The following is a 288,358-nucleotide window of genomic DNA, read 5'->3' as shown; positions in this document are numbered from 1 at the left end:
ATCTGCCAGTAGCAACCATGCAGTAATGATGGACAAGGAGTTACAACATTATCGAAGGGGAAAGTAATGGAGTGTCCCACCAGGATAATACAAACCAGCCAGAGCACATGTGCAGTGCAACTGTTCTTAGCCACCCCTTAAATTAACCTTCCCAAATCCAACCTTAACCATGCCAACCCTGCGAAACTGCGGGACAAAGGTGCAAGCAATAGAGTAGAAGTCAGAGCCACACTGCTAGAAGCAAAGAAAGTATCTGTTAACCTGCCTCAGGCAGACATCAAATAGGTTGTTTTTTTACAAGTTGTACCTTTGTTATGTTTTTTGACTGCTTCACTGTCTGCAGTTCTTGCAAGCCTAATGTTGAGTGCAAGTATTCCCATCTCCCCTCTGTTTCTTCCAATGTTCTCGCTTTAGCAATACTGTGTTTGTAGTCTTCTCAATTTTTCTGGCTTCAGCTGTCTAAATTCTAACAGTATTTGTTTAGAGCAAACACTGATTCCTGATATTTCAGCTACATGTTGTTTATTACTTGTGTTGTTTACCTAGTGTTTGTAATTACATGATCTATCTATGTTTGTAAGATCTGACATCATCTTGTTGGGCTTTATACACCTAACTTGAACCAGTCCACTTACAATTGAAATGTGGTGCCTTTACATTTTACACTATAGTCAGACTTGACTATAGTCTAGACTATATATAGACAACTTGACTAGAAGAAGGGATCAGCTGGTAGGACACGTTCTGAGGCATCAAAGGATCACCAATTTAGTATTGGAGGGCAGCGTGGAGGGTAAAAATCGTAGAGGGAGACCAAGAGATGAATACACCAAGCAGATTCAGAAGGATGTAGGTTGCAGTAGGTACTGGGAGATGAAGAAGCTTGCGCAGGATAGAGTAGCATGGAGAGCTGCATCAAACCAGCCTCAGGACTGAAGACCACAACAACAACAACAGTCAGAGCAATTAGTACACCCATAAATGATGTTAGCTGGGATTTTTGATTTTTGATCAAAACGTTTCCATGACACTCAGTATCAGAGCACCAGAAGCTTTTGGGCAACTAACATGGTAGATATCAGCTCCATGTGGGGAGACATGTTAATGACACATTTTGAGTATGCTGAACATAACACTGACACTAGGTTCTCTTGTGTGTGAGTGGACCCTCATTTCACTCACAACATTTTAAGCTGTTCTCTTAGGTTGTTGTATAATCACACCCTTGGAAACTGTGCTGTATTCAGAAATAAACAGCAAAATATTTTTTTATTTTGAAACATATATGATACAAAGCTCGTAGCCACTCATCCTCCAAACGGCACTTCTTAACAGAACTTCTGTATAAAAGAGAGTGAGAAACAAAACCATGTATAAAGAAAAAGAATTATGATTTTTCTTTTTTTTTCATTTATCCGTGCCTTACTGCGCATTCTTACTTAATGTCTTTGCCAACGCTTATGGTCGATCGGTGTTTCATTTTTTGTTTTTAATAAATTTTAACTTTACGATATCCTGGGGGTCTTTCATCATGTACCTACACAATGGCCCCCACACTGCACATTGACATGGTATGAAGACATAAAGTGTTTTTTTGCTTGTACATGTTTACTTTTGCCGATAGGGGTCGATGCCCCTTATTCGTCTGCTTCTCTTTTATTTAATGGAATGGATGAGTCAGCTTATCCTATGTATGTTAGAGTTCTATAGGAAATTAAAGATTATACACATAATATGATAGTCCATTACATATTTGAATTTAGTGCCCTGACAATATTGTTCAGTTTGCTTCAGTCTCACTGCCAGGTTTCGCGCTTGCGCACTGGCATATTTGGTGGCAAAAGAGATAGATGCTAATGGCCAACATGTTAGATACTACCATCGCATGTGCATACATTCGTTTTCTTAGTTTTGATTTCACATTGAGTGTCACACTTTCACCTGAGCGTCACATATTGAAGAATTGCTGTGGTATTTGTCTTCATTCTGGGTGCAGTGGATGTGTGCTTATTATTCAAAATCCGATGCTGTGGCAGAATATCTCCATTTTTACAGCCTGGGTATCATTATTACCCATCATACTCGCATTTTCAGTGGAGAGAACCCTGATCAACAGCATATGTCAAAGAAGTAAATAGTGGCTTGAACAAATATAGTTCACTTGTTTATGTGTCAAGCATTGTGAGTCATGATACTCAGAAATTATTTTGTTGCACATGCATGTTCATGTCACCCCAATTGACCATCCACTATTTGAAAGACACATATGAGGTGGAATCCAAAATTTTTGAGACTCGTGCTACCATCTGGAAAGTAGGAGTAGTAGATCTTTGCACTGCTAGATGGTGAGAGCTGCAGATCTGATAAGTCAGTGTGTGGAGTGGCATTCAGCTGGGAGGACATGTTGCGTGTCCACAGTGATTTCCATAATACTCTGTGTTTGGTGTGCGGTGGTTTTACGATGGATTCGCGAACAGAACAGTGCGTGTATATCAAATTCTGTGCGAATCTCGGGAAAAATGCTACAGAGACCTTTGCAATGATTCAACAAGTGTTTGGGGGACAGAGCATGAGCCATACAATCATCCCAGTGGAAGAGCCCAGGCTCTCCAAGACCCAAAAAAGCAAAGTGAAGAGCATGATCATTGTTTTCTTTGATGCCAAGGGAATTGTGCACAAAGAATTCATCCCACCCAGCCAAACAGTGAATTCCACATACTAATGTAACGTTTTGCGTCGGCTTTGTGAAAACATGCAGCGTCGATGGCCCGAACTTTGGCATCAAGGAAAGTGGCTGCTGCATCATGTCAATGCTCCCTGTCATACGCCCTTGCTCACCAGGACCTTTTTGGAAAAAACAACATGGTGGTTGTACCCCACCCACCGTACTCACCAGATTTGGCACCTTGTGACTTTGTGCTATTCCCGAAACTGAAACTCAAGTTGAAAGGCCTTCAGTTCGACACTCTAGAGAGGATTCAAGAAGCATTGCTGGCGGTGATAAACACCCTCAAAGAACACGTCTTCCAGAAAATGTTTGACCAGTGGCAGAAGCACTGGGACCGGTGTGTACCTGTGGATGGGAACTACTTCGAGGGTGATGGTGCCCATTAGTCCACAGGCAAGGTTTTTAACAGGTGGCAGCACCAGCCCCAAAAATTTTGGATAGCACCTCATATAGTTGTCCAAAGCACAATATAAATTGCTTGTATTTAAAGTTCATTTCTTCATATGGAGTTTGGTTTCCAATGAAAATTCATACTAGTATTGAGTTACAACAATATACACAACATGATAGCTTATACCTATGGCTGACATTCCATTCATTGCTTGTACTATGAACATAAATTTCTTAAGTTTTAAAATGTCATAAAATTTTCATTAACTGGGTTCTGTTACTACAGTTTGTTTGTTAGCTTCAACTTCTCCTCGTTCACATCACATACACAAATTAATTACATACACATTATCATGATACAATACAAGTGTATGATATATTTATGCTTCATTTTGTAGATAGTTTTTTTATCACTTATGGGAGCTCATTTCTTCCTTAGGTAGGGGAGGGAGAAAAACATGGGAAATAAGACCAAAACATTGCGCATTTCTGGCCTAACTATGCTTGGTGCCACCTCCTTTGTTTGGGAGGGAAAAAAAGGAAATAATCATTTACTGGTTCAAGGATTTATGAGGAAATGTTACTTGTGCAGTCATGGACTAGTTGACAGGGTACTTTTATTTCAAGGAAATAATGTGTTCTGACTAATCATTCATGTAGTATCGTGTTGTTTTTTCATGTGTTAGTGCTGTTTACTTCAGTTCACATGCAGCTTAGTGTGAAAAATGAAGTTTTTACCATCATAGACTTATCTTTATCGAATACCTGGAAATGTCATTATTCAAGCTTTCATGTGATATGATAAAAATTAATTGGTTTTTGTAAAATCACATGCTTAAATGTTCATGTGTACTCTGCAGCAAATAGCTACTGCTAAATCCCATGGAGATATACTGTGATGTTACATATTTTTATTTTTCATTGCCTTATGACCTTTGTGTAAATATCCTTATAACTAAATAGCTTACTTGAGGTGCAATCCATTTCTTCATTTGGTACCTGCAACTCTCAACATAATTCTCTTCTTCTGCACCATGATGATGCACTGGTCACTGAAAGAAAAAAACTTAAAACTAATTTCATTACGTAGCTCAGTGCCACTGATACATTTGGTCATTACATCCATCTGCAGATATTTCCATACTTTGTTTAAATTAATAGACATTCAACTATTCTGTTTCCCTTTATGATCATTTGCTCTGCAACGAAAATTATTTGACATTTCTAATGGTACTTTGTCGTCTCTCCTTACCTTACACGTCTCATATAATTTTTCATAATGTTTCCTTTTGCTTGTAAATATGTTGTATATAGCTTAGTATTTAATTAAATCTCTGTGTACACATATCAATCGGTTCCTTAGTTCTTAGGCAATAGATGTAATTGCTTAGTATTTCCGTTTACTTTGTATTTAAGTTAGGTACTTGTACATATTGCTTTCCTATTTGGCTGTGCCTTCTGCCAGTCTGTTGCACTTGAACACGGGTCAATACCTCCTCTCCTACGACTGACGTCAGTGCATATTGTAGATCATGGACAGCTGAGACATAAGCTAATTTTGTATATCCTTTTGCTTCCCATGAAGTGGTGTATTACTTCTCATTGCTTTTAATTTTATGCCTACGTATACAAATCAAAAGAATTACTTATGCCTATACACATTATTTTATCTTAAAATACACCCCAGAAGAAAAATTACGTTTAAGAGTTATCTACACTATGTACAAGTATCTTGTGATAGAAAGAAAAAATGCTACCTAGTTTCATCATTCTATAATAGCTTTTATATCTTTGTGAGGGTGGAGACCCTTGTCTCCCCCTATTTTCTCATAGACTAATCTGTAAATCCCAGGGTATGGTATTTTCTAAATTACATATGGTCCTGGATAGAGTAATTGCCACTTCTTATTCAGTTTGCCAAATTTTGTCAATTTAGGGTGCGTCCGTGAGAGGACTCGTTGCCCTTCAAAAAATTATGTAACACGTTTCAGTGCCTTATTATAAATTTTCTTTCTCTACTCGGCCCTGTTTTCTAGTGTAACCATGGCTTGTTTGATTTTGTCTTGTTGTGTCATTTCTGTAGAGGGTACCTTTCGTATGGGCAACTCCCACTCATTTGTTTGTTTTGTCCAGAACATAAATTTGTTAGGTGTGAAACCTGTTGAAGAATGTGGAAGGTTATTGACAACTTGCATGAAAGGAATTATGTATTCTATCCATTGGGTGTGTTTGTGAGGGGTGTATGTCCTAATAAACCAGTTGAATTCTTTAAAGACTTGTTCTACTGGGCTTGCTACTGGATGAAAAAAGCTTAGTAATATGTGCTTTATGCCCTGTGAGGTCATAAATTGTTTGCACTTTTGCCCAACGAAATATGAAGCATTATCAGTTAGTAGTACCTTTGGTTTACCTACTCTTCTCAAATAGTCTCCCTCAATTATTTTTCTGATATTTGTGGCTGTTCCATTTTTAATGGCAAACATTATGTTTCGAGGAAATATTGTATGGTGCTACTATGTATCTTACTCCACCTTTTCTTCTTGGATATGGACCAGCTTTGTCCAGGGATACTATATCTAGAGGGTATTTTGTGAGTATTGGGTGTAATTCAGTATATTTTGACAAAGCAGACTGTTTTGATTTTTGAAATATTGCACATTTTTTTAATACCTGTAGGACTCGCTCTCTCAAATTTGGAAAATAACATAGTGTTGCAATTTTTTCAGTACATTTGCCTACATAATGTCCCCATACTTCATGTGTGTGTCTTATAAATTTGTCGATATAATCTTCAGGACTACACACACACCACTGATCAGGTTTTTCATGTTTCCTCTGAAACAAAACTCCCTTGTATTCCTGATACCATTTACTTATCTCTCTACCTTCATCCTGCTTAAGGTTTTGCATGACTTTACTCCATCTGCGATCTTGTGGTTGTATAATTTTCATTTGCTTACAAAACTTATGGTAATCAGACTGTCATGTTGTACCTTGCATTAATAATGTTCTGAGTTCTGCGTCTTGCTCTGTTAATTCACTAAATTCCTCTAAACCTTGTGGTAACCTAGACAAGGCATCTGCAATAACATTCTGACTTCCTTTCATATAAATGACCTTGAAATTGAATTCTTGTAATATAGACACAACCTAGCTAATCTACAGTGTAATAGTTTACATGGTAAAAGAAATTACAATGACTGATGGTCACAGTAAACTTTGGTATTCTCGCCCCACAAAAAAATTCCAACTTTTTAAATTCCCATCTTACAGCTAAACTTTCAAATTTTGACTCAGAGTAAGATCTTTCTGCTTTTGACTAGCAAAACTGATGACCTTGGGTACTTCTTTACGTTCTTCTTCTCGCATCTGGAACAAGTATGCCCCCAGCCCCTGAGATGAGGCATTTGTGCATAGACAAAAATCCTTGGACATATCAAGATGGCTAAGAATGTTTCCATTGACTAATACCTGCTTAATGTCATTAAAGTCCTCTTGACACTTATCGTCCCAAAACCAAGACCTATTTTTTCATAACAAGTTGAGCAATGCATCACTGTTCATCAGTTGCTGCAGTACAAATTTACAAAAAAAAGATGCTAGTCCTAAAAAAGGCTTTTAGTTGTTTTTTATTCCTTGGAGCTGGGTAATTGTGTATGGCATCAAATGTTTTTCGGATTAGGTGATATACCTTGTTCTGACACAACATGTCCTAAAAATTTGACTTGCTCCCTACCAAAACAAAACTTTTTTAAATTGGCTGTTACACCGTAATCTGCATATCTTTGAAACACCTGTTCAATGAGCCTGATATGTTCTAAGTGGGTGTGGCTCTTAGTAGGTCATCTACATAAACAGTGACTTTGCTAAACAATTCTGGTCCTAAAACCTTGTCCAATGCAGACATAAACAAACCTGCGCTAATGTTCAGTCCAAAAGGTAGAACACGGAGTTTGTAACTTCTGCCAGCACAAAAAATTGCTGTATATTTTTGACTTTCTTCATGAAGCTTTATTTGCCAGTAGGACATCTTGAGATTGAGTATACTGAAATATTTTGTATTGTAAAAGTTTAAAAGCTGTTCGTCCAAGTTGTCTGGTCTTAGGCATACTGGTACTATAATCTTATTGATACCTCTAGCATCGAGAACTAATCTTACAGAACCATCCAGTTTACTTACTGGTAATATAGGACTACAATAGGGTGAAAATGAAGGTTGTATAATTCCCTGTTTAATCATATGATTGATCTCTTTCCTTACTGCCTCTCGTTTTTCCCATGGAAGAGGATAAGACATAACACAAAATGTTTCATGTGGATGGACTTCAAATTTATATTCATAGTCCTTGATTACTCCTGGCTCATTAGTGAAAAAATTGCATACTTAAATAACAAGTTAGAAAGTTCTTGTCATTGCATATCATTTAATATCTGTGATTCACTTAGTTTCCATTCTATCATTTCGTAACTAACCTCAGTGTTTGCTTCTGTTCAGTATCACATTTGTTTGTGAGACATACAGATGGAAAGGAATATTGTACTATTACGTTTGATTCTGGTTTGTTTTCATTTCTTTCATCAGGTGTTTTGACTAAATCAATTTAAAAAATCTGATCCTCTACATAAAAGTGTCATTTACCATTACCTATGTCAGTCTGTGTTTTGTATGTTCTCAACATGTCCATGCCAATAAGACAATTAACTATAAGTTTGTCAATAAAAGAAACTGCACTTCACTGTAAAATGTTCAATTTGTAATGGAATAAGTGCCTGATGTTTAACCAATTTAGTCGTACTGCCTGTAGCAGTTTGCACCTTGAAATTTTGGACAGGATATGTTGGGAATTTGACTCTCTTCATTTCAAAGAAAAATGCATTTGACATTAGGCTGTTGGTTCAACCTGTATCTAAAATTAACTGTATGTGAATATTCAATATTTTCACCTTAATGATTGCTTGTACTTGTTCTTCTTGGATATTATTTGTTGCATCTAACTCATGCTGATACAGATCATCCTCGATGTCACCTTGTTTGTTATACCTATGAATGCTTGTAGTTCTGCTTTGCTCCCACACCCAGAGAGGTCAATAGCCTGGGGCTTAACTAAGATCAGTTGGTGTTTTCTGGAGGTGTAGTGTGACTTAATTCATTACCTGGAGTAATTTCAGTCAGTTGCACTGTGTGGGTACTTCACCAATTTGTGTCGTTAGCTGATGTGCCATTATTTAGCTGCCCAAAGATCGGCTGCGGTGCAGCGTAAGGAATGGCATTGTTGACACGCGTCGGCCACTGCTGCGGCTGACTGTTTCTGTTCGTGTTTGGCACAGGGCCTTTTGCTGGAGGATTGAAATTTGCTCGTGCACTGAAATTACTTCTGTTGTTTTGAAAATTTCCTTTAGTCCTAAATCATTTGTTTTTTCTATTCCCATTACCATACTCATTACCTCTGGGTATGTAATTTTGTTGTTGTTTGTACCACCCTTGCTGTATGTTTAGATCACGTTTTACTGACTGATCTACATAACTATGTTGTTGTTGCGCTGATTTTCTGTTGCTTTATTGGATACAGGTCTTTCCTCATAGATTAAGTTGATAGAATCAAGCACTGACAGAAAATATTCAGCATTGTGCTCTGGCGTTGTGACTAATTTTCCTCTAATGTGCGATGGTAAATGACTTTTCAAAATTTTTTGACATGTCTACCTGTGATATTGGGTTCATCCAGTAGCGTGTCTTGTTCAGGTATTTTTCAGAGTATCCCTATAGACTACCGTATTTGCCACTGAATGGTGCGGATTGAAAACCTTGCGTCTGAGTCTTTCTTGCACTGCCTCAGACCAGTATTTGTCGAGGAAAGCTCGTTCAAATTCAATATAAGTGCTGAAACATTCAGCCACTTCAGCTGCCCATAAAAAAATGTAACCTTGCATATATCCCATGACAAATCTGATTTTCTGTCCTTCCATCCAGTTGCGTGGAAATACATGACGAAAAGCTCTGATAAATACTACTGGATTCATTCTTTTACCTACAGTAGTGAATGTTGGAAACTGCTGATGTCTCAGCAAACCTTCATCTGCAAAAATTGTTGATAGACACATGGCATTTTTGGTCGTATGTATGTTGTTATTGTAGTTACCTGAAATTCCGATTGGTAATTGCTCAGGTATTGGAGTTGTGGGTATGTTTACATTTTGCACTCTACAACTGGCACTGGTACCTGCTGTAGGACTCGTGACAATTTGTGGATAAATACTGACAGGCTGTGGTTTGTTCACTGTGGCCTGTGTATTATTTATGTGCATATTTTGAGATACGGTAATATTTTCTTCTAAAAGATTGTGTATCTTGTCCTCCACTGCTTGTAGGTTAATGTTTAATTTTTTCACTTTCTACTACATCTGTGTATAACTTACAATAATACAGTTATGGGATACTTAGTAAATCACAGTTTAGATTTCAAAAATGCTGTTCCACTGAGACAGCAATATACAATTTCACTGTCCACATAACAGAGTCTTTAAATAGTAAAATGTCACCAATAGGAATTTTCTGTGACTTGTCCAAAGCATTTGATTGTGTGAACCATGACATTATGTTACAGAAATTACAGTTCTATGGTATAAATGGAATAGCATATGAGTGGTTTAAGTTGTACCTACAGAACAGGAGGCAAAAAGTTTCCTTATATGGGTCAAGTGATTTAAATAAGTTTGACACTTTATCTAACCAGGGTGGAATTACATTAGGTGTTCCACAGGGTTCAATCATGGATCCCCTTCTGTTCTTGATGTATGTGAACGACCTCCCTTCCTATCTGAAACAGGAAGCTGAACTGACACCGTTTGCCGATGATACAAGCATCATTATTAATCCGGTAAAATTAACTACAATTGAAAATGATACAAATAATGTCTTTGGAAAAGTCATTAATTGGTTTTCTGCAAATGGGCTTGCTCTAAACTTTGGAAAAACACAGTACATCCACTTTTCTGTTGCAAAAAGTACAGTTCCTTCAATAAACATCAACAGAAGTCAGTAGACAGGGTAGAGCACACTAAGTTTTTGGGTGTATACATAGATGAGAATCTTAATTGGAAAATTCATATTTTGGATCTTCTAAAGAGACTAGGTTCAGCAACTTTTGCAATCAGAATAATTGCCAATTTTGAGGATATAGAAATCAGTAAGCTAACATACTTTGCATACTTTCACTCTCTGATGTCATACGGAATAATATTAAGGGGTAACTCAACATTTAGACAAAAAGTATTCACTGCTCAAAAGAAAGTGGTTAGAATAATGTGTGGGATTCATAGTCGCACATCTTGTAGGCATCTTTTTAAAAAATTGGGAATTCTTACAGCTGCACAGTACATTTACTTACTAATGAAATTTGTTCTCAACAATATGGACCAGTTTAAAAACAACAGTGACATTCATGATTATAATAACAGAAAAAAGAAAGACTTACACTAGACTTTACTCAACCTATCTTTGGCACAGAAAGGGGTAAAATAGGCTGCTATAAAAATTTTTGACAAATTACTAAATGAAATAAAATGTCTGACAGACAGCAGTGATAGCTTCAAAAATAAATTGAAATCGTATCTCCTTGACAACTCCTTCAATACCGTAAACGAATTCTTGAATAGGAATAAATAAATCTATAAATATAGTATATGCATTTTGTGCCATTTAAAGGAATGGGGTGAACAATAGAATATATATATATATATATATATATATATATATATATATATATATATATATATATATATATATATATATATATATATATATATATAGAGTAACATTATGAGTCAAGATAGCTGTAACGGAAATTGAATAGCGTAAAGTTATCATTAAAAACGCACGCCGCGCGATTTGTGACGATTTGGTTGGTCATAATAGTAGTAACATGCTTTTGAATACAATTAAAATATAACGGCGATACCTGTTTAGTGTTATTGGAAATAATATGTAGTAAATTAATGAGTAAGGTAGCCGATCCTATAAGAAGAGGTGAAATTGGGCACATTAAGGTGTTTTGCTTTTATGTCGACTAAGCTGATGATACGGCGTCTTTTTTTCCGTTTACTCTTAGAAAAAAAACAAACAAGTAACGAAGTGCTAATTGTGCGTTGTGAAAAATATAGGGGCGAATTTTAAATAGCTACAGTGTATAATCAGACTAACAAATGGACATTCAGTTACGCGAAATAGCGGACAGCGAAGTGTGGTCATTAAATTGAGTACACCTACAGGGCGGTCAATTCCGGGATAAGTCTATTCGCATCTCACGAGGGACGCGGTATTGAGACCCGTTTTTTTTTTTTAATTATATCACGGAGAGCGGGCTTCAATTTATAAAAAGGAGAAAAGCTGTTTCATTATCATTGACTGTTGGTGTTAAGCAACCAAAACTGTTCATCAAAGGGTTTTGGTGAATGAGTGGTGAATGCGAAATGAAACTGTGAACGAAGTTATGTTAAATAAAGCAGAAGAGACAAGACAGTTTGGTTGTATCTGTTATTATTCCATAAACCGTAACATTTCTTCTCGTTGTACGAAGCCTTTATAGACGATCGTTATGACAATTTGCTTTGAAGGGATCTCGTTACGAGTTAAGTTTTGGGGACCTGGCATGCGGGATATTTCGGGGGCGGGTATTCGCTGCGATGGAGCACTTCCTTTCACGCCAATCACCTGCCACCCTACCTAAAACCTCTTTCCTCATTACCTTAGCCAGCTTCATCCTGACCCACAACTTCTTCGCTTTTGAAGGCCAGACATACCAACAATTAAAGGGAACAGCCATGGGTACCAGGATGGCCCCCTCGTACGCCAACCTATTCATGGGTTGCTTAGAGGAAGCCTTCTTGGTTACCCAAGCCTGCCAACCCAAAGTTTGGTACAGATTTATTGATGACATCTTCATGATCTGGACTCACAGTGAAGAAGAACTCCAGAATTTCCTCTCCAACCTCAACTCCTTTGGTTCCATCAGATTCACCTGGTCCTACTCCAAATCCCATGCCACTTTCCTTGATGTTGACCTCCGCCTTTCCAATGGCCAGCTTCACACGTCCGTCCACATCAAACCCACCAACAAGCAACAGTACCTCCATTATGACAGCTGCCACCCATTCCACATCAAACGGTCGCTTCCCTACAGCCTAGGTCTTCGTGGCAAACGAATCTGCTCCAGTCCGGAATCCCTGAACCATTACACCAACAACCTGACAACAGCTTTCGCATCCCGCAACTACCCTCCCGATCTGGTACAGAAGCAAATAACCAAAGCCACTTCCTCATCCTCTCAAACCCAGAACCTCCCACAGAAGAAACACAAAAGTGCCCCACTTGTGACAGGATACTTTCCGGGACTGGATCAGACTCTGAATGTGGCCCTCCAGCAGGGATACGACTTCCTCAAATCCTGCCCTGAAATGAGATCCATCCTTCATGAAATCCTCCCCACTCCACCAAGAGTGTCTTTCCGCCATCCACCTAACCTTCGTAACCTGTTAGTTCATCCCTATGAAATCCCCAAACCACCTTCCCTACCCTCTGGCTCCTACCCTTGTAACCGCCCCCAGTGTAAAACCTGTCCCATACACCCTCCCACCACCACCTACCCCAGTCCTGTAACCCGGAAGGTATACACGATCAAAGGCAGAGCCATGTGTGAAAGCACCCACGTGATTTACCAACTGACCTGCCTACACTGTGACGCATTCTATGTGGGAATGACCAGCAACAAACTGTCCATTCGCATGAATGGACACAGGCAGACAGTGTTTGTTGGTAATGAGAATCACCCTGTGGCTAAACATGCCTTGCTGCACTAACTAACTTCTCTGCAGTGGTACTACCCTTATCTAATGTACTTGCTTCAGCTCGACTAATGATATCACTCAGATTTTCATTGAACTTCTCTCTTTCCTTCTTAGCACATGCCGAGTCAACCTCTAATGTTGCTACTCTTAAAGTAAGCTCTTCTATAGCTAGAAGTGCACCTTCATAGTCTTTATTTAGTTTTTTAATGACAGTGATTACCTTTTTTACTATCGAACACAACTGGTTTTGTGTGGCTTCAATATATATGTTTGCACCTGTGATTTTCCTTATCTGTTGTTCTACTCAATTATGATGGTCATTAAAAGAATCTACCTTGTGTTTTAACTCCATAATGTTACTGTTAACTTCAGAAAGTACTTCTGCTTAACTTGTTTTTTCATATCATTCAATTTTGTGTCAATTTCAGTGTGAAAATTTTTGGCTAAGTCATTGAATTTCTGTGAGAACGTGTCTTGCAAATCCTTGAATACTTGCTTTTGTTCTTGTTTCATTATATTTAGATCTTGTGTGAAATTGTTCAGAATGTGAGTCAAATCATCAATTTTGGTATTCATATCTTGTTTTATATCACTGAAATTGGTGTTCATATTGTGTTTCACATCACTGAGTTTGGTGTTCATATGATCAAATTTCATGTTTATGTTACATAGTAACTGCCAAAGCAGTGCTTCAGTTGTACTACTGTGGTTGCTGTCAGCCATACTATCCAAATTAATGTTTCTGTTGTGAACAAGTGGTGTTTGTAATGTGTTGTCAAGCTTGATATTTGTATCCCTCTCTGACATTTCATTCATGAGTGGTACAACACTCTGGGAGATGCGTGACATTGTCTCATCAGTTGTAAACATTGTGTTGTCAAGGTTATTCTGCTGTGGAGCATCGCTAACATTTGTCACAGCTGCAACACTCTTCTCTGACGTATTTAAACCTTCTGCAATAGGCATGCATGGTGCCTGAACTTCAATTGTTCAGTTCCACACCATCTTGGCTGATTGCATTTTTGCTAATGCTATCAACTATGGACATATATTTTTCTGCCATATTGTATGAATATGCAAAAACAAAAATTTCACAGAAAATATTAAAATTTCATATGCTAATTTACGTGATGTCAAAGCCTACTTTACGTTTATTATGATACACAAACTATTGCGTCACAATTCTTTGTTTTACTGACAATGTGTATTGCCCTGAAAAATTCCTGTAAATTTTCCACCATAAAATTCAAGGAAGGGAATAATGTGGAAAAGGTTTCTCTCTACACCAAAGAGGCACTACCAAGCATAACCATGTAAGCAACTTGTGAAGCAGCCCTACCTTTGCCGTGCTGAACAAAACAGCTTACTATGCAAAATTTTATGTAATCTGTGTCCAGTTCTTTTTCCTTTCCAAAAATTCCTCCTCAGTAACAATGGCACAGAAATTTCTTACTGTAACAATAGTTAACAAACCCCACTCACAACTGGTGCCCTGAAGTCCTAGCACACAGGTCGACAGTTGTAAATAAAAATAAAAAAAAAGTAATTAAATAAATATGCATATGAAAATCATTTAAAAGGGGTAATACAATTATGTTATTAGTAATGTTCTGTGCTAGTATGAATTTTAGGCTATTGGACAACTTCTCTTACATTTCAATTGTAGTTGCAGGCAACAGACTTCAAGTACATCAGTGTGTGTCATAAATAAGAAAATCCTCCTAACATGGTTTCACTTCACTCGAATAAAAAATACTTTATACTGGTATCAAATTTTTTTCTCTTTTGAAACATGTATGATACAAAACACTCATAGCCCATCATCCTCTGAACAGCAGTTCTAACAGAAGTTCTTCATACAAGAGAGTGAGAAACAAAACCATGTATAAAGAAAAATGGATGATGATTTTTTTTTTTTTTTTCAGTTGTCTGCGCCTTACTGTGCACTGATAATTAACGTCTTTGCCAAAGCTTTTGGTTGATCAGTGTTTCAGTTTTTGTTTTTAATAAATTTTAACTTTACAATATCTTGGGGTTTTTCATCATGTACTTACACAACTGCTATTGAGTTTTGTGGTTACATCATGCTGCACTCATCTTGACATAAGTTCTGAGCAAGCCAGGAGTGACACAAATGCATGATACACCACATCAATGGCCGGCTGGGTGCTGAATCCTGCTGGGTTGGCTGCCTGCCTGGGTGCAGCCTCTGCAGAGTTCACAGCATCCCCAAAGTGTGGCTGCAAAGTGTAAACAGTTTCTCCATTGCCAGTAAAGACATTCACTCATTGTTGCATCTTGGTGATGACCCCCAATTCACCCTTCATATCTGCACATAAACCCAAAAAAGCCATGCACAGTGTGTCATTCTTCCCACACTACTAATTAAAATTGGTTTTCCACAAACATCTTTCGTAGTTACAGTTGAGAGTAGTGAGACATGTTGCTATATTTGATAATGATATGTACCAGAATGAGATTTTCACTCTGCAGAGGAGTGTGCACTGTTATGAAACTTTCCTGGCAGATTAAAACTGTGTGCCAGACTGAGACTCGAATTCGGGAACTTTACCTTTTGTGGCTAAGTGCTCTACCATCTGAGCTATGCAAGCACAACTCATGGCCTGTCCTCACAGCTTTACTTCCACCAGTATCTCATCTCCTATTTTCCAAACTTCACAGAAGATCTTCTGACAGCAACCACGAAAGGCAAAGGTCCCGAGTTCAAGTCTCGGTCCGGCATCCAGTTTTAATCTGCCAGGAAAGTTTCATAATGACATGTACCAATTCAATGTGCAACAGGGACATAATACCTGCGAGATTCAGTTTAGACATTAACCATTCTCCAAACTACCAATTTTCCGAACCAATCCTAAGGCCACATGGTTTCCCAACATCAAATGATCCTACAGAGACACAGCATTACAGATGACACATCAAGCTTTGCAGAATTACTGAGCAACATGTCCAAGCACATGTATTTGAACAGTGATGTCATAAGTGCACTGCAAATTACCAGCAGATACGAGGCAGCTAAAGCTGCACCCTCTTACAGTGTTTCATTAAAACACCATAACAACTTCTATGTGAAATTTTGTATGAAAAGAAGATTGGTCCATAACACCTTTGCAATTTTGGAGACATCTGCAACCAACAAGGGCCCTCATAGCACATCAGATGTTACACTGTGGTCCATTTGGATGCTACGTTTAACTCCCTTACTTCAGTCCTTTTGAAGGAACAAGACATGATTGATATTAAGCTAAATTTGGCAGACAGACATTAGACAGTCAAACTGAGACAACTAGAAGCAATTGCAAGACACCACAATGCCCACACTTTGAATTTCAAATGAGCTGCAGAGATGCATCACCCTGCTCTTCCACTGTAATCAGTAACAGCATGATAGCTGACATGGGTGCAGCCTTATCTTTGCTGGTTTCACATATAGTTCAGCAGCAGAGAACACAATTGTTAAACTCCTTGTAGGTTCCAAAACTCCAACGGTGGACCACAATAGGCGCACTGGGCCGCGAAATGAAATCAAGGTGCCTACACAATGAGAAAAAAATGCCAAACCAGTTTGGCTATTCCTACACAAAATACCCAAGTCCTTGTCTTGATCGAATGTCAAAGAAGCAGTTCTTGGCAGATACAGGACAGGCAGTCAGTATGATCCTGGGGAGAGCACCATCAGCAACAGCAGGATCTTCACACACACACACACACACACACACACACACACACACACACACACACACACACACAAATGACAGCAGCTAATGACATGTCAGTGCAACAATTCAGAACTGTCAAATTAACAGCAGATCTCAGACTGCCAACAAAGTGCACATAGTAGTTCATAATGGCAGACAAGTGTGAACTGATATTAGGAGCAAATTTCCTTCAGCATTTCCACCTTGTGCCAGACCTAGTGACAAAAGTTCTTAGGCAAACCAATTCAGGTGAAATTGTACTTAGGTATGTCAATTTGAAGGAAGAACTTCACACATGAATCTCCAAACTTCTCCTACAGCAGGCAAGCGAGCCACCTACTATCAGATATGAGCATGAGATACAAAGGAGTCAAGTGTGAAAGAATTCAGCTGTCTGAGTAGAATGCAGCACTTAAAACTTCAATACGGACAGCAGAAGAAGAACTATGCAAGGCGCAAGCAGACCTCATGAAACTAAAATGTGAACAGCAATGGCACCACGTACTTCAGCACCAAACAAAATCAAGATGCCTACACAATGAGAAAAAATGCCAAACCAGCCCCCATTGTGTGATGCTCATATCAAACAGTCAGTGCAGCATTCAAAGTGTGCAAGGGCTCCCACTGTGTGATGCTCATATTAAACAAATGTTACATGGACAGGATCTACAGCAGGCAGTCAAACACAATACTGTGCATTATATACACACTTCATCTGGAGTGCCGGAGCATTTTAAAATATGGTGCCTAGCACCAGATAGACTGTGTGCATCTAAAACTGGACAATGAGCTACTGCATGTGGAAATAGTGCAGCCACTGGACAGTTCATGGGTCTCACTCATATTTTAGTAACGAAAAAGGATGGTTCATACAGACTTTATAGGGCCTATTGGGCTCTAAATGCATGGACAATAAGTGGTAGATATCCAATCACGAATATTCAAGACTTTTCCCATGTGTTGGCAGGTGCCACCTTTTTGAGTGTAATAGACTGCAAGAAAGCATATTTGTAAGTTCTTATGGTAAGTATAAATGTGCAAAAATGACTCCCATCACCTCTTTGAACTCTTAAGAGTTTTTGTTTATGCCGTACAGTTTAAAAAATGGAGCACAAACTTGGCAGTATTTCATTGACAAGTTATTACTCCAATTTACATTTTTATTTTCTTATCTAGATGACATTCTAGTTTTGTCAGCTTCCCCAGATGAATATGAGGAACATCTCTGCAAGGTTTTTAATGTGCTAGAACAGTGCAACATTATAATAAATGAAGACAATTGTCAGCTACGAAAGCGTGAAGTCATTTTGCTAGCCCATCTAGTAAATCAGGCATGTGTGCCTCTCCAAGAATGTACAAAACTTTTGCAAGCCCCACCTAGTTACCAGGAACTGAGGAAATTACTAAGGGCAGCGATCTTCCACGGGCATTATTTACCTCAGGTAGCAGCACTACTAGTACTGCTCACTGATGCTCTCACAGGAGAAAACAAACTGGGGAAACTACTGCTCAAGTGAACTCAAGCAATGCAAAGCATGTTTAATGACATTAAGCTATGTTTAAATAGGCTGTTACATTAGAACATACCTTACCTGATGCTCATCTCTCATCAAAACTGATTTGAGTGATACAGCTACCATGCAGTACTGCAGCAATGCAGAGACAGCAAGCAACAACCACTAATTTTTTTCCCCACAGAATTCATTCACTTTCTGACTGTCCTCATCCTCTTGTTCCCAAGGTTAGTTTATCAATGTTTGGAGTAAGTTAGTAACTTGGGTGGCTGATCACTTTTTCACAGTACTTGCCATGCTGAGATAGTGACACACTGCAACAAGTGACAGGGACAGTCAAATTTAAATAACCAGTTCTGTTAATAACAAAAATGCTCATCTTTTTTATCGCTCTTCTTAGTTGTACATTGATGGCTCATTGTGCATTTCCTTTCTGTGGTTTATCTTTCTATAATCATCTAGGGGATTATTGGGTTGATGTTTCAATAATAATATGAATTCTGGTGGACTTCTTTAGAATTACACATATATTTTCAGTCATTTCCCTTCACAATACAAATAAATAAAATACATATAACTCATTCTCCATCCTCGCACTTCAAACTCATACAACCAACTGCACAAAAGAACAACAAATACACCTCTAACAATATGCAGCAAATATACCGCTATCATATATCAATCTATTTAAGCAAAGCAATCTTTGGAACATTCATTTCATAAATAAAATACAATTAATTGTCTATCTTATTTTAGAAGACCATGATCATCATTGTAATAACATTAAATATTTATAAATGTTGACATTTAAACATTTTTGCAAAGTATGTAGTAGTGGATTTTTTATTTCTATTTTCTTCAATGCGGTACCATTCACTTCATATGGTAGCCCTCCAAAAATTTAGAAAGCATAAAATGCAAGAAAAATTTTGATACAACATAATAAAATAAAACTGGTTATGCCAACAAGTTCTGGACTATAACAAATCAATATTCAACAGTTATTCATTACATGATATACAGTATTTTGACTCCCTTAGCATCACCACTTCATTCAAATGAGATCAAGAACAAAATTTAGCTTTACTGAGCTCTTTCCTCACAAATTTTCAAAACTAGTTTTAAAGTCTGACCTTTTACCTATCCTGTAGCTCTCAAATTATTACCAAATATCATACATATTAATATCCATATGTTGTTGTTGTAGTCTTCAGTCCTGAGACTGGTTTGATGCAGCTCTCTATGCTACTCTATCCTGTGCAAGCTTCTTCATCTCCCAGTACTTAATGCAACCTACATCCTGAATCTGCTTAGTGTATTCATCTCTTGGTCTCCCTCTACGATTTTTACCCGCCACTCTGCCCTCCAAATCTAAATTTGTGATACATTGATGCCTCAGAACATGTCCTACAAACCGGTCCCTTCTTCTTGTCAAGGTGTGCCACAAACTCCTCTTCTCCCCAATTCTATTCAATACCTCCTCATTAGTTATGTGATCTACCTATCTAATCTTTAGCATTCTTCTGTAGCACCACATTTCAAAAGCTTCTGTTCTCTTCTTGTCCAAACTATTTATCGTCCATGTTTCACTTCCATACATGGCTACACTCCATACAAATACTTTCAGAAACGACTTCCTGACACTTAAATCTATACTCGATGTTAACAAATTTCTCTTCTTCAGAAACGCTTTCCTTGCCATTGCAAGTCTACATTTTATATCCTCTCTACTTCGACCATCATCAATTATTTTGCACCCCCAAATAGCAAAACTCCTTTACTACTTTAAGTGTCTCATTTCCTAATCTAATTCCCTCAGAATCACCTGACTTAATTAGACTACATTCCATTATCCTTGTTTTGCTTTTGTTGATGTTCATCTTATACCTTCCTTTCAAGACACTGTCCATTCTGTTCAACTGCTCTTCCAAGTCCTTTGCTGTCTCTGATAGAATAACAATGTCGTCGGCGAACCTCAAGGTTTTTATTTCTTCTCCATGGGTTTTAATACCTACTCCAAACTTTTCTTTCGTTTCCTTTACTGCTTGCTCAATATACAGATTGAATAGCATCGGGGAGAGGCTACAACCCTATCTGACTCCCTTCCCAACCACTGCTTCCCCTTCATGTCTCTTGACTCTTATAACTGCCATCTGGTTCCTGTACAAATTGTAAATAGCCTCTCGCTCCCTGTATTTTACCCCTGCCACCTTCAGAATTTGAAAGAGAGTATTACAGTCAACATTGTCAAATGCTTTCTCTAATTCTACAAATGCTAGAAATGTAGGTTTGCCTCTCCTTAATCTTTCTTCTAATATAAGACATAAGGTCAGTATTGCCTCACGTGTTCTAATATTTCTACGGAATCCAAACTGATCTTCCCCGAGGTCGGCTTCTACCAGTTTTTCCATTCATCTGTAAAGAATTTGCATTAGTATTTTGCAGCTGTGACTCATTAAACTGATAGTTCGGTAATTTTCACATCTGTCAACACCTGCTTTCTTTGGGATTGGAATTATTATATTCTTCTTGAAGTCTGAGGGTATTTCTCCTGTCTCATACATCTTGCTCACCAGATGGAAGAGTTTTGTCATTGCTGGCTCTCTCAAGGCCATCAGTAGTTCTAATGGATTGTTGTCTACTCCCGGGGCCTTGTTTCAACTCAGGTCTTTCAGTGCTCTGTCAAACTCTTAACGCAGTATCATATCTCCCATTTCATCCTCATCTACATCCTCTTCCATTTCCAAAATACTGTCCTCAAGTACATCGCCCTTGTATAGACCCTCTATATACTTCTTCCACCTTTCTGCTTTCTCTTCTGTGCTTAGAACTGGGTTTCCATCTGAGCTCTTGATATTCATACAAGTGGTTCTCTTTTCTCCAAAGGTCTCTTTGATTTTCCTGTAGGAGAATCTATCTTACCCCTAGTGAGATAAGCCTCTACATCCTTACATTTGTCCTCTAGCCATCCCTGCTTAGCCATTTTGCACTTCCTATTGATCTCATTTTTGAGACATTTGTGTTCCTTTTTGCCTGCTTCATTTACTGCATTTTTATGTTTTCTCCTTTCATCAATTAAATCAATATTTCTTCTGTTACCCAAGGATTTCTACTAGCCCTTGTCTTTTTACCTACTTGATCCTCTGCTGCCTTCACTACTTCATCCCTCAGAGCTACCGATTCTTCTTCTAATGTATTTCTTTCCCCCATTCCTGTCAATTGTTCCCTTATGCTCTCTCTGAAACTCTGTACAACCTCTGGTTTAGTCAGTTTATCCAGGTTCCATCTCCTACAATTCTCACCTTTTTGCAGTTTCTTCAGTTTTAATCTACAGTTCATAACCAATAGTTTGTGGTCAGAGTCGACATCTGCCCCTGGAAATGTCTTACAATTTAAAACCTGGTTCCTAAATCTCTGTCTTACCATTATATAATTTATCTGATACCTTCTAGTATCTCCAGGATTTTGAACCAAGTATTAACTATGATTAAGTTTATGCTCTGTGCAAAATTCTACCAGGCGGCTTCCTTTTGCATTTCTTCCCCCCAATCCATATTCACCTACCATGTTTCCTTCTCTCCCTTTTCCTTCTCTCGAATTCCAGTCACCCATGACTATTAAATTTTCTTTTCCCTTCACTATCTGAACAATTTCTTTTATCTCGTCATACATTTCATCAATTTCTTCATCATCTGCAGAGCTAGTTGGCATATAAACTTGTACTACTGTAGTAGGTGTGGGCTTCATGTCTATCTTGGCCACAATAATGCATTCACTATGCTGTTTGTAGTAGCTTACCCACACTCCTATTTTTTATTCATTATTAAACTTACTCCTGTATTACCCCTATTTGATTTTGTATTTATAACTCTGTATTCACCTGACCAAAAGTCTTGTACCTCCTGCCACTGAACTTCACTAATTCCCACTATATCTAACTTTAACCTATCCATTTCTCTTTTTAAATTTTCTAACCCTCCTGCCCGATTAAGGGATCTGACATTCCCCGCTCCGATCCGTAGAACACCAGTTTTCTTTCTCCTGATAACAGCGTCCTCTTGAGTAGTCCCCACCTGGAGATCTGATTGGTGGACTATTTTACCTCCAGAATACTTTACCCAAGAGGACGGCATCATCATTTAACCATACAGTAAAGCTGCATGCCCTTCGCAGTACCAGCACAGCAAGGCCGTTTTGGTTATTGTTACAAGGCCAGATCAGTCAATCATCCAGACTGTTGCCCCTGTATATATCCCTATACAATATCATAAATATATGGGATAAGCAAAGGGATGGTACACATAATAGTGATTTTATTGTATTAACATGACAGTAGAACTTGAATTTAATGAGAATGTCTGTATAGTAATATTTATAAATCCTTCTTTAATAGGTGAAATATCATTGATTGATAATGCCCTATGATAAAAAGAATAACATCTTAGTTCATATAGAGTTATTTGAAGTGTTTTTTTAAAGGAAATATAGCAAAATGCTTTAGATTACAGGACAAAATTAATGTAGCCAGTTAGCAACTTAATCCTTTTTCTCATAACACCAATGGAATGGCTTTGTAAAAACGTTTTGCAACGTCTTGCTTCTAAATTTACCTTTTGTTCAAAATGTTTAACCCACAGCATATAAAAATATGCTATAAGAAAAATTATTTCTTGTTGTATTTTTTAAGAAGTTTTTTTTCCACAACAGCGCAGATGCTACAACGGTAGTACTGACGGATAGTATCATTCACAGAAGTTGTGGTGACATTTATTAGACTACAGATAGAAAAGAGTAAAAAAAAAAATGAAAAGCACAGTGGGTACAGAACACAGATAGGAAAGAGTTAGAATAGAGTGCACCAGAAATTAAGAATGGCTACATCCAGCTAGGGAAGGCACCACTCGCCATGTGGTGTGCCTATCAAAGTCAGCAGACACCCTACCTATTCCATGGCAAAATTATCAATTTTTATCACTCATGAGGAGGATTACGGGGTTGGTTGCACCAATAATCACACCCATTTAGCAATAGATCATTTATTAACCTTAACACATACAAGGATCACAAAGAATTGAACTAAACATGGTGAAACAGCCAAAGATAATGCTTAGAGTCCAAAGATGAATGCATATCATTGTTGGTGTCGATTTTCCTCGGTGCCCCACATAGCCCACATAGCCCCCCCCCCCCCTCCCTCTAGAGAGGACGGGAGGGGGGGGGGGGGGAGGTTTACTATGGCATCGGCAGCAGGTCAGCCCGACTGCATCGTCGGGGAGCTGTGTGGGTAGATGTCGTGAAGTAAGGTTCGGCCATTGAACCTGGAAGTCATTGAAGCGCGCCGGGTGTCATGCTGGGCGTGCTGGTCGTGCGGGGACAGGTAGGCTGGTGGTTTGCGAGTGGAATGGAGCGACGATGACAATGTCTCTGGTGGGTGTGGCAAACACACGAAGCATGTCCAGCTCGATGTTGGGCGGGAGGGGAACACATTTCATCAGGTGGCAGGGAATGGCGAAGGTTGTGTCATGAGCACTGGATGAAGAGAAACACACGATGAACAGTGTATAATCGTGCAGTATTATTGAGATGTTGTGGATATTGTCTGGGGGGACAGGCACAAACACCTCCAGCAAGGGCACATTCAAGACGGGGGGGAGGGGGGCAATGTACATTTTCTCTATGTTACACATCTTGTACGTTCTTCTTCGTAAAGATTAAGACATTGTATATATAGAGGTTTATTACTGTCATAATTTTTTGTTTAGTAAATAAGGGTTTGCAGTGAGCCTTATGTGAAGAATTTGTAATTATCCTAATGGCTTTCTTCTGCAACAATAGGATGTCATGTATATGGCTACAGTTACCCCGCAAGATAATGCCATAGGATATTATACTTTGGAAAAATGCAAAATAAGATGAACTGATGTATGTTTCAGGTACACAATTTCTGAGTTGTCTTAATAAATAAATTTCTCTAGATAGCTTACTACTAATATAGTCTACATGTCGGCCCCAGGATAACTTTTCGTCTAAATAAACTCCCAGGAATTTAACAGAACTAGGGTCATCAGATAGTGGCTTGTCTCTTAGAGTGAAGATTATCTGCTGAGTTTTATTTTCATTTAGCAGGAAACCATTTGCTGTGAACCAATATGCTACGTGGGTGAGTGTATTTTCAGCACAGGTTTTAAGATCACTAAGACCGTTACTGCTATGAAGAAAAGTCGTATCATCTGCATACAATACAGTGGTGGATGTAATAACAGCTTTACTGAATGATTAAATGATGATGGCATCCTCCTGGGTAAAATATTCCGGAGGTAAAATAGTCCCCCATTCCGATCTCCGGGCGGGGACTACTCAAGAGGATGTCGTTATCAGGAGAAAGAAAACTGGCGTTCTATGGATCGGAGCGTGGAATGTCAGATCCCTTAATCGGGCAGGTAGGTTAGAAAATTTAAAAAGGGAAATGGATAGGTTGAAGTTAGATGTAGTGGGAATTAGTGAAGTTCAGTGGTAGGAGGTACAAGACTTTTGGTCAGGTGAATACAGGGTTATAAACACAAAATCAAATAGGGGTAATACAGGAGTAGGTTTAATAATGAATAGGAAAATAGGAATGCGGGTAAGCTACTACAAACAGCATAGTGAACGCATTATTGTGGCCAAGATAGATATGAAGCCCACACCTACTACAGTAGTACAAGTTTATATGCCAACTAGCTCTGCAGATGACGAAGAAATTGAAGAAATGTATGATGAAATAAAAGAAATTATTCAGATTGTGAAGGGAGACGAAAATTTAATAGTGATGGGTGACTGGAATTCGAGTGTAGGAAAAGGGAGAGAAGGAAACATAGTAGGTGAATATGGATTGGGGCTAAGAAATGAAAGAGGAAGCCGCCTGGTAGAATTTTGCACAGAGCACAACATAATCATAGCTAATACTTGGTTTAAGAATCGTGAAAGAAGGTTGTATACATGGAAGAACCCTGGAGATACTAAAAGGTATCAGATAGATTATATAATGGTAAGACAGAGATTTAGGAACCAGGTTTTAAATTGTAAGACATTTCCAGGGGCAGATGTCGAATCTGCCCACAATCTATTGGTTATGACCTGTAGATTAAAACTGAAGAAACTGCAAAAAGGTGGGAATTTAAGGAGATGGGACCTGGATAAACTGAAAGAACCAGAGGTTGTACAGAGTTTGAGGGAGAGCACAAGGGAACAATTGACAGGAATGGGGGAAAGAAATACAGTAGAAGAAGAATGGGTAGCTTTGAGGGATGAAGTAGCGAAGGCAGCAGAGGATCAAGTAGGTAAAAAGACGAAGGCTAGTAGAAGTCCTTCGGTAACAGAAGAAATATTGAATTTAATTGATGAAAGGAGAAAATATAAAAATGCAATAAATGAAGCAGGCAAAAAGGAATACAAACGTCTCAAAAATGAGATCGACAGGAAGTGTAAAATGGCTAAGCAGGGATGGCTAGAGGACAAATGTAAGGATGTAGAGGCCTATCTCACTAGGGGTAAGATAGATACTGCCTACAGGAAAATTAAAGAGACCTTTGGAGATAAGAGAACCACTTGTATGAATATCAAGAGCTCAGATGGAAACCCAGTTCTAAGCAAAGAAGGGAAAGCAGAAAGGTGGAAGGAGTATATAGAGGGTCTATACAAGGGCGATGTACTTGAGGACAATATTATGGAAATGGAAGAGGATGTAGATGAAGATGAAATGGGAGATATGATACTGCGTGAAGAGTTTGACAGAGCACTGAAAGACCTGAGTCGAACAAGGCCCCCGGAGTAGACAACATTCCATTGGAACTACTGATGGCCTTGGGAGAGCCAGTCCTGACAAAACTCTACCATCTGGTGAGCAAGATGTATGAGACAGGTGAAGTACCTTCAGACTTCAAGAAGAATATAATAATTCCAATCCCAAAGAAAGCAGGTTTTGACAGATGTGAAAATTACCGAACTATCAGTTAATAAGTCACAGCTGCAAAATACTAACACGAATTCTTTACAGACGAATGGAAAAACTAGTAGAAGCCAACCTCGGGGAAGATCAGTTTGGATTCCGTAGAAACACTGGAACACGTGAGGCAATACTGACCTTACGACTTATCTTATAAGAAAGATTAAGGAAAGGCAAACCTACGTTTCTAGCATTTGTAGACTTAGAGAAAGCTTTTGACAATGTTGACTGGAATACTCTCTTTCAAATTCTAAAGGTGGCAGGGGTAAAATACAGGGAGCGTAAGGCTATTTACAATTTGTACAGAAACCAGATGGCAGTTATAAGAGTCGAGGGACATGAAAGGGAAGCAGTGGTTGGGAAGGGAGTAAGACAGGGTTGTAGCCTCTCCCCGATGTTGTTCAATCTGTATATTGAGCAAGCAGTAAAGGAAATAAAAGAAAAATTCGGAGTAGGTATTAAAATTCATGGAGAAGAAATAAAAACCTTGAGGTTCGCCGATAACATTGTAATTCTGTCAGAGACAGCAAAGGACTTGGAAGAGCAGTTGAATGGAATGGACAGTGTCTTGAAAGGAGGATATAAGATGAACATCAACAAAAGCAAAATAAGGATAATGGAATGTAGTCTAATTAAGTCGGGTGATGCTGAGGGAATTAGATTAGGAAATGAGACACCTAAAGTAGTAAAGGAGTTTTGCTATTTGGGGAGCAAAATAACTGATGATGGTCGAAGTAGAGAGGATATAAAATGTAGACTGGCAATGGCAAGGAAAGCGTTTCTGAAGAAGAGAAATTTGTTAACATCGAGTATAGATTTAAGTGTCAGGAAGTCGTTTCTGAAAGTATTTTTGTGTGGAGTGTAGCCATGTATGGAAGTGAATCATGGTCGATAAATAGTTTGGACAAGAAGAGAATAGAAGCTTTCGAAATGTGGTGCTACAGAAGAATGCTGAAGATTAGATGGGTAGATCACATAACTAATGATGAAGTATTGAATAGGATTGAGGAGAAGAGAAGTTTGTGGCACAACTTGACCAGAAGAAGGGATCGGTTGGTAGAACATGTTCCGAGGCATCAAGGGATCACCAATTTAGTATTGGAGGGCAGCATGGAGGGTAAAAATCGTAGAGGGAGACCAAGAGATGAATACACTAAGCAGATTCAGAAGGATGTAGGTTGCAGTAGGTACTGGGAGATGAAAAAGCTTGCACAGGATAGAGTAGCATGGAGAGCTGCATCAAACCAGTCTCAGGACTGAAGACCACAACAACAACATGTAATAAACGAGGGGAGGTCATTGATCATTATCAGAAACAGGAAGGGCCCCAATACTGATCCCTGAGGCACACCTACCTTAACATTTTCTATGTTTGACATTTCCTTACCAACACAAACTACCTGTTTACGGTTGTTGAGATAAGCTTTTAATAGTCCGAGACTGTTTCCTTTGATGCCGTAGAATTCTAGTTTCTCTAGTAGTGGCGTGCTCAACACAGTCGAAGGCCTTGCTTAGGTCACAGAACAAGACCTGAGCAAAGCCTTTGATCTCAAAAACTTTGAGGATGTAACTGACTAAAGTGTTGACTGCATCAATGGTCAGCAGATTCTTCCTAAACCTGTATTGTGTAGCATTAGTTATTCCTAGATTCTCAAAGTGAGATGATAATTGTTGGTATATGATGCATTCTATCACCTTGGAGAATGCGGGTACTATTGAAATAGGCCTGTAACTAGATGGAGAGTCTTTATCTCCCTGTTTGTATACTGGGATGATCCTAGACAGTTTTAACTCATCAGGAAAATATCCCTCAAGTAAGCACTTGTTTATGCAATGGGTTAAAGGGTACAGAATGCAATCACATGCTTTTTTTTAGCAGGTTGCACAATATGCCATATATATCTAAGCTACCAGATGATTTCAGTTGTTTTATGACCCCTTGTACAAATCTAGGCGATACTTCGGAGAAGGTTAGCATGCTTATATTCAGTGACTGTCTACCACAATTTTGGGAGAGTAACTCTGATGGACTAATGTCTGGTTTGATAATTGCATCTCCTATTTCTTTCACTGAATTAATAAAAAACCCATTGAGTGTTTGAGGTGGGATATTAATTTTGTCTTTTTTAGTATCTGTGGCAGCACTGTTAATTACTTTCCAAGCGGTTTTGCATTTATTGGTGGAATTATGTATGCTGTTGGCGTTGTAGGTTTTTTTGGCTTGCAGGATGGCTTTTTTGAATTCATTCCTGCATTCCACATAGGCTGATTTGGCATAGTCAGACTTCATACTATTGTATATGTTGTACAGTAACAAAACTTGTTTCTTTAGATCTGTCAGCTGTTTAGTGTACCATATATTTTGTCTGTTTTGAGATCTGGATTTGTGGCTGCTGTCCATTATTTTGATTTTCTTTATGGGAATACTATGGTTAAATAGGGTCCAGAATGCATTAAAAAATCTATCAAATATTATTTTGGCTGGCAGGTCATTACTTGATGTGTAATGTCCATCAACACTACAATGGCCAAACCAGTCTCCGTTAGCAAGGGAATTACAAAATGTGTTAATTTTATCCTCAGTTACGGGTCTGGTAATCACAACTGTTGGGACAGGTCTGTTTGCATTGCTCCTATTGACGGGAATTTTACTTGCATAATTTAGAGATACAGAGTCTTGGTCAGAGAATGGGAACACTACAACTTCACGTGTGTTTTCAGTGGTCTTGAAGTTTACAAAGATGTTATCTAAACATGCTTTGTTTCTTGTGGGCCTGTTATTGACATGATGTAAATTGTATTGTCTTAGTAAGTTTTCCAGATCTGCAACACTACCCTTACATTTAGTAACATCCAAATCAGCATTCAAATCACCTCCTATTGCAATATTATAGTGTAGCCATTTAATATTACTTAATTCACTCAATAGCATGTCCATTTTTTCTAAAAATATGTTAATGCTTCCCTTTGGTGATCTGTACATGGATACTACTATTAGCTTATGACTATTAATGATTATACCCGGAACTTCAAAGTGCTGTTCATCACACAAGGAATTTAGGTCTAGTTTGGTTATTGTACAATTGAGTGACTGGTTGGAATAAATTGCCACACCACCTCTAATGTGCTCTTTCCTACAGTAGCTATTTACTATACTAAAATTGTCAAATTTGGTAACTGCAAGTTCATTCTCATTAGCCCAGTGTTCACTCAGACAAAAAATATCAAACTGGTTATCAAGACCAAACTCATTTCTTTATCTTTCAGTCCTTGAATGTTAAGGTAACATATTTTAAGATCCATGCTCTTATTGCTTAAACACTGAACACTATGGTGATTGGTTTTCAAACCTTTTACAAGGCTTATCTTTTGGATTTCTGCCTCTTGTTGCCTTTTACTAAAAATTGTTCACTTGGAGTGGTAGCACATCTACTGTTGTATGCCTACTCTTCCCTCCTTGTGATGATATTGTAGATGAGGCTGCTACTACAGGAATTGATTGAACTGCTGTTATGGTGTGTGGAGGCACTGTTGTGGCATCTGGTGACTGAGGAGATAAGGTTGTTGCTTCTTCTTCTGCTGCTGTTGAATCTTGCTGATGGAGTGTGATAGGTACTGCTGCTGCTGCTGCTGCTGCTGTAGGCATTGTTGTGGCAACTGGTGACAGTGGATATTTGGATGGTGCTTCTTCTTCTGCTGCTGTTGAATCCTGTGGATGAAGTGTGGTAGGTACTGCTGCTGCAGTATTTGTTACGTGTGTAGGTACAATTGCTGCTTTCACCTCTACTGCTGCAATAGAAGTAACAATTTCTTCAGGCTCTGCTTGCGTCAAGCAAGAAACTGGAAGAGCAGTAATTACTTCTTGGCTGTCAGATGCTGTCAGTATCATGCTGATGTTTTGGCACAGAATCTTCTTGCCTCTGTTATGAAGGTGCATGCCATGTCTCGTGTTACAGTCTCTTTGCAAGGAGTCCATACTGATAAAATATGCATTTTGGTAAGCACTGCAAATCTTTGAGTATTGCCTGTTTGCTTTTATGATTTTCACGTTCACACATGACCATTCCAAAAGGTCATGCCTATGTGGAATTCAGACTACAATAACTGGTTTCTCTTCTGTTGAATTTAGTATTGCCTTAAGGTTTCGTGTTGCACTGTGGAGATCATTTTTATATACATTATTGGCTCCAACTATGACGACAATATGATGATCATTTTCAGTTTCTATGTTTCGTAGAGGGCGAGGTTGGAGGAGAGCTCAACAATTGGAGCCTGAACTCACTTGATCGAGTGTGTAAGTCTGACGTGGAGGGAGTGGTCGGAGCATCGTGAGCCATGACAGTGAGTGCCGTGGTCGTGGACTGAAGGGGGGGCTAGAAGAAGGCTGAACATGAGCAAGCTTAAGTCTGTTGAGAGAGACTGTAAGAGCTGAATCTTTCATCTGGATGTCATAGGTGTTGGCTGAGCACCGGAGAACTCGGTACGGGCTGGTATATGGAGGTTGGAGGGGAGCACAGACAGTGTCATCTCAGAGCATGATGTACTTGCAATTGTCCAGAGATTTTGGGACATGAACTTTAGGGCGGGAATGGCTGGCAGGCGGAGGGATATGGAGGTTGATGAAGTGGCGTCTGACGCGGTCCACGAAGGAAGGTAAGTCAGACTGAGGAAGAGAAGCTGAAGGGCTCACAAGTTTGCCAGTGAGAACAATGTTCTGGCCATATATGAACTCAGCTATTGTGCCTTTGAGGTCTTCCTTATAGATCACATGAATTCCGAGCAGCACAAGGGGCAGGGCCTCCATCCATAGAGAGTCATGGCATCGAAGAGCTGCCTTGAACATGCAGTGCCAGCCCTTGACTAGCCCGTTACTGAGCGGGTGATATGCTGTGGTATGGATGCACCGGATGCCGCAAATGTTACAAATCCCATTGAACAGGGCTGACTCAAATTGTCTGCCCTGGTCAGTCGTGATGATAGCTGGATATCCGAAACGCGATACCCCTGACTTGATGAAGGTCAAGCAACAGTTTCTGCCGTAATATTGGGGAGAGGGACAGCCTCGACCCAGCGAGTTGTTCGGTCGATAGACGAGAGAACATAATGAAAGCTGTTAGAGGGGGGGGGGGGGAGGGGGAGGGTGCCGACAATGTCAATATGAATATGCTGGAAACACCCTGGAGGGATCAAAAAGGCACTGAGGGGGGTAAAGTGTGCTTGTGTACTTTGCATCATTGGCACGCGATGCAGGAGTGTGCCCATTGCTGGCAGTTCTTGTTCACATTTCTCCACACAAAGCGCTACGCTGTGAGGTGGGGGTACGCACGAACACCGGGGTGGGCTAAATTATGCAATGCGTTGAAGACAGCTTGACAGAGCGTGGTTGGGATGAGGGGGCGTAATATGCCTGTACTGTCGTCGCATCAGATCTCACCAGAAATGCCAGGGAAAGTGGTGTGGACGAAGTGTAGTGAAGAAATAGAGTCTGAAATCAGGTTTTGTGTTTCCTCGTCGGCAGGTTGGAGGTTAGGCAGTTCAGAGAGATCTAACAGTGAATGGACGGCGTCGACTCGTGAAAGGAAATCAGCAACTATATTGTCAGCACCCTTTATGTGTCTGACATCGGTGGTGAACTGAGATATGAAGTCCATGTATCTGAAGCGGCGAGGAGGCAAGTCAGCTGGCGGGTTTTTAATGGCTGCAGCCAGGGGTTTGTGGTCCATTAAAATATACAAAGGGTGTCCCTCAATGTAAGTCTTAAATGCTTAATCACTTCATAGACCACGAGCAACTCCCTGTCAAACGCGGAATATTTCCATTGTGCATTGGTGAGCTTGAGCGAGAAGAACTGCAGAGGCGAAGTTTGGCCGCCAATTGTCTAGCTAATGACAGCGCCAATGGCAGTATCACTCACGTCTGTGGTGATGAAAAGTTGCGCAATGGGATGAGGATGTGCGATGGTGCAGGCCTCAGCAAGAAGATTTTTGAGGGCAGTGAAAGAGTCAGTCATAGCAGGGGTCAATGGAACGAGCCGAGATCCAGAACTGTTGGTGCCAGCCAAGGCATCCGTCAGTGGAGCCTGAATCTCCACAGCCCATGGTAAATGTCGGCGATAATAATTAACTGTCCCCAGAAAGTGCTGGAGCACTTTGAATGACGAAGATCTGGGTAGGTTTAGTATTGTTTGTACTTTCTAAGGGGGTGGTGAAATACCGTCGGCAGAGACCCAAAAACGAAGAAAAGTTACAGTGGGTTGATGTAGCTGCAATTTTTCCTGGTTGGTCTTGATGCCTGCTACCGCGAGAGTGTTCATAACAGTTTGCACATGTCAAATGTTGTCCTCGACGGAGGAGCTGAACACAAGAGTGTCATCAAGATATGCAAAGCAGAATTTTAGGTCGAATAGCATTTCATTGATGAAGTGTTGCCAGGTCTGGGTTGCGTTTTTCAAACCGAAGGGCATGAATCGAAACTGAAATAACCTGATTGAGGTGGTGATTGTTGTCTTCTCGATGTCTTCAGGTGCCATGGGGATCTGGTGGTAGGCCCGTTTGCAATAAATGACAGAGAATGTGGTCACACCTGCGAGGGAACTGGTAAAGTCGGCAATGTTGGGTATGGGGTAGGTGTCCATAATTGTTCATGCGTTTAGTCGATGGTAGTCTCTGGACATGCACCAGGACCCGTCTTTCTTGGGTGTCATATGTATGGACGTAGACCAACTACTGGCAGAGGGTGCAATGACGCCGGAGCTTAGAAGTTCAGAAATCTGATTTTTAAGGTCAGAGAGGTGCTCGGGACAAAGTCGACATGGTTTACTGGAGATCAGGGGACGTGGCAAGAGGCGAAGCTTGTGAATCGTGCCATTGGTGACGATGGAAATGTTGCCGGCAGCACGGGAGGCAGCTTTTTACAATGTGTGGTGGGCAGGGCAGGCGAGGTGTGGTCGTGGTGTTTGGAGCCACTCGGTGGATCCGACAGGAGCCAAGGCGGCAAAGTGTCCCAGGAGTCAACGCGACAAGATGGCCACCAGCCCGAAGCAGTGGCACCGTGGTCAAGTGAGCTTGGTAGAGCCATTGTCCAAGGGCGCGGTGTGGCAGCACGGTCGCTGGCGAAACGCATGGTGCGAGTGCACTGTTTGTGTTGTCAGTGGTGGTCACACGGTGGCACGCAGGAGCCAAAGTTGCATAGTTTGAGGTGCTGTCTGCGAGTGGCGAGGTAGGAGCCATCAGTTTGGGAACACATGACGCTCGTCACGCATGAGCCCTTGTGTCTGGCCGAGTGTCAAATGCTGCCGTGTTAGGAGGGTATGGCCCTGCGGAACTGTCAGTACATGTTATGGCAGTCTTGATAGCATAGTTGCGAGGGGTAGCGGGAGGTAAACACACTGAGGTTCGATTGCTGGGATTGCAAGCAGATTCAGCTCACTTACTGACCTTGCTTTGTCCTTGGTGTAGTGTCTGTAATTCCTTTGCCGCATTGGATAGCTGGAGCTGTGTTTCGTGGAGCTGGAGGGAGAGCTTGAAGTTTTCCTTGTGTAGGCGAGCGACGTTTTCAAGCTCGACAAGGCACTTGTGCGTGGTTTCTTGTAACGTCGTCGACAGAGACGAGCATGTACGGATGAGATGAGCCCGGACCGATGTGTCACGGGCAAGGGGAAAGGGGGAATTGCTCGACGGAGCTCAGGGGAAGTGAGTCTTGGATGGATGATGAAACACGGTGTTTCGCACTATCTCCGGTCAAAGTTTGTGGTGTTGCAAGAAGTCAATGCCTAGTATAGGTTTGTCAGGGTGATCCCTGATGTCGCAGAATGTGTCCTACCAACCAATCCCTTCTTCTAGTCAGGTTGTACTACAAATTTGTCTTCTCCCCAGTTCTATTCACTTCCTCCTCATTGTGTTAATTAAAATGCAGAAGTCATAAGTTTTCATTCCCCTGCCAAGTTACTGCCTGATCTCCACATCCCAATGTGATGAGAACTTGTATTTTTAAATGGATCCTTTTGAAAAACAAGTCAACATGAAGAGAGAATAGCTGAAGCAGCTACACCATCGTTGTTGTACATTGTTGGGGAGACAAGGTAAATATCAAGCCGTACACCAAAATTCAAAGGAATTAATCTTCAATCAGTGTTTCAGAACTGCTATGTTTCTTAACCAACATGCATTCATAGATGCATGCATTTCTGTACTTACCATTTCTGATGCAGCTAGACATGCATTACCATAACTACGTCAACTCTGAACAATTCATGTTGTCTGTCTCCATAACCACTACATCTGGCAATCTGTACTAGGATATCACCATTGGCAGAGAGTCAGTACATTTGTAATAATATGAAATAATTATATAATTTTGTAAATTTTCTATTATACTAATTGTCATCTTTCTCTGTTTCATGAATGGGACAGCATATCGTCACAACGAGGATGGAAATCACATGATATGCAAAAGATTAAACATAATCAATTGGAGAATTAATTGCAGGAAGAGCAAAAAAGCCAATGAAAAGGTAGGAAAATTTGTGATCGTTGGGTGCATGATTGTGCTCAGCAGTGGCTCTGCTAGTAGTAACTGTGGTACCTTTCCTAACCCAATTCTCAGATTGAAGCATTCTCATAAAATACATGGAGATTTGGAGAGAAAATTAATTTTAGAGACAGAAATGTGTGCATAAAAATGAGTTACGCTGACAATGTATTTTGATGCATGTTAGCGAGGCACCATAGGTTTTGTAGTGATATGTTCGCGATTACAAACAGAATATTTGACTTTTAAAACTATTCATTTATTTTGTCATTTTGCAAAATTATCAAAAACTGAGTACACAAGATAGTTAGATTGTTGTCAATCCATTGCTGGATAGCCAGGTATGAGATGTTGTTGACATGGATGTGGCAACAAATGAAATTTAAACTGAAAACATCAGCTGCAGTGATGGTTACCAGTTACATTTTTCAATTAATAGGTTCACAGAAGATGGTAATAGTACCATTTGAAATGATATGATGACGATAATAGATGAGACAGGGTCACAGTTTTCTCCAGTGAGTATTTTCTCCCCTGGTGAAAATGTAACACACGACAGTGCGGATTTGTTAAATCATTCTTTGTCTGCTGTACTTATGCCTCTTGAAAATGTGATTGGACAGGGTACATTGCACACACTGGGAAGCCCAATCATGATGCAAATGTTACAACAGGAATGGGGGGAGACACAAACAACATATTGATGAAAAATTTAATTATTTTTCAAAACAACAAAACAAAATATTTAAAAATCTTAATGAGTAAAATCAATGAAAAAAATTAATGATTTTACAAAACAACAGACAGACACACAAAATGATTTACTTGAACAGGAAAAGCAAATTCTTGATGCTTTCAGAACAGACACAACACCACAGTTCAATGGCTTGGAAAAGATTTGCATGCTGACCTTTCAAATCAATCATCGGATAAATTTCTAAGTATGGAAAAAGACTTAAAAACACCATTGTTCACTGATTTGTTACAAGATATAAATAATGTAAACCAAAAAGTGTCATCAGGAGGTGAGACACAAAAACAGTTTGTGGAAAAGGTGAAGGAAGTATCTAAGACTCATACAAAAATACAGCAGGAGCAGTCACAATTATGCCACAATATAAATACACTCGAAGGTGCCGTTGACAGGTTGCAAAAAGCATACAAAGGTCTACCTGAACAGATGCGAGACCTGTCATTGCAACAAGGCACCATAAGTTTAAATACTCAGTTTATGACAAAGGAGCAAGAAAGGATACATAAAGACATTAAGGAAATAAAGGATAGAGCTGAGGCTCATATACTAGACCAATTCAGTACCCAGTGCAGAAGGCAGTCCAGGAACATACAGGCTATGCAGATGTGAACGAAGAAGCGATGAAGGTACAGAAGGCAGAACTAAGAGCTGAAATAGATCATTGGTTGAAAGGAGTGGAGGAAAAATCATGGACTAGCACTGTCAGTAACACTGGAAAGGAAAGGGAACATTCAACCCCAAGCTATCAGATGTCAACAGGCAGGACAGGTAATCCAAACATCTATCTGTACTTGAACCCTAACCTGTCAGGTGAAAGGGATCACAATTATAACACACAGTAGGTGCTGCCGACTTCCGCCCCCGTCATGCAGAGGTATTTAGAATACGATGCAATACATCAAAACAATGTCACACTGGCCTTTCTACTGTGCTTGCAGATGAAGGCTTATTACAACACATGCAGTTTCCAATATTTCTTCCAAAGGTGATCGAACAAACCCAGTCATGTTCAAAAGAGCTTTCTGGAACATTTTGCCAAGGAACTGGACCGAAACATAAAGGGTACATTTTGTGGTAGGTTATACACAGGGTGATGTCTCACTGTGGGCCACAGACATGGTGGAAAAGTTTCACAACTATGAACAGTCTGAAAGGGCATTCCTAGACAAGTTCTGGGCCATTGCAGTTAAAGAGAGATTGAGGCACGAAGTGTTGAAGCTGGCACCATTCAGCAGTAAACACAGACGACTCAGAAGATACTTTAGGAAGTATCTAAATAAAACCCGTTACTTGACAAACTCAATATCACATGTAGATGTGATAAGAATTTTGAAAGGCCAACTACCAGGTAACATACGTGAGAGATTAATCATACTCCTGAGCATGATACTTCCTCTCAGTTCTCAATTCCATTGATCTTATCTATGTAGAGAGACCTGCGCAACCACAAAGTGACAGCATGCAGGCAGACGCCACATGAACTAATGAACAACACAGTAGGAATGGCAATAACAACATACATGGTTGGCAGCCTTATCCTCCTCAGAGCAATACCAATAGGAACCAATTTGGTAATGGCAAGGGACAAGAACTAAAGTGAGGATATAGAAATAATCAAGCACAGAATTTCAGCTGGTCAGGATTTAATGCTCAGTGAGGCTATTGTCAAAAGCGTACAATGCATCACCGACCAGGGGTAATGACCTGAACAGCAACTGGCATGGGTAAAACACAATCAGGTGACAAAATAATCTGACACCGCCTGACTATAATCAGTACATTCAAAATTACGTTTCGAATAGTGGCCAGGGAAATGAAATTTCAAATCCAGAGCTGCTCAAGTACAATAAAAATTACGTTTTGAGCAGCGACCAGGGACAGTGAAATTTCGAATTGATAGCCATGCAAGATACTAACTGGTGAAATGAGATGCATAATATCACATAGTGGACATTACCCCTAACGAGGTGGTCAATGCTCAGAGTAATTCAGAAAACTCCTGATGGGCCCTCGTTCTATGACACAGTAATAGGAGTGGGGTGCATGGAACTTGTTAAAGGCTGTATTCTTAGATATGACAACTGTGATGATATCAAGGATGACCTGTGTCACAAAGATATTACTAGCTGTGTAGGTGAAAATGAAGACACAATAAAGGCAGTAATCAGTGCACAAATATTTGGTTTAAGAGTACCCATAGTACTGGATACTGGAGTTACCACAAATGTAATTTCACTGGATCTGTTTGATCAATTAGAAAAATGAGGACACATATCGATGCTTCCAGTCCAAAATTATAAAATCCAAACTGTTGTAGGAGGCAAGTCTAAAAGCATAAAACTGCAGGTATGGATTTGTATTCAAGTTGACAGCTTCTCTTTACAGTGCATTCTTCGTGTAGTTAAAAGGCTAATAGTAAACTGCCTTATTGATATGGACACCTTTAGGAAGTACCAAGCACAAATTGATGTTGGTAAGGGAAGTGTCATTTTGCTGTGAGTGACCAACAATATTCAGTAAATCTAGTAAAGTCAAACACCAGAGAAAGCAAACCAAAACACCCTGCCGATGTTTGAATACAATTCTTCTATCCTACCATCATGTTTGTAAATACATACGGAACTGAGCAGTCACAGGAAGAGGAAACAGGACCTGAGATCGTGCACGCCAAGGTGAGTCAGCATGTATTATGGAAGAACAAAAGGAAGAACTGCAGGAGCTTTTAATACGTTATGCTCATGTTTTTGAATGAGGCGGCCCTGGCATAATCAAAGAATACAAATACAAAATGGAAGTGTGGACAAAACCTTTTGCTTTTCATCTTACCCCATTCCATGGGCCAAGGAGGACGCTGTGAGGAGAGAGATAAATAGAATGCTACACTGGGAAATTATACAACCATCCTTATCTCCATATTGGAGCTCCATTTTGGCCATTAGCAAATCAGACGGTAGTGCCCACTTCATGTGCTTGGCACACGAGGAATAAATAAAATTATTGTGCCTGTCAGGATGTGGCCTGACAACCTGGAACAACATCATCTAAAATTCTGTAACGTTAAGTTCCTCACCACAATAGATCTCTGAGCCTCGTAGTGAAAAAAAAGCACTACATGAAGATAAGCCATAAATACAGTGCCTTTGTATGTGGGGACAGAAGCTACATTCTTCCTTTTGGCTTAAACGTCAGTGCAGGCAGACTTATTTCTGCTCAGATCGAGTCTTAGGACCTGAACTGTTAAATAGAGTCATTGTGTGTGCTGACGATTTACTGATTGCTACCCCCATGTGGTCAGAACACTTTTGGCTCTTGGCTCAAGCCCTGTATAGGTTTTCAGAATATGGAGTCACAGCCAAACTAATGAAGTCACATTATGGCAAGGAAAGGGTTTAATTAATTAATTAATTAATTCCTTACTTACTCCTCAGTTCTGCAGCCCTTGGCCTACATCAGAATATCCTGCCATTCTCGCCAGCCCACGGCTTTCCATCTCCATCCTCTGACACCGGCTTTTTCATGTCTTCTTCAGTTCCATCCACCCATCTCGCCCCTTCCATTGTTTGCCTCCGGCCTCCCCATCAAAAAACTTCTTACATGTTCTGTCTTCTCCATTATGACCATGTATCCTACCCACCGCAGTTTTCTTATTTTAGTGATAGTGACAATATCAGATTCTTCAAAAAGTTGTTATAATTCTGCATTTGTATGTATGCGCCAACCTTCTTGATCTTATATTGGGCCATATATTATATGTAGAACCTTTCTCCCCCAAATGCTAATGATCCTTTCCCCATTTGCAATCATGGTCCACATCTTGGCACCATACATAACAACTGGTCTTATAATTGTTTTGTAGATGAAGATTTTAGATTTTTGTGACAGAAGCAAGCTTCGAAGTATGGGTAGTGCGGCAAAGTAGTGTCTGTTTCCTGTGGCTATTCTAGCTTTCACCTCACTGCGATGTCATTTGTCTCTGTGATAGTCGATCCTAGGTACTTCTAGTCCCTCACCCTTTCAAACTCCTTGTTGGCTATCCTGAGATTTGGTAGGTTTCGGTGGTTGGTCATTGTCATATATTTGGTCTTTTCAACATTGACTGCCAGGCCAAGTTCCCTTGGAGCTCTCTCCAGTTGTTGATAGGTATCGGTCAGCACAGCAGTGTTTTGTGCGAGTAATACCACATTGTCTGTATAGGATAGGTGCTGCAGTGAAGGATTAAAAATGGTTCTTCCTCTATTTAACCCTATCTAACTTATGATTCTTTCTAGGAAGAGATTTAATAGCAGTGAGGAGATACTGTTACCCTGTCTCAGTCGCTTCTTCAGTTCCACTTCTCTGGAGATTTCACCATGTATTTTTACTTTACAGTTGGTTTGACTGAGGTTCATCATAGTAAGTTTAATGAGCTTCTCAGGTACTCCTGTGTCTCCCATTACAGTCCACAATGCCACTCTTGAGATGCTATCATAGGGTTGTTTAAAATCGATATAAAGCTGGTGTATGTTTATTTGAATTTCATAACATTTTTCAAGTAGTATGTGTAATATGAATATTTGGTCAGCTGATGTTTCCTTAGACACATAATACCACCTCAAGCCTACTTCCAGACCCTAAGAAGCTCGATGCTGTCACACACAATCCTGTAACTAAAAATAAGAAACAGTTGAAAGTGTGGTGTCACCGCCAGACACCACACTTGCTAGATGGTAGCCTTTAAATCGGCTGCGGTCCGTTAGTATACGTCGGACCCGCGTGTCGCCACTATCAGTGATTGCAGACCGAGCACCTCCACACGGTAGGTCTAGAGAGACTTCCTAGCACTCGCCCCAGTTGTACAACCGACTTTGCTAGCGATGGTTCACTGACAAAATATGCTCTCATTTGCTAAGACGATAGTTAGCATAGCCTTCAGCTACGTCATTTGCTACGACCTAGCAAGGCGCCAGTACCAGTTACTATTGATACTGTAATCATGTACCGTCAAGAGCGATGTTCACCATTTATAGATTAAAGTTAAGTATTCCACCAGCTACGTCCGTTTTTTCTAAAGTCTAATTTCCTTGTCCTGTTCCAGACCTCACGCCAGCCTGCGTGAGCTAAAACGCGTGCCTTTCGGCTTCCTCTAATAACACGGGGTTGGCTCTCCTGCCAACTCACAACATTAAATGTTGCTCTTGACGGTACATGATTACTGTATCAATAGTAACTGGTATTTGCGCCTTGCTAGGTCATAGCAAATGACGTAGCTGAAGGCTATGCTAACTATCGTCTCGGCAAATGAGAGCGTATTTTGTCAGTGAACCATCACTAGCAAAGTTGGTTGTACAACTGGGGCGAGTGCTAGGAAGTCTCTCTAGACCTGCCGTGTGGATGCGCTCGGTCTGCAATCACTGATAGTGGCGACACGCGGGTCCGATGTATACTAACGGACCGCGGCCGATTTAAAGGCTACCACCTAGCAAGTGTGGTGTCTGGCGGTGACACCACAGAAAGGATATCTTGAATTAGTATCTTTCTTCAGGAAATTTATACCACAGAAGCTTTTAAATAGTGATGCTCTATTGAATCTTCTAAGGAAAACCCAGCCATGCAGGATAGCCGCGGAGTTTGAGGCACCTTGCCGCTGTCCGTGCAGCTCCCACCGCTCCGTCGGAGGTTTGAGTCCTCCCTCGGGCATCGGGCATGGGTGTGGATGTGTGTGTTTTACTTAGTGTAAGTTAGTTTAAGGTGGATTAAGTAGTGTGTAAGCTTAGGGACCGATGACCTCAGCAGTCTGGTCCCATAGGATCTAACCACAAATTTCCTAATTTTTATGGAAAACCCACCACTGGTTATGGAACAAGAAATGCCAAATTGATTTTGACAACATTAAAGAAGCTCTTTTGACTGCCAACATGTTGCATCATCCTGACGTGACTCATGATTTTTGACTGTGTACAGATGCATCCTACCAAAGGCTGGGTGCTTGTTTATTCCAGGCCACTGACATGAATTGGGGAGCCAACCCCCCAAGGTAATTAGTTTTGCCAGTGAGGTCATATCTGAAGCTCAACGAGCACATTCTGTGAACAAATTGCAAACTCGGGCATTCAAAAAGTTCAAATATTACCAGTGGGGAAAGCATACTGAGGTGTATTGTGACCATCAGTCTTTGTTCTTTCTTCTCACTTGTAAACTCTTACACAGGAGGATCACTAGGTGGTGTTTGTATTTACAGAAATTTGTTTTTGAAATTGTGTACATCAAAGATAATCAAAATGTGACTGCTGATGCCTTATCGAGGCTTCCACAGGGTGTAGACGAATTCTTGGAATTTGAGGACAACAATTCAGAAATCAGAGTTTTGTTGTTGAAAGATAAAATAGAATAGCCATAATACGTTAGGATGTGTCATGGAGCAACTACAGCAGAAAGATCCCAGATGGCGAAAGGTAAGGCTAAAACTGCTATTAGTTAGTTAGTTAACTAAAATATTCTTTATTTATTATCAATAAATATCCTTTATGTATACTTTTATTTTAATTATTGGTTTAGTTGGTTTAGCTTAATTCCTTATTTCCTTTTATCTTTACTCTCCTGAAAACCTGGAAAATATAAATATTTCCCTTTAAATACGGCAGGAGAGGTATTCCACAGCAGCGATCTTGTGGAAATTCCTCGTCGTTATCTGCTCCACCTGAAATCTCTAAAACCTTTACTTGCTACGCAGGTACTTCGACACAACTTTGTGCTATGTCCAAACCTCACCTCCAAGCGATCTGCGTCTCGTAATATCTGTAGCTTCATAATTAACTAATTTCGGCACGGAGATATACACACCTTGAATATTTAATGTTAGTTATTGGATTTTATTTTGTGCAATAAAAACTATTTGAACATTTACTTTATACCATAATGGTGTCTCACAACAATACAATCTCTCTCCTCCTCTCACAAGTCTGATCGCTCCTTTTCCTTCACAAAGAGCCCTTAAAATAAAATCTTTGGTTCGGTAAGACACAGAGATGCGTTTGTAGCATGGAACATCCTATTCTCGCAGTCAGTATGTGCCTTTCGCCACAATATCAATTCGTCGCACCCAAATTAGAGTTTTGCATCCAATGTCATATGATAATAAGTTGAAATTTTTTTATGTTTACCAAGGTGTACTGTTTCACCAACACTAACCAGACTAGAGCCAGCGGTGCACTTGTTTACAAGAGGATCATGTTAACTACGTTATATAACACATTCACAGTATTTGGGAACACTACCGTGTCTCCAAATGCCTTAGTACGAAAAGCACTTACTCTTACTATCCAAATTTAAGATGAAAATTTCTGCGGGTAATATGGCATATAAATAAGCCAAAACTCCCAATACTGCCTAAAAGACCCTTGGAAATAGTTTTGCCGCGTTCCCACTGTGCATTAGGTTTGCAACTAACTACTGCGTTCTTATTGTGGAAGAAGTACATCTTCTATGTTTTTATTGAAGATCACTCAGGAAAGAACACATAACATAGGCAGTGATTACACAATAACAACCAATGGAACGTTACAGAAAATTTGGGTAGAAATCCCCAGAAACATTCTGTGATATCAACAACAGAAGTAATGGAAAAGTCATGGAACACTCGCGCACCGCAGCAAGGAGTAAGTACATATTGGCGCTCCACGCGACCGGTATGTGAACCTCGTTGACACTCGCATTCTGTCAGTGGATCGTGCTGTCAGCTGTGCGACCACCTTAGTCGCCACACAGCCCCACACAGGAGAGTGGAACGCCATTGTTGTTGGTAACTGCCTCAGTCGCTGTTCTTGAATCTGGCCAGAAAGTGCACACAATGTCCGCACGACATTGTGCGTTGTGTCTGCATCAAAGGAGCTGTGTGAGGTGCTGGATTACCTGCTTGCGAAAATGCCAGATGGTGGAGGGAACTGTACGCATCTAAAGTTTATTCCAAGACAAAAGCAGATTTAACTTGGTCGATCAACAATGTGTTCCTTTTTCCATTCACCATTATGTCCATCATTTTGTCCCATCTTGTTATTATGCGGTGTGGTCCAGTGTAAGGTGGCATGAGCGCTGGTTTAATGCCGGCTTTGTGTAGCATGACATGGGTGCAATGTTTTAACTCTTTATGTAAAAACGTATGTGGTGTCCCATGTTGTGATGCCGGATGCAGTTGAATGCGTGAAATCCGATCCCACAATTGGATTATAAACTGGGACGACTGTGATAACTCCCCCTAATGAGGCACCTGGATTAATAAACTCGCCTGGTAGCCGCAGGGATTCCCCATAGACCAACTCAGCAGGCGATGCATCAAGGTCCAGCTTAGTGATGCTGCAGATGCCGAGTAGCACTAAAGGAAGAGCCGTGGTCCACTTCGATTCGTCACACATTAGGGCAGCTTTGAGGGACCTGTGCCACCGTTCAACCATGCCATTGGCTGGATGCTAACTCGTTGTTATGTTACGTGATGTGATGCGCCGCGAAACTTGCTAAGCTGAGTAAACAATTCAGACTCGAACTGGCATCCTCTATCAGTTGTTATATGTAATGGACAGCCAAAATGAGCGACCCAGTTGGACATAAATTCAGCAGCCAGTGTTTCAGCAGAAATGTTATCAATCAGAATAGCTTCTGTCCAGCAAGTGAATCTGTCAATGATGGTTAGCAAGTAGCGTTGGCCCTCTGAGGGTGGGAAAGGTCCCATGACGTCCAAGTGGACCTGGGTGAACTTCTTGGTCATGTCTGGGAATTTGCCTACTGGCGCGTGAACATGAAGTGAAATTTTGCTGCGTTGACAATTGATGCACGTGCAAGGCTACTGACGGCAATCTTTTTGTATCCATGGCCACATGTAATGACCAAATACGAGCTTTGTCATCGCCTTTACCCTTGGATGATATACATTGTGGAGGTTATTAAATAATTGCTTATGCAGGTCTGCCGGGATGAATGGGTGTACTTTGTTATTGGGGGTGTGTCATCCTTCAGGCAATTTTCAAGTTCTTGATCTGATTGTTGTGCTTGGACCAGGCGTACGAGGTAGATAGTCTCCGTGATTGCATTGACGCGCGAAAAACAGTCTGCCACTACATAGTTCAACCCAGAGATGTGTTTAATGTCAATGGAAAATTGAGCAATAAATTCCAACTGATTAAACTGCCTTGGCGAGAGAGCATTTGTTGTTATTCAGTTGGAAGGCGAATGTCAGAGGTTTATCGTCCATATAAATTGTAAATATTCTCACCTCCAGCTGTGTTTGGAAATATTTCATGGAAGCCTAGATGGTCAACAATTCCCAGTCGTAAGCACTCCATTGTTGCTGGGCAGGCGATAATTTCCGAGAGGAAAAAAGTGAGGGACTGCCAGGCTTTGTCCACATATTGCTGCAATGCTGTGCAGATGGCCACCTGGCTAGCATCAACCACAAGCGCAAGAGGCACGTCTAAAGCAGGGTGAGCAAGAAGCATTGCCTGAGCTATGCTTTTTTTGGCGGTTCTGAAAGCGTCTATCATTGTCTATGACCGCTGCACAGTTGCTTTGTCTTTTGTTTTCGGACCGGCCAGCACTTCTTTAAGTGGTTCCTGAAGTTCTGCCACATGTGGCAGATGGCAGCAATAGAAATTGAGGATTCCAAGGAATCTATGTAATTATTTGCCTGTCTCTTGGTGAGGAATATTTACAAAATGGCTTTAACTTTCTCTGGCAAAGGGCATGATCCCGCAGAAGAAATTAGGTGACCAAAGAACATTATCTCAGGTTGTCCAAACACACACTTAGTGACGTTCAAAACAATGCCATACTTGTCAAAGCGCTCAAAAACTTCAATGAGATGCTGTTCATGTTCCTCTGACGTCACTGAGAAGACGAGTACGTCGTCTCGGTAGGCAAAACAACATGGTAACCCTCGTAATACAGAAGCAATGAATCGTTGCCATGTTTGTGCAGCGTTTCTCAGGCCAAACGTCATAAATAAGCTTTCAAACAAGCCAAAAGGCTCTGTAATGACTGTCTTCAGGTTATCTTTCTCAGCAACTGGAATTTGTGTGTATGCTTTGGCACAATCCAACACACTAAACACCTGTTTGCCACAGAATGCGTGATTGTAGTCTTTTAGGAGAGGCATTGGACAGCGGGCTGGAATTGTTCTCATGTTTAACGCTCGGTAGTTGCTGCACGGCCACCACATGCCTTTCTTTTTAGGCACCAAATGCGAGGGTGGCGACCATGCCCCACTAGATGGGCAGATAATGCCCTCAGCCAGCATAGCATCAAACTCTGCCTTAGCGATCACGTGCCAGTCGGGAGCTAATCGTCTGGGTCTGCATGAAATCGGGGGCCAGCTGTCATATTAATGTACTGTACTGTATCATGACGTACCTTTTATGAGGCCCCTGGAGGCCTCGTGAGAGCAGGGAACTGCGCTAGCAGCTTAGAGTACTGTCATCCACAGCCTGGATCACCTTGGCGTCATAAGTTGCAGCGTGGTGTCGGAATCCAGCGGTGGACAGCCCTGTGACTGTGTCCAGCAGCCGAGTGTTGGTGACGTCAGGCATCAGGTGGTAATGGGCCAAGAGGTCTGGGCCAATGATAGGCTCCATCACATCTGTGGCTATGAAGTTCTACAAAAAGAACATCTCAGTCTGAGGTCTAGTTCCAAACGCTGTACTCCATAAGTCGTGACAGCAGAATTATTAGTGGCAGACAGTTGAAATTCGGTGGCCGGACAGTATTTATCACATGGTAGAATGCTGAAGTCAGATCCGTTGTCGATCAAAAACTTTTGGCCTGTCTTGCGGTCCGTTGCGAGGAATTCATTCATTTGTCTACTGATGGTATTGACCATGCTTAATAAGTTCTCATTTAGCTGTTTGTCATGAGACTATTGTAGTTGGGCTTAGTTCCCATCAAAGCACTGGAACACACCGTCGATGGATCAGAATTGGAAGTGGGCACAATTGCGTCTTGAATAAGTTTGGTGAGATCGGCTATGGCATCAAGTGGCATATCAGTTTGCGATGCAACGATGACTTTCACTTGGGCTGGAAATCTACTGTTCCATAATGCACGAAGTAGCATATCCGAGACTGTGCCTGCATCGACTTTGTTCCTCAGGTGATGGAGGTATTGGGGCAGTTTTTTGTCTCCAATGTCGTCCTGTGTTATAACCTGCCATACCCTTTCCTCTTGCGTGGCAGATACTCTTCGAATTAACTTGATCTTGAGTTATGCGTAGGCCTCTGTGTTGGGCGGCGAAGTTATAACATCCTATACTTTGGCAGCATATCAATGGTCTAATTGGCTCACTACCAGTGCAAACTTGGTGGAATTCGACGTCACACCTCACCTCAACTTGTGCGAACGATAATGCGGGGCTGTGAGGCCAGAATGGTGGTAGTTGTACTGCCAGTCTTGAAATCGAGGGAGGTTCCGGTGTAACTGTCATGTTTCCGTTAACAAATGTTGGTCCTGATGAATCGTCTTCTTAGCCACAACTACGTCAGGGTCACCAGATGTCATGTTCCCACTGTGAATAACTATCGCGTTCTTATTGTGGAAGAAGTATGTCTTCTATGTTTATCGTGTTTTTATTGGAAATCACTAAGGAAAGAAAACATGACATTGGCAGTGATTACACAATAATAACCAATGGAACATAACAGAAAACTTGGGTAGAACTCCCCAGAAACGTTCTGTGAAATCAACAACGGAACAATTACTACATAGCTTATCACTTAAGTGTCATGGAACACTCGCAGTCTGTGGCAAGGAGTAAGTACAGGTTTGCACTCCTCGCGACCAGCACGCGAACCTCGTTGACACTCGTGTTCCATCAGTTGATCGTGGCTGCCAGCCACGCGACCGCCTTAATTGCCACAGTCCCATTGGACAATAGGGAAAAACCTCTACCCAAGGTCCCTAGAAAGCAAATTCACATGAGGAGAAAATATGTCGGACACTATTTAGCTTTCAAGAAAACACAGGACACAGAAAACAAGTGTACGATACAAAATTAGTACACACTGTAGAGTACCATGTAGGACAAGTAATCCTCACGACTCCCACAAAATCGACAAAGTATGGTAAATTGAATCGTATGTGGCAGCTGCTGTACACAGAGCCATTCATAATATTAAAAATCCTTCACCCAGCAGGTTCCTGTAAGTCAGTATACGTAAACAGAGGTAAGGAGAAATAGCTCTACCCACACAAAGATTTATGTGAATTTATGCACTAAACAGAATTTGATGCTGATCAAGCATGGCTTGGAGCAATGTATGCGAGTGTATATAAGAGATGACATACGGTCTATTTGAATATACTTATTACAACTGATGTTTAGTATTAAGGAAACCTTTCATTTTTCCCATTTTGTATGTGTTGCCTTATTAGGACGTAAGTTTTTGTTGTATTAGATTTTCATTGTATGTTAACAAGCCAGAACATCGCACAAAACATTACCCTAACCAAGTGTGAGAAATTATTCAGTTTGACACAGTACTGTTTAAACACACAGTAGGCGTGCAATTGAGATGCAGCGCATGGAAGTGTCAAAGCGGAGTGAGGACAGTAGCTAGCTTTAAGATTGACAACCTCTGTGCATTTGCACAGCACAGTGTAATGAATCACCACCAGACAATGATCGTAGCTTAGCAAAGAAATGCCAAGCAATCAACTTTACAAGTTGACTACTAAGGAAATAAAATGTCTACACTACAGAACTAAACTAAGAACTTAGGAAGAACTAAGCTAAGGAATAGATATATACAGAGGATGGAGTAATTGTTATCTACAGAATATGATACTATGTACAAGCTATTTACATTGATACAAGTGGCTATTTACACACTACACAAAAGGGGATATCTACATGAGGAACGAAGGAGTATAAAATAGTTTTGAATATACTACGAGGGATAGGATAGTGCTCCACCTACAACACACTTTTCTTTCCATATGCAAAAAGGTAAGTCAAAACGACAGCCGCAGTACAAACACGTGTGCTCTTACAACTCATAAAAAATGGATAAAGAATGAACAGCATACTGATAGAAAATAAAATATACCGAATATATGAATACTGAAAGTGTGAAACATTAGCAGCCAGTAAACAACCACGCACTTAGTTTTAAGTTAGATCATTAGGTACTGTCATGTTTCAGGGACGATTTTGCACGATAAATCATCATGATGTGGAACGAGTCATTTTACATTAATATTGCAAATTAATTTATACTCTAAATGTCACCATATAATTACCCCCCTCCCGAAATGAAAACAAGATATACAGATTGAGTCACCAATTCCTACCCACCACCTTTTACACATTACAAACACAGCAATTCTTCAATGGAATAGAAGGAGAAACTTTTTCAATTTATTCTCAAATTTTACCTCGCTGTTTGTTAGACATGTTATACCACTAGGTAAGTGGTCAAAAATTTTTGATGCACCATTATGCACCCCTTTCTGTGCTAAAAGCAACCTTAATGTTGAGTAATGTGTGTCATATTTTCTTCTAGGTTTGTAATTATATACTTCATTGTTCCTTTTGAACTGTAGAGGGTTATTTATAACAAACTTCATGATGGAATAAATATACTGTGAAGCAGTAGGCTGAATGTCCAACTCCGTAAACAGATGTCTACAAGATGATTGCGAGTGAGCACCAAATATTATTCTTACAGCACGTTTTGTGGCAATGAAGACCACTTTTCTTAAAAATGAGTTACCCCAGAACATTACTCCATATGACATTACTGAATGAAGATAAGAAAAATGTCAACTTACTAATTTCTCTCTCCCGAAAATTTGCTATGATTCTAAGTGCAAATGTGGCTGAACTAAGTTGTTTTAGGAGTTGGACACCTACGAATAGCCCTAGAGGAGCAGAACTGAATACGACGTGTCTTTGTGAAATTCGGGGAAGGGGGGACTATTCGCAGAAATCCCGTCAATGATACTTTTTAGAACATTGTTCACCATTTCTTCCTTTTCTCTATGTGTAAGAGGGAGTGATTAGAATACTGGTGTCATCTGCAACAAGAATTAATTCTGCTTGCTGTACATTAGTTGGTATATCATTTACATATATGAGAAACAGTAGTGAACCTAAAATTAAGTCTCAGGGAACCCCATACGTGATTTCTCCCCAGTCAGAATTATGTCCCTGGATTCTGTTCGGTGAATTTCTACTAAGTACAACTTTCTGCATCCTTCTGGTTAGATACGACATGATCATTAATCGCTATACCATAAATCCCATAAAATTTCAATTTATCTAGGAGTATACTATGGTTCACACAATCAAATGCCTTGAATAGGTCACAGAAAATACCTACCAGTGCTATTTTGTTATTTAATGCTTGTAATATCTGGTGTGTGAACATGTAAATGGTATTCCCAGTAGAGAAACCCTTCTGAAATCTGTGATTTGCTGAGGATGTTATTGTTGTCAAGGTAAATGAGGTCAGCAGTGAAAAAAAGGTCTGTAGTTACTGACGTCTCTCTTATCCCCTTTCTTAACACTTTCGCTGTGGCATCAGTGCAAGCGAGCCACTTGCAAGTGCCCTAGATCCCTCTTTTGTATTTTCGCTCAGCAAATCTGTGTTATTGTTTGTTTCGTCTACTACAAGTTGCAACAATTCGTCTGATACCAATAAACTGAAGGCATCCATGGGAGAATTGCCAGCAGGATGAATTTGCAAAACTACAGACTGAGTAACCCCACAGTCAGCCGCACTGGCTCGTGGCTTGTTGTGACGCTTATAAGTGTCAGCCGCAGCGAAAGTGTTAAGGATGGGTTTAACAATGGCATATTTTAGTCTCTCTGGAAAAATACCTTGAGTTATTGATGCATTACATATTTTGGACAATACCAGACTTATTATATGGGAAGAAATCTTTAGTACTCTATTGGAAACACCATCAAAACTAGAAGAGCATTTAATCTTGGGAGATGATATGATCCCACTTAATTTCAGAAGTAGAAGTTGGTGGTACATTCATATGACGCAATTTTATGAGAGTTACTTCAACATATTTCTGTGATCTTTCTCTGTAACTGTTGGTCCCTATGCTTTCCACTATGTTTAAGAAATGATTATTAAATATGTTTGGTACCTGCGACATCATTTATAACCCTTCCATTCAATTCAATAGTAATGTTATCCTCTTCTGTGGTTGGTTGTCCTGTCTCATGCTTCACTCTATTCCACATTGCCTAACTCTGTTGTCAAACTTACTGATTTCTGATATAATGTGGATGTTTCTTGATTTTTTTTTTAAATAACATTTCTTAGTAATTTTGAGTAGTTTTTGTAGAGCGCAACTACTACAGGGTCTCTACTTGTTCTTGCCAAAAGATACAATTCCCTTTTCCTTTCACAAAATACTTTAATTCCCTTGGTGATCCATGGTTTTTTACATAGCTGTTTAATGTCCCGTCTGATTAGCTTATGTGGAAAGCTATTTTCAAGTTAGTATGTAAGTGTCCTTCCAGCAAACGATGCGGAATCATGTCCTGTGTAAACTAGGGAACACAATAGTCAGGTATTTGGTATAGAAGCATAAAGGACGTACCAAAAATAAAGTATATGTATAAAAATATGTGTGAGTGGGAATGTGTGTATGAAAAAAGCTACATTACGCAATATGTATATAAAGGTTGAACTTAGGTTTTGTGCTACCAAATGATAAGGGGTCAGACCAAGCATTACAAGTCCGTGTGACTGAGGAGGGCGCCAAGCAAGTTATTTGTAAATCATCACAAGTTGTCTCTACATTGTTTAACACTTTTTCATTGACACAATTCTCATAAAGCTATAGCCATGCACAACAGAATGCACAAGAGTGATATCATGTAGCAAAAGGAACCGTGTGTCACCGAAACTGAAGAACACTGTTTACAGTCTATGACGACACTTGCATAACACAATATTGTCCTGTCAGAATGTATCAGTAGACAGTAAATGCAAAATAAGGGATTAACGCCAGTAGAATGTCATGAAATGATGCGCTCAGTTGTTCTTTTGTGATGACTGAAGGATTGCAGTAACAGAATAAAAATGAATGCTTCTTCCTTTTTGTAACATTTCCTGTATACCAGTAGACACATCCTAGTAGGCTTGTCACAGGCTTAGCTAAGCATAGTTACGTAGGCTTATTGCAATTTACTGTTGTGAATCTTTCTTTCCTCAGCATCTGTAACCAAGGATACTTGTGTCGGGTGCAGTGTAAGAGCACAAAACTCATGCACATAACTTGATACTGCTTTATGGAAATATTTTGTCACTGCTGTAAAATGAGATTGAAAAAAATGGCAACATGTGTAACGTTAAAGTAAGATGAGACTATGAATACAGATTGTTCACAAACGAACGTTAAAAATGTAATGCCCAAGAGCAAAATGTGATAAAAATGATAACATAAAAACTGAAAAGTGTTACGCTACAAAATCACAAGAAATATATGTAATATTAACTGTTTTGTATGTATTATTCCTGTATAGTGTTCATGTAAACTTTTGTACAATATCCTGTAAGGAAACATAAATGCCACATGTAAATGTATATGTATGGAGTAAGAAATACACAAAACCGGTGTGTCAATGTATTTTAAAACATAAACACTTAAGTTATCGTAACAATGATGAAATGTAAAAAAAAATTATGTATATCACACAGTGTAAAGCTGAATATATTTTCCAGGACTGCATATGCAAGCTAATAACCGCAAATGTGCTACGACATTTTGTGAAGGTCTGAAACCCGTAATTCCGTGTGTTCCCATTAAAATGTGTGGCAGTGCTGGGCAGTAACATCTACATAGATACTCCACAAGTCACTGTATGGTGCGTGGCAGAGGGTACCGTACGGTGCATGGCGGAGGGTACCCTGTACCACTACTAGTCATTTCCTGTTCCACTCACAAATACAGCGAGGGAAAAACAGCTCTCTATATGCCTCTGTATGAGCCCCAATTTCTCATAGCTTATCTTCATGGTGTTTACGTGCAATGTATGTTGGTGGCAGTAGAACTGTTCAGCAGTCAGCTTCAAATGCCAGTTCTCTAAATTTTCTCAACAGTGTTTCTTGAAAAGAACATCGCCTTCCCTCCAGGGATTCCCATTTTGATTTCCCAAAGCATCTCCATAACATTTACGTGTTGTTCAAACCTACCGGCAACAAATCTAACAGCCCACCTCTCTAACTGCTTCGATGTCTTTATTCTATCTGATCTGGTGTGGACCCCAAACACTCGAGCAGTACTTAAGAATAGGTTGCACTAGCATCCTATATGCGGTCTCCTTTAAAGGTGAACCACACTTTCCTAAAAATTCTCCATATAAATCGAAGTCGACAGTTCACCTTCCCTACCACAGTTCTCACATGCTTGTTCCATCTCTTATCGCTTTGTAATGTTATGCCCAGATATTTAAGTGACTTGACTGGGTCAAGCAGGACACTAGTAATGTTTTTTCAAAGATTACAGGTTTGTTCTTCCCACTCACCCACATTAACTTACATGTTTTCACAATTTAGGGCTTGCTGCCATTCATCACACCAGTTAGTAATTTTGACTAAGTCATTTTGTATCCTCCTACAGTAACTCAACTTCAATTCCTTATTGTACACCACGGCGTCACCAGCAAACAACTGCAGATTGCTGCCAATCCTGTCAGCCAAATAATTTATGAATATAGAGAACAGTCCAGACAAAACCTCTGACTACAATAAGCACTCTCCATTGAGGACAACATACCGAGTTCTATTACTTAAGATGTCTTTGAGCCGCTGTGAACTTATTCCATATGCTCGTCCCTCCTTTAACAGTGTGCAGTGGGGCAGCTAACAGGAAAGGAAATTCCATATATTTTCAGATAAAATACTGAAATACAGCAAACTTATTCGAAACATCTTAAATCTAAAGCTTTATATTACTTCAATAAATAATTGACATTTTCTGGCAGTATATTTGGGTGTGCATATCATTTTATTTTATTCTCTTGTTTTTTGGGTTTAATGATCATCATTAGAGGGTCAACCACGTTGTTGATTCCACAGGGGGCTACCCTAGAAGCAACATTCAAATTTTTTCAGTTGAGTTGCAGTAGCTAAGTTACAGGCAAGAAATGCAAAATTACAGGCTAGCAATTTGAGTCTATTTAAACAAGTATGGGATGTAGAAGCAGCCTAAACCAGCTTTATACGAGAAGAAAAGTATCAAAAAGGAGAGGAAACCAGACGACATTTTGCTACTCCAAAGCTAAGGGAGAAGAAAGAGAAGGAAAGGGATGGTTCGTATGAGAAAAATGTCTATTACATGGGGTGCGGAACGGGAGCTTTCTTATTTTTAAAAAAATTTTGAAGATACCAATTAAGTTTACATGTAGGTACATTTGAAATTTCAATTTGTTATTTTTTGAAAATGATGCCTTGACAACTCTGTCTATTCAATACATTTGGAGAGCTGAAATCCAAAGTTTCAGTCCACTTTGTCGAGCACGTCTCTCTCTCTCTATATATGCTGGCAATAGCAGCACAAATATTGTTTCGCAGCTCACCCAGAGTCCGTGGATGATAATATACATGAAGGATTTAAGTTAGTCCAACAAGGAAAAACTGCAGGGAGCTAAATTTGACAACTGAAGATCACCTTTCAATGAGATGAGACGGTCGGCAAGTATTCACACAAAAGTGTCATTGACTTTCACGCCGTGTGAGCTATGGTGACGTCATGTTGGAACCCACATCCATTTTTTTTCAAGTTTTGGAAGGAAAACTCACTTGAAGATAACGCTCAGAAGTAACTGTAACTGCCCTATTATTCTTTTTGAAAAAAACATGGGCAATAATGCCAATTTTGGATAATGCACACGAAACAGTCACATGTTCCGTACGCAGGGGCTGCTCATGAACTTCTCAGGGGTTTGTGGAATTAAGTTATTTTTATTCATGCATTAAGAAAAATGAAAATGTGTCTCGTCACTGAAGAACAAACGAGCACCATCAGGCAGTTTTTTGATGATGGCTGCACATGCATTTTCTTGTGAAACAAAATTGTGTGGATTAACCGTGTGCACCACTGCCAGCTTGTATGGATGCATGTTTACATGCAGATCACCTGGAGGAATACAAAATTGCCAGCCTTACTTTATCAACATTTTCTGGGTCCTGGTGGTTTTCTTCTGCCCATTTCCAGTGTCCATATATGTGTACACTCACATAAGAATCTATTTTCAATCAGGAACACAACCTGCAGGTGTGATATTAAACTGTTCGCTGAATAAACACTAGGTTGCAGTTAACAAATCGCCATTGGAAAAGTAAGTCATCGTGGTGAACACATGCTCTTCTCATCTGCTGCATGATCGCTACTAAAGTAACCTTACAATAAAAAAATGTTACGTCCCGCCCTTTTGAATGCACTCAACACCACACAACAATGAATAACAGCCACTGTGTGGCACGCATTTCAAATATGTAAGTTCTGTGCCGCACCCTGTATTTTTCCAGTAGTACAGAATGTTAGGATTATGAACAAGCGAATTATGGACGAAAGTACTAGTGTGGGTGAAGACATGGGTACCAGGAATCAAAGGTTGTGGAAGTTCCTATGAGTTTACTTGATATGCAAAGTACTGGCACTTTAGAACCTAAGAAAAGTTACACAAAAATGACACCTCTAACATATTGTGAAAATGCGGAGTCTGGAGTAACTGCAGTGCCAGACAGTGTAAGTAAGTGTGTGCTGTATGGAAGTAAATGAGTGTGCGCTTAGCAGCATGGGTAATAATAGTGGTTGTTTTGAGGCCACAGAGCCTCGGCCATATGTAAAGTGTGGGAAAAGGTACCACTGATCTGTGTGTTTTGCAGACAATGATATTATGTTAGAAGCTATGGAGAATGCATGGGAAGCTGTTGTTGATGTTAGTTACGTCGCAAATGATGTGAATAACAAAGTAGTACACATGCCTTTATTTCTGAAGGAGGCTGGTTTGTCGACACTTGGGGTGGTGCAGCCTTCTCCAAAATGAGAAGGAAGAAGAGAAGGACAAGGAAAAACGCTCATAAAGCTAAGGATCAAACCAACGAGGCAGAAAGGAATGTATGCCTCAGGTTCAGGGGAAATTTGACGATACTGCAGTGTTATAGTTAACAGGTAATAAAACATGTTGTGTAACTGTTCTTAAACACACAGTCAAACTCTAAGAGACTGTTTCAGCCAAAAAAGACACCTTTGATTATTACATTATCGTAAGAGTCTATCATAAACAAAGAACCACCTAAACTGTGTCTGGTATTAAGATTTAACGGACACAGTAAAATGCTGAGCAGCACGAGGAAGCTACTGTGAAAAACGAAAGGAAAGATTATGAGAAGATATAGCATTGCAAGGTGTAGTCAACCGGTAATTAGATGTAAAATAAAGGAAGTAGTTGAAACTACTGATCAGTATGTTGTATTTGGTAATACAAATAGAGTAATGAATTAAGTGTCAAGTGAGGAGAATACATGGGATTGTGAGTATAGTGTGTTTACAAGAGGCTTGTCAAAAATGAGTGTTTTTGTGTAGAGTTTAAGGATGCGTAAGCTGGGAAAATACAAGGAAAACTTTTCTTTCAAAGACAAAGCTCCAGATGATGAACTGAGACAATGTGTTAAGAAACTGCCTGACAGACAAAGGAAGACGGCAAAACTTGGGAATAACTCAGTGTAACCATTTCCTGTGGAATTATTTGTTGTGGGATAAGAGTTTTTGTAATTTTAGTGTATTTGTTCTTTACATGTTGATTTAATAGGATATTGTCTATGAATGAAAACGAGAGAAATTTATTATCTAATGAAAGTAAAAATTAGTTAAGAGTTGGGGGTGTTTGGGGAAGGAGACCAGACAGCGAGGTCATCGGTCTCATCGGATTAGGGAAGGACGGGGAAGGAAGTTGGCCGTGCCCTTTGAAAGGAACCATCCCGGCATTTGCCTGGAGTGATTTAGGGAAATCACGGAAAACCTAAATCAGGATGGCTGGACGCGGGATTGAACCGTCGTCCTCCCGAATGTGAGTCCAGTGTCTAACCACTGCGCCACCTCGCCGGTAATTAGTTAAGATAGAAATAGAGTAATGAATTAAGTCTCAAGTGAGAATACATGAGATTGTGGATTATAGTGTGTTTACAAGAGGCTTGTGAAAAATGAGTGAATTGGTACCAAAGTGATAATGCAGAGGAAATATGTCTTTGTAAATATATGAGCACCTAGGACTGAGTTTAAGATAGGTGTTTTAGAATCAAGGACACTGTTGATGAACCATGTGGTTTGAGCTACGCAGAATGAGAAGGAAACTAGGAACACTGCCGTACATAATTGTATTCTGTTATATGTATGTTAAGACTGTTTCAGAGAAATCCCGAAGTGGATTTTTTTAAAAGGCAAGGGGAATTGAACTGCTTCTGATTAGTATACTTGGTGCAGCATGAATACGAACTGCTCTAAAAAATCTGCAGACAGTTACCCACGAGTTGACACATTGTGAAATGCTTATTTTTCATGATTTGACAGTTTTCTGTATGGGTTCACTGATGACTGCATACACGAAGCCATTCTACCATTATCATGAAAATTACTCTTCTCACAAATTTCATGATTAATTCACACTTTCACTCATCATATTTGATCTATGTACGACATAAATTATGCAATGAATGCAGTGGATTTGCGAAACGCCATTAAAAACTGTATTGTACAATGATTTCACATGATTTTCAGCCACAATGCTGCTTTCAAAGGCTACGGTAAGGAAATGAGAAGCACTTTGGCTTGCTCATTATATCAGCTGTAAACACACTGGCACATTACCTACCGCATAAAGTAGTGACTTATCTGCACTGCCTCCTACTTCCCAAGCTACATGAAAACAAATTATCAACAGCCCTCTTCCCACTTCAGTCCACACAAACTATTTTGAAATGCTGACATTTCTTAGGAATTAGCAAGTTGTGTTCCAGTTGCATGAGTATAATCATCACCCTCTCCCCCCCCCCCCCCCCCCCCCCCAATCCGCCCCTCCATTACTTACTTACGAAATGGATATACAGCTGGTAGACACACTTCAGCAGTATAGTATAACTAAATGACAGTGTTCTAAAAAAAAAAAAAAAAAAAAAAAAAAAAAAAATATAAATAAATAAATAAATTTGCATATCTTTTGAACAACTGGCCATATTATAAGTTTTTCAAAAGTACATCAAATTCCATTTTCCTGTTTAGTTATATATTTCAGTACTCTAAAATTGTATGACCATAAAAAGCTAGTGAGCGACAAATCATTGTTACCTCATGGAAGAAGATAAGAAGCAACAAACATACTATGTTGGTCTGTTTTGTCAAATTATTAAATTTTAAAATCACTTGTTAGGATCTGATATCAAATGTGTACTTCACAGACATATCTGCTTACTTCAAAAAATGTAATTTTTTTTGTCATGTTTTTCATCCTCTTTTCATATGTTCAATTTGATTTGGTTAATCCAATTATGTAGTTCCTTTTGATAAAGGAGAAGTCTGTAATCCCCTTTTAAACCCCCTACTAATATTCTTTAAGGTTTTACAAATATAATATTGATACCATTCTCATGAACCATGGCATTGGTGGGGAGCTTGCATGTCTCAGTGATACATATAGCCGTACGATATGTGCAACCACAACAGAGGGGTATCTGATGAGAGCCCAGACAAACATGTGGTTCCTGAAGAGGGGCACAGCAGCCTTTTCAGTAGTTACAGGGGCAACAGTCTTGATGACTGAACGGGGCTTGTAACGTCAACCAAAATGGCTTTGCTGTGCTGGTACTGTGATCTGATGAAAGCAAATGGAAATTACAGCTGTAATTTTTCCCGAGGGCAAGCAACTCTACTGTATGGTTAAATGATGATGGCATCCTCTTGGGTAAAATTTTCCGGAGGTAAAATAGTCCCCCATTTGGATCTCTGGACAGGGACTGCTCAGGAGGACATTGTTATCAGAAGAAACAAAACTGGATTTCTACAGATTGGAGCATGGAATGTCAGATCCCTTAATCTGGCAGGTAAGCCAGAAAACTTCAAAAGGGAGATGGAAAGGTTAAAGTTAGATCTAGTGGGAATTAGTGCAGTTCTGTGGCAAGAGGAACAAGACTTCTGGTTAGGTGAATACAAGGTTATAAATAAAAAACAAAACAGGGGTAAGCAGGAGTAGGATTAATAATGATAATGAAAAAAATATAGGAACGCAGATAAGCTACTGTGAACAGCATAGTGCATGCATCATTGTAGCCGTGGCAGATACGAAGCCCACATTCACCACAGTAGTACAAGTTTTTATGGAAACTAGCTCTGAAGCTGATGAAGATATTGAAAAAATGTATGATGAAATAAAAAAAAATTATTCAGATAGTTAAGGGAGATGAAAATTTAATAGTCATGGGGGACCGGAATGCGACAGTAGGAAAAGGAAGAGAAGAAAAAGTAGTAGGTGAAAACAAATTGGAGGCAAGGAATGAAAGAGGAAGCTGCCGGATAGAATTTTGCACAGAGCATAACTTAATCATAGCTAACACTTGGTTTAAGAATCATGAAAGAAAGTTGTATACGTGGAACAGATCTGGAGTCACCAGAAGGTTTCCGATTGATGATATGAGTATAATAGTTACACAGAGATTTAGGAACCAGGTGTTAAATTGTAATACATTTCCAGGGGCAGATGTGGACTCTGAACACAATTTATTATGAACTATCGATTAAGACCGATGATACTGCAGAAAGGTAGGAATTTAAAAGGAGAAGGGGCCTGGATAAACTGACAGAATCAAAGGTTGTAGAGAGTTTCAGAGGGAGTATTGTGGAATGATTGACAAGACCAGGGGAAAGGAACACAGTAAAAGAAGAAGGGGTAACTTCGAGAGACGAAATACTGAAGGCAGCAGATGGTCCAGTAGGTAAATAGGAAAGGGTGGTAGAATTCCCTGGTTAACACAAGAGATATTGAATTTAATTGATGAAAGGTGAAAATAAAAAAAATACAATAAATGAAGCAGATAAAAAGGAACCCAAATGTCTCAAAAATGAGATCAACAGGGACTGCAAAATGGCTAATCAGGGATGGCTTGAGAACAAATGTAAGGGTGTAGAAGGATATATCAACAGTGTAAAGACAGGTACCACCTACAGGAAAATTAGAGAGACCTTTGAAGTAAATTATGAATATCAAGAGCTCAGGTGGAATACCAGTCCTAAGCAAAAGATGGACACCAGAAATGTGGAAGGAGTATATGGAGGGTCTATACAAGGGAGATGTACATGGGGGCAAATTATGAAAATGGAACAGGACACAGATGAAGATGAGATGGGAAATATGATACAGTGTGAAGAATTTGCCACAGCACTGAAAGACCAAAGTTGAAACAAGGCTCCAAGAATAGACAAATTCTGTCAGAACTACTAGTAGCCAAGAGAGAGCCAGCAATGCCAAAGCTCTTCCAGACAGTGAGCAAATGTATGAGACAGACAAAATACCCTCATACTTCAAGAAGAATATAATAATCCCAATCCCAAAGGGTGTTGACAGTTGTGAAAATTACCAAATTATCAGAATGAGATTTTCACTCTGCAGCGGAGTGGGCGCTGATATGAAACTTCCTGGCAGATTAAAACTGTGTGCCCGACCGAGACACGAACTCGGGACCTTTGCCTTTCGCGGGCAAGTGCTCTACCATCTGAGCTACCGAAGCACGATTCACGCCCGGTACTCACAGCTTTACTTCTGCCAGTATCTCGTCTCCTACCTTCCAAACTTTACAGAAGCTCTCGTGTGAACCTTGCAGAACTAGCACTCCTGAAAGAAAGGATATAGCGGAGACATGGCTTAGCCACAGCCTGGGGGATGTTTCCAGAATGAGATTTTCACTCTGCAGTGGAGTGGGCGTTGATATGAAACTTCCTGGCAGATTAAAACTGTGTGCTCGATCGAGACTCGAACTCGGGACCTTTGCCTTTAGCGGGCAAGTGCTCGACCATCTGAGCTACCGAAGCACGACTCACACCCGGTACTCACAGCTTTACTTCTGCCAGTATCTCTTCTCCTACCTTCCAAACTTTACAGAAGCTCTCGTGTGAACCTTGCAGAACTAGCACTCCTGAAAGAAAGGATATAGCGGAGACATGGCTTAGCCACAGCCTGGGGGATGTTTCCAGAATGAGATTTTCACTCTGCAGCGGAGTGGGCGTTGATATGAAACTTCCTGGCAGATTAAAACTGTGTGCCCGACCGAGACTCGAACTTGGGACCTTTGCCTTTAGCGGGCAAGTGCTCTACCATCTGAGCTACCAAAGCACGACTCACACCCGGTACTCACAGCTTTACTTCTGCCAGTATCTCATCTCCTACCTTCCAAACTTTACAGAAGCTCTCCTGCGAACCTTGCAGAACTAGCACTCCTGAAAGAAGTAGAGCACTTGCCCGCGAAAGGCAAAGGTCCCGAGTTCGAGTCTCGGTCGGGCACACAGTTTTAATCTACCAGGAAGTTTCATATCAGCGCCCACTCCACTGCAGAGTGAAAATCTCATTCTGGAAACATCCCCCAGGCTGTGGCTAAGCCATGTCTCCGCTATATCCTTTCTTTCAGGAGTGCTAGTTCTGCAAGGTTCGCAGGAGAGCTTCTGTAAAGTTTGGAAGGTAGGAGATGAGATACTGGCAGAAGTAAAGCTGTGAGTACCGGGCGTGAGTCGAGCTTCGGTATCTCAGATTAGAGCACTTGCCCGCAAAATGCAAAGGTCCCAAGTTCGAGTCTCGGTCGGGCACACAGTTTTAATCTGCCAGGAAGTTTCATATCAGCGCCCACTCCGCTGCAGAGTGAAAATCTCATTCTGGAAATATCCCCCAGGCTGTGGCTAAGCCATGTCTCAGCTATACCCTTTCTTTCAGGAGTGCTAGTTCTGCAAGGTTCACAGGAGAGCTTCTGTAAAGTTTGGAAGGTAGGAGACGAGGTACTGGCAGAAGTAAAGCTGTGAGTACCGGGCGTGAGTCGTGCTTCGGCAGCTCAGATGGTAGAGCACTTGCCCGCGAAAGGCAAAGGTCCCGAGTTCGAGTCTCGGTCGGGCACACAGTTTTAATCTGCCAGGAAGTTTCATACCAAATTATCAGTTTAATAAGTCACAGATACAAAATACTAACACAAATTCTTTACAGATGAATGGAAAAACTGGTAGAAGCCAACCTTGAGGAGATTCAGTTTAGATTCTGGAGAAATGCAGAACATGAGAGGCAATACTAAATCTACAACTTCTCACTTTAGATAGGTTAAGGTTCAAATGGCTCTGAACACTATGGGACTTAACATCTGAGGTCATCAGTCCCCTAGACGTAGAACTACTTAAACCTAAGGACATCACACACATCCATGCCAGAGGCAGGATTCGAACCTGCGACCATAGCAGCAGTGTGGTTCCGGACTTAAGTGCCTAGAACCATTCAGCCACAGATTAAGGAAAGGCAAACATACGTTTATAGCATTTGTAGACTTTGAGAAAGCTCTTGACAATGTTGATTGTAATACTTTCTTTCAAATTCTGAAGATGGCAGGGGCCAAATAAAGGGAGCAAAAGGCTATTTACAGTTTGTACAGAAATCAGATGGCAGTTATAAGAATTGAGGGGCATGAAAGGGAAGCATTGGTTGAGAAGGGAGTGAGACAGGGTTGTGGCCTATCCCCGATGTTAATCAATCTGTTATTGAGCAAGCAGTAAAGGAAACAAAACAAAAATTCGGAGTAGGAATTAAAATCCACGGAGAAGAAATAAAAACTATAAGGTTCACCAATGACACTGTAATTCTGTCAGACAGCAAAGGACCTGGAAGAGCAGCTGAATGGAATGGATGAGGTCTTGAAAGGAGGATATACCATCACAGGGGCTCCTGTCTGTGATGCAGCGTCAAAGGTAACTGCAGCCATGGTCTCCGAGCTGACAGTCCATGCTGCTGCAAACGTCGTCGAACTGTTCGTGCAGATGGTTGTTGTCTTGCAAACGTCCCCATCTGCTGACACAAGGATCAAGACATGGCTGCACGATCCATTACAGCCATGCGGATAAGATGCCTGTCATCTCGACTGCTAGTGATACGAGACTGTTGGGATCCAGCACGGCATTCCGTATTACCCTCCTGAACCCACCAATTCCATATTTTGCTAACAGTCATTGGATCTCGACCAACGCGAGCAGCAATGTCTCGATACGATAAACTTCAATCATGATATGCAACAATCCGACCTTTATCAAAGTCGGAAACATGATGGTACGCATTTCTCCTCCTTACACGAGGCATCACAACAACATTCCACCAGGCAACGCTGGTCAGCTGCTGTTTGTGTACGAGAAATCGGTTGAAAACTTTCCTTATGTCAGCACGTTGTAGGTGTCGCCACCAATGCCAACCTTGTGTCAATGCTCTGAAAAGTTAATCATTTGCGTATCTCAGCACCTTCTTCCTGTCGGTTAAATTTCGTGTCTGTAGCACGCCATCTTCATGGTGTAGCAATTTTGATGGCCAGTAGTGTACATAAACAAAAGGAAAACAAGGATAATGGAATGTAGTCGAATTAAATCAGGTGACGCTGAGGGAAACAGGTTAGGAAATGAGACACTTTAAGTGGTAGGTGAGTTTTGCTATATGGGCAGCAAAATAACAGATGATGGTTGAGGTAGAGAGGATATAAAATGTAGACTGGTGATGGTAAGAAAAGAGTTTCAGAAGGATGGAAACTTGTTAACATCGAGTATAGATTTAAGTGTCAGGAAGTCTTTCCTGATAGTATTTGTATGTAGTGTAGCCATGTATGGAAGTGAACCATGGACACTAACTAGAGTAGAGAAGAAGAGAATAGAAGCTTTCGAAATGTGGTGCTACAGAAGAATTGTGAAAATTTGATTGGTAGGTCACACATAACTAATGAGGAGGTGCTGAATAGAATTGGGGATAAGAGGAATTTGTGGCACAACTTGACTGGATGAAGGGATCGGTTGGTAGGACATGTTCTGAGGCATCAAGGGATCACCAATTTAGTATTGGAGGGAAGCATGGAGTGTAAGAATCATAGAGGGGGACCAAGAGGTGAATACACTGAGCAAATTCAGAAGGATGTAGGTTGCAGTAGTTATTTGGAAATGAAGAGGTATGCACAGGATAGAGTAGCAAGGAGGGCTGCATCAAACCAGTCTTTGGACTGAGCACAACAACAAAATCACTCTCGTTTCAGTATTTCATTACATTCTGCATCACACTGCAGTGGAAGTTCATATACTCTTCAAGATGTTTCACCCCCCTTTTTATTTTCTTCTTTAGCTTGCAAAGAGGAAATCCCTTACCTGTAATCTAAGGATCCTTGTTTTCAGATTACTGGTAGATCCTGAATGACACCACCTCAGTCCACCGCACATTACCATGAAATGTAGTCTGCAGTGCAACAGTAGTAGGAAACGGAGGTGTCACCCCCATACACATTTTTTATAGTTACATTTCTACTTTTAAATAAAATTTCTGACTTCCAAACTTCATAATACTGTCATTCACGTTAGAGGTAACTTCAGGAGTGCTCCAGAGAACTATGTTGGCTTCTTCGCTGTTCATTTTGTTTATTAATGATCCAGCAACAATATTAATAGTAATCACAGACTTTTGCAGATAATGCAATCATCTACAATGAAATACTATCTGAAAAAACTGGCTTACATGTTCACTCAGATTTTTAAGTGTTCTGAAAGTGATTCAAAGACTGATAAATCGTAGTGAATGTTCAGAAATGTAAAATTGCACACTTCACTTTACTAAATGTAATATCATATGATTAAAATATCAATGGATTACAACTGGTGTCAGCTAATTCTTACAAATGCCTGGGTGAAACAACTGGGTGGAGGGACATAGAAATGAAATGATCAGAGTCTGAAGTGGGTTAACCTTTTCCAAGCCAATTTTTCTACATAATGTATTGTTCCAAGCACTTATTTATTTTACACTAATGGAAATATGTCGGATATTGGAGCTGTAGCGGAAAATCATAATGTTGGACATACGAGGGCTATCCACAAAGTACACTACGTTTTGGAATTAAAAATAAATAAAGTATTGGAAATTTTTTTTTATTATGTACAGATGAAAGCCACACTTCAATACTACTTTTCTACATAGTTGCCATTTAAATTATAGCACTTATCGTAGCGATGGACGAGCTTGGAAATTCCTTCATCGTAAAATTCGGCCGCCTGCACCTTCAACCACGTGGTTACCTCTTCTTGAAGCTGTGTGTCGTCATCAAAACGCTGCATAGCCAACCACTTCTTTATTGCTGGGAATAAGTGGAAGTCGCTCGGTGCCAGGTCGGGACTGTATGGCGGATGAGGAAACAACTCCCACTTAAAAGATTTGAGAACTTCACGAGTAACATTTGCCGTGTGGGCCTGGGCGTTGTCGTGAATCAGCAAGATCTTTGAGCCCAACTTTCCCCTGCGCTTGTTTTGTATTGCTCTTCTGAGGTTGTGCAGAATTTTGCAATACCTTTGAGAGTTTATTGTAGTGCCTCTTCCCAGGAAATCCACAAAAATTACACCTTTTCTGTCCCAAAAGACAGTCGCCATCACCTTCCTTGCTGACATTGTCTGCATGCATTTCTTGGGTTTTTGGGGGGAATGTGTGTGCCCCCACTGCATTGACTGCAATTTTGTCTCGCAGTTCACATGCTTAACCCATGTTTCGTCACCAGTAATGATGCGATCGAGTAATAAGTCGCCATCTTTCTCGTAAGCATCCAAAAACGTTAAAGCTGCATTCATTCGCTGGTTTTTGTGAATCTCTGTCAGGATTTTTGGTATCCATCTTGCACAAAACTTGTGGTAACCAAGCTTTTCGGTAATGATTTCGTGCAACAAACTTCGTGAAATGTGTGGAAAACTCATAGAGAGTTCCGTTATTGTGAAATTACGGTTTTCACGGACCGCGGCATCGACTTTTTCGACAAGTTCGGCAGTCACTATGCTGGGTCTTCCACTTCGCTCTTCGTTGTGAACGTTAGTTCGACCATTTTTAAATTTTATGACCCATTGACGCACTCCACCTTCAGTGATTATGTTGTCCCCATACACTTCACAAAGCTGCCGATAGATTTCTATCGGTGTACAGTTTTTTGCAGTCAGAAACCTTATTACAGCACGCACTTCACACTTCACGGCATTTTCAATTAACGCTGACATTTCGAACTGTCACAGTAACTCAACGGAGTACAGCACGAACCTCTCACTAGCACGGCAGGATGCCGACTGAGGGGCGGAATGCCATGACACCAAGATGGCCGCGCTAGCCCCGCCCCTAACGGACACAAACGAAAACGTAATGTACTTTGTGGATAGCCCTCGTAGTCCGATAGTGAATCTGAAAGGTTAAGCAGTGCCAGACGTCAACTGCCACTTTTTGCGCTTTACAGGTATCCTATCTAAATAATGGCTTTACTAGACTGTAAACAATAGCATCGTCTGCGAACATGGTAAGAGGGCTGCTCAGATTGTCACCTAAATGGTTTATATAGATTAATACTTCCTTCGGGAATGCCCGATATCACTTCTGTTTCGTTCAATGACTTTCCATCAGTTATTATGAACTGTGACCTTTCTGACAAGAAATCATAAATCCAGTTGCACAACTGTGATAATATTCCATAGCTACACAATTTGATACCTATTCACTTCCGAGAAATGGTGACAATAGCCTCTGGAAATTGTGAAATATGGAATCAACCTGAGATCCCCTGTCGACAGCAATTTATTACTTCATGTGAATACAAGGAGGGAGGGGGGAGGGGGAGAGAGAGAGAGAGAGAGAGAGAGAGAGAGAGAGAGAGAGAGAGAGAGAGAGAGAAATGGTGAGGGGGGGGGGGGGGCAGATGAAGGGGGTCCAAGTTCCAGTTCCAGTCATTAACTACAGAAGATATTCTTTTGTTTTACCCTGGATTTTTCTCTGTCTAGCACTGACAATAATCAAGGAAAAACTGAAATTTGATTTTTTTCATTTACGTAAACTGTAATTTTCGTAAAATTATTTCAGACTCTACATAAAACTCAGCGCTTCAAATGATAAGCTCTTTGTTCCTCATGACTTAAATTTTCTCAAGGTAAAAATTGGCTCCACTGTAACATTACAGACACTTTTGACTAAAACATTAAATTGTTTGAAATTATCTTAGTGTTATTGCATAAATCTTCTATTACATTTATTTATTATTTTTCTTCATGTAATTCAAGTTTTCACATTTTGTCTCCCTTTTAGAAACTGTCCAAGCATTACTAATGTTACTGGGAAGCCAGAACCACCACTTATTCGCAGTGGCTTCCATGAACTAATCTTGCAAAGCTTGGCATGAAAATACTGCTAAACTTACTTTTAAACACTTTTTTAAAAAAGCATTCTGAAGCAATTGAGGTATCATAATCGATCTACAACATCAAAATAACTCTAGTCAGGTAGTTTTCTTCACATAAAATATCTATTTTAGTATCAATTAAGTAAAACTGACGATACAAAAAAACCTGGAACCATGTTTTTGCCAAGGTAAAGTATTCCCAAAGTGACCGAAGCATTTTTATTCACAATCCAACCTAACTTGGAGTGAGCTCCTTGTCCAGGCCTTGAAGGCGCATGGGATGTCTACCAGACACTTGCAGAATCATGTGGGTGTGATACAGTGGGATATGTGGTTAGCAAACCATGTTCCAGCGATTTTGCCAACTTTCCAGACCATGAAGCTATTACTACACATTCAAGCAACTCCTCAATTGGGACCATGAGGCTGACTGTACCACTTACCAGTTCACCCACAAAGGAAAAAATGCTTGGCTGTACCATGAACTGAACCTGGTTCTCTTCATGGCACCTGTCTGTCCTGACCATTCAGCTACAGAGATGGTCCTGGCTTGGCATGAGTAGCACAGATTATCTAAGTCCAAACTACTTATCACCACTGTGTAAGGATAAAAATTCAGATAACAACATTGTTGTTGTGGTCTTCAGTCCAAAAAGTGCGTTGAATCAACTCTACATGATACTCATCACGTGCAAGCCTATTCATCTTCGAATAACTACTGCACCCTACATCCTTCTGAATCTGCTCACTGCATTCATCTCTTTGTCTCCCTCTACAATTTTTACCCCCAACACTTCCCTCCAATTCTAAACTGGCAATCTCTTGATGTCTCAGAACCTGTTCAATAGTCCTCTCCTCTCTTTTAGTCAAGTTGTCCCACAAATTTCTTGACTCCCCAATCCTATTCATTACCTACTCGATAGTGATGTGGTCTAACCACCTGCATTCTTCTGTAGCACCACATTTCAAAAGCTTCTACTCTCTCCTTGTCTGAACTGTTAATCGTCCATCTTTCACTGCCGTACATGGATACACTCCATACAAATATCTCCAAAAAAATACAGGGTGCGGAAGCGTTCATAGTAGAATATTAAAAACACATCATCAGGCAATAACTATAATTTATTTATTACCTCTTATGTCAATTATAGTTAAAGGTATGTCATTTACTAATGTGTAAGTCATTGTCCAGTGCATGGATTACTTTTCGATTGTTGTTGTTGTCGTTGTGGTCTTCAGTCCTGAGACTGGTTTGATGCAGCTCTCCATGCTACTCTATCCTGTGCAAGCTTCTTCATCTCCCAGTACCTACTGCAGCCTACATCCATCTGAATCTGCTTAGTGTATTCATCTCTTGGTCTCCCTCTACGATTTTTACTCTCCACGCTGCCCTCCAATACTAAATTGGTGATCCCTCGATGTCTCAGAACATGTCCTGCCAACCGATCCCTTCTTCTAGTCAAGTTGTACCACAAACTCCTCTTCTCCCCAATTCTATTCAATACCTCCTCATTAGTTATGTGATCTACCCATCTAATCTTCAGCATTCTTTTGTAGAACCACATTTCGAAAGCTTCTATTCTTTTCTTGTCTAAAGTATTTATCATCCATGTTTCACTTCCATACATGACTACACTCCATACAATTACTTTCAGAAACAACTTCCTAACACTTAAATCAATACTTGATGTTAACAAATTTCACTTCTTCAGAAACACTTTCCTTGCCATTGCCAGTCTACATTTTATATCCTCTCTACTTCAACCATCATCAGTTATTTTGCTCCCCAAATAGCAAAACTCCTTTACTACTTTAAGTGTCTCATTTCCTAATCTAATTCCCTCAGCATCACCCAAGTTAATTCGACTACATTCCATTATTCTCGTTTTGCTTTTGTTGATGTTCATTTTATACCCTCCTTTCAAGACACTGTCCATTCCGTTCAACTGCTCTTCCAAGTCCTTTGCTGTCTCTGACAGAATTACAATGTCATCGGCGAACCTCAGAGTTTTTATTTCTTCTCCATGGATTTTAATACCTACTCCGAACTTTTCTTTTGTTTCCTTTATTGCTTGCTCAATATACAGATTGAATAACATCGAGGATAGGCTACAACCCTGACTCACTCCCTTCCCAACCACTGCTTCCCTTTCATGCCCCTTGTCTCTTATAGCTGCCATCTGCTTTCTGTACAAATTGTAAATAGCCTTTCGCTCCCTTTATTTTACCCCTGCCACCTTCAGAATTTGAAAGAGAGTATTCCAGTTAACATTGTCAAAAGCTTTCTCTAAGTCTACAAATGCTAGAAACGTAGGTTTGCCTTTCCTTAATCTTTCTACTAAGATAAGTCGTAGAGTCAGTATTGCCTCACATGTTGCAACATTTCTACGGAATCCAAACTGATCTTCCCCGAGGTCAGCTTCTATCAGTTTTTCATTTGTCTGTAAAGAATTCACGTTAGTATTTTGCAGCTGTGACTTATTAAACTGATAGTTTGGTAATTTTCACATCTGTCAACACCTGCTTTCTTTGGGATTGAAATTATTATATTCTTCTTGAAGTTTGAGGTTATTTCGCCTGTCTCATGCATCTTGCTCACCAGATGGTAGAGTTCTGTCAGGACTGGCTCCCCCAAGGCTGTCAGTAGTTCTAATGGAATGTTGTCTACTCCGGGGGCCTTGTTTAGACTCAGGTCTTTCAGTTCTTTGTCAAACTCTTCACGCAGTATCATATCTCCCATTTCATCTTCATCTACATTCTCTTCCATTTCCATAATATTGTCCTCAAGTAAATCACCCTTGTATAGACCCTCTATATACTCCTTCCACCTTTCTGCTTTCCCTTCTTTGCTTAGAACTGGGTTTCCATCAGAGCTCTTGATATTCATGCAAGTGGTTCTCCTTTCTCCAAAGGTCTCTTTAATTTTCTTGTAGGCAGTATCTATCTTACACCTAGTGAGATAAGCCTCTACATCCTTACATCTGTCCTCCAGCCATCCCTGCTTAGCCATTTTGCACTTTCTGTCAATCTCATTTTTGAGACGTTTGTATTCCTTTTTGCCTGCTTCACTTACTGAATTTTTGTATTTTCTCCTTTAATCAATTAAATTCAGTATCTCTTCGGTTACCCAAGGACTTCTACTAGCCCTTGTCTTTTTACCAACTTGATCCTGTGCTGCCTTCACTATTTCATTCCTCAAAGCTACCCATTCTTCTTCTACTGTATTTCTTTCCCCCATTCTTGTCAATTGTTACCTTATGCTCTCCCTGAAACTCTGTACAACATCTGGTTTAGTCAGTTTATCCAGGTCCCATCTCCTTAAATTCCCACCTTTTTGCAGTTTCTTCAGTTTTAATCTACAGTTCATAACCAGTAGATTGTGGTCAGAGTCCACATCTGCCCCTGGAAATGTCTTACAATTTAAAACCTGGTTCCTAAATCTCTGTCTTACCATTATATAACCTATCTGATACCTTCTAGTATCTCCAGGATTCTTCCACGTATACAACCTTCTTTCATGATTCTTGAACTAAGTGTTAGCTATGATTAAGTTATGCTCTGTTCAAAATTCTACCAGGTGGCTTCCTCTTGCATTTCTTAGCCCCAATCCATATTCACCTACTACGCTTCCTTCTCTTCCTTTTCCTACTGTCGAATTCCAGTCACCCATGACTATTAAATTTTTGTCTCCCTTCACTACCTGAATAATTTCTTTTATCTCATCATACATTTCATCAATTTCTTCATCATCTCCAGAGTTAGTTGGCATATAAACTTTTATTACTGTAGTAGGCGTGGGCTTTGTGTCTATCTTGGCCACAATAATGCGTTCACTATGCTGTTTGTGGCAGCTTATCTGCACTCCTCTATTTTTTTATTTATTATTAAACCTACTCCTGCACTACCCCTATTTGATTTTGTATTTATAACCCTGTATTCACCTGACCAAAAGTTTTGTTCCTCCTGCCACCGAACTTCACTAATTCCCACTATATCTAACTTTAACCTATCCATTTCCCTTTTTAAATTTTCTAACCTACCTGCCCAATTAAGGGATCTGACATTCCACGCTCCGATCCGTAGAATGCGTTTTCTTTCTCCTGATAACAATGACTCCTGTCAAATGATGCCCCCTCTGCACAACACTTTCACCTAGGCAACGTTGGAAGCTTTCCATAATTCAGCGTAACGTATTCCCTGGGACATTGCCGACAGCAGTTCTGATGCGATCCTTCAACTTAGGAAGGGGCGGCACAACATGTTCGGAACACTTCTAGCTTCAGGCAGCCCCAAAGGAAAAAGTCTGCACATGAAAGGTCAGGTGAGCGAGGCGGCCAGGAAATGTCACCAAAACAGGAAATTACTCTACCGGGAAATGTCTGTTGCAAGAAATCCATGCAAATTCTGGCTCTATGCAATGTCGCTCTGCCTTGTTGAAACCATAATTGTTGCACATCCACATCGACCATACCTTATTGGTGAAGAACAAAGTCTTGCAGCATCTTTAGGTAGTGTTCAATGGTGACAGTTACAGCCACAGCGCTGTCTTCCTCAAAGAAGTAAGGGCCAATAATCCCAAAGGAAGCCACTCCACACCACAGTGTGACACGAGAACTGTGCAACGGCATGATGTGCAGTTCGTGCAGGTTTAGGTTACTCCAATAATGTGTATTCTGTTTATTCACTGAACCACTTGACTCTAAATGAGCTTCATCTGATATCAGGATGATGTGCAACATTTGTGGATTATGGCGAAGGAGATCACGCATGGTTAAGCAGAATGTTTCATGTGAAACCCTATCGCAAGGCCCAATTCCCTCAACAATCTGCAGCATATATTGGTGAAAATGGAGATTGTGCAATATTCCCCTGAATGAGCAATATGACATATGCACAGTTTGCACATGACGATGAGCATATCTTTTTGGGCTATGCAATAGTGCAGCACAAACATTTTCCACGGCTTCTGGTGTCCGTGCAGTTCTTTCACTTCCTGGTTTGCCATTACCAACAGAACCTGTTGTTCGAAATGCACATACCCCCCTCACAATGGTCCATCCATCTGGAACTTTCCCATGATGTCCCAAGTAGCAATAGCAGAGTCATTATTGTTGAAGTAACTTTCAATAGCAAAGGCATGATGCTGTGCTCTCCACCACTCCGTATCACTGTCGCACTCGAAATGGCAACTCATTAGTACACGAATGGGGCACGAGCTGGTGCGCATTCCTGCAGTAAGTCATTGTACTACACACCCTGTACTTCCAATACTTAAATCTGTATTTGATAACAAATTTATTTTCTTCAGAAACGCTTTCATGGTCATTGCCAGTCTACATTTTATGTCCTGTCTACTTCAGCCATTATCAGCTTTTTATTGCTCAAATAATAAAACTCATTTACTACTTTCAGCGTCTCATTTCCTAATATAATTCCCTCAGCATCACTTGATTTAATTCACATACATTCCCTTGTTTGTTTTGCTTTAGAGCACAAAAACAAATAGGATCATACAAACCCATGTCAGAACTGTGGAACACGAAGACAAAGAGAGGAGTTAATAAGAACTACACGTTAATCACAATTGATGGAAGAAAGGACTGCTAGAAACAGGGATCTGTAGAAAGATCTATAACATATGCCATTGAGAAACAAAGGTCCTGAACTAAAAGTTAAATGGCCTCCACCATATTGCTATAATGGATAAAAGGTAAAACGCAGATGACAGGCTGCACGTCGTTCACTAATGCGGCAGATATCTCAGGCAGCAAACAGAAATGATAACATAAGTGGTTAAAAAAGGGGCATTCCATCAGAAAATTGCCGACCGTCAAAGGATGGTGACCACTTAACAAATTACTATGGCTAAAAAAACATTGCCTGATACACAACCTAGCTAAAATGATCTCCTCACGGCAATAGGGCTGAGAAGATCATCCAAGCCACTGGGAGAGGCTCAAGAACCCAGAACTTGTTCCCATGAAGGGAGGATCAGGGGTATGCCAAAGTGACACCATCTGCTGACAGTCGGCAACGCAGACATCATTGGAGGGAAAGTAAGAATTAGCGGCTGAGGTACGAGGTCTGTAACCTTAGCAGCAGTGTCAGCGGCCACATTTCCTGCCAGATTAATGTGACCAGGAATTCGCATAAACACCACAGTGGCTCCTTCACAAGTGAGCAAGTGACAGCCTTCCTGGAACTGTTGCACTAAGACATGGACGGTGTACAGCACACAGAGGCTTTGAAGGGCACAGAGCGTCTGAGCAGATGATCCAATTGAAAAAATTGAAAAGCCTTTGTCGCCAGGTGTACTGTGCAGCCTGATACACGGTGAAGAGCTCTACCGCAAATACTGAGCAGTGTTCAAGAAGCCGATACCAAAAAACATTGGTGCCAATGTCAAAGGCACACCCCACACCATCAGTGTACACAAAGGTACTATCGTGAAGTTCTGTGCGATGGTCATGAAACTGAAGGCAATAGAGCAAGGCTGGAATAGTATCCTCAGGAAGCGAATGAAGGCCCGGATGAACACGGGCCACATGAAGCCAAGGTGGCGAAGGGTTCACACCCACTGGGAAAGTTGCAGGCAACATGAAGCTGCCAGAGCAAGAGCCGAAAGCGAACTCCAGCAGGTAACACAGAAGAGGGACACACCCCATACTAGCGATTAAAGGAATCATCAAAAGAGGAGGAATGGGATGGATGGCCACGCATGGCAGACCAACAGCATCAATATCTGCTAAGTAGAAAGTCATGGCAGTCGTCGTCGTCGTCGGCTGATACTCATATCCGAGTTTTCATTTCTCTCCTGAGATTTCCTTTGTCACGGTTCAGGCGTGGAAGTGTCGTTGATGGCTTAGCAATCCAATCCTAGCGTGGAACAGGCGGCCACAGACATTACAGCTGATGGAAGGTGGAGGACGTGGCTGAGCCTGGAGGAGTTTACGTCTCTGGCGATTGTCATTCTCCATTCTTCGACGTTCCAGCTCAAAGTTTTGAAGAGCATTTGAGGTAACTGAGCGCCAGCGACTTCGGTCTTCTGCTATTGTGGACCAGTTACTCGGATCGATGTTCAAGTTTTTCAGATTTTTCTTGTACTGATCCTTATAACGTTTGAGAGGGGCACCTTGTGGCCTTTTACCTGTGCTCACTTCGCTGTACAGCATTTGGCGTGGAAGTCTGTCATTTTTCTGTCATTTTCATCTGAGTTGATGCCCAATGATAAGAGCTTCCATGCTATGCATTTTTGCTTTCTCTAGAACAGCCGTGTTGGATATGAAGTCATCCCATTTCAGGTTCATGATATATCTTAGCTTCTGTTGGTTGAAGCGTTCTAGTTTCTTCAGATCGCAGCGATATAACGTCCAGGTTTCGCAACCATATAGCAGGGTGGAAATGACTACAGCTTTGTACACCATCAGTTTGGTGTACAGTGTTAGGTCTTTATTCAGGAAGACACGTTTTGTAAGACGACCAAATGCTACATGTGCAGCACGTAATCTATTCTCCACATCTTTTCCAGATGAGCAGTTGAATGACAGTATGCTTCCCAGGTAGAGGAAATGGTCCACTTGTTCCAAGAGTGTATCATAGATGGATATGCTGAAGTCAGGAACGGAGGAGCCAGGAGTTGGCTGCGCCATCACCTTTGTCTTTGGAATATTGATGGAGAGACCAAATCGTTCGTACGCCCTGCTGAAGGAATCAACTGACAGCTGCAACTCTGCAGGTGAATGAGCTGGACAGGCATTGTCATCAGCATACTGCAGCTCTGTCACACGAGTGGTACTGGTGAACCTTTTTGAATGGAGTCTGGACTGGTTGAATAAACCTCCATCAAACCTGTACTTTAGTTCTATTCCTGCATTGTTTACGGTTGTCTCGTAAAGCATAGCTGCCAGATACAATGCAAATAATGTAGGTGCAAGAACGCATCCTTGTTTAAGCCCACTTGTTATTGGGAATTCACCAGTCATTTCATTCTGGCAGAGGACCTGTCCAGTCATATCAACGTGGAGAGCTTCAATCAGGTCAACAAAATGTTCAGGGCAGCCGAAGCGTTTTAAGACCATCCACATGGCTTCTCTGGGAACTGTATCAAAGGCCTTTTCTAGATTGTAGAAAACAAGTAGTAAAGGCTTTTGCTGTTCTCTGCACTTCTCCTGTAGTTGTCGTGCACAGAAGATCATGTCAATTGTCCCTCTTGAAGGTCGAAACCCGTATTGAGACTCAGGTAGTATAGTCTCTGAAAGTGTCTGGAGGCGATTTAAGAGGATTCTTGCAAAAATTTTTCCAGTGACAGAGAGTAGAGATATTCCCCGGTAGTTACCACAGACGCTTCTGTCGCCCTTTTTGAAGATGGTGACAATTGTGGAGTTCTTCAAGTCAGCTGGTACCTTGCAGGTTTCCCACATTAATATAATAAGTGAGAAGAGTCTAGTTTTTAGAGGCAAGCCACCACTCTCAATAAGCTCCATCGGGATGCTGTCAGGTCCAGGAGCCTTCCCAGGTTTCACACTCTTGAGTGCCTTGCAAAATTCTTGAAAAGTTGGAGGATCAGCCAGCCAGGGTTTTGGAGGGTGCTGTGGGACATTTTTGAGAAAATCTCCAGCGGCAGTAGAAGGGCTGTTTAACACGTTCGCTGCGGTCGCCCGTGCGAGCTGCTAACGCGCGAGGCGGACGCTTGTAAGCGCACGTGCGCTGAGAGCTGAAATCATAGCCCTGCGAAACCTGTAAGTTTGTGGCGAATAAACTAGATGCCGCCAGCTGATTCGTTTGGAGTTTGTACGCTGGCTACCAGAGGCGCAGCGTTCCACTCAGTCAAAACAGTTCGGGGCTAGCTGCCAGGAGCGCTGCAATCACTTCTCTTTGCAGCCGCACGGCCTTCTATGATTTTTATTTCGAGGAAATAACTTTACATAGTTACCGACTTAGCTCGCCACTGTATCTTTTCATAATTCTTATGGATGAATAAAACTTTGTTCTGCAAGGGAAGTCAGCAGTTTCAAGTTATAATAAGATACTGCTGGAATTTATATTTCGTAATCCATACCTGGCTGAATACAAATTATGAACACGCCTAAATTTTGATCGCAAGACTAATGTCTAGTTTTGCGACAAATTCATGTTGTGCACGAACGTAATATTGGCAACGAATATAACGTCTGCGGAAGAGGTGCTAGATATAGAAATACAAGTACACTTTAGCTGCATGCCGATCATGTGATAAATGCTGCCTGCTGTCTGTCGCTTATAAGCGTTACATGCATTTATTGCAAACAATTCTAACAAAGCCCCTTATTTATTTATTGTATTGCTAACTGGACAGAAAATGCAATTCACACAAGTGACAAATCCACTCCATTGAAAAAGAATTAGTCGGAAAACACCAAAAGATTTATAAAACGAAGAAAAAGAAACAGGACTCGTCTGCAATGTGGTGCTATGGAAACCCAATCACAAATATATACATATTATAAAAATGACTGTATGTGTATGTATGTATGTTCCACATCTCCTCCTACTGGACCGATTTCAACGAAACGTGGTACACATATTCCTATTATCGGAAAACTATCACTGTAGGGGTAAGAACCACATACGACACATACATCAGGAGATATGACGTCATGAACAATGTAATTCGTCAAAAACGGCCGCATCATGTGACAATATTCCACATCTGCTCCTAAACTAGTACACCGATTTCAATCAAATTTGGTACAAATCTTCTCTAAGGTAATGAATCATTTGCTATGGTAGCAAAAACTACTTACGATATATAGTTCAGGAGATATGACGTCATAAACAATTCTGTTCTTGAATAACCGCAACATCAGGTTTGTGATTTCTATTTATTATGTCATTACTACTAAAGCTATTCGCGAAGAATTTTGCAGAGGATATGCATATATACCACTAAATGTAGCTTTGAAATTATATCATAGTATGACACGTAGTACAGGAGATATGACGTCAAAACTATGAAACGCACGAAAATCCGTCCCACTATGCATGTGGTTGTAATGTATTACGTCTGTAATACCAACTCCATTCGCACCTCATTTTGCAGTTTCCTAATATTCTTCCCGGGGAACATGGAAAATTATATTCTTGTGGGACACATAGTACAGGAAATATTATGTCATGAAGATTGACCTGTGTGAAAACGGAACTGAGATGAATGGAAAATAGATAGCGATAGAACAGGAGGCGATGGACAGAGAGAGAAGAAGCAGATGGACTAAAATAAGACAGGAATGAATACACACCCGGGCAACGCCGGGCACTGCAGCTAGTAACAAATAAGTTTTCAAGGTGTAGAGGTGATGTTTTTATAGCAAACCACAAATAAGTCCACATACGGTACTGTACAGAAACATCATATTCTGAGCAACCAATGTAACTATATTTACATGGCTATCAAATAAAACAAACACTTTACAAATCAAACACAAACAGATCTTCCTCTGTAGATACGACGTCCCATTACATTATGGATGTGTAATTGTGCAGCAGTTCAAACAGAATCCAGGTTGGTTTGGACACGTTATACACACGTATGGTGTATCCGTACGCTTGCCCCGTGCCGCGCACGTTTTACATCGCTTCCGCATAACTTGCTTCGTCCCTTCCGTTGCGTCCCGCTTTTGCACAACATGTGTGTCTTTACATTTGTTACGCACACCTTTTGTAACGTCCATTGGTGGAAGTAGTCCCTTTATTATTTGTATTCTATAATCATACAAAGTCATATTATGCCCTGAGTATTTATTATATAGGTAATGTGCATTGAACATTAGCATGTCAACTACATGGAAGAATAGTTTCTTTGGCCAGCGGATTGTCTTTCGTTCACATAAATAATAAGACAACATCTGGTCCTGCCTATCGGTCCCAGACATACAACTATTATATCTGATAATTGGCAGTGGTTTCGCGACTATTTGCTGGCGTGCATTCTGCACACGTTCCATTGTATTGGGGTATTCTGTGGAAATATAGGAGACCTCTCGTCTATCCTTCCATTTGCTGATCATTACCCCGTCCGAATATCGTGCTATGGTGTCCCCTTTCCCCAGCTTGGCGCATACCACGTCTTTAGGGGTATTTTTCCTATTTACCCTTAGTGTCCCGGTGCAATGTGTTTTTGCATTCAACAGGGTTTTAGCTAAGGCAAAGCTGTTGTAAAAATTGTCCATGTAAATGTGATGGCCAACATTCACCTTCTCTTCTAACAAATGCAATACTATCTTTTCAGCATGCCCTTTTCCCCCCATATCACCACGCATCCCCGTGTACACAGCGCATTTATTGATGAAGCCGTCTGGGTTATTTAGCATGTACAATTTGATGCCATACTTATTTCTTTTGTTTTTTATGTATTGTCTAAATGACAATCGTCCCCTCCAAAGAATCATTGATTCATCTAAAGAGAGATCCCTACCTGGATAATACACATTACACATTTTGTTGTTGAAATAATTCAATATAGGGCGTATCTTATACAGTCGATCATTTGGTTTCGGTTCGCCTGACTCTGGATTTTTTGCAAAATGCAATGCGCGTAAGATAAGCAAATATCTGTCTCTGCTCATACTCATCGTTATTCCTTTATTTTCGAACAGCGGATCCCTCTTCCAGTAGTCTTGTAGTCGGGCACATTTGACATTACCCATATGTAATGAAATCCCCAGGAAGACAAGTATTTCTTCTATACTTACGGGTTTCCAATTACTAATTCTAGAGCCCTCTTGTGTATTTGCGCTCGCAAATATATTCCGTGCGTTATCATTTGTTTCGTCAACTATGAGCTGCAGTATGTCATCTGTAACCAGTAGCCTAAAGAAATCCATTGGCGTATTGCCAGCAGGCTTCATCAGCAAACATTCTGCTTTCGTAAACGGGTGATACTGCATCCCATGTGGTTCTTCATGCCACGTAACACCTGGTTTGCTTACCTCTGCGAGCGCTGGTTCTTTATCGTCGGCGATTTCCTCATCATCGTCGCCCGTATCGTCCGATTCCGAACTGTCACGAAACATACTGGACAGCTCTGCTTCCACACTGTCATCACTGTGGTCTGTTTCTGCAGTCTCCAAATGCCAGTCACCCTCATCTGGTTCGTCCTCTCTGAACTCTACATCACTATCTTCTAACACACGTAGTAACTCATGGTCAGTATATTGGTCACTCTTCCTACACTTTTTCGCGTTCGAAGGCCCCGGTGTCGGTTCATTCGCCGCCATTGCAAACAATGCACAACACAGACGACAAAAAACGAAAACACACAACTGCAGACAGGAACACGTTACGTGATATGTCGTTGGTTACTTGAACTAACACGAGTGCACAGCCGAACAAACTAAACTGAGAACTCTGCTAGTGAACGCGCCGCTTATATGCGTCAGCCGCAGCGAACATGTTGACGGCGTAGCGTAATGGTCAAGCGCATTGCTCACGAAACAGTCGACCTGGAATCAATCCCAGGTGCTTCCTAATTTTTTTCAATTGTTTTCATTCTTATTTTCCTTGGTTTCGTCAGATTTTGCAACTATTTACCGTAGAATTTAAATACATTCAAGTAGTATATTTATATAACTAGGCGAAAGTTTTAATGAAAATAAAGATTTTAAAGATTCTTGTGATTACGTGCGCTACTTTTTATTCATTACGACAGTAGAAGTTTTGCCATTTTTATGGTGACATATCATAGAAACATGTGAAACATATATGTTTCACTCTAGGCACATTTTATGAAGGCATTGTTTGAGCAGTTACATTTCTCTGCAACATGCTTCATTGGAAAGCACACTTAATTCAAGTTTTAAAACTAAGGTGTTTCCTCTAATAGTTTGGATGCAAACCAAGCGTACTAGATCATAGGGGTGTCCACAAGAGCACTGAATTGATGCAGCACGGTCGAATGTATTTTAATTGCATCTTCTCTTGATGATACCTCTCGCTGTTGTTGGAGTTATTCAGGGGCACTTTGTAATCTTTTAATTAGATTTTTGACTTGACGATAGAAATATACATCTACCGTAAATAACCGAACACACTGAAGATACGAAGTAACATAAAAATGAGAAAAAAAAATCAGGACGGACCTGGGATTGATCCCAAGTCGCCTGTTTCGTGAGCAATGCGCTTGACCATTACTCTACGCCAATAACGACGAACAGAGCGCTAAATAGGGTATAGCCTCCTATAGTGCTATCGGAACAACTTTCGAGAGCATGTTCTCCTTTCCTATGGCCAACTCAGGCGAAATATTTCGGGCACGTTATGTGGAGTCCCACCTCTTTCTAGAAACAATTCGGACGAAATCGGCGTGTCCCAGTTGGCGACCTCCCCTAGTGAGAACTCAGCTAGCGAGCGCACCGCTTATAAGTGTTACCCGCACTGGCTTGCTGATCGCGGCAACGCTTATGAGCGTCAGCCGCTCTGGCGTGTTGATCGCGGAAACGCTTATGAGCGTCAGCCGCTCTGGCGTGTTGATCGCGGAAACGCTTATAAGCGTCAGCCGCAGCGAACGTGTTAACAGTGAGCTGAAGTGCTCTTTCCAACGATTTAAGATGTCCTGACTTTCAGTAAGAATGGTGGAGTTGTCAGCAGCTTTCAGTGCTCCTGATGAGGAGCGGATAGGTCCATACAGCTCTTTAATACCAGCGTAAAAGCCACGCAGGTTCCTTGCATCAGAAAGATTTTGGAGTTCTGTGGCTTTCTGTTGCCACCATTTGTTCTTGATTACTCGTATTTCACTTTGACATTTCTGCTTGAGTTCTTGAAAGTGTGCTTTCTTTTCTGCGCAGGATGGATCTTGAGCAAGGGATAGGTAAGCATCCCGCTTTGCATTGATGATGGCTTGGATTTCTCCGTGGTTGTCATCACACCAGTCACTTCTTTTCCGTGCACTACAACCAACAACATTCTCAGCAGTTTCTTTGATGATGTTCTTTAATGTGGTCGATTCTTGTTCGACGTCATCTGTGGTTGCTGGAGCTTTGTTAAGTTGTTCAGACAGTATGTCTTGGAAGTGTGAGCGAACGTTTTTGTTGTTCAGGTTGCTTATGTTGAATTTTCTGCGTGGTGGGTTTGAAAAGTGGGATCGTGGCTTGCGATACTTTGGTACTCTCAAACGGCTGACTAAAAGTCTATGGTCCGTCCAGCACTCATCGATGTTTAGTGCTGCTTTTGTGATGAGAATGTCTTTCTTGTCACGCTGTCGCGTAATAACGTAGTCTATAAGATGCCAATGTTTGGAGCGTGGGTGCATCCATGTGGTCTTATAGCGGTTACGCAAACGGAATTGGGTATTGGAGACGAAAAGCTCGTGCTCAGCACACAGACCAAGAAGTAGCAACCCATCTGCATTGCAGTTTCCCACCCCTTGTTTACCCATGACATCTCTCCAAAAACGGTTGTCCTTTCCCACTCCGGCATTGAAATCACCAAGTAAAATTAATTTATCTTGAATGGGTATTTTAGAGAGAGTACTGTTCAGTTGGTGGTAGAACTGATTCTTTGTGTCTTCATCAATGTCTAAAGTAGGAGCATATGCAGAGACGAAGGTGATGAATCTGTCTGAACCAATGGGTACTCTAAGAGTCATCAGTCTTTCATTAATTGAGACAGGTGCAAGTCGAAGATCTTTCACTATTTTCGTTTTTACGGCAAATCCTGCACCATGGATGCGTGGTTCTCCCGCATCCTTTCCCTTCCAGAAGATGGTGTACCCTGAACGTACCTCGCTAATGTGTCCCTCACCCGAGAGTCTTGTCTCACTCAAGGCAGCTATGTCTATATCTAGACGGGCTAGTTCTTGGGTGATAAGAGCGGTTCTTCTCTCTGGTCTGTAATTGTTCACGTCCAGGAGGGTCCTGACATTCCATGTCCCTATTGTCATAATCATTTCATTCTTCTTTTGTTTACGTCCGCAGTATAAGGAGTGACCTACTGGGTGCGGATTCCCAGCCCGGTTCAAGTGTGACTTCCGATGTTTAGCCCACATTTTCTAGGGCCTTCCCCATTCAGGGTGGGCAGCGGTCATCCTAAATAGGCCTGCCCAGTCGCAGATGCAGGACCGAATTCCCGAGTAGTCACACGGGTTCTCAGGAAGGCGACCATCACACACCTGCCGCCAGTGTGCAGGTCCAGACTAGTAGCTTCCAGCCTCACTCGGAGCCTGCTACCATCATCCTTATCCCATCGCCATTGGTCTTTAGAGAAAATGACAGGAGAAATTGCCATTTGCGTGAATTTCTTTAAGGTGGATTACAGCTTGTGAGGAAGTGACCCACACACTATAATTCTGGAACAATTCATCACGGCACATATGTATGTGACATGTGACTTCAGGTACCAGAACTGCAACGAACTGCCGCGAGCTCAATGATGGCTGAGCGGCGCCTTTACAGCCAGTTCGTCTGGCATGACCTCTTCCGCCTCCACGATCTTTGAGAACCTGGGATATAAGATTCTTCTTCCGCTCGCTTCGCCGTTGGGTCGAAGGGTAGATAATAGATACTAGAGAGGAAAGTGAAAGACACCCTTGGGCCTCGGAAACCTAATACCGTTGGGGTCGAAGAAACCAAGAGTTGGCCGAGGGGGGCCAGATAGGAAAGGAAACAGGAGAAGCCTGACACAAGTAAGTGGAAGTAATGCCAGGCTTAGCTAAGGGCCCGTGTGGTTGCCACCCACATACTCCCAAGACGGGAGCCCCCTGCGGACACGGTAGTTCAGCAGATTCTGCACACATACTCTCAACAGAGCTAGTGTAAAAGGTGCCTCTGGCCAAATGGATGCCATGATGGTGGATAGTATAGAGACGGCATAAGAGGGACGGACAGGCAGATTCATAAACAAAACACTCATAGCCCAGTTTCAAATCGGCGAGGGGCCGGTACAAATGGAGGAGGGTGGTTTGACCTACTTCTCAGGAGTACCACTGAGGACACATGTGGTACATTGAGGGACCGCATACAGTGGGCTGCCAGGTAAGACATGGGAGAACCAGGAAAGTTTCCTATCAAGCATGAGCCCCATAAATTTCGTAGTTTCAATAAATGGAAGAGCAACAGGCCCAATATGTAAATATCATGGGAGAAACCAATTGTGCCGCCAGAAATTCATACAAATGCTTTTGGCAGTGGAAAAACAAAAGCCATTGTCGATGCTTCATGAATGAAGATGATCGAGACATTGCTGGAAACACAGCTCAATGAGACAAGTCTGTGGAAAACTGCAATAGATGACAAAATCTTCAATGAAAAGGGAGCTGGAGATGCCCGGTGGGAGACAGGGTCATTATAGGGTTAATGGCGATAGCAAACAGGATGATACTCAGGACAGAACCCTGAGTCACACCATTTTCCTGGATAAAGGTGTCTGACAAGGCAGAGCCCAACGTACCATGAAAACTCTGTCTTTTAATAATTCCCAAGGAAACTGGTCATGCGGCCACTGAAGAGTTGTGTGCAGAGTGTATGGAGGACACCAGTCCTCCAGGAGGTATATGCTTTCTCCAAATTGAAAAACATGGCAACAGTCTGCATTCATGACACGGGTGGACAATGTGACGAGATGGTAGATGGTCAACTGCGGAATGGTGTGCTCAAAATCCATACTGTACAATGGTTAGTAAACCGTGAGACTCAAGCCACCATACCAACCGAGCATGAATCTCTTTGCAAACACAGCTGACAATAGAAATGGGGCAGTAGCCAGAAGGTAGGTGTTTGTCCTTACCGGGCTTAGGTATGGGTATGTCAGTGCTTCACACCAGCGTCTGGGAAAAGTGCCCTCTGTCCAGATATGATTGTACATAGGAAGAAGAAAGTGCTTGTCCAGAAGAGAAAGATGCTGCAACAAATGAAAATGTAAACATCATCTGGCCCTGGGGCGGAGGATCGGGGTGACGTGAGAGCATGATCTAGCTCCCTCATAGTAAAGGTGACATTGTAGCACTCATGATTCTGAGAAAATAAGGGTGTCACCTGAGCCTCCTCCACTCATTTGTGATGGAGGAAGGCAGTGTGATAATGGGAGGAGCTCGAAGTCTCCACAAAATGGTGGCCCAAGGTGCTGGAGGTAGCAATAGGTTCCACGACGATATTGTCTGCTAATGTCAGGCTGGAAATTGGGGAATGGATCTTGGCCCCACAGAACCGTCGCAGGTTGATCCACATGATAGAACAAGGAGTGGCATTGTTAAAAATTAGTGAATGAAATCCAGATAGCTTTTTTGCTATCCCGAAGAACTTGACCACATTGTGCATGGAACTGTTTATAATGAATGCAGTTTGAAACTGTAGGATGACCATTAAAAACGTGGAGAGCACGATCCCATGCACAAATTGCGTTGCGACATGCCTCAGTTCACCAAGGGACGGGACGCAGCATGGTAAAGAGGACATGCAAGTAATGCAACATTCTGCAGTAATAAGGATAACATTTGTAATATATTCTAGCTGGCTTTATTAAGCCGCCCTGTGGGTGTGCACGCAGGTGGGGGTAGGAGTCAGCAAACAGAAAGCACACAGAAAATGTGTCAGAAAGAACATAGGTGCGCAAGGAGTCTGAAAAGAATGTGGGTGCTCCCGTGTTAAGGCAGAGGAGGTTAAGTTGATGAGAAGGTCCGCCAAGAGGGCACGATCAGCATTCTACTACCCTGGTCAGTTTGCAGAGTCCACGGCAGAAAAATGGTTGGCAGTGTGCACCGGTGACACGGAGGTCAGCCGGTGAGGGTATCACATGGCGACACTATCAAAGATTATCTCTCGGTCTGTGAAGGAGAGGACTGTTTGCCTTTGTTTGACTTCTTGGAGCCTTTCCAGTTGGCAGAGGAAGAGTCAGATATTTGTTGGCTAGAGGGACATAGTAAGTCTTTGTGGGAACATTCCTTCTGTACTTTGTGGCTTGCCAGTTGTGTAGCAGGTGAGTTCGCCGTGGGAGGCGAATGTTTGGTGGCTTGTTGCACAGCAGGGAGAAGGAGGCGGACGATCGCCCTCGTGAGCATCCCTACCAGAATTTACACATTTGGCCGGGTGTTGACAGGACTATCTAGAGTGGTTGTAACGATGACAGTGCATCGGGTTTGGAATGTACGATAATACTGTGATACCTTCCTAGCCTGCTTTGATCTTCGACAGAAGTACCACTCTATCAAAAGTGAGAAAAAGAGTGTGTGTGAGCACTAAGGCTGCATCTACTTTTTTCATCACCCGGTGGACAGCAATGACGCCCAGATCAGATAGGTACATTTGGATTCCTGCCTCAGTCAGACCATCGAGCAGCCTAGTGTAAATAACCCTACGGAAAGAATTCAGAATTCTCTGGGCCTCAACACGAACACAATAGCTGTGGTGAAGCAAAGCAGCAAGCAATTGTCACAATTGAGAATCAGATGTAGTTTCAAAAGCAAAGTGCCACTGCATAAACGAGAACAGGATTTCACAGGGCCGGAAGTTGCGTCAACCCCTTTCTGAATAAGAAAAGGATGTACTGTTGCAAAAGACTGACTGTCTTCAGTGCGTGAAACCACGAGGAATCATGGTGCAGCTGTGAGGGCCTTTCAATCAGGAGCTTCATTGTATTTACATTAGGTAGACATAGACTGAGAAGATGAAGATTAGCTTACTGCGAGAAATCCACCCCCAACTGCCAGTGTCTTCAACGGTGCGCTCCTTTCAACTGGGGGTCTCCTCCGCCTCACAGGGTGGGGGCGGGGAGGGGGGGGCACTCACCCGCCTTAAGTGATGCTTCACACCTCCCGAACACCTGGCAAGAGGGACCAATCGACAATTTGGGAAGGTAGCAGCTCAGGCAATTACCCCTCCCTGGGCCTGGCATATACCAGGGGTACATGTGACCTCACCTGTCGACCCAGGGCTGGGAATTATGCGTTACTCAGTCATCTGTCACGCATCAACAAGTGGGCCGGCCTTTAGGAGCCCAAAGGGAGGAAAAAGAAAAAGAGGAGCCTCAAATGCCGAAGTGGAGGAAGGACAGGAGAAGGTGAATTAAGAAAGGAAAAAAGGAACCAAAAAACAGTGGTGAAAGTGTTCTTATGCCCGCTACCTAAAATGCAGAACACATTCAGTAAAACACCCCAGACATGTTCCCCAAGGGAGAGGAAAAAGAAGAGCAATAGGACAGAAATACAGCATGGAAGGGTAAAGATACTGCAAAGGGTTGGCCCCATGGTAGTCAAGCACAAACCTGCCATACAGCGGCAAGCCCATTGGGCGCTACCTTATCCTTGTTTTGCTTACATCCTCCTTTAAGACATTACATTGTCCATTCCACTCAACTGCTCTTTGAAGTCCTTTGCTGTCTCTGGAAAAATTACAATGTCATCGGCAAACCTGAAAGTTTATTTTTCTTCTCCCTGGATTTTAATTCCTCTTCCAAATTTTTCTCTGGTTTCCTCTACAGCTTGCAAAATGTAGACACTAAATGATGTCAGCGACAGGCTACAACCCTGTCTCACTGCTTCTCAACCACAACTTCCCTTTCATGACCCTCAACTCTTACCACTGCCATCTGGTTACTTTACAAGTTGTAAATAGCCTTTCACTCTCCGTATTTTACTCCTGCTACCTTCAGATCTTCAAAGAGTATGCCAGTCAACATTGTCAAAAGCTTTCTCTAACAAGGGGAGGCCACCAATTGTGACATTCAGATTCGATTCATACTGCGCATAATAAAAGCTCATGGCCATAGGTGTAATGTGGCAAACCACCAAGATGCACTTCTCAGCCGTTGTCGAGAAAATCGACAGTTAAAAGAAACCGTTGCGGTGAAATACTCTCGACGATTAATAATTCTCTACAGCGTCGTGGTGCAACGGTTAAGCGCTTGGGTTCGTAATCCGAAGGTAGATGCGGTCCCTAGCGCTACTTATAACATTGTCGAAAATCAGTGCGGACGGGAGAGCTTTGGTACACCCTGTTAAAAACGGCTGAGAAGTGCATCTTGGTGCTTTGCCACATTACACCTCTGGCCATGAGCTTTTATTATGCCCAGTATGAATCGAATCTGAATTTCACAATTGGCGGCCTCCCCTTGTAAGTCTATATATGCCATAAACGTACGTTTGCCTTTCCTTAACCCATCTGCTAAGATAACGCATAGGGTCTGAACTGCCCCATATTTAATTGGAGTTTGAAGTGAGATCTCGTTTTTATATCTACATCTACATCCACATCCATACTCCGCAAGCCACCTGACGGTGTGTGGTGAAGGGTACCCTGAGGACCTCTATCGGTTCTCCCTTCTATTCCAGTCTCGTATTGTTCGTGGAAAGAACGATTGTCGGTATGCTTCTGTGTGGGCTCTAATCTCTCCGATTTTATCCTCATGGTCTCTTCGCGAGATATACGTAGGAGGGAGCAATATACAGCTTGACTCTTCGGTGAAGGTATGTTCTTGAAACTTTATCAAAAGCCCGTACCAAGCTACTGAGTCTCTCCTGCAGAGTGTTCCACTGGAGTTCGTCTATCATCTACGTAACGCTTTCGCGATTACTAAATGATCCTGTAACGAAGCGCACTGCTCTCCGTTGGATCTTCTCTATCTCAGAGGTGGAGCCCCTCCACGCCAACATTGGCATGATGGCCAACTCAAAAGGTCTACTGCCATCTCTGCATAAGGGTTAGTTTTCACTAATGTGATGTGTCACAGGATGTGGATACTGTGATGTTTGCACACGTCTGGTTAAAATTAACCATTAATATGCGCTCATCTGGAGACAGATTGGGACGATAGGGCAGAGAGAAAAAAGTGCCGAGGCAAGTGCCTAAAGGAAAAAATCTCTGTGATAGGTCAGGTAGTAGGAGCAGTTGCGGAATCTTGCTGACTGCAATACGTCATGCAAGGATGAGTCGAGTTAGCAGAGGGGTATCATGCAAACAGATACGATGTCAAGCCATATGTTCATCATACATCAGTCTGTGACGGTGCTGCTGCACACTGTGCTGCAGTTCAGGTTGTGAGAGCCCCCTGCTGCACTTCGTTGGTGGTGACTTGGTGCAGGGGAAGGCCCAGGTCGCCCATCGCTGTCTGGTGGACGAGTGTCAAAGTCAAGCGCATGGAGACGAATAGTCGCATAGCGGCACTACTACTCACTCGTTGGTGCTGATAGGCTCAGTGAGGGCTGTGGCTGTGTCTCCCCCATGTAGCGACAACATAGCCCATACCCCTGAGGGTTCTGACTGCTGTGATAGCCCACTCGCCAAAGTGGAACTGCTCGGAAGCAATGGGTTTCAGTATTATTGTGGCGGCTCCTGTCTTCTTCGGTGTGTCTGATGTGGTGTCCTTCCGCCAACTGCTCCACAAGGGGAGCGGCGACAGTTCTCTTTTCTTTGTCTGTGGTGTCCACACGGATGTCGTGAGCCATCTGCAAGTGCAATTGCCACAGTTGGCTGCATGCCTCCTCCATCTCTACAGTCAGTGTGGCTTTAAAAGTTGCCGTACCTGTGTCCATGGCGGCTTTGAAGGCCGCAATTGCGTCCTCGCTGCGGCCGCCAGTGTGGCATGCATCTCCTGCACTTGCAGCACCTGCTGTGCTACCGCCGATGGCCAGTCCCCTGCGCCACTCTCACTGGTGCAATATTCCGGCCCTGTGTGGGCAGTGGGAGCTGCCTTCTCTCCTTTCGGCTGCGCCTTCGTTCGGTGGTGCTCATGGCGCCATCGTCGTGTCTTCTCGGTTTGTGGCTTGTCTCCAGCACATCATCACTAGCGAAAGCCGGGTAACCACGCCAGTTTGCCACATGTGGCCTGCCACAACGAGCACAAGTTGGCGCCTCTTCTCATCGTCTGTCACAAGTGCGGGTGTCGTGCGCGCCGGCGCACTTAACACACCATAGCGAGTTGTGGCAGTATTTAGCCACATGCCCTTCAGCTTGGCACCTGAAGCACTGTGGCCTAGGGTCCATGCCTAGGAGGAAAACTTCGGCAGTCACAGGAAAGCCTAAGAGCTTCCTTATCCTGAAGATGTCACTGCCATCCATCACAGTTCCCACTACAACAATGTACAGCAGTGGCCTCTTCTTATTCGTCTGGTTGTGCAGCTTAGTAGTTGCACCCCGGAATCCGGCATGTGACAGCCCCCTCTTGGACTCCCTTTTCATCACAGATCCAAGGCAGCGCTCTGATCAGGCCCTTGGATTGCTTCTCGCACTGTTTTGGCATGGTTGTCTTCTCCACAGTAGGTGGATCAACAATTTGGGCAGTTACAGTGCTACTCAGTGCACGGTGGTCGGCCACGCTCGCTGCCTGCAGCTGGATGATGGCGTTTGAGTTATGGGACTCTACGCCTACTTTGCCCTGCAGCAGCTGGCTGTGACATCATACACCTCCGTCCACAACCCACTACTGCTCTGAATATACAGAGGGGGGACAGGTATGTGATGCTTGTCATGCTTCCATTCCCCATTCCCAGTAGGTTGTGGTGTCTAAGGCTTCTCTCTGTCTGCCTTCTTCTTCTTCTTCTTCTTCTTCTGCCGATTTCTGCGAATTCTGTGGCACGACAATTTTGCTGTGTCGTAATAATGATGAATGACAATTTGTTCACCGTCACGCCACAGTCTGAGAACGGTTTTGCAGCTTTTCTTCTAGCTTAACACAAGTAGCACGCTGCAGCAGTGCTACGCACACCTCCGCTGTTCAAGCGCAACTCCAGAGCTAAAATGTCGTTTGGTCTGACCAACTGCAACACCACTTCGTAGTGAGCAACAGCAACTTGCTCGTCACCTGACTGCAACACCAGCACAGCATGGTCTCCTCAACTGAAATGGAGTTTGGCACAAGGTATCTCATTGCCAGAGTCCAGCACCAGTCTGACAGAAGCTACATTTTCTAAGCGATCTTTTCCCACATTTCCCTTCACTCCCCTTAAACATTACCTCTAAAATAAAAAAAAAAAAAAAAAAAAAAAAAAAAAAAAAAAATAAATAAAAAAAAAATCTGTTCATATTGGCTCAACATTGCAAGTGGTTTAGAAAGCTCAATAAAATCTCGGTTTACAAGCTGCATCACTTTGTATAAAACACTCAAGCTCATCATTACTGTCTCTAGTACTGTTATCAGAATTAATATCACCGACTGCTGTGGTTGGTTTAGGAAGCCGGCGGTTGGTCGCAGTAGTCTTTCAGTAGTGAAAGGTCACTGTGGCCTGCCGGTAGAGGTAGGTCTCTCAGGCCTGATGCTGACATCTAGCAACCTCATGTAATTCCAAATTCTGCTATTCACCGCTAGATGGCAATGGGATCGTTTTCATAGCAGCAGGGGACTTCAGTTAATTTTACATAAGCCAATTTGTACAAAATATTAATAAATTATACACGTAAACCATCTTAAATCGGTGTTTGTATTAGTGAAAACTATCAAAATCCCTACAATATTTCCAGAGAGTAGCCTGACCATACAGACAGAAACTGCGCCAGGGGACTTAAATATCCCCCCCCCCCCCCTCTCTCTCTCTCTCTCTCTCTCACACACACACACACACACACACACACACACACACACACACACACACAGTTTGGAAGGATGGACAAGGCCGTTGTTAGTTCTCCTGAGGCAAGCTAATCTCACAACTGTTGTAATGGTTTGGTTAGCTTGCCCTGTGGCACAGGGGTAAGGTGTGTGCCTCTGACGAATGGCTGCGAGTGTGGCGAAGTCCGCACATGCTCCTGTAAAAATCTGAAAGCCCCCAGGAAAATGACATTAGATCTGCCCAGTAGTGAGCACAAACTGTAGATTTACATTGTTCAAGTTTATGCAGCACAAACTATTAGTTACATGAAAGCATTGTGTGTCAAGGTAAGAGGAAGTAAAGACAATTCTGTTGATATGGAGATATGCTCTGGATATAATGTTTAAGGGAAGATATAACATCAAGCAGATATGTTTAAATGAAATCCGGCACACTAACAACAGGACAATGCGTGTTTGCGGATATGATTACGCATCACATACAACATTTAGTTTCTAAAATTTTTAAATATTTTTAATTGTCTTTTTATTAATTGTTTATAAATAGTTTTGCTCGTAGTTCAAAACTAATTTGAGCTATGTTAATTTTGATTACAGCAGTCAAATTTCTGTAAGATGAAGGTCCCATACTTGTCTGTTCTGTTATTAGTAACATTAAAAGCATTAAGCATTTTTACTACTGCTGATACAATTTGCAAATGTTTAAAATTAGTTCGGTACCCTTCTGCATGTAGAATTTAAGATATGAATTCTGTGTAGACTTTTATAAGGCATCTAATGAGACATTTGGATTTTTAATTGCATTTGTATACAAAAAGTTGTAAAAGAGGCTGATGATAGCGCAAAGTCATTAAGTGACACAGAGACATGGATTTTCTGTAGAGGGGCATTCCACGAGCTTAACTGGGTGGCAGCAGCAACCTTTCTCTGTTGTACTGTTTGGCATGGTTTGGTGGAAGCAACACCTACCAAAATCCAAGCAATGAATCAGCAACACACTTTCACTGAGAAATTTTCACATTGTTAGTCGTTAACTATGAAATTTTTTCCATCAGTTCAGTGGTTAGTACTACTGTTCTGTTTCTGGCAACTGTTCAGCAGATTTTGCGTTTTGTGAGTGAAGCTGACGGAATTATTTTTTAACTCAGTTCACCAGTGGAGGGCCTTGATTATTTTTGTCACTGAATGGCTCTTAAGATTAATGCGTTGTGTATCAGTTAGATTACCATCTATTTGAGTTGGTGTGGAATTTGACTTCAATTAATTTTAGCTGTGAGTAGCAATTGTGTTTTCCCACTGTTTTACTTATATAGGGTGTTAACTAACCATTATATTAGGTTTTGAACTAAATTACAATTCACTTAACTACACCGACTTCTTCACCAGCTTATGAAATTTTGTGTGATATTAAGGACAAACTTTTTAACACTGTTGTTGTGGTACCAGTGTATTATTTCGATTTGCCATACCTCCTATTAACCTAATGTTATTTTAAATCTGATTAGTAAACAAAATGTTATTTTAAATCTGATTAGTACAACAATGAACTTCATTATTTTATTTAAAGTGACAATTAACTGGAGTCAAACAACCATCCCTCAAGACAAAGTTTTATCGAGCAATATAACTCAATTACTATTGTCACAAACATAGTGTTGTAGGGAACCCATTATTTATTCTTTGATTGCGGATATGAAGGGATTACAATGTGCTTGGTGTGCAGTAATGGTGATCTTACCTTGTGGTGAACAGACGTGGTGAACAGGAACCTTGACAATGACTATGCCTGCGCCAGTTGTACCCAGCTGTCCAACATCAGGCCACTGTTACATCCGAATGCCCCACATATCTGGATGCTGCACGATTTGACCAACCAGCTAAATGGAGACCCACAATGAGGCCTCTTTCAAACACTGTCATCTGATGATAAAGCTGTCTCACAGAAAGATGCTTCATCTCTGTGGCCTTCACAGTGATTATTCAACGCCTGACACTGTTCATATTTAACATATACCCCGCTAGGCCCAGTAACAACAGTGATATAGTCTGGTAGCTGTTCTACCTGCCACAGAGAATTCTTTAATCATCTACATACCTGCTGATAAAGTGTACTATGTTACACCGACGTCTGACTGTCTTCAGTGTGCTTCGCGTATTTTGTTAGGCAGTGTATGTATATGGTTTAATTTTTATTTTTTAGTGATCTTTGTTTTTGAATGTTTTCAGCCCTTCTGTCACGTCAACCTGCTTCCGTCAATATAGTTATTATAAAGATGCATTGCATGCAGACGGGATCAGCAATACGGAGGGTTCTTGAATTCTATTTTGATCCATAAAATCATTCAGAAAAGTGGCCTTCACTGTCATTTGAAATAAATCAATTGATAGTTTGATTCAAACATAGGACTTAATTGACACTATAAGAATGTTGTCATAAGTCACCATAACAAAAGAAGCTACGTTTCTATTAAAATAACTTTGCGATTGACACACTGCAATGGCAAAAGGGGGGTTCTGATATAAAGTTTGGTAATATTGATGCGAAACATTTTTTTTATTTTATTTTGCACTGAATAATAAAAAAGAAACTATATACAAAGTTTCTGTTTGTCGTTCAAACCTTCGAATGACCTCATAGGATACTATATATCTCTGCAGCCCTGGAATACAAAAAAGATTCACAGACCATATTTAAGGGAGTTGTGAATTTCAGACACTACGGAATGGAGAGACAGTTCTGTGTTAACAACTAAACACTACCAGTAAATTAAAATATTTAAATGGGCCGGACATCTTATCTGAACAGAAGTTAACATTACTTGCAATCTTTTCTATCGTAACCTTTGCCTTTACCGTCTCTATTAATATTTGATTATTTGTGACTATGAGTACAGTGTCGGAATGGAATTTAAGTTAGGATACAAGAAGTCCATTTTTGTAGTACTCTTCCAACTAAACCACTCAGGCACACCTCAAGAACTTGCTTTAACTTCGCACTGACTTGCATGTTTCTTTACAACTCTGTATAGATTCTACAGTGATGGGACAGGTCCAGCACGTTTAAGGAGGAGGATATTATGTTGAGTTTTCACTCAGGAGTGTAAATGAGAGAATATAAAATGGGTTGATCATTTGTGAGAAATCGAAATAAAAATTATCCTCTGTTCTAATCCTGTTGTCGGGGTCAAACTCAGCGCCATAATCAATCAGCTGCACCTGGTAGCTTATGAAGGCTAGATGAACATTACTTGGTCTGACGGTTTTCTCAGTGAGAAGATCATGACTGCCATAAGACATCTACCATTCTTTTCAATAATAACTTATTTAGATGTGGGAAGAGGCAGAAATGAGAGTGTGACATATCAGCATACCTACTAATATCATGAATTAAGGGATTTCCTTTGCAAGGATTATCTTCGTGGTATGTATAGCACCCCCCCCACCCCTTTCGAAATGTGGTGCTACAGAAGAATGCTGAAGATTAGATGGGTAGATCACATAACTAATGAGGAAGTATTGAATAGGATTGGGGAGAAGAGAAGTTTGTTGCACAACTTGACCAGAAGAAGGGATCGGTCGGTAGGACATGTTCTGAGGCATCAAGGGATCACCAATTTAGTATTGGAGGGCAGCGTGGAGGGTAAAAATCGTAGAGGGAGACCAAGAGATGAATACACTAAGCAGATTCAGAAGGATGTAGGTTGCAGTAAGTGCTGGGAGATGAAGAAGCTTGCACAGGATAGAGTAGCATGGAGAGCTGCATCAAACCAGTCTCAGGACTGAAGACAACAACAACAACATGTATAGCACGTCTGAAATAAACCACCAATATCTTAATTGTTGAACATGAAGACGTAGATTCATAAGCCTTCAACAGGTTTGAACGAATTTCTGTTGATTGCCCAAAATGAAGAATTTTATATCAGTACGGTATTGCAGTTTATACATTTGAACAAAGCACACACAATACAATGATTAAATAGCTATGGAAACAAATTATTTCACAGTAGAGCTGGCATTTAACTAATGTTGTTGTGAAGCACATTGGTATGAACACACTGTTTGTGCCAGGTTGAGAAGCTCTTAGCATATATTCACAGACATAATTTGGAAGTAATGGTGAGGAGTTACAAACATGTTCATGTGGCTCAGCTGAAAGAACAATGCCCACAGCAAGTAAATTTCTTGGAGTGAGTCACACACAGGCACAGCAATACAGCATATACCTCGTAAGGAGCAAAGGAATTTCATTTGATGTGTAATGTTTGTTTTGGCCTTTTAAACTTTATGCCCTAAAATCCAAAATGAAAATTGATTAGCTTTGTACAATTCCCCCCACCCTCTTTACCTTATACTAACTTATACCAATAGTTCAACCAATAGTCAATATTTTCTCTCTAGTCTCTCACTGATAACACAGGTAGCCCTAAACACCACTCACTTAAATAAATGGCTCTTTTCCCTTTTTTCTATTACATTATTAATACCACAACACAATAACTTACTACTCAACTCTTAAATGTTGAACAGAAAACAATGGAAATAATGATTTGTCAACTCATACACAGGAGAGTATATTCTCATGTATGGAAACATCATCATCTTATGGAAATCGCACAGCACACATACCACAACAGAAATAATAACACAGCACAAAATCTGTCATTTAAAATATCGTCTTGAAACCATAAATCACTTTATAAAAGTTTTTTGTATAACACAGTCAGAAATCTAGGCTGAACAATACAAAGTTATTTATAATGGAGACTTTATTAAGATACTTTAAACTTACACCAGTTCAATTTACATTTTTAGAAAAAGTCCCACGACTATATTCTATTTTTTTCTGCACGGCAGCCACTATTTGTCCTTCTCTCAATAAAAAGTATTCTTCTTCTTCTTCTTCTCCATGTCCTTCTCCTCGTTCCTGGAAAACAATAAGACGACCACACACGGACACACACCCATTATATGCCTATGCGACCACACCATGCATGCACGCACACGCACACACTTATTCACAGTCTGCTCTCTGGATTAGGGTGTAGATCAACCACATTTCAATGATGAACACAAGCTACAACAGAAGTAATGATAAATATTAAAGAGGCTGAACCTTGTTCTACATCCAATCTCATTTTCTAAACTTATTCCAAAAATGTACCAAACAGGTTATTTCATGTACTGCTCCACTCACATATCTGAACATTACACTACAAAATTACATAAATAACTTTGGTTACTTAGTTCCTCAATGCCAACAACAGAATGGAAATATGGGCAGTAACTGTATTTAACAGCACAAAGAGATCTTACAATCTTTTGAAGACAGACAACAATGTATGAATAATAATGTATGTACTGGTTTGGAACTTAAATGCCTAATGTTTGGTATTGTCTACAAAATGTTAAATGATTTTATCCATATTAACTAGTGAACCTTTACATATACACATACACATTGCAATTGGCAAGAAATGCAAACATTTCCAAACTAACTTAGCACTCGATACTCAAGAAAACTGTAAATAACTTGTGAGAGAGATAATGAAAATAATTATTTTCTATACTGTTAATGCCATAAAAAGTAATTCCTCCTCTTAAAGACAAAGTAAGTGAAAATATATTTCCTGTCAACAGACTTGAGTTTAAAAAAAAAAAAAAAAAAAAAAAAAAAAAAAAAAAAAAAAAAAAAAAAAAAAGAAACAAAGTACATAATGGCAATCAGGCTCAAAGAAACAAACTGCACAAATTTTGAGATGTAACTAGTTCTGTTACTACTAGCATCTCTAAGAGAGAAACAAAGAAAGAAACTTTTTACTCTGTCAAAACATTTCTTTTGGAACAAAGTAAAACAGATACTGTCTCATGTTGGACAACTTTCTCTGAAATAAGCATAATGGAACTGGAATGTATACTGCAACTCGTAACCACTTTCAATAATGTGTTACATTCATAGGATATTCATAGAGAGCTTTGTGTCCATTTCCAAACAAGATTAAATGTGAACCCAATAATAATAGGCAATATGAGTTGCTGTCAATGTATTGAATCTTTGATTTAATATCTATTTGCATACCCAGCAGAAAAAGATGTTAATATCAAATTTCATCCAGAGACATTTCAGTTTTCATTTGTGAAACAACCCTTTGGCAAGTACCGAATTTATACTGAACCACACTACATGTTACCAGAAGGGGAAAAAGAAAGAAGCTGTAGGTCCTAACAATGAAGCTAATACAAATTATATAGCACTTTTTTTTGTACACATAATTCATAGTAAAGCATACAACAATTTTTTTCTTGTTCATGAAATGTTTTCAAACTGCTTTTACTCAATTTACATTTCTTTTGCTTATTGTACATAATTCTAATTTTTCATTCTACAAAACTTTAAAAATTAGTTTTGTGATCTACAAATAAATAATTTATTAGCAGACTGAAGTGTAAAAAATAAAAAATATGTAAGACATAGAAACAAGAAACAATCAAAGCAGACTTTTTTACATTATGTTCAGATATTCTGTGAGATTATGTACAGAATGAATTTCTTCAAAGTATTACCCATGTCAAATATTCCACACTGATGCTTCCTCAGTTAAAAAGTGGTTACATAATGCATAAGTAAAAATTAACTAATCTTGTCATAGCAGTAAAAAAATTGTGCCTTCCTTACAGGCTGAGTGTCACACTATTTTCACTCATGAGTGCTTCCAAAGAGTTAAGTCATCAAACTCAGTACATAACTAGACAATATTCTCATTAAGATCTTAATATAATCAAAAGTGATCGGGGAACATTCATATTTCTTCTTACAAGTTTTGTATCACCACTAGCGTGACTAACACTATGGTAATGAAAGAAGTATATTCTAGTGAAAAATTTGGTTTGCACAATTCTTTTGCGTGCAAGTAGTGTAATGTTAAGATATAAGTGAATTCAGTACTTAGTCACAAACAAATATATTCAATTAATCTCACACACAACTAGCAAATGAGAACCTCTCATAAACATGAAGTTTATAAATTCCTTGTTAAAAAGAGCAAGTACATCTCACGAATGTCAGCAGGGGGCGTAATTAAGTAACCCTCCATATCAAAATTGCTCATGCACTGAGCCTCAGGCACTTGTGCACACACCCACCCACACATACACACACACACACACACACCCACACAAGCGCGCGTGCGTGCGCACACACACACACACACACACACACACACACACACACACACGCACGCACACACACACACACACACACACACACACACACACACACACACACCTCTATGGAAACCTTAAACAAAGCAAAAATGTCTTAAAACCTTTCTGTTAAACACATGCAAACAGTAGCCACTAAAGTACAAAATAAAGAAGTGATTTCATTTCCTTGGGAGGGAGGGGATGGGCTGATACATACATACATACAGTATTTCAACAGAGTATCCATCAAAATGGATGTCCCAAGAATTTATATAAAATGAGCGAATCTGCACTCAGATGGCATCGTTGTCTTCAATTTTCAGCTTAGTAAGGCATATAGTATGCTGATCTTCCACGGTAGCCCCTGTAGGAAAAATGAGAGGAAATCAATAAAGTTCTTTTACAAATGGAGAGCTGCATCAAACCAGTCTCAGGTCTGAAGACCACAACAACAACAAGAGAAATCCAATCAGAACTACATAAAAGCCTTGCAAAATTGGAGTAGATACAACCTGTCTGCTACCAACTACAATGCTCAAAACAGTTTCGCACCATCCTCACGCAATAGACACACAAACAAACACACACACAAAATTCAAGCTTTCGCAACAAACGGTAGCTTCATCAGGAAAGAGGGAAGGAGAGGGAAAGACGAAAGGATGTGGGTTTTAAGGGAGAGGGTAAGGAGTCATTCCAATCTCGGGAGCGGAAAGACTTACCTTAGGGGGAAAAAGGACAGGTATACACTCGCGCGCACACACACACATATCCATCCGCACATACACAGACACAAGCAGACATAATGTCTGCTTGTGTCTGAGTATGTGCGTGTGTGTGTGTGTGTGTGTGTGTGTGTGTGTGTGTGTGTGTGTGCACTCGCACGCGCGAGAGTGTATACCTGTCCTTTTTTTCCCCCCTAAGGTAAGTCTTTCCGCTCCCGGGATTGGAATGACTCCTTAGTCTCTCCCTTAAAACCCACATCCTTTCGTCTTTCCCTCTCCTTCCCTCTTTCCTGATGAAGCAACCGTTTGTTGCGAAAGCTTGAATTTTGTGTGTATGTTTGTGTGTCTATCGACCTGCCAGCACTTTCGTTTGTTAAGTCACATCATCTTTGTTTTTAGATATATTTTTCCCACGTGGATGTTTCCCTATATATCTGTGTGTGTGTGTGTGTGTGTGTGTGTGTGTGAGAGAGAGAGAGAGAGAGAGAGAGAGAGAGAGAGAGAGAGAGAGAGAGAGAGAGAGAGAGAGAGAGGGGGGGGGGGGGGGGGGGGGGAGTTGTGTGTTAGATTGAAAATACTTGCTCACTACTCTTCTGAACATATTAATTCACTAAAAATATAGCCACCCGTGTGGGTTTCTGGAGGTAATTGGGAGGACTGCATTGATGCAAACAGTACACAATCATCTCCACACAATTAATTTGGCCTCTAGGCATCTATTACAATCAACAGTCTATGTCGCCAAGCACCATAATACATGAAGAATGTGGGAAAGATAAACCTGGAATGGAACCTGGATCAATGGCATCAGGTTCTCTTCAAAACAAGTGTAATATTTGTCTGATACCTATTGAACATTTCAGAGTGTGGAGGCAAGGGGATGTCCATTAATTACACGAGCTCAAAATGCGGGAGGGGAGTAATGATAACCTCAAGTCAACTTTTTAATTCAGAGAATATATAATGTTATCTGTTATAACATTTTCTTTTATAAATTAACCCTGAGCATAGACAATATTAAAGTGCACATCGCTCTTTATGACCTCTCTCGACTGAATGCTTACACATTTGCATGCTCTGGTTTCCACGATTCAAAACCAGTGCTACACAAGCATGAGATTTCGTTTGGGCAGCTCCCTGTCACACTGAGTGAAATCACTATGTGGCAGCAAGTGAGCAAGTTGTGATATTCAGCAAAGATTATGAAGCTGATATTACTGTATTGAAAGCAAATTTGTATCAAAACTTTTACAATGCATACATAAAGCATGCAGACAAGTCAAAACAAATGTGCCAGCAAGAAGTTAATCATTGTTGGAAGGAAAGTAAGCTGATGTTCACTGACAAGAATTCTCTTAGTGATTATATAAATCAAGAGATTGAAGAGCTACATAATCTATGGCTCAAAGGAAGGTAGAAACAATCTTGTCTTTCATCTGAAAGAACGTAAAGGTACAATGATGTATAAAATATATCAATAAAAGATTTTTTTTGAGATGACTAATAGTAGCACAAGGTATACTCTGCCACACACTGCACAGTGGCCCACAGAGTATTTACACAGATGTAGGTTACTGTCTCATGATGAAACAGTGAGCTCATGCAACCTCTGTGAGCTTTTTAAAGAGTAATTCAAAGGTCAAGTAAACAAATACATTATTTTTATAAAAATTTATTTTGTATAAAAAATTTTCTGGTCATAGTTATACTGCTACCAACTGATAATAGTTACAATAAATCATTTTTTTAAACCCAAATAATGATTTTTGCATGGGCATGAATCTTATTTTCTTCTTTACTCAAAAATTATTGTTGTTCATAGTGATGTCACAAAATCTTGTTTAATACCCTGAAGATTTCAATTTCTTTCATTTTTTTAATTTCATCAGTTCATTAAGTCACACAACTGTATGGCTAACTTTTATACAATTTAATACATTGTTTTAATTTCAAAAATGTTCTGAAATGCTATTTCTGCAAGTCAGATATTACAAAATTATCCCTGCACCATAGATTCAGCATAGGCATCTAAAAATCCTAAATATGGCCCAGGTCCCATGTGCAGAAAACAGAGTGCTGAACAGTTTCTCCTCAGAGGCACAAGGTAGCTGAATATCATGATATGTGCATTAATATTTCCAAAAAGAAGGAACAGTTTCTGGGACTGTATTTTAAGTCAGTGTTGTTGGCTCATTTATTTCCTTCAGTAAACAGTGTTGTAAGTATTTGAGCTTAATGATAATTATACAAAGGGCAATCAAAAGTTTTCTGTTTGAGTGCATTGCTGCAGCATATATGCAAGTACCGCAGCTCTGCTGCAGGTATATAAGGACTTACATGTAGGCAAGAGATTAGTGTGGCATTCGTGTCTTTCTGACATGCGCGCAGTAATTGCAGAAACTTTAACTATGATGATGTTATAAATTTGTGTGTTTTAATTCTTTTCTTGGCTGCCTGAGGATGCACACCATTAGACATCCCTCAGAGAATGAAGAATGTGTGTGTGCGGTAGCATGTCTGTCAAAAACCATCATTGTGGAATGGTCCACAACAAAGGGTGCCGTTACTTCATAACAATGCATGTCCCAATATTGTGAATGTCTTAATGCAGAAGTTCACCAGCTCTGTTATATACTTCTCCAACGTGAAAGGTATGATGAGCAATTACATCCCTACTACTAAATGTCTCAAGCCCGGGAACTTTTTGAACCTTATCACTATTATAACATACTACTGCATTAGTTAACCAACCATTACCACCCAGTGCAGCACCATTTTTGGTAATGGTGAAATTCACTATACATCCATAAAACATAGAGGGACCCTACAACATAATTTGGCCACCAACTGCATTAGCTGTAGTAGTCTCTAAATTGATAGCCTTGTGAACAGTGCTATGGGAACACCATCTGTATCTCCTGTAACGGGGAATTTTTTTTTTTGTGGAGTTTAAGGGCGCTCAACTACTGAGGTCATTAGCGCCCAGTCACTGTTGTTAGACTACATGGAATCTAGTAAAACTCAAGGGGAGGGGGGGACACCAGAAAGACCTGACAAAGATGTAGATAAAATAAGCAAAAAGGTTAGATGTCTTTGGACAAGCCAGTCAAAGTTATAAAACGCAGAACATGAGCAGCTGCTCGAGCGTCATCAGCTAAAATATCCGGTAAAGTAGATGGCAGGGATAGGACAACACGAGATTGACTAAAGCGGGGACACGACAATAAAACATGGCACACTGTTAATGCCTGACCACATGGGCACTGCGGGGCTGGGTCACCGGAGAGCAGGTAGCCAATGCCCAATCCGCAACCTGGTCAGAAGGACCTCCTCTCGCCGAGATGGTCGGGAGGAGGTTGTCCAAGCAGTTGGGAGTGATTTTACTGCCCGGAACTTGTTTCCTTGGAGGGATGACCAAGCATCCCACCACGACGACACAAGCCTCTTACAAACATCCTCACGAACGTCAGATGACGGGACACAATGGGAGGCTGGCCGAGGCAGGAGGACTGCAGCCTTGGCTGCAGCATCCGCAGCCTCATTCCCAGGCACCCACAGAAAGCTGACAGGAGAACCATTATCAGCGAAAGAATGGAGGGACTGCTGTATCCGTTGAACCAAGGGATGGACCGGATAGGGACCTCCAACGCTCTGAAGAGCACTGAGTGAGTCAGAGCAGAGTACATACGATGAATGGCGGTGGCGGCGGGCATACTGAACGGCTTGATTGAAAGCAAAAAGCTCGGCCGTAAAGCTGGAACATTGGTCGAGGAGCCGGTATTTAAAGGTGGCGGCCCCGACGACAAAGGCACAGCCAACACCATCGTCAGTTTTGGAGCCATCGGTGTAAATAAAGGTGTGACCGACAAGTCGAGCACGAAGTTCGACAAACCGTCAGCAATACACTGCAGCCGGAGTACCCTCCTTCGGGAGTGAGATGAGGTCGAGATAAATATGAACCGGAGCCTGGAGCCAAGGTGGTGTCGGGCTCTCACCCTCTCTGAAGGTGGTAGGGAGAGTAAAATCCAATTGTAGAAGCAGGTGACGGAAGCGGACTCCGGGGGGCGGGGGGGGGGGGCAGCAGGGCAGACACATACAACCCGTACTGATGGTCGAGAGAATCGGCAAAGAAGGACTGGTAAGAGGGGTGGTCGGGCATAGACAACAGCCGGCAGGCATACCGACAAAGCAGTACGTCGGTAGGTCAATGGTAATTCGGCAGCTTCAGCATAAAGACTCTCGACAGGACTAGTGTAGAAGGCTCCGGTCGCAAGCCGTAACCCCCGATGGTGGATGGAGTTGAGACGGCGTAAGAGGGATGGCCGAGCAGACGCAGCTCCCATAATCCAGCTTTGATCGGACTATGGACCGATACAAGCGAAGCAGGACAGTGCGATCCGCTCCCCAAGATGAACCACTAAGAACTCTGAGGACATTAAGGGAACATGTACAACGGGCCGCCAAAAAGAGACATGCGGAGACCAACACAGTTTCCTGTCCAACGTGAGCCCTAGAAACTTAGTTGTTTCCACGAATGGGAGAACAACGGGACCAAGATGTAAGGATGGCGGAAGGAACGCTTTATATCGCCAAAAGTTGATACAAACCGTCTTCTCTTCAGAGAACCGGAAGCCATTTGCCACGCTCCATGAGTATAGGCTGTCTAGACAACGCTGAAGGCAGCGCTCCAGGAGGCATGTTCTCTGGGCACTGCAGTAGATCGCGAAGTCATAGACAAAGAGAGAGCCTGAGACATTAGGTGGAATGCAATCCATAATTGGATTGATCGCGATGGCAAAAAGGGCTACGCTCAAGACGGAGCCCTGAGGCACTCCGTTCACCTGGAGGAAGACGTCGGACAATACGGAACCCACACGTACCCTAAACTTTCGATCCGTTAAAAAGGAATCAATAAAAAGGGGCAGGCGACCGCGTAGGCCCCACCTGTGCGTAGTGCGGAGGATACCTCCTCTCCAACAGGTATCATAAGCCTTCTCCAAATCGAAGAACACGGCTACCGTTTGGCGCCTTCACAAAAAAAGTTGTTCATGATGAATGTCGACAAGGTCACAAGGTGGTCAACAGCGGAGCGGCGGCGACGAAAGCCGCATTGCACATTGGTAAGTAGCCGTCGAGATTCAAGAATCCAAACTAACCGAGCATGAACCATGCACTCCATCACCTTACAGACACAGCTTGTAAGAGAAATGGGGCGGTAACTAGAAGGAAGGTGTCTATCCTTCCCGGGTTTGGGTATAGGAACAACGACAGCGTCACGCCAATGCATGGGGACCTGACCTTCGGTCCAGACGCGATTGTAGGTACGAAGAAGGAAGCTTTTGCCCGCCGGAGAAAGGTGTGCCAGCATCTGAACGTGAATGGCATCTGGCCCCGGAGCAGAGGACCGGGACAGTGCAAGCGCACGTTCGAGCTCCCGCATAGTAAAGGGGGCATTATAAGTTTCCAGATTCAGCGAGTGGAAGGAAGGTCGCAGAGCCTCTTCTGCCTCTTTCCTGGGAAGGAAGGCAGGGAGGTAATGGGCGGAGCTTGAAACCTCCCCGAAAAACTGGCCGAAGGCGTTGGAGATAGCCACAGGATCAACGAGGACCTCATTACCTGAGGTCAGGCCAGGTACCGAGGAGTGGGCCTTAATGCCCGACAGCCGGCGCAGGCCACCCCATACGACAGAACAGGGAGTAAAACTGTTAAAGGAGCTGGTGAAAGAGGCCCAACAATCTTTTTTGCTGTCTTTGATGACTCTATGGCATTGCGCTCAGAGTCGTTTGTATCGAATACAATTCGCCAACGTAGGATGGCGGCGAAAGGTGTGTAAAGCACGTCGTCGAGCACGGATAGAGTCTCTACAAGCCTCGTTCCACCAGGGGACGGAAACGCGACGTGAAGAAGAGGTAGTACGAGGAATGGAACGTTCGGCAGCATTGATGATAACAGTCGTGAGGTATTCAACCTGACTGTCACAACTGAGAAAATCGTGGTCCGGAAAGGTCGCCAGGGAGGAGTAAAGTCCCCAGTCAGGTTTCGGTATGTTCCAGCGCAAAGGACGTGGGGATGGGGTGTGGTGCAGGAGACGAATGACACAGGGGAAATGGTCGCTCGAATAGGTGTCAGAAAGGACATACCACTCGAACCGACGGGCAAGAGTGGTAGAACAGATCGAGAGGTCCAAGTGGGAGTAGGTATGAGCAGAGTCCGAGAGGAAAGTCGGGGCGCCAGTATTGAGGCAGACAAGATTGAGATGGTTGAAGACATCCGCCAAGAGTGAGCCTCTTTGGCAGGATGCAGGAGAGCCCCAAAGGGGATGATGGGCATTGAAGTCGCCAAACAATAAAAACGGCGGGGGAAGCTGAACAATCAGGTGCATCATGTCAGCCTGACAAACAGCGGAAGACGATGGAGTGTAGATGGTACAAACTGAAAAAGTAAAAGCAGAAAGAGTAATATGGACAGCTATTGCTTGGAGTGGGGTGGTCAATGGGATGGGATGGTAATAGACATTGTCCCGAACGAGCAACATGACCCCACCATGAGCTGGGATACCGTCCACAGGGGTGAGGTCATACCGCTCCGAGATATAGTGGGTAAAGGCAATACGGTCAGTCGGGCGCAACTTGGTTTCCTGGAGACCAAGGACGAACGGACAGTGCAGGCAGAGGAGCAGTTGTAATTCCTCCCGATTAGATCGAATACCTCTTATGTTCCAATGTAACAAGGCCATCGCTAGTCAAAAAAGAGGGGGAACGAGATGGGGGAAGAGCTGGTCACCTCGACGGCCGCGGAGGGCCAGGTTTCGAGGGAACAACGCTACAACCGGCGGGAGGCGGATCCTGTTCCATCGAGTCGTCGCCAGCTGCGGCCGCTGTCCCTGGTGGTGTAGGAGGACATCATTTGCCAACGAGAGGCCAGCTGAGCGCCTGGCAGCAGAGCGTCCCGGCGAAACTGAGGACGGCCGGGAGCAGCGACTCACCGATGGAGCGTCAGACGAAATGCGCCGGGGTGGAGAGGGGGATAGAGACTTCTTCTTGGAGGCCTTCTTGGAAGTCCGAGGAGGCACAGGGATGGTGGGCTGGACCCGAAGAATGTCCTCACGTGCGGGGTCCGTTTTGGAATGCCGGACCTCGGAAGCTGGGGTCCGGAACGTTTCCCCGATGGACGCCTGAGAAGAGGATCGCTTCTCAGGCGTCGGCGTTGGGGGCGGGGGGGGGGCGCCTGGGGCAGAGGTGGCGGGGGCCACGGGGGAGGAGGATTTGGAAGGGAGGGATTTGGGAGGCGGAGGCAGAGACCCCGGATGGGGGGAGGAGGCGGAGGGGGGACAGGATAGGGGTGAGGATGCCGCGGAAGGAGTGGACACAACTGAGGCAAACTAAGTGGTCAACGGCACGGGATGGAGGTGGTCAAACTTCTTCCTGGCCTCAGAATAAGAGAGACGATCCAAAGTTTTGAGTTCTTGTATCTTCTTCTCCTGATATGCGGGGCAGTCTGAGGATCTAGGCGAGTGGATGCCAGGACAATTAACGCACCGGGGTGGTGGGGTGCATGTACGTTCCTCACGAAGAGGACGTCCACAATCGCCACAAAGGGGCTCAGCCTCACACCATGACGACATGTGCCCAAAGTGCAAACACCGAAAACAGCGCATAGGAGGCGGGACGTAAAGTCACAAGTCGCACCGGTAGCACATCACCTTTACCTTCTCCGGGAGAACGTCCCCCTCGAAGGCGAGGATAAAGGCCCCGGTGTCGATGCGACGGTCTTTGGGGCCACGCTGGACTCGCTGGACGAAATGCACGCCTCGGCACTCCAGGTTGGCCCTGAGCTCCTCATCAGATTGCAGCAGGAGGTTCCGATGAAAAATAACCCCCTGCGTCCTATTTAATGCCAGATGCGGGGCAATGGACACTGGGATGTCCCCTAGGCGGTCGCACGCATGGAGCGTCACCGACTGTGTGGCGGAGGTGGTCTTTATAAGAACGGACCCGGAACGCATCTTACTGAGAGCCTCGATTTCCCCGAAGATGTCCTCAATGTGCTGAACAAAGAACATGGGCTTGGAGGTGGCGAACGTCCCCCCATCAGTTCGAGAACAGACCAAATAGCGGGGGAAGTACTTCGCCCCAAACCGGCAGGCCTGTCCCTCCTCCCAGGGAGTGGCCAAGGGGGAAAGGGCAGGAGAACCAGAACTAGAGACAGTACCTTTCCTTTTGAAAGACTCGGCCGCAGAGCGACCTGATACGTGTTGACGTTTCATCTGCGAAACGTCCGCCCCGATACCACCCACTCCGACCAGGGGTTCTCCCCACGGGCGCCACCCAGCCTCAGCAAGGCCCACCTGGCAGGATGACCGTTGCCGGGAGTCCTGATACCTCAAGGAGACGGGCATCTACTCCTTGGCCGACGTGGGGAGGGTGCAGCTCAGGTATCGGCAGTACGATCCCTGTGTTGTCAGGGGGCTACAACCTAGAGGGTGCATGACGACCCCACCACAACTGGCTGTCTACCGTGCTGGATTTCTGGTGCCATGGAAAGTTCATCATGATCGGAGGTGCAGATGGGGACGCACTATGGGCGTAACTTGTACAACCCATCAGGCGTTTAGGCCCAATTTGAGGAATAGTGGGTATGGTTACAATGCCGGTACAATGCTGAGTGCCAAGGTCTTAGTGCACTGAGGACGAGTGGTACACCACATAAGGCGTCCTTCCCCAAAAGGCTCGTACTTCTGTAGAATTTTGAAAAATGGAGGTCAAATCCCAAGGGGGACCATCACATGGAAGGCTGAAACGGTTGAAACTCCTTTTAGTCGCCTCTTACGACAGGCAGGAATACCTCGCGCCTATTCTTACCCCGGACCCGGAGGGGGTGTAACGGGGAATGTTCTGTATGAACAATACTGTTGCACGAGCAGCTGCACGAAGACTGACGTCTTCTTTGACGAAATTATTACTTATATAGGCATGTGACACGTTATTGCTAACCTCAAGGCACTTGAGCCCCCACCCTATAGTTGGGATCTCTCCCCATGTGATTATCATGCCTTTAGTCCTTAAAAATGGCCTTGATGGATGAACGATTCTTGTTGGACGAGGATGCACAGTGGGCAGTATGGGCTACTTCACACAACAGAACACAGTGTTTTACTGAACACGTGTCTTCAACCTGGTGCATCGATGGCATTATTGACTCAACGCTCACTGTTATTTTGCCTGATTGACATGCTGATTCTGGCCTGTATGGTTCTTAATGGAAAGTTTTTTCATTGCCCTTATACATCACACCTTTGCACAATATTTATAGGCATCTCATTACTTCCAGCTCTTGTACTCTCTTTTTCCTCAAGGAAAATTTTGCAATCTCTACTCCATGTCTGATGGATGCCTGAGCAGCTTATTCACAACATGGACCTGAGCTTCGTGCTTCTGACTTGTGTATAGCAGTTTCATACTTCTGTGTACTGCTTGCCCTCTGTGATCCAATGTCTTAGGGCTATATACCTCGCAGGAGAGCTTCTGTGAAGTTTGGAAGGTAGGAGACGAGGTACTGGCGGAATTAAAGCTGTGAGGACGGGGCGTGAGTCATGCTTGGGTAGCTCAGTCGGTAGAGCACTTGCCCGCGAAAGGCAACGGTCCCGAGTTCGGGTCTCGGTCCGGCACACAGTTTTAATCTGCCAGGAAGTTTCATATCAGCGTACACTCCGCTGTAAACTGAAAATTTCATTCTAGATACTAAATTTTGGTTACATGATAAATTCAACAAATCTGAAGGCTGTCAATTCAACTAAACATTTAGGGATTATAACTACAAATAACTTAAATTAGAACAATCATGTACATAATGTGTGGGGAGAGCAAACCAAATACAGCCATTTATTGGGAGAACACTTAGAAAATACAGCAGGGCTACGAAAGAGACCGCTTACACTACACTTGCCCAATCTCTTCTGGAGTATCGCATTACAATGTGGGATTAGCATCAATTGGGATTGGCAGAGGATACTGAGAAAGTCCTAAGAAGGGCAACTCACTTTGTATTATCGCAAAATAGGGGAAGAGTGTGCCGTGGATATCATAAGCAAATTGGGCTGGCAATCGTTGAAACAAACATGGTTTTCACTGCGGCAGGATCTTCTCATGAAATTTCGATCCCCAACTTTCTCCTCAGAGTGTGAAAACATTTTGTTGACGCCCACTTACGTAGGGTGAAATGATCATTATAGCAGAAACTAGAGCCCTCACACATAAGATTTAAATGTTCGCTTTTCCCACGCACAGTTCGAAGATGGAATGGCAGAGAAATAGCTTGACGGTAGTTCAATAAACCCTCTTGCAGGCAATTAACTGTGAACTGCAGAGTAATCATATGTAGATGAAGATGGGAATCGTTGCTACAGACTGTAGGGACACACACACACACACACACACACACACACACACACAGAGAGAGAGAGAGAGAGAGAGAGAGAGAGAGAGAGAGAGAGAGAGAGAGAGAGAGTGTTAGTTTTTCACTGGCATGTTAGCACTCTAGACCAAATTCACAATACAGTTTACACCTGGACTGCAAAAAGCCATCTGCGTTTGCAAAAAGAAAAGTGATTTTAAAAAGGATCATCAGTGAATATATGTTTTTACCCTGTCATCTATCCTCAGAAATATGCGTAATGGAAATTAATTTGACTTTATCATATTTACGTAACTTTCACAAACAGTATAAACTATTATTCTCACTAATAGTGTATTTTTGACTTCTACATTTAAATAGAGAGAATATGTAACAGTTACCAATAGAAGTTGAACAAATAACACACTTTATTATAAAATTGACAAAATTAAGCTACAGAGGAAAATACAGTCCTAAAATAAAACCTATAGGCACTAACCTTGGTCTCCTAGTTGGTCTGTAGCCATAATAAGATGACCCTCTACCTCTGCTTCCTCGGTACCCTCTGCCTCGAGGAGGACGATTCGTCATACTTAAACCAGGGCGATTTGTTCTCTTAGGCATTACCTGAAATAGTAAAGCGAATAGCAGAATATTTCTGAATCAAAGAACAAAACTATGCAAATGAATAATAACAGCAAATGTAACAGCATGTATTTCAAGTGATTCTTTTTACAGTTCACAGTAATAATGTGCGTCAACAAGAATAGACTTTATAAAAATCTGACAAATTATAGAAGATGCAGCACCTTAGGCGACTACTGCAGCACTCAAGAGTGGCAGAGAGAGAGAGAGAGAGAGAGAGAGAGAGAGAGAGGTGCTTTTTTCCCCCTCCTTTCTTACCAATTTAATCATACAGTGTCTTAGCTCAAATGAAACGGCATGAAACACATGGTAATGTAACCTATTTGATATTGTGCAGAATGTCTAATTTAATGATAAACACTGAATACAATATCTGATCAAAGTTGCTATAGCAAAACTGGTACGTCAATTCAGCCTTTAAGATATGCTACGAAAAATAAATAAATAAATAAATAAATAAATAAACTGGAAGGAGGTGATAGGACAGGGGGCAGTAACTACTGAGTGGAACATCCTACACAAAGATCCTTCCCACCCATCCTAAAGCAGGGTTTTGTCACCTACCCAACAGCCAATGACATCCTAGAGCATCCCTATGCCACTCCCAATCCCAACCCCTTGCCACAGGGATCATATGCCTGTTGAAGTCCAGGTGCAAGACTAGTCTAGTCCACCCACCCAGCACTTCCTGTTCCAGTCTTGTTACAAGCTTATACTATCCAATCAGAGGCTGGGCTACCTGTGAAAGCAGCCATGTCATATACCAGCTCCACTGCAATCACTGCACCGCTTTTTCTAATGGTACGACTACCAACAGTTGTCCATCAGGATGAACAGCCAATGTCAAACAGGAGCCAAGAGAGTGGTAGATCACCCTGTGGCGCAACGTGCAGCTGATTTAAATGGTTGCTTTGCAATCTGGGCCATCTGGTTCCTCCCCTAAACCACCAGTTCTGCACAAATGGGAGTTATCTTCAGCCCACATTCTCCGCTCCCAGTATTATCTCCGCCTCTACCTACAGTAATCTACTGTCTCGATACCCTCCACCCAACAGTTTCCACCTCCTCTGTCCTGTCACCTACTCCCAATTCATGTTCCATCACCCTCACCATATGCTGTTCTCTGCCAAGGCACTCACTGCTCTTTTCCGCTTCCCTGTTCCTCTCCTTTTGTGATCTCCCCCCCCCCCCCCCCCCCCCCCATGCCACAGCTTCCCTATGCTTTGCCTGGCAGTCTTATCCTGTCATTATCTAGTTCCTCCCCACTCTACCGGGCAAAGCTGACTTCTCTCACCCATAACCTGCTATCACTCCCCCTACCCTGTCCCAATCGACAGGAACAGTCACACCCTGGCTGGAGATAGTGATAATGTGTGTGTGAGGTGTTTAACTTGGGTGAATGTGTGTACTTTTTCCTTCCTGAAGGAGGCTTTTGCCAAAAGCTCAATGTGTAACAGTCTTTTTCATAGTGCCTGTCTACAGCTCAATGTGTCATCTTTATGGTGAGTAGCCATCCATCCTTTTCATAAGACTTAACTGAATGATGTTATCACCATAGTTACTATTCAGTGTGAGAACAACTTGTCTCTAACAGCGTTCAAGAGAGAGCACGACAGTTGACTTTTTCATAACCACATTTTTGCTGTATCTGTTCAAGTGGCTGCTTACTTCTCCAGATAGTGATAAACATATTCTCTGACCACCCCCAGAACCAGCTGCAAAGGAGCACCCATTCACTGCCCATCATCAAAGACTGACAAAATTGAACCATATCCTTTGCTAGGGGTTTCAATTTTTTCGCAATCACACCACGAAATGAGGACCATATTATCCATAACCATTCCCACTCCTCCCAAGGATGTATTCTACACATCATCCAATCTAAATAATATCATAGTCAATATTTAAACACAACTACACCAACAAACCACTGTCACATGAGTCATAGCCCTGTGGAAGACCCACATGCAATACGTGTCCAATACATCCAATTCTGTTCTGCCACAGGTTTATCCTATCCTACCAGAAGCACTGTCATAATGAAAACAGCAACCACATGTCCACACGAATAAATAGCCACTGCCACGCTGTGACTTAAGAGCACAATGGCAGAGCATACTGTTGAGCACAACATGCTTTACTTCAATTGCTTCTTCTTAACCTGTGCCATCTGCACCCCCCCCCCCCCCCCCCCCACCAACCAGCTTTTATGAATTGCCTGTATGGAGCTGTCCTTGAAATAAATCCTCCAACACTAAAACCCTCCTAGCCTCAAACCTCTGCTAGCCCCCACCCCTAACTTCATTCCTTTTATTATCACACACTTATTCATCCACCACAGACTTTCAATTACCATACTTATTCTCATATTGTCATGTAAGTGCAATGTGACTTGACCTCTTCCAAGTTAATTTTATACGAGTTCTTCTTCCCTTTATAATGGCATTTCCACGTAAAACTAACATAAAAAATGTCGGGCTATAAACACACATCAAGAATACTTGTGGAATTTAATGCAGAACTACACAACCCCTTTCACATTTCCAATTGGCCAATTTGTCACTGTAGCCTGTGACTTTGCAAACCATATATTAAGAAAAAACCACGTTACAGAAAAATTCTAACATCTTCATGACAATGTTGATCAGAACTTTTGTTGTTACGAAAGTGTTCACTTTCCAAAAAACTAGGATACTATTTGGTTGATGTTGTGTAATAAGTACTAATAATTTTACTGTACTTCAATTGTGTACACAAAACGTTTTATACAGCTATGATGTCATGTCGGTACAGACCCTGCATGAGCTGCTGTCCACAGCATAAGAAATTATGACAACTGCTGCTAATAGTTTTTTTTTTTCCTTATGTAACATACAAGTTATGTTTGTATAACCACTTAAAACTAACTCTTTGTAAACATCTGGTATAAAACCAATTTCAGGCAAAATTCAATCACCGAGTTAATTATACAATGGATATGTACAGACTGTTCAGTGTCATTTGAACTTGCAGCCATAAATTATGAAAAAAAATTGTTCAGAAAGCATAATTTCACTTTTAAAACCTTTTTTCTCATCCTGTTTAACGCTTTCACTGTTACAAATGTGCTCTCTACATTCTGTGCAGAGGGCAACTTTCTTTATAGCTGTACTGCTCACAAAACACTGGTGCCAGTGCTGAGAGAGGCATTCCGACCAAAACAAAATACTTGCCACTTGATTTTTTAAAAAAATTACTAGATGAAAAAGTTTGATTTTTGGTACCACAGCTATAGCCCACATGATGTCTAAAGGCAAGAACAGCTAATGCAGATTTGTGGAGACAAGTGCAATTTTTCTCAGAATAACAATTATCTAATGAAAGGGCATTGACACAAATTGCAATAATTATTTATTTGATTTGGACTGTATTATAAGTAAAAATGTAATATACAACAAAATTAACCTCAAATACAAACTGAAATTATATTTGATCGACAACTGGTGCTACCCCATAGAGCATTTTAAAATTGTGCATAATGGGCGTATTTGACTGTTGTTAAATGTGAATTACATGAAAAAAAGAATTATTGGTAGAAAAGACTAATGAAAAAGACTTTCATATAGTAGTATGTTGTCATTTTTCACTGTCAAGGGACATTATGAGTGTATACAAACTTGTGCAACATTACAGTGAGAGACCGCATTTATTATTCATTGAACAAGCAAACATCTAACATCTCCTGCGAAAAACTTGAGGTATTGCTGAGTGAAAACATCAAAAACCACTGATATCTCGACAGGTAACCATTCCTGTTATTTTAAGGCATTTTCCAATCTGTGCCCTGAAAGTAACAGAGGTTTTTCTGCTTAATACAAGTAGTATTGCGGATTAAATCGAAGGAAAGATACAAGTGCTTTGTGCTCTGCCACTGTGTTGATATGCAACACATAACTTCAACGTAACTTCTTCCCTACGCATTACCAAATACCTGCAACGTATGCCTGATACGCACTTCAATATAATTTCACTATACATAATACCGAATACTTGCATCGTATGTTGGATATATAATGAACACTTTACGAATTACGTGCCAAAACATTGGAGTTTTTGATGGATTTATTTGGTTGAATTTTGTGATTTATTGAAGCATACAACAGGATAGGAAAAACTTAGTTTCTCTTTGGGCCATACACTGAACATTATAGTCTGCATCCTTCATAGGATACAAATTCCTCATCAATAAAGACTAAGATGTTCTACATACTATGTATGCGATTGATATGTTGACAAAAATTTCTTAAATCACAAGTCTTTAAAACATCATAATACTGTTGTCATTACTATCCAATTCTGTGTCCAAACCATTGATTGTAAATTTATGACAACAGGCTCAAGATGTATCTATCTTCACCTCCTTATCAAAGTCTTTTTCCTGTGTACTTGACATGACAGTGTAATGACACTGTGTGTGTGTGTGTGTGTGTGTGTGTGTGTGTGCGTGAAAACCCCCCCCCCCCCTCCCCCCTGGAATCCTGAAAAATGAGCACTACACTAATCCTGTTAGACTTGTGGAATGTGGTGTTACATTCCACCTTATGTCTACCTAGCCTAGGAAGATTATTTTGACAGCTGAACCATATGATTATAATTTAGTGGTTAAAATTTAGAAGCTGTCTGTGGGTTTTAGTCATCTGTTTTGTGTACATTGATGGAAACTGCCTGTTTTCTAATGTGGGACAGAGACTGTAGTATTATCAGGAGTTGCATACTTGTGTGGGCTTTGTGTAATCTCGGCGAGTCTGCAGGATAGTTCACCACCGCATGAAGGAATGCACTCCAACAATGCAGCATGATGTCATGGCAAGCAGAAGAAAACATTTAACATGATTTAATTCATCACAATGTCAGTCTGTTTATGAACTTATTATTAGTATAATTAATGTTCCCAACGCTGTAATGTTTGAGACACAATAAGTATCATGCAAGATGACAGAATATCCAAATATAATTACAAAGAAGACATGCTTTGTATTCATTCAAGGAAGTTGTAATTTTGTTGAAGTGTGTTCGATTCCAGCACAAACACGGGTCCCTCATCAAAGCTGCATGGCACAGTCTGAAGAGAATTTGACTTTTAGGTGCCTATGTTCAGATAAAAGAGAAGACAACAAATCAGTCCTGAACATACAAATATTTAAAGGGGAAGGCTACATTTTGGCACTATAGGGACAAGAAGCAGAATGGTTTATGTTGGAAATCTAAGAATGTTGCACGAGCTTTATTTTAAATGAAAATCAAGAATAAACTGACAGTTCATTGATTTCATCAGGTCCAGGAATACGTCACAGTGTTCAACTGTTTCTATGCTAACTGCTCACCACCCAACGGCAGTACTGGTTCATCAAGTGCAGCAGTCCTGTTCTTCATCAATGATGTGATGCATCAAGCAAGCAAATATCTCAGAAAATGCACAAGAGTATGAAGACAATATATTATAGTGTCTTTCCATGATTTTATTATTCATCATCAAAAGTAAGCCAGTGCGAAACTAAGCCAGATAGTGAATATGGGCGAAATTCCTCTGACATTTGATGTGTCAAGTACTAGAACTATTGCCACTTCTAACTACAAAAACAAGTGGACACGAGAAAATGCACTACACTGTTGTCCTTTCATGTTGTGCTGATGTTACTACACTTAATCCACCGATCATTTTCAAACACAAAAAAATCCCAAACCTTCTGAAATACTGCCAGGTGGTGGTGGTGGTGACAAGGGCTGCATGGACAAGACTGGTATGAAATTTTGGATTAACGGAGTGTGGGAGAGAAGGAGAACTGCTTTATTGAAGAAGAGTTCTCTTCTTGTGCTAGATCAGTTTACTATTCATTTGGAAAGTTCTGTGAAAGAGAAATTGAGACAGGAAAATACACCACTTGCTGTTATTCTGGGAGGGCTTATTTCACAGCAGCAACTTCTTGATATCTCTATAAATAAACTATTTAAAGTATATGAGAGAGGAATAGAACAAATGGATAATGGATGAAACCCAACAAGAACTCACACCAAAGGGGGCCTTAAAATGACCTGCAATCAAACAAGTGCATCAGTGAATAAAACCGTCCTCGTCTAGAGAAAGACAAGACATGATTCTTTAATCTTTCAAGAACTGCAGCATAAGTAATGCTCTCGATGGCAGTGAAGACCATTTTATATGAGGAGGATAATGAAGAAGAAGAAGAAGAAGAAGAAAGTTCATATGACGATTTTTGAGGTCAGGCTTTGCTAGCTAATAATAAAAATGATAATTAAAAAGAACTGTTTAAAAATTAAGGTGTGTCTTATAGTCTGTAGCATCTCGTAGTCCATAATACACAATATGTATTATTTCGACTGAATGCCTGTACTGACCCAAAAGATGGAGGAGGTACTGAAGGCTCCTGCTGAGCTAGATAATACAAATGATACACTATTATGATGAATACAGACACTCACAGGTTGGATAATACTAACACAGGTATAATGCTCAAGGTGTTAGGTTCGAAGAAGCTGTGTGGAGACTGTGGTGACCCACACACATTCCACACCCACAATCCGGGTGCACAGTCTGAGGTGTCTCACAGAAGTCTTAAGACGTTAGCACCTACAGACGTCACCAGTCTTAGATGTGTGCGCGGCCTCTCCGCAGTGCACTCTGCTGGCTGGCCTACAGCTCATAGAGTAATACCCAGCCAGCCTTGTTCTCAGTCATACGTTGATATTCGGTGTGCAGCCACTCTGTGGCAAGTGTCTTCTTGTATACGTATTCTAGACATAATGAAATTTTTTATTCGTTATTATCTGTATGTTCTTGCGGTCAGAACACATTGGCAACAGGTAGGGTCTTTTTTCCTAGCTGTTTTGTTGTTGGTGTTTGCATCTTATTGTGACAAGGAGTCTCTGCTTCAAACATCAGTGCAACAACGGATGGAACATCTTACTGTGATTGGAAAGGCTGTGCTGGTATTGCTGTTTGTCTCCGGCTATGTTTTCTTCTCTGCTCCCATCATCTAACGAGGCTGAGGAAGATTGGGGAGTGTACAAACACTGCCTAAGGCAACATTTCCAAGTCTTCCATATTACGGTTGTTGAGGTATGGCATGCATTGTTTGTCATGGATTTCTCCTGCCTTGTATCAAGTGTTACAGCAGTTGGTCCCACTGCAGGAATCTTTCTTGTTGTTGTTTGACTACTTATGCTCACTGCCACATGCATGTATAGCTGGTACGGTTGAATTCTACCAAAGCAAGAAGCAGCCCCATTAGTGTTATCATGCCTTAGCCACAAGTGCCATTTTGTCACACCCAGCCAATCCGGTAACTTCTGCACAGCACGTGAACAGCATCCCAGCCACCGCTCCCTGTTGCTGTTATGTGATATTGTTACTCCGAACATGATAGATAAGTGTCCCCAACATTGGACCATCAGTCATTAAGTCTCAAAAGAATATTAATGTGTCCCTTATTTTCTAACTTTAGTATTTTTGAGTGCTCACCCTTTAATACTGTTGGAATGATTAAATCATGTCTCAACAATATTTTGTTGTGATCAAAGCACTTAAACCCATGCTGACTGGAGTGCAACCTCACTTGAACACAATCTTTCACACTGTTCGTTGATGTCATGCTGTCATCATCTCTGGTTATCAGTATGTGCACATGCTGTACTGTTAGTTGTTTGTTACCAATTGTGTTGCACATATTTTTTAGTTGCTATATGAGGTGTCACCTCAGTTAGGCAGTGTTTTTAACTGGGGTCTTAAACTCCCAATAGGTGTACCCAAATTAGCATCAAATAGGCAACTGCTGGGAGTTCTATTTTTTAACATATGGGAAATAAAATTAACCATTAGTGAAAGTGCTAACCTTGTGGATCACAAGTGCATTATATTTTGAAAGAAAGTGAGAAGTCTGCCAAGAGCTAGTCAGCATTGTTCACAAAAACATACAAACTTGCACTTGGAGTGGAAAATACTGCGAAGAAAAATTAAAAAATGTGAAGCACCATGACAAGAAGTTTATAAATAATCTGGATAACCTACCTGAAATCTCACATGCCAATTCTCTACAAACAATCGAGTTGGAAGAAGACAGAAGACTTGTCCTTCGACAGAGCCAGCCCAGGCACAAAGGTTACATTGCAGGAGTAGACTGAATACTTGCTGCTAAAGAAAAGAAGTGGATGCAGAAAAAAGTGGAAGAAGAGAAAAGGCAAAAGAAACAAAAGTGCACAATATCTACTTCTGCATCTGCTAAACTTACTACTTCATTATCTGAAGAATCAGATAAGGCATTTTCAAGTTCAGGCATTTTGATGATACTGATTATTTACAATGTACTTCTTGTAGTATTTCATTGGAGGATACTGCAAGGCGAGGTAGCAAGATTTTATTATAGAAAAATTATTGGCTGCCTTGGATAGATGCCAGCTCAGTAACAGATTCTATATATATTTTTCAAGTAACAGTAGAGGCTCTTGGTCACAATACTGAAGAGCTCTGTATTAATAAAACTTCTCTTTATAGACTCAGACAGAAGAAAAAAAAATAGCTCTGAGCACTATGGGACTTAACATGTTAGGTCATCAGTCCCCTAGAACTTAGAACTACTGAAACCTAACTAACCTAATGACATCATACACATCCATGCCCGAGGCAGGATTCGAACCTGCGACCGTAGCGGTCGCGCGGTTCCAGACTGAAGCGACTAGAACCGCTCGGCCACTCAGACAGAAGAAAACAGCTGAAACAATAAAGTCACCTTTCAAGAGTGATGTACACCCCTTTCTGTTTACTGGAGTGGTAAACTGTTGCCAGTATTAAATGTCAAGGACACAAGAGAAGAAAGGCTTCACAACATTGTTTCATTTGGGGACAGTGAACAGCTCACTGGCCTTCCAAAATTATAGAATGGTTGTGGTAAAGAGCAAGTGAACCCTGTTTGGAATGCATTAAAGTACTGGGGTATTGAAAACAATGTTCAAGTTCTTTGCTGTGATACAACTGCCTCTAACACTGACTGTCTTATTGGGGCACAAATCTTACTTGAACACAAATTGGACAGGGAATTAATGTATTTCCCATGTCGTTAGCACATGTAAGCACTTATTTTAAAAAGGATATTTGAATGTAAAGTACATGGTGTAATAAGCAGTCATGACATCATTTGTTCAAAATTTGACGGAAAACTGGAAAAATAAAGGTCAGTAATCTTCACACTAGCAAAAAGATCGTTGATTAAATTATCAGTGAGCCAGACTTTTATGAAAGAGAATTAAATAAAACAAATGTGAGATGTGATTACCAGGAACTCTTGAGAGTTCTGCATAATATTTATGGGAGGAGACAGCAGGAAAAAAATTGAAAATGTAGTCTCTTGGAGGAATGCATCAGACAAAATGTATGGCTAGAGCAATTTATTGCTTAGAAATGTTTCTGAGATCACAACGTGAATGATACATTGAAAATAAAAATGCACTGAGAAATCTCTCTTTTCATTGTTAAATGTTTATTTCAACCCATGGCATCAGTGCAGTGGATATTTAAAAGCGTCTGATTTGGGTCTAACCTTCTTAAAAGATATGAAATATATGAAAGAAAACATTCCATGATTTCAAAAGCAGCTATAATAAAATTTAATCGTCATTTGTGGTATTTATTAGAAGATTTCTCACTCCTATCATCCTTTGATGAAGTAGATGTACAAACCAAAACCAAAATAGTAGCAAATTTCGATACAGAGAATCTACACGTGGAAAAGAGAGATATTCTTTTTGTGGAGACTTGGACGAACCATTACGGGTCAAGTTTCGTTTTATTCTGAATACCATTTATTACTGGCTTTGATTTGTTAATTTACACTACTTAATTCAATCTCATCTTCATGTCAGAGAAAACAGCTGCTGACTTCATGTCAAGCAAGTAACAGCAAAGATTCGTTCTCGTACCTGAAAATTATGAACACTACTTTTATTCAAGAATTCCCTTCGACATTGATGAGCAGCAATTCATATTTAGACACTAGTTGAGGAGTTAAAAGCTGTTGACAAATTTTCTGGGTAAGTGTTTTAAATTAATGCAAAATGTTTCTTGACTACCGACCATAGATGGAGAGCAAAAGGAATCTGCATGGCGTTGTATTCAAGATCATCAGAGACTGTACCTGAGTTGCAAGAGAGAAACACTGAAAAGAAAATATTCTCAAGAATACTAGAGATATTTAACTTTGATTTTATGTGGTCATCATGAACTTTTACACTGACAAGGGAAACTCCCCATCCACCCTCCCTCAAATTTACTGGTATGGGGGTCCAGTGGACAGCCCATTAAACACCGAACACAGATCAAGCATGAAAACAGGAAGTTTCTGTGAGGCGTGTGTGTGTACGCACACTCCTGTCTATATATTCCTAATGGTGTGAAAAATAACTAAATAAATGGCATAAGGGAATTTTGAATGCGGTATAACAACTTACCCGCAACACCATTGCTGTTTCAGGCTGCTCTTCATTGCACTTCTTGTTTGTGGACTGTTCACTATTTCTGTTTTGCTTCAACTCCCCTCTCCTTGGAGTTGGAGGCGGGAGGTATTACAGCTGTTAAACAGGGCCAGTGGGATGTTTCCTGCACTTAAGTCTTGGCTGACAATCGTGTATCGGCCTAGCATTGACCATTTGGTTGTGTTGTGTCCCCAATGCACTAGTCAAAAGGCGGCTCCAAAGCTACTCTCACTTCTGACAATGGTCCCCAGTTCCTGTACCAAGCATTTCATGATTTCTGTGTGCAGTGCAGCATTCACCATGTTCATTCCCCTACCTTTCACCCTCAATCTAACTGGGAGGTCTAGCACATGGTTCACATCTTAAAGAACCAAATGAAAAAAATATTTGCAGGACTTTCCCATCGACGAGAGATCACAGTTTTTTCTAACAGCCTAACGGACAACTCCTACTGGTTCCCGTGGCCCTGCCAAGTTTCTCCACAGCACCAGCTGTGGACCCTGCTTGACCTCTTCCTCCTCCGGATTCTTGCCCACCATCGTGTTTCGCTGCTTCATGGTTCTCGCCAGGGACAGCAGTCTGGGTGCTTGGTTTTGATCAGCACCTTTGCTAATTACTGGCTATCATTGCACATCAGAATGGTCACCACACCTACAGCCTGGAGACCAAGACGTCTGGCACCATCAAAATTAGCTCAGAGTCCAGATGGACACCCAATCCCTATCCCATTCGCACCACCACCTACGCCAGTGTGCCGCTCCCTGGGTGCCAACTGTCCACCAGTGTTCCAGCCTCATCTTTCTTTTATCTGCACCAGAACCTCCGCTCAATGAGAATTTGACTTCACAGCCTCCAGCGGCAACTCCAGTGCCCCTCCAACTGGTGGACACACGCCTCACGAGTTCAATGTCTCTCACATGGCATTAGCTTCTGGTGGAGTTGCCTCCACTTTCAACACTGCTGCTAGATGTTGCAATGGATCCCACCTTGGATGCCCATTGCTGGTCCTGTTGTATCATGCACTGACAGGGGGACACCTGAGCACTCCTCGAACCACCACATTTTCCAGTATTCTAAGGTAGCCGCTGGTGGGAGTTTCTCTCCTCTCGTCTCCAAGGTTTCTACGGATGTGGGTGCCATCACCATATCACAGCCATTGACAACTTGCCCAAGGAACAACTGACACTCCAACCCTCAAGGGCAAACAGGTGTAGTGACCCTGCATAGATTTCACACACACAATTTGGGTGTGCAGTTGTAAGATGCAGCACAGAAGTCAGAGGACACTAGCAGTGGCAAATGCCGCCATTCTGATGTGCACACAGCAGACAGCTTACAGAGTCACAACCCGCCAGCCTCTCTCTCTGTCATATGCTGACATTCGGCCTATGTTTATTGGCCTAGTAGTTGAGCCACTGTGGCAAGTGTCTTCCAGTACAAGTATCCTAGATGCAATACAATACTGTGTCTGTTATCTGCTTGTTCTTGTGATCAACAGAGAAAAAGGAACAATCACTGAACATAATAAATTACAGATCACTAGTATTAAATTAAAACTAATTTAGAAACTCAGGGCGATGACTTGAAAATATGATTAAAAGCTACCAACCAGAAATCATGTCAGTGATTTCCACAAAGAAAAGTTAGAAATTAATAATAAAATAATAGAATTATAATGCAATATTTTAAATGTAACAATGGAGTTATATATTTAGTTTTAAAATCATTAACTACATACTAAATATAAATAAAATTCAGACACTAATAAAAGTTTTAATATTTGAAAACAGAGTACAGATGTAAGTGAGAGATACCTTTCATAATCCCCCTTTACAACCTTAGAGGCATATACTAATCACCTGTTTGAATAAAATATTCAGCTATATATTACTATATTAGCTGACATACCTCCGTTGTCAGATGACATCTGCAATCAATTTATTTGGGAAAAATTGATCTTCAGTTTCAGCTGAACTAGTGGAACATTCACGTGACAGATTTATTTGTTGCCAATTTAGAAATAGTTGCTTGGATTTTTGTTGCCCAGTGGAATTTAATGTCTATTTATCTGATATATCTGATGTTTTTGTACAATAATTTACTAAAATTAAATGGGAAGATTAATTATGAAAAGAACATAGTGAGATTTACTTGTATTTTTAGGTTTAAGGTCTGTTTTTATTTTATGTAACAATCAACAATGAAATATTTTATGGAGGTGGTGCTGCACAGCTTTAATGAATGTTAAGAACTGCATTATGCAATATGCGGCTGTAATGATACATTTTATTACAGACGATTGATTTCAGTCTAGGATCAGACCATCATCGGGTCTAAAAACTGTCTCAGCTATGCATTTGCGTAATTGGAATAATTATCAGTAGTACACTGTTTGTCACTGATATTTGATGTGTATACATAAAAATATGTCCATTTAACCTCATAGAATTTTTTATCAACAAATGGACAATGTTACATATCTACAGCTGCAGTCAATGATGGAAAAATATACATCTGTTCAACTGTTATCCCAATTACATAAATGCATGGCTGAAATGGTTTTTAGTCCCTATGATGATCTGACCACAGACCGAAATCTATCGCCTCTAATAAAATATATCCCATTACAGCTGTGTACTGCATAATGCAGTTCTTAGGAAGCGACAATGAATTTAAATACCTACGAAAGAGATCACACATTATCAGTGGCAGCCTGTTACCATGGGCCAACATGCTACAGCACACGGTAAATATAAACTAAAATTATGCCACTTCTATTTGAATGTGAGATGGAAATCGCACTAAAATTACACTATTTCTCTTCAGATGTAGGATGGTATGCAAATGAAATGGACGAAATCATGTTTTGTAGCACTCTCTCCAAAATAACTAAAAATCAACATTCGGTGCCAAAAAGATGGTCAGCTGTGCTACACTTGACTCAGAGAAGGGACACAATTGTTTTCAACTGTGCATTCTCTCATGTGGAGTCACTCTGAATGCTAAGTTGCTCACAGCACCAGATCAATATTTTTCTTTGAAATTATGTGTAATTTATTGTGCAAGCATAGAGTATGAGGCATTTTCGAGAAGCAGTTGCTGTACTGGTTCTGTGGGCAAGTAGTCAGGCTTACTGACAGGGAATCCATTGGATCTGGTTTGATTCCCACTGCTACCAGCATATGATTCCCACTGCTACCAGCATATAATTTTTTTCCATTTTATTTTACCCCTCATGACTCACACTTATTTAAAAATTTAAATATATTTAAACAGTTCTATTTATTTGTGTAAAATTAATATATATTTAATTTAGTTATGATTTCTGCCCTGTAAGCCAAATGGCTATAGACAGTAAAAAAAATTATATATATATATATATATATATATATATATATATATATATATATATATATATATATATATATATATATATATATATGTGGTGTTTCAAAAATGACCGGTATATTTGAAACGGCAATAAAAACTAAACAAGCAGCGATAGAAATACACCGTTTGTTGCAATATGCTTGGGACAACAGTACATTTTCAAGCAGACAAACTTTCGAAATTACAGTAGTTACAATTTTCAACAACAGATGGCGCTGTGGTCTGGGAAACTCTATAGTACGATATTTTCCACATATCCACCATGCGTAGCAATAATATGGCGTTGTCTCTGAATGAAATTACCCGAAACCTTTGACAACGTGTCTGGCGGAATGGCTTCACATGCAGATGAGATGTACTGCTTCAGCTGTTCAATTGTTTCTGGATTCTGGCGGTACACCTGGTCTTTCAAGTGTCCCCACAGAAAGAAGTCACAGGGGTTCATGTCTGGCGAATAGGGAGGCCAATCCACGCCGCCTCCTGTATGTTTCGGATAGCCCAAAGCAATCACACGATCATCGAAATATTCATTCAGGAAATTAAAGACATCGGTCGTGCGATGTGGCCGGGCACCATCTCGTATAAACCACGAGGTGTTCGCAGTGTCGTCTAAGGCAGTTTGTACCGCCACAAATTCACGAAGAATGTACAGATAGTGTGATGCAGTAATCGTTTCGGATCTGAAAAATGGGCCAATGATTCCTTTGGAAGAAATGGCGGCCCAGACCAGTACTTTTTGAGGATGCAGGGACGATGGGACTGCAACATGGGGCTTTTCAGTTCCCCATATGCGCCAGTTCTGTTTATTGACGAAGCCGTCCAGGTAAAAATAAGCTTCGTCAGTAAACCAAATGCTGCCCACATGCATATCGCCGTCATCAATCCTGTGCACTATATCGTTAGCGAATGTCTCTCGTGCAGCAATGGTAGCGGCGCTGAGGGGTTGCTGTGTTTGAATTTTGTATGGATAGAGGTGTAAACTCTGGCGCATGAGACGATACGTGGACGTTGGCGTCATTTGGACCTCAGCTGCAACAACGGAAACCCGAGGCCGCTGTTGGATCACCTGCTGCACTAGCTGCGCGTTGCCCTCTGTGGTTGCCGTACGCGGTCGCCCTACCTTTCCAGCACGTTCATCCGTCACGTTCCCAGTCCGTTGAAATTTTTCAAACAGATCCTTTATTGTATCGCTTTTCGGTCCTTTGGTTACATTAAACCTCCGTTGAAAACTTCGTCTTGTTGCAACAACACTGTGTTCTAGGCGGTGGAATTCCAACACCAGAAAAATCCTCTGTTCTAAGGAATAAACCATGTTGTCTACAGCACACTTGCACGTTGTGAACAGCACACGCTTACAGCAGAAAGACGACGTACAGAATGGCGCACCCACAGACTGCGTTGTCTTCTATATCTTTCACATCACTACATCACTTGCAGCGCCATCTGTTGTTGAAAATTGTAACTACTGTAATTTCGAAAGTTTGTCCGCCCGAAAATGTACTGTTGTCCCAAGCATATTGCAACAAACGGTGTATTTCTATCGCTGCTCATTTAGTTTTTATTGCCGTTTCAAATATACCGGTCATTTTTGAAACACCCTGTATATATATATATATAAAGATGATGTGACTTACCAAATGAAAGTGCTGGCAGGTCGACAGACACACAAACAAACACACAAAATTCGAGCTTTCGCAACAAACTGTTGCCTTATCAGGAAAGAGGGAAGGAGAGGGAAAAGACGAAAGGATGTGGGTTTTAAGGGAGAGGGTAAGGAGTCATTCCTAAGGTAAGTCTTTCCGCTCCCGGGACTGGAATGACTCCTTACCCTCTCCCTTAAAACCCACACCCTTTCGTCTTTCCCTCTCCTTTCCTCTTTCCTAATGAGGCAACAGTTTGTTGCGAAAGCTTGAATTTTGTGTGTATATTTGCGTGTCTTTCGACCTGCCAGCACTTTCGTTTGGTAAGTCACATCATTTTTGTTTTTTGAGATTTTTTTTATATATATATATATATATATATATATATATATATATATATATATATATATATATATATATATATATATATATATATATATATATATATATATATATATTAACAAATAAAATAAAACAGTACTAAATGAGTTACACGCAAAATGTAGCCTGAAAGTGTTCTCACACTGTGTACCACAGCAATCAATTTATTAAATGAAGGTGGCATTTTCCACTTGTATTAATTTTATTTTTTAATAGATTTTTCCCCCTGATTCATTTTGGTCATAAATACTGTCTTGTTAGTTTGACTGTTTGACATGTATGAAGGTATTATAAATCATTTTAGTTGACAATGCAGTCAAACCAACAAGACAGCATTTGTGCACCAAAATGAATAATAATACCTTCACAAATGTAAAACAGGCAAACTGACAAGTTAGTATTTATGGACCAAAATTAATAGAAAAAACAAATTTAATGACATTGGCTTTCAATATACAAGGCACAGTTTTCTACTGCTGAACCATACCATCACTTGAGAATGGCCTACAAACAGAAACTAGCAGTTAATCAATAAATTTAACATAGCAAAATCCCATCTTCGTTTAGTATGAAAGTTTCTTATAGATGATCTGCTGAAAATTCATTTTTCCAGTAGACCTCTGTTGGAAAAAATGAGATTTAAAGAGTTAGGTAGATTTTCTCCAAATGGAAATCTAACATGAGGGCACTGGATGGGACTTGCCGATTTGGCTCCAACACATGAGTAGGAGGAGGTAGACGGCAGTTTCAAATTCCTGGAACGTGTTGCTGATGTCGAGTGTAGGAAAATGTAAAAAACCCTCTACAGATTTACGCGCAGAGTGTAAGTTATTTTTGAGCGGTTGTGCTCGCAATGGTGCAGCAGCTAAATGCAGAGTTGCAAATTGGTGGCCCAAGTTTGATTCCCACCGATTCCTTTCTTTTTACTCCTAACTATGTTAAATAATTAATTATAAAATTTAAATATATTTAAACAGTTCAATTTTTACACACAAAATTAATATATCAACTTTATTATAATTATTATTATTATTATTATTTCTTTACTTTCTCAGACGTTAAGTCTGGTTAAAAATGGAAAGTGACGCGGACCCTGATCAAGCGTGACTTCCTTTTAACCGTACGGTATATGTTACATTGTATTTAGGAACTTTCGGGTTATTGAACACGTATCAATAATTACGGATTTCTGTAGTTGTATATATACGTTTGGATGTAGCTGTATTGCGTTTATGTACTGGTGGATATTGTGTGGTATGACTCCTGTAGTTGATAGTATAATCGGTATAATGTCAACTTTATCCTGATGCCACATGTCCTTGACTTCCTCAGCCAGTTGGATGTATTTTTCAATTTTTTCTCCTGTTTTCTTCTGTATATTTGTTGTATTGGGTATGGATATTTCGATTAGTTGTGTTAATTTCTTCTTTTTATTGGTGAGTATGATGTCAGGTTTGTTATGTGGTGTTGTTTTATCTGTTATAATGGCTCTCTTCCAGTATAATTTGTATTCATCGTTCTCCAGTACATTTTGTGGTGCATACTTGTATGTGGGAACGTGTTTTATTAGTTTATGTATTATTTTTGCTACATTGTCATGTCTTCTGGGGTATTCTGTATTTGCTAGTATTGTACATCCACTTGTGATGTGATGTGATTATTATTATTTTTATTATTATTACACTAAGTCAGAAGGCTGTAAGCCACTAAATTGAAGCATTCTCATAAAAATGTGCACAAGTCGCCACAGCGTACTATAGAGCTTAGGGGCATTCACTAATGTGCAACAGCGAATATAGCTTCAACAACCTACTTCGGATAAATGTTTTGTTGTGAAAACTTGCAGTCATGTAAATTGCAACCTCAGCAATTGTGAAGCTTTTCCATCGTCCTATTCATCTTACTCATTAAGGTTGACATAACACAGTTCAGTGGAGATCACCAGTGTGCAGCTGCAAATGCAGCTTTGGGCCACATATGTCACATATACTGAACACATCTCGTCCCCCCTTCTACTCGCCTACCTTTTTCTCACCCCTCTCTCTGTCCACCACCTCTGCTTCCGTCTCACTATCCATTTCTTCCTCCTCCACCCATCTCTCTGCTTAACAGTGCCCATCTGTTCAATGACAGCCTGGAGCACATTCCACCTTCCTCGATGTTGACCTACACCTCAAATTTGGCTACATCAGTACCTCCGTCCATATCAAGCCTAATAACTACTAGCAATACCTCCATTTCGACAACTGTCACCCACTCCATACCAAGAAGTTCCTTCGATACAGCTCAGTGACCCACTACTGTTATCACATCTGCAATGAAATATATCATGGGTTTCACTAAGGTCTTCAAAGACCGTACTTGCCCTCCAAACCTTTCACACAAACATGCTTTGTGTCTCCAATCATCCCCACCTCCCAAAGTCTCACTGTCCAGCCACACAGGAGCATTTCCCTTGTGACTAAGCATCACCCAGGAAGATATGTCTATTACGTATATGGTAGTAATGGTTTAAATAACGGTATAAACAGCCAGTTTCCCAGGCCCAGTGTTCTGCTAATTGGCCTGTCTACGAGGTGTTAAGGCATATTTGAACTCATGGACATGCCTCTACTGGTGTGTGAGTATGTAAGTAGACCCACAGATTGTTTTCTTGGCACAAAGGTAACTTGCAGTGTGGAACCAGGAACATATAGGTTAAATTTTTGTTTCATTCTCGTAAGATAAAAATTTTGATTACATCACTTACAAAAGGTTCTGGCTCATGTTTTCGGTTAAGTTTTAGTATATTAAAATTCTGATGTGCTGTAGATTGCTCAAAAATTACACAACTTTGCTTAAAATAATTCATTCTAAAATAAAGGGTAAGGGGTATAAAAAATTCTGTAATTTTTTTGACCAGATTAGTTTACTGCAACTACAATATTTTAAACCAACAAGAATTATGTAATTCCAGTTACCACTGTTTCTGTATTGAGAAACAGAGGAGGCAAGTTAACTGGCTTGATATTGTCTCACCCAATATGGAATCTAATCTTTAATGGCTCTCTTCTCAAAAAATATAGTTAAAACGAAGAAGAAAAATAAAGAGGAGGTGGAGGAGGAGGAGGGGGGGAGGAGGAGGAGGAGGAGGAGGAGGAGGAGGAGGAGGAGGAGGAGAGAGAGCATGATGGTTATGGGTTCAAATTTTGTCAGGTATTTCAAATGACTGATCATTATTTTTATTCAATTAATGAAAGCTATTTTTTATTCCTATTCCTTTCTCACATCATTTTAATCAATCATATCACTTCTTGATATGCTCAATTTTTCTTTCTATCATTCTTTCTCCAGTTGAAATCTTTGTACATGTGATTTTAATTAATAATACATGCCAACAATGGCTGCCTTGGCCAAAAGGACATTATTGCAATGTGACACTAAATTAAAAAAAAAATCTCTATTAGAATGTACATAAATAACAGAAGCAGTAGAACAGCACAAAGTTAAAGTACACCATTGGATAGGAAATTTAACACTGCAATTGCTTGTTGGAAGGTCTCACTGATATGACCAATATTTTGAAAGTTATTACAATACAACTACCAACAAGTTCAGTATTTTTTGGGTTTCATACCTTAACTGGTAGAAACAGAAATCTTATAGGATCACTTTCCCTGTATGTTCTTCTGACCAACAGACCCAACTGTTAAGATCCCTTTTTCTCAGGAACAGGTGGATGTACGATTTTGAAATTTATAGCACATATCAAGGTCTACAGTACCTTGGTGGCATGAAAAATTTTAAGCTTCTATACCAATGCAATAGAAAGACATGACCATTTATTTCACGTATTTTGATAATCATAAATTCACTCATCAAAACCTATAGGGTACTTCATTTGACCTACAATCAACAAATTTGACAAGAAACAATCACACAAAAATGCCTCCCCCCCTCCCCTACTTCACCCATTTTACAGATGAGGCTATTTTTACTAGGGAAGCAGTATTTCACTTTGGTAATACCAGTGGGCTTGTGAAAGTCCCCGTTACATTAAAGAGTATGATCACCAGTAAAGTTTTTCAGTGAATGTCTGGGATTGAATTCTGATTATACTGTATTTCCACAATTAAATACACTTTTACAAGAGAAATTGTCCACACTATGGGAAGATGTTCTCCTCCACATACACTTGAAGCTGTTGTTTCAACAGAATGCTGCTCTGCGGAATTCCACTCTGGTAGTCAGCTGACATTGGAATAGAGTGATCCGGCACAAGTAAGTTGGGTGCAATGTTCCCTGAAAGAGGCTTTGGCTTCCCATCTCACCTGATTTAACACCACTGGGTATATTTTTTATGGGGATTTATGAAAGTCTGCACTTACCTGACACCAGTCAATACCCTTGAAAAGTCGAGAGCATGACTTTTTGAGGCAATGATAACAAATGAGTGATGAAAATGAAATGTAGTGTGGCATAGAGACTCCAGTCAGGTAAACCGGTCACCTGGTGCAAGTCTTTTTAGTTGACGCCACTTCAGAGACTTTCACGTCTGGGATGAGATGATGATGAATGCAACAAAACACCCAGTCCCTGAGCGGAGAAAATCTACAACCCAGCCAGGAATCGAACCCGGGCCCCTTAGCATGGCATTCTGTTGCGCTGACCAGAGTAATATTGTGCCCTGCCCACGACGTAATATCTTACTATTTTCCTTTCCTATCAAAATATCAAGAGTTAAAGATATAATTTAACCACCGAGTCAATGAACTGCACTGCAAGTCAGCGAATATGTACGCCCAGAATAGTGAGAGCGGCATAGCATTATCATCTGTATTTTGTTCTATATAAGAATGCACGCTCGTCTTTTCTTTCTCTTCTTTAGTCGTGCAACTTTCCGACAGCATCTCACACTATCAGACTCTTTTATTTTCTCCCATTTTGTTCAAATGAACTGAAATTTTATTTCTTTTGCGAATTTGTTTAATTGTGACATTATTATTGCCAATTGAAATTACTGATATGACTATGAATACTTTTTTTTTCGCTCCAGAGTCGGGCTACGATCAATGTAATTTCTACGTATTTCACCAGAATACGGCAAAAATTCTTTGTTACGTCCAAAACTGTGATATTAATGCACGGGATGTCAGATGTCAGTATAAAAAGCTTCCTTCGTTAAAAAATAATTGTTTAGTTTGGCATTTCTGCTTTCATTTCATAGAAACGATCATTAATCTCCAAATTTATAAATGTTACAGATTTTGCTTTACTACATTTTTTCTTATGTTGCCAAAGCGATACCCATGAAATTAAATTAAACTATTCTGAATTTTCTCACCTGGCAAGAAGACAGTACTTTCCCTGATATGATAGAAACCCAAATTAAACGTTTTTCAGTATGCCACGAGTCTACCAACCTTCACTTCAAACAATAAAAAAATGTAAAAAAGAGTAGAAGTGATTTTTTTTATGTAGTCAATAACATTGTGCACATTTTTGGACAAAAAACAGTTTTCATTATAGAGACTAAGAAAGAGGATTGTGTGTGTGTGTGTGTGTGTGTGTGTGTGTGTGTGTGTGTGTGTGTGTGTGCGAGTCAGTTAAATATTTGGGTTCATTTTACTTTTCATTTAGTAGATTTCCTTTTAATTAATCATTTATCAATTACAATTATTATTATACCACTCAGCTATTGAGGCGGACAAATTAGTCATATTACAGTACTTTTAGCATAGTTGATTTAGGAGTGAAGTTTTACAGGGCAAAAAATCCCACAAAATCAACATGTAACATAACCACGCAAGGGCGGAAATTTCTGTGTGTGTGTGTGTGTGTGTGTGTGTGTGTGTGTGTGTGTCAGTTAATGGCTATACAAAGTTGCACAATGTGGCCTGGTTGATGGCTTTACTGGTATATGAAATTTCTGTGTTACAAAATAATATTAATAACACTATGCACAAAATGTAGGAAAAAAAGAAAGGCTTGAAACAAGTTTCCTCAAGTGAAATTTCCTGATATTTCCCGTATTTCCAGACAAGTTTTAGCATTTCTCCCAGACAAATTTTGAGATCTCAAAGTTAAGTCAAGATGTAAGTTGACAATGTGTCTTTGTAGCTACGGTACAAGAAAGAATAGCGGGAGAAAGCAAGCCAAATGATGTGTGTTTCATTACGACCACTTCTGTTATTTTATTTAAAAATTAAAAAAAAAAAAAAAAAAAAAAACATTTTCTTGGAGTTGCAAAACAGATTTAAAATATCTTCATTGATTTCAGAAATAACCTAAAAAAGAAGTAGGCCTCTTCAAAGAAGCATATAAGATAGAGAATAATTGTGTGAACCAACACTATAGGTAACCATCCATAAAATGTTTGTTCTACTATGCTCATTATTGTCAGTTATTACCCGCTGTGTTATATCCATTATTTTACAGGTTTTCCCCCTCCCATTTCTCTGATATTTCCTTGATATGTTTGAAGGATGATTATAATTAAACTTTCAAACGACTGCAGAAACAACACCACTGGTCAGAATGATATCAAATTGCAACAAAATATTATCGTAGAAGGGGGAAAACGTATGGCAGAAGAAAAATAAATAGTTACAAAATGTAGCAATAGTTGGCGCTGTAAGAATCATAATTTAATAGTGGTCGACTACTAATGACAAATGAATCATACAACAATGCCTAAGGTGTACGTTTGGCGTTAAACTGTACTACCTAGTGTGCGTGGGTGTACAGGTGCAATACTGTTAGTTACGCAAGACCATCCAACATGGCAAGGTCATATCACATCGGATCGGAAAAATAGGTTTTTAATTGTCCGGAGGCAAAAAACCGCATAAAAAGCATCAATCACAATCGAATCAGATAGTTAATTTCCGTGTGACTAGTGCAGAGCATTTTCAATATGCTGTCTTATCATTTTCTGGAACAAGTTGAAATCAAGAAACAGCAGGTTCCACAACTGATTCAAGTGTTTCCGAGTTCACATTCAGAATGCGTTGCAGAATGTGTTCCATCAATGCAGCTAACTTTGCAATCACAACACTATTCCCTTGCAATTTGACATCATTCTGACCAATGGTGTTATTTCTACAGTCTCTTGAAAGTTTATAAGTGAAACACCCTCTATATGAGTACATAGTTCACAAACCACCAGCGACTGACAATTTTCTTATTCTTATCGTCCATATTTTCTAACATACAAACTACTTTTGAAGTGCCAAAATGTACTAGAACAAATAAAATGTCTATAAAATGCCACACTGTATAATGTACTTGCGTTGAGTGAGTCACAATTCCTGAAATCCATCTCCACGGCCTCTGGCCTGCTGAAGATCACCGCAGTCCTGGGTTCACGCATAAACCATGAAAATAAGCTGCATTACGCCACACAAAAACAGGCCCAGACTTTGGGTACATCGGGGAGACTAGACCCAACGGGCAGGACCTGCACATTAGTGGGAACCGAATGGCTTCATATCGGCAGGCCCGATCCATTACAGATACCCGTGGAAACGGTCTGCGGTTTCAGCCCGTTGTGAAAATTCACTCATGTCCCCAGCCATTCTTGAGCCACAGACAGCATGTTGATGAAATGAGACCACAGTGATCAATCCATGCAACAGATAACTTGTTCAAATACTCTTGAGAATCAACAATAATGAGGATAAGTAGCAACTCTTTGTAATGACAATTGCTGAGCTGCAGACAGGTACGTAGAAGAGACAATCATACTCTCACAATTAAATTTTCAGCCATCACTTTTGTCAGCAAACGAGAGCATGCACACATTCACACAATCACTCAGACACAACTCGTGCACACATGACCACCATCTCTGGCTGCTGCGTCTACAGTCTCTGAGAATCAGATCGAAACGAACCACTCCTCATGCCTACCTGACCGTCGTCGGCAGCTGCTAGTTTAGTGGCAAGAAGTGGTGGCAGCACTGACGGCAAGCTGAGGGGAGTGGTAGGAAGGGGAGAAGCAGTAGTAATGAGGAAGAAGGGAAGCAGCGAACGCACTCAGCTACACCCTGCCGGCAACTATCCACGACATCTCAGTAAACAAACCATTTCATCTACTGAGATAAAAACGAGATTTTTCCAGGTTTTTTTCCTCCCGTTTCTCTGATGTTTCCTTGATGTGTTTGAAATTCCCTTATATTTCTTGATTTCCAGAACCAGTGGCAACACACAGAATACAAGAGCAACTGACAACTTGTCAAATTTATGCCAGGAATTACATAGCCGCAATCTAATCTAAAGATTGCTGAAATAATCAGCCAACAACCTGTCACCAATAATGTGCTGTAATCAGATTAAATGTTTTATTACTAACAAAAAGAAATTACTAAAGTATAAGACTATGACCATGAAAATAAAAATTATCTTACAGTACATTAATGAATGACAATCACAATTTATGAAATTGTATTTATCATCTTAATAGCCATCCCGTTTTATACAAAAGTAAATAAGTGGAATGCTTACTTTTATCTGCCGTCCTCTAAAGAGAGATTCATCCATTGCCATTGCAGTTTGTACCGATTCACGCTCAGCAAATTCTATGTACGCAAATCCTTTGGGATGTCCATCAAACTTATTGCACAGTATTGTTACTCTGTTAATTGAGCCACAGCCATGAAAATGCTGCTCTAACTCCTCAGCAGTTGCTCCATAGTCAACCTTAAATTATGAAATATAATGTACTATAAAATGCAACTAATATTTTCAAATAATGTTTGTATATAATACATTTTATATCAATATTTACATTTTATATCGATATTTACATTTTATAGCAAAATTTTCAGACAATGCCATCTTAGTGCCAGCAATAGCTTCTTGACTTTATAATGATATGATTTTATAATAAATCTTTATCTACTATACCAACTTACCTCAGTAATATTCATTAATATGTTGTTGCACTGCGGTAAAGCAAAGAACATGGCACTGATGATCACACACAACACTAACAAAACCAAAACACACATTGGTTCATTTCATTTAAAATCGCCCAAAATAAAGAAAACTCATTGCCATCATGTCACAGATATTTGTGAAAATTTGGTGTAAGAAAGTACATAAATAGAAAGCGATAAAATAAATTTTTTTTAGATCAAAACTGTAGTCAGGGGGCCATTTTGAAATGTCTAGCATTTCCTCCATCTGGCATCAATATGAAAGGTAGGTTGAAAGTTTTTAACTACTATAACTCCCTTATTTATAAATCAATTTTATACAATTTGGTGTTATTAGAAAGATAAAAGGACCAACCATATGACTAAACTATAAAAATGCTGCAACTGTGCATATAAATATGTACTAATCTGTAATTAAAGTCATTTTTCAATTTTATTTTTTTTTTTACAAACTTCATGGATTTCTTTCATCACAAACTTCATCATATTAAATTTTATCTCAAAGAATTCCTATTGTCATACATAACAACATAAAAAATCAGAAGGGTGTTTGTTCTGTTTAATCATTTAAAACAGAAATAACATAAATAATAATATATATGTTTCATTTTGTGACTTACCTAGTGGTCACAAATGATCAGTTCTCATAAAACACATTCATAAAATTCTAAAAAGCATTCCTTTTTTCAAACAAGTTTTCAATGGACAATATTATGTCCGATTAAAAAGTATATAAATGACCAGTACTTGTGCTTGCACTAGGAGCAGGCAAAGTCAGTAAAATGTTTTCATAAGGAATCCAGCAAACATCAGTGTGAAGTGGCCATGAATAACTTGAAGGGCCACTTGGACACATGAACTTGACTTTTGCATCTCTGTGTTCTTCACTTACCTTTAGAATTTTTCCAAGCCACCATTGGTTCTTGTAGACAGCTGTGACAAATGTTTCTTCTTTAATTGTGTTAGAGGCAGTGGTTTTGAATTCCAAGAGGAACTTGAATGAATTTAGTGGGTGATGAAACATGCTTTATTGGCAACTTCTTTTCATTCAGTGGTTTGAAAGAAATGATTCACTCTTGTCCCAGGAATGGCAGAACCAATCTCATATCATTTTTGTAACATGTTTGTGAACTATGTTATCTCCTCTGTTGTAACAAAATGTTTCTATTCCTGGAACATGAGTTTTGGCAAATGTAAACAGATCTTTTGGACTTAAAATGTGACTGTCATATGGATGCAGTAAACTTCCTCTTGTTGCTAAACATTTAATAGTACCACCAACTCCATCACATGCATTTTTGCCATGACTAGTGGCAAAAAAATTCCATTCTGCAGTTACTCCATGACCTTGCTTGTGATGGCACAAATTTAAGCAGTTCTTAAAGTTTTTATATTGTGCAGAACTGCCAACACTGAAGTACATAACATGCTGGATGTGTGGTAATTTTTCCAGTATACAAGTGAGAGAAGTTTTCTGGAAAACACAGAATGTGTCTGTATCATGCTGCAAACAGTCTCTTATACAACACAATGACATTGACTTAATGCAGCCATCTGTTTTAAAATACACCACAAAATGATGAAGTTTGACTTTAACGTTCTGCCAGTGAAATCCTTGTGCAGCATCCTGAAGCAAACAGGTATAGTTCTCTGCAAAATCCACCATGATGATCCATGTAGTATCAGGGAGGGTTTCTTTGCTTGATTTGAAGTAGTGACTCTGAGATTTTGATACATGATGATGATGTGTTAAGTTTTGAAGTTTTTGCATGAGATAAACAAATTCTTTCGGTCATCTTCAGTCATGTCCCTAGTGAAGGTCGATCAGTTTGCATCCATTGTTTGAATACAACATTTTCACAATCTTGTAAGGACTCCAGCTCCATTAAAAACTTGCGCACTTCATATTCGTCAGGACACCTGTAGTGCCCACAGAATTTTTCGAAAGTCTGGAGTCACTTGTGTTCCAGCCGCTTCGAACACACGTTATTTTGTAGTGGGTTGTAGCATAAACAGATGCACGCTGCTGCAGAACGTTATTTGTGCAGGCTAACTGAGAAAGAAGAGCAAAGCCGAGCCAACAAGTGACACACTCAGTTGCAGCAAAGAGAAAAGAAAAACTCCTGGCCCAGAATTCTGTGGACGAATTTCATGCATGAAAAACATTAGTGACTGTTTTGTGTTGTGGAGAGACAATGGAAGAAAAAACAAAAAGATTATTATTAAGTAGTGACTTGGTCTCGAGCAGACGGACATGTATATTAGTATCGTATCGTTGAGAAAAAATGTTATTTAATTTGGTTGAATTCAGTCGTCTGCGAATTCCCTAAGAAAGTGTGGGCTTACTGTTTAATGTGGCAGTGAAATGGTGTATTGAATTTTGAATATAGAATATGTTAACAACAACTGAATTTTGAGAGTGTCTTTATTTGGACTAGATAAAAGGATTTTGGCATAGTAGATGAATTTCCACCTTCTTCAAAATATAGAATCTTCGGAGAAGAGTTTGCTGCAAGCAGACGACGCCAGAGCTGTGGGGAAGCTGAGCCTGTATCTGGCATTCAAGTAAGTTCAAACTGATAGTCCAAGGAGCGCGGCTCTAAGTTTTAGAGAAGAACCTTGGACCTTGCCGTTGGTGGGGAGGCTTGCGTGCCTCAACGATACAGATAGCCATACCGTAGGTGCAACCACAACGGAGGGGATCTGTTGAGAGGCCAGACAAACGTGTGGTTCCTGAAGAGGGGCAGCAGGCTTTTCAGTAGCTGCAGGGGCAACAGTCTGGATGATTGCCTAATCTGGCCCTGTAACACTAACCAAAACGGCCTTGCTGTTTTGGTACTGCGAATGGTTGACAGCAAGGGGAAATTACAGCAGTAATTTTTCCCGAGGGCATGCAGCTTTACTGCATGATTAAATGATGATGGTGTCCTCTTGGGTAAAATATTCCGGAGATAAAATAGTCCCCCATTCGGATCTCCGGGCGAAGACTACTCAAGAGGACATCGTTATCAGGAGAAAGCAAACTGGCGTTCTACGGATCGGAGCGTGGAATGTCAGATCCCTTAATCGGGCAGGCAGGGTAGAAAATTTAAAAAGGGAAATGGATAGGTTAAAGTTAGATATTGTGGGAATTAGTGTAGTTCGGTGGCAGGAGGAACAAAACTTTTGGTCAGGTGAATACAGGGTTATAAATACAATATCAAATAGGGGTAATGCAGGAGTACGTTTAATAATGAATAAAAAAAATAGGAGTGCGGGTAAGTTACTACAAACAGCATAGTGAACGCATTATTGTAGCCAAGATAGACACAAAGCCCACACCTATTACAGTAGTACAGGTTTATATGCCAAATAGCTCTGCAAATGATGAAGAAACTGAAGAAATGTATGTTGAGATAAAAGAATTAATTCAGGTAGTGAAGGGAGACGAAAACTTAATAGTCATGGGTGACTGGAATTCGACAGTAGGAAAAGGAAGAGAAGGAAGCGTAGTAGGTGAATATGGATTGGGGCTAAGAAATGCAACAGGAAGCCGCCTCGTAGAATTTTGCACATAACTTATCATAGCTAACACTTAGTTCAAGAAGCATGAAAGAAGGTTGTATACATAGAAGAACCCTGGAGATACTAAAAGGTATCAAATAGATTATATAATGGTAAGACAGAGATTCAGGAACCAGGTTTTAAATTGTAAGACATTTCCAGGGGCAGATGTGGACTCTGACCACAATCTATTGGTTATGAACTGTAGATTAAAACTGAAGAAACTGCAAAAAGGTGGGAATTTAAGGAGATGGGACCTGGGTAAACTTACTTAACCAGAGGTTGTACAGCGTTTCAGGGAGAGCATAAGGGAACAATTGACATGAATGGGTGAAAGAAATACAGTAGAAGAAGAATGGGTAGTTTTGAGGAATGAAATAGTGAAGGCAGCACAGGATCAAGTAGGTAAAAAGACGAGGGCTAGTAGAAATCCTTGGGTAACCGAAGAGATACTGAATTTAATTGATTAAAGGAGAAAATACAAAAATTCAGTAAGTGAAGCAGGCAAAAAGGAATACAAACGTCTCAAAAATGAGATTGACAGAAAGTGCAAAATGGCTAAGCAGGGATGGCTGGAGGACAAATGTAAGGATGTAGAGGCTTATCTCATGAGGGGTGAGATAGATACTGCCTACAGGAAAATTAAAGAGACATTTGGAGAAAAGAGAACCACTTGCATGAATATCAAGAGCTCAGATGGAAACCCAGTTCAAAGCAAAGAAGGAAAAGCAGAAAGGTGGAAGGAGTATATAGAGGGTCTATACAGGGGCGATGTTCTTGAGGACAATATTATGGAAATGGAAGAGGATGTAGATGAAGATGAAATGGGAGATACGATACTGCGTGAAGAGTTTGACAGAGCACTGAAAGACCTAAGTCGAAACAAGGCCCCGGGAGTAGACAACATTCCATTAGAACCACTGACAGCCTTGGGAGAGCCAGTCCTGAAAAAACTCTACCATCTGGTGAGCAAGATGTATGAGACAGGCGAAATACCCTCAGACTACAAGAAGAATATAATAATTCCAATCCCAAAGAAAGCAGGTGTTGACAGATGTGAAAATTACCAAACTATCAGTTTAATAAGTCACAGCTGCAAAATACTAACGCGAATTCTTTACCGACGAATGAAAAACTGGTAGAAGCCGACCTCGTAGAAGATCAGTTTGGATTCCATAAAAATGTTGGAACATGTGAGGCAATACTGACCCTACGACTTATCTTAGAAGAAAGATTAAGGAAAGACAAAACCTACATTTCTAACATTTGTAGAATTAGAGAAAGCTTTTGACAATACTGACTGGAATACTCTCTTTCAAATTCTGAAGGTGGCAGGGGTAATATACAGGGAGCGAAATGCTATTTAAACTTTGTACAGAATGGACATGAAAGGGAAGTAGCGGTTGGGAAGGGAGTGAGACAGGGTTGTAACCTATCCCCGGTGTTATTCATTCTGTATACTGAGCAAGCAATAAAGGAAACAAAAGAAAAGTTCGGAGTAGGTATTAAAATCCATGGAGAAGAAATAAAAACTTTGAGGTTCGCCGATGACATTGTAATTCTGTTAGAGACAGCAAAGGACATGGAAGAGCAGTTGAACGGAATGGACAGTGTCTTGAAAGGAGGATATCAGATGAACATCAACAAAAGGAAAACGAGGATAATGGAATGCAGTCGAATAAAGTCTGGTGATGCTGAGGGAATTAGATTAGGAAATGAGATACTCAGAGTAGTAAAGGAGTTTTGCTATTTGGGGAGCAAAATAACTGATGATGGTCGAATTAGAGATGATACAAAATGTAGACTGGCAATGGCAAGGAAAGCGTTTCTGAAGGAGAGAAATTTGTTAACATCCAGTATAGATTTAAGTGTCAGGAAGTCATTTCTGAAAGCATTTGTATGGAGTGTAGCCATGTATGGAAGTGAAACGTGGACGATAAATAGTTTGGACAAGGAGAGAATAGAAGCTTTCGAAATGTGGTGCTACAGAAGAATGCTGAAGATTAGATGAGTAGATCAGATAACTAATGAGGAAGTATTGAATAGGATTGGGGAGAAGAGAAGTTTGTGGCACAACTTGATTAGAAGAAGTGATCAGTTGGTAGGACATGTTCTGAGGCATCAAGGGATCACCAATTTAGTACTGGAGGGCAGCGTGGAGGGTAAAAATCGTAGAGGGAGACCAAGAGATGAATACACTAAGCAGATTCCGAAGGATGTAGGCTGCAGTAGGTACTGGGAGATGAAGAGGCTTGCACAGGATAGAGCAGCATGGAGAACTGCATCAAATCAGTCTCAGGACTGAAGACCACAACAACAACAACAACACAACGGGGCACCGCATAACGTGGCGACCGTGACAGGACCTGTGAAGTCACAGAACACAAGACAAGACGAACTGAAGGCACAATTAAAATCTGAACTAGATTTACAGAACTCAGAATTAAAGTCTAAATTAGATTTACAGAACACTCAAATGCAACACCTCAAGTTAGACTTGATGAAAGAATTGTCTGCTCTCTAAGTAAAAGAGTAAATATTTTGTTTAAAGGCTTAGAGGAGAGACAGGAGAAAAATTTACGGGACATAGCCCAGAAATTAGAGTATGATGTAGACTGTAAATGTAGTAGCCTAGAAACCAGAGTCAACGAAAATTTTGATTCCTTGAAAGATGTCTGTAAGGTCACATCTCATGTGGTTAAACAGGAATTATGTAACATTAAAATAAATGTACATAAACAAGATAAATTGCTCCCATTAGTTCAAACGCAAATTTCAGGAGTTAGCTCACGTTTAGAAACTGTAGAACAAAATCTCAAAGAAAAGTTAACTACAACTGAGTTGTTAAGTCTAACCGGTATAGAGGAACAGGTGGACGAGCTAATAGAACGAAAAGTGGAAGAAAAATTAAGTGTTGACATTCCTTCGCCTATAACGACCTCCGAATTAGATCATACTAAAAAAGACTTATCTAAACTAAGAAGGGAATTCAAAATTATTCAGGAGAAACTTGAAAAGAGTACAGTGTCTCAAAATCTTGTTCTAAATAAAGAAATAATTAACGATTTGCAATGGGGATCGAATTCAGGCTTTTCCCGGCAGTTTCCTAGGTTTAAACCCCACTCATTTCTTAAAACGATTTAATCAGGCCATGCCTAAAAGTTGGGAAGAGGCTAAGAAAATAGAATTTGTGATAGGTTATTTGGAGGGTGAATCTTCAGAATGGGGCACAGTAAACATAGAGAAATTCATGTCCCGGGAAGACTTTCAAAGAAAATTTAAAGAAAAATATTGGTCTTCCAGTGCACAAGAGAAGTTAATTTCAGATTTATGGGACCCGAAATACTACAGCAACGCATGGGGTTCGATGCGTAAGTATTTCGACTAGCATTTGACGAGGGCCAAGTATTTAGACAAACCAATAGAGGAGAAAGGAATGTATAATGTTAAAGATATAAAGAGATATGTACAAAACCCCCAGGGACATTGACATTCTGTGTTAACGGGCGGAGTGATGTCCACCGGTTCCCGAGTTGGATTAGGTGTTGCTTCTACTTTAGTTTTCCTGCAATAGATTCCCGTCACTTCTTCAACTATTCTGTCATCTATTCTCACACTATAAATCCATAACCGGTCATTTTCACGTCAGCCTGAAACGACTGTACTGACTACTGGGTTCAGGGTTATCTCATTTTCGAGTTCTGAAAAGGTAAAACCCGTAGATGTAATCTACGAAGGCTAGGTCCCCCAAAGACTTGACATAAATTTATTAACTTTGAAACTGCATTTGGATCTGGAGATATTCCGCTGAGGAAGTGTGCTGAAAACAGAAGGGTAATCTCATATGTGAGTTCCGCAAGGGTAAAACCCGGGGAGTGTGTTCCCGAGAGTGTTCAAAATGGTTCAAATGGCTCTGAGCACTATGGGACTTAACTGCTGTGGTCATCAGTCCCCTTGAACTTAGAACTACTTGAACCTAACTAACCTAAGAACATCACACACATCCATGCCCGAGGCAGGATTCGAACCTGCGACCGTAGCAGTCGCGCGGTTCCGGACTGAGCGCCTAGAACTGCTAGACCACCGCGGCCGGCCCTGAGAGTGTTATCTGGTAGTCTCTGTACTTCTAGATAGAACATTATAAACGCCAGTGTTAAGGGAAACTGGCATAATTCAGTGTTACATGATGTTTAAATTTTTATAAAATGTTTTGTACCTTTTGTAAAGTATGATGTGATGGGGGGAGGGTTTGTACTCAATTTTTGTATAAGGGGTGGGTAGTGTAGGCATAGACACGACCAACACTACACAAACACCACACCTTCATACAGTCCTCGCAAACAAGTGTGACTGGTTCTTCACCATTTGCCATTCCATAGGAGTTGCTAAGATCTTTTCTTCGGGGACATCTAAGGTGATGATGAGAATGTCCGTTCTGTAGGAGACGCCGAACATCATACCTCCTCCGGCTTCTCACTTACGTACTGGCGAAGTGGGGATCCTGGGGAAGGGGGGGAGGGAAGGGTTTCCTGTCTTTGGGGCTATCTTCTTTCTTTCTTCGATCTTAGCAAACAAACTCTATTATTTCCTTTCTTACTTCTCTTCAGAGTACCAACTATCTTTCCCTCTATCCACACTCATATACTTCTATCGCTGAAGTCGTCCTCTTTTCCGGGATTTATATAAATCTTTAACTAAGAACCTTAGCTGGCCGAAGAATCAGGACACACAATCACACTTTATCACTCAGACAATTGAAGACAAACGCACAGACAAGAAACACCAGATAAGAAGTGACAACCGTAACATGTGAGAGGGGGAAGTAATGCTAGTCAAGGACTAGAGCACTTGGTTAGGAGGATGACGATTACACTTCTCAGAGGGAATGATACATTTAGAGTCAATTAAAATAAACTGTTCCTAGATGTGGTAGTACCTTGTAGAATAAGTAGAGCTAAGGGAAGATTAAAAGTTAAGCCAGAGAAGGAAAACACTATCAGAACCTGTATCAACAGATAGAGTTCATAAGTGTCTGAGGATAAGAATAGGATTGTGCATCCCGAATAGTCTGATAAGAAACAATAGAGTAATAAAAAATAGATGGAGAATAATTAAGTGTTAAAGCTATGGAAGCGATCTGCAAGAAAAAGGAATCAAGGAGGACATGTATACTTGACCAGGTAATTTTAAAGAGAATTGTATGAAGAGGTATATGCCAGAGGAGTGACTATGAACACTGTTGAGAGAGGATAAGGAGGGCGGACCCGATATTGTTGAAATGAGAGAAAGTGACAGGTAGGCAGACCCGGAGGAGGCTGACCTATACTGTGCGGGCAGGGGCACCAGACGGGGATTGACCTGTGCCATAGTTTTTAAGTAAGTGGAAGGGGCGTACCTACCTGTATGTGATGATAGGATCATACCTTATGTCACTGATAGATACTGTACCCACAGGAAATGGGAGGTATCGTAATTCTAATTTATTGTGGAAAAGTTTCCCCTGGTAACTCTGAATTCTATTTTTCCTTATCTAGAGACGAAGCATTCTGAAAGAACAGGTGGTTACTATTGCAACCATAGAGTAAAGAAGGAAAGAGTTATTTAATGAGAACAACACCTGAAATTTGTGACTGGCTAAGGGGAGGGATTCATTTTGCACAATCCTAAAATAGCCTCGAAGGAAGGCTTATATTTGATTAACTGGTCAAGATTTGTCGTATCTTAAATTGCTTGTACTACTAAGTCCATTGGTAAAATGACTGACCACCTGAGGGAACGATAGCAATGAGACAAATGTATTTTTTATTTCTGTGCTAAAGGTTTTGTGTGAATAATAAGTGCAAAAGATATTACATGTTGTATCTAAAATAACGAGTGTTCGAGCTAAGGGGAGGGATATGTAGTGCCCCCAGAATTTTACGAAAGTCTGGAGTCACTTGTGTTCCAGCTGCTTCGAACACACGTTATTTTGTAGTGGGTTGTAGCATAAACAGATACACACTGCCGCAGAACGTTACTTGTGCCGGCTAACTGAGAAGGAAGAGTAAAACCGGGCCAACAAGTGACGCGCTCGGTTGCAGCAAAGAGAAAAGAAAAACTTCTGGCCCAGAATTCCGTGGACGAATTTCATGCACGAAAAACAATGGTGATTGTTTTGTGTTGTGGAGAGACAACGGAAGAAAAAAAATTATTATTATTAATAGTGACTTGGTCTCGAGCAGATGGACATGTATATTAGTATTGTATCATTGAGAAAAAACATTATTTAATTTGGTTGAATTCAGTCGTGTGCGAAATCCCTAAGAAAGTGTGGGCTTACTGTTTAACGTGGCAGTGAAATGGTGTATTGAATTTTGAATATACAATGTGTTAACAGCAACTGAATTTTGAGAGTGTCTTTATTTGGACTAGATAATAGGATTTTGGAATTTTCTTCAAAATATAGAATCTTCGGAGAAGAGTTTGATGCAAGCAGAAGACGCCGAAACTGCAGGGAAGCTGAGCCTGTATCCGGCGTTCAAGTAAGTTCACACTGATAGTCCAAGGAGCGCAGCTCTAAGTTTTAGAGAAGATACAATGGGGCACCACACACCGAGAACAGCGATGCAGCATGCACTCATCATTTTCCAGGTTGCACATAAGTTTCTGCAGAAGTTCCGTGTACGGTTCTTTCACACATGCAGCATGCATTAACAGTATTACGTGCATACACATACATTATGCATTCCATGACTGTTTACAGTAACACATTCTTTTGGCCTAAGTTCACAAAATTTTGTAAAACCAATTATATCTTCAGGGTATTTTTCTCTGACAGCTAAGTATACATCTTTCAGATTATGTAAAATTATTCTTTTTGTCTTATACACTTTTTTGCCGTTTTCTGAAGGGACAGACAGACAGACAGACAGACAGACAGTCTTTTTTTTGTTAGCACAAATGCAACTTGTATCATCTTCACAGTAAAAATTCTGGACACGTTTTTCCACATCCTTACCTATTCTGTTTCCCACTTTATAACTCCCTTTTGACAAAATACAATCTTCTTTTAGCAATATTCAGTAGTGTTAAAAAACATTTGAATTTTTTTCTTTACTCCATGAAGCTGGTGCTAAGGTAAGTATTTGTAGTTTTTCTTTAACAGAACTTCTGCTAAATATCTCTTCAAGTTTTTGCATTAAAATATTACAGTCTGTAAATTCAGTACTGCCAGTTTCTTCAGACACATTTTTCACCAGAACATGTAGCACTTCTGATGCTGTTTGCTGGAATTTTAAAGCTAAGTGACGAGACTTGGATCAAATGTATTCTGGACACCTGTCTTGTGCTCTCTTGGTAACCTTAAATGGTGAAATTTCAAGTAATTCACAACTTTCATTAAGTTTTTGAAGAGCTGTAGATGGATCTGGTATACATCCTTGATCTTCCAACTTCACATTCATCCATCCCTGGAAGGTTATCCCCCATATGATATAAAATGTCCTTACGACATGTTATGCACAGCTTGGTACCTGGATAAGTCCAAGGGTTTTATATTTCCTTGCCGTGGTTTAAGAAATAGGTTTCATAGATTTCTTAGCAGTCTTTTTACCACGCTTCTTAAAAGGGTCATAGCAAAGTCTGTGTCTGTCTTCAAAAGTTCCCAAATACAGCCTTTTGTGAGAAGAACAAACACACTCGATATTTTCACAGGTGCTTCTTAGCTTCAATAATTCAATATCAGCTTGATTCAGGCTTCACATATCTATTAAGTCAAGCTCTTCACTACTACTACTATTCTTCTGACACAGAACTGCTGACATAAAACCTAAAGAACATTTGTTTTCCATTGTGATTTTTAATCAACTGTGTATGTTGCAAAAAAGAACTGGAAGGTTTGAAACTTTTTCTTGTTCTCTAATTAGTCAAGAATGTACTATCTGTAAGGGGGAAATGAGAAAGAGTTAATGACCTCTTTATTAAGTGATCTCTAATATTCACATTATGGAACCAGACAGAATGGCTGCTTATGTAAGAAGCACAAAATCAAGATATATAAAGTGCACAGAAACACAAAAACCTAACACACATAGCCTGTGTTGCACGTGAGTGTTGCTGCTACACTGAATTTTACATTGTTGTTTCATGTATTATTGAATTTGAAGCAATTAATTATTGCAGCATTATTTAAAAAGTATAAAATCTGACAATAGAGGACAAACACCCTTCTGATTTTTTTATGTTGAAAAGTATGGCACTAGGAATTATTTAAATAAAAATTCAAATGGTGAAACTTGTGATTCTGCTGAAAAAAAATTCCTGAAATTTGCAAAAAAAAAATTGGTGAGAAATTACATTAATTACAAATTTTCAAACATTTGTTGCTTAGACACAGCACTTTAATAATTTTTATATTATAGCTCTATTCTTTTACTTTCCAATGACACCAAACTGAATAAAATTGATTCATAAATAAAAAAGTTATAGTGGTTACAAACTTACAAGGCACTTTGTTTTTCAAAGCCAGTTGGCAGCAGGGGCCCATATTTCAAAATGGTCTCCTAGTTACAATCTTGATCAAAAAATTCCAGAAAAAAATAATTTAACACTAACTCATTATGTACATTCTTACACTACATTTTCAGAAAAATCTGTCACAAGGGCAATGGCCACTGGGTGATTTCACATGAAATTACTCCATTATTAAACTGTGAACACAAAAAATAGGGTCAATGCTGAAGCCTGCTAATAAATATTAAAGACGAAGATCACTGAACATTATGAGAATCTCTGGGTTTCAATCCATTATTGCACTACAATTTAAAAAATATCTGGAACAGTGACATTCTATATAATCCATAGCTGTAAGTTTCAACAACATGTGACAATTGGAGGTGCCTGAACTGCTATGCTTTGTACAGTACACTGTTACTAGCAAACACTCCCGGGAAAGATGAGCTTTTCAAATACAATCATTTCTTGCGACTAGAAAGTCGGTTTGAGTGTGGCTCCAATCTTCAGCAATTAGGTATGAGATTCCTCTCACTGCCTGTCAGTTGTTTCAACAAATTCTGACTTTAAAGACAGAGAATGACGCGTGCACACCGTTTGATGTTGCATAAAGCCCGAGTGGTTTCACCCAGAAGAGAAGGTGGTTACACAAGTTATTGTCCACTACCGAACATGCAGGCGAGTAAGCAGGAACAACAAGGAGCGATTCGATTTTTGGCGGCAGAGGGAGTTGGAGGCCATGAAATGTATCAACAGATGAAGGCTCTGTACGGTGAGTACAGTCCGAGTCATTCAAGTGTTGTGGGATAGCACAAACGATTTCTTGAGGGGCGTAAGTCACCGGAAGACGACAGGCTATCATCACACCAGAAATGGTTGCTGAAATGACTGCTATAGTCTTTGATAACCGCAGTGGACGAGATTCATCGGTTACTGGGTATTAGCCTGGGCACCGCCACACGATAATGCATGATAATGTATTATGTGCATAAATGAAGGGGGCGAGAAAGTAGAGGTGGGGGAGGGGGGGGGGCGGCGTGAAAGTAAAGGTGGCGGAGGGGGGGGAGGCGAGAAAGTAAAGGTGGGGGGGGAGGCGAGAAAGTGAAGGTGGGGGGGCGTAAAGGTGGGGGGGGGGGGCGAGAAAGTGAAGGTGGGGGGGCGTAAAGGTGGGGGGGGGGGGCGAGAAAGTGAAGGTGGGGGGGGGGGCGAGAAAGTGAAGGTGGGGGGGGGGGGGCAAGAAAGTGAAGGTGGGGGGGGGCGAGAAAAATTGAAGGCGCTGGGGGAGGGGGGGGGCGAGAAAGTGAAGTTGGGGCGGGGAGACTATGAAGTTGTTGGGGGCGGGGGAGAATATCAAGTTGGGGGCGGGGGAGAATATCAAGTTGGGGGCGGGGGAGAATATCAAGTTGGGGGCGGGGGAGAATATCAAGTTGGGGGCGGGGGAGAATATCAAGTTGGGGGCGGGGGAGAATATCAAGTTGGGGGCGGGGGAGAATATCAAGTTGGGGGCGGGGGAGAATATCAAGTTGGGGGCCGGGGAGAATATCAAGTTGGGGGCGGGGGAGAATTTGAAGTTGGGGGCGGGGGAGAATATCAAGTTGGGGGCGGGGGAGAATTTGAAGTTGGGGGCGGGGGAGAATTTGAAGTTGGGGCGGGGGAGAATTTGAAGTTGGGGGCGGGGGAGAATTTGAAGTTGGGGGCGGGGGAGAATTTGAAGTTGGGGGCGGGGGAGAATTTGAAGTTGGGGGCGGGGGAGAATTTGAAGTTGGGGGCGGGGGAGAATATGAAGTTGGGGGCGGGGGAGAATATCAAGTTGGGGGCGGGGGAGAATATCAAGTTGGGGGCGGGGGAGAATATCAAGTTGGGGGCCGGGGAGAATATCAAGTTGGGGGCCGGGGAGAATATCAAGTTGGGGGCCGGGGAGAACATCAAGTTGGGGGCGGGGGAGAACATCAAGTTGGGGGCGGGGGAGAACATCAGGTTGGGGGCGGGGGAGAACATCAGGTTGGGGGCGGGGGAGAACATCAGGTTGGGGGCGGGGGAGAACATCAGGTTGGGGGCGGGGGAGAACATCAGGTTGGGGGCGGGGGAGAACATCAGGTTGGGGGCGGGGGAGAACATCAGGTTGGGGGCGGGGGAGAACATCAGGTTGGGGGCGGGGGAGAACATCAGGTTGGGGGCGGGGGAGAACATCAGGTTGGGGGCGGGGGAGAACATCAGGTTGGGGGCGGGGGAGAACATCAGGTTGGGGGCGGGGGAGAACATCAGGTTGGGGGCGGGGGAGAACATCAGGTTGGGGGCGGGGGAGAACATCAGGTTGGGGGCGGGGGAGAACATCAGGTTGGGGGCGGGGGAGAACATCAGGTTGGGGGCGGGGGAGAACATCAGGTTGGGGGCGGGGGAGAACATCAGGTTGGGGGCGGGGGAGAACATCAGGTTGGGGGCGGGGGAGAACATCAGGTTGGGGGCGGGGGAGAACATCAGGTTGGGGGCGGGGGAGAACATCAGGTTGGGGGCGGGGGAGAACATCAGGTTGGGGGCGGGGGAGAACATGAAGTTGGGGGCGGGGGAGAACATGAAGTTGGGGGCGGGGGAGAACATGAAGTTGGGGGCGGGGGAGAACATGAAGTTGGGGGCGGGGGAGAACATGAAGTTGGGGGCGGGGGAGAACATGAAGTTGGGGGCGGGGGAGAACATGAAGTTGGGGGCGGGGGAGAACATGAAGTTGGGGGCGGGGGAGAACATGAAGTTGGGGGCGGGGGAGAACATGAAGTTGGGGGCGGGGGAGAACATGAAGTTGGGGGCGGGGGAGAACATGAAGTTGGGGGCGGGGGAGAACATGAAGTTGGGGGCGGGGGAGAACATGAAGTTGGGGGCGGGGGAGAACATGAAGTTGGGGGCGGGGGAGAACATGAAGTTGGGGGCGGGGGAGAACATGAAGTTGGGGGCGGGGGAGAACATGAAGTTGGGGGCGGGGGAGAACATGAAGTTGGGGGCGGGGGAGAATATGAAGTTGGGGGCGGGGGAGAATATGAAGTTGGGGGCGGGGGAGAATATGAAGTTGGGGGCGGGGGAGAATATGAAGTTGGGGGCGGGGGAGAATATGAAGTTGGGGGCGGGGGAGAATATGAAGTTGGGGGCGGGGGAGAATATGAAGTTGGGGGCGGGGGAGAATATGAAGTTGGGGGTGGGGGAGAATATGAAGTTGGGGGCGGGGGAGAATATGAAGTTGGGGGCGGGGGAGAATATGAAGTTGGGGGCGGGGGAGAATATGAAGTTGGGGGCGGGGGAGAATATGAAGTTGGGGGCGGGGGAGAATATGAAGTTGGGGGCGGGGGAGAATATGAAGTTGGGGGCGGGGGAGAATATGAAGTTGGGGGCGGGGGAGAATATGAAGTTGGGGGCGGGGGAGAATATGAAGTTGGGGGCGGGGGAGAATATGAAGTTGGGGGCGGGGGAGAATATGAAGTTGGGGGGGGGAGAATATGAAGTTGGGGGGGGGGAGAATATGAAGTTGGGGGGGGGGAGAATATGAAGTTGGGGGGGAGAATATGAAGTTGGGGGGGGAGAATATGAAGTTGGGGGGGGAGAATATGAAGTTGGGGGGGGGAGAATATGAAGTTGGGGGGGGAGAATATGAAGTTGGGGGGGGAGAATATGAAGTTGGGGGGGGGAGAATATGAAGTTGGGGGGGGGAGAATATGAAGTTGGGGGGGGGGAGAATATGAAGTTGGGGGGGGGGAGAATATGAAGTTGGGGGGGGGAGAATATGAAGTTGGGGGGGGAGAATATGAAGTTGGGGGGGGGGAGAATATGAAGTTGGGGGGGGAGAATATGAAGTTGGGGGGGGGGGAGAATATGAAGTTGGGGGGGGGGGGAGAATATGAAGTTGGGGGGGGGGGAGAATATGAAATTGGGGGGGGGGAGAAAATGAAGTGGCGGGAAAAGAAAATGAAGTGGCGGGAAAAGAAAATGAAGTGGCGGGAAAAGAAAATGAAGTGGCGGGAAAAGAAAATGAAGTGGCGGGAAAAGAAAATGAAGTGGGGGGAAAAGAAAATGAAGTGGGGGGAAAAGAAAATGAAGTGGGGGGAAAAGAAAATGAAGTGGGGGAAAAGAAAATGAAGTGGGGGAAAAGAAAATGAAGTGGGGGAAAAGAAAATGAAGTGGGGGAAAAGAAAATGAAGTGGGGGAAAAGAAAATGAAGTGGGGGAAAAGAAAATGAAGTGGGGGAAAAGAAAATGAAGTGGGGGAAAAGAAAATGAAGTGGGGGAAAAGAAAATGAAGTGGGGGAAAAGAAAATGAAGTGGGGGAAAAGAAAATGAAGTGGGGGAAAAGAAAATGAAGTGGGGGGGGGGGAGAAAATGAAGTGGGGGGGGGAGAAAATGAAGTGGGGGGGGGAGAAAATGAAGTGGGGGGGGAGAAAATGAAGTGGGGGGGAGAAAATGAAGTGGGGGGGGGAGAAAATGAAGTGGGGGGGGGAGAAAATGAAGTGGGGGGGGAGAAAATGAAGTGGGGGGGGAGAAAATGAAGTGGGGGGGAGAAAATGAAGTGGGGGGGAGAAAATGAAGTGGGGGGGAGAAAATGAAGGGGGGGGAGAAAATGAAGTGGGGGGGAGAAGATGAAGTGGGGGGGAGAAGATGAAGTGGGGGGGAGAAAATGAAGTGGGAGGGGGGGGAGAAAATGAAGTGGGGGGGAGAAAATGAAGTGGGGGGGGAGAAAATGAAGTGGTGAGTGGAGAAAATGAAGTGGTGAGTGGAGAAAATGAAGTGGGGGGGAGAAAATGAAGTGGGGGGGAGAAAATGAAGTGGGGGGGAGAAAATGAAGTGGGGGGGAGAAAATGACGTGGGGGGAAAGAAAATGACGTGGGGGGGAAGAAAATGACGTGAGGGGGAAAGAAAATGACGTGGGGGGGAAAGAAAATGACGTGGGGGGGAAAGAAAATGAAGTGGGGGGGAAAGAAAATGAAGTGGGGGGGAAAGAAAATGAAGTGGGGGGGAAAGAAAATGAAGTGGGGGGGAAAGAAAATGAAGTGGGGGGGAAAGAAAATGAAGTGGGGGGGCAAGAAAATGACGTGGGGGGGAAAGAAAATGACGTGGGGGGGAAAGAAAATGACGTGGGGGGGAAAGAAAATGACGTGGGGGGGAAAGAAAATGACGTGGGGGGGAAAGAAAATGACGTGGGGGGGAAAGAAAATGACGTGGGGGGGAAAGAAAATGACGTGGGGGGGAAAGAAAATGACGTGGGGGGGAAAGAAAATGACGTGGGGGGGAAAGAAAATGACGTGGGGGGGAAAGAAAATGACGTGGGGGGGAAAGAAAATGACGTGGGGGGGAAAGAAAATGACGTGGGGGGGAAAGAAAATGACGTGGGGGGGGGAAAGAAAATGACGTCGGGGGGAAAGAAAATGACGTGGGGGGGAAAGAAAATGACGTGGGGGGGAAAGAAAATGACGTGGGGGGGAAAGAAAATGACGTGGGGGGGAAAGAAAATGACGTGGGGGGGAAAGAAAATGACGTGGGGGGGAAAGAAAATGACTTGGGGGGGAAAGAAAATGAAGTGGGGGGGAAAGAAAATGAAGTGGGGGGGAAAGAAAATGAAGTGGGGGGGAAAGAAAATGAAGTGGGGGGGAGAAGAAAATGAAGTGGGGGGAGAAGAAAATGAAGTGGGGGGGGAGAAAATGAAGTGGGGGGGGAAGAAAATGAAGTGGGGGGGGAAGAAAATGAAGTGGGGGGGGAAGAAAATGAAGTGGGGGGGGGAAGAAAATGAAGTGGGGGGGGGGGGAAGAAAATGAAGTGGGGGGGAAGAAAATGAAGTGGGGGGGGGGAGAAAATGAAGTGGGGGGGGGAGAAAATGAAGTGGGGGGAAAAGAAAATGAAGTGGAAATGTTTAAGGATAAAACATTTGGGACTGACACCATTAGACAGAACAGTCTAATTTGGACAAGACTGGATAACAAAAGCCCCCATAACTCTCTTAAAGGAACCATTCCAGCACTGACCTGAAGTACTTCAGGAAACCATGGAGCCTTCATGATAACAGCCAGACAGGTATCTGAGAGCCACCACTCTAAAAGACCAGTGGCTAACAACTATGACATTTCAACAGGTCTGGGTCTAACGAGGACAAATTCGCGCCAGTGTGGGTTCATAAATATGCCTGTGAGCTTGGTCAGCAATGGTAAGCACACCAAGAAAGAAACATGTCAAAAGCCTGATATCTAATTAACTAAAATTTAAGAAATATCACTAATAGTACTGACATTAAGTAATACTCACATTTCCAACATATATGGAGCGGTTGTCCACCTCCATCTTTTCTTCTAACGACATGTTTAACGGGCTTGCTGCAAATACAATTAATAATTTGACATTTGAAGGAAAGTAAGGATGAACTGGACATTTTAACAGAAAAATTACGGAACACAAAATGAAGAAAAGACAATTACAAATCAAGTATTTATTATTTTCCTGTAAACCAAAACCTTGTGGAAGGAGGCACATAACAACAATGTAAAGTTTTTATAACTGTATGTCAGAATTTATGCTTTTGCACTGTGTAGTTACTTAAGATACACCTGGTACCAGAAATTCTAACTATGACCGTGTAAAAGGTGAGGGGCAGTGTGTGATAGCACGCCTTTCTATGTGGCACTATAGTATATGGGCTCCATATACAATATGTGACCAAAAGTATCCGGACACCCCTCCACCCCATAAAATACATTTTTCGTATTTGGTGCATTGTGCTTCCACCTACTGTCAAGTACTCCATATCAGTGACCTCAGTAGTCATTAGACATCGTGAGAGGAGATTGGGGTACTCTGTGGAACTCATGGACTTCAAATGTGGTCAGGTGATCGGGTGTCACTTGTGTCATATCTGTACGCGAGATTACCATATTTGTATACATCCCTAGGTCCACTGTTTCCAATGTGATAGTGAAGTGTAAGCACGAAAGGACACACCATCACACAGGAATTCCAAACTGCATCAGGATCCACTGCACGTACTATGACAGTTAGGCAGGAGGTGGGTAAACTTTGATTTCCTGGTCGAGCAGCTCCTCATAAGCCACGCATCAGGCCAGTAAATGCCAAACGACGCCCCGCTTGATGTAAGAAGTGTAAACATTGGATGACTGAACACTGCAAAACCATTGCGTACAGTGACTAATCACAGTACACAATGTTGTGATGCGATAGCAGGGTGTGAGTATGGCGAATACCCGGTGAACGTCATCTGTCAGCGTGTGTGGTGACAACAGCAACATTTGGAGGCGGTGGTGTTACGGTGTGGTCGTGATTTTTCATGGAGAGGGCTTGAACCCTTTGTTTTGCATGACTTTATCACAGCACTGGCCTCAACTGATGTTTTAAGCATCTTCTTGCTTCCCCACTGTTGAAGCAATTTGGGGATGGCAATTGCATCTTTCAACACAATTGAGCACCTGTTCATTATTCACGGCCTGTGGCAGAGTGGTTACACAACAATAACTTCCCTGTAATGGACTGGCCTGCACAGTCCTGACCTGAATCCCTTTGGGATGTTTTGGAATGCTGACTTCGTGTCAGGCCTCATCGACAGACATCAATACCTCTCTTCAGTGCAGTACTCTGTGAATAACTGGCTGCCATTCCCAAGAAACCTTCCAGTACCTGACTGAATGTATGCCTGCCTGGGGGTGGACACACACACACACACACACACACACACACACACACACTGGGGAAGAGACAAACACTGGAGAAAAATATATGCTAGCTGTTTTCCTTCTGTCTGGTTTCAGTGGCAAATTGGGATTTCGATTTTAATTTTTTTATTTGTTTGCTTAATTCACTGTTGAAAGAGCATGTTTACCACAAATATTTTCCATTACGTATCTTAAATTTCAATAATAGAAGTTTTATAGTAATGGAACTTTTTATGTCTATCACTTAAATAGCTAGTCCATACAGTAAACTGAACAAAAATGTAGAATACTTATCACATTCAACATCTTTTACAGTTTCTACGTAATTCATGTCTGCACCTACAAAAGAAATGTACGTAAGACATGAAATACAGAAAAAGCAATGTATCGAGTTGCATTGATTATGACCTCACTAAATTACTATTCTTGAGTGATGTACAGCGTACGATTTTACTGCTATGCAATGTTTGTATTTGTGAAATTATTGTTTCTAACATTCCTTAGTTTCTAGTGTACTATAAGAACTTTTTCCTGGTAAAGTACCAAAATTTTCCACTTAGTTGTTAGGCCCACAATGAACTTATGCGCTTTCACACAAAATCTGCAGTTAATAACTTAGTCAAACAAAGTTGTACTCAAAAGTTTGAAATATATCTTTCCAGCTTTATATGACAGTTTCATAACACATAATAAATGACTAATAAACTTCTCATAAACAAACTATAATTCATATAAAAAATACAGGATGTAAATATGGTCAGGGAACACTTCAATTAGTTATTGCACAAGAGCCAAACATTGTACAGTATCATACATAAGTCATTTTGAAGAGAAACCCTGAAAGTGTTTTTCATCTATACTGCCACACCGTAGTTTGGTAATTAGCCGATATTCAGCAATAGTCGCAAACATGGCGAGTTCAGGTGTGGAGCGAGCTTTCCGTGTGTTGCAGTTCAACAAAAATAAGTGTGTTACAGCCATGTTGCAGCAATGGATGATGCCCCAAATGCAATCGGACTCTCCATCTTTCAGCGGGATGGGTCTCTACCCCATTTTCATCATGAAGTTTGTGGGTACCTGAACACGGAGTTGCCACATTGATGGATCAGCCATGCTACAGAAGGGACAGCTGTTTCATGAAATGGCCTCCCCAATCACCAGATATCACTCCGTGTGACTTTTCTGTGGGGACACATTAAAGATCTGGTGTATGTACCGCCTCTACCACGTGTACAGCAGAGCTCCGGGAGAGAATACAGGAAGCGACTGTCACAGTCGACGATGCCATGCTGGGACAGGTATGGCAAGAATTCGACCACCGTATTGACATCTGCTGGGTCGCCCACGGTTCGCATATCGAATGTTTGTAAAAAAAAAAAAAAAAAAAAAAAAAAAAAAAAAAAAAAAAAAACACTTTCAGAGATTCTCTTCAAAATGCAATAGGTATGACATCTGTACAATGGTTAGTTCTTCTGCAATAAATAATTGAAAGTGTTCCCGGACTTTATGTACACCCTGTATATTCCACAGTATTTGGATTATTCTTAGCATTTCAGCATTTCACACTCTCAAACTACACCAGACAGAGGCTTTAATATGAATAGGCCCCCTATTTTCGTAAGTAGGACTTGCAAAAAAAAATAATATTCAACAAAAAGCATAATATATAAGAGCAAAACCTGAATTGTAGCAATAAGAAGATTATAAACTATGACAATAACGACTACATCAACTAAATTAAATTCTAATTATGCTGGTTCATCATCAAACAATTCCTGGTTTAATGTAACTGGATAGAAGATAAAAACCTATTCACTGTACAGCAGCAGGAGAACGCACGCCTATAAAGGTGAAGGAAACTTGCAAGCTTTTGGATCCAGTGACTCCTCCTGGCAGAAGGGTTGAAGGGGAAGGAAGAGAGATAAAAAAAAAAAACCTTAAGATGTTAGGAACTTGGGAGAGTCTGGAAAAATCAGCCAGAATTCTGGGTCAGGGGCAACTTAATGGATGGGATGAGAAAGGAAGACTGACTGTTGGGGACTGCACCAGACAAGACTTGCAAACCTGACAGAGTAGAATTGTAAGGTAGGGTAACAGGCAAGGCAGAGATTACTGTCAAAACATTATGCAAGAGTTATTAAGAGCAGAAAGCTAAGTAGGGAGAACAGACAGGTCAGAATATGAAATATATGGAAAACTAACAGGTAGTGAAGAAAGGAATAGCTGCTAAAAATAATGCTGATACCCAAGCAATTAATGTAACTTATCGCCAGGTGGGTGGTGAAAATAAGAACAGAATTTGGTGGCCATTTGCTGACAAATTGCTCCTTGGCTTCTGCCTAAGGTTGTTTGGCTGACATTCATTTGATAATTTTTCTGATGTTTCACCAGCACGAAAAGGCTTCACCCTCCACTGCTGGTGGTGGACTGGAGTCGAGATCACAGCCACAGATTATATGTACCTGACGTGCCAACGTCCAAGAGTTTTTTTTGGAGTCATTTCTGGTGCGGTTCTCCCCTTGCTACCTGCAAGGGTCTTTTCTGCAGCACAGGAATCCAGGGTCCATTCATCTTGAGGCTTTCTTCTTTTTGTTAAATCTATACTCATTTGTGTATTTCTATAACTTCCCTGAACAAGTGAGGGTAATAAATTTTCTCCACAGCAAGAACTTCCATGTCAGTGAAATTCACTATGTGGCTGGTCTCTCAAAGCGCGTGCATCACTGTGGCCATTTTCTCTACCTCCCCAACGTGCAATGCCGCTTACGTTCAGTGATCCTGGTGTCGACTGATCTTACAGTCATTCCAACATAGACTTGGCCATGTGTACATGGCACTCAGTACATTCCCGATATTGTAAGTGGGTCCCTCTTCTACCTTACCAATCTGAGACACTCTTTGATCTTCTTTGTCAGTTTATAAATAATCTTTACGCCATGTTTGCACAACATGCAGCTGGTTCTCTCCATCACTCTGGGGACGAATGGCCAAAAAGCCATACCTGACACTTCTTTTTCCAATGTGTCACTTCATAGAGTGATTCGGTGGTATTTCTCATGTAACTGGTGGAGTACCCATTGCCCCTCAGAATGCTTTCCAGGTGTTGCGTCTCACATCTGATGTGCTTCAGTTCATATATTCGTCTTGTTCTCATTACAAGCATGTTAATCATGCCTCTTTTCTGGTTCGGGTGGTGATCTGATTGATTGTGCAGGTGCATGCATGTCGATTTTCCTCCTGGTCCTTCATTTATCTTCATGGTAAATTTTGTGTTTGCATGAAGACTGTTCTGGTGTCTTAGGAAGTCACCAAGTTCTTACCCACCATGGCTCCACAGAAGCTATTTAATGAGGATGGCAACTTCTATGAACAGCTGGAAGGTTTCACCATGCTTGAACCACTTCATGGAACATTTCAAAGCACAGGTGACTGGACCTGGCACCTTGTAAACCTATGCTGTGGCAAGGATACACTGACAATACTTCCACTGTGTGGAGTCGTGGCGAGGAACAGCTTGGTGACTTCCGAAGACAACAGAACAGTCTCCATGCCAACATAAAATTTACCATCGAGTAGAAAAGGACCAACAGCTAGCCTTTCTAGAGATGCTGGGGACATGGGATGGTGAAAACCTGGGACACTGTGTGTATCGAAAACCGACACACACAGACTGATATCTGCACGAAATATACCACCACCTGAGCTAGAATGGAAGCACATTTAACACACTCTTAACACGAGCACAACAAATATGTGAGCCGTAATACCTCAGATGCAAGATGCAACACCTGGAAAGCATTCTGAGGAGCAGTGGATACTCCAACAATTACATAAGAAGAGTCACGGAATCAAACACTCAATGAAGTAACACAGCAGAAAAAAAATCTCAGGTACAGCCTCTCTGACACACATTCCCAGAGTGACTGACTAAATCTGCACAAACCGGCCCAAAAGACTATTTATAAACTGACAAAAAAGATCAGAGAGTGTATCAGATTGGCAAAGGAGAAAAGGGACTCACTCGCAAAGTCAGGAATATACCGAATACCATGTACATGTGGGAAACATGTGGGAAAGTCTATGCTGGAAGGAAAGTCTATGCTGGAATGACTGTACTGTCATTCAACACTAGGATCACTGAACATAATTAGTAATGTAGTTTGGGGCAGGTAGAAAAAACGGCAATGAAGCAGGTGCTGTGTGAGGCAAACCACATTGTTAATTTTATTTTTATTTATTTGCACATCAAGTTCCGTATGACCAAATTGAGGAGCAAATCTCTAAGGTCATGGAACATGTCCGTACACGAAATTACAACATAAAAGTAATAACAGATAAAAATAAAATGTTTATGAAAAAAAAAAAAAAAAAATCAATCCGTAAGTTTAAGTAAACGCAATCAACAATACAACAAAAATCAGTTTAATTCTTAAAGAACTCTTCAACGGCATGGAAGGAGTGGCCCATGAGGAAAATCTTAAGTTTGGATTTGAAAGTGCGTGGATTACTGCCAATATTTTTTAATTTGAGTGGTAGCTTATTGAAAATGGATGCAGCAGTATATTGCACACCTTTTTTGCACAACAGTAAAGGAAGTCCAATCCATAGACAGGTTTGATTTCTGCTGAGTATTAACTGAGGGAAAGCTACTTATTCCTGGGATTAAGCTAATATTGTTAAAGGAAATGACAGTAAGGAATATATATACTGAGAGGCCAATGTCAAAATACCCAGACTCAGGAACAGAGGTTGACAAAAGATTCGTGAACTTACACCACTTATTGCCCGAACCACCGGTTTCTGAGCCAAAAATATCGTTTTAGAATGGGGAGAGTTACGCCAAAACATAATACATACAACATAGGCGAATTAAAATAAGCAAAGTAGACTAATTTTCGTGTTCAACAATCACTCACTTCAGATACCTTTCAAATAGTAGAAATGGCAGCATTAAGTCTTTGAACACGATCCTGAACATGAGCTTTCCATGAAAGTTTACTATCTACCTGAACACGTAGAAATTTGAACTGTTCAGTTTCACTAATCATATAATTACATAATCTACATGCCATGAACTTAGGTCATGAACTGCACTATTTGACATTGAGCCAATGTCGCACACAAAATCCTTTACTACCAAGCTAGTGCCATCAGCAAACAAATATTTTAGAGTTACTCGTAATACTAGAGGGCATGTCATTTATATAAATTAGGAACAGAAGTAGCCCCAACACTGATTCCTGGTAAAGGAGGCCTCTGAATTGTCAAATTATTTAAGTGGTGCTCTAGCATACCAATAATTTTAGCATCAACATCTATAAGCAGTTCACTAACTTTATCTCTAGTACCTCTTATATTCTGATGAAATATGCTAATTCCTTCTCTACATGGCATGCAAACATGACGTCGTCTTGAAGGTGAGCCCTTAGTTAGACTGACTTCCTTTCACCAGGTATACCTATCTAAAAATGTGCACTTCTAACACCAACTACTACACGAATTTTTTCCTGGAGTGATACCACCACCACCCACTACACTGTCACCTTATAGTTTCGCCAGTCTCCCCTTCCCATACCCACTGAGGTGCAGGCCATGCTTAGTGGAACCCCATCTACTAATAGACCCAACTGGCATCACTGAAATGTGACCCTTAAATTCTTCTTTAGGACGAGAAGACCCTATAGAGCTTAACATTTTACTTTTATATAGTTTTTTGTTTGTCTTTCTATATTTAATGATGATGTTTCGTTGGGGTGACATGAAGAATAAATAAACTCTTCATTATTATATCATTTACCCATGCCCTCTGGCATCAGCACCACCTCCAGCCCTATGTTAACGCGCCTAACAGCCGCATTAAGATGAGGCTGATCATGACTATGAAACAGTTGCACGAAATGCACATTAGTGCCACCAGTTTGAGTAGCTGTCTTTACCAGGTCACCACCTACATCATATTCCCTGTCCCTATCATGACAGTTCCCCACTCCACCCATTATCACTACCTGATCCTCCTTTGTAAAATTACTACATAACTCCCCCGTGTTGTCAGTCATCTGAGCCAGCCCTGCAATAGGCTTCACAATGCTGGTGGACCTTGTACTCAATCCCCAACACTTCCTGCAACTGCTGGCCCACACCTCTACTGTGCGAACTACCTAGCAGCAGAACCTTATTCTTTCTGTTTGACTTTACAACTAACCTAGGCCTCCTAACTGCTGAGGACTGCTGCATGTTACAAGAGGCTCATCTCCACTCAACTCTGACAGTTGGTCAAATCTATTGCATATACACAAAGTATAACTGTCTGAATACCACCTCGTCCTAGCTGCCTTCTTGCCAACTGCCAGTTCCCATTCCCCACCACCTTTCAACCTCCTCAACCTATCTAGGTCCTCCTTTGTACGTTTTAACTGCACGTGAAGGTCACAGATCTTACACTCCTACTCCTCCATCAACTTATTTCTACTATCGATTCTGCATTCCCAGAAGAGGGTCTCACTAGAATGCCCACTGGCTTCCCCACTGCACTCTTCCCACTCAAAATACTTTGAACAAATCCCACAGTGTAACCCACTACTCACAAACCTACAACAGAACCCACACATCTCACTAATGGTAAAATTTTACAGGTACTGAAGTTTACAAGCATGGAAGTTCTTTCTGTAGAGAAAAGTTACTACACAAAATTGTTTAGGGAAGCTATAGAAATACACAATCATGACAATAGCTTCAACAAGGAAGCCTCAATGTTTGTTTGCTTGTTTTGTTTTGCTTTAGGGCACAAAAAACAACTGGGGTCATACACGTCCAGATCAGAACTATAGAAGACGAATGCAGAGAGGATTTAAACTACTATATGTCAGTCCCAATTGACAGAAGGGAAGGAGGAATGTGGAAAAAGGGCTAAAAAACACCATACAGCAACAGACATTCAAAACAAACTTAAATGGCCTTGCCATATTGCTTTGGAGGATAAAAAGTACAAGGCAGTCAACAGCCCATGCGTCATTCCCTAAAACGGCTGATAAATCAGACTGCAAACACAAGCTGGAACATAAAGGGTTAAAAAAAGGGGCAGTCCATCAGGAAGTGACAGACAATTAAAATTTGGGCGCAATATGCACAAAGTGGTGGGGCAGCACCTGGCTAAAAAGGCAGTGCCCAATACGCAGCCAAGTTAAAATAATCTCCTGCCGACAGAAGGGCCGAGAGGTGGTCATCCAAGGCACTGGGAGACACTTAATAAGCCAAAGATTATTCCATTGGTGGGAGGACCATTGGCAATGCCAAAGGGACACCACCTCCTGACAGACAGCAATGCAGAGATCAGAGGGAATATAGGTACTTGTGGGCTGAGGTACAAGGACTGCAGCCTTGGCAGCAGTTGTCAGCAGCCTAGCTTCTAAGCAGACTGACAAGACCAGAAACCCACAGAAACATGACACTGGCTCCACCAAGAGTGAGCAAGTGACAGGTTTCCTGGATCTGCTGCACTGGGGGATGGGCAGTGTACAGCACACACAAGCCTTTGAAGGGCACTGAATGAGTCTGAGCAGAGGATACAATTAAAAAGCCTGTGATGCCAGATGTACTCCGTGGCCTGAGGCATGGCAAAGGACTCGGCTGACGAGTGTGCCGGAAGCCGATATGTTAACACACGGGTGCCAATGACAAAGGCACACCTGACGCCAAGGTCAGTCCGAGCGCCATCAGTGTATGCAAAGGTAGTATAGCAAGTTCCATGCGATAGACCGAAGCTGGAGTAGTGTCCTTAGCAAGTGAATGAAGGCCAAGATTAACACGGGCCACTTCACGAAGCCATGGTGGTGAAGGGTTCACAAAGTCGCAGGCAGTGCAAAGTCAAGCCGCCGTAAGAAGTGCCAAAAGCGTACTCCAGGAGGTAATAGAGAAGAGGGACGAGTCCCATACTCATTATCAAAGAAGGAGGCATAGGATGGGTGGCCACACATGGCAGACAAATGGCTTGCATACTTGCTGAGGAGAAAGTCACGGCGGTAGGACAGTGGTAGTTCAGCAACTTCAGCATACAGACTCTCAACCGGGCTAGTGTAAAAGGCACCCATGGGCAAACGGATGCCACGATGGTGGATAGTGTTGAGGTGGCATTACATGGGTGGCTGTGCAGACGCATGAACGAAGCACCCATAGTAGAGTTTCGAACAAACAAGGGACCAGTATAAATGGAGGAGGGTGGTTTGATCGGCACTCCAGGAAGTACCATTGAGGACACGTACAACATTGAGGAACCGTGAACAGTGGGGGTTGCCAGGTATGGTACATGGGAGGACAGAGTGTTTCCTATGGAGCATGAGCCCAAGGAATTTTATAGTTTCTATGAATGGAAGGGCAACATGCCCAAGATGGAGAGATAGTGGGAGAAACCATTTGCGCAACCAGAAAGTCACATAAACTGTTTTGTCAGTGGAAAAGCAAAAGCCATTGTCGATGCTCCATGAGTAATGACGATCAAGAGAGCGCTGAAGACGCCACTCAGTGAGACATGACCGTGGAAAACTGCAATAGATGGCAAAATCGTCAACAAAAAGGGAGCTAGAGATGCCCGGCAGCAGACAGGCCATTATAGGGTTAATGGCGATAGCAAAGAGGGCAACGCTCAGCACAGAACCCTGAGGCACACCATTTTCCTAAATAAAGGTGTCTGGCAAGGCAGAACCCACACGCACATTGAAAATTCGGTCTTGTAAAAATGCCTGAAGAAAACAGGGCAGCTGCCCACAGAAGACCCATGTATAAAGAGTACGGATGATACCAACAAGTGTCCTAAGCCTTCTCCAAATCAAAAAACACAGCCACAGTCTGGGATTTCTACAGAAAACCATTCAGAAGATCGGTGGACAAAGTAACAAGATGGTCAACTGCAGAACACTGCACTTGAAATACACACTGTGCATTCGTTTGTAGATGGTGAGACTTGAGCCACCACACCAGCCATGCATGAATCATACGTTCCATCACCTTCCAAACAACTGGTAGGAGAGATGGGGCAGTAGCTAGAAGGAAGCCTTTTGTCCTTACCAGGCTTAGGTATGGGTATGATGGTGGCTTCATGCCAGCATCAAGGAAATGTGTCCTCTGCCCAAATGCGGTTGTATGCATTAAGCAGAAAGCGCTTGCCCACAAGAGAAAGGTGCTGTAAAATCTAAATGTGGATAGCGTCTGGCCCTGGGGCGGAGGATTGGCATGAGCTGAGAACATGATCTAGCTCCCTCATAGTGAAGGCGGAACTGTTGCACTCATGATTCGAAGAAGATAAGGGTATCGCCCGAGCCGCCTCCACTCATTTCCAATGGAGGAAGGCAGGGTGATAGTGGGAAGAGCTCGAAATTTCTGCAAAATGGCGGTCCAAGGTATTGGAGATAGCAATAGGGTCCACGATGACATCGTCAGCTACTGTCAGGCCAGAAATTGGAGAATGGATCTCGGTTCCAGGGAGCTGTAGGAGGTTGGCCCCCATCACAGAGGAAGGTGTAGAGCAGGGCTTCCCAACGTGTGGTCCACGGACCCCTTAGGTGTCCACCGGCTCTTTCTAGGGGGTCCGTGACCACCTTTCACCAAATCGTGTAAAATAATGAGTAAAATTATTGAATAAAAATGTGAAAATCAAATTCATCACAATTTTATTTTCGTGTGAAAAACACGTGTACTTTTCTTCAGGTCGTAGTCCCAAGCAGCCTTTGTGGTTCCTAAGTGAGAACGCATACACAGTTCAGTGCTGGAGAATGCCGCTTCTCTGATAGACTGTTTCCAACAATACGGGGTCGTTTGTGCGCCGGCTCACGGCGCTAGATGCGCTGAAACCTTTTACGCATGCACGGAGCGAGCTTTGTCGACCAATTACAGTGCTCGCTGGCACGTATGAATGTTAAACTTGCTTTGTCAGTTCACTACCTATTTCATAAGTCGATTTTTGAGCAGTTTATTACTTCTAACATGGATCTGTGGCTGAAGGATTGAAGAAGGGTGCAGTTTCTCCATCGCCTTCACAACAAGGGGAGTTTACAGTTGAAATGAAGGATGAGGGAGGACGACCAAAGGAAGCTCCACAGCCGGATTTATTATGTGGAAACACTGCAAGTACTCCACTGGTTGCAATATCCTGTGGAAGTGGATTAACCAAGAAGCATAAGTACAACGAAAGCTATTTAGAAAGGCTACAGCCATCGATTTTTTTCAAAAGGAAGAGTGCCGAACTAGCTGCTTCTCAGCTTTGCATGAAAACTCATGCAAAAACAATTAATGAAATTCATTGAAAGCTTCTTTCTTGGTTAGTTATCGAGTGGCAAAAAGAGGCAAAGCTCATACCATTGCAGAAAATCTCGTAAAGCCATGTGTTAATGATATTGTTTCTTGCATGCTAGACGAAAAGGCAGTAGAGCTTGTATCTTTGGTGCCATTATCAAACAATACTGTCAAGAGATGCATTGTTGACATGTCAATTGATGTGAAAGACACTTGTTTCTCACATCCAACAATTCATTTTCTCTGCAGATAGATGAATCCACTGATGTTGCAAGATTAGCGATTTTATTGGCTTTTGTCCATAATGAATATTCTGGATGTTTTGAGGAGGACCTCTTATTGTGCAGACCACTACCTGCCAACACACCAGGTGCTGAAATATTCCGTCTATTGGATGACTTTTTAAGGACTAACGAAGTTTCATGGTCTAATTGCATAGATGTGTGCACAGATGGTGCAAAAGCTATGACTGGTCCTACAGTCGGAGCAATAACGAAAATAAAACGCCAAGAATTGCAGCAGTAGTCGTTGTGCTCTCCACAGATAGGCTTTAGCTACGAAACAAATGCCTGTTTCATTCAAGAAAGTTTTAGACGAATCCATTCAAATCAATAACTACATAAAATCTAGGCCGCTGAAGTCAAGACTCTTCACAATACTGTGTGAAGATATGGGAAGCCTTCTTTGTTCCCTGCATCTCCACACAGAAGTGAGGTGGCTCTCATGTGAGAATGCACTCTCTCGGTTGTACGAATTAAGATTGGAAGTCTTAGCTTTCCTTTTGGAGCATAACACCAAATTAGCACATCTTAAAGACAAAAATTAGCAGTGTATACTTGCCTATTTGTCAAATATTTTCTCCAAAATGAACGAAATGAATATTTCACTTCAAGGGCAAAGTGAAACAAAGGTCACTGCTATCGACAAAGGTCACTGCTATCGACAAAGTTCGAGCATTCAAGAGGTGAAATCAATTTTTGGGCAGAGAGTGTCAAGGAGGGGGAGGTCGAGTGTTTTCCCCTTCCCAAGGATTTTTTGAAAAACAAAACATAGGCGCTTGGGAAGAAATCCGGTTTTGAGAACGCATGTAAACTGGGTGAATGTATTCTCATACATTGCACAACAGATGTCGCAATAGTCCTTTGAAGGCAATTCCTTGGCCTCTTTTCTTTCATGATGTGTTTGTATCCTGTCTCATGGGTCTGCCTCTTTTCTTCACAGCCGCGCGGAATGGCTGCGCAGTCTCAGACGCCATGTCGCCGTGGATTGCGCGCGCGTGCATGCATGCGTGTGTGCGCGCATGCGTGTTGTCCTTAGCGGAAGTTAAACTTACGTTAATAGTAAGACTAGGGACTGATGACCTCAGCAGTTAAGTCCCATAGACTTACATAGATTTGAACATTTTTCTTCGGATTTCACCAAAAACCAAACACGCGCGCGCGTGCGTAAAGTAGTAACTCATACGTATAAAGTTGATTAAGGTGAGCAGGAAGGAGATCATAGGTTTTTAATCATATGGGCACTGGTTGAGGTAATATTCAGTAGCACACTGACCATGTACATAGTGGATGTTTATGTCGAGGAAGATAGCATCAATGGTGACAAGCAAGGTGCGCGACAGGAATGAGAGGGTCACAGATTTCAGACAATATAGGAAATGGTTGATGTCTTAATATAGGTGTCTGTCAACTAGGACAGATATATGTTCAATGGGTGCTTTGAAATCAGCAACCATGGGAGAGCTGGGGTGATTGGGTTGTGGATCTTAGGAAGAGGATAAAAGATGGGGGTGAGTGGGTTGGGTGTGGTAAGGAGGAGGAGGAGGAGGAGATTAATGTTTAACGTCCCGTTGACAACGAGGTCATTAGAGACGGAGCGCAAGCTCGGGTGAGGGAAAGATGGGGAAGGAAATCGGCCGTGCCCTTTCAAAGGAACCATCCCGGCATTTGCCTGAAGCGATTTAGGGAAATCACGGAAAACCTAAATCAGGATGACCGGAGACGGGATTGAATGTGGTAAGAAGTTCTATGGATTGAGGTGTTAGTCCTTGTGAGGGACTGTAGGTAAATTTGTATCATAAGAGACAGACAGATGCTGTATACAGAGGTGTCAGAGAGATGGCATGGACACTTGTTTACATACTCCTGTCGGTCAAGTATCACCATGGTAGATCTCTTGTCCGTCAGGATGATGATGATCAATTCACAGTTTTTAGCGAAAGAGCAGCCCGGAGCTCTGCAGAGGACAGATTAGGGTCATGCTGTAGGGACCTGTGAGAAGTTTAACAGCAATTCTGGTTGTTAGGAATTCTTGGAAGGCTTGTAAGGGGTGATTTTAATGTGGTGGTGGTGGAGGAGGAGGATCAAGTTGGGATCATGGTCAGATCTGTTCAAGCCAGGGTCCAGTGTCACATTTGCTGTTTGCAAAGTGATACTCCAAGTTGACATTATGTGTGAAGGAAAATGGAGCCTTTACCAAAGAAGCATGATGAAATGCAGGTCTAGGACTGAAAGTGAGACTCTTGGATAATAGAGAATTCAAGAGAGAAAGTGTTGAGAGGTTGAGAACACTGTACTGATGTGGCTGGTTCTTGTGCTCATAAGCTGTAATTGCTATATGAGGCAATGGTGAAGGCTGGGTATTGTTAAGAAGGATGGCCAAGCTCAATTTGTAGGAAGGGCGTGATGGTTGATGGTGTGGCTGTTTAGAGCGCTGGAGAGGACCAGAAAGGGAAATGTCACTCTTGAGGTAGTTTACAAGAAGATATCATAGCCTTTTGAGGTGAAGTCTGGCCTGTTACTGCAGTTAAGTTGGCTTGTTGGACGGTGCCATCAAAAGAAACATGAGGGGCAGGTAAGCACACTATTTTATAAAAGAAAAAAACTGGAGTGTAAATTGGCAGATGAGGCATATAGGTCACACATTATGTGGGCAAGTGCAAGAGACTGCTGTATTTGGAACTGCAAGAGGGCCTCATGTAGAGCAATATCACATCCAGAAACAGTGACTTTCAATGTTGGGCCTTTGAGGGTAACTCCCAGGGACAAGCAAGTTTCAAGAAACAGAATGTGGAACCTTAGTTTTGATAAGTGCAAAATCATGTTTTCTAAAGGTCTAAATATGTGATGTGATTCATCATGGCAAGAGGTGGTTTTGCAGTATTAGAGATTGGGAGAGCAGCAAAAAAGGGAACAGAAGGGGGGGGGGGGGGACCAGAAAAATTCGTAGTATGAAAATCATGAGAAAAGGCAAGGGTAAACAAGAGGAAACGAGTGGGTGAGAAATTATTGCCAGAAAAGTTAACTATAAGACACAACAAAATTATGATAGAATAAATTACAACAATAAACTGTGATTGGGAAAGTTCATGGAAAAGTGGAAACAGTCAAAGGTTTAAAAATAGGGCAAACAGAGAAAACAAACTCCCATGTTTGGGAAATCAAATATAAAGAAAGAGACGGCAGTAAAAGCTGATCAGTGCAATTTGGTGAAAAACAAATGCATAAAAACATGAATGAACCACGTACAAGCAAGGTAAGAGGCAAGTGAGAAAGGAAAGTTATGTGAAATTTGTAATCAGAGAAAGAGAATCAGAAAAGGCTCTGCAGTGTAGTGAATCATAAACAATGTGTTATACTCAAATCTGTGAACAACAATGGACCCACGTAAGTGCTTGGAAATCAGTACTAGAAAAGGTACAGCAGCAAGACGTTAGCTAACATAGGTGGTACAAATAAATAAATGAGTGAACTACCACATTAAGTTAAAAAACAAGATGACAATCTGAGCACAACAGACAATGAAGCCTAGCAAATTGGCATAGTATTAGGTAAATAGGAATGATAGTCACAGAAGCTAATATCTCAATGAAAATAACATTTCCATTTTCGACAGTATAATGTTGGTCAGTAGATTTTTTTATCTATACAGTTACATTATATTTTTTAAAATTTATTTTTGCTTTGCATTTTTACCCCAAAAACCACATTTGACTAAAACAGTTAAGAGGCTCCTTTGCCACAGTCACAAATGAAACCAACTCAGAAAGCTAAACAGCTCTTTTAAGATCATGAAATACACATTTGTGTTTTCAGGAAGCAAAGAAGGAAGGTTAGGATCTGAAGTCCCACCAATGAGATCATTCAAAGCAGAGTCACAGTTCAGAATGGTCAAGGATGGGGAATAAAATCGGCTGTGTCCTTTTCAAAGGAACCACTTTAACTTTTGCATTAGCCAAATGTGAAACCACAAAAATATTAAATGTCGATCTGAATTACACTATTTTATCACACTGGATGTCATCAGATGAAGTGGTTTTTTTCCATTATTGTAAACATATACTTGGAATAACTGTCAGCATAATAAAGTTGGAATTTTAAACCTCCACAGGTTGTATTGTCAATGGAATTAACTAGAGTACTCTCCACCAAAAATGTAAAACTTGTGTCAGAGCCCAAAGAGCTCACCCATTCACACACAATAGTATGCAATAAAAGTGAGCATGATCAAAAGTGTGCTATCACACAATAAAAGGACATCACCATATAATAAATCATGTTACCACATTATGAGAATTTACAATTGAAGTCATAACAACAAATGAGTAGCCCAGACGCACAAGCTGCTAAATGCATTTTTGGCCAATTCTGAGTTGAGCACACTACCATAAAGATTTTTTTCAGCGCATACACAATGGAATAGGTTTCAGGGTGCAAAACCTGCTATAAACTGTTGAAACTGATTTTAGAAAATCGTGTTTAGTTGCAAAAGCCACTAACTGCACATTGTCTTCAGGTGCAAAGCCCTCTAATATCCAATGTTTGCAAAAACTGCCAGTTCAACATGCATGGCAGTCGCCATGCCATGTTCAGACGCAAAGCGCACTAACTGACATCAGACTTATCAATCTAGTCATTCAAAGCTATCTTTCAGTTTATTACGATTAGAAGGGATATTTTCTAATTCAGAGTTAGGTTCGCTGCACTGTAGCGAAGGTACACAACAATGAAGCTCTCACTGCTAATGCATTGTTGAAATATCTGTCGGTAAGCACAGTTCAGCTGATCAGTAGGATTACTTTTGAATGCATTATGGGAACAGCAGTGATCAATAAAATTGTAAATAATTACTATTAAAAACAGTCTTGATCACAATTTATTTTATAAGGTGACCGGTTTCGACCACTGCTGTGGTCATCTTCAGACCATTGAGTGGAAACCCCATTCTCCAACAGAAAGGGGTTTCCACTCAATGGTCTGAAGATGACCACAGCAGTGGTCGAAACCGGTCACCTTATAAAATAAATTGTGATCAAGACTGTTTTTAATAGTAATTATGATCAGTAGGATGTTTGTTGATTTATTTGAGTGAGTGTTATGAAGAAAATAAGTTATTTTGTAGACAGTTTAAATGCAGAAGATGGTACAAATGAAGTGGGAATAATTGAAATAGTAGAAATTCTGCTAGAAGTCGAACCCATCATTATAGCTGCAAATGACCAGAACAAGACTGATCAGTGGAAAAGAAACAGGAAAGTAAGAACATGAAAAGTATTATTGAAGCAATGTTATACAATGAAACTGTTTGCCACTTTTTGTTATGACAAATGTAGAAAAATTAGTGAAAGTTACTGGCATTTCTAAATCTTGAAAAAAATTGTGGTCACAGAAAGCAAAAACAAGATGCTTTGTCTACTTCATGGAGAGCCCTTCTACGTATTTGAAGCTAGAGAGGGAGGGAGGGAGGGAGGGAGGGAATCCAGAAGAGGCGAAAAATTTCAGCAAAGGGAACAGTCCAACTTCAATTGCAGCTGGTGTAGGACTTTCAGAAGCAAAACTCTGAGACGTCAAAGCTTTTGTAGCTCCACTTTGGTGAAGAATGAGCTACCAACACCAAACTAAAATTCTAACACTGAAGTGTTAGAAGAGCAGGAAGGCACTCCTATAGTCGCTCCTGCCATTGCCAGGCATTAGAAGTAGCCAGAAGTGATTCTGAGTTTCTGCAATATCTTATGATGCCAAAAACGCAATGGTGTATTTTTTAAAAATACTTTAATGTTGAATATTCATTTTTGTTCTCTTTTTTACATTAAGTGAGTTTTTCCTAGTAAAATAGTGTCACCTTTGTATTTTTATATGCCAATTCTCTTTGAAATAAAACATATGCTGTTTATATTTGGGTCATTCCATGTCACATCAACGCAGTTAACATTTTCAACCTGACCCTCTCAGATTTCTCTCAAATTCGGTGCATTCAATGACCCAGATAAGAAAATACCAATTTGCAGGTGTGTGTTACAACTGTGAAGAAAGTTATAGGTCTGTAAAGTTTGGAATTAGTGAGAAATTTACATGTGTCTGTCACTATATAAATGACTAATTCTGGTTATAATGCAGTTACAGCAGTGACAATGGTACCATTGGAAAGCTAACAAATAGACCTTTACATTGATGTGTTACTTGGCAAGTTTCTGCACAAGGTCTTAAAAGCACTTACTTTAGTTCAAAAAGGGGTCCACTACACAAAAACACTCACCTTCAATAATTTGCCAGCAAACACAAAAAATTTATGTTACAAATAAAGATCAGTTTAAAAGGAGCCTAAAAGACTTACTAGTGGCCAACTCCTCGTACTCCATTGACGAATTTTTTAATACAAACAAATGATGTATATATTCATACTATTAGTATTGTTATTTCAGCTTAAAAAAAATAAAAATAAAAATAAATAATATATATATAGACAGGTTCCACATCCACGAGGATCTCCTCAGAACGTATCTATGGAACGAAAAACTAATCTAACCTAATCTTCATACTGAAGGTAACTGACCTTGACCTTTAGTCTTGAATATCTCAAAACACCCCATCTTCAATTTTTTTGAAAAAAATATATTTTATTGCTCCAGCATGTTACTATAAATGTAAATATCGAGACAGCACGCCAAAAACATCATGCACAAAAAATTATTTTGTCAGCATCAATATGCTACTGAAATGAAGAAGGTAACACACATATATGAAACACAAATTATGATGAAGTACACTCCATAAGTAATATTGTAAAAAAAAAGGTTTATATTATTATGGTGGTATTACGAATTATTTACATTACATTATTTACATTACAGTTGTAATGAAAGGCAATGAAAAGTTATTAGATCTCTCTTCACAATTCTCCAACTAAATTGTTAATGTTCACCGAATCTGATGCAGGGAGATTGTACACCCTTCCAGTTCGTGTCACTGGACCCACTCTTGTGATAACATTCCGTTTTCTGATGACAAGTGTCTGGTTTGACAGGAAACACAAATGATGGAGATGGTCCATGTGGATGCAAGAAGTTGACCTTTACTTCGTCAGTTTTTTCACGTGTTTGTAAGACATATGCAACCCACCAATGACTGTCGTACATACAGGCAACAAAACAATGTATATTTGTTAACAGCATTTCATTCACCATAGCAATCACTGACTCCTCTCCACTCACTAAAGAAGCACAATATGTCTGTCTTTACTAAACCTTTGTTAACAGGTATTACACAATGAAGCTTATGTGTAGCTGGAATCATTCTTGTATTTTTGAAACGCTATTTCAGCTTGGCCGTATCTTCATAGTGATGGGAAACTGATGTATAATGGAAGACACACAAAGGAACATTTTCCCTGCACCACTCAAACAACTGTCGTGATGTCAAAATATTATTTTCGTAAGGTCGCTTGAGGCTGGCAAGCCTTGCTAATCTCTTTACAGTCCCTGCTATCCCAATCGCAAGGTCCTTAACCATGCACTGTAGCAAAAAAAAAAAAAAAAAAAAAAAAAAAATTTGCCATTCTGCTGTAACATAAAAATCTTCTTGATGGTAGGACAGATTCATAAAGTTCTTTCTGTTTTTGTACTGGGCAGCACATCCACCCGAAAAGTAATAAATGTGCTTTGGATTTGAGAACTAACATTTTAAGAAATTGATGAAGTTTGTCTGGAAAGAATAAACACACACTGTATCATGCTGAAGGCAGTCAGATATTTCCACGTATGATACATGTCATATTTCATTAGTGCTTGAGTCTCTGTAGTAAGCTACAAATGGGTGAATTGTAGTCTATGAATTATTCCAGTGGAATCCTTGTCCCTCATCCTGGATGGTGAAGGAGTAATTTTTGGCAAAGTCACAAAGAACAAGAAACTCATTTATTGTGAGACCTTCTTTAGTGGTTTTTCAGAAATGTGACTGCTGCTGGGAGATAAATGAGTGTGGTAGGAGCTGTTGTAACCTTGATGCAAACACCTCAGTGAAATCATCTGTTGACTTTGTTATAGCCGCTAGAACAAACCTGCCTGTAGATAACCAACACTTATATGCAATTTCGTCAATGCAGTTCTTACCAAACAGATCATACAGATAATCAGTTGGTCTTGCCACACCTGGACGATCGGGTCATGAACCTAGAAACTTGCTGGTAGTGCAGGATTACATGTAACAAATGCCACACAGTGCTTGTATAATGGTAATGTGTATTCTTCACTCTTTGTTGGTGTTTTAAGTTTACAGCATTCAATCATTAACTTTAAATTTTAGTGCAACACACACACACACACACACACACACACACACACACACACACACACAGCATGTGTTCCACTGGCATTGGCAAGAATACAGTGCTTTGGCCACAACTAACAAAATTTAGAGAATCCAATATTTATAGCTAGGTATTTATCTTTGAAATACGCATACAGTTCCTTAAGGTTGTGCAACACTTGCTGCTTTTGTTTATGTACTGTAATTCCATTTTCTTTCGGAGACAGGAAGTTGTCTTCCTGGCATCATACAGCTCACGTCATAATCACAGTAAAAAATCACGCACACACTGAACAGTTTTTTCACATAATGTCTTACCTGGCTTTGGATTTGGTGTCACTAATATACCAGGTTTTGCTCTCCGTATCATGTAATCTGAAGCAGAAAATTCTTTCACAGTTTTCTTTACACTCCAACTCTTCAGAAGTACAGTTAGAATTTGTTTTGTCGCACATACGGTCTGAACTGTGAAACTTATCTTTCAGCTGGGTTATAATTTCACTTTCTGCATTTTCACTCTTCTTTTTCCGGTTGTGCCAGACAAGTATGCTCCAACACGGAGGCTGCCTTCCCCTCCCCCTTCAGTTTTTGCTTTGGATACTTTTTCTCACTCTTCAGCCTCTTTTTCTTCATGGGAGATTCACCTAAATACTGAAGGCTACAATTTAAAGCATTGAATGCCAAAACTGATGCTACATCATCTTCACTTAAATCATCTCTGGAAGTACCTGGCACCACTGAGGTGACATCTGCGGTGATTGTTGGGTTTTGCGATATTTTTTTTTTTCTACATTTACTGCAAATTTTTCCACCTAACAATACATTAGGATATTTGTTTATTATCCACTCCTGAACATTCCTTAAATTCTTCTGCACTCTTGCATGACCTCCTTCCCTCAACGGCTTGCAACAATACAATTTTGACTTGAAATCTATTTTTTACTAAATTTTACTTTACGACGCATTTGCAATGCACTTTGTTAAACAAGCCACAGCCATAAAATGTACGAAACAAAATTGGCGTAATATACAGAGATCAGTGGACTAATGGTGACTAGTTGAAATAAGAGTTTCTGTGGTTGGCTGTTCAGTAAAACAGGCTAATGTTGATGGGTTAAAATAAAAATCTCTCTGATTGGCTGTTCACTAAAACAGGCTACGTTGATTGGTTGAAATAAAAGCATCTCAATAACTGAATTAGAACCAGAATTACAGTCATTTATGTTGTGACATATGCATGTAAATTTATCACAAATTCCAAACTTCCCAGACTTGTGACTTTCTTCACAGTTGTAATACAGATCTGCAAATTGGTATTTTTCCATCTCTTACCTGGGTCACTGAATGCACCAATCTGAAAGAAATCCGAGAGAGTCCGGTTGAGAGGTGAGTTGAGTTGACATGGAATGACCCATTTGCCACAATTAAATTCGACCTTTCTGTCATTCCTAACATATCACTGAAATTAACACTATGTAATTAATCATGTTTTATTTATTTTTTAGAAAAGAAGTGAAGTTTTTAACTAATAGTTTGGATAGGATGAGTTTTTCCACAATTATCTCAGTTTCGCTTATCATGCAGTTAGCAGCTTTTGGATCTGAGCTACTCAAATGTATCTAGCACAACAGTTATCTAGCTTATCACTTTAGATTCTATGAACATAGTGGTATTTCTCATCTACTAGCCAAAGATAAGCCTGAATGACAAGACATTCATGTTTATTGATTTTATTTTATTGCCGTCTGGTGTACATACCATGATACCGGGACGCATTACATTAGCAGCACTCCTGAAGATTATTTTGAATTATTTTGTTAGTTCATACAGACCACATGGCAGCTTATAATTGTATGTGCAAGTTAGAATATCTTAAAAAGTCAAACTCATTAACAAATAATACTGCATCTACATGTCAAAGCTCTGTCTCCTCTAACATTACCTTTTTTAAATAGAGATAATCGATACCATGTATAATCTCCAATCTCGCATAGGTTAAAATTATCTCGGCTATTTCATTAAAATAATTCATATGATTTTGCATATGATGTATTATATTTCAGGCCAAAATGTATAAAAAAGAAATTAATGTGTTACAATCAACATGTACTAACAGTTAAAATTACTCTTCTTTTAAAATATTTGAAATTACAAAATTTGTGGCTTACTTAAAATTCACATTATTAATTGCACAATCTAACACTAATTATTAAATTCATTTCCGGATTAATTTATGAAATAATGATATTTTAGCAATGATTCATCTTTTGTTTTGTAAACTCTTTTGCATATTATGAGTACAGCAGAATTTAATAGTGGTGGACATGCCTCTGATGGAAACACATATTTTGCTAAACTTGTCAACAACAATGTAATTATTGGTTTTTTGAATGTGGAAATTGTTAAGTCATTGTGATTTAGAAGAATGGGATAAAATAAAAAGATTTTCATAGCAACAGGCAACTCTTCAACAGTTATTTCATAACAACGAACCTAAGAAATCTAAATTTTCAGCTACACAAAAGTACTCCTAGACAAGACTTTGAGCCATCTACAACAATGAGCCATCTACAACAACAACAACAACAACAACAACAAGATAATCAAGATAAGTAAAACGTTCTTTCGTAATCTTACTCCTCTCGAAGTTTTTAAGATTTGTGTAGGGAATGTGACTTCTACGGTGATGTGTGGGAGGGTAATTACAAGGTGTACATGTTTTTATATTATTATTTTCACTTGTCACTCCCTGCTTTCACCTACTCAAACTTGCAGCAGTGAAATGTAACAGACAGTCACCAATCAACCAAGTGATACTGAAAACCATCAATTATTCAGCCGTAATGTAGGTAATTTGCTTATTTTTACATGTCACTTGCATCCCAGCCCACTCTCAGCAATGCTGGGGATGCCTTACCTAAAACAGATTTTCCCCGCTAGATACTAAACTATACTTACACTAAGTTCGGTTGAATTTTCTCCAGACATCCCAGTTATTCATATATCTAATCCCCTCCCCCCTCCTCTAGCCCCACACCTAGAGAAGTGTTAGTGGTGCGCTACACACTTTTTCCAAGGAGTAAATCATGTTTGAATGACATGTTCCCAGCATTCCAGAATAAGCCCTTCTTACCACCCACCCCCTTCTGGGTTTAACAAGCAGAGAAGAAATATTGGGCATTTAACAGAAAGCACGGAACTGCATAATAAAGCACAGGGGACCCAAAATCAGAAACTAGAAAAAACAAAAAGATGGAATGTCATAACTATGACCTTACAGAACCTAAAGAGAGTTAAATCGAAAAAGGCCTCAAAGGGGCTAAACAGGATTTCCCCAGAAAAAGTAGGGGCTAAATATGATGTTAGCACAAGAACACTGTTTTTAAAGAGTTTGAGGTCAGGAAGGGGTAGGGAAGGATGCAAGGAGGGGATAGTGGGAAAGGGATAGGTCTTTCGACAGGTCTGCAGCACACAAGACAAAAAACTACTGAAAGAGATGTAGCAAGAGGGAATGGGGGAACACAGCTAAAAAGGAGAAGGGGGAAGGACAGAAAGCTGAAGGTGAAGAGAGGAAGGGGGGGAAGAGTTGAAAAGGGGGGAAGAGGGAGAGCCACACGGTAAGTGGGTGGGGAGGGGCTGAGGATGTGGAGGGGAGGGGGGAGAAGAGTTGTGAGAAGGCAGTGCATGATCTGGATGGTGAAGGAGTGGTATTGACAAGAGTGAGAAGGGAAAGGGGTAAGGTGGGGCAGTGGGAACATGTTAGCAGAGGTTTAGGCCTGGGAGACTGCAGGGTATGCTGGAGAGAGAATTCCCAGCTGCTTAGCTCAGAGAAAAACTAGTGCTGGAAGGAACTATCCAAATGGTGCACATTGTAGAGCACCTGTTTAAGCCATTTGTGTTGTGGTGTACAGCCGGTGGTGGTGGTTAGTGTTTAACGTCCCGTCGACAACGAGGTCATTAGAGACGGAGCGCAAGCTCGGGTTAGGGAAGGATTGGGAAGGAAATCGGCCATGCCCTTTCAAAGGAACCATCTCGGCATTCGCCTGAAACGATTTAGGGAAATCACGCAAAACCTAAATCAGGATGGCTGGAGACGGGATTGAACCGTCGTCCTCCCGAATGCGAGTCCAGTGTGCTAACCACTGCGCCACCTTGCTCGGTGTACAGCCGGTAACTGGACTGTTAGGGTATGTGGTTTGCCAGGGTGTGGTGGTAATTTTTGATTTGAGTAGACAGTTGGTTACTTGTCATGCCAGATACAATGAGGTACAGCAATTGATGTAACATGGCTACTTTCACATGTGACCCTGCCTCTTATCTGGTAGGAAAGGCCTGTGTGTTGACTTTGGTAGGAGGTGGTGGATGGTCTTTGGAACTTTGTTGACCACGAGGGAACGTCCCATGGGGTGAAGGATTAGAATTAGGATTGCAATAGGGATGAACAAGGATATTCTGTAGGTTGAGAGGATGGTGGAATGTCAGTTTGTGGGATGTGGGTAAGATTTTGCATAGGACTGGTTAGCAGGTTTACTGGTATTATAGGAGCAGATGGCACAGGAGATTTATTTATGGGTGAGATGGTTTGTATATTGTGCATCAGTAAAGCCTCTGGTGAGGCTATTAGTATATTTCAGCAGCTCCTACAGATGCAGCATTCATGAATGGAGAGGCTGTAATGAGAGAATTTTGACATGGAACAGATGCAGCTGTCAAAAGTGAAGGTACTGTTGGTGGTTGCAGTTGATAAGGACATATATATATACATGGAGCCAGATGATGGATGGAGATCCACATATAAGTAGACAGTTTGTGGACTGAGAAGGATCAAGTCAAGCAGATTTGAGAGTAGGTTTTGATGTTGCGGAGGTAGGAGCAAAGGTTGTACTTGCTGAGAGTTCAGATCATGGAAACCTCATCAATGAATCTGAGCCTGACAAGAGGTCTCTCATGTTGACTGGATAGGAAGGTTTCCTCCAGATGGTCCACAAATAAGATGGCATAGGATGGTGCTAAGCAAATACCTATGACATTTGTTTGTATAGCTGGCTTTTGAAAGAGAAATATTTGTAGGTCAGGATGTGGTTGCCTAGGAGGATTAGGAAAGAGAGGATGGGGTTGGTATCAGTAGGATGTGGAAAAAGAAAGTTTGGCAGCCCCAAGAGCAAAGGCATGGGGGATGTTTGCGTACAAAGACATCACATTAACAGTGACCAACAAGGAGTGTGCTGGTACTGGGAGAGGAACCATGGAGAGGCACTGAAGGAAGTGAGCAGTGTCTTTAAAATACAGTGGGAGGTTACAGACACGAATTTGGAAGTGAACTTCAGCCAGCACAACCTGACCCAGAATTATTTCATTTTCAAAGGTCAAATTTGCAAACAAATCCTAGTTACTGCCATGGGTACTCACATGGCACCATTCAATGGCAACCTATTTATTTGCTACCTGGAGGAATCATTCCTACACAGTCGTCGTCTTCTTCTTCTTCTTCTTCTTCTTCTTCTTCTTCTTCTTCTTCAGTCCAAAGTTTGGCTTGATGCAGCTCTCCATGCTATTCTATCCTGTGCAAGCCTCTTCATCTCCGAGTAACTGCTGCAACCTTCTAAATCTGCTTAGTGTATTCATCTCTTGGTCTCAGTCTATGATTTTTATCCTCCACACTTCCCGCAAGTACTTAATTGGTGATCCCTTAATGCATCAGATAATGTCCTACCAACGAATCCCTACTTCTAGTCAAGTTGTGCCACAAATTTCTCTTCTCCCCCAATTCTATTCAGTACTTCATCATTAGTTATGTGATCTATCCATCTAATCTTCACAATTCGTCTGTAACACCACATTTCAAAAGCTTCTATCCTCTTCTTGTCTGAACTGTTTATTGTCCATGATTCACTTCCATACATCGCTATACTCCATACAAATACTTTCAGAAAAGACTTCCTGACACCATGTTAACAAATTTCTCTTCTTCATAAACGCTTTCCTTGCCATTGCCAGTCTATATTTTATATACTCTTTACTTTGACCATCATCAGTTATTTTGCTCCCCAAATAGCAAAACTCATCTACCATTTCCTAATCAAATTCCCTCAGCATCACCTGATTTAATTCAACTACATTCCATTATCCTCATTTTGCTTTTTTATATGTTCATCTTATAGCCTCCTTTCAAGACTGTCCATTCCAGTCAACTGTTCTTCTAAGTCCTTTGCTTTCTCTGACAGAATTACAATGTCATCAGCAAACCTCAAGGCTTTTATTTCTCCTTGGATTTTAATTCCTACTACAAATTTTTCTTTCCTTTCCTTAACTGCTTGTTCAATGTACAGATTGAATAGCACTGGGGATAGGTTACAACCTTGTCTCACTCCCTTCTCAACCATTGCTTTCCTTTCGCACCCCTCAACCCTTATAACTGCCTTCTGGTTTCTATACAAATTATAAATAGCCTTTTGTTCCCTGTATTTGATGCCTGCCACCTTCGGAATTTGAAAGAGTATTTCAGTAAAGATTTTCAAAAGCTTTCTCTGAGTCTACAAATGCCTTTCTGTAACCAATCTTCTAAGATAAGACGTAGGTTCAGTATTGCCTCGCGTTTTCCTACATTTCTACAGAATCCAAACTGATCCTCCCCAAGGTCGGCTTCTACCAGTTTTTCCATTCATCTGTAAAGAATTCGAATTAGTATTTTGCAACCATGACTTATTAAACAGATAGTTTGTAATTTTCACATTATCTGACAATAGAGTCATATATCAAAAGAACTGCGTTAATCATTAGCACCTGAGTATTTTTCTAGTTACAAAGGAAAGTTGCGTGTCGTGTTGACTTGCTTTAAGAAGTGTGCTTCATGGATTATTTTGTCGTGCATAAACAGAAATTGCCAAAATTTGGTCTTTTTCCAGCAGAGGAGTGGGGAGAATTCAATTTTACAATTGATGGCAGAGTAATTTTTTGCAAAGCCTGACAAAAAAAGCAAACAAACACGGGTTATTTTCATCATTCATTTTATCTAACAATATCCTTGCTACTCTTCTTCCCTTGGCTTTTCAAATCAAAATTTAAATTAGTTTACAGACATGTATGTGAGACTCAAAGATGACATTTTACATGATCATGTTCTTATTTTTTAGTTACTGCTATCTTCTTAGTATTCATTTGTTTCAATTTTAGGTAAGCTACAATAAAGTCACATTTCCTTCGGCACAAAGCTTCTGCAGCTCACATTACAAGTGCCACTAGGAAGAAGAAGAACCAACAACAGCTTCAATCAACAATTTTGTCTATGACCAGTAGTGCAGTGGATGGCTTTAATGTAGACTTGTGTGAGGCTCTAGCGTCTGTGAAAGTGCCATGGAACGTGCTGAACAACCCTATTTTTAAGAGCTTTCTAGAGAGTATCAGTGGCCGCAACATACCAGATGAGTTGACACTGCACAAATATTATTTGAAACAGGTGTATGAAAAGGCTATTGCTGATATTTAAATAGACACTGGTGACTACTGTAACTGCCTTTCAGTTGACAAGACCACTGACTGTTGTGGCAGGCTTATAGCTAATGTCATAATGTGTTTAATATTTATATATTTATTTATTTTTCAATAAGAGATTTTTCATTAAAGTATTATAAAAAGATAAAACAATGATAGCACAGGTACATGTCCCAACTAACTGTTTATGCATTTTTTATTGTTGATATAAGGAATTGTTAACTGTATTTTCCACAAAGAACTAGAATAACTGTGCCAAAATTGTTGTGATAGTGCCACGACATTTACAAGTGCCGCCACGTCAGTACGCGCAAACGGCGATAGAGGCGCTCCGCGACTCTGCTGAGCGCGGGAGCGCCACCTAGCTAGGAACGGCGCCGGCCACATGTCACGGCACGGCAGTCGAATGACCGAAACGGAATTGGTAGTATGTAACCAGCTATTGTTTCTACGTTTGTATATCCACACAATTTATTAGTGATTAAAGGTTATAACACTTTTTGGCGATGAGGATGGGATATTTTTGTTACTGCGTTGTGGATTTGTGTGTTCGTGTCAGGGCAGACATGGAACAGCTTATGCAAGCGCTCATTGAACAACAAACACAGCTGACAGCTGCTATTCAGGCGTTGTCAACGTCGCTTACTCATCGTCTGTCTTCCTCTTCTCCGCCTCCGTTCCCTCCTTACAACGAGACCGCTGAAGACTGGGAGGATTATGAGAAGCGTTTGCGGCAACACTTCTTGGCTTTCGGTGTTGTCGACGCTCCTACGTGTAAGTCGTTATTTCTATCTTGGATTTCCCCACGGATCTATCAGCTGCTATCTCAGTTAGCCCCGCTGTGGGAACCTGCCTCTCTGTCCTTCCAAGAAATATGTGACATTGTCTAACTATTACCGAAAAAACACCCACGTCATTGCCGCCCGCGTGCCGTTCTACCGGTGTCGTAAACAGCCCCATCAATCTTACCGGGCTTGGGCGGCGGAACTACACGGTTTGAGTAGGAAATGTCAGTTTGTCACGGACACTCATCATGAGTCTTATGCTGATTCAATGGTTAGGGATGCTATTCTATGGCTTGCTCCTGATAAAGAAGTTCGGCAACGTGCCCTACAACTGCCAAACCCGTCGTTGTCGGAAGTTCTAAGCATCGCTCAATCCTTTGAAGTGTCTCACGCTGCTGGCGCGCAAATAGATGCGTGGTGAGATGTGGGCGCTGTACAGTCAACTTTCGACATGGACAATTTGCCTGTTTCACAGGAGAACGAAGATGTGGCGGCAGTTCACTCGCGTAAACAACGGCGAGTTGGGCCACCACGCTCGCAGAGAAAACAGCAACCACAGAAGCAGGTTCGTTCCGCACTTCCTTCTTGTCCACGTTGTTTCGTACAGCATGATAGGGCCGCGTGTCCAAAATGTTGGGCCACGTGTAATTCATGTAGGAAAAAAGGCCACATTGCTTCTGTGTGTCAGTCCCCTAAAGTTCCTGTCGACGAGGACGAGGCATCGGACATGGATTTTAACTGTGTGCTTTCTCAAACAAATAAGTTGTTTGTTACTGTTCGTGTTCTGGATAAAGACATTCGCATGCAAGTGGACACTGGCTCTGCAGTAACTCTCATTAATTCTCGCACGTATTTGGAGTTGGGCTCCCCTCCCTTGTCTCCAGTTACGCGAAATCTGAGAACTTATAATAAACAGAAAATTCCTATCATTGGCCAGTTTGATGCTTCCACTGCCTACAAGTCTGTTGTTAGGCCCCTCACGTTTTATGTGGTGGATCATGCGGGCACTGAAAACCTGTTCGGTTATGATGCTTTCCAGTTGTTCGGGTTCTCCATTGATGATGATGTGCACCTCATATCTGAGGACATTCCGTATCAACAGCTGGATGGCTTGTGTTCTGAATTCTCGTCCGTGTTCTCTGCTGGTCTGGGTCGTGCCAAGGATTTTGAAGCCCACATTACTCTTAAACCTACAGCTCACCCTAAGTTTTTCTGGGCACGCCCTATTCCGGTGGCGTTGTGTGCACCTGTCAAGGCTGAGATAGACAGGTTAACAGCTTCAGGGATTCTCCTTCCTGTTACCTCCAGCAAATGGGCATCGCCAATCGTGGTGGTTTCTAAACCAAACGGGAGTCTGCGATTGTGTGGTGATTTTAAAGCCACTGTCAACGCTCAGAGCCTCATTGACACTTATCCTCTTCGCCGTCCTGAGGAGTTATTTACCAAGCTCGCTGGGGGCCAGTTCTTTTCCTAACTTGACTTATCAGAGGCGTACCATCAGTTGCCGTTGGATGCGTCTTCCAAGGAATTTCTCATCATCAACACTCCTTGTGGGTTGTATCAGTACCAGCGGTTACCGTTTGGCGTCGCTAGTGCGCCGGCCATTTTTCAGCGGTTTTTGGAACAGCTCATGGCTTCCGTTCCCAGCTGCATAAACTATCTGGATGACACTGTTGTCACGGGGGCCTCCACTGAGGAGCACCTTCGCAATTTGCGTTCACTGTTTCGGGTTCTGCATTCGGCTGGGCTGAAGTGCAATCTGGACAAGTCACAGTTCTTCCAACCCTCCATCGTGTATCTTGGTTTCCACTTGTCCCGTGAGGGTATACGTCCTCTACATCAGCATGTTGCGGCCAATACCGCTCTACCCCGGCCGTCTACAGTAAAAGAACTTCAGGCATTTCTAGGCAAGATTGCTTATTATCACAAATTCATTCCATCCGCGGCGGCGGTAGCTCATCCTCTGCATCAGCTATTACGCAAAAACGTTCCTTTCTGTTGGTCCGACGAGTGTGAGCAGGCTTTTGTCCGCCTGAAAGCCCATTTGCAGTCGGCGCCTTGTCTTGCCACATTCCGTCCGGGTCAGCACTTGGTTCTGGCAACTGACGCGTCCCAGTATGGCCTAGGGGCTGTTCTCGCCCATTGGTATGATCAAATTGAAAAGGAGGTGCTCGCTATCATTTGTGCTCTAAAAACGTTCAGCATTTTTTGTATGGTTCTAAGTTTCACCTCATCACCGACCACAAGCCGCTGGTCTCTCTGTTCAGCCCATCGGCGTCACTTCCGGATAAGGCAGCCCACCGCCTGCAACGTTGGGCCTTATACTTGTCTCGTTTTCACTATGAGATTCACTATTGCCCCACAGCCCAGCACGCCAAGGCTGACGCGTTGTCGCGTTTGCTGATGGGCCCTGACCCGGTTTTCGATCGAGATGAACTACTCTGTTTCCACATTGATGAGGCAGAACGTCGTGCGGTCGAGGGTTTTCCGCTTACAGGTTCGCCGGTCGCGTCGGCTACTGCGTGGGACCCGGTCCTGCGTCAGGTGATCGGTTTTATTCAACGGGGTTGGCCGGACAGGACCAAGGGCCGGGCATCGGATCCCCTTCGCAACTACCATGCCTTGCACCTTCGTCTGTCCGTTCGTGATGGTGGTGGTGTTCTGGCCACGGATGGCGCATCTCCACAGGTCGTGGTGCCAGCCTCTCTTCGCAAAGATGTTCTCAAATTGTTGCATGAAGGCCATTGGGAGATTTCTCGGACTAAGTCCCTGGCCCGCAGGCACGTTTATTGGCCCGGTATTGATTCGGACATCACCCACATGGTCGCTGCGTGTGGTCAGTGTGCTCAACAACTGGCTGCACCCTCTACAATGCCCTCTCCGTGGCCTGACCCGGCGCAGCCATGGGAATGGGTGCACGCTGACTTTGCCGGCCCCTTCCTCGGCACTTATTGGCTGCTGTTGATTGATGCCTTCTCGTAGTTTCCGTTTGTTGTTCGATGTCCGTCACCCACCACTGCGGCGACGACGTTGGCTTTGTCCAAAATCTTTGCGCTAGAAGGTCTTCCATCCACGATCGTCACGGACAATGGCCTTCAGTTCTCTTCGCAGGCCTTCCGTGATTTTTGTACTGGACACGGGATTCATCATGTTACAGCACCGCCCTTCGATCCGCAATCGAATGGGGAGGTCGAGCGCCTTGTCCGCACTTTCAAAAGCCAGATGAAAAAATTCCTTAGTGATTTTTCCACAGATGATGCTCTGTTGCATTTTCTGAGTTCTTATCGCTTCACGCCTCTGGGTGATCGCAGCCCTGCTGAACTCTTGCATGGCCACCAACCGCGCACTCTACTGCACCTGCTTCACCCTGTCAGGCCTTGTACTGTGTCCCCTCGTGCGGGAAAATACTCTGTGGGCGCCGACGTGTGGGCACGAGGGTATGGATCTCGCCCTAAATGGATTCCAGGGGTGGTAAAGGCTCTTCGCGGCCACCGGCTATGTGAAATACGTACGGACGACGGCATGGTTGTTCGCCATTACGACCTGATGTGCCCACGAGTGGTGGCCACGCCGGTGCCACCGCCCCTTCCTTCGCCTCCACCAGCCCGAGAAGCCAGTCCTGTCGCTGCTGCCGATCTCCCATGCGTGTTGCTGCAGCTGACATCGCTACAGCTTCCGAGTACGCCGGAACCAGCCCCAGTCGCGACGCCGTCTTCTCTGGGACCCATCTCGCTGGAGCACACCCCCAGGTCCACGACACCTATGGATGCTGCTCCGGAGTTTTCACCCATCACCTCGTCCAGGAGGCACGTTCCACACACGGACTTCCGTCCTGGACATTTTCGACTGTACTCTCGTGTTTCTCCGCGGGATCTTCTCGGGGCCTCCCAAGAGGCCATGGATGTCTCCGCGCTGTCCGTGTCTCCCAGGAAGTGAGTGGTTTTTTTCAAGGGGGGAAAAGTGTTGTGACAGTGCCACGACATTTAAGAGTGCCGCCACGTCAGTACGCGCAAACTGCGATAGAGGCACTCCGCAACTCTGCTGAGTGCGGGAGCGCCACCTAGCTACGAACGGCGCCGGCCGCATGTCACGGCATGGCAGTCGAATGACCGATACGGAATTGGTAGCATGTTATCAGCTATTGTTTCTACGTTTGTATATCCACGCAATTTATTAGTGATTAAAGGTTATAACAAAAATATAACAAAATTTTCTATTTTAACATTATAGTTTGTCATATTTTCCACTAAATGCTAAAATAGTTTGTTTAAACCTACAAAGGACTAGAACAAGAGAATAAACTGCTAAAACCCATTTATAAAAAAGCAAAAATCTGGGCCCTGCTAATGACAGGCAACAAGATGTCAACACATCCTGAAAGCTCTCGTAATTTAAAGTAATGGGCAAGTAGATGTCACCTGAATCTCTTTGAAGCTGACATACCAAGGTCTAAAATCTTATCTGGCATCTAGCACTTGTTCAAAGTTTTACAGAATCTCCTGTTCTTCAGTCGAGTTAGTTGGTTCAGAATACTTAAAGGTAGTTTCCAAAAGTTGAATCAATATACTCAAAAATATCCATAATCCCTCTTTTATTCAGCCTATGAAGGACATGCACTTCAGTGACTATTGTTGGGACATCATATCCATCCACATGAGCTGAAAGCTGAAGATAATGGCAGGGGTAGCACAACGATCCGCACAAAGCGTGCAAGTTGAGCCAAACAGCATGACACGTAGAAGACATCATTACAAAGCACCACAAATAAATAAAGTTCTGCTTGAAGCTAGCACAGTACTCTACCTTCATCTGGCAGCACAAATAACTACAGTTCTCCTTTAAGTTGTAAAGCTATTTTAACATTGTTTTCATGATTTCTATATTGGAGTCTTGTATTACTATCTGGTTTTGGCAGTCTACATTTGCAATTAAGGTATCTGAATCATTAGTGGACAGGTCCTTGTCTTTTTAACTTGTCATGTTTTTATCCAGTTGTTCTTTGAAAGCTCCAGTTAAGGAAGAAAATATGTGATGGCTTTACACATATTCATTGCAAACAACAGTTTAATACAAAAACCTGCAAATCATGTTAGAGGTGTGTGTGTGTGTGTGTGTGTGTGAGAGAGAGAGAGATTTATATATATTGGAATGACTCCTTACCCTCTCCCTTAAAACCCATATCCTTTTGTCTTTCCTTCTCCTTCCCTCTTTCCTGACGAGGCAACCATTGGTTGCGAAAGCTAGAATTTTGTGTGTATGTTTGTGTTTGCTTGTGTGTCTATCGACCTGCCAGCGCTTTTGTTTGGTAAGTTTCATCATCTTTCTTTTTAGATATATATATATATAAATATAATGGAAGGAAACATTCCACGTGGGAAAAATTATATATAAATACAAAGATGAGGTGACTTACCGAACAAAAACGCTGGCAGGTCGATAGACACACAAACAAACACAAACATACACACAAAATTCAAGCTTTCGCAACAAATTGTTGCCTCATCAGGAAAGAGGGAAGGAGAGGGGAAGACGAAAGGAAGTGGGTTTTAAAGGAGAGGGTAAGGAGTCATTCCAATCCCGGGAGCGGAAAGACTTACCTTAGGGGGAAAAAAGGACAGGTATACACTCGCACACACGCACATATCCATCCACACATACAGACACAAGCAGATATATATATTTGGAGGGGGGGGTTAAAATAAACATGGGCTTTTTCCAAAGCAAGGAAATTTTCTTTTTCTTATACAAATCTGTCTATTGTTCAGAGTCAGATGTAATACGCAGTGCTTTAGAATCTCAACATTTTTCTCACTGTTTAGTAATCATGTTTACATGATTCAGCTTTAAAAAAATGAAGGGGATTTTGCTGCTCTTTTTGTTCCTTATTCCACTTGTCAAGAATGAATATTAGTATCGCAAGGCATAGGTATTAAAGCAGATGCAATTTACAAATCTACACAAAATATAACTTTATTATCTCGTAGGAAGAATACTTACTCATTCCAGGTGGACTTCCCAAATTCATCTGTTTATCAACCTCTGATTGCAGCTGCTTTAATTTCTCTGCTTCTTCTTCCATTTCTCTCACTCTTGCTTTAATGGCCTCCAATTCCTCAAATAAAAATATAACGTAAGTTCACTCCACCTCTGGATGCCAATACCTTGCATTATAGCCAATTATAAAACGCGTATGTTAATTCACTTTTAAAAAAACAGTATACAGGAAAGTAGACAAAAACTAAACACAGTTTCATCATAATGCAGTTGTTTTACATATTACACTTCTTTATGAACATAAGAAATGTCTGCGTGAAAATCGAAGACACTGTTACAACATTAACAAGCTGTTAAGTCTTAAAAGCATCTTCATCTTCAGGCTATTTAACCCTCGAGTGTGGGTGCATTGATTTTTGTAATACAAGCAGGTCCATGGTGCACTCTGTACACATTTAAAAGATAGCTGTCTTCATGTTACCAAAGTAAGCATGAATGAGCAATACCACAGTTTAATCTTAGTTTAATTAAACAATGATACAATAAACTTACATTATATGAGCTAAATCGTCGTTTAATTAAAAATAAATTACTTTCATTATATCACTCACATGATGCATACAAGCCTTACTCCACAGCAATGATTTACTGTAACCATTAAACAGCACAGTTGCATTAACAGCCAACCACTCATTATATCGCTAATTATCTCTTATCCAGCCACCTCATTATGGGACTGTGCCGCTAGCTTGGAATCTGGGTCATTTCCTTGCACAGATTGTACACTTTTCTCACCTAGCATGCATTTTATTTTATATTACTGCTGCCCACTTGGACGTATGACAGCATGACTTAGCACTGGATTAGCTGAAGCAATAATGAAGGAATAGGTATGGACTCTCAGCTGTCAAGCAACAATGGAACAGTACAATACTACTCTATTTGTGGTAGACACATTTATACAAAGGCACACCCACTTGAGGTTTAAAATGCATTTATCAGTATATGAAGACTGTCCTATTTTTGAATATCATTGTTAAAAAAACCGTTGGTTATTACACGGTACAGACTACTGAAAATTAAAAAAGTACGTGTTGATGTATAACTCAGTTTCCCTTCATATTTTTGTGCTCTGAAAGGAAGAGATTTGCACACAAGGGAAATTTGCAGCAAGCTGTTTCAAACCTGCCAGAAGACCAATGACAAGAAATAGTACAATCGTGATATAATGGGATCAGATTTACAAAAAGGCACATTAGCTATTTTCACGTTTCTGTTCATGGAATTTGCTGAAGGGTCACATTTATAAGTTCTCTCTTACTAAAATTTCATCAAGTACAGAAGATTCTTCCTTAATTGAACAACTGTATATTTGGAGAGGGGCTGTCTAATAAATTTTATCCACTCCATTACATCACTGTGACCAGTGTAACAGAGGAGAAACAAAATAGTAGCACTTTATAATTTTAAAATAAATACACGGCGATTAAAAAATGAAGAACTGATTTCAATTGCTTATTACAGAGAAATAATGAAATAAATACATTACACACATGACTGGATAGCGGAAGGTTCAAAGTCTTATATTTGCACAAACACTCGAGTTCAACATGAGCCCCATGCATTGCCTGAGAAACATCAAAATGACAGTCCATTTCAATCCACACATGAATCAAATGGTCACTGTTTATTAAATTGACAGCTTCAACAACTTCATTTCTCAGCTTTTGAATGCACCCCAAGAAAAAAATTGCAAGGTGTGAAGTCTGGCGAGACGGGAGGCCTAAACCAACGAACAAGATCTTCTTGTCCACCTCTTCCAATCCAACACTGTAGGATGGTGGTATTAAGATAACGATGCACCTCCAGGGGAAAGTGACACAGTACGCCATCACACATAAAAATAAAATCATTGGAATATTCATGAAGTTGAGGAAACAACCAATTTTGCGGCATGCCCTGTTATGACATGCCTGTTACAAATTCCTCCCAAAAAACAAAAGTCCATAAACTTTGTTAGCAGAAACAGCACAAAACACATCCAGTTTCGGGGTTCCACGTTCAACGACGACGCCAGATTTTGTGACCCCCAAATTCTTACACTATGGCAGTTTACTTTACCCGACAGATGAAAACATTGATTCGTCCAAAAAGATGAGCCTTTCAGAAGAAATGTCCTCTGCCATATCTTGGAGAACTGAAATGCAAAATTCACACCTTTTGTTATGATTACTACGATGCAACTGCTGCCATAACTGCAACTTTTAAGGCTTCACATGCAGGCATCATTTCAGAACATGCCACGAAGTTCCTGGCCTGCCTGTCTTTTTTATTTCCAAGGGCTCCATGTGAATGCATCTCTGATGCGCTCTACATTTTCATCACACATGTATGGTCTAACAGTGCTCTTTCCTTTGCATGCGCAACTACCTTCCAGGAATTTTGTATGCCAGTTGTAAATCTGCTTGAACAGAGGCAACTTCTAACTGAATCAATGGTGAAATGCATGTTCTACTTGAACAATGGATTGACTTTGTGCAAATTCCAACACACAAAATAATTTCCCTTGTGATGATGTCACCACATTGCAACAAACAAACGAACAAACAACAGTGTAGCTGTGTCAAAACTTTGAACCTTCCTCTATCCAATGACACGCTCAATGTTTATCCATGTTATATTGTTTGACTGTAATAAACAATTGAAATCTGTTCTTTCTTTCTTTCCGAGTCACCTGGTAAAATGACAGACTATAAACTTATCTTCCTAAAGCGGAAACACAGCTTCTTTTGGGACTTGAGGATAATAGTAAAGTGAAGGGTGATAACCAATGACAGTTTATTACTCCTATTTCTACATGAAAACACATTCAGATATGATACAAAACATTTGGATATGAGTTTCAGAGGCCTGGATGAAAAAGGGTGAAATATCAGAAGTAGGTAAAAGAAAGTGTTAAAACGTATGCAGCGAATTATGGAACAAAAATTACATTCAAATTAATATAAGGACCACACGTCAACATTTTCAGCAACATCAAAAACAAATCCATGTTACAATAGGATATTTGGATTTGAAACTATATTCATTGTTACTGAACTGACAATGCCTGTGACATAGCACAGGTAGTAGTGAGAAATGGCACCTGCAACCTAGTTTATATAGACTTAAAAGACCATGATTTTAAACAATTATTGGGCAGAGAAATTTATTTTGGGAATGTGGAAGACACACTTAGCCCTTCATTAATACACTCTCCCTGGCATACAACAGTAGCAAGACAAGAAAATGATAACGTGTGTGAAATTAAGCATATGCTGCTTTCTCTCCCAAAGTAATAGAAAGTCAAGCAAAGAGGACTTACGCTGAGTTAGTCTTCAAAAATTTGAAAGAGGGGTTTCTGATGAAAGAAATGTTGGTAAGACATCAGTCGGATATTAATTCCTGCATCTACTTGATATAGGTTCAACAAAAAAGGGGACTACAGTTCTGATGACAAAACTGTTGCCCCATTCTTTATGAAAACCAGACATCAGCCTGTTTCTCTCGATACGCAACACACAATGATTACTGAGAGTATGCAGGAAAGTTTGCGTTAAATCACTGTATCAAGAGCTACTGCACTTTCATTTCGTACCATTACAATGCACCAGGTTACACAGAACTGAGAACTCGCGTAGTATTATGAAAAGAAGCACCGCAAGTGCTGCCTTACATACCCTATAGCTTCCATTTTAAAAATTGTTGAAGGGAATCCATTAGGTGTATACAGCAACAAAGTTTTTAGTAAGTTAAAAAAAAAGTTACATCTCACATGGAGCATTCTCGAAAATTGGTATTGGTGTATACCGAAAGTTAATATTATGGTATTACAAGACTCTCACCTGTCAGGAAACCATTACAAATTTCATATAATCACCAGTGCCGCACTAAAGAACTAATAGTAAGTCACTATTATGTTAGAAATATGACAAAGACCTGTAGTTTTCAATAAGAATACAGATTGTTGTGCAAACGTCTGAAAAACTCCTCACTCTCGGCTGAGTCTTAAACTGAACTTTGTTATGAAAGCTAACATGCTAATCCATTGTCTAATGGTTTTGGTGACCGAGAACAGACATTTATGCCATCTGTTGCCTTATCTTTAAAAAAAAGTTAACAATTATGACAGGAAAAATATTAGCTACTAATGACTCAATGTACATCAGGAAGGTGACAGAAAATGAGTGTCTGGGACGTGTAGAGGTCAAACTTATGTGGGATGTATGTATTACATTTCATAAAATGGACATCATCGAATTCAAGAAATGTTCAAAGCAAACCATTAACTTGCACTGTGAACACAGAATGAAAAATGGCACACCACAGTGATCACAATGGTTTGCACAATCAATACTGAAGGTAAACTCCTTGGGAGTTCCAAATTGTGCAGGATAATTAGCAAGGTATCTGCCCTTAAATAATGCATAGAGAATAATATTGATGTAACAGGCAAAACAGTCTGTCGTGGAGCTTATCAAGAAACTTGATATCCTTTAAGGCATAAGTTGCAGACAGTGCGATATTATATTTTATAGGTATGGAAAAAACAAACCTCTAGAGGCTGAATTTATTCAGTGGTTTCAGGTGGTATGACGTACAATGTCGCACATTTTTCAGAAGGAATAGTTTGCTGCAAAGGAGTATGGTTTTTATAGACAGACCAGGAATCAAACAAAAGCAAGTTATTTTGACCAACTATTGGCCAAAAGCAGTGCTCTTACAGTAGTTTTAGTTCGCTTAAGCCCATTTCCCACTCCTGCTTGCTGTGACGTAAACATTCCCTACTGCCCCTGCAAGATAATGCACACGAGAAAGAACTTCTCACAGCACAACAAATAACCTTCCAGCCAATTTACCATCCAGATTAACAGTTGGCATAATTGTATACAAATGCGTTAAGGTACTGATGTTAGTTGATTTTGATATAGCTCTCTTGGTACGTCGTATTTCCAGCATTCCCCTCATACGCATTTCCTCTTCAAATCTCGATTGGTCCAAGTTGAAAACAAATTCCTTACTGTACATGGTGGCAGCCAGTCACGGAATATCTTAGGGAATTGGTTTAAAAAATTTATTTCAAAGGCCCAATGAAATCTTTACAAGTTTTCTCCCAGAGTAACTTATGCTGTGCCTATGTGACGCAAGTTGCCTGTCTTTGAAAACCGAGGCAGTTCTGTCCAGGTAAATCTGCTGACAAGAAACATCCTGAGAGCTCTGCTGAAACTGCTTGCGAATTCACGCCATTGGTTTTAGCGAACAGCGTGTATGGGATACAGGTCACGTGTGTGGACACTGGAGTGTTCTGTGGTGCGGAACACAGTTGCCTCTCTCTCTCTTGGAATCCAGACCTCGAGCAGAACAGACGTCTTTCTGGATGGCAGAGCCTCTGACTCTGCTTTTCATGACCGGCGACCAACGTAAGTTAACATGAACCACTTCCCTTTCAGTTGCCCATTTAACTGTTCGACCTCCTAGACTGGCCTAAACCTGGTAACTTCCGACCTTAGGCGCACCCCTTGTACACCGTACATTGAAACATATCTTTTTTAGTGTACTTAATTTCCTGTTTTGTCATTTAATGGCAGCCGGCAGCCCTGGATGCACACTCCCAAATCCTGACTGCTCGAACTCATGCACACTGTCGTCATAAGGCATATGTAACAACCTTCTCCCCCCTTCCCTGCCCGTATACATTAACACTGGTAACCAGAAGTGGGATCATATTCATTAACATTACGAAGTTTCTCTCATATACAAATTTTTGGGCTGATCCTGCAGCTTGCTATGCATTGTTGTAATGATGCTTTGTTTGAAATTTCATTATCTTACGTATTACAATTCTGTAGCACAGTTTAAAGTTATGCAACCATCCACTAATTCTCTTGAAATTTGCAGTTTGTTGTACATAACATAGTAGGTCACTACCATGCATATCTTGTAAATTGTTTCTAACATCCTTGAAACATCCTTTTTGTAACTCTTTGAATATCAGTTTTTCTTATGTGCTACACGGTCATATTGCTTCAGTCTCATTCGAAAACTGTTCAGAATTGTTTTTTACTGTGCTGTAGATGATCTTACACGTATGTAATTATGTTTCTTAAGGTTTAAATTATGTTTAGCACCCACTCCTCAGACAGTGATTGTCCTGTAGTACCTTTCACTGGACATGGGATTTGTGGCCTCCTGGTTGACAAGGATGATGAATGAAATGGCTCTCACCTGTTTCAATATCACTTTCACCTGTTAAGCAAGTATCATCATCATTATACTCTTGTACGTTGTCCGCACAGTGTAGCATATCTGACACCTCACATTCCACCCACTCATCTTGCAATAATGTTAATATTTCACCTGCCACTTCTTTCTCATTCTGATGAAATGTCAACTTAGGCAACTGTTGTTGTAGACATAATGCAATGTCTGCTTTGTTTGTTGATGCCACTGCTCTGCTTTGAATCAACACCACTAGCACTGTAGCATTGTTGTGAGATACACATTGACTTTGCAATTCAACTATGCTCCATAGCCTCATGCTGTGCTCACCATTGGATGCCTCTAGTCCACCCTCCCCCAGTTGCCATTAGCAGCCAATATTGCAACCTCGCCCTCAAGGGTTCCTTGTAAGTGAAGAGTGGATTTTGTTGCCCTCTGCAGTGAGAGGGAGTGTTCTGCACACATTTAACACTGTGTTGGATGCTGTGAAATAAAGAGCTGTGTGAGGTAAAGTTTAGCATGCTTTAATAATCTAAAACTGAAATAACTAGCAACATTTTGGTTGCTGAAAAGTTGGAAGTACAGGGTGTATATGTGGACAAGGAAAAAAATTCCTGGATTTCCCGGTTAAAAATACACTTTCTCCTGGATGAAAACATACTTTTCCCCTATTAACCGACAGTATATTTTCTCTCCGAACTGTATAACTTATCAGTCCTTTGAATGATTATGGTTTTATACATGGGCGTAGAATTTCCCGGCGCTTTAGAAAATGAAACACAGGACAATAAACACGTTTTGGAAAAATCTTTGATGTGCAGCAACATTTACGCTGCCTAATTTCGTATTACGAAAGTATAAATTCGAATTCCACCAAACACCGCATGTTACTTTCCGAAGCATTGAAATTGAGATTGCGATATGCTTTTGTAAGCCAGTCATAACTCATGTCACGTGATCTCACCAGCCGATAACAGCGGGTATTCAGAGCTTAGAGCACGTGATGAAGTCAGCCAATAGCAACATCACTGTTAAGTAGCGCCAACACACAAACAGGAAAAGTTAATGGTTTAAATTAATATACATAGTGCTGTTACACGAAACGCAAAGCTTTTACATATAATATTGGTCTATAAGACTAAAACGCTGCAAGAGAAGCTAAGCTTTCACATATGATGTTGGTCTTTTATGCGCCTATTACAATTTAAGATATATCACACAAATGTGCCAGTAAAATTTTTAATAACAACATAAATGTCTGATCTTCTGGGCTCGAAATTTACCTAAATGACTCGTCATCAAAGAGCTGATTTTTAAATGACAGTCAAACGTTCTGTGGTTTAAGAAATTCATCGTACATTCTTGCACATAGTTCAACTTGCGTAAAAGGAAATTTACTTCGATGGTAACGCTTTTCAAACCACCATTCAGAATATTTTCCTGTGACCTGTTAGAAACAGGTACGTTTCTGCAATTGCTAGAGCGCGCCAGGATGACAGGCGTCACCTAGCTTGCGCAGCAACGATGTCTTAGAGAGCCCGTACGTTCGTATGTGTAAAACATTAAAAGATCTTACATTATGTCATACTCCAAGAACATCGGAATTTCATGATCCATACTAAAAAGTGCACATTTCAAGTGCATATTCGTATGTTCAGATTCCCAGAAAAGTAGGCCACGATCTGATATTAAGCTTTTCAATGTGGTTTTCAGGATGTAAATTTTCTTGGAGTACCAGTACTGTGTTATGCCATAATAAAGAACCAAACATGAGATAATGCCATACATGCTAGAAGTTGGAGAAGTTTCGAATATGTCTGCCTCAGCGGAAAAGATTAATAAAAGGAAACTTCTTTAGCAAGCGGACAAAAATATTGTTCTGCAAGGCAATTAATGCTTGACTGTCAGAAAGGGGGAAATAAAATCTGGAACTAACAACACATTTTAGCCTTCCATAATTATGTGAATGTGTTTTAATTCAGTTATAGCTCCCGGCCACAGAAATCTGTTTTGTTTTCATTTGACGTGAGAGCAGTAAACGAAGAGGAAACAGCAAAATCACTAAATGTAAACACGGGTCACGTGGTGACTATCCACTTCCCCACTATAACTCAGACTGCTCTGCGCATCAGCCCCAGATCTACAATATTTCCGAACCGGGGCAATACCCCGCCACTCTCTCGAGCGTTTGAGATAGGTCATGAAAAATTTTAAAAAAGTGAATTTTCAAAAATATGTTCATTTTGTAGTGCACATCTTTCTGAAGACTCTGATGCATGAAACATATGTGTTTGAGGAAATGTAAGACATGTTATTTGATCATAAGTGTGCCAAAGTGCAGTGCCTCGCCTCCTCACACAGCATTCTCCTATTGACCATATTCTGGACAGTGGAAATTAAAATGTCCTGTGGTGCCTCTCCTGCTCACAGTCGGCCGGTTTGACATCCTGTCCCTCTCTTTTCTTTTTAAAAAAAAAACTTCAGAAAATTTGCACTCTTTATTGCCTATCAGCTAACAACTTGGCTGTTTTGTGTGACATAAAATTAAATATAGGGTACATAAACCCAGCAAAGACATGAGACAAGCAAGCCAATACACATTTCTTCAATCCTTAACTCCTAGAATTTTTTCTCTCTACTCTTGGTTCAGTTTTACATGGCATGCTTTCCTTTCTGCAAAATAATCTATTACCTTATCAAAATTCGTCAAACGTTTTACTACATGAAGAATCGAAATGTCATTGTCAAATACTGAAAAAGCTGTTAATACAAATAGGACCCAAGACTGGTGTGGTTTGCCGATCTGATTACGTCTATTTTGTCACTGCTTGCTAGATAAAACAAAATAGGCCTTTCTAATACAGCAACAATTGTACACACACTAAACGAGACTGTTTCGGCACAAACAGACTTTTTTGTAACAACAGAATACAATTCACAAAGTACCAATATCAAAAGCCTATTAGACTTACTACAAGCAAAAAGGTTTACGTTAGGAAATAGTTTCACACTTCATTCATACGCTCCAGTTTCTCAAGCACGAGATCGAAAAGAAGTAGTACGAAATTTTTATGCAAACTTGGAATCGTCATATTGTTTCATAATTTGTTTGATGTCCCTGTTTCTTCTCTTTCCTCGTTCTAACAAAGTGTTGTTATCACTGATTCTGTAACTATTCCTGTCAATGTCAAAGCTTATTCGCAGGTTAACCTCACTAACTCTTGTCCATTATAATTATCCGGGCTGTTATGCCGTGGTCGGTTGATGAATTCTGTGTCGATTCCCAACGTTTCGTCTCCGACTGCGGGAGACATCTTCAAGGGGGTCCGTAGCTCAATGGAAGGTCCAACACACCCACTGGCTCGCTACTGACTGCCGCTAAATTCCGTGTCTGCGTGCTCCCACGCCGTGGCATGACGTCACGTGTTTTGAAAATGTCAGTGCAATTGGCCGCTGTCCGTCGCCGTCGATTGCCGTTGCCATCACCCAGTAGTGGGCGGGTGGTACACATCTTCTTTAACACCAGCATCCATATGCCATTTAATTTCACACCCTCCTCCTTACGGTTGAAATTATTAGGGTGTTTAGCGATTTCGATTGCCTCCCTGTAGAGCCGTTCGTAATATCCACTTGTGGCCGCTAGTACTTGTGTCTCCTCAAAACGAATATTGTGGTTCCCTGGCTGGAAAGCATGCTCCGCAACAGCTGATCGTTCCGTTTCTCCTCTTCTGCAATTTCCCTTATGCTCTTCCAAACGTTTAGAAACAGTTCTTTTAGTGGTACCCACATAAACATCACCACAGTTGCATGGGATCCTATACACTCCAGCTTTTTCCGGTGGTTTGCGAGCATCCTTGGCAGGCTTAAGGTATTCCTGTATCTTCCTGGTAGGCTTGTAAATTACGGTAATATTCCGCTTCGTCAAGATCCTCCCTACTCTTTCCGTTACATTTTTAACAAACGCCATGAAAACCTTAGATTTTGCAGTAGCCTGTACGTCAGTATGATTTCTGCGTGGGTGCCTCAACGCACGTTTTATTTTGGCGGACGAATATCCGTTCTTCATTAGTACATTGTGGAGATGTTCCATCGTAGCGTCGAGCAACTCAGGTTCACAAATATTTCTAGCTCTGTCCGCTAACGTCTTGATAACACCCCGCTTCTGTTGTGGGTGGTGGTTCGAATCCTGGTGCAAATAACGGTCCGTGTGCGTGGGTTTGCGGTATACTGAGTGGCCCAAACTACCATTTTCGTTTCTAAAAACTTGCCATCTACTTCCTCCTCCATTGTAAACTGAATTCTCGAGTTTATACTGTTCAGATGTTCGTGGAACCGGCTTAGTTCCTCCCTACCATGTCTCCACAGCACAAACGTGTCATCCACGTATCGGAACCATACATTTGGTTTTTTGCTGGCAGTACCTAAGGCCTGTTCTTCGAATTTCTCCATAAAGAAGTTCGCAATTACGGGACTTAGGGGGCTTCCCATAGCCACGCCATCCGTTTGCTCATAAAACTGTTCATTCCACTTGAAGTATGTGGTCGTCAAACAACACTTAAACAGTTCTGAAATATCAGCAGGAAAAATTCGATCCAGCTGTTCCAATACATCATTAAGTGGAACCATGGTAAACAGCGATGCCACATCGAAGCTGACCAATGTGTCCTCCAGCTGGACCACTATGCCATTCAATCTGCTGATGAAATGTGTCATAAAGAAAATGTGCCGTTAAGACCGATACTAAGTGCCATTGGTTCGAACGGCCCACACGTGGTTTTAGCAGCGTAGTCAAAAACTTGGCTAACGAGTAGGTGGGCGAACCAATGGCGCTTAGTATCGGTCTTAACGACACATTTTCTTTATGAATTTTGGGCAATCCATAAAGCCTCAGTGGTAGCGCAACCGAATTGCAGAGACCTTTCTGTACACTCTCTTCAATGGAGGACTTTTTTATTAACCGCGACACAGTTCTGAGAACGCTGTTAGTGGGGTCCTTATTCATCTTCCTATATGCTTGCGGATCCAGCAGATCAGCAATTTTACTCCGATAGTCAGCCACATCCATAACCACCGTTGCGCTTCCTTTGTCAGCTGGGAGAACCAAAATACTATCGTCGTCATTCAGGAGTTTTAAAGCTCTTCTCTCACCCACAGTTATATTACTTTTCGGCGGTTTTGCATTGGCTAATATTCTTACTGTTTCTATACGGATTTCTTCAGCTGTTACAGAATCCACACTGCAAATTCCTGCTTCTACACTGGTTATAATTTCTTCCGTGGGCATAAAACGCAGACTAACAGCAAAATTTCCTCCCTTGGCAAGCACAGATGTCTCATCGTCAGATAACGAACGTTTGGACAAATTGATAACGGTCCGGGAAACGTCTAAATGCCGAACAGTCTGATTAGGTAGCAAGTTACCAAACTACGTCTTCTGTCTACTAGACGTTGTCAACATACGCTTCCCCATGGTATCATGCAGTAGTCTATCAATTTTATCCCAGTCACCGCTGCACAGTTTATTACTGATCGTAATATGGAGAGACATTAACTTACAGTTTGTGCTTGCCAAGTCCCGTCGGGTCTGCTGAATGCGCTCTCGTAGTAAGGCCTCCTCAGTCAGTTTGAAAATGCGTTGTGCCTTTCCCGAATAGAACAGTCGCTTTATCTTCAGAAACATGCTGTCTGTGGTAACAACACAAGTACCATAACTCTTATTAGGTACAACACCAATAGCAAATGTACGGAAAGATATAATATCTCTCTCATTATAGCTCTCCAGTCCTCCTAAAGGTGTCTCACCTCCTCGTAGTATGGCAATAGTCAACCATGAATTACCACTCACAACCTCATTTGTTGTGCAAGAAAAATTAATCTTACATCCTACAAAAGTAATGGGTCCTCCAAGTAGTTGCTGTTGTCCTGTAGGCTTTAGAGTAATACCTAAAGTGTCTACATTCTTATACACTGGTAGCCTACTCCTTCTTCTGTATCTTCTGCTGCTGCTACGGTAAGGCATGGCTGTGTGTAATGTGCAGCTGCCTCGAGTCGAATTAACATGCTGTTGCCTCACGAGCGAGACTGGGCCCCCAGCGGATGTGGCCGCTGATAAGAGCGCAGCGAGCCAATCAGCGCCGACCGGAAGGGTGTCAACACCGGATGTAATGTTTTTCGTAGCGGATCGCGCTTAGTTGAAACTAAAGCGCGATCCTCCGAGCTCTAGCGGCAGCGAGTGGAACTCGTTTCAAGGTCACCCGACTTTCCAAGCGTTACGCAATAGCTAGACACAGCCATGCGTTATAGCTCTCAAGTCAATTCATCAACCAACCACGGCATAACAGCCCGGATAATTATAATGGACATGATATTTCAGGCCATGAAAGTCTACATTTTAGTCTCACTAACTCTGCCAGAATCACCAGTTTAGTCTCCAGCGATTATTCTCCGGTTAGGCATTGTTACATGTTCGTACAACACGATTTCCGCGCTTCTTCCAGAACAGAACTTCAGCTGCTGCTAGCCAGGGACTGTACAACTGGCCCTTACTAGTGTAGCGATCTGGCCAAAAATTTTCTGTCAAAATTTCATTTTCTTGGATACACCGAGAAGGTAATACGTAATCTTTCTTACCTGTTATTCGTTTATTTCCATTCCCATAGTCTGAATCTATGGATTTTGCTAGTAATTATAACAACGCTCATCATTCGCAAACTCAATCACACAATCAGACAGCGGTTGGCATTCATCCGTTCGGCCTTAACTCCACTCAGCTCGTAGAGTCCCTTTTGTCTGTAGGAAAGTTTGTTTCTACATGGGACGAAGATTCCCCTGACAGAGACATCATGTACATTATGCACACATTCACAGATCAACTTACGATTCATTCAGAAATCAACTTGGAAAGTGTTCAAAAACCGACAGGGATGCACTGCAGTCATATGAATAATCGATAGACTAACATGTGCTGGATGCTAGTTGCTTTGTGAAACAAGTCCCCCCCCCCCCCTCAAGAATATGAATTTGCCCCCCCCCCCTCCAGGCCGTCCTAGATCTGGGCCTGCTGCGCATGCATGAATCTGGCAGCTTGGGCGCTCCAATAAAATTTTTCCCGGTGGCATCTACACGCTTTCTTTGTGTGATTTTGGTTTACTCATGTTTCGTCCAAGAAAAAAATGTTCTTATTCCCAGATTTTCTTACTTCAATAATACGTCTTAAAAACTGTACCCTAGAAGCAGCAATATCACTACATTCCATTAAAAACTTTCTTCCATCATTTGTATGCACATATTTGAATCCAATATTTTTAAGTATTCTATTCATTGAAGTCATGTTATCTTTAAAATTTATGGTTTCACGCATTTTCACTGTGTGTTGGGTTTTTTTTTTTTTTTTTTTTTTCCTTCCCAGTAAGAAATTCGCCAGTGTTGTACATGTTGAGCACTTCTCGTCTTAGAACACCTTTGTCGAAATTATCTAAATTGGTTACAGTCCTACCACGAGTGCGATATTTCCCTGGCAATCTGAAAAGTGGGCTTCCACAGGTCTCTGTAGATAATTTTCCTTCATTGGCAATCCGATGAACGGTTCTCAAGCCAACGCTTGTCGCTTCTGCAGTGCGTTCCTGAGATCTGGCGATGTCTGTGATAGGTCCACCGTTTTCTGCTTCGCGCTTGAAAAAAAAAAAACATGTATCCTGTAAATTAATCACATTTAACACTCTCACTCACCAAGACATTCACAGCAGACCGCTCAGAAAACTGCTGAACACTCTTTGGCTGTCAGCAGATGTGTGACATCAGGTGCATAAAACGAGCCTTAAATCGGCCACAGTTGTTCATGGTTCCAACTATATAGTGTGTTCATTTTAATTGGAGACATTGAAATATCCGAAAATCTACACATCGGATCAAACAAATTTGTAACTAAAATTTGTCTGTCTCCGAGGGGGACATCCAACGATACCAAAACTGACGAATTTGTGGTCAAATTTGTTATAATTGGATGTCCCCTTCCCAGAGGAACTAATTTTCATTACTATTTTTTTGGCTCTGTGTGTTGTTTTCAAGAGATTTCAATGTCCCCAGTTAAAATGAACACCCTTTATAACAAACAGTTTTTATAAATTGGGAAATATTCCATCTTTAGCGACTCTAATAAAACTTTTATTTATACCAGAATCATTTCGCTTTTTCTAAAACGTTCTGAATAAAACAAAGTTGGCAAAGTACACAAAACTGAATTGTGGACGTAATAAAACATAGAAACTAAAATATATTGCCAGTGAGGCGCAGTGCGCAAACAATTTGTGTTTGTCGCAACGGACAGCAAATACTTGGCAAAACATAGATCAGTCAACGAAAACATCGAATATGATGTTGCCAAAGCAGCGAAGCAAAGAATTGCCTGAGACAGTCAAGTAGCTCGGCAACGTACGAACCGAAATTCTGCTCTTAATAACACTTAATACTGTCGCAAAAGATATATCTCAATATGAATAGTAAAACAGCGACTGCGAAAGTGAAGATATACAAACAAAACAGATAACATGAATATTATATAAGTGTGCCTTTTCTTTGTTTTTAATTGCGGTGAAAATAAATACTAGAGGACAAAATTAGAAAAACCGAAAACTTATTATGATTATAATGAAGAGACAAAGCACTAGAAATTTCAAAAAATTACATTGAAACGAATAAAATTCTTGAAGTAAGACACTTTAATATTGTTTTTAAATCAAGAAAATATTAAGCACCAAACAAGGTTTGAACTCAGAACCTTTCCCTTAGCAGCCAATCACATTAACCATTACGCTAACGCAGCTCGTCACTCAACAGAACTCCTGGAAGACTTTAAAATATCATGCAAAATACCGACAAACACTGTTGGTATGACTCACGTTTCGTCGAATTACAATAGGAAATAAACAATTACCGCTCTTCTTTACTGCAAAGAAGCGGTTTGTGAGAATGATACAAACACCTTTCCTTGCTATCGCCTGAATGAGGAGGCTTATTGCTTGTTTGGTTTAATTAATTAATAGAATATGAAGCAATTGGTATAAAGAATGCTTTTTCCAAACTTTCTATACAAGGAAGTCTGCTATCAAGACATTGCTATTGTTCAATTACTTTATTTATGACTGAACATTTCTAAAACTGAAAACACTCGTCCGTGCTCTGCACTGCAGTCGAGCTCTGGCAACGTCGTTCTCTGTTCATTGGCTGACTGTGTTCTCTGTTCATTGGCTGACTGTGTTCTCTGTTCATTGGCTGACTGTGTTTTGTGACCTAAACTCTGCCTCCGTTGTAAATGACACACACTATAGGTGCTGTGAAGGTTGGGTGAGCGACAGAAGCCACTTTAGAAAGGGTGGGAAGAATCTCTGACAGAATGTATCTAATTTATGGCATGATGATAGCAGCCCTGACAATGCATGTGGTTCAGTTGTTCTGGTCTGGAGTGGTTTCAGGTGAGGAAGGGGGAGGTGCTCCTTGGTAGATGGTTCTTGTGTGTGGTGGGAGGACTGGATGTGTGGGGATATGAAATGGGTAACATGTCTGTGGACTAGATGTGGAGGATAGTACCTGTCTGTGAAGGCCGTTGTGAGACCTTCAGCATACTGGCTAAGGTAGTTCCTGTCACTGCAGATTCGCCACCCCAGGTGGCCAGGATGTACGGGAGGGATTTCTTGGTGCGCTGCCGAAATGCAGGTACTGTTGATGGGTTTAATATGGACAGAGATGTGGCTGGAGCCATTGGAGAGGAGGAGGTCAGCACTCGAGAAGGTGGCACACAGGGATGAGGAGGACCAGGTGAAACAGATTGGCGAAGTGTTGACATGAAGGAATGAGGAAGGGTGTCTGTCTTCAGTCCAGATCACGAGATATCATCACTGTACATGAACAAGACAAGGGGTTTGGGGTTTTTGGAGGCTAGCATGGTTTCTTCTAGATGGCCCAGAAACATAAGGGTGCCATGCAGGTGCCTGTGGCTGTGCCTTGAATATTTGTTTGTATATTTTGCGGTCAAAGGAGTAATAGTGATTTAGGGTAAAGTTAGTAAGGTGCATGAGGAAAGGGGTAGTGATTTGGAAAGTAAAGGATGTAGTGTTCAATAGCAGCAAGACCATGAGCACGAGGGATGTTGGTCAACAGCGGAGAGTACGAACCCAAGAGTTAAAAGGGTGGGGATGGTACAGAGTTGGTGAAGGAAGTAGTTGTTATCTTTGACGTGGGAGGCTAGATTTCTGGCAATAGGTTCGAGGCATTGGTCAATGAGGGCCGAATTATTTCCATGGGGGCACAATGGGGCATCCAAGACTGTTGTATTTGTGGATTTTGGGGAGCAAGCATAAGGTGTGTGTGCTAACAAGGGTTAGGATGGAAATGGAATCAGGTGAGAGGTTCTGGCAAGGGCCTAAGGCTTTAAGCAGGGATTGAAAGTTATGCTGGACTTCTGGTATGGCACCACTCTGACATAGTTTGTAAGTGGAGAAGCCAGATAACTGGTAGAGGCACTCCACCAGATAGTTACTGCAATTCATAACAACACTGGTGGAACGTTTGTCTTCTTTCTGCTGAAAGGTTGGTGTTCTTGGGAAGCGACCTGTGGGTGGACAGTGAGGCCATGTCAGAGGAGAGGAATTCCTGGAAGATGACAATGGGGTGGGTAGGTGGGAGAGGAGGATCATGGTTGGATGGTAGTATGAACTGGGAGAGGCAAAGGTGTTTCCACTCTAGGGATCAAGAGAAGCAGAGTAGATCTTTGACAAGTAGGACATGGTTACATTTGTGTGTAGGGCTGAAAGGGAGGCCTTTCGATAGGACAAACTTCTGTGAGCTGAGGATTTTGCTGCAATGATTAACAACAATGTTCTGGATTTGGTGTAGTGTTGAGTGGGAGTTTAGGGGGATGTGGCAAGCTGAGAAGGTGAGCTAGGCAGGGTCTGGGTGCTACGAGAGTACCTTCCTCAGAACACCAATCTTCCAAAAGGAGAAAGGAGAGCCATATACAGCCTAAAAACACATCCTGACTTAATCATCCTACCTGCAGACAAAGGTTCCACCACTGACATTTTGAATCGCAGTGTCTACCTGGTGGAAAGCCTGTGTCAATTGTACGACTCCTCCACCTGTACAGTGTGTACACATTGACAAGAAGAAATTCTCAGAATTTTCCCAGATTTTGCAATTGTTATTGTACAATTTTGTAATCTATGAAAGAACTAAAATAAATATGAAAAACTAACCTTGAAGTTTGGTCTTTTTTAGCATGTTATCCTTCACGATACACCAAACACAAAAGTGCCAGTAACGTTTTAAATAATGGCATAAATGGCTGCTCTTCTGGGCCAGAAATTTTTTCTAAGTTGTTGGTCCTCAAAGTGTTAAGTTCTGAATGGGAGTCAAAATCTCTGTGATTTAAGAAATTCATCACACGTTCTCACATGTAACATAATTCATCTTGCGTAAAAAGAAATCTACTTTGACAGTAACACTTCTCAAACCACCATTTGCAATATTTTCCCGCAACCTGTTAGAAATGTAAACAGTTGCTACGTCATGCTCGTTGAAAGCAGTTTTTTGTTACAAATTATTGCATAGTCCTCATACTAAAGCCTTTGCCACATTTTGCTGTCGACAGACATTTTTGTGTACACTGTTTTGTTGAGAATGGTGGATTTTCTTTGGCACTTCAGTTTTATTTTGGTGTTGTCCTCTCATTTATGTTTTATCCCTGCAGTAGTACGTTTAAATAAAATTCTTTGTTAGAGCATCAGTTTTTACCAGTAAAAATCACAAAAATTTAACTGAAACAACGAAAAATCCCCAGAATTCTAAAAGATGCCTGGGTTTATCTTAGCCTTTTCCCACATGAAAATATTTCCTTGGATTTCCTGGGGCACGCACTGCTATAAATTCTGGCAGGCTGATGCCATCCCAGAAGCCCATCAATCTCAAATCTCAGTTTAAAGCCTTAGGCTCCTGGCAAAACCTCTCCCCTGAATCCATTTCCCCCCCTCACCCTTATGATACCCACCACACCCAACTACTACATGCTCCCCACAATCTACAAATTAAAAAAAAACTGCAGAAAGCCCCATTGTAGCGGGTTATTGTGCACCCGCTAAAAGCATTTCAACCCTCACTGACCAACAACCTCAAACCTATTGCCTGAAATGTAGCCTCCCACATCAAAGATACCCACCACTTCCCACCCCTTTATTTCCTCGATTCCTACACATCAAATCACTGCTGACTTCACTTACCTAAACACTAACATTCCTCATACCCATGGTCTTGCCGCTATTCAGTACTAACTCACCCAACATCCTTCACACTCCGAACAAACTACCTCATTCCTTGCAACCTTACTAACTTTATCCTAACTCAAAACAACTACTACTTTCAAGGTAAGGTATATAAACACATCCATGGCACAGCCATGGGCACCTGCATAGCACCTGCCAATGCCAAACTGTTTTTGGGTCATCTACAGAAAAGCTCCCTAGACCCTCAAAACTCCTGGTCTTGTTTTGGTTCCTTGATTATATCTTAATGATTTGGACTTGGAGCCAGGACACCCTATCCTCACTCATTTACAACCTTAATATCTCTCCCCTTCATTTCAATTTGCCTTCTTCAACCTAGCATGTCACCTTCCTGGACACTGACCACATCCTCTGACAGCTCCATCCACACTTTTGTCCAAATAAACCCACCAACCACCAAAAGTACCTCCATTCTGACAGCACACCAAGAAAACCCTCTCATTCAGACTGTCTCTGCTGTAAATATTGAGCAGTGTGCTGGAAGCCGATACCGTAAAATCTCTGCACCAATGATGAAGGCACACCCTACACCATGGTGAGTTCGAGAGCCATTAGTGTACACAAAGTTACTATTGCGAAGATCATGAAACTGAAGGCAATAGAGCAAGGTTGGAGTAGTGCCCTTAGGAAGCAAATGTAGGCCAAGGTGTGCAATGGGTCACCACACAAAGTCAAGATGGTGAAGGGTTCACACCCACCTACAAAGTTGCAGGGAGCATGAAATTAATCTACAGGAGAAAGCGCCAAAAGCAAACTCCAGGAGGTAACAGAAGAGGGACGTGGCCCATACAGGTAATCAGAGGAGGCATAGGATGGCTGGCCACACATGGTAGACATAACGGCACGCATATCTGCTGAGGAGAAAGCCATGGCAGTAGGACAGCAGTACTTCGGCAGCTTCTGCATACAGACTCTCAACCAGGCCAGTGTAAAAGGCACTACTGGCCCCAACAGATGCCACGGTCTTGGATGGTATTGAGACAGAGTAAGAGGGACAGATGTGCAGATGCATAAACAAAACACTAATAGCCTAGTTTCGGATGGACAAGGGTCTGGTACAAACAGAGAAGGGTGGTTTGATTTGCTCCCCATGGAGTACCACTGAGGACACAAAGGATGCTGAGGGACTGCAAACAGTGGGCTACCAGGTCAGAAACATGACAGAACCAAGAAAGCTTCCTATCAAGCATGAGCCCCAAGAATTTCGTAGTTTCAATGAATGGAAGAGCAACAGGCCCAAGATGTAAAGATGGTGGAAGAAACCAACTGAGTTGCCAGAACTCATACAAACAGTTGTCAGTGGAAAAACGAGCCGCTGTCAGTGTTCCACCAGAAAAGACGATCAACACATCACTGAAGATGCTGCTCAATGAGACAGATCCATGGAGAACTGCAATAGATGGCAAAATCAACAACAAAAAGGGAGCCGGAGATGCCTGACAGGAGACTTGCCATTATAGGATTAAAGGCGATAGCAAAGAAGACGACACTCAGGACAGAACCCTGAGGCACAACATTTTCCTGGATAAAGTTGTCCGACAAGATAGAACTCCCACGTACCTTGAAAACTCAGTCTTTTAAAAATTCCTTAAGGAAACAGGGTAGGGGGCCACGGAAGCCCCATGCGTAGAGAGTACAGAAGATACCAGGTCTCCAGCAAGTGTCACAGGCTTTCTCCAAACTGAAAAACATGGCCACAGTCTGGGGTTTCTACAGAAAACCATTCATGACTTGGATGGAGAAAGTGACGAGATGGTCAACTGCAGAACGGTGTGCTCTAAATCCACACTGTGCAGTGGTTAGTAACCTGCGAGACTCTAGCCACCATAGGCCAGCTGGCATCAATCGTATGTGGATCATTCCAAGTCAAATAATCCAGAAATTTTAGGAAATGACACCTACGTCACGCAAATCCTTGAAATTTTGTGTAGTGGAAGTTTACCTAGATATATTCACATTTCCAAAATGTAAATGTCACAGGTCAATTACTTTTTCACTTATGATAAAAAGAAGTTGTAAAGATTCAGGAATTTAGGCTTTCATAGATGAGCTCCTTTGTAATTTAAAGATGCAATAGTTCCTACAGTTTTTGCAGTGGAACCTGGATTTTTTTCCCCCAGTAAAGATAACAGTTTATATTTTTATAGTCATGCTTCTTGTAGTGAATATCCATTATCTACATCTCAGAAACAACTGTAAATAATTTCTTTAAAACAAAATCCATGCATGGACATTATAATTTTTTTTAAGGTATTGCCCCCTCATAGATACCTTTGAAACATTTGCAATATTATTATGAATATTCTGTTACGTCACACAAAAATAATCAGTTTGTAGAAATAATGGGAAGTGTGAAAAACAACATTAATGCGCGTGTGCGTGTGCGCGTGTGTGTGCACGCGCGTGCTAAACACAAAGACAGATACCTGCACAGATTCTCTCTACATAAGAAAATTTGCTGTGATCCCTTCAAGTGCCATAAATTATCTGTTTCATCTGGATTGCATGAAATTAGTTTAGAAAAGGCAAAGACCTTCAAAATGGGAGGCTTTAGCTTTATTCCTGGAGAGAAAATGTGCACAACCTGTATCAAACTTATTAATGAAAAACAAGCAAGTGACAACTCATCACCAGACTATATAAATGACAGTAATGTGAAGCTGCAGACTCCCAAAAAATCGGTGCTCAATACTAACTTAACTAACTTAGAAGTATCTCTTGCAAAGCTATATTCAGTTGCTTGGCATAGTCGGTATGCAGCAGCCAATCGAAAATTGGAATCAGCAGCTGGGACTCTGAAAACTAAAATTTCACATACATATCAAGTTCAGTCGGTTGCTGATGCAAGCATTATCCCTGACAGTGATTTAAGAGAACTGGAAGTAAAGGCAAAACATCATGATGAACTCATCGACACAATCAAACACAAAATTGAATATGCAAATAATCTGAAAAAATTCACTTATTCTTGTGCTGCCAACTTGGTCTAGACAGAAAGTCAATTCCAAATTTCAGGTTTCTGAATATTTGGTATGACAAGCAAGAGCTCTTAATGGAGAAGGGTATTTTATCGATGGCTGAGCAGAAAAGAGGAAAGACACTGCCACTGACACAGTGCAAAAAGTAGATAGTTTTTATTTGTATGACAAAAAAAGAATAATGCCTGGGAAAAAAGACAAAGTGAGCACCAGCAAAAATACCTATGAGCAAAGCATCTTGTTTTAAGCAATTGTATTCTCTCTGTAAAAAAGTATCCTGAAGACAAAACAGGATTCTCAAAATTTGCTTCTCTTCAACCAAAACATGCGAGCAGCCTAGTGTAAATAAGAGCACGGGAAGAATTCAAAGTACTATGGGCCTCGAACAGGATAGCTGTGGAGAAGTGAAGCAGCAAGCAGTTGTTGTGCTTGAGAATCAGAAGTAGTCTCCAAAATCAAAGTGTCATTCCATAAACGAAAGCAGGACTTCACAGGGCCAAAAACTGTATCAACATCTTTCTGAATAAGAGACGGATTTACCATTGCGAAGGACTGACCATCTTCGGTACGTGAAACCATGAGGAACCGTGGTGCAGCTGGGAGGGTCTTTGAATTGAGAGCTTCACTCCGTTTATGTTTGGTAGATGTGGACGGCCAAGATGACGACTGACTCATTGTGAAGAAATGCCCATGACTGCCAGCGTCTCCGATGGCACGTTCCTTCCAACAATGGAGCGCACCCGCCTTAGGTGACTGTTCACACCTTCTGAACATCTGACAGAGGGACCATTCGGCAATTTGGGAAGGTAGCAGCTCCGGTAATCAACCCCCCCTGGGCCAGTATTGTACCAGAAGGTACATGTGAACCTTACCTATTCACCCAGGGCTGGAAATTACGCATTACCTAGTCACCTGTTACACGTCAGATGCATGGGGCCGTCATTAAGGTGCACACAGGGAGGAAGAAGAAAAGAGAGGAGCCTCAAACAGCGAAGAGGAGAAAAGATAGGAGAAGGTGAACAAAGAAAGAAAAGAGGAATGAAAAACAGTGGTAGGATTGTTCTTATGTCAGTTATGAACAGTACAGAACACTCCCACAAACATCCCAGACATGTTCCCCAAAAAAGGGGAACAAGAAAGAGGATAGACATGCAGCACATGCTGCAAAGGCTGGGGCCCTGTGATAGCCAAGTATGAACACACCAAAGAGCGGCCAGCCCCCTGGCAGCTATGGGATTGTATTGCTGTGGATGACCCAGGTGCAAGACCTACCCAATCCATCTACATAATATTTTCTATTCCATTCTTGTTGCTGGCTTATCCTACCCCCATCAGAGGCCAGCCCGTGCGTGAAAGCAGTCATATTATATACCAGCTCTAGTCCAATTACTGCACAGAGTTTTTTTTTTTTTTTTTTTTTGGGCGAGGCTACCAGCCAGACATCCACCAGGACCATTGGCTACCAGCAAACTGGCCAAGAGCAAACTTGACCACCCAGTGGCAAAGCATGCAAGAAGCTTGATTTGAACGGCTGCTTCACAACCCAGGTCATTTGGTTCCTCCCCTCCACCACCAGGTTTTTTAGACTGTGCAGACAGGAGTTGTTCTTACCACATGTTCTCCACTCTCAAAATTATCCCAGCCTCAATACACAGTAACCTACTGTTCCCACACCCTTCACCTCCTCTTTCCTACAACTCCTCCCAATTCACATCCCCTCATTCCCATTCTGTGCCGCTCTCTGCCAATACACTTCCCAGTCTTTTTCTTTTTTCTGCCCCCTCTCTTTTTCTGCTCCCTTCACCCCCACCCTCCCCACAGCTTCATGCACTGCACCTGACAGCCTTGTTTTGCTACCATCTAGTCCCAGCATGCTCCGCCAGGCAGTGGTCTCTCCCCAGACCATACTACTATGTATCTACATACAGAATGTGCGATTTTTCTACCTGGGTATTTTCTGCCCAACACCATATTCATGACCTCTCCTCAATTCTTTGTTACCCCACCACTTTCCCCTTACTTTCATTGACAACTTCCACACCTGCTGACCCCATGAGCGCTGCTCACTACAGCCAGTCCACAGTTCTGGGACCATGTGGTAGTGTATCTAACAATAAAGGCAATTTAAAGAACTGAGCTGCAAATTTAAAGACCATTCACCAATTGACTCTTCAGTAGAACTGCACACTGAGTTGTCAATCATTTCGTAGTTTTCATAAACCCCCAAAATTCTTTATTATTGTACTAGAAGTTGATAACAGCTTCAAACATGTGATTTCTATTTAGTAACTGTGTCGAAACATCCATTTATAATCAAACTTCTCTCAAAGTGACACAAATGCAATACCAGCATATTGGGAGGAGACTGCAGAATACAAATTTCTGATCAGGGTATGATAGTACTGCCCCTCACCCCCCCCCCCCTCCAGGGTGACAAGACCAATTTGCAACACTAACCTGAGGTCTATACTTCAATCAAAATAAAGTCTGTGACACTTGCTTGCACAGCAGCTATCAACACAGCAACAACCTGCTGTCTACACCGCCAGTTAACATTCATGCATGCGGCCAGTAACTTAACATTTGTTATTAACTTACATTGTTTCTCTGTGTGGGTTGACCGAAGCGTTCGATCCCACCTGTGGGCTTTGACCTGTGACTTAATGCTGTTGTGGAGTGTGACGTCACAACGGCGCGGAATTTAGTTTGTGAGAGTGGCGTGTTTGTAGGTGTCATTTTGATGCGATCGGTGGTGCTCTCTGGTGGTGTGTTCGGTGATGTTTTTGGTTTAGTTTGAGAGTGTGGCGTCGTGTGTGAATTTTGGTAAATTGCTTTTTTTATGTCTTTCGTAGGTATGGATATGACTGACAGGGTCAACAGTTTTTGGTTGTCGGCTATGATGGGGGACAGTGCGTTGTCTCTAATAAAATTTCTTCAACTATTCGGATTTTTGGATGAAGTAGTGAAGTGTTCAGTATGTCATGAAGAAATGAGGCTTACTTAAAGTACCGGCATCTCGGACCGAGGACGGCTGTATGTGGAGATGTCGTAAGGATAACAGGTCAAGGGAAGTGTTCGATCCCAATTTATGGGATCGGGAGCTGCTGTTGAGCTATATAGGTCAAGGGAAGTGTCCGATTCCAGATGATATTGTGTTTAGTGGTATTTGGGGAGTTTTGTGATGTCGGTTTTTTTCATCGTTTTACGTGGTTTTGTATGGGGGTGGGTGTCTAAATTTGTTTATACTCAATTTGTCCCCACCCAAAAACCCCCTATTTCCCGCGCTTGTCCCGCTAGTGTCATTAGGCTTTTTGTGGAACGTGTGTGTGTTTGTTTTTCGATGTATTTTCGTCCTCATAATGTGTACGTAACGACTTATATGCGACATTTTGGAATCGTGGTTTATGGTTGTTTCCGCCATATTTGTGACGTCATGGGTCAAAGTAGATGGGCGGGATCGGACACTTCCGTATTTCCCTCAGTGCAGTGCATTTATTGCACAGAATATGAAGTCAGAAGCTAGTTGCGAAACTGCGCAGAAAAGATGTAAGACCATACCAACCCCACGACCAAATCCAATATTGCACATTAACACGCAGCACTTGAAAGTACCTAGAACAGAAAGACCCAGCTGTTGCTGCCAGTCAGGGTGTGTGCACACAAACATGTACCAACAACATTGTCCCCTGCCATGATCGACTGTCAATCACTCTTAATTTCATTGAAAGGTGGTGAAGAGAGAAGACATTGTGGCATGCATCAAATTTTCACCTACAGTGAAAAACATTACAATAGTTTGAAAAATTTTAATCCCAAGCAATAACTGGGCTGGATCAGCAATAGAATTTCACTCTATCTATGAATTGAGACAAGAAGTTGGACATGCTTAAGACACCCTAAAGCCGTGGAGCAGCCTTGTTACACAAATGTAAATTTTATACACCTTCACACAGAAGTTTATAAGAGGGTGGTGGGGTGGCCCAACTACTAAAAATTTAGTTACTTAAATGTGGGTAACAGTATAACAACAGCTCTCAGTGAGCAACACATATACAAATCAAAACCATGAAACATGGGATAAGAATAAGCTTGACCTAACAGTACAAATAGACAGGGAATTTGGTTTCGATGTGAGATTTCTAAGAAGTCTAATTTTATGTTAATTTATTTCCTGCTTTCTCCTAAAAAGTCTAAAGCATGCTACAGTTTACCTGGTCTTCAACAGCAGAGCTAGGAACACCTGATGCATCACCTTCAGTTACATCAGCAGTGTCAACTTCTTGTCCATTTTCGAGAGCGTCCAAAGTCTCTAACTGATCTTCAGAACTTAAACCAAGTTCTTCGGATTCTGCCATTTCAGACCTGTGAAGACAAGACCACACTGCTTGTTACCTTCGTTCACTACAAACTAAAATACATGCTTGATCAAGATAAATTGCTTCACATGGTACAGCTGAGTCCGACAGAGCTGTGTAGTAATTCTATAACAATACTGAAAAGAAAGTCCTAAAACTTTAACCTAAAATAGGTTTGTTTTTGATCTGACATCTAATTCTCACAGAGCTGAATGGCAGCGTGGTTTGAAAATTCGTACGTAGAACAATATTATCTAATAGAAATATCTGTTCAATTAAGTTACTATTACATCAAAAAAAAAAATTATTCTTCCCATACGTGTCAACACAATTTAACCTTAAAAACAAAATGCCGCGTAAGTATATATTGTACTCCAGTACACCGACGAATAATAATACAAAATTATGTTTCTTACACAATTCAATAATTCATACTTGGGTTTTCGTTGCATGTAACATACAGACATGACAAATAATTCAAAGTTTGTAAATGGCAAACATATATACAAATGAAAAAATACCATAAAAAGCAATCCGAATAAAACATATCAAAAACTAACTGGAGAAAAACAATGTGTCTAACAAACCAAAATTACGAAGAATATGGATTTCTGGCCAAGTATACAAACGCCTTTTACAAATTATGCCGGTTCTCTTCAACCATTACTTTGGACCAAAGATTCTATAGCTAAATGTCAAAGACACCCTTTCACAATATAAAGAGTAACTGACATAAACAATTATATATATTTTAAGAAAATCACTTCTCCCAGAATGCCGAACATACGGATAAATAACAGACTTTTTTATTGAGGTAATGAGTAAAAACGTGCGCTCTGCAGCTTGTAATATACCATGACCTGCAAGTCAAAATTATTTTACGGAATACGTATAGCCATGTTTCCAAACAAGACTTACAAATATTTCGTTTAATTAATAGCATGCACAATGTTTTCACCTAGAGCCCACAGATTGATCAATTAAAATAAAATAAAAACCACTTATTTGCCATATTGGTAAGCCCTTTTCCGGGAAACAAAACTAATGTGTGGCCCTAACACAGGAATCAGTAACAATGTATGCCCACCTAACCAAGAGTACTTTTGTGTAACTCACAAGTGAGACACCAACAGATAGAATTTCCTGTGGTCATGTACGTATTGTTACGTTGTTTATAGATTGATTCACACTAGGCGCCAAAGACACGCAACAAAACATCAGGCGGTCTTTAAAGTTCTCTTACCGCAGTATCGTACGCATAAAGTGAGGTTATGAGATACCATCTAGGATACAAAAAGTCGACCTGTAGAATCGCAATTAAGGTATCAGAAATGATAACGAGATATTAATGGTAAAGGCAAATTTCATAACGTATGTTAATCACCAGTTTTCTGTGGTAAATTGCTGAGATGTTATACATAATTTGTAAAATAAGGCATAATCTGCTAGCGAAAATATATACATAAAAATACGTCAAACAATATTCACAAGTGAATCCATGGATACTGTTTACCTTTTCTGAAAGTTTTTTGCTTCCAATGTACCAAATAATTCCATAAACAACTGTTTTTTCACGTTAAATAAAGTTGACGTTTTCACTTAATAAAAGACTAATAAACGAAAAGTGTTTCACTAATTTATTTTCTTATTTATGCGCTGTGCAAGCGTCAGGTTTATTCAGTTGTAGTGAACCTAAATAAGTTTTCGCTTTCAGATATCTAGCGCCTCTTGTAGAATATCCTATTTTCCCATGAGTTTTGCTGGCGAACTTCTGTTAAGTTTGAATGGTAGGAGACGAGATACTGGCAGAAATAAAGCTATGAGGACGGATCGTGAATCGTACTTGGTTATCTCAAATGCTTCAGTCCAACTCCAACTATCGTGGTGCGCTGTGGTCTTGAAGACGGAGCGGCTTTATTTACAGCGAGAACTCTCGCAGTTACCTTCCATGGCACAGCTTCGTAACTGTAATTCCAGTGAAACTGTGTTGTCCACAGGAAACAAAATTGAGGTTTTGCTTTGAGAGGAATAGTGTATGACCATCTCTGTTCTGCTTTTCGAACTGGCTGATAAACGAACTAAAATTGAATGACGAGGAATTTTTTGCTGTTCAGATGGATAACATTACAAAAAGCATAATCGTTAAGTGTATCAATGATGAAGTTTTTGAAAGAATCGCACAAACTACGAACGCTACTAGAAAAATTTTGGTACAACGACGGTTCAGTGATTGCGATTACTTATTCTGGTTCAGATATTTAGAAACCAGGTTTTAAACTGTAAGACATTTCCAGGGGCAGATGTGGACTCTGACCACAATCTACTGGTTATGAACTGCAGATTAAAATTGAAGAAACTGCAAAAAGGTGGGAATTTAAGGAGATGGGACCTGGATAAATTGACTAAACCAGAGGTTGTGCAGAGTTTCAGCGAGAGCATAAGGGAACAACTGACAGCAGTGGGGGAAAGAAGTACAGAAGTACAGTAGAAGAATAATGGGTAGCTCTGAGGGATGAAGTAGTGAAGGCAGCAGAGGATCAAGTAGGTAAAAAGACGAGGGCTAGTATAAATCCTTGGGTAACAGAAGAAATATTGGATTTAATTGATGAAAGGAGGAAACATAAAAACGCAGTAAATGAAGCAGGCAAAAAGGAATACAAACGTCTCAAAAACGAGATCGACAGGAAGTGCAAAATGGCTAAGCAGGGATGGCTAGAGGACAAATGTAAGGATGTAGAGGCTTATCTCACTAGGTGTAAGATAGATACTGCCTACAGGAAAATAAAAGAGACCTTTGGGGAAAAGAGAACCACTTGTATGAATATCAAGAGCTCAGATGGAAACCCAGTCCTAACCAAAGAAGGAAAAGCAGAAAGGTGGAAGGAGTATATAGAGGGTCTATACAGGGGCGATGTTCTTAAGGACAATATTATGGAAATGGAAGAGGAGATAGATGAAGATGAAATGGGAGATACGATATTGCGTGAAGAGTTTGACAGAGCACTGAAAGACTTGAGCCGAAACAAGGCCCCGGGAGTAGACAACATTCCATTAGAACTACTGATGGCCTTGGGAGAGCCAGTCCTGACAAAACTCTACCATCTGGTGAGCAAGATGTATGAGACAGGCGAAATACCCTCAGACTTCAAGAAGAATATAAGAATTCCAATCCCAAAGAAAGCAGGTGTTGACAGATGTGAAAATTACCGAACTATCAGTTTAATAAGTCACAGCTGCAAAATACTAACGCGAATTTTTCACAGACGAATGGAAAAACTGGTAGAAGCCGACCTCGGGGAAGATCAGTTTGGATTCCATAGAAATATTGGAACACATGAGGCAATACTGACCTTACGACTTATCTTAGAAGCTAGATTAAGGAAAGGCAAACCTACGTTTCTAGCATTTGTAGACTTAGAGAAAGCTTTTGACAATGTTGACTGGAATACTCTCTTTCAAATTCTAAAGGTGGCAGGGGTAAAATACAGGGAGCGAAATGCTATTTACAATTTGTACAGAAACCAGATGGAAGTTATAAGAGTCAAGGAGCATGAAAGGGAAGCAGTGGTTGGGAAGGGAGTGAGACAGTGTTGTAGCCTCTCCCCAATGTTATTCAATCTGTATGTTGAGCAAGCAGTAAAGGAAACAAAAGAAAAATTCGGAGTAGGCATTAAAATCCATGGAGAAGAAATAAAAACTTTGAGGTTCGCCGATGACATTGTTATTCTGTCAGAGACAGCAAAGGACTTGGAAGAGCAGTTGAACGGAATGGACAGTGTGTTGAAAGGAGGATATAAGATGAACATCAACAAAAGCAAAACGAAGATAATTGAATGTAGTCGAAATAAGTCAGGTGATGCTGAGGGAATTAGATTAGGAAATGAGACACTTAAAGTAGTAAAGGAGTTTTGCTATTTGGGGAGCAAAATAACTGATAATGGTTGAAGTAGAGAGGATATAAAATGTAGACTGGCAATGGCAAGGAAAGTATTTCTGAAGAAGACAAATTTGTTAACATCGAGTATAGTTTTAAGTGTCAGGAAGTCGTTTCTGAAAGTATTTGTATGGAGTGTAGCCATGTATGGAAGTGAAACATGGACAATAAATAGTTTGGACGGGAAGAGAATAGAAGCTTTCGAAATGTGGTGCTACAGAAGAATGCTGAAGATTAGATGAGTAGATCACATAACTAATGAGGAGGTATTGAATACAATTGGGGAGAAGAGGAGTTTGTGGCACAACTTGACTAGAAGAAGGGATCGGTTGGTAGGACATGTTCTGAAGCATCAAGGGGTCACAAATTAAGCATTGGAGGGCAGTGTGGAGGGTAAAAATCATAGAGGGAGACCAAGAGATGAATACACTAAGCAGATTCAGAAGGATGTAGGTTGCAGTAGGTACTGTGAGATGAAGAAACTTGCACAGGATAGGGTAGCATGGAGAGCTGCATCAAACCAGTCTTAGGACTGAAGACCACAACAACAACAACAAAAACATTCTGGTTTAGGTTTCTGGCCTTCCAGAATCTACAGTTTGGCCTTTGATGTTCCAGCTGATAAAATAGGAAACACACTGTAGATTTATGGCACTGGCTACGATTCAAGGAGGATCCATGATCAGAGAAATGTTTATTTGGTAAACTAAAAGGAAACAGGGTGATCAGCATGGATTTGCAGAAGCATATCTGTTTATTTGTGACCTCAGAGTTTATGCAGCACCCAAAAATCAGCCCCATACTTGTTTAGTCTGCAGCTCTGCAGAGCATTTGAGGAGTTCTTGTGACCAAAGAATGCCTTTACAACTTCATAGTGACACAGGCCATAAGCAGAGAAATGTGTACAAAACGATTTTGTTCAGTTGAAATGAAATCATATTTGGGAATCCATTCAAGAGAATCGAGTGGAGTGGGAAGAAGAAATGAATAATGCAGTGAAAAGAATAATGTAGTGAAAACAAATGAAGTGGGAAGAGGGAGCACATCTGAGCCAACTATACCACAAAATGGCAAATTTAATATGGTCCAATTGGTTGAAGTGAAATGTATATATTAATCTCTATGGAGCAGCACACCTCTGTTTTTTGTTGCTGTCCTACAATACACTACTGGAAAAAAAATTACAACACCAAGAAGGAATTGTGCAGCGTAAATGAAATTGATTGATATGTTCCTGCATCTGTAAGATGACATTTATTCAACTTCCGCGCCAGTCACATAAGGGTGGCGCTGGTAGCCTCACTATCATGATGCAGATCAGATTTGTTTTAAATATATGCTGTAATGATCGTGAGCGTAAGTTACCTTTGACATTCGACATGTTGGGTTGTATTACTTAAGAATACTTTTAAGGCGACAAAGACGCCGTTATCAACACCTCACTAAGTATGAACGAGGTCGTGTAAGAGCATACAAGGAAATGGCTGTATCTTCTCCGATATTGCAGAAAGATTTGGCAGGAATGTAGCCACTGCACATGAATGCTGACAGTGGTGGTCACGAGAATGTATGGTTGCAAAAAGACCGCGCTCTGGACATCTACTTGGCACTACCAAGAGGGAAGACTATTGTCTTCAGAATATGGCTGCGGGGCTTCATATTTCACTTGTAGCAGCAATTGCAGCAGCAGTTACCACCACAGTGACACAACGAACGTTACAAATCGGTTATTTCGATGACATATCCGAGCCAGTCGCCCTGTGGCATGCATTCCACTGATCCCAAACCACTGTCATTAGCGACTTCAGTGGTGCAAACCAAGTGCTCATTGGAGGGCAGTTTGGAGGTCAGTTGTGTTTCCTTATGAAATCTGGATCTGCCTCAGTGCCTTTGATGGCCGTGGGTTGGTTAGGAGGAGGCCAGTTGGGGGCCTGCAACCAAACTATCTGTGTGCTAAACACTGGAGTAATGGTTTGGTGTACGATTTTGTATAACAGCAGAAGTACTGTGGTGGTTATCCCAAGCATTCAGATTGCAAATTTGTATGTCAATTGTACGCATTCCAGCAGTTGTATACCAACAGGATAACGCTCACCTACATACCACTGTTGTAACCCAACATTCTCTACAGAGTGTCGACATGTTGCCTTGGGCTGCTCAATCACAAGATCTGCCTGCTGTAGACCACCTATGGGACATCATCGAATAACAACTCTAGCATCATCCAAAAACAGCATTAACTGTCCCTATATTGACTGACCAAGTGCAATGGTCATCAAGCTCTGTCCCACAAACTGGCATCTGGCACCTGTGCAACACAACACATGCTTGTTTTCGTGCTTGTATTCAACATTCTGATTACACCTGTTATTAACATACCAGCATTTGACGTTTACAATGGCATGTATCACAGTTACAGTAATCTGTATGTTAATGACTGAAATATGTATTCCCAAAATTTCATTGCTCTACATTAACTATTTTTTGGTGTTGCGATTTTTTTTCTGTTAGTATATAAGTGTCTTGTAGTAGCAACAACATCATGTATATGCTTTATATTGTGCCCCTTTTCCTTAAAGTTTCTGCATAGGGTTATGTTCCCTGTCCATGGTTCAAGAAATAAATTGGGTACTGCAGTTTTGCATTTCGTGCCGCTAGAAACACTTTAGCATTTGATATAGGGTCCGTGCAGGTAGAGCTGTGTGTATGTGAATAACTGCTGCACATTCTCATGTGGAATTTTTGCAGCTATAAGTCTGAACTGTTTTACAGGGCCGCAGTGGATTTCCATGGTATTGAGAAACTGTGTGGGGATCAAAATTGGACCATGTGGAAGTTTTCAGTATTGGACAGCGCTATGGTGTGTGTATTGTTGATGTAGAAATACACGAGGCTTTTCCAGAGGATGCAACATCACCACAACCAGGTGAGTTTAATACAGCGCTAAAAACATGGGACAAACCTGATTGTGCAGTGAGTCAGATCACTGTACACAAAAAGTCGAGAGACAAAAACAAGCTGAAATGTTCGGTTATGATGGATTTGGACATGGATAAAAATGAGTCAAAATGACAAACACAAAAATTTCCAGGCTTCCATTGGCGAAGTAATGAGTGCATAACTGGACGAAGGCTCATGGATAATTGATTGTGGAGCGATGAATCATATGTCCAAGAAAACTGAGTGGTATATGTCGTTTACTAAATTCCAAATCCATTACAGATATGCGTGGGCAATGATTTGGCTATGACTGAGTTAAGAAAAAGGAATATTTAGTTCGATGCTTTTGTTGATGGAGAATGGAAGTTATGTTTTGTATACTCATGAAGGGCGAAGAAATTTCTTTTCTGAGTCATCTACTATGGACATATGATTAGATATTAATTCATTAAAGGACAAGTGTGAGTTCTGAAAAAATGGCGTTGTAAAAGAGTGTGGCATATCCAGTGGCAAATCTTGCATCAAAGGAATCTGCAAATTTGATATGAACGATTGGGTCATCAGAACAACCATCATGCCCTACAATTCGTGAAGCAACGTTTTGTTGAAGAATTGGGGAAGAATTTTGTGAGGCATGTGTTAATGGGAAGTAGTATCAGAGCAATTTTCAGTCATGAAAGCAGCTTGTCACGAAGCCTGGAGATGTGATTGATTCTGATCTGTGTGGACCTAGGCAGTGTGAATCATTAGAAGGAGCTGAATATTTTCTCTGCTTTACTTGTGATATTTCAAGATTACTCATGGTATATTTACTCTCGCTGAGGTCTGTGTCTGCAGAGAATATTGTTAAAAAGGTGAGCACTATCAAGAATTTTTGTGGTTGACTACCAACAGAATTTCAGTGTGATGGCAAACGAGAATTTGATAATATTGATGTTAAAGATTTGATGAAATTAAGTGGTAAACGACTCATCATTATTATTTCTTATGCTACAGAGCAGAACAGATGTGCAGGGGGGTACCAACACAACTGTTGTGAAACTAGTTCTAACCATGTTGCTAGCTCATGGTCTACTTATGTTTTAGCGTGCAGAATATGTAAACTCGGCTACTTACCTGTTAAACAGAACTGGTACAAATAGTGTGAATGGCACAACACCATACGAGATATTCACTGGAAAAACTTCATACTTTTATTCATATTCCAAAGGAAAAGAAGTGGGATCCAAAAGGAAAACAAGAAATCTTTATTGGTGGCATTGATGGCTTTCGAGTGTGGACTGAATCAGATAAATGGACTATTCAGATTAAGGATGTTGTTTCTGAACCCAAGAAAACTGGAGAAACAGTGGTATTACTCCCAAGTGATATGGGTGTTGAAGTGTCTAAGAGTCATCATGAAGACGATGCAAGTGTGTTTAAAGAACCTGCAGAAGCATGTTACAGTGAAAGAGATTGAAAAATAGGCAACCAAAGCGTCTTATTAAAATGATGCTAGCTCAAGTAAATGAGCCTAAGGATTATACTAACTGTAGACTACGTGCACTGGAAAATGGAAATCTGTGGTAATTTCGTATGGGACAAAATTGCTAAGGTCATCGGTCCCTAGGCTTACACACTACTTAATCTAAATTAAACTAACTTACACTAAGGACAACACACCCACCCATGCCCCAGGAAGAACTCGAACCTTCGATGTGGGAAGCTGTGAGCACTGGAGAAGAGCAATGGAGGAAGAAATGACTTCGTTCAAGGAAAATGCAATGTGGACTTTGCAACGTCTGAACTAGATCATAAGCTTATTATAAAGCATTGGGTTTGTAGAATTAAATCTAAAGATAACGGTGAAATTAATTGCTGTAAAGTAAGACTAGTTGTTTGTGGCTTTGGTCAACAAGAAGGTATTGATTATAACAGAAGGTTTAGTCCCATTGCTAGGTACAACACAGTGTAATTTTAAGTGTTGCTGCTAGTGAGCATTTTCAGGTGTCAGAGATCATTGTAAAATCTACCTTTTTGAATGGCTTCGAAAATGAAGAGATATAAGCTCGTATGGAACAGGCTGAGGTAAATAGCAATGGGACTGATACGGGGTGCTAGTTTCATAAAAGCTTATGTAGACTAAAACAACCTCCAGCGTGCTGGAATCAAAGGGTCAAGGATGTCCTAATGAGTCTTGGGCTTGTGGAAAGTAAGGTAGATACACTCCTACTCTATCAAGAAGACTGGAATGACAAGCTGATGGTAGTTTTATGTGTGGATGATGGATTAATATCTGCAAGTGAGTAGAAAGATGTTTAAGTTTTCCTTGAGAAAACTCAAGATGGCCAGCTAGCCATTAAGCATGTACTGAGCAATAAGCAAGCTGGGGATATTCTCACCAGACCAGTTCTTTATGTCCCATTTGAGTGTTTAAAATCTTTGATTTGAATATGGTGAGTGCCTTATTTAGCAATATAAACATTTAAGAAAGTATTGAAGTGAAATTTTTATGTTAATCTATATGTTGCAAAGCATATCACTGTGATTTGTTGCTGTCTTGAAATACACTCCTGGAAATGGAAAAAAGAACACATTGACACCGGTGTGTCAGACCCACCATACTTGCTCCGGACACTGCGAGAGGGCTGTACAAGCAATGATCACACGCACGGCACAGCGGACACACCAGGAACCGCGGTGTTGGCTGTCGAATGGCGCTAGCTGCGCAGCATTTGTGCACCGCCGCCGTCAGTGTCAGCCAGTTTGCCGTGGCATACGGAGCTCCATCGCAGTCTTTAACACTGGTAGCATGCCGCGACAGCGTGGACGTGAACCGTATGTGCAGTTGACGGACTTTGAGCGAGGGCGTATAGTGGGCATGCGGGAGGCCGGGTGGACATACCGCCGAATTGCTCAACACGTGGGGCGTGAGGTCTCCACAGTACATCGATGTTGTCGCCAGTGGTCGGCGGAAGGTGCACGTGCCCGTCGACCTGGGACCGGACCGCAGCGACGCACGGATGCACGCCAAGACCGTAGGATCCTACGCAGTGCCGTAGGGGACCGCACCGCCACTTCCCAGCAAATTAGGGGCACTGTTGCTCCTGGGGTATCGGCGAGGACCATTCGCAACCGTCTCCATGAAGCTGGGCTACGGTCCCGCACACCGTTAGGCCGTCTTCCGCTCACGCCCCAACATTGTGCAGCCCGCCTCCAGTGGTGTCGCGACAGGCGTGAATGGAGGGACGAATGGAGACGTGTCGTCTTCAGCGATGAGAGTCGCTTCTGCCTTAGTGCCAATGATGGTCGTATGCATGTTTGGCGCCGTGCAGGTGAGCGCCACAATCAGGACTGCATACGACCGAGGCACACAGGGCCAACACCCGGCATCATGGTGTGGGGAGCGATCTCCTACACTGGCCGTACACCACTGGTGATCGTCGATGGGACACTGAATAGTGCACGGTACATCCAAACCGTCATCGAACCCATCGTTCTACCATTCCTAGACCGACAAGGGAACTTGCTGTTCCAACAGGACAATGCACGTCCACATGTATCCCGTGCCACCCAACGTGCTCTAGAAGGTTAAGTCAACTACCCTGGCCAGCAAGATCTCCGGATCTGTCCCCCATTGAGCATGTTTGGGACTGGATGAAGCGTCGTATCACGCGGTCTGCACGTCCAGCACGAACGCTGGTCCAACTGAGGCGCCAGGTGGAAATGGCATGGCAAGCCGTTCCACAGGACTACATCCAGCATCTCTACGATCGTCTCCATGGGAGAATAGCAGCCTGCATTGCTGCGAAAGGTGGATATACACTGTACTAGTGCCGACATTGTGCATGCTCTGTTGCCTGTGTCTATGTGCCTGTGGTTCTGTCAGTGTGATCATGTGATGTATCGGACCCCAGGAATGTGTCAATAAAGATTCCCCTTCCTGGGACAATGAATTCACGGTGTTCTTATTTCAATTTCAAGGAGTGTATATGTGTTTTGTAGTAGCAACCACATTGTGTATGTGCTTTATATTGTTCCCCTTTTTCTTGAAGTTTCCGCAGTACAATAGCACCAACAAAACTGAAAGCCAGTAGCATAGAAGAAACTGAAGACACTAACCAAGGAATCCACAAAGAGGACATCACAGGTCCCTTGATCACGAAAACAGTGAGTTGTCAATGAGTATAGAAAAGGGGAAGGAAATTGTGGAAACAATGAGTGAGGGACAAATTATTAACAGACGAAAAATTACAAAGAAATTTGTGCAAATGCAAGTGCAACTATGAATCAGTGTGCAGACTGCAAAATGAAGGAACTCCCTGTGGATAGTGTCACAGGAGACCACATTATGATGTAACCACTAAAGTCGGTGTTAGGCGAAAACCTAGAAGCAGACAACAAATGTCGTCATCACAGAAACAAGGAAAAACTTTGAGGAAGGAAGCCACCACTCCATGTTTAGTAAAAAGAATCATGACGTTGGGAACAAAGATAAAGTAGAGTTATCAGTCGAAGGTGTGTATGCCCAAGAGCATGAGGAAGTGGGACACAAACCAGCAATATGAATCCTGGTCAGACGAACCTACTGACTCATCAGGAGCCTTTAAACTTTAATTTTCTATCATTCCCAAACACACGAGGATTTAATGAAGCAGATCTGCACTACTGCCACAACAAATATAAGTTACTTAACAAGTAAATTAGAAATATCATTACTTCCTGAATTTCCTTATTGCTATGCTGTAGACGTAGAAATCTTACAAGAAATTTGTACAGAGGAAATGCCAGTGAAAGGCTACGCATCTTACTTGAATATCGCCATAACTGGTTGTAATGGGACAGGTATGCTAGTGAAGAAGGAATTCCATTTTTGGAAACAGAACAATTGGATTCAAGTCATAGATTATCTGAACTTCGTTTTGAGCAAGGAATACTTCAGCAAGCACGTTGAATAGAATATACGTGACATGACAATTAAAAACAAATAGAAACAAATATAGTTATTTCGCAGATAGCACTTCTCGACTTCTGACAACTGCTATCACATGACATTATATCAAGAAGAAAAAACAGCAAATAAAAAAAAAGAGGGATATGGAAGCTTAATGTCAGTATGCTCTTGAATGAAGAATTTCATGGTGTATGGCAGAACTGTACAAAGCAAGTGCATAAATATCCTAATGCATTGGATCGATGGGTAAAACTGACAAAGCCAAGTTTTATAACGTTTTTCATTCGTTTTTCAAGCTGTAAAAAGAGAGAACAAGACGACATCTTAAGCTTCTACTATTCGTATCTGTATTATTTATATAGCAGATGTGCAGACCTGTTGAGTGATAGACAAAATATTAATGAAGTTATGAGTAAGGTTTCACATATCACATCAGAACATCTTGATGGTCTGAAAGTAAGTGCCAAGGTCATCAGTGAAATCGAGCAAGAACAAACACAGCTGTAGTCTTCTAAGACACAACAAAAGAAGGAATCAAAAAATAGAAAAAGAAATACAAATGGAGGAAGGCAAAATTGTGATAGATCATAAAGGCATTCTACAAGAAGTTCATAAATATTTTCGAAACCTCTACAGAGAGGATGTTATCAATGATATGGCATCTTATTATCTTTTGAGACATGTAACAGACAAGTTTGATGGAGAAGATGCAGCCCCTTCATCAAGGAAGAAATTGTTGATTTGATAAGAGATGCAGCAAAAGGTAAATCACCAGGTGCAGAAGGAGTACCCTTGAGTTCTATACGAAATTCTGGGAGGCATATCATCGATATCAGGAACTGTATTTGGACACACTACGATATTGACTAGTGATGCTCTTTCCAAAAAGATGCAGGCGAAACGTTTATCTAAGTTCAACCCTATCTCGCTTTTGAATTGTAATTATAAGATATTAAGAAGAGCACTGAAGATTAGACTGAAACAGGTCGTGAAGAAAGTCTTATCACAACCAGATTAGCATTTTGCCAGGAAAATTTGTAGTACAGCCTGTTACTAGTCATATAAACTGATAGGGGCAACATCTAGAACAAAAGTGAGTTCATTCATATTATCATTTGACTTCTTGAAAGCGCCTGACAAATACCTTTACAGCATAATGACCACTTAACAATCACCTCCCATTATGCACAAGCCACATAACGAGCAAAACAAATTGTAAAAAAATTATTTGCTTAAGGGTCGGTGTTTCGCAAAATGAGTAACGACCATTTAGTTTCATGTCACCAGCTGTTCGCGCGGTGGGGGAAAGGTTCAACAATATGAACACCTTTCATTGATCAACAACATCTTTAGTACATACTGCAGTCTGGGTTTAGCGCTCTTTCTGCTACCATCTTGGTGCAGCATGCGACCACACATTCCTCTAAACTTGTGTTCACACAGTGTTTATCTTGTGTGCAAATCTTAATAACCTTGGTAGAAATGTGCTCTAAGAAAGCCGCAAGAAGACGACCATGAGAGAAATAAAAAGACTTAGAAATGAAACGTAACATACCGAAAAACTTGAACATGGTGTGAACATTGCTGATTTAGCACTCATATACAATTGGCCTACATCAACTATTTGCACTATCCTCAAGAACAAGGACGAAATTAAGGAAACAGGTGCACCAAAGGGAGTCACAAGGTTATCTGAGCAACAGTTTCGTATTCAGGATGATGTCGATAAGTTTCTCCTTATGTGGATAAATGAAAAGCAATTGTAAAGTGGCATTGCTAACGAGAACATCATTTGTGAGAAGGCGAGAATGATTTTCGCCAACCTCGTTAAGAAGACGCCAGGAGCATTAGCGGCCGAAGAAGTGTTTAAGGGAAGCCACAGTTGGTCCGAGAAGTTTAAGAGAAGAACGGGCATCCATGGCGTTATGACACACGGCGAAGCAGCCAGCTCCGACACAAAGGCAGCAAAGAACTTCATCTGTAACTTCTAGATGCTCATAGATTCTGAGGGTTATCTGCCACAGTGGGATTTTATTTGAGACGAGACGGGTGTATTCTGGAAAAAGACGCTGAAGCATACCTTTATAACAGCAGAGAAGAATGCATTGCTGGGTCACAAGTAAATGAAAGACCACCTCACCCTGCTATTCTGCGCCATTTCATGCAGCGATTTGAAGATTAAACTGTTGCTTGTTTACCATTCAAAAAGTCCATGAGCCTTCAAAAAATGTAAAGTCCAGAAGAGAAGGTTACATATGATGTGGAGGTCCAACAACAAGGCTTGGGTGACACATGATCTTTTTGTGATCGGATCGATGAAGTGTTTGGTCCTTTTGTGAAAAAATATTTGCTTGAGATGAATCTGCTACTCCATGTATTGCTTGTAATGGACGTTATGGACAACGCTCCTGCCCATTCTCCAAGCCTACAAGACCACCTCCTTGAAAAATTTCAATTCATCAAGATCCAATTTCTGCCTCCCAACGAAGTTCTACACTAAACCGCTCTTCGAACATTGCTTTGTTTTGACTGAAACTACCAATATCACTCCTACAGAGTTTTGGAAATATCACTTCATCATCGTTACTGGCGTCAAGATGATCGAAAAGGCGTGAGAAGGGGTTACCAAGATAACTCTCACCCTTCCTTGGATGAAGCTTTGAGCAGAGTGGGTTATCGAATGTGACTTTGAGGCGTTTGAGTCAGTACCTGTGGAGCCTGTAGTCAACAAGATTGTGTCTTTGGCCAACAGCAAGGGACTAGAAGCAGATAACAATGATATTGTCGCAGAAAAATCTGAACAGTACTGTTGTGTAGTGGTTATGATACTAAACTGTTGCATGGAGGATCATGAGTTCAAAACTTATTTGGACTGTACAATTTTAATTTCTATATCCGGTTCGAGTATATTCTAGAAGTAACACAAATATCAAGAATCATTGTACTGGGAATGTTCAGTAGCCGTATAAATACGGTATGAGTTCTGGCCGGTTGCAGTTCTCTCCGCACTCTTGTATGTGCAAGTGCTGAATAAACCTTCGTTAAGTGAAGTTAGCGTTCGTCATTCATCTACTTACACCTTCTTCTACATGACATTATTCTGGTGGAGACGCGTGGTATTGGAACTTGTGATAGTGCACACATTATTGACGACACAGTGGCTCCCACCAGGCCACGATAGAGTCGCCGTTTACGTGGCGAGAAACCCGAGTACGAGCCATATTCAACAGATCGCAATCTACCGGAGACAGAAGAAGAAGAGGACGTTACGATGGAAAATGTGTGCCACCACATGAGACATCCTTCCGGGTTCTCTGGTGACGAGGGCCAAGATCCAAACAAGTAGCTGAAGGTATATGAGCGTATAGCCAAATTTAACAACTGGGATGACACCGTGTGTTTGGCTAACGTATTTTTTTACTTGGAGGGCACTGTCAAGCAATGGTATGAGAACAACGAGGAGAAGTTCACAAGCTGGGAAGTATTCCTGGCGAAACTGCGCAAGTATTTCGGCGACACACAACGACAGAAGTGCAAGGCTGAAGACAAATTAAAGTGCAGGACACAGCGTCCAGGAGAAACTACAGCATCCTACATTCAAAACGTCTTGGAGCTGTGTAACATAGTGGATCCTAGAATGAAGGAGGAAGATAAGGTTGCACATCTCTTGAAGGCTGTCGCTGAGGACATGTATCAAGCCCTACTCACGAAGGAAGTTTCGACAGCAGACGACTGCATAAAATGGCGCCAGTATATCGAGACAATCCATCAAAAAAGAATTACACGCAAAAAGTTTGATCGGTTTCCAAACGTCGTATCGATGTCTGTGATGGAGGACGAAACTGATTTCACAAGTGTTCTTCGTCAGATAGTGAGAGAGGAAGTTCAGAAGGCATTTGGATTTCACGGCCAGCAAAAAACCGAGACGCTTCAAGAGCTCATAAAGTAGGAAGTGGAACAGACATTGAACTCAATCTCTCGTCCTTCATTTCCCCTTAAACCGCCGAAAAAGTCGAGACCCAGGCGAAGTTACGTTGCTGCAATGCCGCATGAGAAACCTGTTTGGGCACCAAGGAATACTGACGTTTGGAGGACCCAGGATAACCATCCAGTATGTTTCCACTGTGGACGACTGGGACATGTGGTTATCGTCGAGAAAGGCGGCGGATATTTGATGACGTCCGCGCCAGAAAACAGCAGACCGATCTCAGCCGACGGCAACTCTGGGACGACGAAGATGAACAAGAAGATGTGGGTGCAGGACGATGTAGGTCACCATCGCTGCAAGGTAGGCGCTGGAGAGGACGCTCCCCAACACGCCGATCAAGGTCTCCATCGCCGTTTAGAAGCTGCAGCCGATCACCTAGCCGCCGCAACCTGGAAGGTCCTTGGACGTGATGCCGCCGAAGAGAAAAATCCTCCTCCGTCGATCACTACAAAAATGATAGGAAACTAGGTCGATATCCTCATGGATGGCAGATTAGCCCAAGCTCTTGTGGACTCTGGAGCATCCTATTCAGTAATTTCGGAGAAGTGCCGTCGCCAGTTGCAGAAAACCGTATTCGTCGACAGCAAAACACCTCTGCTGAAGGTGGCTAATGGGAAATATGTAAAACTTACAGGAAGATGTAGCATTCGTGTGGGTATAAATGGTCTTACACAGCCCTTATAATTCATCATCTTACAAGAGTGTAGTCATGACGTCATTCTCAGGTGGGACTTTTTGAAAGCTTCTCAGGCAATTATAGACTGTGGTCGCTCGAAGATTATGCTAGACGAGATGAGATACTGTGGACAGGAAGATGCGCATCTGAGTGTGTAGAGACTATGTGTGCTGGATGAAGTGATCATTCCTGCAGTCAGCACTAGAAAGGTAACTGTCGCGTGTCATGTAATGCATCGACCCATGGATCTTGTAGTAGAATGTAAGAGAAGCATACCACTGAAGAATAACTTGGCCATCCCAGCCTCTGTTGTCTCGTTTCAGAACGGATTCGGTGAATTCTGGATAGTTAACTGTCGCCGAGAACCGCAGATCCTTCCAAGATGCATGTGCATAGCAAATGCTGAGCCGTTAATTGAAGAACAGCTGAGCATCGTAGAAACCTCCCATGCCGAGTCTGAGGGCGAAATTAGCGCTACCACTACGAGACAAGATCTCCTAGCTCGACTATCACCAGATCTCACTAAGGAACAACAGAAGAAGCTACTTGCCATTCTTCAAGAGTTCTCTGAATGCTTCAATCCACAGGTAAAGAGCAAATTAGACAACTCGACAGTCAAGCACCGGATTAGTACTGGAGACCATCAACCAATAAGCCAGAGAACATACCATCTGTCAGCAATGGAACATCGAATAATGCGTGACGAGGTAGAGAAAATGGTGAAGAATGACATCATTCAGTCTTCGCAGAGTCCAAGGTCGTCACCAGTGGTCCTCGTCAGGAAGAAGAATGGCAGTCGGTGCTTTTGTGTTGATTACAGAAAGCTTAATAAGATAACTAAAAAGGACGTTTACCCTCTTCCACGTATTGATGACACACTAGATTGTCTGAAGGGGGCTAAGTTTTTCTCAACCATGGACATGTACTCGGGATACTGGCAAATCAAAGTGGATCATCCCTGAGGGCCTGTATGAGTTTAAGGTAATGCCGTCTGGTTTGTGTAATGCACCAGCAACTTTTGAACGTCATCTGAAGAGGACGATGTGTCTTTGTTATTTAGATGACATTATAGTGTTTTCAGAGACATTTGATGAACATATAAAAAGACTGTGGGCCGGGCTTAACTGTCTCCAACAAGACGGACTGAAACTTAATCCAAGAAAGTGTCTCTTTGGTGCAAAAGAAATCAGAATACTTGGACACCTTGTCACAAACGAAGGTATGTGGCCCGACCGAGAAAAGGTGAGATCTATAAAGGAATTTCCTATTTCTAAAAGTATTAGAGATGTGAGAAGCTTCCTTCGATTATGTTCTTAATACTGTAGTTTTATCGAAGACTTTTGTATCAAAGCCAGGCCACTCCAAGAGTTGTAAAAAGCTGATGCTAAATTTATCTGGGTTGTTGCTCAATAATATTCTTTCGATGTGCTGTGAAAAGCTCTGACGACTGATCCTGTACTTGGTCTGTATGGTGAGAGAACACCCCCAGAACTGCACACAGATGACAGAGCGTATGTGATCGGTGCTGTTCTGGTGCATATTTCGGATGGAAAAGATAAGGTTATAGCCTATGCTTCTAGGACACTTACAAAAGCCGAGAGAAACTACTCAACTACAGAAAGAGAATGTCTTGCTGTGATCTGGGCCATGTGCTAATTTTGACAGTATCTCTAAAAAAGGCCATTCACAGTTGTTACAGACCAGTATTCACTTTGTTGGCTGACAGGTCTTAATGATCCAACAGGACGACTCGCCAGGTGGACATTACGTCTTCAAGCGTATGACATTACCTTAGTGAACAAAAGTTGAAGAAAACACCAAGATGCCGACTGTCTCTCAAGAAACCCTGTGCAAGATCATCAAGACTTTGATGAAGGTAGTGACTGTCTCGCTGCACTCCAGGATCTCTCTGCTGAGCAGAAGAAGGACGCGAAGATATCTCAAATTATGCTTGCCTTAAATCGGTCAGAGGATGTGAAAAGCAATTTAAGGTAGTTAATGGATTACTTTGCGAGAAAAACTTTGATCCGTTTGGAAAGAGGTGGCTACCAGTGATTCCTAAACACATGCGCTTAGATGTTCTACAGAAATTCCATGACACACCTGAGGCTGGACATTTAGGATTTTTTAAGACATACGATAGAATCCGCAGGAGATTTTTCTGGCCAGGTTTATTTAGGAGTGTCCATCACTATGTGTCGCACTGTAGAGAATGCCAGAGGAGAGAGGCAGTTCCTCAGAAACCACCTGGCCGACTTATACCAATTCCACCAGCTGATACGAGTTTCCAGCGTGTTGGGATTGACCTCCTCGGACGATTTCTAACGTCTGCTAGTGGCAATAGATGGATTATTGTTTGCACTGATTATCTGACATGCTATGCCATTACAAAAGCCGTGAAAACAGCTGAAGCATCTGAGGTAGCCAAATTCATGGTGGAAGACATTGTATTAAAACACGGTGCCCCAAGGTCGTTAATTACGGATCGAGGGAAAGTTTTTCAATCGAATCTTGTGACAGAGATAAACTGTCGATGCAACATTACTCTTCACATGACGACTGCCTACCACCCGCAAACTAGCGGGCTTATTGAACGCCTTAATAAAACCTTGGCCGACATGCTATGAATGTTCGTCAATTTTGATCGGAGCAACTGGGATGAGGTGCAACCTTTCGTAACGTTTGCTTACAACACCGCCAAACAAGACACCACAGGATTTACGCCATTTTTCGTAGTGTATGGGCGTGAGGCGAATACGATGATGGACACTGTGTTCCCGTTACATCCTGATGACGTGGACGACGACTACATCGGCCAGGTGTTAACCAGAGCTGAGGAAGTTCGGCAGTTAGCTCGACTCTGCACGCTGCAGGCTCAAGAAAACGATCGATGGAGGTATGACGAGAGCCACCGCCCTGTTGTCTACCAGCCTGGTGACCTCGTCTGAATCTTCACTCCTTTTCGGAAGGTTAGTCTCTCTGAGATTCTCCTCAGGCGCTCCTTTGGACCTTATAAGGTTGTTAGACAGCTGTTTGATGTTACCTATGAAGTTGAAGATTTCGACCCCGACGCAAAATGACGAAAGATCAGAGATACGATCCACGACCTTCGAATGAAGCCCTACAAGTATCCTGCCACCCAGGGTAAATTCGAAGCTCCAGCGACAGGCAACAAGAGGAAAGGTGGCGAAGAGCGTAGCGGCAAAAGATGTTCTAAGAAGATAACCGCCAGGGCGAGCATCAGTCATCGGTAATCGGAGTATGCATGACCGACGAATCGTTCCCGAACTAGGACGACGTAACTCCGAGACGCTGTTCTCTTAAAGAGGGAGAATTGTCGCAAGCAGGAGAAGCAGAGTAGTATCGTCGTGTAGTGGTTATGATAATAAACTGTTGCATGGAGGATCATGAGTTCAAAACTCACCTGGATTGTACAATTTTAATTTCTATATTCGGTTCGAGTACATTGTAGAAGTATCCACAAATATCAAGAATCATTGTACTGGAATGTTCTGTAGCTGTATATATACTGTATGTGTTCTGGCCAGAGGCAGTTCGCTCCGCTCTCTTGTATGTGCAAGTGCTGAATAAACCTTCGTTAAGTGAAGTTAGTGTTCGTCATTCACCTAATTAAAACTTTTTCTACGTGGCAATATTGATGAGCTTGTGGAGGATCACAGCCAAGAAATGATCACTGAAGGGCTTATGGAATTGCAGTGTGTTTCACAGCAAGAAGTTGTGGAGACGAGTTCTTCAGAGGAGAAGGAGGAGAACGAGGAGGCGGTAACAGCAAAGCAGCGGTCTTCTGATACAATAAGAGAAATCCTGAAAGAAGGGAAATCGGTTGCATTGCACAATGAAAATTATCACCCCAATAAAGCAGTGGCTATGCGCCCTACAAATTTATTTGATGATAATGCTGTGTCGCATTTTCACCAGGTGTTGAAGTGTCAGCAGAAACTAATGACTACAGATAACTCCCTAGTAAAAAAAGAATTAATTATGTATCTTGAATAATAAAGTACGTAACACTGTGTGTATAATTTTCTTTGAATAAATAGCGTGAATAAGATAAAACTTTTTGTACTTTTTCTGCTTGGAACTCATTATTGTAGTTTACATTAATTCATACGGGACAAACTGTTACAGTTAACGAGTGTTTCGCACTACGAGTAACATTCTGGCACGAATTATGCTCCCTGTGCGAGGTTTCTCTGTATACAGTTCATCAAACTTGATAATTGTGATAAATGGTCATCCGATTATCTGCCGCAACAGGTTTTTAATTGTGACGAGACAGATGTATTCTGGAAAAATATGTCGAAGCTGACCTTTATAACAGCAGAGGAGACTGCATTTCCCGGTCACAAGCCAATGGAAAACCGCCTCACCCTGCTAATCTACCCCTATAACAAAGACGTTTCTTATCCATGATCATGTTTGCGATAGCACTGGTTCCCATTTTTTTAGTAATAGAACACCACGTTTCACAATTACATGTCTTTGGAGTAGATTTTACTTGTAAAGCTTATCTCACGATGTCGGAACAGCAGTAAAGGACCAAGAAGTTCTGACAAAAAATTTGAAAATACTCACCGCTTAGTGCGCAACATCAGATGCTAAAATTAATTCCAACGACACCAAGATTCTTATGGAACGAAAGTATATAACATTAGCTAACAATCATGGATCTAAATAGACAGAAATCCATAACATACTAGATATATACATGCACACATACGCTCAAAAATGGCTGCAAATAATCAGAGAAAAATGTTTAGAGTTGTTAGAAGGTATCTGTTGTATTTGGCGATATAATATCTTTAGGTAGCGTGATGTCTTACAATTGTGTAGAGCATGGAGGGAAGGAAAAGCGCTATCAAATGGTTTAGCAGATGGAATTTTGAAACAGATGTGACCACAGAGCCTGAGACCACCAGTGAATATATCTCATATCAGTCACATCTTGGACTTGGTTAGGTTATATTAATTACTGGGTGGATAACACATAAGATTTCCATAAAAGGCTGCGGATATATATAATGAGATGCTCCATAAATCCTATATGAACAGGATGGGGTGAAGATGTGGTGACAGAAAGTAGGCATCAATATGACCAAACATATCCAACAAACATTTAAGGCTTCCAGTGCAGTCAGTATGGTATGAGGCATCAAATGAAATGCTTAACTCAATTAAAGGTTGTGTAAGTATTAAATGTTCTTACTGTGAGGAACAAGGCAAACCTGAACACACCTTTCTGTGTAACAAAATAAGAGCAGATACACCTGTGGACAAAAATCTCAACTTCCTTTAATGAACAGAACAGACCAAAGATATACGCAGATAATGAGGTTTTGTAAACCAGGGAAGAGACAATATCCGATAAAAAAGTGAAGGGTTTTCTTAAGTCTTTAACATTAGAGAAGTGGAGAACAAAATTATTTAAAAATTACAAGGCAATGTATTAAAAGTACATCTACACCTGGAAATCACATTTAAGGGCCTGGCAGAGGGTTCATCGAACCACCTTCACAATTCTCTATTATTCCAACCTCATATAGCGGGCATAAAGACCGAACATCTATATATTTCCGTACGAGCTCTGATTTCCTTTATTTTATTATGGTGATTGGTTATGCCCATGTAGGTCGGCGTCAACAACCTATTTTCGCTTTCTGAGGAGAAAGTTGGTGATTGGAATTTCGTGAGAAGATTCCTCAACAATGTTAAACGCCTTTGTTTTAATGATGTCCATCCCAAATCCTGTATCATTTTAGTAACACTCTCTCCCCTATTTCGCGATAATACAAATCGTGCTGCCCTTCTTTCAACTTTTTCGATGTACTCCATCAGTTCTATCTGATAAGGATCCCACACCATGCAGCAGTATTCTAAAAGAAGACGGACAAGAGTAGTGCAGGCAGTCTCCTTAGTAGATCTGTTACATTTTCTTGGTGTCCTGCCAACAAATCGCAGTCTTTGGTTAGTCTTCCCCACAACATTTTCTATGTGTTCCTTCATATTTAATTTTAATTCCTAGGTATTTAGCTTAATTTACGGCTTTTAGATTAGACTGATTTATCATGCAACCGAAGTTTAACGAATTCCATTTAGCACTCATGTGGATGACTTCACACTTTTCGTTATTTAGGGTCAACTGCCAATTTTCGCACCATTCAGATATCTTTTCTAAATCGTTTTGCAATTTGTTTTGATCTTCTGATGATTTTACTAGTTGATAAATGACAGCGCCATCTGCAAACAATCTAAGATGGCTGCTCAGATCTCAGATTGTCTCCCAAATCGTTTATATAGATGAGGAACAGCAAAGGGCCTATAACACTACCTTGCGGAACGCCAGAAATCACTTCCGTTTTACTCAATGATTTTCTATCAATTACTGCGGACATTGACCTCTCTGACAGGAAATCACAGATTCAGCCACATACCTGAGACGATATTCCACAAGTACGCAATTTCACCACATTCCGTTTGTGTGGCAAAAGCCTTCCGGGAATCTAGAAATACGGAATCAATTTGAAATCCCTTGTCAATAGCACTCAACACTTCATGCGAATAAAGAGCTAGTTGTGTTTCACAAGAATGATATTTTCTAAATCCGTGTTGATTGTGTGTCAATAGACCGTTTTCTTCGAGGTAATTCATAATGTTCAAACATAATATATGTACCAAAATCCCGCTGCATATCGACGTTAATGATATGGGCCTATAATTTAGTGGATTACTCCTACTACCTTTCTTAAATATTGGTGTGACCTGTGCAAGTTTGGAAGATATTTTAAAATAACTTCCTTACTGAACAATAACTGTGTCAAGATAGAAGAGCTCATTCCTTTTGCTATCCACCATAGGATGTCTACTTCAAAAATTCCGTAATTTCGCGCCAGTGGTGTGCTGGAGCAAAATGCACAAGGCTGTGTTTAACGTGTAACTGCCGAAAGTTTCACGGTTGTATCTCTGTTAGTTACTGTTCATTACTGTTGTAAGTAGAATACTCTGTCGCACAGTTTGCGAATTTGGATATGGCAAAGTTAGAGGAGCAACTCATCCGCACTAAGTTTTGCGTGAAACTCTAGAAAACCTATACAGAAACACACTAAATGATGCAGGTGATGATTGCTTAACCGAATTCCGAGTTAAGAATGATTCACACGGCTCAAAAATGGCCGGAGGACATTAAAGATGACCTTCGTTCAGAACGCCGTACGACGTCCATCGACGACGCCCATGTCAGGAACATCAACGAAATTGTGCGTGCCAATTGAAGACTGTCAGAGAGATTGAAAAAGAATGTAACATTTCAATTGGATCATGCCATGATATTCTGACACAGCGTCTTGGTATGCGTTGTGTTGCCACCAAGTTCGTCTCATGGCGCATGAATCAAGACCAGAAATACACTCCTGGAAATGGAAAAAAGAACACATTGACACCGGTGTGTCAGACCCACCATACTTGCTCCGGACACTGCGAGAGGGCTGTACAAGCAATGATCACACGCCAGGAACCGCGGTGTTGGCCTTCGAATGGCGCTAGCTGGGCAGCATTTGTGCACCGCCGCCGTCAGTGTCAGCCAGTTTGCCGTGGCATACGGAGCTCCATCGCAGTCTGTAACACTGGTAGCATGCCGCGACAGCGTGGACGTGAACCGTATGTGCAGTTGACGGATTTTGAGCGAGGGCGTATAGTGGGCATGCGGGAGGCCGGGTGGACGTACCACCGAATTGCTCAACACGTGGGCCGTGAGGTCTCCACAGTACATCGATGTTGTCGCCAGTGGTCGGCGGAAGGCGCACGTGCCCGTCGACCTGGGACCGGACCGCAGCGACGCACGGATGCACGCCAAGACCGTAGGATCCTACGCAGTGCCGTAGGGGACCGCACCGCCACTTCCCAGCAAATTAGGGACACTGTTGCTCCTGGGGTATCGGCGACGGCCATTCGCAACCGTCTCCATGAAGCTGGGCTACGGTCCCGCACACCGTTAGGCCGTCTTCCGCTCACGCCCCAACATCGTGCAGCCCGCCTCCAGTGGTGTCGCGACAGGCGTGAATGGAGGGACGAATGGAGACGTGTCGTCTTCAGCGATGAGAGTCGCTTCTGCCTTGGTGCCAATGATGGTCGTATGCGTGTTTGGCGCCGTGCAGGTGAGCGCCACAATCAGGACTGCATACGACCGAGGCACACAGGGCCAACACTCGGCATCATGGTGTGGGGAGCGATCTCCTACACTGGCCGTACACCACTGGTGATCGTCGAGGGGACACTGAATAGTGCACGGTACATCCAAACCGTCATCGAACCCATCGTTCTACCATTCCTAGACCGGCAAGGGAACTTGTTGTTCCAACAGGACAATGCACGTCCGCATGTATCCCGTGCCACCCAACGTGCTCTAGAAGGTTAAGTCAACTACCCTGGCCAGCAAGATCTCCGGATCTGTCCCCCATTGAGCATGTTTGGGACTGGATGAAGCGTCGTATCACGCGGTCTGCACGTCCAGCACGAACGCTGGTCCAACTGAGGCGCCAGGTGGAAATGGCATGGCAAGCCGTTCCACAGGACTACATCCAGCATCTCTACGACCGTCTCCATGGGAGAATAGCAGCCTGCATTGCTGCGAAAGGTGGATATACACTGTACTAGTGCCGACATTGTGCATGCTCTGTTGCCTGTGTCTATGTGTCTGTGCTTCTGTCAGTGTGATCATGTGATGTATCTGACCCCAGGAATGTGTCAATAAAGATTCCCCTTCCTGGGACAATGAATTCACGGTGTTCTTATTTCAATTTCCAGGAGTGTACCTTCGCTTCGCAATCTGTGAAGAGGTTTGAAAGAGATGCTCCTTAAGAGAATCATAACTGTGTGATGAGACGTGCGTATACAGTTATAAAATTGAGACCAAGGTTCAGTCTTCATAATGGGTCGAAAAAGGTTCTCCAAGACCAAAAAAATCTCATCAGATCAGGCCAAATGTCAAAGCCATGCTAACACAGTTTTTTTTTACTTGAAAGGATTAGGTCATCATGAATCAGAGTCACAGGTACTAACTGTTAATTGATGGTACTATCGGGACGCTTGTGGGAAAATGTCAGAAGGAAACAGCCTGAAATATGGCGTGACAATTCATGACTCTTGCGTCACGATAACGCATCCGCACACTCATCCCTGCCGGTATAAAGAAATGTCGTGTGGCTAGGGCCTCCCGTCGGGTAGACCGTTCGCCTGGTGCAGGTCTTTCGATTTGACGCCACTTCGGCGACCTGCGCGTCGATGAGGATGAAATGATGATGATTAGGACAACACAACACCCAGTCCCTGAGCGGAGAAAATTTCCGACCCAGCCGGGAATCGAACCCGGGCCCTTAGGATTGACAGTCTGTCACGCTGACCACTCAGCTACCGGGGCGGACTCATCCCTGCCGGTGCTTGACTACTAGACGAAAAACGAAATCACTGTGCTGTCTCATCCTCCGTACTCTCCAGACCAGTCCCTCACCTGACCCCTGCACGAACTTTTTTTTTTAATTTTCAAAGTTGAAAACCGCGTTTGCGTTGAAAGGAGCGCTTGCAACAATCGACGAGACAAAAGAAAATTTGCAGACGGCGCTTCGCACGATCCAGCAATAGGTATACCAAGGCAACTTCCAGAAGTGGAAACGGCGTTGGGAGCGGTGTATCAGTTGTGGAGGAGAATATTTCGAAAGAGACCATGCACAGTAAGTAATAGGTAAGAGTAGAAAAATTTTGTGGTCAAAGTTCCGGAATTTTTTGAAGAGACTTCGTATTCTTTTATTTATCAGTTCCTTCATTTTTTCATTTAGTCCAGAAGAAGCAGTTTACTTTATTCATATGTTCGATATTTAAATATCAGTACAATTTCAAACTAAATTATTATGTCAAGAAAATAAACTGGTGACCACGAAAACAAGAAGGTACTTAGTTATGGGACAAATCTAAGAAGAAGGAATTCATTGTCATGGCAGAAGGAGCCAACGCCAAAGAATGCGAAATTGGTGAACATAATGAATGGGTTGTAGGGGAGGATGGGGGCCCTTTAAAAAAAAAAAAAATTTGGCTGGGCACTTGCCCACGAAAGGCGGAGGTTCCGCTTTCGAGTCTCGATGTGGCACACAGTTTTAAACTCCTAGGAAGTTTCATACACATCTGTAGTTTATCTTCTGTATTAGAAAGAGAGGCCTAATGATGGGATGTATGCCTGAAAAACACATAAATAACAAATGAGGAACTTACTAACACTGGTCAATGCACAGAGGCATAGTGCTGCCCTATGGTGATGTGTTTTGAAATATTTGAATAAATAACCTCGTGAAGTCAAATCAGGTACAACTGCAGAGATATTACCGAATTTTTCTCTGAAACTTGTAGATGCATTTCAGTTTCCTTTCAGAAATTAGATATGCACTTATACCAGGTGTCCCTCCTAAGCATCGTCACGCGTATTTTCTATTACGATTGACACATTTTTCCTCTTTCAAAATCATTTCGTGTGTTTTGGGAAACAAATCAATGCTTTCTGATGATTACTGGCTATTGCATAAAACACATGATAAGCAAAATCGCAATCGCAAATGTCAGCCAGTACATAGGAGAGAATGTGCCTGATGACTCTCAGGAAGGGCACCCTGTATAATTTAAAGAACTTGCAGTCAGTAGATGGAAGTTAAGTTCAGAGATTAAGGTTAACATTTCCCTGATACTTCTGTTGCACTTTACGCAGTTATATTCTTTTCCATATTTTGCGTTTGCATGCATACATACAATATATATAACTATATTATGTAAGAAGTTACTATATTACATAGTGTACAAGATGACCTTTATCATCCAACAACTGTTACTTCCTTTCTGTCTCATATTGTGCAAACAAGGATTGTGTATGGTAATGCCTGGTACTTAACATAATAATTATGAAGCAGAAGTAATGATTGATGAATGTGTGTTTCTTTTCAGATATTACTTTGTCTCAGTTTAAACCTGTATGTAAAACAGAAATGCATTTCAAGAATATTAGTTTTTAAAATGTTTGCTTAAATCAGAAAAAGTAGGAGTTGTGGATGAGTGTTTAGTGGAAAGAGGTTTTAAAATAGCTGAAGGAACATACAACAGGTGTAATCTATTTACAAAAATCGAGGACTAGGTGTACAAAATAACAGAAAAGGAAATAATTATTGTATGCACACAGAGACTGCCAAATAGGTCTTTACTCTTTTTCAGAAAACCATGTAGTGGTGCATAAATTGACAGAACTGTTCTCAATGACTTAAATGTAAACAGCAGATTAGATTAGATTAGTACTTGTTCCATAGATCATGAATACAACACTTCGTAACAATGTGGAATGTGTCAGATTAATAAAAGGTGTCTATACAAGATATTACATTACACAAAATATTACATGACACTTAATATTTTTAATGTTTTTTTGTAGCGGTTGGGGAAATTGCACACTTACTATATCCAAAAATTCAACTAATGAGTAGAAGAAGTTGCCATTAAGGAATTCTTTTAATTTCCTTTTAAATGCTATATGGCTATCTGTCATACTTTTGATGCTATTAGGCAAGTGATCAAAGACATTTGTGGCAGCATGATTTACCACCTTCTAAGCCAAAGTTAGATTTAACCTTGAGTAGTGAAGATCATCCTTTCTCCTGGTGTTGTAGCCATGTACACTGCTATTACTTTTGAATTCGTTCAGATTGTTAATAACAAATTTCATAAGTGAATATATATATTGTGAGGCTACAGTGAAGATCTCTAGCTCTTTAAATAATTGTCTGCGGGATGATGTTGGATGAGCTCCAGCAATTATTCTGATTACAAGCTTTTGTGCAATGAACACTCTTTTACTCAATGATGAGTTACCCCAGAATATGATGCCATATGAAAGCAGGGAATGAAAAATGTTTGGCAAGCTAATTTACTCAGATGTATATCACCAAAATTTGCAATGACCCTAATAGCATAAGTAGCTGAACTCACACGTTTCAGCAGATCCTCATTGTGTTTTTTCCAGTTCAACCCCTCATCAATGCATAAACCTAGAAATTTTGAATATTCTACCTTAGCTACCTATTTCTGATCGAAGTCTATATTTATTAATGGTGTCATTCCTTTTGCTGTGTGTAACTGTATATACTCCGTTTTGTCAAAGTTTAATGAGAGCCCATTTGCAGAGAACCACTTAATGATTTTCTGAAAAACATTGTTTACAATTTCACCAGTTAATTCTTGTTTGTTGGATGTGGTAGCTATACTTCTATCATCGGCTTTGCATCTTCGTGAATATAGAATGGCAAGTCGTTAATACATATTAAGAACAGCAGACGACCCAAGACCGAACCTTACGGCACCCTTACTAAGGTTTCAGTTAGTTAAGTAAAGCCTTAAAACACTTTCTTTAAAGTTAAAAATTAAAGTAATCAATTTGCTCTGTAAAGTACAGAAACTGTTAATAATATGGCAGTAACAGTGGAATTTTCAAAAGTTGATTAAGTCTTACTATCATCTAAACTGTTATTAAAAGTGTCTGTAATTTGAAGATTAAATTTATTACTTTAATTTCTATTTTTAAAGAAATTATTTAATGTTTCTATTTGGTGCATTTCTGTCAAATTATTATCATGTTATTTCCAGAGGAGTAAATTGTATAATATATATTTGCATTTTATTTCTCTGTTTAGTGTTTTTCTGTCACCTTATTGTTTTCTTGTTTCTTGAGTAGATAATAATGTGAGAGAACACTCTAAATAGAGAAATAAAATAATTTATTTAAAGGTAAAAATAAAAATGCGGAACTTAATCCCCAAATTAAAGACATTGTTAATAAATGGTTAGATGACAATACCAGTTAATTTATATTTTAAAAATTCCTCAGAGGCTTCTTTGCAATTTCTAAAAAAGTCTAAAAGAAATTCGATGAAATCCATGCATGTACATCCAAAAGAAGTTTTCAGTGTTATTAACAGTCACAAAATAACCTGTGACATGTTACAATTAAATCAGTTGAAAAATAATCTAATGGGGTTGAGCTAACTTTTGCAATAGCAAACTTGCTCCTACCAAGAATCTCTTTGAAGTGGTATTTCCTAAATTAAATAAGTATGTTATTAACAAACGACAGTAAAATAGAATTAGCAATGAACCTCATTTCTGCTATAGTTTTAAACATTTTCAAAGACATGACATACTATAAGAAACATATAAATACTGCAAACACTTTGATTCAGAAGTGACTATATTCAACTGTAGATACTGCTGTAAAAGTCTCGGTAGGGCATTTCAAACATCAACAGTGGGGTTTCACTAAGCATGGCCTACATCTAAACAGGACTGGGAAGGGAAGATTGGTACAGTTGATTCATGAAAGTACAGGGGGTGGATCTCAGGCCACACATGGCCAAATACCTGTTCTCATAGATAGGAAAAGTATGTCTTTTTTAGGATAAATCCAGACAATAGGTTCCCCTCCCTAAAGAGTATCTCTAGCACTTAAAAAAATACTGAAACAATCACTCACAAGACAGATTTTAACACCTCAAATATCACATATACCAGATGTCACAAAGAAAAACAAACCATTGGAAAGAGTAATACGCGGCATTTCACAGACTTAAAAATCCTCCATCGAAACATGCAGTCAATAAAAAATAAAATACAACTATTAGAAGTTGAACTCCAATCTTTGAACTGCACAGTAGTTTGTATTACTGAGCACTGGTGTAGAGACACAGAAATCCAACATTTAGTATTATCATTGTATGAAAAGGCAAACTCTTACTGCAGAACTACTTCAAGGGGTGGAGAATCTAACATTTATATCAGAAGAGGAACACAGTTCAAATAAAGACATGACCTCAGTACTGTAAGTGAACACAAACACTTTGAAATATCAGCTACTGAATTAACAGGGCTTGATATCAACAATAAATTAATAATTTTTTGTGTGTATGGATCTCCCAGCAGTAGTGTGGACACTTTTTTCAATAAGTTAACAGATGTTCTAGATAAACCTCAAGTGCAAAGGTCAACGTAATTCTGTGTGGGGACATTAACATCAACACTAACATCATAAATGAATCCAGCAGCACCTTTATAAACATCCTTCAAAGTTTTGGAATGTCCCTACTGGTCAATAGTGCAACAAGCGTTACCACAACGACTTCATCAGTAATTGACCATGTTGCCACAAATATGGACAGGGAAAAATGTGATGGAGCTGTAAAAGATCTCAGACTATCAGATCATCTCTGTCAAATAACAACAGTGAAGTCAGGCATCGAATCATTCCCTAAACTACAAGCCTACAAAAGACATCTATCAGAAATCAAAATAAAAGATTTTTCAAAGGAACTAGAAAAACAAAGCTGGGATGAAGTTTGTAAGGAAACTAATGTGAATATGAAATTCTCTAAATTCTTCACACTGTTTAAATTGAACTTTGAAAAGGGATTTTCAAAAGTATGCATGTCTGTATCAACATCTCACAAAAACAGATGGATAACAGCAGGTATTAAGAAGTCCTCCCAAACTCTTAAAAACCTCAGTCCCATGAAAAAGATTCACAATGATCCAGAATTCCTAAATTTCTATCATAGATACAAAAAGATCTATAGGAAGGTGCTGATTGTTGCAAAAAAGTCATTTAATGACAAAATAATATATAATGGAGAGAATAAAAGCAAATCAGTTTGGGATGTTGTAAAAAAGGAAACAGGGAGAGGTAAACAAATGCAGAATAACATACTGCTAAGGGAGGGGGATAATGTAATAAATGATTCACAGCACTTAGGTAACTATGTAAACGAGCATTTTTCAAGTATTGCAGAGAAGTTACAGCAAAAATTCCCCCAAACAAATATAACACCTGTAAATAATGTTGCTCTAAATACAATGATGTTACTTCCAACCACAGAGAATGAACTCAGTAAAACTGTTCAGAAACTATAAAATAAAAAGTTTGTAGGCTTAGATGAAGTACGATTGTGTGCACTGAAACAATGCATATGGATTATACAAGGCCCCTTAACAAATATAATAAATGAATCCTTCACTTCAGGGACATTTCCAGAGCAGTTAAAACAGGCAAGAGTTGTATCTTTGCTTAAGAAAGGTAATGCAGAAGATATAGAAAATTACAAGCCCATTTCCCTGCTGTCAGCATTTTCAAAAATAATAGAAGCAATTATGAAAGACAGATTAATGAATTACCTGAATAAACAAAATCTTTTAAGCGAATCACTGTTTGGTTTCCGAAGTGGCAAAAATACAGTGTCAGCCATAGTAAAATTCACAGAAGTTGTACTCGATGCTCTTGATAAATATTAATGTGTCACAGGCATATTTTTGGATCTTTCTAAGGTGTCTGATACAGTCGACCACAAGATTCTATTAAATAAATTAGAAGCATTCGAAATAAGAGGGGTAGCTAATGACTGGTTTCAATCATACCTAACAGATAGGGTACAAAGAGCAGAGATAACACATACTTCAAATAAATCTAAATATTTAGTAAAACACTTATCAGAACCAAAATACATGAATATAGGGGGTAATCAATGACTTTACCAGTAGTGTTACTCATGGTGAAAAACTCCTCTTCACTGATGACAGCAATATTATAGTCACTGAGAAAACAAGAGACCTCCTTGCCGAGAAAGCAAATGAATCTCTCAAGGAAGTTTATGATTGGTCAATAAGCAATGAAGTGACATTGAACATAAAGAAAACTAATGAAATGAATTTCAGTTTGAAAAGGAAAAATGACAATGTTAAATTAAATGTAGATGGCACCTCTATAGACTGTGTAACAAATGCAAAATTTCTAGGAATGAATATTGATTCTCAGTTGAAGTGGTGTGAACACACAAAGGTACTTGCAAACAGAATGTCATCAGCATGTTATGCCCTTGGAATCCTATCATCAATGTGTAACATGCAGTGTATTTTAGTTCCATATTATTCATACCAGTGTATACACTCAATTCTTTGTTATGACATTCTTTTTTGGGAAGTAAACGCACAAAATATGAACACAATTTTCAAACTGCAGAAAAGAGCCATAAGAATAATAACCAAAAAATACTAGTCAAGCTCATTATAAAGATCTGTTCAGAACACTTGGGATTTTAACTGCTCTATGTTAATACATTTACCAGTCAGTTGTACACATCAAAAATAACATTGGTAGTTACTGCACAAACAGCTCTGTCCATGACCATGCAACAAGAGATAGAGTCAACTTACATTTACCAAGAAAAAATAAACATAAAACTCAAACAGCATTTTCTACCAAGGAATAAAACTGTACAATAAATTACCAAAAGAGATTAAAGAAATTGCAAAAATACACTTATTTAAAAAGACAGTTAAAAAGTACCTCTTACGCAATACATTTTACACATTGGAGGATTACTTAGCTAAAACAGAGTAGGGGTTTCATAAAAAATATTATACAAATAAATAATAATAATAATCATTATAAAAATACAACATTCCACATAACACCTTCACTTCATGCTTTTTCCTTTCTAGAAATACATACCCCCAAGCTATGTATTGTGCCATACATAGCACAATACTAACACCTCTTCCTTTTTCTGAGCTCAACATCTCACTCATTATGGAGGGATGCTGCCTCAGTTTTTCAGGATAGCAAATGGGACGTTGCAGTACAGAAAATGGCCCAGAGATCACCAGTGTGTGTGTGTGTGTGTGTGTGTGTGTGTGTGTGTGTGTGTGTGTGTGTGTGTGTGGTGAGTGAAGTGTTATGAAACAATATGTGTCCAGTGTGTGCAGTGACTGATAGTAAGATATGAGTGAATAATGTGGAATTACATTATTTAATATGTTATTTGTAAAAAAAGTATTGTATACCAGGAGTAAATCTACTGATTGTCTCTAACTAGAAGTCTGTAAATATATGTGTATACGAATTAGCTTATTTTAAATTCATCTAAATTTGTAAATACTTTGACATGTCCAATATCCTTGTAAAAACAGATCTAGAGATGAATAAAGCTACTACTACTGCTACTACAACTACTACTAAAACATGTTTCACCCCTAAAAATAGGACCATGCCTAGCAAAAACTGCGTATTGTGGACAACCTTACTTTCTACAAGATGTAGCGAACCAACCAATGCTTCACAATAGCAAAATATGTATGGGAATTGGATAGTAGTAGGATAACAGGGATACGAGCACACTTTTGATATCAAATTGAGATGCAAATTAATTAAATTATGACAGATGATTGATTTATTATCTGAACCTACTGTTGCACCATGTGGTTTATGACATCTGAGGGTTGATTTATGACCCCCTGAGGATAATATGTACTTCCAAGAAAGCCTCCACCCTCCCCCTCACCCTCCACCTCCCTTCTGGAAATCTCCAACTTTTCCCAGTCATCCTCGCTGATACAAGCACACTTTCAATTTGATTGACTAATTAATTAAATCAACAAACTAACTAGGCATTTCCCCTCTGGTAAATCCCCCAACATCCCCTCCCCTCCCTCACCTGGTAATTGGCAGGAAAAGGACTCTATGCTGGAGACAAAGGATCCACAACATGAAATTCAAATCAGTGTCAATAACATATCAAAGGATGTATTGTTTATCTATGAAATTCAATCTGCAGGTGTTGGATCTCTCTCTTTTATGCAATGCGAAAAGTTCATCTTTCTCTGCTGTCTGTGAAGATGCAGATCTTGTAAAATACATTGAAAAGAAGTAATTAAGTAGACCACTTCTATTTCCAATCATGCAAGGAATACAGACATGAAATCGATGTCAACATAACTCACCACATACAGTTACAGTGTTAAAAAATTCTCCAATCCTGTTTTCGCACCAACTGCAGGGGAGACGTGCCCTCTGGGACATTGCACGCCCATGTGATAACCACTTCGCCAGGCTGCACAAGGTGGCAGTGTCCAAGAGGCTGCACTACGCCTGCTTGGGCCCCACCATCACTGTCAGCCCCATACCATCAGCAGTATCATGATATCATAACAGTGTGCCACTACTTGGGACAATTCAAATCAAACTGTACCATAGTGTATCAGAATATCGTGCTCATTTTTTTACAACCGTCTGGCAGCTAGGTCTCGCCCATGACTGCAGTCTCCTTTGTTCATGGCAGTCTCTTTAGCCACATCAAGCAGCTACTTCTGTTTGCAGCACCTGCACAATCTGCTCCCAGGCACACACCTTCCACACCAGATCAATGGAAGCAGCTGCTCTATGTGCTCGGCCTGCTGTGCAGATACTGACTGAGTTAGTTCACAATACCACTGGCAGACAACACTGGGAGAAGCGACTCCCCACCCCTCCTCCCACCAATATCTTCCTCTCCTCCCTGTCACCCCTCTGGGTATCTCTAAGTAGACAAAGCATCAGGTGGTGGCAACCCTTTGATACAGATGGTGGCAACTCTTTGTTATTGATTCTTGGGAAACTACTTTCAAAATATACGCTCTTTCTTTCTCTCTCTCTCTCTCACTCTCTGTCCCTCTACCTCTCTCTGTCTCTACTTTCTGCCCAGTGAGCATCTGTCATGCACCACACTAAACACTTCTTTGTTCTGAACAAAGTAATGGATACCTGGTAAATCCCCAGCTGTGGATATCTTGGAAATATTCCTGCATTCTTTCAGATTAATTGACTAATTGAAAAACTAAGTCGATACCCTTTGTGTGCTGGCAGTTTTTCCTTGCATCAACAAAAGAAAAATTCGGAGTAGGTATTAAAATTCATGGAGAAGAAATAAAAACTTTGAGGTTCGCCGATGACATTGTAATTCTGTCAGAGACAGCAAAGGACTTGGAAGAGCAGTTGAATGGAATGGACAGTGTCTTGAAAGGAGGATATAAGATGAACATCAACAAAAGCAAAACAAGGATAATGGAATGTAGTCTAATTAAGTCGGGGAATGCTGAGGGAATTAGATTAGGAAATGAGGCACTTAAAGTAGTAAAGGAGTTTTGCTATTTGGGGAGCAAAATAACTGATGATGGTCGAAGTAGAGAGGATATAAAATGTAGGCTGGCAATGGCAAGGAAAGCGTTTCTGAAGAAGAGAAATTTGTTAACATCCAGTATTGATTTAAGTGTCAGGAAGTCATTTCTGAAAGTATTTGTATGGAGTGTAGCCATGTATGGAAGTGAAACATGGACGATAAATAGTTTGGACAAGAAGAGAATAGAAGCTTTCGAAATGTGGTGCTACAGAAGAATGCTGAAGATTAGATGGGTAGATCACATAACTAATGAGGAAGTATTGAATAGGATTGGGGAGAAGAGAAGTTTGTGGCACAACCTGACCAGAAGAAGGGATCGGTTGGTAGGACATGTTCTGAGGCATCAAGGGATCACCAATTTAGTATTGGAGGGCAGCGTGGAGGGTAAAAATCGTAGAGGGAGACCAAGAGATGAATACACTAAGCAGCTTCAGAAGGATGTAGGTTGCAGTAGGTACTGGGAGATGAAAAAGCTTGCACAGGATAGAGTAGCATGGAGAGCTGCATCAAACCAGTCTCAGGACTGAAGACCACGACAACAACAACAACATATTGCCGGATACTAGGACTGGTACATGTGGTGAGATTCGATACCGTAACTGCCCTGTTTCCAAACCCTTCTGACTCTTTTTCCCTCTGTCTCCTGTTGACAGTTAGTGGCACAGTTAGGCCACTGAATCTGGCAGGTGGTCCATTACGTTGGAGATAGCTGAGAATTTCAAATTCCAGCATGTTATGTCCTTAAACAATCTGCAGAGGGGTGGATTGATGTATGTGCTCACAGCAGCACTGTTTGAACCAATAAACTGATCAATCAGGGGTTTGAATTCTCGACTGGAAGTGGTGCTATATAAAACGATAGTTGAAATTTCGAATTTCAGAGTGAATTTATACAATCACCATTGTGGAGCTCCTGAAACTGCAGGTTTGCTAAGTGTTTTTTATAAAGATCTATAGATTTCCTAGGTTTGTTCTCTCAGCTCCACCAGGTGAAAGAAGGAGGAGGAAAGGGTCTACTGCATGATAAGATAGTAACACCAAGAAATACCACTACAAGACAAAGGGCAATGTGTTGAGAAACACTAAACCAAAATTCTAATAGTTGTTATGGCTAAATATTTGAGATCCATGAAAACACCCATACATACAGCCCACCACCCCCTCCCCCCAATGTTCTCACATGGTGCACACGTACCCTCGTACACTGCTAGCACCAACGTTCAGACGTCAGAGAAAACTGCCACTGTCACCACAGTCACAGGCGGTTCAGTGCATACTGAGTATTAGTTCACTACTCAGCTATCCAGAGAGCGCTGTGAGGGCTGCCGCTGGGACTTGACCCCACAGCTGCAGGCAACAACCGAATAGGAAGCCGGCTGGAACATTTCTTTGTATCCACCACTAGCGACAGCCTTAAGCCTTAAAAGTCAATTCGTTCCAGTCAAGGCTACCTCTGTCAGGCACCCGAACAGCCAGCAGAGATGTCCTCAGAAACCAGCCACATATTGATCACTGTAATTACAATTAAATTTCAAGAATTTCAAGAATTTTATTCACCATAGATCATTTTACAATGATATTGGCTTCGTCATACAAGATGTACTAGTACATACGGAATAACAAAATAAACTTCTGTCCATACGTTATAAATACATTTGAAGCATGGCAGTGTACCAAACTACAAAGGATAGCTTTTAAAAGCTAATGCAACAAGCTATCTTATAATCTAATATAATAAGGTATTTTATTGTTTACAGTATAAACTTTGTAATTACACACGATTAACCACAGCACAAAATAATATGTTTAACTACAGACAACTTTTAAATGCTTGTATTCTCCTCAGACAGCTCAAAGAATTCTTTAATGTCATAGAATGGATAATCTGACAGCCAGCTGTACCACTTAATTTTAAAAGAATTTGTATCCATAGACTGAACATGAATTGGCAGTTTATTGAACATTTTGAGTGGGTTAATTTTGTGGGAATTTCCTGTTCTCGCTAATCTGTGGCGCGGTATGTCTAAATTACCGTTCGCCCTGGTGTTGTGTTCGTGTATTTCCTTTCTGGCAATAAATTCTGAAATATTATTTTTAATATAGAGTACAGACACATAGATGTATAAGTATTCTGAGTCTGGAGAAAAGAGGACGACAGTGCTCCCTATGACCTCTTTTACATATTATACATATGACTTTTTTTTGTAATTTCAATACGTTTTTGATGTGAGGGGAGTGACCCCATATAATAAGACCATATGAAATATGTGACTGGAATAGCCCAAAGTATGTCACCCTGAGGTACTCCAAGCTCACTACCTCCCTTAGTTTCAAGAGAAGATATCCCACCTGAGATATTTTTTCACATACATGATTGACATGTTCCTCCCACTATAGTTTTGAGTCAATGTGAATACCTAAGAATTTTACTGACTTATTGCCTACTTCATTTGATGTTCCCATTAAAAGTTGTTGTGTTTTGTCAGGGTTGCATAGGAGCTTATTGGCTGCAAAGCAGTCCATGGCCTTAGCTAGTGTTTCTTTTGTTAGGTTATTCAGATCTGAAATGTTCTGATGTGTGGTAAGTAGTGTTGTATCGTCAGCATAAAACACAACAGGGTGAGCTATATTTTTAGGTAAATCATTAATAGCGACAATGAAGAAGAATGGTCCAAGGATAGACCCTTGTGGTACACCTGTGCTGATTTCCATGATGGAAGAATTTAAATTTCTGACTGAAACGAATTGTTTTCGGTTACTTATATAAGAATTTATCACAGATAAAGTGCTCCCTCTCACCCCATAAAACTAGTTTCCCCAGTAGTATGTCAACAGGAATGCAATCGAAAGCTTTGCTTAGGTCACATAATACCAGTGATACCATATTATTATTTTCAAAAGCTGTTAAGGTTTGGTCAATTATTTCCAAGATGGCCCCTGTTGTGTTCTTCCCCTTTCGAAAGCCAAACTGATTGTTACATAGGATATTGTGTTTTTCAAAGAAGTTGCTTATTTGTGTGTGTATCAGCGCCTCAAATACCTTTGAGAATATTGGAACAATGGAGACTGGTCTGTAGCATTGGGGGAGATGCTTGTCTCCTTTTTTAAAAACTGGGACAACTTTTGATACCTTGAGTGCATCCGGAAAAACTCCAAATTCTACACATTTATTAAAAATATAAGCTAATGGTTTGGCGATTGAGTGTATTGTCTTTTTAATTATGTTATTTGATAACCAATAACAGTCCATACTTTTAGAACCTGAAAATTTGGATACAGCTTTTATAACATCAGCAGGTGTGACTGCCCTCCATTGAAATGCCAGGTTAACAGGCAGTGGTGTTCCAACAAGGTTCACTGCAGATGAATCTGTTGTTTTGATACTGTTACTTATTTCTTTAACTGAGTTTAAAAAGTACTCGTTTAATTCTTCAGGATCAAGCAGAGCTGTTTCTGTGTGTTTCGGTGTATTCTCTTGTTTTATTATTTGCCAGGCTGCCTTTCATTTATTGGGAGCTCTTTCTATATAGTTCTCCAGTGCTTGCTTTTTTGCCAGAAGTAGTTTAGCTTTATAGTATTTTTTGCATTTCAGATATGACCTATGAATGTTCACACTCTGTTCTGCCCCTTGGTCAGAGGCTTGTTTATGCATCTGGTACAGCGTATGCAAGCTTCCTCTAATTTCTACTAGCTCTTGTGTGAACCAGTTCAGACTTTTCTTTTTCATTTCATTTGGATATCTAATTTTTTTTACTGGTGAGCAAGAATACCATAAATCTGTGTACTTTTTAAAGAAGTTACCAAAGCTAATTTCAGCTTCCCTTTTTCCAGATTGACAATTATATATAAAGTCCCAATCTGCACTTCCTAATCTATCAACAAACATATTTATGTACTCTTCCTTCTGTCTTCGTACCACTACTACTTCAGATTCTTCAGTTTTAACTGGCTGCCTCTTACAGAGGGTAAGGAGTAGTGGCTCATGATCTGCAAGTCCACTTCCTGCAAGTCTAACTGTAAAATCCTCCGTATGGAAATTCACAATAATATTGTCTATACAGGCATTCTTACGTGTGGCACAGTTATTTGTACAATAGAGCTCTAATGATCTTAGCATATTCAAAAATGTCCTAGCAACTGGTCTCTGTGTGTTTACCATTTCTATGTTGAAATCACCACATATAGCAATTCTCGTTTTACTCTTCAATATTTTTTTAATTATTAATTCACATTTTTCAATAAACAAATTTACATCACCATCTGGCAACCTATATAGACTAACTACCACTATATTTTCATTCATTAGTTTTACACAACTAAACTCCCAATCTAGCTCTGAGGAGTATGTAGATACGTCAATTCTGGAAAACATTATTCCTTCTTTGACAAAAATTCCTGCCCCACCATTCTTTCTCTGTTTTCTACATATCATATCTCCCACAACATACCCTTGGGGAATGAACATATTTACTTGTTCTTGTGTTAACCAGTGCTCAGATACACATATAACGTCTACATTCTCAGTGTTACATAAATGTTCTAATTCTAAAATTATATTTCTAATACAATGTATGTTAACTTGTAGAAAAGTAAGTAGTTTGTCTCTGTCTGTATTCCTCTGAGAGCCCCTTGAGCTTGATTTGCGGTTCTTCTTTTTGCAAGTAGGTCTCTCTTCTTGTATGGTGTCTTCTTTCCTGCCACCTTATTTGCTGCTTCTTCAAACGTTTGCACTGTCCTCTTGGGTAAGTTTATTGCTTGAGTAATTGTCCTCTCCCCACAAACAGAGTTCACTTTTAAGGATTCTGTTGTTATTTGTGTTGGAGTTGTGTCAATAACAATTCTCACTGATTCTTTATCTGAGACTTCAGTATCCTTCCATTTAAGTTCTATTGCTGTTTTGTACACTTTCCTGTTTGTTTCCACTGATTCACAAATCCTTGTGGCAATTAGTTCTTCACCAGTTGCATTAAGGTGTTGTCCATGTGCTGTATAAAGCTCCTTGTCACTAGGAGTATCAATAAAACAAGTGTTATGGAAGCCTTTCACTGTTTTTTTAGTTTTCTGTTTGCAGATTGAATTTCTTGGTTTACACAAGACCATTCAGGCAGGTCATGTCTATGTGGTACACCAACTACAATCACTTTTGTATTTGTATTTTGTAATGCTGACAAGGCTTTATGTAGTGAACGAATTGCCAACTTGGTTTCATTCTTTGCCACATCGTTAGACCCTGCCCAGATAACTGCAAAATCTTCACTTGTCAACTTATGGAGGTCATTGCACTTTTTTTAGTATTACACTAGTGGGGGCACCTGGTATCACCTTCCCTTCAACATCATATTTATTTGAAGCTAAGTTTAAAATGTTTCTTGCACAGTCTCTGTTTTGGCTATCTGAGGCAACGAATATTTTGGGTCTCATATTCACTGACTGACTCTCAGGAGCAAAGGTTTGCATTTTCATTGCTGCACCCATAGATTGATTTCCTTTTTGAACTGCGTTCTGTGTTGTGGTATGCACACTGTGTTGTGAATCGTGATTTATGTTGGGTGCATCAAATCTGTAGTTTTTGCACATTTCTATCTTGCCTGATTCTCGCTTCTGTAGTTCGTTTGTTAGCAAACATATAATTGTTTTCGAATACTTAAGTTCCTTTCTTACTATTCTGAGTTCATTCTGTAACTTTTCGCACACACATGTTTTTAACGGGTCTGTTTTGATTTCGTCCATATCGTCACCGTCAGTACGAAAACAATCACTGCATTTCCAGCTTTTCACTCTATTCGTTGAATTTACACACGAGTAATGGAATTTCCTGTTACACTTTACACAACACACGCCTTTTCTTGCTGTTTTGTTACAGGAACACGGTTTATTCCAAGCTTCCTCACTTATTTCGTAAATAGAATTCAAATTTTCCGAACTGGTCGCGGCCATTGCGCACTAGTTAGTTTCAAAGCACAATATGTCCCTGTTCTTTCAACAGATCGCCGTATTTTTAGTTACTCACCGAGAACAATTACTAATCCACATATACACACCATAAAATGTTTAACTTAAGTTCGTTAAACGATCAAAGTATCTTATTTTGAAACTTCCTGGCAGATTAAAACTGTGTGCCCGACTGAGACTCGAACTCGGGACTTTTGCCTTTCGCGGGCAAGTGCTCTACCAACTGAGCTACCGAAGCACGACTCACGGCCGGTACTCACAGCTTTACTTCTGCCAGTACCTCGTCTCCTACCTTCCAAACTTTACAGAAGCTCTTCTGCGAACCTTGCAGAACTAGCACTCCTGAAAGAAAGGATATTGCGGAGACATGGCTTAGCCACAGCCTGGGGGATGTTTCCACAATGAGATTTTCACTCTGCAGCGGAGTGTGCGCTGATATGAAACTTCCTGGCAGATTAAAACTGTGTGCCCGACCGAGACTCGAACTTGGGACCTTTGCCTTTCGCGGGCAAGTGCTCTACCAACTGAGCTACCGAAGCACGACTCACGCCCGGTCCTCACAGCTTTACTTCTGCCAGTACCTCGTCTCCTACCTTCCAAACTTTACAGAAGCTCTCCTGCGAACCTTGCAGAACTAGCACTCCTGAAAGAAAGGATATTGCGGAAACATGGCTTAGCCACAGCCTGGGGGATGTTTCCAGAATGAGATTTTCACTCTGTAGCGGAGTGTGCGCTGATATGAAACTTCCTGGCAAAGGTCCCGAGTTCGAGTCTCAGTCGGGCACACAGTTTTTTTCTGCCAGGAAGTTTCATATCAGCGCACACTCCGCCGCAGAGTGAAAATCTCATTCTGGTAATTTATTTTGTTCACACATTTATCAGTACACACTATACAGCCATTCCAAAGCACTTACGATTGCAGACCCAACCTAGTGACAGTCGACAATGAGTGAAGTATTGGAAATGACTCCTCCTGATAACTGTTGCTCTGGGCCAAATCTCACATTAAAATATCAGTATATGTATCCCCTTATGACTGGACATTATTTTCCACATAAAATCTTTCATCGACTTTACAACTATCGATATGCTGAAATCGAAGATTTCCACGTCAAATACATACCCCCCTGAATGAAATTTTCACTCTACAGCGGAGTTTGCACTGATATGAAACTTCCTGGCAGATTAAAACTGTGTGCCGGACCGAGACTCGAACACGGGACCTTTGCATTTCGCGGGCAAGTGTTCTACCAACTGAGCTACCCAAGCACGACTAATGAGCCGTCCTCACAGCCCCAATTGCGCCAGTACCTCGTCTCCTACCTTCCAAACCAAGAGGCGGAATTGGGGCTGTGAGGGCGGGTCGTGAGTCGTGCTCGGGTAGCTCTGTTGGTAGAACACTTGCCCGCGAAATGCAAAGGTCCCGTGTTAGAGTCACAGTCTGGCACACAGTTTTAATATGACAAGAAGTTTCACATACCCCCTTGTGACCAGACATAGTTAATTCCTCTGCAGAGGTTGGAACACTGGTCACAGTAACTACACACCTCTACATATACCTTACAAGCCTACCTATCATAGTGAATCTATCATTCATTCACTAGTAAGTACAATACTTTTGTAATACTTCGACAATAACTGAATGCTGGTGAAAGTCCACCATGGATGGACAAGCATCTTTTTTATTTCTTGCAAGTGGTACCAGTGTGTCTTAGGAAGAGAGACATAATCATCTTATAAGGATCAGCTATTAAAAACACGATCGCGACGACTATGATACTGTCACCCTGCATAAAAAGCAGTCTTGGTTCTACGGGCATACATATGTCTCGCTAATGATATTTGTGTGAGAAACTATACATACCTTATAAATCGAGGTATGGTGTTGCTTCCGAATGGAGTAGTCTCCCACACAAGTACCGCGACACTGATTATGGATGGTGATCGTGAGTTAGGGGGGGTTCTATTAATAGATCGAAAGTTTGGGTGCACGTCACCAGAGGTGTAAGCTCATAATAAAATCATTCTTCTCATCGAATTTAGAAATTGAGTCAGCTCTAAGGAACGTGGTATGAAGCTGATATTTGCAACTCCCTCCTGACACTGCTAGACGTATCCTATGCTAACAAATAATATTTGTCATATGTTCTAACTTGATGTCATGTAGATGGAGTAACAGAGGCTCTGCCATATATCCACAGGGTTATAGGCGAGGAAGGATGATCACATGCAGTAGATGGTGTGCTATGTGAGGAACACTTAAAAAACGCAGTGCTAGATTGAAGTTGTAAGAAATGTACAAAATTCTATGACTAATACACCAGCATATCAAATCTATAGTGCTACGCTTTCTGGTAGAAATTCTGTAAGTGATTTGGAATCAAGTATCTCCATTCAACCACATACTTGTGTTTGATCCTCTGGAGACGTTTTTTAATAATTACAGCCACTGGTGAATCATAATCATGGCACTCCCATACCTCAAAACGAGTCACCTTTTTCGAACCTATCTGCTAAGGACCCCATCAGCAAAACTTCAGTGTGGTTTTAGACAGCCTGTCTGTCTTGTAAATGTTCCTCAGTCTCTGTCCCATCCTCCCTGCAGCTTTGTCTATGTGATGGTACCAGTTTAAGTCAGAACTGAGTGGAAATAGGAAAGCGCTGTATCTACCACCTTCTGCACCCCATGGAGAAACATGGTGAGATGATTAAATGCAGCAGGGCCATGTTTTGACCACTTGGTGGAAATGGGAACATGTTGTTGTGGCACCACCAGCCGTGTACAATGTGTAAGGCCAGTGCCAAAAGAAGCTTTCTCCTGCAACATGGGGTAATATAAAAACAGTACAAGCAGTTACAGTTTCTTATCATGAAAATTAGGAAGACTTCACATTGTATGGGAACTGGAAGGACAAGGATTTTGCTGTTGCAGTTTGTTGCGTTTCCACATTACATACACGTACTGCAGTCCAAAGGAGATTTGCTTCTCTCAGGGTGTATGTATATCTTTCACCCACACATTCTCTCCCTTCTTGTTACTCTGTATCATCCAACCGAGAAAGCATATGACCTATAACAACTTCACTCTCACCTGGTAGAGACCTCAATAAGATATTATCGTGTCATTCTCTTCTGATACATCGAAAACAAATACTGTTTGCATGCTGACGCCGAGTGAATGTGCCGATCCTATTTAATATACAGGTATTGGTCCATTGTAACAGTTGGACAGTGACAGAAGTCGCTTGCACAGACCAGTGTAAAGTTTCATTGTACATACTATAGGAGGACCATATCCCACAGACTACCAGTCATATTTGAGGGTTCCTGTATTGTTCTTTCATAAGCAATTTCATGTATAATTTTTGTGGTGTAAAACATCCAAGCAATGTATGACTACAGCTTTGTACACTGCCATACATTTTGTTTTTCACCTCAACTTCGAGGTCTGTTTCAGGTCCTAAACCGACATTAACACATTTCGATCCAATGGCTCTCAGAGAAATATGGAAATTGCATGGTGCAAAATATACTGCTCCACATCAAACAGGATGGTTGTAATAAAAGAGAGATGCAGTGTTTCATATTGACAAAAATATGGAGGACTTCACGACTTATGGAAATTGGAATAGTTTGTGGCATTGTGGGGAGTTTGCAAACAGCTGTCCAAAGGTGATGATCTCTACATTTAATCTCATCTTCTACAGTGACAGGGTTGAAGAGGCCTCAGTTTTTCCGAGCATTGATTCCTCATGTTTGTGGTGTACATTATACCCAGACATATGTCGATGTTTCGATGGCCTATGTCATAGTCATCCTACCTCCGAATCTTTGCACTTTGCGTCATTCATTTTTATGACTTAACAGTGGAACAATGGGGTATGTTGCAGGACTTAAGCCCATAGAGCACGAACACTATGCACCATTAATTTTCTATCCCACCAGTGGAGGAGTGGAATAATTTTCATAAACCTAGTCGAGCATGTAAATGCCCTCATCCCTCCACAACTTTTGTCGTATTTTCATCAGTTTTATGTATTTTCCATCAATTTTCGTTATTTTACCAGGTTTTCCGTAATTTCACCCCATTTTATTCATTTACTCGAGGTCGAAACCATCACTCCCGGCAAGTTGTCATGTCGAAAAAACGTCTCATCGCGTCGATTTCGTGATGCTATCAGCCAATAACTTTGCAGCATGGTTCTCAATTTCTGTATAACCGCTAAACTATTCCCTCCATTACTTAGCGAGCGTCATATACATGAAGACATATATCGAACCATGTTACAAAGGCTACATCACATGACATAAATACCATTTCTTAGTGTAGGTAATAGCCATAGCTAGAGAGGAGGTGCAAAAAGTATATTCCTTAACCGAAACACTTTATAAATTCGGTAAGATTTTATTACGATTTGCCATCTCCAACCTACGTGGATGGAGTCACAAAGTGTTCTCATATTCGTGGGATAGTCAGAGATTCAAAGCTCTAGCACTCATCCCTCTATTTCTAAACTAGCTACCCCTTTGTTGAACCTAAAGGCTAAGGGCCCTGAAGAAACTCAACGTGGCGTCTCTCTATGCATCTTGTAACTCTTCCTCTGTCAACCAAACCTCCCTGCAGCACTGTCTTCACTTTAATTTGAAACTGACCTGAAGTAGTAGGGTATTATACCCGCTACATTCTACATCTCGTGGAGGAACAGAACGAGCTGAGTTGTATGTAGTCATTATACTTTGATATTTTGTTTCGCAAAGTGTATAACATCTGTTCCCAAATTATACTGATTCTCATTCCAAAACTGTAACTGCCATTCTGTACACACTGTTCCGTACCAATATTCTTATGTCACCCATCGTATTACCCACGAACTCTCTATATGCTTTAATGGGAGGAGTTTAGCACTCCTTATTGGTGTATAGCAGCCTGCTGCATTTGAGAGTATTGTTTTGATGTAACTGAGTTTAATAATAAGAAGAAGAAACATTTGAGTTATACATGACGGAGCTCCAGATAGAAGAGGTTTGAACCATTTTACATAAATCACTTGTGCTATCAGTTACATAGTATTATTGTAGTGTCTGGATTCCATACCAAGAAGGTACTGGTAAGAAAGAAATGATTGTAGAACATAAACATAATTGCACAACAGTGGTGTTTGATGTATGAAATCATACACCACGCTGAACTGCTGCGTAAACAAAAGATTACAATGAGTTTAGAACGACTGTTGTTCAGAGATTTAAACGAAAAACGCGATCGGATTTTACAGAGAGCAGCTTCACAGTTAGTGAATGCGGCAAGACGAATCTATCGAGCAGTTTTCCGACAGAATTTGAAACATCAACGCTCAAACGTACGAGTTAGTAGAAGATGAAAATCGCATTCAGTTGTTCGAAGCCGACCAGAGAGCCTTGGACACATTCATTGATGGGTTTCACGGAGAGGAAGTAAGCAAAACTGTTCCATTGGCGCGATGTAAAACGTTTCAGGAAGCAGTAGAATCAGCTGTTGGTTCCGTTGAAGCATTAAGACGACCGAATGAGATGCAGAAACAAGAACGCAGAGTTTTCAACACAACAGTACAATGCTACAGATGCAATAAGCTGGGTCACAAGCGTAAGGATTGTAAAGAGAATCGAATCTGTTATCATTGCGGTATGCAGGGTCATGTTTCGAGAGATTGTCGCAACAAGAAGAAAGGTAATGCGAACAGCAGACAATATGCCAGATCTTTAAACAAGTACGGGGAAGTATGGGCCACCACTCCGTCCGCCTCTTGCAAGAGACAGTGATTCCTGTTAGTTCCAGCGAAAATCAGACCGAAAATGACTTCGTGATAGGTGCTGTATATCGTGGGAGAAACATCAATCTACTTATTGACACAGGAGCACAGACCTCATTAATGTGGTGTTGCATAGATAAGCGGAATAAATTGAAACCGCCGCTATTAAAAGTGCGAGGGTTAAACGGAGGAAAGCTACGTAACTATGGAGAAGTTGACGTAGAATTAATTCTTGGCCAATGCCCAGATGAGGGTGAAACTAAAGATAAAGATAAATACAAAGCAAGGGTGCAAGAAGTTTCAAATAACGAAATGCGTTATGTCAGTGTACTTGAATTTTATTTCTTGTCCGCTAACGAGGCAGAGATATTTGTGATATTTGTTGCAGAAAGGAATATCAGACTATGCCGTAGTAACTACAACCTAGGAAATCGTTCTTCAGATCGTACTCAAAGGAGCAGCAATACTGACGTCGTGGAGAACGGACCGCCCAAACGATGCATCAGTTCAAACCGTCCGAGTCGAAGTTCAAATTGATCAGCGTCAGCAAATTCCCAAGGGAGCAGGAAAGACAATCCACGATGAAGTTAAGTCACCCCGATTCAAGGAAGGAACTTTGTTATTAATTGAGCGATCCGAGAAAAGTGAGTTACTGGATAAAATGCATTGTTATGTTGCTAGAAGTGTAGGTGTCGCTACAATGGTGAGGCAGAATGTCGCAAAAGCCCTGGTTACAATAACGAATATGAGCAATGAGGAAGTTGTTTCGCCACGAGGAACGATAGTTGCTGAAGTGTTGAACGTAAGTAAAGTGACGTAATACAGATTCCAGATGAAGTAACAAATGCTGCAGTTATAAACACAGATTTTTGTAACATTACCACAAAATTGCAACGAGGAGACGAAGTTAATAATGAAGTGAAACGCAAGATTTGCGAGAAGATAGAACATTTGACAGCTGATGAACAGAAGATTTTAGCGCCTGTTTTGTTGGAGTATGCAGATTTATTCCGAGAACGTGCAAATTTACCTGTCACTCATTTAGTTCAGCATCGTATTCATATAGGGAATGCAGTCCCAAACACACAGAAATCTTACCGAACACCATTCAGTCAAAGAGAGTTGGTAGAAGACATGATTTAAAGAACAATTAGAAGCCGGAATTATAAAAGCAAGAGATCCTTCAGACCCTCCGTGGTGTTCGCCTGTTGTAATTATAAAGAAGAAATCAATTTCTGGAGAACCACAGTTCCGTTTTTGTGTTGATTATCTTTCCTTGAATGCTGTGACCACATTCGACATTTATTCCTTGCCGAATTTAGTGGAAACCTTGGATTACTTGGGCAGATGTCGAATTTTTTCAGTATGTGATTTAACAAGTGGTTAACACCAGTTAACAGAGCATCCAGATGATCAAGCAAAAACTTCATTTGTAACAGCAGGAGTATACAAGTATCTTCGTATGCCATTTGGACTTCGTAATGCTCCAGCTACATTTCAATGTCTGATGGATTCAGTTTTACGAGGGCTCACCACAACACAAGCACTTTTTTACCTTGATGATGTAATAATTTTTGATGAAAACATGAAGCAGCATACTGAGAGACTACAAGCTGTTTTTGAGTGTATAAGAAGCGCAAACCTGTCTTTATCAATAGATAAATGTCATTTTGCACAAGTTAACTATCTTGGTCATGTTATAACCAGTGAAGGTGTTCGACCTGCTCCAAAATTATCTGAAGATATAAAGAATTTTCCTGAATCACAGAATTTGAAAGAACTACAATCATTCTTGGGATTGTCAAATCTCTACAGACGATTTATAGCCGGTTATGTGAATATAGCAAGTCCAATGACACAGCTACTGAAGAAAGGAGCCACATTTAATTGGTCAACAGAATGCAAAAAGGCAATGAAAGAACTTAAAACTGCTCTAACCACAGCCCCAGTGTTAGCCTATACAGATTTCAGTAAACCTTTTATTCTTTCAACAGATGCATCCAATTTTGCCATAGGTGCGATCTTGCCTCAAAAAGTTGACAATCATGAACATCCAATCTCATTTGCTTCCAGACAATTAAACAAAGCAGAATGTAATTGTACTACTACTGAGAAGGAGCTTTGTGCATTGGATTTTGGTATAACACGTAACAGATGTTTCTTAACAGGAAGAGAATTTATAGTTATTACAGATCATACCACACTTAAATGGTTATTGAGCTTAAAGGCTCCAAGTTCCAGATTAACAAGATGAGCATTAAGACCGTGTGAGTACCAATTTAAGGTTATTCACCAACCTGGTAAACAACATGTGCATGCTGAAGCAATGAGTTAAAAAGTCAATGTTTGTGTTACAATAAGTCGAGAAGACGAGTTAAAGGCAGCTCAAGAAGAATGCAAATTATGGAAAAATGATCAATGTTTTGTCGAAATAGATGGATTATTATACAAAATCCCTAGTAAAGGAAACCGCCTAGTTATCCCAGAAAGCATGAAAGAGCGAATCATGAAAGAACAACACGATTCTTTATTATCAGGACATTGCAGTAAAAAAGCAACAAACATTAAAACAGCTCAAATGTTTTGGTGCCCGAGCCACAAAGCTGATATTTTCGAGTTTGTTTCACAATGTGATTCCTATAACAGACAGAATAATGTAGGAAAAAGTAGAGCACCATTGCAAGAACTGCCAGAAACAAGTAACCATTTGAAGGAGTAGGACTAGATGTCATAGGACCGTAGCTTAAGACTAAAGATGGAAACAAATACATATTGACAATATTTGATCATTTCTCTACATACCTTTTCATGATACCAAAACCCGATCAGAGCGCTGAGACTATAGCTAAAGTTTTTGTAAAAGAATGGGTTCTTAAGTTTGGATCACCATTAACTATAATTAGTGATCAAGGAATTAATTTTATGAGTGAATTACTTAAACAGACTTGTAAGCTCATGCAAATAGCTCAGTTAAGGACTACACCAGCACAGCCTGAAGGAAATGGAAGAGTCGAATGAGTCAAGAGAACAATTATTAAAATGGTTAGCCATTATGTGACCAGCAAACACGACAATTGGAGTCTGTTTACCGTACTTGGTAAGTTGTTACAACGCCAAAATGCACAGCTCAACTGGCCTAAGTCCATATTAGATGGTCTACGGAAGAAGAATGCATTCACTCTTGGACTTTGCATGATCAACTGCCAGAATCAGCAATGAACATGTAAGGGATCTAGCACGCAAGCTACAGGAAGCACGGAGGGGAGTGAAACAGTGAAATCATCAATCCTTTCTTCAGCAAGCAAGACAACACGACTGCCAAGCGGCGATGCCACAGAATCGAGTTGGAGATCTGGGTATCTGAGCCACATGGTGTTAAAGAAGAGTCAAATCAAAAAATTTAAAAAGGTTTTGAAAGGACCATATCCAATCTTCGAGGTGTTCTCACCGGCACTCTTAAGCTCCAACTGCCGTTTCATTCGATTGTCGTTCATGTCAATCGTGTAAAGCTGCGAGGTGCCGGGGCTAGCAGTGTATTTAAGACTAAATTCTTCTCGAATCTTCATATGGAAATGATGCGCTAAGCCCCCCCCCCCTTTTCTAACTCATACTTTTGCTGTTGCACATGGATTAAGAAGAAACGCGAACTGACTGTAATCGACCCTGCAAGTGGAATAGAAAAGAGTTTGGCACCTGCAATAATTTAATTGGATAGAAATTAAGGAAAGTTTCATTAACGTAGTGAGAAATGAAAGGGTTGCTCTACCGATTAACGGAATGAAAGTTCCGTCCAAAATAACAATTTGATTTATTATGACTAAACTCAAAATAATAAACAAAACACACGAAACATTTACAATACATCAAATTGGACACTCAAATAAAGGCTGTGAAGGTGAAGTTGTCCATAAACTAGATTGTGACATTTATGACCAAGTGGTATTTGGAGCCAATTCCTTGCAACTCAAATCTTAAGAGAAACGCCCAGCCAACCCAACATTAATTGTGCTACAGTAGTGATAACTCAGACAATGAACACCCAAGACAGAACGAAGTTAGAAAAGGCGAACAGGCGCGCTCTGCTGAGCTCTGATTATCACCTAGCAAAATTGCCTGTTTTGCCGGTGCTGCAGGCGTACATTACCAAGCTGTCTTCCTAACTGCAAGGACACGATCTGGCATACCGGAGGCGATGGCTGGTTGCTTCGACGTGGTGATGATAATGTCGTGAGTATAGCCCGAAACAAATTCTGCTGGTCTGGTTGTTCCAGACGAAAGACTTCCTAGCAACACAAATACGCCTCTGAGGGAGACGAAGAAGGCCCGCCATACAATCACTGACGGTACAGTGATTGCTATGAGGACGATTGCTACAACTGCTCTCTAATAGAGAGGAGAAGTTAGAAATGAGACAATTCATTTGTTAGAGTTTGTGGCACGATACTGCTTTGTATATGCAGATCTGCCAATGCCAGTGAGTTGTAAAAACTCAAACAGGTGAGTATATAGCGTCCCTTTCTGTCCTGAGGCACATGTGATGCAGGTTCTGACACCATACGTGATCTTCTTTGTGTACTCACGACAACATGGCCTGCCACAGGGAGTCCCTCCAAACGGCTGCCGTGTCCGGAGAGCTAGCTGGCTGTTGTGTGTTAGTCGCGTGTCAGTGTCAACGGCCAATCTCACTTTCGCTTGTGGCCCGGCAAAGGTGGTTCCCCACCTAATCCCTAAGGTATACGGCCCGGTGACTGTCAGCTTGTAGGACCGGATGCTCCCGCGCCCTTCACATTAGGTGGCGTGCTGACGCTCCCGTTCTTGCAGGTGGCCGATGACCTCTTGTTTTTGCTCCGGCTGGCCTCTGCATTGCCACGAAACCCGTCATCTGCACAATTCTGACAAAAATCTTATGCCTAACTTTTTCCCATGACCTTCTATGTTATAATAAATTTACATAACGTTACACTGATGGTCTGTCATTTCGGACACTCTTATTTTACTTTTATAGTTATTAATCTATGGCTATCATTATAACAAAATCTTGGTGTATCTAATCTAGACATGGAAATAATTTATCTTGATATTTGTGTAGAGGCCGACCTCACTACTGTATATGGTGTGTGACATGTGATGCTATGTATTGGATGAACAACTAAATGTGTGGGCCCGCACTAATATTACTATTAATTATATAGATCGACAGTAGACATGCTCAAGAATTAACTACCATTTGCCAACGATCTACATTCTATGTCTTTTGAATAAATTAAGTTATTATGCAGGTTAAAGTTTTACAGTGCTATAAAGAACATGCAACTATTCTACTTTCGCACGCCCATCGTCCCTTCATCTCGGGTCTGTGGTTTGGTGACCTGAAAAATAGCATCCCAACAGGCGCGTGCCAAATACAAACCCCCACAATATTAAGGATCTAGTTATTGTTAAATCCTAAAGTTTAACTTACCGTAGTATATGGTACTCTCCTTTTTTTACCTCATACAATACTCTTACATAATCCCTATTACGCTGAGATGTTTCGCTGCTCGCCGCTATTGACGACGACAGTGATGTGCGTGCCGTACGACACGGCCTCCGAGTTCTCACTACACCTCACTGAAACTCCAGAGACTGGGTTATCCATGGCTATACAAGACAATAAATTTATAGTTGCAACTTCTTTTTCTATGTGATGCTGTTTTAGCGATCAAAGGGCACCTTTCCAGAGGCAATGTAATATGGCCAAGCCAGGACTGGTTCCTGTTGAGGATTCAGTCGCCCACCGCACGCCAGCTACACAGTATGTCACGAATCTCCAAGTATAATAACCCAATATGCCACAATCTTGCAATTATTCATCTGTGACAGTCACGAGCAGCACACTAAATCCCCAACCAGCACATTGGCATGGTAGGCTTTACGCCCGCATTTCTACCGTCTAGGGCACCATTGGAGTCAAACGTTCACAGGTTCACCCCGACTTGCAAGACAACGATGCTGGCGCATCTCTGTAAAAACTATACTGCCCATATTCATCCTCGAAATCACACAATATACCACAATCTTGCAATGCACTGACACGTGCCTGCAAGCATTGGTATGAACGTCTCACGAACTGGTTGTGGCCGCTATGGAGCATATCACGACAGCCCAGAACGCTTCTAGGAGCACCTTCTTGTATGCGCCCGTTTGTACGACATCCCCTCACTCATCATTATCCCTCAACATGGACACCAGACAGGAAAGGACAAAAACATTGCTCGTGGAATGGTAGTGTCTCCTACTCCATCGACATTGGAAGTCGCGAACATAAACAAAAAAAAAAAAGACTAGCAGCAGTAAATTCTTTTACAAGACAACGCAGCGTGTTAATACTTTAAGAACCTTAATCTATTAATGCAACGATTATTGTTCCTAGAAGGAAGGTTCATATATTTTCCTATTCTACTATGTACACCACTTAAACTACTATTATTCCATGAACGTCTTTGTGTGAAAGATGTGGTGGAGTCCTATGGACTAGCGCCAGTCCCTTGTTAGACTCCCCCTCCTCTAACGTGCATTAGGATTTGCAGGTCTAATTTCAATCTCCTGGTTCTCCTGTTGTCCTTGATTTCGCTCTCTCCAATTACGATCGCTATGCCGTTCGTTATTCCTCCTGTCCCCGCTTCCTTGTCTAGCATGACCCTGTTCCCTGACGTTCTGGTTTCCGTGTCTCTGGTTTCCAAAACCTTGGTTAGCGTAATCTTGATTTCTGTAACCCTGGTTTCCTAAATGACCAGTGCGCTTATGCCATCTGTTGTCGTCCTCCCTTGCTGGTCGTTGGTATTTGTTACTCTGCCCCTTCTTCCTGTCCTTTGCGTCTTGTTTGTCAAAGACAACTTCGAGTTCACGCAATAGACTCTTGAATGCTTCTGTGTCAGATCCACACTTCCCGACAAGTGTCTGTTGGTACCTAATTGGCAGTTTGGAAAAACAAAATTTGATGATTTCTTTCTTGCTATATGGACTATCTAAAAATTGATTCTTCTTGAGTAAATCATCAAAAAATTTGGTTGCGCTCCTTTGCCTGGACACTTCCAGTTCAGGACAAAATATTATTTCCTTTTTAATCCTGTCTTGCGTTTCCTTTGACCAGTAGATCCCCAGGAACGCATCAACAAATTCCTGACAAGTCTGACACGTCGCTGCCACCCCCCGCATCTTTTCCGCGGCTTGACCTTCGATGTGTCCACACATGAATTCTAATTTTGCCAGGGTTGGCCATGATGACGGTAATGAATTTGTAAACTGCATCACCCAGCTCTTGGGATGCATGGACCCTCCATTATCTCTGAACTTTTGGAATTTTAGTATCGACAGGAAGTGATTGTGATCAAAATCCTGTCCGATCCTCGCACTGGTGTTGTCACTCCTTTCCGATACTTGCACGTCTGCTGATGTCCTGATCTATCTTGCTGATAACTGTGATGTGCTACCTCTGTATCACAATGGAAGTGGCATTCAGCATTCACTCTTCTAAGTGGGCTGCAATTATTGGAGCTATTATCGCTGTTTCTGCGTATGCATTGTTAGTTCCGCACTCTGTCACTGGGCTAGAACACGGCGAACTTATCCTTGGAGACAGAATTCTGTGTACTCCATCATTGGTATCCGAACGCGCAGTGCTCGTGTGCCCGTTTCGCTCTAGTTTTGCTATCCGATTCTCTACTTCTTTCATTCGTTTCGTGATGTTCGTAACCGCGATATTACCTTGAGGTTTTTAAGAACGCTAGGGCTTTTGAGTGGGCTTGTGTCGCACGTCGCAAGCGCCCTGCGAGTTGAGAAGTTACTTTTGCGGTTTTCATTGCCCCTGTTCCTGTCGTTTTGACTAGGCCTGCTACTTTTTGTGCTACCATTGACATTTGTTTTGCTTCTCCACATTCTTTCTTTATTGTTAGTAATTCCCAACGAATATCCCCTATATGCGAAATTATTGCCTCAGTGTCCTTCTTACGCTGTTCGTCAGCTTCTTCCTTCTCCTTCTTACGCTGTTTCTCATCTTCTTCCTTCTCCTTCTTGCGTTGTTCGTCAGCTTCTTCTTTCATTGATCGTAGGAAGCTCAGTATTGGGTTTATGTCATCTTTTTGATCCTCGTCACACATGGGCGATGTAACTCTGGACACCTGGGCGCTAGAGCTCTGACGTGACCGAGCTGGCCTCTGTCTGCTCTCGTTCGTTTTATTATAAACTTCTGCTACCGTCTCGACCTGTGTGCCTGTCTCTGTTTCATCCTCTACCTCACTGTCATAATCACGGCCGCGAGGTTGCTCTAAGATCGCGTCCAAATCACCTTCCTCTTCAATGGCCCTGTCGTCCTGTCCTGCTAAAAACGTGCCCATCTCATCTCCGAACCTATCCCCATCAGTAAACTGCCCCTTATCCATTATGCTATCCTCTTTTGTTTTAGCTTCGCTCGATAATAGTCGTGCCTTACTTCTCGTGATCATTCATGAAAAACAAATTTATCTAAAGATGCACAATAAAAATAATCTACTCCATATTTTTTCCACATTGACATAAAATTTCAACAACGCCGTTCCAACGGTGTAATTACATGCACGATTTGTTGTGGTACAGAAACCGCACACAAACCCGACAAAGTGTGATGTGGTGCGGACATCAGAACAAGGAAACACATAAAACAATGAACAAACAAAAAAATATACACGCTGAAAACAAAAACTGTAATCATGCGCCGCTACTTAAAAACTAATCGCAGAACTACAAGAAAAAGAACTTGGGTATTAATCATTAAAAAAAAAAAAAAACAGAGAAAAAAATTGAATGTTCCTACTAAGAATACTGTTTGCTTATCAGTGATTCACAGGAAAGATCCGAGGCTAAGGATCGCCATTTTATGCGAGGTGCCGGGGCTAGCAGTGTATTTAACACTAAATTCTTCTCGAATCTTCATATGGAAATGATGCTCTAAGCCCCCCCCCCCTTTTCTAACTCCTGCTTTTGCTGTTGCACATGGATTAAGAAGAAAAGCGAAGTGATTGTAATCGACCCTGCAAGTGGAGTAGAAAAGAGTTTGGCACCTGCAATAATTTAATTGGATAGAAATTAAGGAAAGTTTCATTAACGTGGTGAGAAATGAAAGGGTTGCTCTATCGATTAACAGAATGAAAGTTCCGTCCAAAATAACAATTTGATTTATTATGACTAAACTCAAAATAATAAAAAACACACGAAACATTTACAATACATCAAATTGGATACTCAAATAAAGGCTGTGAAGGTGAAGTTGTCCATAAACTAGATTGTGACATTTATGACCAAGTGGTATGTGGAGCCAATTCCTTGCAACTCAAATCTTAAGAGTAACACCCAGCCAACCCAACATTAATTGCTGCTACAGTAGTGATAACTCAGACAATGAACACCCAAGACAGAACAAAGTTAGAAAAGACAAACAACCGCACTCTGCTGAGCTCTGATTATCACCTAGCAAAATTGCCTGCTTTGCCGGTGCTGCGGACGTACATTACCAAGCTGTCTTCTTAACTGCAAGGACACGATCTGGCATACCGAAGGCGATGGCTGGTTGCTTCGACGTCCCGTCGTGGTGATGATAATGTTGTGAGTATAGCCCGAAACAAATTCTGCTGGTCTGGTTGTTCTAGACGAAAGACTTCCTAGCAACACAAATACGCCTCTGAGGGAGACGAAGAAGGCCCGCCATACAATCACTGATGGTACAGTGATTGATTTTAACAAGCGAAATCACACAGTAACCCCGATACAGTCAACTTTAGCCAAAACTGCCCAAGACAGACAACATAGGCCGCTTGAATGCAGAACGCTCAATTGCCAACTGTACTCGGAAAGTTACATTGAAGTTGAAACTTCAGCCCCTGTGGGCGTGTCGCCGCCGCTCTTATGACAATATCGGCGTCTGGAAAGCATCCACTCGACTCCCTCACACCCGTCGGCTTAACCCTTTCAAAATAAGCAAAACCCGCCTGTAACCAGACCACCCGGGTGAAGAGAGACACTGCATGGGAAGTCCGCGTGTGAAGGAATAGCGTCTTTTCACCGCATGCAATTAGAGTGTGTGAGAGTGCAATGTGGGTTTTTATTTCAGCCATGTGCTTATGTGAATGTGTTGTGAAAATTTAGTATTGAAGCTATTGCAAGAATGCACAATTGAAACAAAACTTTTTATTCCACGGATTACCACAAGAAACTCATTTATTTTATGTTCGTTGTTAACTCTAGTATTTAGAACTAATTAACCATGTTCATTTTTATTCTAATGTTTGCTATGATGGCGTATTCTACTACTGCTGTAGTAATAATACCACAGAGTACAGGTGTTTTGTTTGAACCACGATCAGAAGTGGTAGTTTCAACAAGTAATGTAAAACTTGTCGTCAAGTACAATCTGAGTGAAATCCAGCAACAGTTCAATTCTTTAAAGAAGCAAATTGATCTAATTCGTTCTGTGAAGAGTAACGATACAATTTTGGAAACGGGTACATCTTAATATAATAACTGGATCACAGCCAAAACAGAGTAGAGTCTACATTTGCTAATTATGAACAAGAGATTTGCTGCTTTTAAAGCTTTTCCCACACAAAACTTTAATTAGGTATAAACATGTCTGGTTTGATTTTGGAGGGAGTATCCTTCGTACTGTATTTAGTACTTCAACTAGTCGAGATCTTCTGGAAGTTAAAGACAAAATATTAGGTCTTGAACAACAGTCCAGTACAGATTCAACTAACCTGTCTAATGAAATTACCGTATTAAAGAATATGCAAACAACCATTATTAAACACACGGTTTTCATTGGACAGACTGTAAAGCAATTTATCTCGCATTTCCATGTAATTCGTAATGTAACGAACACAAATATCCAAGAACTATTCCAAGGATTAAATGCTGCGAGTGCACAGATTTAAACACTCTTTTGTTAAGTTTTACTGATAGTTTATCAAATGGTAGAATTGATGCCCTTAACTTAAGAAGAGCCTTAGAAAGTAGTTCAAATGATGGTTTGAGCAGTGTAATACTACATCCAGAACAATTTTTATAGATCCTACTATCAATTGAACGAAAGCTAGATGCAACATATACTATGATTTACCCTGCCAACTCTTACAATTTATACAATTACTATAAGTTAACCACCACACATTCTTTAATGATTGAAGAAGAGTTAACTGTTATTGCTTCTATACCCATTGCTAGATTTTGAAATGTATAGCATTTATACTTATGCTGTGAAATGGAGACAGGCAGGTATTCATGTAAAGTACATACTGAATAATTATCTACTGATAAGGAAGGATCGAAGATATTTTGTGTCCCTAAATGAAAATGATTTGCATATGTGTAAACGTAGTCATAAGTTAATTTGCCCTGAATTGGCAGTATCCTTAGGTAGTAGAGTGTACAGCTGTGAGAAAGAATTGATTGTGAATCATCTCCAAAGAGACGATTGCCCTAGAACTTTAACGCATCTTTATCATCCATTTCATAAACAATGTTCTGAAGGTATAATTTTCTCATTTAAGTCCACCCTTGATGTCACATTTACATGTAAAAATTATGATACACCTGAGCTACCCTTTACACTCAAATTGAATAATAGTAAATTAATCTTGAATGCCATACATTGTGATTTACAATGTGAACTATTTGATATGCCTAGTGTATTGCCAACTACATTTCATGCAACTGGACATTTGCTATTAACGAGAATGTTATCTGTTTGTTACAATGATTCATACATATTAATATATGGAAAGCATCCCTTATCATGTTTTTCTGAAGACAATAATTTAATTAAGGATATACATCAAAATTTGATTTCTTCCAGTAATGAGTTAAACTTCATTGAAGCAGCAAATAGAATTGAGTCCTTCGATTCATCCAGTAATGTTAATGCTTATTTGATTGTCAGCATTGTGTTTTATTGCTTTTATTAATTTGTCAACAGCATGTATGAAATTGTCATCCTGAAGGCACACTTCTCTGTACCAAACGTTACTGTGTCTGCAGATGAAATACATGTTGCAATGCCTTCTGATGCCATAAATGGCGAAATAGATTCATAACACCCAGGAGGTCGTTTCGAGCCACCTATGGTTGCTCTCTTTGTCTGAGGAGAGTGATGTAATGGTCTGCGGGTTGCATACAGCCGTACGGTACGTAACACGCGCTCGCCAGCCGACCTATTTGGAATGCTGACATTTTGCTTGGTCAGTACACGTGTGTCTGGCCGCTTTGTAACGCAGCAGTAAGCTGCTGGCCGCCATCTGCAGTGCTCCATATTAACTAGAGAAGCCTCGGGCGCGAATATGTCTATTTCTAGAGGTCTGCGCGGATGCGGATATCCGCGGTATTTGTTACTTGGCGGATAAAATCGCGACCGGCGCGGATATCCGCGGGTCATCTGCGGATAATGAGCAAGGCATCTGCCCAGTCTGTGTGTTGCAATGTTAGTTGAAAACTTCAAGTCTGTTGACATTCTTGGAATCTTGCAGGGCCCGGGTAGAGCAGATGTCTGTTGTCCTCAACCCCTGGCTACGACCAACGTAGCTGTACCCAGGAGACCTGCGCCTAATCTGTTTCCGCGACCGTGTCTTTTGTGTGGCCTGTGAAGTGCTCTCTGGGTGCAAACCTGCCCACTGTCTACCATCAGATGGATAGAGCGTCTGCCATGTAAGCAGGAGATCCCGGGGTCGAGTCCCGGTCGGGGCACACATTTTCATCTGTCCCCGTTGGCGTATGTCAACGCCTGTAAGCAACTAAGGGTGTTCATTTCATTGTAATTTGAGTCTAACGAGCTGCATGGTCACCGATGGTATCTGTTCTTTCGGACATGTCCGAAAGAACAGATACCATCTTAGTATATATAAAAAGTAGTTAAGTTGTTGCAGAAATGGCACCCTAACAATAACTATGTCATTACAAATGGTTCAAATGGCTCTGAGCACTATGGGACCCAACATCTGAGGTCATCAGTCCCCTAGAACTTACAACTACTTAAACAGAACTAACCTAAGGACATCACACACATCCATGCCTGAGGCAGGATTCGAACCTGCGACCGTAGCAGTCGCGCGGTTCCGGACTGAAGCGCCTAGAACCGCGCGGCCACCATGGCCGGCTGTCATTACATACCATAATTCTGAGTACTACTGTCTATTACTATTAACTACTCATTCAAAACTTAAATATATGCGGATGCAGATAAGGAACTTGCGGATGCGATGCGGATGCGGATTGCACTTTTCTTATCCGCGCTGACCTCTATCTATTTCTTAGCTCACCATGGAGCTTTTCGATACGACTGTAATTAGGATGTCAGACATAGTGATGATGGGTGCACGTAGCATGCATGTTTTATAATCAGCCTTTGTTAATAAAACTGTTTAAACTTACTTCTTGTTGTGTGCATACTGCCGTACCTCAAGCACCCACTGCTTACAAATCCTGACAGATATTTCGTCTAATTATCATCTGGGGCAACAACACAAACTACTCCCTTATTGAAAGGTTCAGAAGCGGAATGAAAATCCAAGGTGAAAGGATACCAATGATATGATTCACTGATGTTGCTATCCTGAGTGAAAGTGAAGAAGAATTACATGATCTGCTGAATGGAATGAACAGTCTAATGAGTGCAGAGTATGGACTGAGAGTAAATCGAAGAAAGAGGAATGTAAAGGGAAGTAGTAGAAATGAGAACAGCGAGAAACTTAATATCAGGATTGATGGTCACAAACTACATGAAGTTAAGGAATTCTGCTACCTAGGCAGTAAAACAACCAATGATGGACAGAGCTAGGAGGACATCAAAAGCAGACTTGCAATGGCAAAGAGGGCATTCCTGGCAAAGATAAGTCTACTAATATAAAATATCGGCCTTGATTTGAGGAAGAAATTTCTTGGACTGTATGTCTGGAGTACAGAGGAGGTTCTGTGCATAATCGGAGAGGAAAGAAATTTGTGGAACATATTGATAAGCAGAAGGGACAGGACGATACACCATCTGTTAAGACACGAGGGAATGACTTCCATGGAACTACAGGGAGCTGTAGAAGGCAAAAACTGTAGATGGAGACAGAGATTGGAATACATCCAGCAAATAATAGACCACATAGGTTGCTAGTGCTACTCTTAGATGAAGACGTTAGCACAGGAGAGGAATTCGTGGCAGCCCGCATAAAACCAGTCAGAAGATTGTTGCCCCCCCCCCCCCCCCTCCCCCAAAAAAAGCTACAAATATCTCTGCCATTCAACTGATAATTCGCAACCAGTTAGCTTCAATCAATCATGAATTCTCTAATCTGTAGCTCCGACTATGCTATGAATTAGTATGACACCATAATCGAGATTATTCACATTCGATCCTTGTCTCTACATTTAATTCTCATAACAGAAACTTCATTCAAGCAATCTGCATTGAAACGTCTAACATGTTAGACTGTGGCTGTGGTTGGCAACGCCTATATAAGACAATAAGTGTCTGGCATAGCTGTTAGATCTGTTAGTTCTGCTAATATGGCAGGTTGTCACGATTTAAGTGAGTTTTAACGTGGTTTTATAGCTGGCGCATGAGTGATGACCCACAGCATCTCCGAAGCAGCGATGAAGTGAGGATTTTCCCATACAACCATTCCATGAGTGTACTGTGAATATTAGGAATCCGGTAAAACATCAAATCTCTGATAGCGCAGTGGCCGAAAAAGATTCTGCAAGAACAGGACCAACGACAACTGAAGAAAATCTATCAACGTGACAGAAATGCAACCCTTCTGCAAATTGCTGCAGATTTCAATGCAGGGCCATCAATTAGTGTCAGCGTGACAACCATTTAACAAAGCATCGTTGATATGGGCTTTCACAGCCAAAAGCCCACTCATGTAACCGGTATGACTGCATGAGTCTCATTTGTAATTGTATCGAACAGATGGATGTATATGGATATGGAGACAATCTCATGAATCTATGGATCCAGCATGTCAGCAGGGGACTGTTGAAGCCGATGGAGACTCTGTAATGGTGTGGAGTATGTGCGGTTGCAATGGTATGGAATACTTGATATGCCTAGAGACGACTCTGACAGGTGACATGTATGTAAGCCTTCTGTCTGATCAACAGCATCCATTCATGTCCATTGGGCAAGTCTAGCAGGACAATGCGACACCCCACAAGCCCAGAATTGCTACAGCGTGGCACCAAGAACACTCTTCTGAGTTTAAACACTTCCGCTGGCCACCACCCCCCCGTCCCTCAGTCTGAACATTAGTGAGCATAGCTGGGATGCCTTGCAACATGCTTTTCAAAAGAGATCTCCACCCCCTTGTAATCTTACAGGTTTATGGACAGCCCTGCAGGATTCATGGTGTTAGTTCCTTCCAGCACACTTCAGACATTAGTCGAATCCACGCCACGCTGTTTTGCGGCACTTCTGCGTGCTTGTGGGGACTCTACATGATATTAGGCAGGTGTACAAGTTTCTTTGGCTCTTCAGTGTATATCGACTTGACATTCCACAATGTCAGCTGTTGGCAGTTCTATGTAAAGGCTTTGTTCAACAGTTGACTGACGTCACATATGTCGATAGAGCTGCCTACAGTTCTAGTCACCAGGCGGCGCTGTCACGCTTGCGGCCTTTATGATGACGTCATGAAGCAATTCCTCGGGGCCCGCGAGACGGACGTCATGCTGCATACGATATGTAATAGATTCTATAAACTGTATAGCACACTATTATGGCGATAACCCGACAGCAGTTGAGAATAATGGCTTCTTCACATCCAGGACGGATTAAACACGTAATAGAGGGCGAATTCACCACTGAAAATTTAAATAACATGATAGCTGCGATGAGTGAAAATGCATTGCTGGCTATAGACGAGACTATTACTGAAACTGTTAGTGTCAACAGGAAATCCTATTACGTTAGTTTTGAAAAACTAGAGACTATGCCTAGTGACATGGCCACTATGAAAAAACAACAGTATAGCTTATCTAATCAGGTTACGCAGTTAACTAAACAGGTCAATAATAGAGGAGTTAAAAACCGAGGTTGCAAGTCACATGACCAATAAGTTGTAACCTGATCTACAAATCCTAACTAACGAGATTTCAGACTTGAAAACCACCATCAGAGGTATTCCTGAATCTATAGAAGAACTGACAGAAAACCTTAGTACTTTGTAACTAGACCAAGAAACTTTCAAATCCATCCTTCATCAGGTAGAAAACTGAGGAGAGCATCTCTACACTGGTCACGAAATAAAATTAGATGGATTTTTAAAGGAATAGAACACCCAAATTACAGAGTGATTAGAATCAGAATTGCAGAAAGCTATGCAAACTATTACCAATGTGTATTCCGAAAAGAGCACTTGTGCACAGACAGTTAAAGATGAATCAGGATTTAGATAAAAAAAACTTTGACACAAGATTTACCTAAATGGCAATAGCACATTCAGACCCATGTTAATGATTAGAGAGGAAGCAAAGAGGAAGAATTAAACACGGTAAAAACAGTTGGGGGATGACACATCACAAGCAGCGCAGATAGTTCAGACTTGTGATGTTTGTCATAGTCCAGCATCCAACGAAAATATTTAAGCTGATAAAATGCATTGTAGCAATCAGTTGCAACAAAACCAGAAGTAGATGTACAGGAGCAGAGCCCACTCTTACTTCCTTTTATTGGAAGAAAGTCTCTTCAGACAAATGCAATTTTAAGTTTTCATACTGGAGAAGAAAAGTGTACAACCTCTTATTTTTATGAAATCTTTTAGAGGTGTGTTACCCAAATAACGGCGTAACCAGAAAAAGGTACAATACATCACACGTTTTGTGCAGGGTGAAGCCGCCCTCTAAGCAACTGCTGGATATTTTCGCATGTATGAACACTTTGAGAAGTCCTTTTTGTTGATATATTGGTCTAAATGCGTTCAGGAGAGGTTGAGGAAAGAACTGTATAGTCCAGCGATATACAATGTTTAAAAAGGAAACTTAAGAAAGTCTCTGAGAAGTATTTCAATAAAGCTCGCTTCTGGGATGAACCAGTATCCCACAAAGGTGTATTACTTATTTTAAAAATAAATTGCCGATCAGCATTAGAAAAAAGGCTAGTCCAAGTCTCTGAATCAAACTTAGAGTATTTCTTGTCTGTGTTAGATTAAAATGATTTAATAAATGAAAACGTTAGAAATAACAATAACAATAACAACTATCGAGATGGCAACGGTATGAGTCGTCGCGCCAGCAGTATGGCAACAATCGTGGGAGAGGAGGTGACAGTTACGCTGCAGCGTTGCCAGTGTGACGGATTTCCTGTCAAATTTGACGAAATTTCGTGTTGTGTGACGGCTAAAACTTAGTTTGACGGTTGACAGATTTTTTGGTGGATATTATTAAAACTGGGCCTTTTTTGACAGATTTTTCTGGTTTCATTTAATTTTTTTTTAAATATATTTTTTTGATAAAACTATTACGAATGCAACTCTTTGTGCACCTGCAACACAGTACCGTGAATGTACTGCACTAAAACTCAGTGCATTGCAAACATGGGCTGTATTTCAATTTGTTCATTCAAATTAAATACATGTACGATATAACCGAAAAACTGATCTGAAATTGACTCCATAGATTTCCTTTGTATTGAGCAATGTGCATGGCTGTTTTTTAACTAACACATCAAACGTCTTGCATGACTGGTAAACACAGCAAAACAAACATCATGCGGTAGCAAATGGCTCTAATTTCTGTTGTAAGAGAAGATACAGTAGTAAGTTAGAGTCCTATACTAACAAACTGTGCGTTGGGAGGAGAAGCACGAATCCTGAAACGCCATCCCTGGAAGGGTCTGAGTGGAGGTGGTTTGCGATTGCTCTCCTCCGAGCTGTTATGAAGTGTCAGGCGTGTTTTTGTCGGTAGGTGATGACTGATGAGTGCTGCTACTGTGTGGCGTCGTGTTTGTGTTTTTATTTTGTGGATAGGGAGGGAGCGGTTGAAACTCAGTGCTGGCACATAGTGGAATTCGCTCGAAAAGCATCAAGGGGCCACCAAGCTTAACATCCCCATCTGATGAACGAATCACCATCGACAGTGTCACATGTCCTCTCTTCGTGAGAGATTGTGGAGAGGTTTGGAATTTAATCCAGGACATTGGTGCAAAAACTGGCGATCAGGAAGCTTAAACATCCTGTTCACCTCTGAAATAGTCAGGTCATGTTTCACTATGTTTCTGGTCATATTTCACTATGTTAGCATTAATGCTATTTTATAAGTAACTATGATACATTAGTGGCTAGTTACTGTTGATCAGTAGGTACACACTTTTTGTAGTGAAAGAAGACAGATCATATGACCACTATAGTTTTAGGATAGGTCCATTAGAGGGAATCTGAGTCAATTGACACAGCACAAATAAGTAATCAGATGCATTTGATCAGGAGTGTGGGGTATTTGAAGGAGTGAAAGATTTGTTCTTCCACAAGGAATATTATTTAATTAATGGGCAAGTAAGCAGGTGTGTAAGAATTTTGTGAAACGTATGTGATGGAGCTGGTGCTGTCTCATCGAAACAAAAAAGAGTAATATTATCTACATTGGCTAAAGAATGTATAACAGTGTTCTCAGAACTCTTGATGAATAATTAACACAGTAGCAAACACCCATGAAAATAGAAATTTAATTGCACTAATGAGTAGAATAAGTATATATACTCTAGCCCGATGCCTTGATTATAAACCCTCAAGCACCATTTATTCACAATCTATGTGTTAAAATATTCTCTTAGTATTCTATAAATTAAAATGAACTTTTCATCTCATGATAGTAAGAGCAAAGAACTTCTGGGAAATTTATGATTCACTCTTCAACAAAAAGATGTACTCTGGATGTGAATGCAATGTACACTTTATTTTCACAACTAATACACATTAATTCAACTCATGAATAGCCTCCACAGTATAATGCAAACATAAAACCGAACACGGCTATCAAAGAACAAAGGTACAGAGATAACATACACTTTTACGAAAGATCTTTAAACTTTAATGTTCACACTGTTTTGTCTAGTGTTTGTATTATTGTCTGATGACTCCTCATCAGCTCCCTTCATTTTTGTGTTTTGAAGGACTGAACTTGGAAGAACAAATTTTCTTTGATTTGATTCGAGGCACTTCACATTAAATGGCTGAGATATGTGAGAAAAACCAGAAGCCCCCAGAACGTGTGAAAGGAATAAGAAATCTTACTTCCAGGTTGTGAAAAAATGACCAGTGGATTTGCAGGAGGTGAGGAAAAGGTGAGTGAGACTGACTGAGGCACTTATGGCACCTGCAGTGTAACTGTAGAACCTGAGTACTTCTCCTTATAAGTCAGGTTCAGTCACTAGATAGGCACAGTATCTCAACGTCAATTTACATCCAGCAAAATGTCCAAACAGTATAACACGTTAAAGGGATCTTATATAATGGGGAAGCAGAGGCTTGACAGCCCAATTTCCCCCTCAGCCAGACAAAAGGGTATGTACGTAAATCTTTGTAAATGAGATACAGGGTTTTGTGGCTGAAAGAACTGCATACGCATTTGCAACTTCTATAAGAAGAGTTCAAATTCTCCAATATGAAAGTCAGAAGAAAAGAAATTCACCTGTGACCATTAACGTCTCTCAGTAGACACGCTGGACTGTAGAGCACCTGATATCCTCTTTTACAATGGTGCGAAGATATAGAAGAACTAAAGGTAAGGCATCAGACCAAGAAACAGAATGGGATGTCAGGGCTGACTTCAAAGTGCAGTGCAGGTGCTCGAACATCCCAGTACTGGTTGGATGGTAGCTCATAGTACAAATGTGAGTACACCCACACAGACACATAATTTCGTCAAACAAAAGGCAGTCAAATTGCCTACTTCTGTCAGCAGTAATACACTGACGGATGCCAAATTGCGAAAAGCAAGAACTAATCACACTCTGGGCAATGCGAGCAGAAATGTTTTCAACTGAAACAGCCTCAGACCACCTTGTGAATCTATCTATTACTGTCATAAGTAGGACATGGTAGAGGGGAGGAGGCAACAATATCCAATTGGATATGTGACGATCTCCTGAAGGGGAGGGAAAAGAAGAGATAGGATTAGAAATATGGCGAGTAATTTTTGAAGATTGACATTTGTGACAACACTTAGCCCACTGCCGAAAACCTCTATGCAGCCCAGCCTGGACAACGTTTCCAGTCCCTGGTTTAGTGCTTCCTTTGATACTGAAGTGAGACAAGCTGTGAAAAATGACAAAAACTGGGTAACGCTGTTTAACAGGAAATGGGGGTGAACGTTATTGCAGGACGTGTCACACCATACATTTCAGCGAGAACCTTGCAGAGGTAGGTATTCAAGATGCAAACCAATTGATGATGGACCCTGTTGACACTGAAGAAGGAAGATATCTGAGTCTTGACCATCAGTGGGGGTATCCCAGTCAACAGCTGCAACTGATTCACAATCCCAAGACAAACACATGACACTGTCCTGGAGCTGTGTCAGGTTTCTGTTGTTAGGGAGTTAGGTATGAAGAAGTTAACAGGGTGTATATGCAGACAAGGAAAAAAAATTCCCGGATATCCCAGTTAAAAATACACTTTCTCCCGGGTGAAAACACACTTTTTCCATGTTACATATTTTCCCTTGGAACTCCAAAACTTATCAATCCTTTGAATGGTAATGGTTTTATACATGGGCGTAGAATTGCCGGCACTTTACAAAACGAAACTCAGGGAAAAAGACACGTTGTGGAGATATCGTTGATGTGCAGCAACATGTATGCTGCGTATTTTCGTATTATGAAAGTATACATTGGAATTACACCAAACACCGCATGTTACTTTCCAAATAATTGAAATCGAGATTGCAATGCGCTTTTGTAAGCCAGTCAAAGCTCATGTCACGTGATCTCGGCAGCCGATGACAGCAGTTAGTCAGAGCATAGGACACATGATGTAGTCAGCCAACAGCAACATCACTGTTAAGTAGCACGAACACACAAACAGGGAAAATTAATAGTTTAAATTAATATACATAGTGTTGCTACAGGAAAAGCAAAGTTTTCACATATAATATTGGTCTCTAAGGTTAATAAGCTGCAGGAGAAGCTAAGCTTTCACATACACTCCTGGAAATTGAAATAAGAACACCGTGAATTCATTGTCCCAGGAAGGGGAAACTTTATTGACACATTCCTGGGGTCAGATACATCACACGATCACACTGACAGAACCACAGGCACATAGACACAGGCAACAGAGCATGCACAATGTCGGCACTAGTACAGTGTATATCCACCTTTCGCAGCAATGCAGGCTGCTATTCTCCCATGGACACGTTCGTAGAGATGCTGGATGTAGTCCTGTGGAACGGCTTGCCATGCCATTTCCACCTGGCGCCTCAGTTGGACCAGCGTTCGTGCTGGACGTGCAGACCGCGTGAGACGACGCTTCATCCAGTCCCAAACATGCTCAATGGGGGACAGATCCGGAGATCTTGCTGGCCAGGGTAGTTGACTTACACCTTCTAGAGCACGTTGGGTGGCACGGGATACATGCGGACGTGCATTGTCCTGTTGGAACAGCAAGTTCCCTTGCCGGTCTAGGAATGGTAGAACGATGGGTTCGATGACGGTTTGGATGTACCGTGCACTATTCAGTGTCCCCTCGACGATCACCAGTGGTGTACGGCCAGTGTAGGAGATCACTCCCCACACCATGATGCCGGGTGTCGGCCCTGTGTGCCTCGGTCGTATGCAGTCCTGATTGTGGCGCTCACCTGCACGGCGCCAAACACGCATACGACCATCATTGGCACCAAGGCAGAAGCGACTCTCATCGCTGAAGACGACACGTCTCCATTCGTCCCTCCATTCACGCCTGTCGCGACACCACTGGAGGCGGGCTGCACGATGTTGGGGCGTGAGCGGAAGACGGCCTAACGGTGTGCGGGACCGTAGCCCAGCTTCATGGATGGAGACGGTTGCGAATGGTCCTCGCCGATACCCCAGGAGCAACAGTGTCCCTAATTTGCTGGGAGGTGGCGGTGCGGTCCCCTACGGCACTGCGTAGGATCCTACGGTCTTGGCGTGCATCCGTGCATCGCTGCGGCCCGGTCCCAGGTCGACGGGCACGTGCACCTTCCGCCGACCACTGGCGACAACATCGATGTACTGTGGAGACCTCACGCCCCACGTGTTGAGCAATTCGGCGGTACGTCCACCCGGCTTCCCGCATGCCCACTATACGCCCTCGCTCAAAGTCCGTCAACTGCACATACGGTTCACGTCCACGCTGTCGCGGCATGCTACCAGTGTTAAAGACTGCGATGGAGCTCCGTATGCCACGGCAAACTGGCTGACACTGACGGCGGCGGTGCACAAATGCTGCGCAGCTAGCGCCATTCGACGGCCAACACCGCGGTTCCTGGTGTGTCCGCTGTGCCGTGCGTGTGATCATTGCTTGTACAGCCCTCTCGCAGTGTCCGGAGCAAGTATGGTGGGTCTGACACACCGGTGTCAATGTGTTCTTTTTTCCATTTCCAGGAGTGTATAATAGTGATCTTTTTTACACATGTTAAACTTTAAGATATATCACACAAATGTGCCAATAAAATTTTTAATAATGACATAAATGTCTGATCTTCAGGGTTCGAAATTCTTCTAAATGGCTCATCATCAAAGAGTTGATTGTTAAATGAGAGTCAAAAGCAGTATGATTTAAGAAATTCATGGTACATTCTCGCAATAGTTCAACTATTGTAAAAGGATGTTTACTTTGAAGGTAACGCTTTCCAAACCACCATTTGCAATATTTTCCAGTGACCTGTTAGAAATAACTTCGTTTCAAGAGTTACCAGAAAGCATAGATAACAGGCAACACTGCGCTTGCACAGCTACCATGACGTAGGAAGTCCGTATGTATGTACATGTAAAACATTGAAAGATCATACATTATGTCATAAAAGAAACAAGACATCAGAGGATACTCCAAGAGCATCGGAATTTCGTGAACCATATTAAAATGTGCACATTCGTATGTACAGATTACCAATGAAATAGACGTGGACCTTTTCATTATGGTTTTCAGGATGTAAATTTCCTTGGAGCACCAGTACTGTACTATATCATGTTTCATTCTTTATTATGGCATACTGCCATTCATGCTAGAAGATGAAAACGTGCACTTGAAATGCAGCAAACAGTTGAACTAGTCAGCACTGTGGAATTGAACATTTCGTTTCAAATACATTAACCACCTCTGCGGAAAAGGTTAATAAAAGTCAAATTTCTTTAGCAAATAGACAAAAATAACTTCATTGTTCTGCAAGGCGATTAATGTTTGACTGTCAGAAAGGTGGAAATAAAATAAAACCTGAAACTAATGACATATTAGGCCTTCCATAATTCTGTGAATGTATTTTAATTCACTTGATAGCTCCTGGCCACAGATATCCGTTTTGTTTTCATTTGACATGAGAGTAAACGAAGGGGAAACAGCAAAATCACTAAATGTAAACAAGGGTCACATGGAGACAGCTCACTATAACTCATACTGCTCTGTGCATATCTACAATATTTCTAACCGGGTCAATACTGAAAAAAATCTAATTTTCAAAAACATGTTCATCTTGTAGCGCACATCTTTCTGAAAAGTCTGAAACATAAGACATACATGTTCGAGGAAATGTAAGAAATGTTATTTGGTCTTAAGTGTGCCAAAGTGCAATGCCATGCCTCTTCATACAGCATTCTTCTATTGCATATCACTGTACTCTGTGGAATTGAAACGTGTATAGTTTGTAATGGATGCCAGCAAACTATATTCAGGACAATGGAAATTGAAATGTCCTATGGTGCCTCTCCTGCTCTCAGTCGGCCGGTTTGACAGCCTGGCCTCTTAAAAAAAATTAAAAATTAAAAAAATTTAAAAAAATCTTTCAATTAATAGGGCATGGGATTAGTTGTAATCGGGGGAACAAGAACTCTTCAGAAAATATGCACTCTTTATTGCCTATTAGCTAATAATTTGCTGTTTTGTGTGACATAAAATTAAATATAGGATACATAAAACCAACAAAGACGAGAGCCAAGCAAGAAAGTACGCATTTCTTCAATCCTTAGCTCCTAGCATGTTTTTCTCTCTAATCTTGCTACAGCTTTACACTACATAGTTCCTTCATTCATCGTTTCAGTTGTATGAGAATTAAATTGGATCTAGTCTCCTGTGTTTTCCTCTGTAAAGGAACATTTGAAAATGGAGTTAAGCATTTCAGCATTTGCTTTGCTACCCTCAGTGTCAGTTCGTGACTCATTCACTGGGGACTGGACACTAACTTTGCTGCCACTAACAGCATTTATATACAACCAGAATTTCTTTGGGTTATGCGAAAGATCACTTGATAATATTCTGCTACAGCAGTCACTGAAGGCATCACACACTGCTCTCTTGACAGCCAAATGCGTTTCATTCAACATCTCTCTATCTATAGCCCCATGCTTTCTTTTACAGCTATTGCGCAGTAATCGCCGTTTCCTTAGACGTTTATTTACAGTGACTGTATACCATGGAGGTTCCCTCCCATTATGAACTGTTCTACTCGGTATGTATCTATCCAAGGTATAGTCAACTATTCTTTTCAGAGTTCCCCCACATGCTCCTGTCATGTGCTGAAAGTTTCAAGTTCCTAATTGAGATACGACACTACTGACTTTTTGTCTAGTTTACTGAACACATACATTTTCTGCTTGTTTTAGTTGTCCTTTGTACTTTGGTAATCACTGTTGCTGCAACTGCGTCATGGTAATTGATAACAGTTTCGATGTAGACATCCTCAAAGAGGTCAGATCTATTTGTTGCCATTAGGTCCACTAAATTTCCATTATGAGTGGAGTTTGTAACTATCTGTTCTGGGTAGTTTTCACAGAAGGCATTCAGTAAAGTTTCACAGGGTATCTTATCATGCCTACTACTAACAAAACTGTTATTTTCCCAATTAACTGTTAGATGATTAAAGTCTCCACCAATCATTACTAAGGTTCTCTCTAAAGAATAAGAGTCTGGTGGCTAATAGAAGGATCCAATTATTATTTTATGCCACCCCTGATACTAAGTCTTGCCCAAATAATCTCATACACAGCTTCAATTTCTATCTCAATGAATTTCAGTTTCTAGGAGTTCGGACAAGGTGGCTTCACGTATTGGTGTAGTGGTAAACCACTCCATTTCAAATTACGAAAATAATGGTGTTAAGTGTTATGTATGTGGAGAAAATGTAACGCAGGGACTGCGTATGTGTGAAGAAGCTCAACAGTGGGTTCATTCAAATTGTGTTGTCGCACTCAGTTTAAATTACACTGCAATCAATAAAACGTGTTTGTGTAGTGACAATGCAAAGCCATTAACGAACATTTCCTGGCATATGATGCAGGAATTGAACAATGAGTTGTTACAACATTAATGAATGATGTTTGCCAGCTAAAAGCTGAAGTAAACAAACAAATGCCTTCTCAGTAGAAAAAACCAAGTTGGCGAACGTAAAAGCAGCGGACATTCACTTTGACCTTCTTTGTAACATGTCCTACACACCTATAACGGCTCATCAGATGAAAGTTTCTACAGATTATTTTCATATCAAATTAAGTAAGAGACATCAGGTATTATCGTTCTGGCAGCAAAAAAAGTACTACTAGGTTATATATTAGAAACAAATGTGATGATAAGGTGAACATTTTATTGCTGGGGAAAAATGACAGTGCTGAAAGTCGGAAAGTAAATCAAGAAAATATTTACTTATTCTCAGATAGTCATGGAAAAGGGCTAGCTGAAACACTGAAAGAAAAAATGGAAAAGGTAAATGTTATGGGCCTAGTGAAACTAGGTGTGCCTCTTCATGTTGTTATGGAAGGTACCCAGAAATACAAAGACTCGGGTTCAAATAACTCATTTACAATAATAGCTAGAGCAAATGATGTTTACAAAAACGAAGCGAAACATGCAATAAGAGATCTGAAGAAAATGCTAGATTATGTGCCAGCACTCAAAATAACTATTGTTAGTATTCCTGAGCGACATGACCTAACAAAAACATCTTGTGTAAATAAAGAAATAGAAATTACAAATCGTAAAATTGAGAAAATGTGCAAACTGTTCTACAGTGTCAGCTTTCTTAAAGCTGCCAGTATAAGAGAAGACTTCACAATGCATGATATGCACACGAACAGCAGTGACAAATCTATATTGTGTGATTTAATACTGGAAAACCTAAATCAATTCTATGTATCCAGTATCTACCAACAGCAGTAAGTATGGTGGAACCTAATCTAGGATCACAGAGTGGTACAACTGCAGTAATTTCGGATAAATTGAGAAACAATTCAAATAAGGAAATCGACATAGATGATTTGTCAAGCTCTGTTTCTACTACATCAACTGTCTCATCAACAGTGGAAGTGTCATTAACTCCAGCTACAGCAACTACAGCACTGGAAACACTAACATTAACTGCAGCAGGATCAACAACTAGATCACAGTGTTCCATCGAAGCTACTGTAGTGTCATCAAGGCCTGCAGCAGTCTACAATCAAAAGAGTGGAAGTGTCAACAACTCAGTAGAAGTGTCATCAATCAAAAGAGTGGAAGTGTCATCAACTTTAAATACATCAACTACAGCACCTGAAACAGTAACTGCAGCAGGATCAACAATTAAATCACAGTGTTCCATCAAAACTACTGTAGGGTCACCATGCCCTACAGCAGTCTACAATCAAAAGAGGAGCTTGAGGCCTAGAAAACCTGCTCTAATAAATCAAGATTTTATATGATTTTGCAACAAAAAGGGGAAAACCATGACTTAGGTAAGTCAGTCAGAAATGACACTCAGAAAAAGATCAATTATCTAACGAGCGTGTGCAAAAACTCACCCATCTTGAAACCTAGCAACTCACTTCCTCAGAAAGTCAATACTAAATGTGACAAACTGTGTATTTTCCATCAAAACATAAGGGAGCTAAGAAGTAAACTGGAAATGTTGACAATGAATATTAGTGATAGTAATACTATTCATAATGCCGAACACCATGTAAAGGAGGGTATCAATATGCTGAATCTAGATGGCTATCATATTGCCTCTCACTTTTGTAGAAACAGTGTGCAGAATGGTGGTGTAATAATATATGTAAAAAAGAATATAATATATAGATCTCTAGAGCTCACTAAATACTGTTTTGATCAGCATTTTGAAGCTTGTGGTATAGAAATTAGCACCACACCCTGTCACTCGTTGTAGTAACAGTGTATAGGGCCCCATCAGGAAAGCATGTATGTTCTTTAAGCAACTCGAATCTCTTCTATCTCATGTACATGCAAAAAATAAAAATACTATAGTCTTAGGAGACTTTAACATTAACTTTCTAGATTATGATAGTAGTAGAGCTGACCTGCTACATATAATGAACACATACAACTTAACACCCATGGTAGACTTCCCCACAATGGTTAAAAACTACTGTTCAAGTCTTGTAAATAATATTTTCATTGATGAGAATAGAAACACCAATGCAACAGTAAAACAAGTCCTAAACAGTCTTTCAGACCATGATGGCCAATCGCTAACTATCAGTGATATATGCTCACACAAGAAGGACAAAGTCTGTAAAAGGTCATTTAGGGTAATTAATAATGAAAATCTCATAATCTTCAACAGTTATCTTCAACTCATTGACTGGAGTCCAATTTATCGAGCACTGAAAGTCAATGACAAATTTAACCTTTTTATAAATGAATTTATGTGCCACTTCGAAGCTGTCTTCCTTCCAAGAACTACAGAGAACAAGTACGAGAGCCATACCAGCCAACAGTGGCTCACAAAAGGAATAAAAACATCATGTAGGACTAAAAGACAGCTTTATGTTTCTTTCAGAAATATAAATGATCCTGAAAGAAGAGCTCATTGTAAAAGGTACTGCAAGATCTTAAATGAAGTTCTGATAAAGGCAAAAAGTATGTTCATCAAATCAGAAATAGAT

At 41.1% G+C, this 288,358-nt stretch overlaps 1 protein-coding gene across 3 annotated transcripts; it reads right to left on the bottom strand.

The window, feature by feature from the left end:
- Window positions 1–97,761: 97,761 nt before the first annotated feature.
- On the bottom strand, window positions 97,762–214,234 carry LOC124789465 (polyadenylate-binding protein 2). Of its 3 annotated transcripts, none has more exons than XM_047256833.1 (7): window positions 214,106–214,234; window positions 212,846–212,996; window positions 187,070–187,184; window positions 152,516–152,583; window positions 133,777–133,971; window positions 109,216–109,343; window positions 97,762–97,966 (listed from the first exon to the last, which is right to left on the bottom strand). In XM_047256833.1, exons 2-7 carry the CDS (start codon window positions 212,987–212,989, stop codon window positions 97,927–97,929), a joined length of 690 nt encoding a protein of 229 aa, XP_047112789.1. In that variant the 5' UTR covers window positions 212,990–212,996; window positions 214,106–214,234; the 3' UTR covers window positions 97,762–97,926. The 3 variants fall into 3 exon arrangements, with proteins under 3 accessions (XP_047112789.1, XP_047112788.1, XP_047112787.1); XM_047256832.1 differs by lacking the exon at window positions 214,106–214,234 and adding an exon at window positions 213,550–213,668; XM_047256831.1 differs by lacking the exon at window positions 214,106–214,234 and adding an exon at window positions 213,577–213,668.
- Between the last annotated feature and the right edge of the window lie 74,124 nt (window positions 214,235–288,358).

The sequence above is a fragment of the Schistocerca piceifrons genome, chromosome 3 (assembly GCF_021461385.2).
Source record: "Schistocerca piceifrons isolate TAMUIC-IGC-003096 chromosome 3, iqSchPice1.1, whole genome shotgun sequence".
Lineage (NCBI taxonomy): Eukaryota > Metazoa > Arthropoda > Insecta > Orthoptera > Acrididae > Schistocerca > Schistocerca piceifrons.
This window is presented reverse-complemented; position numbering and strand designations above follow the sequence as displayed.

Excerpts from the sequence above, each read along its gene's own strand:
- LOC124789465 (XM_047256833.1), bottom strand. The coding sequence starts at position 212,989 with ATGGCAGAATCCGAAGAACTTGGTTTAAGTTCTGAAGATCAGTTAGAG. Across the intron at positions 187,185-212,845 it reads GCTCTGCTGTTGAAGACCAG|GAATTGGAGGCCATTAAAGC; the intron begins GTAAACTGTAGC and ends TTTTTATTTGAG. Across the intron at positions 152,584-187,069 it reads GGGAAGTCCACCTGGAATGA|CAAGCCCGTTAAACATGTCG; the intron begins GTAAGTATTCTT and ends TTGTATTTGCAG.